General features: G+C 50.1%; 23 protein-coding genes, 1 long non-coding RNA gene and 1 other non-coding gene across 62 annotated transcripts in view; 17 read left to right on the top strand and 8 right to left on the bottom strand.

Annotated features, from left to right (window-relative positions):
- The window catches only part of LOC128748128 (actin-binding LIM protein 3-like), a 47,971-nt gene extending 8,645 nt beyond the window's left edge, over positions 1-39,326 (top strand). For 2 of the 5 annotated variants that reach the window (XM_053846545.1, XM_053846547.1), the window contains 26 exons: positions 2,360-2,492; positions 5,046-5,272; positions 12,821-12,924; positions 15,043-15,195; positions 19,001-19,077; positions 19,551-19,970; positions 22,815-22,991; positions 27,016-27,199; positions 27,267-27,379; positions 27,681-27,807; positions 27,871-27,964; positions 29,126-29,213; positions 31,237-31,295; positions 31,486-31,560; positions 31,781-31,936; positions 32,306-32,335; positions 32,560-32,671; positions 33,686-33,733; positions 35,190-35,318; positions 35,401-35,465; positions 36,250-36,394; positions 36,853-36,882; positions 37,971-38,029; positions 38,230-38,296; positions 38,372-38,538; positions 38,599-39,326. In XM_053846545.1, the coding sequence (XP_053702520.1) occupies positions 19,943-19,970; positions 22,815-22,991; positions 27,016-27,199; positions 27,267-27,379; positions 27,681-27,807; positions 27,871-27,964; positions 29,126-29,213; positions 31,237-31,295; positions 31,486-31,560; positions 31,781-31,936; positions 32,306-32,335; positions 32,560-32,671; positions 33,686-33,733; positions 35,190-35,318; positions 35,401-35,465; positions 36,250-36,394; positions 36,853-36,882; positions 37,971-38,029; positions 38,230-38,296; positions 38,372-38,439 (1,854 nt within the window). In that variant the 5' untranslated portion in view covers positions 2,360-2,492; positions 5,046-5,272; positions 12,821-12,924; ... (1 more) ...; positions 19,001-19,077; positions 19,551-19,942 and the 3' untranslated portion in view covers positions 38,440-38,538; positions 38,599-39,326. Of the gene's footprint in view, positions 1-1,022; positions 2,493-5,045; positions 5,273-12,820; positions 12,925-14,397; positions 15,196-19,000; positions 19,078-19,550; positions 19,971-22,814; positions 22,992-27,015; positions 27,200-27,266; positions 27,380-27,680; positions 27,808-27,870; positions 27,965-29,125; positions 29,214-31,236; positions 31,296-31,485; positions 31,561-31,780; positions 31,937-32,305; positions 32,336-32,559; positions 32,672-33,685; positions 33,734-35,189; positions 35,319-35,400; positions 35,466-36,249; positions 36,395-36,852; positions 36,883-37,970; positions 38,030-38,229; positions 38,297-38,371; positions 38,539-38,598 lie in introns of those variants that run through there. The other 3 variants (XM_053846549.1, XM_053846546.1, XM_053846548.1) reach the window with 3 other exon arrangements.
- LOC128748129 (beta-2 adrenergic receptor-like) lies at positions 5,975-13,997 on the bottom strand. Its single transcript, XM_053846550.1, has 4 exons — positions 13,878-13,997; positions 10,341-10,467; positions 9,988-10,279; positions 5,975-9,467 (listed from the first exon to the last, which is right to left on the bottom strand). Exons 2-4 carry the CDS (start codon positions 10,462-10,464, stop codon positions 8,498-8,500), a joined length of 1,386 nt encoding a protein of 461 aa, XP_053702525.1. The 5' UTR covers positions 10,465-10,467; positions 13,878-13,997; the 3' UTR covers positions 5,975-8,497.
- Positions 39,327-39,696: 370 nt separating the features above from the next.
- Positions 39,697-54,816, top strand: LOC128748213 (actin filament-associated protein 1-like 1). 2 transcript variants are annotated; one of them, XM_053846734.1, is made up of 19 exons: positions 39,697-39,893; positions 46,658-46,786; positions 48,091-48,171; positions 49,332-49,411; positions 49,475-49,592; positions 49,660-49,749; positions 49,824-50,035; positions 50,146-50,325; positions 50,394-50,486; positions 51,041-51,137; positions 51,555-51,710; positions 51,778-51,992; positions 52,064-52,209; positions 52,279-52,366; positions 52,427-52,529; positions 52,593-52,760; positions 52,819-52,985; positions 53,699-53,824; positions 53,893-54,816. In XM_053846734.1, exons 1-19 carry the CDS (start codon positions 39,863-39,865, stop codon positions 53,917-53,919), a joined length of 2,307 nt encoding a protein of 768 aa, XP_053702709.1. In that variant the 5' UTR covers positions 39,697-39,862; the 3' UTR covers positions 53,920-54,816. The 2 variants fall into 2 exon arrangements, with proteins under 2 accessions (XP_053702709.1, XP_053702708.1); XM_053846733.1 differs by having other exon boundaries at positions 39,698-39,893; positions 49,329-49,411; positions 53,893-54,814.
- LOC128748214 (fibroblast growth factor 13-like) lies at positions 53,958-73,390 on the bottom strand. Of its 2 annotated transcripts, none has more exons than XM_053846735.1 (5): positions 63,591-64,294; positions 62,621-62,731; positions 61,022-61,125; positions 59,570-59,768; positions 53,958-56,150 (listed from the first exon to the last, which is right to left on the bottom strand). In XM_053846735.1, the coding sequence occupies exons 1-5, from the start codon at positions 63,790-63,792 to the stop codon at positions 56,011-56,013; spliced, it is 756 nt and encodes a 251-aa protein (XP_053702710.1). In that variant the 5' UTR covers positions 63,793-64,294; the 3' UTR covers positions 53,958-56,010. The 2 variants fall into 2 exon arrangements, with proteins under 2 accessions (XP_053702710.1, XP_053702711.1); XM_053846736.1 differs by lacking the exon at positions 63,591-64,294 and adding an exon at positions 73,239-73,390 and having other exon boundaries at positions 53,959-56,150.
- Positions 73,391-77,921: 4,531 nt separating this feature from the next.
- Positions 77,922-82,778, top strand: f9b (coagulation factor IXb). The gene is made up of 8 exons (XM_053848078.1): positions 77,922-78,469; positions 79,132-79,301; positions 79,363-79,387; positions 79,452-79,565; positions 79,638-79,769; positions 79,828-80,195; positions 81,754-81,898; positions 82,176-82,778. Exons 1-8 carry the CDS (start codon positions 78,388-78,390, stop codon positions 82,730-82,732), a joined length of 1,593 nt encoding a protein of 530 aa, XP_053704053.1. The 5' UTR covers positions 77,922-78,387; the 3' UTR covers positions 82,733-82,778.
- A 638-nt stretch (positions 82,779-83,416) lies between these two features.
- LOC128749002 (proto-oncogene DBL) lies at positions 83,417-96,170 on the bottom strand. 2 transcript variants are annotated; one of them, XM_053848187.1, is made up of 26 exons: positions 96,014-96,170; positions 94,331-94,465; positions 93,785-93,901; positions 93,560-93,709; positions 93,380-93,504; positions 93,188-93,302; positions 93,002-93,121; positions 92,257-92,448; positions 91,807-91,998; positions 91,547-91,727; positions 91,392-91,477; positions 90,937-91,037; positions 90,780-90,846; positions 90,605-90,720; positions 90,461-90,530; positions 90,267-90,359; positions 90,092-90,184; positions 89,038-89,163; positions 88,601-88,816; positions 88,447-88,539; positions 88,299-88,377; positions 88,180-88,225; positions 87,492-87,658; positions 87,252-87,364; positions 87,058-87,170; positions 83,417-86,989 (listed from the first exon to the last, which is right to left on the bottom strand). In XM_053848187.1, exons 1-26 carry the CDS (start codon positions 96,062-96,064, stop codon positions 86,908-86,910), a joined length of 3,039 nt encoding a protein of 1,012 aa, XP_053704162.1. In that variant the 5' UTR covers positions 96,065-96,170; the 3' UTR covers positions 83,417-86,907. The 2 variants fall into 2 exon arrangements, with proteins under 2 accessions (XP_053704162.1, XP_053704163.1); XM_053848188.1 differs by having other exon boundaries at positions 87,492-87,583.
- Positions 96,171-98,491: 2,321 nt separating this feature from the next.
- On the top strand, positions 98,492-104,583 carry arr3a (arrestin 3a, retinal (X-arrestin)). Its single transcript, XM_053848189.1, has 17 exons — positions 98,492-98,580; positions 100,506-100,541; positions 101,040-101,070; positions 101,397-101,457; positions 101,527-101,571; positions 101,650-101,840; positions 101,908-101,967; positions 102,031-102,107; positions 102,169-102,304; positions 102,363-102,447; positions 102,512-102,584; positions 102,656-102,793; positions 103,660-103,743; positions 103,827-103,850; positions 103,920-103,969; positions 104,081-104,100; positions 104,171-104,583. Exons 2-16 carry the CDS (start codon positions 100,534-100,536, stop codon positions 104,083-104,085), a joined length of 1,068 nt encoding a protein of 355 aa, XP_053704164.1. The 5' UTR covers positions 98,492-98,580; positions 100,506-100,533; the 3' UTR covers positions 104,086-104,100; positions 104,171-104,583.
- A 161-nt stretch (positions 104,584-104,744) lies between these two features.
- Positions 104,745-107,058, top strand: znrd2 (zinc ribbon domain containing 2). Its single transcript, XM_053848190.1, has 4 exons — positions 104,745-104,848; positions 105,259-105,410; positions 105,811-105,895; positions 105,970-107,058. Exons 1-4 carry the CDS (start codon positions 104,833-104,835, stop codon positions 106,419-106,421), a joined length of 705 nt encoding a protein of 234 aa, XP_053704165.1. The 5' UTR covers positions 104,745-104,832; the 3' UTR covers positions 106,422-107,058.
- A 908-nt stretch (positions 107,059-107,966) lies between these two features.
- On the top strand, positions 107,967-127,390 carry LOC128749000 (EH domain-binding protein 1-like protein 1). 11 transcript variants are annotated; one of them, XM_053848180.1, is made up of 28 exons: positions 107,968-108,070; positions 108,166-108,643; positions 111,510-111,567; positions 111,638-111,733; positions 112,266-112,319; positions 112,406-112,584; positions 112,651-112,769; positions 112,870-112,956; positions 113,477-114,043; positions 114,438-114,497; positions 114,588-114,716; positions 114,796-114,853; positions 115,016-115,029; positions 115,118-115,280; positions 115,584-115,886; positions 116,930-119,974; positions 120,600-120,950; positions 123,424-124,026; positions 124,191-124,356; positions 124,419-124,567; positions 124,718-124,766; positions 125,008-125,314; positions 125,374-125,498; positions 125,704-125,824; positions 126,215-126,314; positions 126,377-126,450; positions 126,690-126,804; positions 126,874-127,390. In XM_053848180.1, the coding sequence occupies exons 2-28, from the start codon at positions 108,540-108,542 to the stop codon at positions 126,959-126,961; spliced, it is 7,284 nt and encodes a 2,427-aa protein (XP_053704155.1). In that variant the 5' UTR covers positions 107,968-108,070; positions 108,166-108,539; the 3' UTR covers positions 126,962-127,390. The 11 variants fall into 11 exon arrangements, 10 of the variants coding, with proteins under 10 accessions (XP_053704155.1, XP_053704154.1, XP_053704151.1 ...); XM_053848179.1 differs by having other exon boundaries at positions 114,796-115,029; positions 125,713-125,824; XM_053848176.1 differs by having other exon boundaries at positions 114,796-115,029.
- A 131-nt stretch (positions 127,391-127,521) lies between these two features.
- On the top strand, positions 127,522-127,593 carry trnae-cuc (transfer RNA glutamic acid (anticodon CUC)). The gene has a single exon. It is a non-coding gene; the product is annotated as a tRNA-Glu (tRNA).
- A 323-nt stretch (positions 127,594-127,916) lies between these two features.
- On the top strand, positions 127,917-128,448 carry LOC128748982 (uncharacterized). The gene is made up of 3 exons (XR_008412859.1): positions 127,917-128,017; positions 128,092-128,195; positions 128,345-128,448. It is a non-coding gene; the product is annotated as an uncharacterized LOC128748982 (long non-coding RNA).
- A 6,841-nt stretch (positions 128,449-135,289) lies between these two features.
- LOC128748105 (endosialin-like) lies at positions 135,290-141,818 on the top strand. Its single transcript, XM_053846501.1, has 4 exons — positions 135,290-135,304; positions 138,940-139,213; positions 140,098-140,640; positions 140,713-141,818. Exons 1-4 carry the CDS (start codon positions 135,290-135,292, stop codon positions 141,816-141,818), a joined length of 1,938 nt encoding a protein of 645 aa, XP_053702476.1.
- Positions 141,819-142,718: 900 nt separating this feature from the next.
- mtmr2 (myotubularin related protein 2) lies at positions 142,719-148,577 on the top strand. The gene is made up of 16 exons (XM_053846936.1): positions 142,719-142,936; positions 143,454-143,556; positions 143,634-143,657; positions 143,731-143,794; positions 145,132-145,226; positions 145,288-145,392; positions 145,461-145,565; positions 145,631-145,714; positions 145,781-145,930; positions 146,113-146,301; positions 146,369-146,554; positions 146,622-146,828; positions 146,900-146,992; positions 147,061-147,174; positions 147,396-147,572; positions 147,636-148,577. Exons 1-16 carry the CDS (start codon positions 142,857-142,859, stop codon positions 147,795-147,797), a joined length of 1,938 nt encoding a protein of 645 aa, XP_053702911.1. The 5' UTR covers positions 142,719-142,856; the 3' UTR covers positions 147,798-148,577.
- A 465-nt stretch (positions 148,578-149,042) lies between these two features.
- fam76b (family with sequence similarity 76 member B) lies at positions 149,043-153,850 on the top strand. Of its 2 annotated transcripts, none has more exons than XM_053846156.1 (10): positions 149,043-149,482; positions 150,535-150,599; positions 150,666-150,720; positions 150,782-150,937; positions 150,997-151,187; positions 151,264-151,314; positions 151,653-151,730; positions 151,790-151,922; positions 151,995-152,096; positions 153,003-153,850. In XM_053846156.1, exons 1-10 carry the CDS (start codon positions 149,396-149,398, stop codon positions 153,090-153,092), a joined length of 1,008 nt encoding a protein of 335 aa, XP_053702131.1. In that variant the 5' UTR covers positions 149,043-149,395; the 3' UTR covers positions 153,093-153,850. The 2 variants fall into 2 exon arrangements, with proteins under 2 accessions (XP_053702131.1, XP_053702130.1); XM_053846155.1 differs by having other exon boundaries at positions 151,787-151,922.
- Positions 153,851-154,134: 284 nt separating this feature from the next.
- Positions 154,135-171,111, top strand: pafah1b2 (platelet-activating factor acetylhydrolase 1b, catalytic subunit 2). 4 transcript variants are annotated; one of them, XR_008412740.1, is made up of 9 exons: positions 154,135-154,364; positions 154,443-154,634; positions 154,970-155,051; positions 156,027-156,116; positions 156,175-156,291; positions 156,369-156,491; positions 166,463-168,224; positions 168,941-169,120; positions 170,878-171,111. XR_008412740.1 is itself a non-coding variant. In XM_053846164.1 (7 exons), the coding sequence occupies exons 3-7, from the start codon at positions 154,971-154,973 to the stop codon at positions 166,526-166,528; spliced, it is 477 nt and encodes a 158-aa protein (XP_053702139.1). In that variant the 5' UTR covers positions 154,135-154,364; positions 154,443-154,634; position 154,970; the 3' UTR covers positions 166,529-168,486. The 4 variants fall into 4 exon arrangements, 2 of the variants coding, with proteins under 2 accessions (XP_053702139.1, XP_053702138.1); XR_008412739.1 differs by lacking the exons at positions 168,941-169,120; positions 170,878-171,111 and adding an exon at positions 157,542-160,666 and having other exon boundaries at positions 154,141-154,364; positions 160,805-166,521; XM_053846164.1 differs by lacking the exons at positions 168,941-169,120; positions 170,878-171,111 and having other exon boundaries at positions 166,463-168,486.
- LOC128747921 (transgelin-like) lies at positions 162,226-166,727 on the bottom strand. 4 transcript variants are annotated; one of them, XM_053846162.1, is made up of 5 exons: positions 166,604-166,727; positions 164,295-164,490; positions 163,769-163,940; positions 162,790-162,892; positions 162,226-162,724 (listed from the first exon to the last, which is right to left on the bottom strand). In XM_053846162.1, the coding sequence occupies exons 2-5, from the start codon at positions 164,472-164,474 to the stop codon at positions 162,574-162,576; spliced, it is 606 nt and encodes a 201-aa protein (XP_053702137.1). In that variant the 5' UTR covers positions 164,475-164,490; positions 166,604-166,727; the 3' UTR covers positions 162,226-162,573. The 4 variants fall into 4 exon arrangements, with proteins under 4 accessions (XP_053702137.1, XP_053702135.1, XP_053702136.1 ...); XM_053846160.1 differs by having other exon boundaries at positions 164,295-164,519; positions 166,604-166,718; XM_053846161.1 differs by having other exon boundaries at positions 164,295-164,487; positions 166,604-166,707.
- Positions 171,112-173,890: 2,779 nt separating the features above from the next.
- LOC128747919 (gap junction delta-2 protein-like) lies at positions 173,891-192,043 on the bottom strand. Of its 2 annotated transcripts, XM_053846157.1 has the most exons (3): positions 190,828-192,043; positions 189,272-189,328; positions 173,891-176,241 (listed from the first exon to the last, which is right to left on the bottom strand). In XM_053846157.1, exons 1-3 carry the CDS (start codon positions 190,896-190,898, stop codon positions 175,377-175,379), a joined length of 993 nt encoding a protein of 330 aa, XP_053702132.1. In that variant the 5' UTR covers positions 190,899-192,043; the 3' UTR covers positions 173,891-175,376. The 2 variants fall into 2 exon arrangements, with proteins under 2 accessions (XP_053702132.1, XP_053702133.1); XM_053846158.1 differs by lacking the exon at positions 189,272-189,328 and having other exon boundaries at positions 190,828-192,038.
- Positions 192,044-194,097: 2,054 nt separating this feature from the next.
- LOC128748776 (ras-related protein Rab-6A) lies at positions 194,098-200,176 on the top strand. Of its 3 annotated transcripts, none has more exons than XM_053847765.1 (8): positions 194,098-194,507; positions 195,779-195,837; positions 195,923-195,976; positions 196,454-196,559; positions 196,806-196,917; positions 197,533-197,626; positions 198,646-198,709; positions 198,782-200,176. In XM_053847765.1, exons 1-8 carry the CDS (start codon positions 194,438-194,440, stop codon positions 198,844-198,846), a joined length of 624 nt encoding a protein of 207 aa, XP_053703740.1. In that variant the 5' UTR covers positions 194,098-194,437; the 3' UTR covers positions 198,847-200,176. The 3 variants fall into 3 exon arrangements, 2 of the variants coding, with proteins under 2 accessions (XP_053703740.1, XP_053703739.1); XM_053847764.1 differs by lacking the exon at positions 197,533-197,626 and adding an exon at positions 198,005-198,098 and having other exon boundaries at positions 194,125-194,507; positions 198,782-200,175; XR_008412843.1 differs by lacking the exon at positions 198,782-200,176 and having other exon boundaries at positions 194,100-194,507; positions 197,533-198,098.
- Positions 200,177-200,727: 551 nt separating this feature from the next.
- Positions 200,728-213,745, bottom strand: pls3 (plastin 3 (T isoform)). The gene is made up of 16 exons (XM_053847758.1): positions 213,441-213,745; positions 206,966-207,066; positions 206,737-206,888; positions 204,724-204,853; positions 204,515-204,647; positions 204,351-204,432; positions 204,111-204,276; positions 203,813-203,955; positions 203,557-203,652; positions 203,289-203,484; positions 203,094-203,172; positions 202,596-202,713; positions 202,401-202,531; positions 202,221-202,344; positions 202,021-202,145; positions 200,728-201,557 (listed from the first exon to the last, which is right to left on the bottom strand). The coding sequence occupies exons 2-16, from the start codon at positions 207,024-207,026 to the stop codon at positions 201,389-201,391; spliced, it is 1,905 nt and encodes a 634-aa protein (XP_053703733.1). The 5' UTR covers positions 207,027-207,066; positions 213,441-213,745; the 3' UTR covers positions 200,728-201,388.
- LOC128748771 (transcriptional regulator ATRX-like) lies at positions 213,679-229,107 on the top strand. Of its 8 annotated transcripts, none has more exons than XM_053847755.1 (35): positions 213,679-214,401; positions 214,802-214,902; positions 214,977-215,020; positions 215,134-215,162; positions 215,265-215,386; positions 215,888-216,004; positions 216,259-216,368; positions 216,446-216,513; positions 216,593-218,280; positions 218,472-218,544; positions 222,905-223,050; positions 223,126-223,290; positions 223,357-223,522; positions 223,965-224,049; positions 224,123-224,302; positions 224,356-224,500; positions 224,555-224,664; positions 225,313-225,688; positions 225,742-225,879; positions 225,953-226,128; positions 226,199-226,316; positions 226,486-226,613; positions 226,693-226,739; positions 226,881-226,900; positions 226,967-227,111; positions 227,171-227,262; positions 227,323-227,428; positions 227,485-227,662; positions 227,721-227,753; positions 227,850-227,912; positions 227,974-228,117; positions 228,190-228,261; positions 228,321-228,416; positions 228,472-228,600; positions 228,668-229,107. In XM_053847755.1, the coding sequence occupies exons 1-35, from the start codon at positions 214,382-214,384 to the stop codon at positions 228,752-228,754; spliced, it is 5,517 nt and encodes a 1,838-aa protein (XP_053703730.1). In that variant the 5' UTR covers positions 213,679-214,381; the 3' UTR covers positions 228,755-229,107. The 8 variants fall into 8 exon arrangements, 6 of the variants coding, with proteins under 6 accessions (XP_053703730.1, XP_053703726.1, XP_053703725.1 ...); XM_053847756.1 differs by having other exon boundaries at positions 213,683-214,401; positions 225,313-225,456; positions 225,514-225,688; positions 227,721-227,912; XM_053847754.1 differs by having other exon boundaries at positions 213,680-214,401; positions 227,721-227,912.
- ccdc61 (coiled-coil domain containing 61) lies at positions 228,541-233,346 on the bottom strand. 2 transcript variants are annotated; one of them, XM_053847759.1, is made up of 13 exons: positions 233,145-233,345; positions 232,287-232,442; positions 232,138-232,220; positions 231,050-231,210; positions 230,836-230,988; positions 230,558-230,765; positions 230,406-230,488; positions 230,140-230,342; positions 229,992-230,070; positions 229,745-229,933; positions 229,532-229,565; positions 229,407-229,473; positions 228,551-229,347 (listed from the first exon to the last, which is right to left on the bottom strand). In XM_053847759.1, the coding sequence occupies exons 2-13, from the start codon at positions 232,429-232,431 to the stop codon at positions 229,253-229,255; spliced, it is 1,500 nt and encodes a 499-aa protein (XP_053703734.1). In that variant the 5' UTR covers positions 232,432-232,442; positions 233,145-233,345; the 3' UTR covers positions 228,551-229,252. The 2 variants fall into 2 exon arrangements, with proteins under 2 accessions (XP_053703735.1, XP_053703734.1); XM_053847760.1 differs by lacking the exons at positions 232,138-232,220; positions 232,287-232,442 and having other exon boundaries at positions 228,541-229,347; positions 233,145-233,346.
- Positions 232,686-235,983, top strand: itpkca (inositol-trisphosphate 3-kinase Ca). Of its 3 annotated transcripts, none has more exons than XM_053847762.1 (6): positions 232,686-232,966; positions 233,940-234,039; positions 234,107-234,320; positions 235,023-235,398; positions 235,472-235,543; positions 235,596-235,983. In XM_053847762.1, exons 2-6 carry the CDS (start codon positions 233,991-233,993, stop codon positions 235,812-235,814), a joined length of 930 nt encoding a protein of 309 aa, XP_053703737.1. In that variant the 5' UTR covers positions 232,686-232,966; positions 233,940-233,990; the 3' UTR covers positions 235,815-235,983. The 3 variants fall into 3 exon arrangements, with proteins under 3 accessions (XP_053703737.1, XP_053703736.1, XP_053703738.1); XM_053847761.1 differs by having other exon boundaries at positions 233,875-234,039; XM_053847763.1 differs by having other exon boundaries at positions 232,686-234,039; positions 235,023-235,227; positions 235,297-235,398.
- A 1,470-nt stretch (positions 235,984-237,453) lies between these two features.
- On the top strand, positions 237,454-240,907 carry kcnk12l (potassium channel, subfamily K, member 12 like). The gene is made up of 2 exons (XM_053847791.1): positions 237,454-237,745; positions 237,811-240,907. Exons 1-2 carry the CDS (start codon positions 237,454-237,456, stop codon positions 238,761-238,763), a joined length of 1,245 nt encoding a protein of 414 aa, XP_053703766.1. The 3' UTR covers positions 238,764-240,907.
- On the bottom strand, positions 239,003-246,721 carry ppm1nb (protein phosphatase, Mg2+/Mn2+ dependent, 1Nb (putative)). Its single transcript, XM_053847790.1, has 6 exons — positions 245,978-246,721; positions 244,799-245,370; positions 242,777-242,894; positions 242,325-242,439; positions 241,964-242,027; positions 239,003-241,892 (listed from the first exon to the last, which is right to left on the bottom strand). Exons 1-6 carry the CDS (start codon positions 246,384-246,386, stop codon positions 241,875-241,877), a joined length of 1,296 nt encoding a protein of 431 aa, XP_053703765.1. The 5' UTR covers positions 246,387-246,721; the 3' UTR covers positions 239,003-241,874.
- Positions 246,722-249,429: 2,708 nt separating this feature from the next.
- On the top strand, positions 249,430-250,995 carry rtn2b (reticulon 2b). The gene is made up of 5 exons (XM_053847485.1): positions 249,430-249,752; positions 250,212-250,350; positions 250,417-250,486; positions 250,560-250,606; positions 250,669-250,995. Exons 1-5 carry the CDS (start codon positions 249,673-249,675, stop codon positions 250,729-250,731), a joined length of 399 nt encoding a protein of 132 aa, XP_053703460.1. The 5' UTR covers positions 249,430-249,672; the 3' UTR covers positions 250,732-250,995.
- The last annotated feature ends 736 nt before the right edge of the window (positions 250,996-251,731 follow it).

The following is a 251,731-nucleotide window of genomic DNA, read 5'->3' as shown; positions in this document are numbered from 1 at the left end:
GTCCTTTGGCTGGTTCCAAGGTCTTAAGCACAAAACCAGCAGCTGGAAACCGTTTGTCTTCTCCAAAGCTCTTGTTCTTTCTGTCATTCATGGAGCAGAAAATGGGACTGAGGGGTTAATTGTCATTGATTTATCCAGGAGCATCTTGGTGCTGAGCGTCACCCCCATCTGTGCACTTTCAATCTTCTCTGATGCTTAAATGCTCATCTGTTTCTGAGATGGAGCTTCGGGTCTCAGCATTGATCCACTGTTGCGCTGCTGAGCCAACTGCCAAACACCAGGGTCATTTTGAAACTCACTTAGCTCCTCATGAAGGAGGTGGACGGTGCTCGCATCGATTAACTCTCCGGTGGTGACCTCACAGCCCCTCAGTCTGATGGGCCTCGGTGACAAGAGCTAGATGTTTGTCAGAGGTGCAGAGGGTTTCACTCGCTTTCACACCTGTGGAGTTGCCAAGGAAAGCAAAATGGCTGCTTGGGTCAAGTCACGGAGGCCCAGACTCGAGCTTCCCAAGTCACCTGAACTGTAGAACTTCACTAGCTTGGGAACTAAATTGAGGGGAGCATCGACTGGTTAGTGAAAATTCTGCCTCCTTTTTTCACCAGCTGAATCCTCCTGACAGAACACAGACCTCATGACTCTCCGACTCCAGCCTCAGACAGGAGCAGCAGCTTGCAGTCGTCTCTCTTCAGAGCAGTCAGGAAGATAAAGTTCCTGTGTCAAGATGGACGTGTGATTTGCAGATCTATTCTCACGAGTCTCTGGTTTCGAACACGAACATTTATGGACGCTGACCTGGATGGGACTGGTCTGGCAGGAACACCGGGAGTATCCCGGAGCGCTGCCTCTGACGATCCCAGACTGGTACAGCAAGCTTCCATGCTGAGTGGTGTTTATTTCGGGAGAGACTCCTGGCAGCTGCTGAGGGCTGCTGTTTATATGCGTCAGGGAACAACAGCAGTGCTCTTTCTGCATCAGAAGCCGGTTTGTGCCGCGGCGTCCGGCGAGAGTGTGATGAAGGGCGATGCTGACTGTCTCTGACTAATTATGGGCATGGCCTCGGCGCTGCGGTCCCTTCCAATGTCATTCCTCAGGTTCTTTGTTCTGTCGTGTGCCTGGAGGCCGACACATTATTCTGGTCGTCTCATGACTGCTGGTGCTCGGAAGCCGCTTCAACCGTCTCCTCACACATTGGACTCATCACTATCAACACACTAATGTCTTTGGCACATTTGGTTACGCAACCTCGTCTTCCCCTGCTTGTGATTCGGAGCTGATAAAGCCACCTGACGTGTTATGATCGGACGAGATAAGTTTATTTATGCAGAAAAGCACAAGACATCAGTGTGTCTCACTGGCTCACAGATACACAGATGAGAGTGGACAACTGCACGAGCACCTGCGAGGGCACAGTGCTATGGCGGCTCCTTCACTTTGGGGGTCACAGCTTCAGTGAACACTTGCTCTCTCTTGAGAACCGTGCTGTGTGTCCATTGCTTGTAGCTTCTTAGCTTGACAAATCGAAGAAGTGATGTCCACGTCTGGCTCGTCCATTTTCCTGCTGGCGGCTTTTCTCTTGAATGCAAGACATGATGTTCCCTCGTGATGGACTGTGACGGAAAGGTGGTCTGTCACAGTCCATCACATTCCATTCATCCGCTAAAAATATACGTGGTGGGTCAAAAAGGGAATATGCTATCGGGAAAAAACCCCACAGGGGAAGCAGCGGATGATCCTGACCCCAGGCCTCATCACTCACAGTGCTGCCTCCTCGACCCGACATGTTCTCTTTAAATGCAGAGATGTTTCCCTAAAAATGGCGAATATTTGATCCATGTTTGACTCATTGAACCTGATAAGGTCAAGGGAAGCATGCAAGCTGCCGGGAGAGATTTACTTTCATCAGATGGACCGTCGAGCGTGACAAGGCTCAGATGCTCATGGAAGTAAACACGGATCCACCCGCAGAGATAAATCACATTTTACGAGGACGCGGCTCGTGGTGCGGTATTTCCAGATATAAATACAGCTCGCCTACTTTTTTCTGCTCCGTTTCACCGCGTCCTGTGACGAGGAGGCAGAGGGGAATCTTGACGCTGGTTTCTGGAATCACAGCCATGTGTTTGCTTCACGCTCATCCATCCAGGTCATCGGAACAGACAGCTGTTCTGGGTTTGGAACTCCCAGAACTACAGTGGATGACGTGAGAGTTACTGCTGTCTGTACGGAACAAAGCGTATCAGGTCATAGCAACAAGCTGCCAAGATGGCCGCCAGCGAACATACCTGTCATTTTCAAGCAATGTTATCATCACTGCCTTCCATGCCTTGTTTACCTTGCTGTTCTCCAATTTATCCAGCAGGGGGAGCAGCTCAGAGTCAAGTTTATGCCAACAGCAAACTCCAAAATCAACATGGCTACTGTGGAAGAAGCATGGATCATGTAGCTCTTGCACAAAAGAGGAAACAGAGCCAGCGTTGTAGGAGTCGAAGGTCAGTGAGGCTGTTAAATATCCACCATTGTTATGATGTCTTCTTCGTGTTCTCCTTAGAGCTACATCTCAAGTAGGAACTGTAACACTGCACCCCATGGTTTCAGGTGGTACTGCACTTTGTGGTCCATAAGCTTTGTGGAAATGTGCAGAAATATGGAGGGAATGAAGGCAGAGCAGGGAGAGACGGCGCCGTCCGGATCAGGATCCATGTGGTGGTGGAGAGGTGGTGGAGAGAATGGACTAACACTGGAGACCAAAACAGAAGATTTCTGTCACTATCTGCCACTGATTCCTGTCAAAGATGGAGGGAGTCTGTCCCAGCAACTGCGGACGAGAGCTAGCGGACACTCTGGAAAGGCAAGGCAAACATGCACACACCAACTGGTTTGAGATACGACCTTTTCAGGAAATAAGAGCCGGAATTGAACCTGTGACCTTCAGGGTGCGATTAACAGATGCCAGCCCGTAGGAGCCCCTTCTGCTGCCTCGCCCCTCACGAGCCCAGCTCCCTAACTTGGCTCTCCCATCAGCCCCCTGATGTCCCTCTTCATCCCCAAGATCCTGTTCACACCTCCATCTTGGACCACAATTGGATTATGGTGCGGCGGAGTGGAGCTCTAACAAGTGCTGGCCGCGGGTGCTGTGGCTGCCAGGGATCTAATCTGATTCATCAATTTGCCGTGATGTAATGTAATCTGATTCTGCTCATTCGAGCTGATTGGATTCTTAAAATGGCGCTGAGACGATGATGAGGCGGACGTGTTGATCTTCTTCAACGATATTTGACTTAACACGCCTAATCTCCGATTGATCCGACGGCACATCCAATTCCACCCCTCAACGTTGATCCACTGGCGCGCGATTGTCCACATGAGTCATCCCAGAATGAGGCTTAATGTGCGATGACTCGGGCCTCGCCGCAGGACTAATGGAATATTTAACTGTCCGCACCCCTTGGACGCGGACGCAGACTCGACAGGAGCGAGCCGCACTGCTGTGGTGCCATATGCTGCTCAGCAAGTGTTTATGGCAGGAACGTGAGCCCCAGAGTCACAGCTAATCATTTTAAGGAGATCTGAAGCTCAACAGTGTGAGGATGGAAACGTCTGCTTTGTCAAGCAGGTCGGATCAGGAGTAACGTGAAAACTGGCCGCGCTCCTCACAGCTGGCCTCTTCAGCTGGTCTTGGCAGGACTTCCACGGAGCTGGAGCCGGGCTCATTTGGCGGGTGTGGGGGACACCCTGGACAGGTCCCCCTCAGTTCTGAGGAACCTGAGATTTCACCGGATCCTTCTGACTGTGGGTCATTACGTTTCACTCTGTGAGGGTCCGGGGCATCTGACTTGGTGCCTCATCCACTCACGTATTCCCAGCTACCCAGGATGAGAGCCGGGTGTCTCCAGACCATCCAAGGGCACTGAGAGACACTGGCATTGCCTGGCATCTCAAACCTGCAGCCTGAGGGCCAAATGAGGCCAAAAGTGTGGCCCACTGTGTTCAGTATTGGTGCAGCACACTGAGATGGGTCACGTCTCATGACCTCTGTGGGGACCCCTGGAGGTGGAAAGAAAGTCAGTTTCATTGTGATGCCTCCATTAATAAATACACACACGAGTCTCACTTGGGTGGCGATCTTTCCAGGGTGTCCCCCTGAAACTCGCACAGGCTTGAGGAAACATGACCCTGGTTTCTTGTGTCGAGGGTCATGCAAACCAAAGAGTGTTTGACCTTCAGAAATGGCAGCGGCAATAAAGATCAGGTTCAAAGAACTTATTTCCGGCGCGGCGGCATGTGCGCAGGACGGAGGCCGTATTTATATCAGCGCCGCAGCAGAAGCGCTCTACATAGACGCCGCATATCCTCCTGGCCAGCGGCGGGTGGCTGTTGTGCCTCAAGTTGCGGCACAGATTGGATGCACTGCTGATGTCGTCATGTTGGGGAGTTTGAAGCGATGGAAAAACCCTCAACCTTTAATTAACGGCACTCGACTTTCACTTCAGATCCAAGGACAGGTGTTACGTAACGTCTGAGTCTCCCCCCCCCGTTTCCCCAGCCTCTCCCCCTAAACCCAACCATCCAAAAAACATGGCTCACCTGAACCAGGCTGAAACACATACACACCCACACGTGCATGTAACCAGTGGAAGATTGCACAACCCAGTATCTTTTCATCTGTTCTCAACGACTGGTGTGTGACCGACACGTCACCCCACGTGACCCCCGCAACCCCACGGCACTTGTTCATCTGCCCTCTGTGGCCTCCAGTCATCCAAACTCAGGCTTAGTCTGATCCACACACACGTCGGATTTCTGTCTGATCCAGACGATGCTGCGACACACACACACACACGCACACACACAGCACTCCACAGCTGCACTTGTTTATCCTTTACTTTTAATGCGGTGTCACTGCACATGCACATGTGTGTTTGGATGTCTGCGGGGACCACTTCACATCTGTCCACATGATGCAGGCGAGTGTGGCTTCACATGCCGGGGATAGGCTCATCTGATGTGATGTGTTTGGACTCTCTTGTGTTACTGATATGCAGTGGCTAGGTCCCCTCATGGAGCAGTACTCTGAAGACCCGAGTGTTTCCTGGCTCGTTGCATCCGAGCGTGTGTCTGCGGTGGAGCCCTGACAGCCGGCGACAGGTGCAGCAGGCAGCTACAGTGTCACAGGAAGCGCTCTCATCGACAGACTTGAAGGACGGCTGCTTTAGAACAAAACGCTTGCTTGTCACGGAAGACCTCGCCGCTGAATTAACACAGATCCAAGGTGAGGCGCCACCTGAATCACATTTCCACAGTCTTTCCAGCCGACAGAGCGTCTTTTGATTCCAGGCTTATCCTCCTCACTGACGCGGTGGAAAAACCAGTGATGTTGAGCTGGCAGTGTTCCTAATTTCACATCTTAAGTACAATTTAGGCTGATTAGTTATTAGTTAGTTACCATCACAATATTTTATTACATATTTATTATTATGTATACATTTTCTTTACCCAAAATATCTTCAGGAAATGTGTGTATAAATTCTGTTGATCATATAATGTACTTTCGGGGACAAAAACTGAAATGTAAAATGGCCCCACAAACAACAGCCATGGCGTCTAGGACCCTGAAAACGGAACCTTTCAGCTACTTGAAGAGATAATTCTCAAGTTTAAGATTTGTATCGTCATATTTTTGTTATCATGTTTCCTCCTTTTGCCTCTGATCATCCACAGACTTCTCACCGTTAGCTTATTATGTATTTACCGTTAACTGTCATCATGATGAAAAATGACCCGTTCATGAATAAAATAAAAACAATGGTTGATGATGGAGGAAGTGAAATATGAACTGATTCTACTGTTTGCTAGCAAGAGTGCTCTTGTTTCTTGGTAGCAATGTTAGCTTAGCATGAAGTGTATCATCTTCCCTGAATCTCCATTTAGTTGTGAATATCATTTTAATGATGGATCCATATACTGCACTTTATTTAAGTAACATGCTTCACACTCCTTCAGTCCGAGTTCATGCAGTTTGCTGTGTACAATTTCAGTGTCTCACCGTCGTAAATCCCTGAACCACAGTGTTGTGAGCTGGTTTCTGTCTTGTGACTGTTTAAGGAAGGACCGACGCAACGTTTGCTCTGTTGTGTGTCTGAATCCAAAAAGACACAATCCTGCATTTTGTGTTGGGATTGAGAAAGAAGTCCTGTGCTCAGTATTTACTTTTCCTCATTAGTCATTGGAAAATATATGCAGCCACATGTCCCGCACCAAAAACATCCCCCACGGCCCAAAACCGTTTCAGTCATTCATATGATCACGGTGTTTTTTCCTGCCAGTTATATTCATTTGTAATAACTGACTGGAGATGCACAAAGCAGACCATCACTGGTACGTCCACGATGCGTTTATTTCCTTGACTTTCCGACCATGTTAGCGCTCGGTCTAAACACACACCTACCTGCACACGCACATAGCGACAGCAGACAATCCCAGACCCCTTTAATCACAACTAATACAACAGAATAAATATTTACATGGCAACATTCAGAGGAGGTAGAAAATATTTCAGAGCACAGCTGGTTGGAAAATAGCGTCTCTCCAGAAACATTGATGACTGAAAGGGACCGAGTCACATGTACAGTCATGTTTACGGAGGGAAGACGAACGCACACGTGAATAACTCGCTGACACTGAACACACTGAAGCTTCTTCATTCTTTTTTAACTGCTTGTTTGCACTGTCCCAGCTCCTCGGGGCGACAGGCGGGGGAACCGGAGAAGGGTCAAGTGTCTAGCTCACAAACACATCTGGAGCTGGGATTGAACCAACAACCTTCACACCAGGCAGAAGCTCTCTTGTAGAACAGAACGGACGCAGGTTCTTGAAGGCGCCATGTCTTCTGACAGCTGGCGTTTTGCGGACCACAGTTGTCATCACCTCCACTGTACAGCACAAGTTCCCAGCGCATGAAAAATAAACTGGTCTGAGCGGAGCTTTCTGGAAGTGTTGGAGTTGAATCTGCTACACAAACAGAACATTTTGGGAGAGGTGGGATCACAGGAGGAATGAGAACATCATCTGGAGCAAACCCAGCCAGTTAGCACCGTATTTGCCGAGACTGAAACACACTTGGCGGTGAAGTGCTTTTGGAATGCCTCGTGTTTTGACTTCTGACTGATTTGCCCTAATTTTCTGGACGACAGCCGTCCCTGTGGGTAACATGTCCCGTCGCCAGCGTGCGCGCTGCCCTCCAAACCGCCGTCGGCGAGTTGGACGCCTAGTATGTGAGTAAATGATGCACTAAGATGTAAACAAAGGGTTCAAATCCCACACTAATAACAACCAACTGTTGGGCTCTGAGTCAGGAAAAGTCCGTTCCACAACACTGACTTTGTGGCGCTGCGCGACCACTGTATATCACAGGGCCACGCAGCGATAACAGCCACACAAAGACGCGTGATTGGGGCAGTAGAATGTACACAAACCGTATCTTCGCCATCAGATGTGACCGACGCTCGTGGGAAGGCTGGAGGCGCTTTTCCATACATTCCCATTTAAGGAACACCAGCTCACTTCTAGCTTTGATCGCCTGATAGAGCTAAAATATCCAAATAAAAATCAACTTTTCCCTGTGTTTTTGCCAGATCACGTCACCATAAACATCAGATTACCAGAAGTGGAACTGGAACTGATCCGGTGTTCTTCAAGCTGAGTCACATTTTTAAGAGCCTATATAATATTTACTGCTTTACTCATTGGCTAAATTTGGCATCATATTTTCACACCACTAAAATCGGAGCCTGCACTTCATTAGAAACAGTCAGTCATGATGCAACACCCCGGCTGCACTGGCACAGCTTCAGTAGCATCCCACCTCTGACACCATTGGTCACTGAGAACAGGGGGTGTCTCTCCAAACACGGCCTGTACTCTCTGCCCAACTGGGAAGGGGGTAAGGGGGGGCCCTCTATTACCGTCCCATTTGAAGGTCAGCAGTGGGGAGAAGAACTCCCTGCAACTCGTAGAACTGGAGTCGCATCCAGGTAACTCCAAGATGAAGCAACTGCTGGTTTGGTTTGGTTTGACTGAAACTCGCTCTGGGGTCACAGCCCAGACATTATGATAAAGAAATGATATAGTAACGGACGCTGGCGGGCGATGAGGCTTATCTTTCGTGACCTTCTGGTAATGATGCTCGATATGAGGCATCCTGTCGACAAACAAATTGGAGCCAGAATTCCATAAATGGCCTTTCACAAATGCTGCTTTGACTTGAGTGGATCTGACTCAGATGGAGAAGACTGGTTATGTTGTGTCTCTGGATGTCTGAATAATAACAATATCCATGTAAACTGCTGTCGAAGACCCTGTTGCAGAGGAAAACACTGGCACATTCCAAGCGTAAAATCAAGCAGAATGTAAACATCAAGTGAAGCATGTAAATCCAGTGTTGCAGACTGAAACCAAAGACAAGCGGATCAGTGCCTACATTTAAAACGCTGTTTGGTCAGGCGACTGAGGAGAAGCTTCCGCTCACAGAGTCATTATTCTGGATGTTCTTCAAGGAGCCCGGAGCCACTTCTAAAAAGTTAGAAACAGGAGGCGCCAGAGAGACCGAACTGCCCTGCAGGGAGCTTTCCAGGGTGTTCAGCCACCTGGCTTTAGCGGCCGCCGGCCTCACGCCGTTGTGCTCCGCGCTCCCGTTTGTCCTGCAGGGAGGCTTGGAGGAGTAGGGGTCTCTGTTGTCGCGGCACCACGAACAGCCCGCCCTCCCTCTCCTGCTCCTCAGGCACAAGATCTCCTGGAAGGCGTTCCTGAAGTCCCGGCTGCGGCAGTAGATGAGCGGGTTGAAGGCCGAGTTGGAGTAGCCCAGCCAGTTGAGGAGCCTGAAGGGGGTCTTGATGTTGTCCAGCTTGAGGAACGTGATTATGATGTTGATGATGAAGAAGGGAAGCCAACAGAGCGTGAAGGTACCCATGATGATCCCCAAGGTCTTCACAGCCTTCTGCTCCTTCAGGCAGAACCTCAGACGCTTGGCGGCAGAGTGCTTCACGCCTCGCTCCTCCCTGCTGGCGTCCGTCTCCGCGGTCCTCTGCAAGCTCTCCCTGTCCTCCCCCGCCTCCTCCCCGGGCCTCAGCTCATTCAGGGCCGGGCTGTCTTCCGGGCACGGCAGCTGAGCCGAGCACTTCAAGTTATAAAGGTGCCGCTCCTGGCCTCGGATCTTTTCCAGCTGCTTCTGAGCCTCCTGGAAGACCCGGCTGTAGAGGAAGATCATCACCACCAGAGGCAGGTAGAAGGACACGATGGAGGAGGTGACGGCGTACGCGGCGTTTGTGTTGAAGTCGCAGCACTCGTCGTTGAGCAAACACTTCTGAGCCTTGTCGTCCGTGGAGACCCACAGCCTCAGGTGCACCGGCAGGAAGGAGATGAGGGAGGCCACCAACCAGACCCCGAGGATCACCGCGAAGGCCCGGCCCCTGGTGAGACAAAACACCCGGTTATTGCTGAACCTCTCGCCACTACCATCCTGCACAGGTTGCCTCCTTCGTACGGCTGTTGACTTGATGGAAGCGTGTTTGTTTCCAAGACACTTTCAGTATCCAGCAGTTCCACACTGTCTGAATGCAGCTTCAACAGAGAAGCTCCATTAGGACCAGTGGACTGAAGTGAGTCCTCACAGCTTCAGGCTCCACATGACCGACTGTTCTCCAGATGTTCCTGAAGAAAGCCGAATCACTTTTTCCAACTAATTTTTCCTGTCCCTCCTGATGGGCTGGGCTCCATGGCCCAGAACCTGAGCAGGAAAAACAGTGGTGTTTTTGGAACATTCTAATTTGAATGACGGAGCGAGCTGATGGCGGCAGGAGCCAGCTCAATTGTCAAAAGGCCCATTCATCCAGCCGTAAACAAAAAACACCCTCAACTAAAAGCACACAGAGAGTCTGCTTCAGCTCAGGCGGACCGATCCTGGATCACAGGTGGTGGGCGGGGTCAGACCTGGTGAGGAGACTCGGGTAGCGCAGCGGCGAGGTGATGGCGAGGTAGCGGTCCAGAGCTATCACGCACAGCGTCCCAATGCTGGCCGTGACGCACATCACGTCCGTGGCCGTCCAGAATTCACACATGACGTTCCCAAAGCGCCAGTATCCCAGCAGGATGTGGCTGGAGCCAAACGGGACCACGGCGACGCCCATGATGAGGTCAGCGGCGGCCAGCGAGGCGATGAAGAGGTTGGTGACTGTTTGGAGCCGCCGGAAGCGTAGGATGGCTGTAATTACCAGCACATTACCTGCCGTGGAGAGAGGGGGGTGAATGGCGGCGCTCACAGGTCACCTGACTCACCTACTCACCAAAGACGATGGCAAACACCAGAAGAGCCATGGCCGCGCCCAACAGCAGCGCCTCCGAGTCGCTGTAACCTGAGGTGTTGCGCGGCTGCGACTGGTTCACTGACACGGCGGTGACGGACTCCATGATCTGAAGACATCACACATGTTGAACCATGATGAATCGAAACATCTGAGATGACGGAGGAGGAAAAAAGCTTCCACTCATTTCACTCACAGGGAAGCACCGGACAGCGGTACCCTGTTTCTCAATCGCACTACTAGGAAGCACCTCCCCTCGCTGACCACTAGAGGCACTGAATCTGACTGGAAAACGTGTCCGGTCGGGTCAGAGCCCTCACAGTGTCACTGAGTCGTCTCATCATGGAGTCTGTTTAGCTGCCAAGCTAACAACACAGCATCATGTCATTTCCTACGACTCGATCTCTGCTGAGATCATTATTTTTATTTCATTTTCCATGTTGTATTTAGTAGGGGTGGGGTTCAATTAAAAAATAATCTAGTTAATCAGAGAATTTGTAATTAATTAATCTCAATTCAGCGCAGTTTAATGGTATAAGAATAAGAAGCCACATTTGTCAATGTGAATGAACATGGTATATTAGTGAAACTAATGATGGAGCCATACATACATTTAAACAACAGAAGATTGTTTGTTTTGCATCAGTTTGACAACAGCACAATAAACCACCATGGTGACTATAGTCAAGTCTTTACATCACCTGATTTAAACTGGAGCTCTTTTCATGTCTTGGAAATATTTGTATAAGAATTTCAATGTGATAAGAATTTCAAGTCCATTCAGAGCAGTGGAAACCCTGGACATTGTATAGTGAAAAACCTCCCTGAACCAAAGCAAACAGCTGCTTTAGTTTGCTTTGTTTCAGGGAGGATTCCTCCATGTTTGTTGTTGTTGTTCTCATCCTAGCTGCCACGTGTCTGCTGCATCAGTGGGATCAGTGGAGCAGGAACTCCTGCACTGACAAAGGTTCCCTGCTGTCTGGAGAGCAAACAGTTAAAAATTAAATTAAATTAAATTAAATTAAATTAAAGTAAATTACATTTTAACACGTTTTTTGTTGTAATGTTTTAATCATAATTAACTTGTTAATGTCCCACCACAAATATTTAGTAATAGTTTTCTACATGAGTGAAGTGGATATTGTTCTTATATTGTTACAATACCTTTTAAAATTTAGATTTGTTTCGATGTCTGTCTAATGTCAAACTGTCTGTCATTACAGGTGCTTGAAAAAGTGACATTCTAAGAACTATATTTAACAGAAATATTTTTTAACAGAAATACTTTTTTTTGCCACTGGCCATGCCCGAGGCGAGACAGACTTTCGGGTCACTACTTGTGCGACTGAAACAGAAAGGACCGAGTCGCAGAGCCTTCTTCACAGGTTCATATGTTGCAGATAGAGAAGGAAAGTCGCATTAGAGCTTTGGGGTTTAAAAATAGCAGAGAGTTCCAGTGAGGCCGAGAGTGGAGCCGTAACCTGAGTCCATCACATTAAACGTGTGATTGTAGCAGGGGGTGGGGATTACAGGTGTGGCGTCAGTGGGCCAGATACTTGGCGAGAGCCACTGCTCTCCAGAGAAAATCCCCACCTTGGAAACCATTTTGACCATGTAGGGACTGGTTTGGCTCCCGGCCTCCTGAATCAATCACCACTGAGGTCAATTATTTGCTTGAATCACTCTTCCTTTTTTGCGGGACTTGGAGTGGGAACAAAGCTAAATAAATATTAAAGAATAGCAGGGCGGTGTGGTAGTGGTTGGCAGCGGCTCTTGAATTTCAATCGAGTGTTTTTGAGTGAGGTTTGGGGTTTATCTGCTCTCAGATCGAGAGCGGAGCTGAAGAGGTTGAATTTCTGGGTTAAAGGATGTAACCGAGAGTGAAAGAGGAGGAAGATCTGGGGGCACCATCCTGACTTGAAGTGGTGAAGTCAAGAGGTGGAGGCAGGTGTGTCAGGAGTTACATCTGGAGAATCAGCATTCAGAGGTTATGACTGTGGTTATTATAAGTGGTATTGTAGTTACATCTGGGGAGACACTGGAAACATGTAGAGCCAGTTATCCAGGCGGCACACAATGATTTGTGGCTTTCAAAACAAGAAACATTTTGTGCCCCAATTAGTACTTTCTATTGTTTGCTGCAGTATGTCATTTCACAGCCTGAGCAAACATTGTTACTGTGAAGGCCGTAACAATGTTTGTATCCACCCTTGTCATACTTCAGTTCAACGTGAGGCACGTCTCATGGCCGTGACCTGACACGGGTCTTCCCAAATACTGGGCATAAATGCACCGTAATTACACAGTTATTAGCCTCAGCAACTCTGATTGTGAATGATTCTGCGCACAAAATCAGCCTTTCATCATCTGAAATCTCAACACAGGCCTCTCATCTGGTACAGGAGTCACAACAAGTGTTGCTTCCTGTCTTTGAATCAGTAATTACACTACTAATGTTTCAGGAAAACACGCCTGTCGGACCCTCGGAGCCCTGAAAAGTGCCAGTCGCAGAGGTCTGGAATGAAACCGCCGCGTTCAGGAGGAGTTTGATTCCGTATGTGTAGAGGTTGGTGAAGTTTGAGCTCATCCTGCGTCCTCATTTCAAACCTTGGCTAAAGCCTCACTCCCTTCCTTTCCTTGGCTCCGCTTCAGAGGGACGTGACAAGGTGAGGGACCTCCTTGGTAATAAGTCTGTTTTAAAGCCAAGCCGGGGGCAGCATGTATTTTAACTTGCAGTCACTCTTGACAAACATTGAAGGTTCCCTGAATCATCAATATTTAATCTCACGTGGAGGTAAACATGTCTGTGCCGATGCCCAGAGCCGTGTTCCCAGCCGATTCAAGCCGCTGCAACAGGCAGAGCTGAGACTGAAGCTGGTCTGCTGCCACCGTGTTTGTGAGTGAGCTGCCAAATGAACTGGACTGTTGGGCTGTTTAATCTAGAGAGATTTCAGAGGGAATTTGACACAATAGTTTTAGAAACTTACACTTGAGGTAAGTACAAAATAAGTGAGTGTCATGAACAGGTGACCCGTACCTGCATTAGCTCAAATACTAATGAGTGAAAAACACTCATGGTAAATGAATAAACAAGTTCTAGATAAGGTGTAAGTAGGCCGACTTCAATGATCGAACTCGCTTTGAGTCCGAGTTAATTTATTCATCTCATATTTGTGTTTTGCTATTATTATTATTCAATTACCTGCATTTGCGTCCAATACAAAAAAAGAGAGCGCTGTTGTCACGTGATCAACAATCGATAAGTAGTAGTCAAAACGGCGACCTTTGTCCCGCTTTGTTTATTTACACACCGACAAAGTAAGTTGACCGCCTCACCCTCCGAACCCCACATAAAGCGTCTTATGCGGAGCGCTGACGCCGGACGCACACCGCCCAGATTTAGCGGGTAAACAACACGAAGCCTTGTCGAGGGTGTTTGTACACGCGCTCTAACCAGCAGAACCAATACAGCCAGAGCTCCAGCAACATGACACACGCGCGTCTGACATATGTTCTTACCTCCACGTTCTTCTCCTGCGCTCACAACTAAAAGTATCATTCTACTTTCCGCAGCTGCGCTTCCTTCCTATGGAGCGGAGTTTCAGAGCGGACCTCATCTGCGCCCCACCACACTTGCCCTGAACCCGCGGCCGAGACCGTCACCCCGTTTTAAGCGTGCTCGGTGACGTCAGAGCGGGACAGTAGCCAATCACAGCGCCTGCTGGTTACTGACAGCTCGCGAGGGCTGGAAAAGATGTTTCAATATTTGTTTAGACAGATGTGTGAAGCGCTGTTTTGAGCCAAGCTACTTAATATTCAGTCCAAACCCTTCGTGCTCAGTCTTCTGGAAGTTCGTAGGTGACAATCTGTATGTTTATCTTGATGTTGTTGGTATGATAAATGCACGATTGCACCAAAGAAAGTGCACTAAACTCGTCTGTGGAGCCCTTCACCAAAGCCTTTCTGAATGAATAAGAAAATTATTAACGTTAACTGCAGCTCTTCCTCCAGGTGCTCATCTCAGAGACATATTTCTTCAACAACCCTGAGCATGGCCCAGGCCTCCTCCTAGTCTCTCACCATGAGAAGAAGCAGCTGCAGCTGTTTCCTCTAAGGTCGAGAGCTGTGGAGAAAAGTCACTACTGACAGACCCACCAAAGATAGAAATGCAAACAGCACGGCAGACTCATCGTCGCTGCTCATCCATGACTGTTATTGACCACTTCATGCATCCGATAATCAATGGGAAATCATTTGTCCTGATTCCTGAACGAGGAATTTCCGTGCATATGTTGCAGCTGCAGTTGACGTTCCCCAGCAGCCGACAGAGCCCTCATTCATCCCTGCTGCCTCATCAATACTCTACTGTACTGTAAACAAGCTGGCTTGGGTTCTGAACAATCCCAACTTTATTCAACTGACAGCAGCCCGGAGGTGTTCAAGTGTGTTTGCGAAGCACTTGTGACGATCGTTGGCTTGAACTGGAGTGGCCCACTGGAGGTGTTTGACTGCACTCGCCTGCCTCCTCACTGAGCCTGCATAAGAAACACCTGCTTCCGTTTAAGTGAGATTTTCTGCGGGTGACGCCATCTTGGGCCCAGTGAGCCAGAAAGCCTCCCGGGGAGAGAGAAGGTGATTAAAGTTTATGTTCCATGACCAGCTGAACAAATGTATTCATGCTCAGATTCAGCGCCGGTCGGTTGGCGGCTGCAGCGTCATGGCTCCGGCTCAAAGAAGAATATGAATGTGAAGGCGACACAAAGGTGGGGGGACAAGAAGAAGCGGCGAGGCAAACGTTCCTGGCATCAGCCTGATGGAAGCAAAGGCTACAGCGCAGGTATCGCCGTGTCCTTTTGCCTGTCAAAACACATTCCTCAACACAAGCGTCTTCCTGTGCCTTTCCTCTCTCCTCACATCCTCTCTGTCCCTCTCTTGCCCCGGGAGCATGAAAGTCATCTCTGATTTACGTCAGCAGCAGATCCACAGTTGAAATATTCCCTTGTGTTCAACTTTTACACTGAAGTGAAATCATTATTATCCTGCGTCAACAGCCTCTGCTCCAGGGGCACAAGGACGGTTCAGACCTCCACCACGACACCAGTTCCCACACACACACTGTCATCTTACCCAATATTATTGCCCCACTTTTATTCCTTTGATATCACCTGCAATCAGCTAAATCGCACAGCAGGTGACAGGTAGCATCACAGAGACGTTCACGCAGGAGGGAGGCAATACGAGCTAGCACGCTACCCTTCTGTTGACCAATGTTTTGGTTCTTCAGCTGGTTCTGTTGGTACATTTTCAGGCCACAGCGGAGCTGGTCATGTGACCCACAGCGCAACTGATGCATTTAGATTCAAATGCTACAAGGCTAGGTGCAGTACATGCTTAGAAACAGACAAAGAAGGTAAGAATGTATGATCAAACAAAGGAATGAACAAATTAATGAAGGAACGTCTGAAGGATATGTGACCAAAGAAATGAAGGAAAGAAAAAAATGATCAAAGGAATGACAGATGAAATGAATGAACAAAGCAAAGAAGGGAATGACTTAAGGAACGAATGGATGAACAAACAAAAGTAAAAATGATAGGACAAAGGAATGAATAAACGAAGAAAGGAACGCTGAACAAAAGAACAAATGAAAAACAAAATGAATGAATGAAGAAAGGAACAGACTAAGAATGTGTGAAGGAATGAAGGAACAACCAAAAGGAGGAAGTAAAGAAGGAATGAACAACAAGAGAGAAACAAACCGATGGATGGAGGGACAGGCGAATGAAGAGAGACCCTAATAAGTGACTGTCTTCTCTGCAGAACCTTAGTGCCTCTGTCACAAATCTGCTGTGAGAATGAAGACGAGAGCGAGAGATCGCCCCCTTCTGGTTGCTGTCAAACACACTGGCTGCACTTCGTCTTTCTCCCGTGAAAAACGAGGGACGGTGCACGAGGGTAAACACTCCTCAGTTGGCCTGTCAGCGCTTGGGCTCACCTCATCCTTCTGGATTCTTATGAGATCACCCTGGTGTCAGCGTCCCTCACCGCGCCCTGCTCCATCACCCTGTCAGCTTCCTCTCTCATCACTCGGCTTCATTTCTGTCCTCCTGAGGAGCGGCTCATCTGTTCTCACCAGCCTCACCTCTCCATCTCCATCCACCTGCTGCTGCAGATCAAGAGCTTGCTGTTCAGTCTCTCCTGCACTACCAGGTCCCGTGACCTCCAGGATATGAAAGAGTGACCATAAACAGGAAGAAAGTGTTGGAGACATTGACTTGAAGTGGAGATGTTATCGAGTGTGGAACCAACATGTGATTTAACTCGGGACCTGAATCAAAGCACTTGGCTGGGGTCTTGTCCAAAAGATGACATCAACTAGTCTATCTCTCAGCTTCATCTCCAACATGAGCAGCACAGCACACGTGCAGCACAAACACAGCTGGCCTCACTATTCTGGGGCCAGAGCCGAGCGTTGGAGCCCCACCCAGCGTTTATGAGGAGAGAGAGAGAGAGAGAGAGGAAATGGTCTGTTGGTGTGAGGTGTTAACAAGTGCTTCGTGAATCGTCGACAGCTTCACCGCAGAGCCACTTGTCTCATCTCACATCCTCCTTCCTGGCCTCCGCTTGTCGAGCGCAGAGACCACTGCAAGAAGAACAGAGAGACGCTGCTCTTCAGTTGCATGAAGAGCTTCCTGAAGGCCACCTCATCTTCCTTTCACAGAAAATCTTCGAAGCTCTAGACAGCAGCCGGAGCACAATAATCCTGGCAGCGTGTGTGCTTCCGTGTTTGGGGCCGGACTGGGGGCTGTACAAGGGGCCGAGCGTGGCCCTTCATCCAGACCAAGACCTTCCAGCGACTGCCCGCTATGATGCTCATTATTTATGTTGCAAACTCAGTCTCTGTTTCCTCTTTTCGAGCCTTACTTTGTCAGCAAGACTGAGTTCCTCAAACCTGCCCCACATTTAAGTCTCCAGTCTGAAGTCATTCGAGGATCTTCTGCATCTGTGCAAGAGTTCGACCAACAGCACCGTCCCGATAGATCCATTCATTTTCCGCCCCATGTCTTGCCCCCTGCTGGCTGCATCTCCAGGGCTTTCGTCGCCTCCGGCCCTGTGGTACTCTCATCTGTTTTCTTGCCCCTCAGTTCAGGTTTTCTCTCCACTGGTTTATCTTGAGTAAAGGGCAGATGGAGGTACAGTATCTCAGATGCCTGCAGGTGAGGCGTTCAGGAGCGTCGGAATTTTCCATACTACTGAAAATCACCGGGGTTATGACGACGCCCCTCCTAAACTGACGCCTATGATTCCTTGTGCAGGGGTGGGACCAGACTTTGTCTGGGGATGGTGGGGTCAGGACTGCAGACCCTCAGTCTAGGTCAGAGGTGTGCAGAATCGATTGTATTTATGCAGCTCTCATGAGCTACAAAATCAATTATTGAAAAGCAATTCAACATATTTAAAAATCTCCTCCAAAACTGTGTATCTGATGAAGCTAGCAGCCTTAACACACAGCATCTGACCGAGCCGTAGCCGGGAGTTTCTCTCTTAATGATTTCCCTTAAACGCCTGCAACATCCTGTTAGACAGGAAGCTGCCGCTTATGCCACTTTAGTGGGAACAGATTTCTTTCTTTCTTTTAACGCTTCCTCTGCATTTGATCTGCGAAAACACAGCAAATAATGGGACATAAGAACGCCGCTTGTGGACGATGTGACATAGTATTCCGGCTCTTTAAGAAAACAACATCTTTTAATGACTGACAACAAAAGCTTTGTGTGTTTTATTTTTTTTCACATGAGTCACCAAGCATCGAAATCTCGTGATGACAGAGAAAAACATACCTGCAGGCATCTGGGCTTGAGCGACCCTGACTAGGTGGACTGAATCCCTGGTGACCTTGTTCGCAGGAAGTTTTCTTCTGAAGTTGAGGAAGTGAGACTGAACATAGAAACGCTAATGATCGGAAACACACCGAGGACTGGTGCGAGACACAGGCATTTTAATGGAAATATATTTGAGGCTAACGCTGAAAGACTTTTCATTTCCATGTTTGAAAATAAATACACTTCAATAAAACAAACAGCAAATGCATCATGAACAAGACAGCGATTGTCCTCTTCACTGGACCGGTCTTTGTATTGTATTTTTTTTATAGTCGCTTTCAAATGCGGTACAAAAATATAACTTTCTTGGTGTTAGACGAGGAATGTAAGTGGCTGGATCTGAGTATAATAATTCAATATTCCACTTCATTGTTCTGTGTTGTGCAAGTGTAGAGTAAAAAAAAAAATTGTAATGTGCATTTAATTGTTGGCTTTATTCCTGTCAACGACGGACTATTTTTCATTGACATCTAGTGGCCATTCATCAAAATTACAACAGATACTCATAGATGGCTTCGATTCCATTATCAGAGTGCAAGTTATGAGTCATTTTAGTGGATTTTCTGATCTTGTTTTCTTCTTTGTTCCTCCATAAGAAACAATAGACAAAAATAAATAAATAGAAGTCGCCTTTGTTTAGCTCCTAAACAACTTCTTTTACAACTTAATTTAAATATATGTTATATTTCGTTATTGTAGTAAATGAATCGGATTATTATTATTTTTTAATCTGACCTACTTGTAAATGTGTGACTTCAGGTGCAGTTACCAGTGTTTGACCACTAGAGGCACGTTCATGATGTGCCACTCTCGCCCGTCAGAATTGTCTTCTAAAGGTAAGCAAATATGAATATATTTCACTTGTTAGTGACCACTGTTGACGTTTAGTGGCAGTACCGATGTTTTCGTAAAATGTGTTTCTATTTCCAACTGATTTGTAGACTTCCACTGCTGCTGTTAGCCGTTAGCTACTGATAGCTACCCTTAGCCGAGTGTTTTCATACTGTAATCTCTCGAAGTTTTCATCGACCTTTTAATATATTGAATTGTACTCTTTACCTGAAATCCACAAAATGTTGTGAGAAAAAAAGCTTTTCAACCGGAAGTAAAAAACTCTCCAAGTGTGTGAGAACTGTACAACCCGCAGCCATATTTAAGTCTTAATTTATAGTTCGATATCAGTAATCTAATCCAAATAGTCCACAAGTAATGGGAGTAAGTAAGTAATTGTTCGTGTCATTGGTCGTATTAATTGAGTTTTCACTTCTGCTCTGATCATTATTGTTGTGGGTTCATGATCGTCCGCTAGATGGCGCCAACACACTGCCCAGAAGCGCCGGCCCACCCTGCTGGAAAAGCCTCCCGACAGAGTGAGGAGCCCAGAATCAACTCGGAGCCAGTCCAGCTCTGTCGGAGACTCTCATGGTCATGGGCGGGGGGGATCTGGTGCTCCTCAGCGCGCTTGTATAGAGGCGGAAGAGCAGTGAGGAGGAGGAGGAGGATGCTGCTGCTGCCGCCTCTCATTTAAGCAACTGCTCCTCCAACCAGGGTGGAGAGGTGCAGAGAAGCCTGGACAGCGAACCTCCTGCCCGGGGACAGGGGGAAGCCCGGCTCAGCCTGAGCCCTGAAGGAGGAGTTGGAGCTCTGGAGGACGGTCATTCATGTGGAATAGCTGACTGTGTTGCGGGGATTTTGAGGAGCATGACAAACATGAGTGGCTCGACTAATGGTAAGTGTGACAGTTATTCATGTATCTTCAGCGGCCGCACCTCCCTGAAATAGACCTTCGTACTAGAGAGTATCAGAAATGAAAACTTGAAATATATACTTGGTTATGTGAAGAGTGTCAAGGGAAAAATGGCTTTTAGTTCTTGTGTTTGAGTGAAGGGACAAGCAGGGTTGTGGAGAGGTGGAGGTGACGTTTGCCTGTCCAGATTGCCCACTTCCTCTGGTGAGTGTGAAGGAAGTTGTCTGGTTGAAAGCAGAGGTGAGTGTGAGAACTCGGACATGCTCCACTGGACTGTGTAAAGGGTGAAGAAGGTGAGAGCCAGGAGGTGTTTGGGCTGACGTAACGTTGGCTTGGTGGCTCCTCGATGACACAATCTTCTGAGGTGTTGATGCCGTGTCTGCTCAGTCGGGGTGTCAGCTTGGTCGGCTCCGCTGTGCTGGGTCAAAGACCAGTTTCGCTGAGGTCGGTCTGCTGATGCCCATCACCTGATTAGCTTCAGTGCAGACCATCACTCTTTACTTTAAGACCCTGGTGAGGTTTATGATCTCATAAACTCTTCCGGCTCCATTGGAAAACTCTTGCAGTGGGATCTATCCCCACGTCCCCAACATGCCAGTCGACTCTAACATCAGCTGCTTAGATCCGAAGCCTGTGAGTGGAGGTGTGTGTGTGTCCAGCTCCTCGGCGTCCGCTGAGGAGCCACAGTGAAGTCCACACAAACAGCCCCTCTCAGGGGTTGATCGATCACACCCTCTTATTGACGCAGTATTTCATTATGTCACACGCCGTCTCTCTCCACTGAAGGTTGGTCTGGAAACAGAGGCTGATATGGAGCATTGATAGGTGACCACGTTCATTAGTGTGGTCATCAGCAGCACTGTGTTTGGTCAGTGGAGACAGAGGACGGACGGATCAATCCATCTGTGAGTGTCGAAGCATGAGCCTACATGGACAGACAAGGCTACTACGGCTGAGGTTCCCTCAGAGCTTTGAGGGAGCGCACCAATGTCTCAGCAGTTCCTCTTGAACTTTTTATTTCATTTCTTCACCTTCAGTTTACATGAGTTTAATATTTCTGTTGTTCTCCGCAGATGAGTTTGAGTCCCACTCAAAAGCTCCTAAACTGAGTTTTGCGTATGAGGACTTGTGCTGCGATCTGTTGACAGTAGTTTTATATTTTTCTGCCTTTGCCTCGACATTTCAATCTTGAGGCAGCAATTTGGTAGCTCGCAGCAAACACTGAGTGCTCAAGTCATTTGAAAAGCTGACGGTGCATGTGTTTACTAGCTCCTACTCTTGAAGATGTGGAAATGAAGACCTCTGTGCTGTGGCTGGTGAGGCCATCATGTACGTGCTGTAGACGTGACTTCACATGTTTGTTTGTGAGCCCAACTTTGAAGGTGAACCCCAAACTTTTAACACAATTCCCGAGGCAGAATTCCCGAGTTGAGGTCCTGATTAGAAGGACATTTTAGAAGGACATTGGCATGAGGAGAACATGTTTCAGTTTGAGGATATGACTTGTGAGATAAGCCTCACACGCCTTCCAGGAGCTCCAGGTGCTCCTTCGTTTCAGAACACCTGCCTGAGTGGGTCAGTAAAAACTGCAAACGTTCGGACCCAAAGAACAGTGTGACTGTGAGGTGCGGGAGGGAAGAAGAGGAAAGACTCTAAACTGTTTCAGCTTCACGGTGACCATAGCGCCGCCTCATCCCTGGAGATTCATCTGAAATTCACAGCCCCTCAGATTACTCCACAACACGCCTGCAGCTGAGCCACGTCCCCGCAACATAAGGAATACCTGACCAAACAGAAAACACAGGCCACCTGCGATTCTTTAGACGTTTGTGTTTATCAGTTTTCATGCCGCCATCTGGACCGGAACCGGTGCCAGCTTCCACGGTGGACCCTCAGAGACACTGGCGTCTCTCTCTGACTCTCTCTTGCTCTCTCACACACACACACGCCGTGGATCTGCTGTGGAGCCTGGGTCTCCTCTGCTGTTCATCAGATGTGCTGCGTGCCGCGGTCCAGTGAATCCTCCTGATTAAATTCAATTACTGGCATGTCGCTCGACAAAAGTCAGTGGAATTGATGTTGTACAGTCGAGTGTTTCGGGTCTGGATTGATCAAGTGAAGTGTCAGTCTTATCTCTTCTAACTGATTGACTTATCTAGCCGGGGGAATGTGTCTCTGCCTGTGTGCGTGGGCTCGTTTATCTTACTTTGTGGGGACCAATTCTTGACATAACACTGTATGACTTTGTGGGGACATTTGGCTGGATACCGCGAGGATAAGCCTCAATTTGAGCGTGAAGACTTGACAATAATATTCAGTTATAACTGGGTTCCAGTTTGGTTCAAGGACGGTTTGGTTTAGGAGGAGATGCTGGGGTGAAGGCCATGAGAGGTCCCCACAAGGATGGAGAGACAATTGTGTGTGCGTGTATGTGCAGCTATATCTGTGGGTACAAATTCTTGGAAACACACCTCCTTGTGGGGACCTTCTGTCTGTTCCCACATGGTTAAAGCTGAATTTGAGGGTTGAAAATTCAAAATAGCAGTGTCACTATCGTTGAATTTCAGTTTGGTTCAGAGTCCTGGTTCAGGTGAGAGGCTGGGGAAAGGTGAGTCCCCACAAGGATGGAGATACAAACGTGTGTGTCCAGTACGCTCACTTGAAAGTGCAGATTATATAGTTCTGCATCCAGAGATTATTGATGGCCGATGTAACGTCAGATTGTTCTCCATGTCTCCAGTCGCTCCGCCAGGCTTTGATCAGAACACAGCTCAGATGAGAGGAGAACATCCCAGTGACAGTGACGTGGTTTTGATCTTGTTTCAGTTCAGTACCACTCGGCGGGGCTGTACGGCGGGAACAACAACGGCAGCGGCGGCAGCTCTCCCCTCTCCAGCCGTGGGAGCTCCCCCATCACGTGCCAGCGCTGCGGTGAGGTCTGTCGCGGGGAGGTCGTCCGCGTCAAGAGCACGCACTTCCACGTCAGCTGCTTCACCTGCCAAGGTAAAACGGGGACCAGCGGCTCGTGCTGAAACTGGTCCTTCATACCTCTAGAAAACCTTGCGTCCACCAGCTGTAGGTGCTTCTCAGTCGGATTCTGTCGCGGGACAGGTGGAACGTCTGGACTCAGCAGCCGGGAAACCAAGCAGTCAGCAGGTTTTCAGCCTCCAGTCTGAATCCTACCAGCTGACCTCCTTTCACAGATCAAAACCCACACAGTCCCAGTGGGTGCCGCCTGACAAGAGCAGTTCTATGCTTGAACTGCACCAGCTGCCGTTCACCCTGACTGGTGCTGGTTCATGAGCTTCGTCCGCGCGTTTGCTTCCTTTCGCCCTGTGTTGATGAAGGCCTTTGCTCTGGAAAAAAAGGAGCACTTTCTGTCCGGCGTTACGGGCTCCATGATTGGAGCGTTGGATCTTGCGGAGTCATCTAAATGGTAAACATCAGCTTCCTGATGGAGCCAACAAACATGTTTATATCGCCAATTCATTACAAATTCCCCAGGTGACCCGGAAAGTGCGAGGTGGGGAGAATCAGAACCATCACCCCTGCCACCATTTTTTTTTCACCTCTCTGTCCCACTACTATAAGAGGTCTCTTTCTGTACCTAAATGTTGAAAATATGTTGACATATTTTCCTCTATTTATTTACTATACACCTGTGTCTCCTCCACCACTCCGTCTCTCCTCCTCTTTCTCACATCAGTACGCCACAGCTAAACGGTGGGATGTCTGTGATGCAAACAGATGAGTGACGGCTGCCAGACAAGTGCTGGATGGGGAGATCGATGGCTCATTGATACCTCCCCCGGGCTCCGTCGTCTCTTCCCTTCCTCCTCTACCCTCCTTCCCTCACTTCTGCTCGCCCCTGCTAATCTCTCCTTGGATTCCCTTCTTGACTTTTTCTCATTCCCCCATGTCACGTCCTGGCTTTTCCTCTAAAATAATCCCTTCTATTTTGCCTCTGCTCCCACTTTTCTAATCAAAAAATGGAGCCGTGAACATAATAAATGACCTTCTGCGGGAACTAATGAAGTCATTTAAGACACGTAGCATAAGTACCTATTTGGATTTGTGTTGTGGCCATGGAGGTGAGCAAGGAAGCCAGTCTGAACTCCAGAGACGGAAAAAGCAAACTCTACTTAAGAGGCTCCTTCCTGAAGACCTTTATGACTATGGTGTTGCCTGGACTGAGGCAATTCTGCCCTGGACTGGACCTTGCAGAGGTGTTATTGATGCCCATGTGCAGCTCTGCAGACCTGCTTGGAGGCTCCAGGCAAGTGGATTGGAGCCGTAATGTGCACTGCTTCCTCTAATCTTGTGCACACTCGGGGTCAATCCTGACAGATTGAGTGGCCATTGACTCTTATTCCTCCCTGTTGAATCTGTCAGCTCTGTGTCAGCTCCTCAGATTATTTCATTTTCTCTCGGTTTCCTTCACTTTAAGACTCTTTTCTTTGTAGGCCGGTCCCTTGACCTTTTGTTCTGGCTGCTGGCAGCTCACACAGACAGTTGTACTTGTTGACGTTGCGCCAAGTCTCTGCCTGCAGCATCAACATTTTAATGGACTTGCGAACACATTGAGATGAACCTGATGTAGAGCTGCTACAGACTATTGAACCTAGACGAGTCCATTGTCTTTGGAATGAGATTATCTTCAGTCGATATGAAGACATGACTGATCACATGGCTGTCGTGGTCAGGGAGAATCGTGACGGAACTAGTTTCGGCTCTGATGGCGGCATCTTTCTGTCTCCCTCTCTGTTGGCATCCGGTCAAACGATACTGTGGTTCAGCCTGAGTTGCGGTTCATGAGCTTGAGTGAGTCTGACCTGAGCAGTTCCTGGCGTCTGTGGCTGCTGACTCACTGTCCTATCTATAGAAGGTCATAAAAAAGCTTTTACTTTCCTTGTTACGCTTAATTCTGCCTAGACTGTGCATCAGTGCTGCGCATAAAAGATCGATCTGGCAGGAGGCTGTCCCAGAGCCGCCGAGTCAGCTGGCTGGGCCAAGACTGACTGTAGCGTTTGTGACAACAGGTGGGAAGATCCCGGAGAGTGTTGCCGCTCGGCCTGGGATTCACCGTCTGCCTGAAGGAGTCTTAAACCTATTTAAGTCAGCGAGTTCAAAAGGCAGCGGGAAGATTCGTCCTGGCTGCCCAGGAGAGATTTAAACATCTCCTCACAGCGGAGTGAAGGGCAGCTCCACTGCTCTATACTGAGTGTATTTTCATGGCTGCACGCTCTTTAGGAAGGTGAAGAGGATTTAATTGTTGCTGCTTCAGTTGAGTGGGATTCACTGGTCTGAACGTTCCTCCTTTCTTCTCTGTGATCCACATCTTAATAGCGGCCCGTGCCGACAGTGACGGATGTGTGGACGCTATCAGCGGGATGAGGGAGGAAAGAACGGCGTCACAGAGGCGTGTGTGCACTGCAAATGTGGCGTCCGTGGTGTTTACACACGAAGTGCTGTCACAGCTGCCTGGACTCTCATTTAGAAGTCCAGTGGAGGTGTGTGATGCGTGTGTTTCAACTCCTTCACAGCGGAAAGCTTTAATCTCTGACAGGCAGCGAAAGGTCAGGCTGCCATTTGAAAGTTGTCTGACGGCATGTCCGCCATGACTGGAATATGGTGCTGGCTAATGGAAACAGCAGCATGTCAGTGGAGCGGGTCTTAGCTTTTCCATGTTTTCAACTGCAGTAACTGCCTGTATTGGGAGGCAGAAACCTTGAGAGAACCAGAAGAGGGGACTCAAAATTGTAGCATCTCAAGGTAGCATTTCCCCGCTTTTCGCTGTTTAAAGCTAATGCTAATAACAAACCCTACAGCTCCGAATGAAACTGGCGGCTCAGTGGCGCTCTCCCTCACCATCTGATCCACTTAGCATTCTGGCCCGGATCAGATCCATTCACTCCTCAGGGTTTAGAGCCATTAGCTTAATTAGAGAGCAGACGTTCAATTCCCTGTCAGATCAGTTGATCGGCCTCCTGCCTCAGACGGTGCTGCCACCTTCTGCCTTCCTCAGACTGATGCCATCCAACGTCGTGGTCCTCAGAAGGAACGGCGGAACCGTCCTTGGAGATGCTGAAGTACGGCCAGTGGATAAAGGCTTTTATCTATAAATACCAGACGCACCACTGTGGCTGGCGTTTACCAGCCTTATCCCCCAAACCCGATTACATTATTAACCCTTTGGAGGTCAGATTGAACAGCAGATTGCACTCTCCAGCAATCCTCCCCTCCTACTCCCCCCAACTCCCCCCGGCCGAGCCCTGCATTGTTTACTATGAGCTACTCTAAATCCAGAAGGTGAAACCTCTTAGATTAGTGTCAGGACTGGCTGTCACCCCGGTCACATGGTACTCTGCCCTTTAGGTCCCTCAACTCTACACCAATGAGCTGCATTTCAGTCTTTATCTGTTTAATGTGGAGAGTTTTGACCGGCTCACCGGCTCCATGTTACAGATTTGTCAGAGTAATTTGAAACTATAAACTACTATTAGCTGTATTCATGTGGCTGCATGCCCGGAGGGGTCTGTCTCCTCTGCAGTGGTCAGTACCTTTCCACACTAAGGAGGAAGTTTAAAGTCAGTGACAGGAAACTGCCAAAATAAAAGGGGATTCAATAGAATAATCTGAAGTTGACAGTCTATTTTAAAATGGGAGAGTAATTTCAGATTTATTCTTGTTTTTACTCCGAATACATTCCTCCTCGCTCTCCTTCTTCTCCTTCTTTTCCCCCTGCTTCTGTTCTTCATCTTCAGCTGCAGTTTGGTCACTTGCTGGACGTTGAACAGAACATCAAATCCAGACTGAGGCTGGAATTCTGCTTCCTCAGTGTCACCAAGAACTGAGAGTTTTTTAAGAAGTGGGCGGAGTAAAGGACATATTAGCACTATGTCAGATGAAAACATCATATTTGCGCACTGGCTGAGTTAAATTAATAATGCACTTGTTGTTTTACCAGAAACATTTTCAAGCCCATTTGTAAAAGAAATATATTTTGTCTCCTTCTTCTTTTGTCCAGTGTGCGGCTGCGATCTGGTCCACACGGGTTTCTTCCACCATGATGGAGAGTACGTCTGCACTGAGGACTACCAGCGGCTGTATGGGACGCAGTGTGACAGCTGCGAGCAGTACATCATGGGAGAGGTGGTGTCTGCGCTGGGGAGGACGTACCACCCTCACTGCTTCGTCTGCAGCCTCTGCAGGTGACATCAGTGGGAGAAGTTATCGTTGTTCTGCCGACTTAGTGGTGAGTTGTGTGTGTCTTCTCAGGAGTCCCTTCCCGATCGGAGACAGGGTGACCTTCTGTGGGAAGAAGTGTGTGTGTCAGCAGTGCTCACACACACTCAACATTGACAAGCCGGTCAAAGTCCACGGACCAAGCTGTGAGACACTGTCACATGCCTTTTTTTAGCAGATAAGTGTCTTTGCTTTGGTGTAACAACAGTGTAGTGCTGCTGTTACTCCTTATACATGTGCCTCTGTGTTGGTCACATACACCGAACTGCTACAACCTTAGACGCTTCCAAAACACAGGGTGGCCCACTGCCCCCGGTACATTGGTGGTCTGGCTCCGGCCCAGCTGGCAGGGAGAGTGTGACCATCGCCGGGGCACAAAAGATGTTGGCAGGTGATCAAACGAGGCCATAAATAAAAGGATGATGAATGCTGAATCTGCCCCTGCAGACTGTGCCGGCTGTGGCGAGGAGATCAAGCAGGGTCAGTCGCTGCTGGCGCTCAAGAGCCAGTGGCACGTCAGTTGCTTCAAATGCCAAACATGTGGCTGCGCGCTCACTGGGGAGTACATCAGCAAGTAAGTGACCTCACCGGAGATGGTCCTGGCGAGGGCTTGACGAAATGTGTTGTTGCTCGGCAGAGAAGGGAAACCCTACTGTGAGACTGACTACCACTCTCAGTTTGGGATCAAGTGCGAGAGCTGCAGCATGTTCATCAGCGGCAGAGTCCTGGAGGTGAGGACACTCAGTTGACGGTGCCGCACTGCACTGACCTGTTCACTGGACGCCCCTCTGCCCCGCCCCTTTCCCTATCGTCAGTTCAGGCGAAGCTAAGGGACGGCCAGCAGGGCGTGAGCTCCTGGTCACATGACGTCATGGTAATATAGTGGCTCGAGCTCATCCCTGCGACTCACTTGGTTGCTGGTCTCTAGTGCATAACAAGGCCATGTATTGTGTTTTTAACAACCAATCCATCAATTTCTCTCAATCCCGGGGTAGTGAACAACGTTAACAGCCTGAATCCCACCTTCAAAACCTACCCCTCCTCCTCTCGTCGCTGGGGCATCACGGGACCCTTCACCGCCTTTTTGTGGCGAAAAATTAATCCAATCCAAATTCTCAACTGTTTCCAATGGTCCGATGTTTAATTCTCTATCAGGGGACTGGGAGATGCCACGTTCCAAGGTTTGGAGGGGGGAAGATGGTACTGAGCGACATTGATTTTGTTGTTCTGATTTTCATATCTACTTAATTAATGTGTATTCAAAAATAGAGTAAGACCTATACCTGGTTGACACCCCTCGACCTCTCCCGTATTTTCAGAGCCATCTTTGCCCTCCTGATTTCTCCCCTCCTCCTCCTTGTGCCACCTCTGAAGCAGACATTGTCAGAAGTCGTTCTGAAGCCACATCCAGACGTCACGCACTGTGCCCCCCACTATCTCCCAGCACCCTCCTGCATATTTTCCAGTCCAGGCACAGGGATTTGCATTTTTCTCTCCTTCATTCTGCTGCTCCCTTGGCTGGTATTGTCAGATCGTCAGGCTGCCACGACTTAATAGGAAAAAGCTGTTCACAATTAAAGATAATAACAACATGCGTTTTCTATTCTGACTTATTTAAATCCCTGTCTTTTTGTAGTAGTCATGTAGTAGTCATCTCCTTCTGGGCCAATTTAAAATGTGCATTCATTTATTCAGTGTTGTTTTGCTGCGAACTTGCTGGTCTCATAAAACAGAACCAATATCTGACGTGGTCCGTTGGGGCTTCTAAGAACCGTGATGTAAGCATCAGAATATTGATCCCAGAGCAGCTCTCAGCAGAGAGCCCCCCCAACCCTCTTGTGCCTCCCCACTCCTCCTGATGTTCTCTCACAAGTCTATGGTCTGTCGTTCAGGCTGGAGGAAAGCACTACCATCCCAGCTGTGCCAGATGTTCCCGCTGTCACATGATGTTCCTGGAGGGGGAGGAAATGTACCTCACAGGTGCGTGTGAGCGACCGCCGATGCTTGGTGACGGTGCAGTCGTGAAAATAGACTGGAGGATTGAGTCAGCTGCAAGAGTCCAGATGCTGCTGTGGTGAGAATAGAACCGTCCGTTCTGCCGCTTGCCGCTCAGCAAAGGTTTGAGCTGAGACCCAGGAACGGCCCTGGCGCGGCGCTTTTGTCTTCCCTGGAGTCCCTCCCCTCCCCTGTGTTCGGTTGCCACGCTGTTAGAGCAATTCCAATTGAAGCTACTGGATCATCCAGGAAGTTCTGGTTCCTCTAATCACGTTACAGGAAGTTGATTAGCGCACTGATTCATTTTGGCCGCAGTGGTGATCACAGTGAGCCAGGAATTGCATCCGTCACCACCAATCAGCCACAACATTATGACCACCTACACATCAGCAGCTGGAAACATCACGATAGAGACGCGTCAGATTTAACTCTTAAATACACCTGTTGAACACCTGAGCTCAGTGAGACTTAGGAGGTTGGAATGAACTGATGGCACCTCTGTACCTGTGCTCATTAGTTGTGTAGAAGAATTCAAGGTGTTCAACGCTGGTGACGGCACAGGGAACAAAGTTGAGACTCAGGATATGAACTGTTCTGATTCAAAGTTCCTCACATTCTTCACTGCTGTCGCCTTGTTGACATTCTGCTTCTGCCAACAAGACACATTTGCATACTGTCCTACGTCTGGCGTGTATGTGTATGTGTGTGTTTGTGTGTGTGTGTGTGTGTGTGTGTTCTCTCTCGGGCTACAGGTGTGCGCCTAGCATGGCGCCCCAAGGTTACATTCACTCCTGTTGATGACTGGAGACGTGTAGGAGGGCTGAGCAATCACCCTCTCAAGACACACTCAATTACCCCCCACACACACACATGCTCCAACACTCCTCACACACACGCCATCAATCTCATGATACACGTCTGGAATGAGAAGTGGTTATGTGTGTGTCTGGGGCATTAACTGATTGTCAAGCATTTAGCTCCATGGTGTGCTTTTTTGTTTACCTCTCATTTGTGTCCTTCAATTAAAATGGATCGAAATCTTATTTTCATCATTTTTAATGTTGTGTAATGACTGTCTGGTGAGCTGCTGCGGAGGCGCAGTTTTTGGGCCTGTGTCTTTGCCTGGGTTTCATTCAGGGCTATTCTGATGCTGAAGAAGTAGCTCTGAACCTTCTGAGAGACTCCACTTTATTGTGCTGCATTTGAATCCAGGTGACTTCCCTCGTGTCGCCGCGAGGCCAAGTGTAGCTCTTTCATCTCTGAAAGACACGTTCCTCTCTTTCCTGTTGGTGACAATGATTTTCTTCTGCTGTGATGCCTCTCGGCTCCATTTAGATTTTCCTTCACAGAGACAAAGAGCCAAGTCCAAGGCTGTTCATCTGATCGGCTGCTGAGTTGTGGAGCGTGGGTGGGAGGTGGGGGGCTGAATCATGCTTTCTGTCGACAGTATTGATTTAGTGTGTGTGTGAGCGAGAGCTGCGTGTGTTCACATTTAATGTGTGTCTCATTTGTGTTGCTGATAGTGGTTATTTATTAGATTTGTCATTAGCCTGGTGTAGGACTGGATGTATCTTTTATTCAGGCATAAAGGGCATTGTCCTCCCTTCAGGGTCGGATTTCACTGTGTGATGCCCACCCAAAATATGCTTCAGGAAACAGCTGTTTCTTCTCCTCTCCACTGCCTGTGTTCTTCCATGATGTCTCTCATTAAGATTTACTTCGCATGGACACGTCATTGTGTTGCTTCCAGGCTCCTAAATCTATGATCTGTTAACTATATATTTAATAATTTAAGTGTCTTTAAATAGCCGTTTCAGCCCTTGACTCCAACAACATTAACTGTTTAAAGAGCTTCAGTGACTGCAGTGCATTAAGGGACTTAATTGACTCATTATTACAGACAGGCATGAAATTATATTTTATTACATTTAATAATTTAAATTATATTACATTTATATATCGCTGTGATCTTCAGGCCTCACTGAGGATTCTGTATCTGTGTGTGTAGGATCAGAAGTTTGGCATCCCATGTGTAAAGAAGCGGCACGGCTGGAGAGGAAACTGAGGGTGAGTTCCATGGCACCTGCTGCTTTGACTGTCTGTGTGTTGTGTGTAGCATGTTGACATAGTCCCAGCTAGCCAGGCGACACGGAGACTTCTATTAGCATCTGTTGCCTCTTTGGTTAGACCCTCTCTCTGCCTGTCTCCTGTGACCTCTGATCTCAACTATCCTTCTCCTCCTCTGTGGTTCGTTCAGCCAAGAAGAAACTCCGAGAGCATCTCCTCTCCAGGCTCCTCTCCGCTCCTCGGCTCTCCGAACCGCCTTGTCTTTGTGAGTAGCATCACAGTGCTGATGCCTGGTGACACCGCTGTCGATCACCTATTCAAAGAGCTGACTTTTTAAACCCAATCTGTCAAACCTTCTCTGTGATTTTCAGTTTGTTGATGAAGGTAGTGATTGATTTTGGAGATGTCTCCTGTGGCTGTTCCTCCCTTGCCTGCGTGTAAATGGCACCTGAGCGTCTGCATCTCTGTCTGCCCGTCTCTCACAGTCTAAGGTTGAGAGCGACGTTTTGGGTTATAAGCAGTTGGCAGCTCTTCCGAGGGTCAAAGCCGTGTACGGCGTCCAGCCGCCGGACGTCATCCCCTATCAGGGCGAGAGCACCAACCTCTCTGACGACACTCTGGATGGATTCAGCTGTGGACAGGTTCGTGCCCCCGAAACAGGCTCGAGAGGAAGTCAAAGACACCTCTCACACCGATCGCTTGCTTGGAAATCCCTCCTGTTCGTCCCATAATACTGAGCTGCAGCGCGACTTTACTTACTTTATCTCTTCAGTCTTATCTAACTGTCGGTGGAGGAGAACAGCACGGTGTGAATAAGGACTGCATGATCCAGGGCGCCATGGCAACCGGCTGTCTTTAAAAGACTGAAATTTAGACCTTTAAATGTGTTTCCAGCGCTGACTGGAGCAGATAATTATATAATGAAGATAATTATGTTGCACCACATATGATTTAAATGGCAGTGACGACAGAATTGTATGCTGACTGATGTGTTCTTGTTCTTCCCGCAGTCACTGCGCTCCATATCACCGTACACAAACGTGAGTATGAACTTTAGCACCAAGGTTTTAGTTGATAAATGTTGCTGTTGGTTAGTTGAATTTGATGAGTCAGCTGTAGCAATGATGAAGTGGTGATTGGCTTCAGCATGAATAGGTATCTACTGTGCATCCATGGATGATCGAGCTGCCACACTGTGTGTTGCACATATGAGAGTGTCTGATCAGTTTGGAGTGAGGGTCTTAGCGCGTGGATCTCCCTGCAGGACCTGCTGGACGGCGTGGACATGAGAACCAGGCGCTCCTCCAGCTCAGCCTTCACTGACTCCCCAACTCCAAGCCGCCAAGGAGGCTCCCCTCTGCACTACTATCTGCCAGGTAACGCTCCCGCACACAGGTACGCCTACTCGTGTGGGGGGGTCGGCCCCGTCGCTCGCAGGGAGGCCTCAGCCAGCCGGCATGCTCTTGTGTCACGGTTGTGACACACTGTGTTGTTCTCGCTCTGATTTCTTTGGCTGTGATTGGCCGGCTGACTGCAGGCAGTGAGAGTGGCTGGAGGTGTTACGCTCCAACCCCAGCCCCCAAGCATTTCCATCTCCCAGGTAGGCTTTTATCTGTGACCTCTGACCTGTACTAACACCACCCACCTGAGAGGAAGCCGAGAGCTTAGCAGGAATAAAACCAGGAGCTTGGATCTTCATTTGACAGACTGTGGAGGGCAAGAATTTGGGTGCGCGTTCTGAAACCGTTGCACATGGAGACGTCCTGTGAATATTTACAGAGACCAATGACTCGCACACATTCATGCCTTTGAAACCTTGTTGAACACAACAGCAGAGGAACTTGAAATGACCATGAAATGAGCTGCATTTGTCTTTTAACAAACCCTTCTCTCAGTTTCCTCCAAGCATTTTCCCTCTGGCTGATCTTTCCTGAAGCTACTTTCATTGCTTAATGTCACTGAATGTTTCCAGCCTTTTCATGCAAAACTGGAGGGATGTGTGTTTGCCCAGGAGCTGAGTGAACCTTTCAGTGTTTGTGTTCCGATGCTGCAGCTCTTAAGAGTAACTGTCTTAATTAACCAGAGGAACGTTAGCGAGCGTTTAGTGCTCCCAGAGCTGAGAACTGTCCTGGAAAATGTCCTCATTCCAACGAGGTATCCAAGATTTATTCTTGTTTTCTTCCTCCTACTTGAGCTGCTCTCGTCTTGATTCCCTTTCTCTCAGCCATCTGCTGCCTCTTCCTGCAACCAGCCTGAATGTGAATGTCTCATCAGTCCGGGTGTGGGGACGCTGCCGTCCTTCTTCTCACATTCATGACGAAGAAGGAATGTAGTCATATGATGGATTTTCAGTTGGTCCGCCTCACACCTGTTTCTTCCTGTTTCTCCAGCAGATGAGTCCAATATCTACAGGAAGCCTCCCATCTATAAAAGACAAGGTCAGTTCCAGCTGTCAGTCACCTGAAAATGGTTTAAAGAAGCTTCTTAGCTGAAACAAGTGGAAAGGCTGACGCTAAAAACAGCTAGCATCACATATAACTGTGATATTGAAGCTGTTGGTGGAAGCTGGGCACCATTACAGGCAATGATGTCATTAGATTTGGTGGTGGTTCTGTTGGTTCTATTGTCCCCTATGATGATAAATACTTGGCTTTCATGTGACCATGGCGACAGAATGTGGATGCTTCAGTCCTTCCTCTTCCAGTCTCCCTTAAAGTCACTCGCCAACGCTGCTGCCATCTGCTGTCCTATTGAGCCCATTGCACTCAGGATATTGAAGATCAAATGTAGCGATAAAATAGGGAGGTGTGCGCTCTCTTTGTGCTTTACTAGTTGTGAAATAGGTTTTGGGCCATATCTAGTGATATCTGAGGCCAGATGAGGCCTCGGGCCTGGACTAGCATTTGATCTGTGCTGCTGACCAGACTAATATCGTGTTGTCTCCAAAGAATATGTGTCTATACTGTGCTGATAACTAGAATCTAGTCGCCACTTCAATCATTCATATTCTAACATTGGTTATACAGGGAGACACTTTCAGACCCAGGGATTCAATGGTCGCTCTGACTGAGGAACATCTTGAGAAAAAATGGTGGAAACTGGGCCTAAAGGCTGCTGCAGAGTCACCGTTCTCGCTGTGACTCACCAGACGTGTTTGAAGAGGACGTGAGAGAGGAGTTTCCATTTAGTGACACAGTTTCAGTAGCAACAGCTTGTGAAGATGCAGACGGGTTTCTCAAGTTTAATGGCTGAGGTCTGGAGGAAAAGCTCTGAATGTAGTTCAGCTTCTCTCAGAACTCAACAGAGAGGATGAGCGCTCATCCTAGTCCTGGCACGTTCCAGACGGGCGGCTGCAGGTGGATCTGAGAGCTGATCAGAGATGCGCTCCATCGCCTCTCCCTCTCAGGAGAGATGATGGTCCTGCCGAGTGAGCTTTCCCCGAGATTCTCCAGGCTCCACTTCGGCTCCACTTTTGCCTGGTTTGCCCCTGAACCTCACTGACGGACTCACTTGTGGAGGGATCATAGTCAAACCCAGCTGGTCTCATAAGTTAAAGAAAGTGTCATCTCTGCCTCTGCTGTCTCACAAACATAGCTTGATCTTTGTTACACAACACGTCTGGCAGCTGTGCGACGCTGGTGTGCATCATCATTTCCCCCTGCGCTCACTCTGACCTCCTTTCCTACTTTCTCTCCTTGTTTTCCTGGTTTCCTCCTCCTCACTTCTCCCCCCTGCTGCGTCCTCCCCTCCACCCTTCTTCTCTCTCACCCACAGACTGCTCTCATTTTTAAATCTGCCAAGCAGTGATTCATCTTCTGAGTTGTTGAAGTGAAACAGGTTGCGGAGGAGATCTGTGTTGATAATTGAACGTGCCCCGTGTGTCTCCTCCTCCAGACGCCGCTGCCTCTCTGACCGCCAGCGTGAGTAAAGCCAACCAGAATCTCATCAACTCCAGCCGCCTCTGCAACAGCAACATTTATCACCCGGACTCCAACTACTACCCGTACTCCGGCTCGCCCAAAAGTATTTCCTTCCACTTTAAACAACCCGAGCTTTTATGGTCAAGCATTTGTTCTCACATCACAAACGTTTTTTCCTGCCCCAGGCTCCAGAACACGGAGATTTTCATCGGGAGGGGACGAGGACGGATTCAATCACAACATCAGCAGGGTGATTGTGAAACACATGGGATACACACGCTGGTCAGAACACATACTCAAACAAATGCACACAGAAGGCAGAAATACACACCTTTAAACACACTCTGAAACAAACCCACATTGAAACATTGAGTAAGAGAAGGTCATTGGGCTGGAGAGGTTGTGCTTATCCCTTAGTTTAGTGTCAAACTCACTGACTCGTGGAAACTCCAGAAAGTGTGAGCTCAGTTCCAACAGTCTTTTATTTTGATAATACACATGGGGATGAGCTCAAACTTCCTGTGGGTTCAACCCAGGTCGTCTGCTAACACTCTGATCTAGCAGCATTGAGGTCAACTCAAGGGGTTTAAAGAAATAGCTAGCTAGAATTCATGTAAAGTCATTGAGGAAGAATCACAATTTTCAAAGGCTTTTACTATGAAATGATTGAGTCACCCTTCCAGAGTGTCTTCTCCAGTCACTGTAAAGTGATGCTGCTGACTAAGGGATTTTGTAAACTCTTCCTCTTCACTTCCATTTCTCCGAATCTGAAATCACACCCATTATTGACGCATCTTCGTCCCCTGGTGTCCTAGCTTCTTCTCCCGTCCCATCCTACCTGCTGGCTACATGATGGGCTCCAAACACTTCATCTGTTCTCAGCCCCTCATCTTCACTCCTCCTACGCCATAACTCCACTCCTCTCCACCTTCCCAGTCCCCCCCCCACTACAAATCACCATATCATTTGCAAACATCATGCTCTGTGAAGACTCCTTAATCTTAAACTGTAACCCTCCGGTTTCCTCCCGACAGGCGATCGGCAGGTTGATCCTGAAGGAGGAGATGAAGGCTCGGTCCGTCCCGCACGACAATGAGCAGTGGCAGAGCAGCAGCAGTCCTCACTTCAACCACAAGGAGGCGCTGAACAATCATGCTGCATGCAACTCTCTGAGCAGCTGTAAGTCCCGAGTGGAGGAGAAGCCTCCTGACGAAGCAGAGAACCAGCCATGAACATATTCATTATTCACACCAGGGGCTGCAGCACAGCCAGGCACCGCTGCTCTTTCATATTTCATGGCATGTGTAGGCCGATTCACCCGAAACTCACACTCACTTCTTCACTTCCTCTACAGTCCCAGTGTTATTGTTCGATAGCTCGGCTGCCGCTCAAACGCACATGTTCAATTCATGAGTTCTTATTTATGTCTTCTGTGGCTATGTAAATGTTTCATTGCTTCCATTTTGGAGACGGGAAACCTGTCATTTTTAATTGTTATACTAGTGAATTTATTGCAGTATTCCTGATTATTATTATCAATCATGATTTGTAGTAAAGTGTAAAATATCTTTATGTGCCTGGTTTCACTTGTATTTCTTCTCTTCTCCTCCTTCTCCCCTGTGCTGCTGTGTCTCCAGCTCCCAGGTCCATCAATGGTGTGGACATCGGTGAGTTCTTCTGCCGTGACAGTGGAGCTCGACTGAGTCTCACATGGAGCCTAAACCTTTGACGCCATCTAAGCAATGATAATATTTATCTGAGCACCTGCCTTTGAATCCTGAGCGGCTAAATTAGGTGTAAATATGCGGTATAATATTGTAAACAAAAAAATCATTTTATGTGCATGTTATTCAAAGATAGATTATAATATTTTCGTGTAAAGGAAGTGTGGATAAATACTTAAAAAAGAAAAATGAATGAAGAAAATCTAAATATATTTTCAATGTACCATATCATAACTGATCATCAGTAGATAAGCTCTGTGGGCCACATGGACAGACTTGGGAGGACCTGAAAGACGGGGAGACAGTGATGACAGAGCGTCACTTGTGATGGAAACTGAAGCTGTCAGTAGAAATATCCACTGACTCCTCCTAAGGACGTGCCACACGTCATGATCAGGCAGTTTTCTGCTGCGTCATCTCGTCCCTGACGTTGCTGTGAAATTGAATTTATCCTCCACACTGGAGTGAACATGAGCGACTGAGAGCAGGGAGAGAGATGAGTGGCACAGCCAAGAAGCCACGGCGTGTGCTGGAGCCAGGGGGGAAAGAAAGTTGGCTCTGTGGACCGATGGGGCTGCACTGACCTCTGGTGGTCAATTCTATATTGCGCGTTGACTCCCTGCGTTTTTGGTTCAATTCAAAAACTAAAATCATTCACTCTAGGACGACACATATTCACAACTAAGGGAATTTTATATATATATATATATATATATATATATATATATATATATATATATATATATATATATATATATATATATATATATATATATATATATATATATATATATATATGTAGTTTAAGAGCATAATATAAAAATGAAACAAATGTGCAATTGTAAGAAAATGAATTAAAAAAAAAGTGTAAACTATTCACTTAAATTAAGAATTCAGTTATTCTTTAGTAAAATATTTTTCTTAGGTAATTTCCCCAGTTATTCACTGTAGAATGGCAGGGCGGACATGAGCAACTGTCTAAAGATGATTGTGAAGAGAGTGTAACTCTCTGTGGTGTTTTGTATTTCCAGACTCGTACATGGCTAAGTCTTCCTCGTTGCCAGGCTACAGGAGGAATGGCCAGAACAGGGTGAGAGTCCATCCGACTGTGGGCTTTTGTGTTTCTGTGGTGATGAGTGAAGATGTGGGAGAAGCTGCTGCCATTCTGAAGGAATGCAGCACCAACTCATGAGGAGTTGCTCATGTTGAGTGCTGCAGTATTCATGCGTCGCGGTGAACGATTGTTGCATTGTTTGCGATGTCATGGTCTCAACTGCTGCTGTCTTGCAGCCAGGAGGCGGAGCTCCAGATTATTACCAGTATGACAGCAGCAACGCCGTCAACTGGCAGGTCAGGGGTGAGTCTCTCCTTCACTGATGCAGCTCCAAACTGGCCTCCAACTAACCATTTCTCTCTGTCCTCCTTGTTTCAGAATACAAGGTGAGCGTGTGTGTTTTCTGTCCGAGACATTCTGCCCAACAAAGAGAAGCGTGTGATTAATCCGAACCTGTGTGGCAGATCTACCCGTATGAGGCTCTGATGGTGTCCGTCCGCGGACAGAAGCGTCTCCCCTGTGACGTGGACCGAGCCAGACTTGAGGTACGTATCAGTGCATTGTACCTGTCATCCACCTGCTGACCAGGTCCTCCTCTCTCACAGCGCCACCTATCTCCAGAGGAGTTCCAAAGAGTCTTTGGCATGTCCATGTCCGCCTTCGACCGTCTGGCTCAGTGGAAGAAGAACGAACTGAAGAAACAGGTCCGACTGTTCTGAGAGGGAAGTAAACCGTCTTCCTGTCGTCCACACTGGGATTCTGGAGGACAAAAATCGGTTTTCTGTTTCACCACAAGGTGGCGGTGTGTTGCAACTAACCGAAAATAACGCGTTGCACTGTTGTTCATTCGCAATATGATGACGGCATTCACATTTTTCTTTATTGCTGTACAGATGACGTGAATATACCGTTACATGAACCTTCTGAAAACCAAAGTTGCTCTGCGATCTTTTTTTAATCGGCTTAATTTAAAGGTGTTTTTTATCATTATGTGCGCATTTGAAGACTTATTTATAAGGTCCTATGAATGAACGTCGTATTTATACATCCTGAGGTGTCCGTTCATTTATTTTTTCTTATTTGTTTTTTTGAGCAGGATTCTGTCTGTTCACATTTATTTTGGAACTAGATTATTCTTGTGTTTGTTTGTAGTGCAACTAAGCAGTTTAATTTAGAGAGAAGGGGCGGGATTGATGAGCAGATATGAACCACAGCGGAGCTCAAAGAGGGAAGTGCGTGAGTTGACACCGTTGTCTTCCTGTCACTGGGACATGGATGATCTTTCGTTTGAAAACTGTTTTTGCCCACAAAAAAAATCCCAATAAACGACAGAGTCACTGGTCTCTTTGTGGTCGTTCCGCTCAGATTTCGTTTTCAATTCGGAGCAATTCATGTTCACACTGGTGTCATGAAGGAATTCATAACTTGGGTCAATGAACGGACACGAGCGCTCATAAAGCAGTGTGTTTGTTTACAGAGCATTGTGGACCAATGACAGGAGCTGGAAAACATTCCAGCTGTGGTACTCACACGGTTAAACAGTAGTATCGGAGCAGCATATTTGGCTCGTGAGGAATCATATTTCCTAAAACAGAGACTCCGGGATGAGTCGGATTTAAAGTCGCAGTGTAAACACGCAACTCAGGCAAGTCGCCATGGAGCGGAACATGACGGGCGCTTGGACCATGCGACCGCGCGGAGGCTGCTCCCAGACTCCCGAGTCAAGCCGTTAACTAAGCCGCCGCTGTGACTCATTTGGCCGCTGGAGGCCAACGGAGTCCCGCGGTGTCCGAGATGCTTCGCTCCACCCGTGAATAACTTCGGAATAGGCGAATTGAGGAGCTCGAGAAGCGGCGGAAACTCTCGGCCATGAACAAGATGGACTCCCGGCGGCAGAGCGGTGAGTGGCGCCGGACTAGCATCAACTTTAGGAAGCTGCATTCAACTGGGCGTTCCGGGCTTTTCGCTGTCCCAACTGGTACGTCTTGTTTCCACTGAAACTACGTGAGTCCGAGCTGACCACGTCTTCTGAAGCGACGTTTGAGGAGCGTCCTGAGAGATGAAGCTAACGACTGCTTGTTCCAGCCTCTCGCCCGCCAACCATAACATTAGAAACATATCTCGTCAAGTTAAATATAACGACTGTCCATGCGTGCACACACGAAACATGCCAATTACTACTAAATTAGACGCATAAAACAGTAATAAATACTGTAATAAAAACGAGAAATTGTCGGTTCAACTTAAACTACTTCTAAGTCCTTGAACAAAAAAAATACGTCACGTATAATTTGTCTTACGATCCTGTTAATATAGATATATATATATTTTTTAAATTAAGCGCTGTCTGTTACCGAGGTAACATGTTGGTGATGTCATACACACGCCCTAGTGCGCTTGCGCAGCTTTAAGCGGATTCTCTGATTTAGTCTTGGTGAGATACGTATTTATTGAATTAGCAATTCATTGTTTTTGTTATAGTTGTAAGGTTTTGATCCTTCGTTTTCTTAGCTGTATATTTATTTGTGCTCGACCTAGAAACGCTGTAGTGGGCTGACTGTAGGAGCGTGTTTCAGTGCAGTTGGTCGTGTGGATGACACGCTGGTGACGTCACGCAGTGGTGCAGGAAGGGTCCTCAGGTGATGCAGTCCGAGACCGACGTGGAAGCGGCGTGCTGGAGGCAGGCGGCATGGAAGGCATCACAAGAGACCGTGTCAGGAGGAAACCCCCCGCCCCGCCTCTGTCGAACCGATCCATTATTTCTGCTGCACAACTATCTCCACCGTCAGCTGACCAACGCTCCGGGGACCAATTCATCATTTTGCAACTCAGTGTTGTAAACAAAAAACACAAACACAGTTGATTTGACTCTTGCATCGATGAATCCCACCAGGATGGCTCAATTTTTTTTATTGTTGCGACCAAAAGTGTCTGATTTTGCCGCACATTTTTAAAAAATGTGGTGAAAGTTGCGATCATTTATGGTTCTGGAACATATGAGGAACATATATAAAACTTGGGTCAGTGATGTCACTAGTGTTTTAACAGCCTGAAAGAAGTATTTCAAGTGCAAACAACACACACACACTGGATGAATAAATAAATAAATGTGCGTGCTAAATAAACAATGATGATAAAATGAGTCCAAAGAGAAAACGATATCCAATTTTAGCACGGAGCATCTCTGCGTTTCCCCACAGGCTCCACCTCTTTGTGGAATTCCTGTTTAACAGTTCTGCAAATGTTCGCTTTTGATCAGTTTCCGCTTTGTTTGTTGATTATGATTTGGCTTCTGTGTAGCTCAGAGCCACGTATGGAACGTGTGTGTGTGTGGCTAGAACCACAGTGGAGACGGTGGTTTGAGCTCTGGAATTTGTTCTTGGGATTATAGTTCAGGATGTTCTGGAGGAGCATCTGTGGAAGCGGTCTGCATCACACCTGGAGCCCTCTGACTCCAGTCCTGTGTGAGAGTGAAGCGGGGCCATCTGGAGGGTCGGTCCCATCCAGAACGTCTCTGTCTTCGAGACGATGAAGGCCACTCCCGAGCCCAGGCTGCTGTCCACGAGCGCTGACTTCAGTCTCACTGTAGACGGTGAGTGAAGCACTTCTGAGGCTGATATTCTCCCGCAGCCTGTCGCACTCGTCTGCAGCGACTCGACTGTGGGTGGATTATCTTTGATCAGTCCATCTCCAGCGACTGTCGTCTGGTGAGGTCACGTTTATTTCTGCTGCACACGTCGAGACAGCAGCTGTCGGCTGTGCTGCAGATCACTTCCGTGTTCAGGGCTCAGTACTGGGACCACATGTGAAGGGGGTTTCTGAAGAGTCTGGGAGTGAGGAACAAAGCAAAGGTCATGTTTCATGTTGTCAACTCCAGTGTGTCCAAGGTCAGTCGGCTTTACAGCGTGATGGTTGCGAGTTTGAATCCATCCTGACTAAACTGTGCGTGAACCCGCACTCTGGTTTCCTCCCTCACTCCCAACAGAGGTTAATTGATGGCTTGCTGTTACCTGTCAGTGTAATAGATTGGTGGCCTTTCCAGGGTGTCCCCCTTTCCTTGCCACTTCAGGGTGCCTGACCTCCTCTCTGCTCACTTTGACTTGTTTGTCTCAAACATAATCAGCAGTCAGCGCTCAGTAATCCTGCTGCTGATTGGCCCACTAATCCGAGCGCTGTGGATCTCAGCCTCCCGCCTTGTTTACCTCAGCAGGTGCTTGTCGCTCACTTCCTCTGCAGTGTTTTGTGTAGAAGTCAGCCTGAGCTCCAGAGGAAGACACTGGAGCAGGGGTCACTTCCTCACCGTGCTAGAGGAAGCGGGAGAGTGGGGGAGGTTTCTCTGGGCGTGGAGTGGTTCTGAAGGTTTTCAAAAACTCATCTGGGCTGTTATTCTGGCAACCTGAGGGTTTACTGCACACGTCTCTGTGAGCACCGCCTGCGGCACGCTAGATCACCCAAGACTGGTGGGAAAGTGAGTTCAGTGGAGAAAGTAGAGGAAGTAAAAGCTGAGTGAGAGAAAAGTATGTGTGGGGGGGAAGAGCAAACCTGAGAGCGGAGAGCAGAATTTAACCCCCAAAAATCAACATTTTCTTTTACATAAAAAGTGAAATAATTTGAGGAGCATAGTTGTTGTCTGTTCGGAGGTCAGGTCCATGTCTGGCTGATGACAGCGTGTTGGTGAGGCTGCTGTGATGTCCAGGCCTCGTCTCCTTCTTCCATCTGTTTGTCATCAGGATGTTAAATGTTCCGTTCAAAGTCGTCTTGAGTGGAGGGCTATTTCTGAGCCTGCGATGAAACCTCTCCAAAAATGAATCACTGCCACGAGCAACCAACGTTTGAAGCGGACGTTTGTCTCAGCGGAAGACATGGGGCCTCCCGGGCTTGACCTGTGACCTCTCTCCGGAGAAGATGGGAGTCCCGTCGAGGAGATCAGAGGAGGAGCTGCTGTGCGTGTGAGGCAGGAGGGGCCGTCTTTACAGTAGACCAGAGCTTCAGATCTGCAGCGGCTCCATGCGCCCGAGCCAGACTGTGGTGGAGGAGGAAACCCTCTCTGGTTCTGTCCTCCGACCACGTGCTGTTGTGGTGAACTGCAACCAAACATGATCAGTGAGTCCAAATGAGAGTCGCATGGCTCCGGTCTCATGACTGACCTGCTTTTTCAGAGCCATGTTGCCGACCCGCTCGGCCACTAGCTCATGTTCACAGCGGTGGGGCGTGCGTGTGTGTGTGGAACAAGGGGCGACAAAGATCCCTCTGTGGGTGAGAGCGACCACACGTCCCGGAGCAGCTGATTCTCTGAGGGCAGAGCCAAGCGACGCAGGAACAAGGCAGCTGTCGCCGCTCTGCTGGTCCTGACACGCACTCTACTCTTGAAGTGATGAGGAAGCATGTGCTGGAACTGGTGAACATGACCTTATAGTGGTAGAAATAGTGGTTTTCAGTTCCAAACATTGCTGTGGGGGGACTGGACCCTGGAGACCCTGGTGATGACCCCGCCCACGGGTCTGTTCTTGGACCAGGAGGCGGCCCATTTGAACTCTGGAGGTTATTTTCATAACTGAAACGAACTTCAATATACTTGCGATGAGCTCATGAACAGATGCGCGGGAGACATCGAAGCACTTGCTCTGGTGGTGGGGGAGGGGGTGGGAGGGGCACTGATGGAATGTAGGGAAGTGGACTGTCAAGTGTGCCAGGCTCGTAAATGGAACGCAGCCAGTCATTAACTGAGCCTCGTGGAATGAAGACGCTGGAGGCTTTTGTCACTTTATTGAAGTTGTTGTTGTTCTTGGTGTTGTTAGAAGTGTGTGTTTATGAACTTATTCAGGAGGTGAGTAATCAGCGCCAGCTCGTCCAGTTCCTCTGCCTCCGTCCTCCTGTCATCAGGTGCTCGTTGGCTGTCGTCTCCATGACGATCTGCGTGTTGGCGACCGAGGGCCACCGCTTCAGCTTCACGAGGAGTAAAGTTGAGCTCAGGAGGCAGAGAGAGTTGTGTGGACAGCTCGAGGACAGGAAGCCGCAGCTGCTGGCTGTGAAGCCAAACGGACACACAAACCCGCGCAGACACGCACAGCTGCTGAGTGTGGATCCTCTAACCCAGAGTGGCCGCGGCTCAGGAGCGAGCAGCTGTGCTGCCACGCCTCTGCCGGTGTTTGTGTCAAGTCTCCGCGTTGTTTTTCTTCCTCGCATCGCATTGTTCCCTCTGGACCCTGGTGGACGTCTAATTTTGGCCGGGGAGAGGACAATGGAGTATTGTGCGCCCGGCGTGGAGACTGGAGGGGAGAAACGCTCGCACTGAGAGGCGTCTGATGTCACTTTGTTCCAGAATTTCTCCTCTTCAGTCGGTGCTTTTTTCCTCTTGGTGACGGCCAGTCTTCCTGTCGCCCCTTGAATGAGCCCCAGTTTCATAAAGCAGCTGGTTTCTTATCAGACTTCTGCCGTCAGAACCGTGCTCTCTCCCTCTATGGCTGTTTCTGCTCAGAGTTTTGTCATTTAAATGTGCCAGATAATGGACAGGAAATGGAGAAGCAAGTCTTCTGCAGGAGGGACTGTACTTTCAATGACTTCCTTCTGTCATCGCCGCTTGAGAGAAAACCTCCGTTCCGAGTGGGCTGAGCCCAACAGATAATGTTGAGCTTTGTTTTCGTCTCATGTGCTTTTCATCTGGTGAAGTTGCTGGTGTGTAGCATATATGAAGTGGCCCTGGCTTGTTGTCGAGCCAGGGGTGAGGGGTCGAAAACCCACACAAGCCAAGCGAGAACTTTCAGATGAAAATGTTTTTCCAGACTGGGATTTGACCTTTGGCCCTTCTGACCCAAACTATTCCCCAGTTCTCTTGAGCGACTTCTCATAAGCAACTTTATTTGTTGTCCTCAGTTGTTACACGCCCTGAAATTTGCAGTCATTTCAGTTCCGAATGTTTCCTCCAAATCTGCTGGCTTCGACACATCCACCACTAAACGGGTCACGAGTCTGCGGATGAAGCGTTTTGTGGTTTGTTGGCTGCGGAACTTTGATGGTTCCAGAGCTTTTAATTATGGCGGCACATCAAAGTCATGCTACTCGGGCACATTCGGCGGAAACGTCAAACTTTCCCCGCAAGAATGCTTCATTTAACTATTGTCAGTTCTGTCCCCTTCAGAAGTCCAGGCTCGAGGGACGACAGGAAAGCAGAGCCACAACCTTTGCTCTGCACCAAAGGTTGAAGGTGGATGTTCAGTCAGTGGCTTGTGAATTCAGATGGTTTTAAAAGTTCAAGTGTCATCAGAATCAGAGACTTTCTGGTGAGGCTAGTTCCAGCTGTCCGCAGGACGCTCGGGGGCCAATGAAGAAGTCCTGCAGAAGAGACACTGAAAGACAGCGTGAAACGGCTCCCATCACGCCGTTTCAGCTTGCCTCTGCTCTCCTGCCTCCGTTGTATCTCTTCAGAGTTCATTGTTGAAAAGCTTCCTACGGCTCCTTGAATGAGGCCTGATGAATGAAGCTGCGAGCAGTTCAGGAAGCGTTTCCTCTGCTATCAAGAGTGGAGCTGCAGATCGCCCTCTTTTCTTTGGCCTGGACTCCTGCGTGGACGGAAACATCCCGCGCCCGCCTCGCCCCCGGTCCCCCCGACCCCTGCTGCTCGCCCCTCCCGCCTGGGTCAGGATGTGTTGAGAGCACGTCCGTTCATTGGTGCCGGCGCCAAACACGCTCTCAGGAGGCAGGAGTGAGGCGCATCAAGCTTCTTCTTCTGCTAAAGAAACCCTTTTGACCCCCCCCCGGATTTGAGAGAATCAAACCAGGCACCGCTCAGTCACTGATCTACAGCAGTGAGAAGAGCAGCAGGCCGTTCGGGGCCATCTTCCACTGGACTCCTGCTGGAAAACTTTACTTGAGAGATGCTGCAGCGAAGCAAAGTTCAGGTTTACATGTGAGAAAGGAGCAAATACAGTGAGTGTGATGTTTGAGGCGACAACCTGTGTTTAACCTCAGAATATGAAAAGCTTCTTCTGAACTTCACAATCTAAAGTGTGTTTCTCTTAAACTGGCAGTGAATTCATTGTTGAAAATATGGAACGATTACGTCTAGTTTAGTGCCTTTGAGGTGTCACAGTACTCATTGTAAGTCATTGCTTTAGATTTAAAGTCTCAGTTTCAGCGTATTGATGGTGCCGGCGAGCCTCTTATGAACCGTGAAGACTGGACCACATGACGTGTGATCCAGGGCTGCAGACTAACCCCACCACACCATGTCAACGACTCACAACCAACAACTTGCTTTGTGAAAAAACAAAGCTATAAACATCTATTTGTAGCAAAAGAACTTGATAAACAACAAATAAACAAGCGTCTGAGTCAAATAACAAACGGTAACAGACATGAACTCAGTAAGCGCCAAATATTCCTCCCATTAGAAAGCAATGGGTTAGTTTTGTGAACGATTGTTTAAAGTTTGCAACTTGTCTGCGGTCTCCTCCTGTCGTCAGCATCAGACAGAAACAGAGTCAGATGACACTGAAGTAGTGATTGGGACGAAGATGATCAGAAAGGAGTCCATCAGAGGGACATGTGGAGAAGTTGGTGAGGAGAGATGGTTAAGACGCGCGGAGACCGTGTGATTTTCATGATGGAGGACGGGAGCGGAGGTGGTGACACATGCTGATAACTGTGTTGTCATGTGACCTGCAGTGGCCATGGAGCGGCTGGTGACTGAACTGGCCTCCCTGCTGAAGATGCTGGACCACGAGACGGTCAGCCCGGCCACCGCGGACAAGATGGCCTCCATCCGCCACATCCTGGACACGCTGCAGCTGTCGGGTAGGTCTGCAGGCGCCGTCAGAACATGGGAAAATATGAAGCACGACTTCTTTAGCTAAGAACTGATGTCACCATTCTCTGCCACATTTTTTTTCCTCATGAAATATGAGGTTTATTGCACACATAAACCATGACAAAACAAAGTCACAGCACCAAACAAACAAGTGGCCTGTAAACTAAGGATTCAATTAAAAAGAGAGAAACATTCAACTGCTCATAAATTGTGTCAAATTAATATGCAGAAATAAAAGACATCTGCAAATCTACTGAGGAGCCAGTGACAAACAAAAATATCCCTGACCATGGCATCCAAAGGTTCCTGGCAAGAACCATATCTTTTGCGATAGGGGAAGCCTTTATGATAGCCATTGTTATTTCTTTACTGCGGCTGGAGTTATGTGGGTGGCAGCGTATTGTGCTCCGTATACATGTCTGCGTTGCGACGACTTTCGGACTTTACTTTTCTTGGACGGCTACGTCACACTGCACTTTGTGGTGGCGTTTGAGGTGCTGATAAATATTTGTGGCGTGAAAAACACATCTTGCAAATCACTTGCAACTGACGCTCCTCATCCGGTTTGAATCCAAAATACAGCCACATGACCGAATGGCATTGTTTTGAGACGGTTTGGTGGACTGATTCTCGTAACCAGTTCCCGGTTTGTCATCCATATTCCTTCAGTTTCTATCCTGTCGCCAAGCTGTCCAGTCACTACCGTGAAACACGTGACCACGAGGTGCTTTGTCATTGGCTGAAGGTGAAGCCATGAGCATCGTAGGAACTCAGAAAGTAGCGCAGCTTGGGAGCGTAAAAGTCACCAAGGAAAGTAGCATCTGTGACGCAAATGAAAGTTAAATCAGACACGACAGGTGAATTGATATTGTGTGTTTTTTAAAACAAGTTATCGTGCAGGCCTAGTCAGACTCCCTCCCTCACACTGCAGCATCTGGCCGGCCCCTGGTTCTGGCCCTGAGATTATGATGGGAGTGGGTTCACTGGAGGCGCTCCTCTCTGTCTTGACCCAGATCTTGGTTCAGATTTGGGGTGGGTGGGGGGGCCACACTTGGACCTGCCGAGGCCCGGTCCTTGTTTATCCGGCAGCACGCAGGAAGTGAGAGGAGATAAACGGATTGATGTAAGAGGATCACCCAAGAGGATAACCAGAGGAGGTCAACCAGAGAGGAGCCAGAGAAAATCCCGTCTGTGTTTACTGACTCCTCCACTCACCAGCACAACACCCCAACTGTCTGTGGGAAACTCTGCGGCACATGGATCTGAGACGCTCTCCCTTCTCTCTCCCCAGTCAACGGCTCCGAGGTCTACGTGAACAGCTGTCTCTATGGAAACGGCACGAGCTTCGTGGAGTCGCTGTTTGAAGATTTTGGTGAGCTCTGATTTGGTGACCAGGTTTAATCACACGCTGACCTTAATAACGCTGCATTAACCAGGACCTTTGGTGACGGTCATTAAAGGAGAGCAGCTTGGTTACTGTCTGAATGTTGCCCTCTCGGTTCCTTCTGGAGAGATGTGACCCGAGGGGCTGCCTGGAGCTCCAGAGCCCCTGCTCTCCAGATCCCCGGCTCTCCAGAGTCCCAGCTTTCCAGAGTCCCAGCTTTCCAGAGTCCCAGCTCTCCAGAGCCCTACTCTCCAGAGCTTTGCTCTCCAGAGTCCTGGCTCTCCAGAGCCCTACTCTCCAGAGTCCCAGCTCTCCAGAGCCCTACTCTCCAGAGTCCTGGCTCTCCAGAGTCCTGGCTCTCCAGAGCCCTACTCTCCAGAGTCCCAGCTCTCCAGAGTCCCAGCTCTCCAGAGCCCTACTCTCCAGAGTCCCGGCTCTCCAGAGCCCTACTCTCCAGAGTCCTGGCTCTCCAGAGTCCTGGCTCTCCAGAGTCCTGGCTCTCCAGATTCCTGGCTCTCCAGAGTCCTGGCTCTCCAGAGTCCTGGCTCTCCAGAGCCCTACTCTCCAGAGTCCCAGCTCTCCAGAGTCCCAGCTCTCCAGAGCCCTACTCTCCAGAGTCCCAGCTCTCCAGAGTCCTACTCTCCAGAGTCCTAGCTCTCCAGAGTCCTGGCTCTCCAGAGTCCTGGCTCTCCAGAGCCCTACTCTCCAGAGTCCCAGCTCTCCAGAGCCCTACTCTCCAGAGTCCCAGCTCTCCAGAGTCCCAGCTCTCCAGAGTCCCAGCTCTCCAGAGCCCTACTCTCCAGAGTCCCAGCTCTCCAGAGCCCTACTCTCCAGAGCCTTGCTCTCCAGAGTCCCTGCTCTCCAGAGCCCTACTCTCCAGAGTCCCAGCTCTCCAGAGCCCTACTCTCCAGAGTCCCAGCTCACCAGAGTCCCAGCTCTCCAGAGTCCCGGCTCTCCAGAGTCCTGGCTCTCCAGAGCCCTACTCTCCAGAGCCCCAGCTCTCCAGAGCCCCTGCTCTCCAGAGCCCCTGCTCTCCTGAGCCCCTGCTCTCCAGAGCCTGCGCACATCTGACACCCACCTGTTGAAGCCAGTGAGTCTGTTCTCTGTGACTGATGTGTGAACTTGGACTGTGAATCCTCCTCCAGCAGACTGTGATCTGCACATGCTCAGTGCCTCACCTGTGGAGCAGAAGGACGAGGAGGAGGAGAAGACTCTTCCAAACAAATCTGTGAGTCCGGACACGTCCACAGTGTCCTGGCCTGCTCTGCCTCACCGGCCTCTCCTCCCTCAGACTCCCACCGACACCCCTCCACCCGTGCCGACGACCCCCCTCCCGGATGATTACTACGAAGAAGCCGTTCCTCTGGACCCTGGATCTGCTCCTCAGTACTTCACCGCCAACATCAACAGTCAGCAGCAGAATGCACATTTCTTAGCTGTGATGTTCAGGGGTGCTCATCCTGTCCTCTCCTCCAGCTTCCAGGAACTCAGTGGAGGACGCCTACTATGAAGATGCAGAGAACAACTACCCCACCACCAGGATGAACGGGCCCCCCAAAAACTCATGTGCGTGCTCGCCCCACAATTCTGTCAAAGGTCACGCGACCCTGTGGTGAGCTCTGCTGTCTGTCCCTCTTCAGACAACGACTCGGACGCTCTCAGCAGCTCCTACGAATCTTACGAGGAAGAGGAGGAGGAGGCCAAAGGTCAGGACCCCCCTCAGAGATGGATGGCTGAGGAGAGTCCAGACGGGGCCGTTCGCGACTGCCGCATCTGCGCCTTCCTGCTGCGGAAGAAGCGCTTCGGTCAGTGGGCCAAACAGCTGGTGGTGGTCAGAGACAACAAACTCCAGGTGAGTCCGCGGACCGAGTCCTGTCAGACCTGTAGTACCAGTGTCAGAAAGCACTGCAGCAGTCGAGCGCCCGATGACGGACGAAGGCCCTCAGTGTCGGCTGTGTGCAGTGTTTCAAGAGCATCAAGGAGAGCAGCCCTCAGACCGAGCTCCCGCTCAACCTCTGCAACGTCATCTACGTCACCAAAGACGGCCGCAAGAAGAGGCACGAGCTGCGCTTCTCTCTGCCGGGAGGCGAGGCACTGGTGCTGGCGGTTCAGAGCCAAGAGCAGGCCCAGCGCTGGCTGAAGGTACGGGCTCCTGGCCCCGGCTCTGGCAGCGCGGCGCCGCAGACTTTCACCCGCTCGTCCCTTCACAGGTGGTGCAGGAGGTGGGGAGCCAGTGCAGCCACACCGACGGGCTGGACGGCTCCACGTCGCCCATCATCCAGAGGAAGCTGGAGCTGGACAAGGTGAGCGAGCGAGCTTATACTTTTTAGAAGGTTTTTATTGGAAGAAGATGCATGGAAGTTGAAAATACAGGGCAGTAGACAGAGCTGACCAAAGTATTGTTACACTGACACTTAAAAAAGTTGCCCTTGAAAAAAAGGTAGAACTAATTAAATGGAGTAAAATTGAATAAAACAACATATTAAACAGAATTCATTTAGGAAAACTTGATTAAAAAGTGAGAAAGTCATGGCTGGAAAAATCATTTTTCAATCGTCCATCAAAGAAGGGAAATCTATTTAAAAAATGCATCAGCTAGATTCAATCTGTCTGCATGTGAAGGCTTATTACAGTGGGATATTAAAAAGTCGGATTGTCCATTGAAAGATGAAGATGTGTGTGAGGGTCAGATATGTTGATGGAGAACAGGACAATGACGGCACTAATATGAAGAGTTGGAGAGCAGGAGAAAGTGATGAGTCATTAGAACGGTCTCCTTAAGACAGAGCGAAGTGACTCTGAAGTCCGGTTTGTGGTGGTCCAGTATGGCTCACGCGCGTCTCGTCTCTCTCGCCAGGTGCTGCAGGCCGAGCGACCGGCCTCGGACTCGGACAGTGGGCCGACCGGAGACGCCCTGACTCAGGGACCCGGGGGTGACGGGACAGACTCGCTGTGTGAGTTCAGCCCGCCACCAAGATGCACACGACCCACTCAGATCACTTGACCTCACCTGCAGTTGCTCCACTCTGAGTTCCTCACGGTTGACTTAGCTGCTGCTGGGAAATAGTCCCCATAAACGCAGAGAGACCTGCTCCGTCTGAGGCGGGAACCTTGACAGACTCCAGGTGGCGCTGTGATGAAGCCACACGACACACGCACTGTAGCAAGCAGGCAGTCGTAATGTTTCGGCTCGCTGCAGCTCTGAGTCACATGACCACGCTGCAGAGACAGGAGCGGACAGGAAGTGTGCTGCAGCTGATATGGCATCCTTCCTGTCCACTTCCTGCCATTGTTGCTGCTGACATCACAGGAAGTGGCGCCGCTGCACCTGGGCCCGTCACATGACCGCTTCGCTCTGCGTTTGATTCCAGGCCGGAGCAAACGTGGCGCCTTCTCGGAGCTGACCGGGTCCATGAGTCGTGCCGCTGGCAAGAAAATCAGCCGCATCATCACTTTCTCCAAACGGAAGAATCCGTCGCTGGGAGAGAGCCCCGCCTCCTCCGGTCGCCATGACAACCCAGGCTGCGGTGAGGACAGAGCTCCCTCATGTTCTGCCTGAGTTCGGGACTGAGCCCGCGACCTTGTGTCCCGCAGGTCACCTGAGCGTGTTGCTGAGCGGCTCGTGGAAGGAGCGCTGGTGCGTGCTGCGAGCCGGGAGCCTCCACCTGCAGAAGGAGCCCGGCGACCTCCGACCCCCGCTCGCCGTGCTGCCGCTGAAGGGCGCCGAGGTGGTGCCGGGCGGACTGGGGCCCAGACACCCCTTCTCCTTCCGCATCCTGCATGGCGGCGTGGAACTGGCTGCGCTAGAGGTGGGACTGGAGACTGCCTCTGTGCGGCAGCGCTGCCGGCGCTAAAGTGTGGGTGTGGCTTGCGTCCTCAGACCAAGTGCTCGGAGAGTCTGGGCCGCTGGCTGGGCATCTTGTTCGCCGAGACCGGAAGCTCCACGCTGCCCGAGGAGCTGCACTACGACTACATTGACGTGGACACGTTGACCGACATCCGGCACGCCGCGCGCCACTCCTTCCTGTCAGTGCACCGCCCCCTACCTGCCTGTGTGTGTGTGTGTGGAGGCTGACCGCGGCTGTCCTTGTACAGGTGGGCCACCGGCGGCGCCGCCGCTGCCTCCTCCAGCAGCACCTCCACGGATTCACGGACGTATGATGAGGTGTACGAAAGTGTGGCGGTGAGGACAGCGCACTTCCTGCCGACCTGTCGGCCTTGTCTGACGCTTCTCCTCTCGCAGGAGGGCGACGTCGCGAGCGGCCAGCTGCGGCGCCACGCCTCCTTCTCCAGCCGAGACTCGGAGAAGACGGAGCAGCAAGCGGCGGTCAAGAGACACACCTCCAGTGAGTCCAGCGTCAGTGTGCGGGACCCTGAATGTGCCGTGGTGAGCACTGCGTCTGTGGCAGGTGTGAACCAGTACGGCCGCTACGGGAAGACGCGCGCGGAAGAGGACGCCAAGCGCTACGGCGCCGAGAAAGAGGAGCTGGAGCAGCAGAAGGAGAAGCTGAGGAGCTCGCTCCTCTGCCTGCGGAGGGAGAGGAAGGAGCTGAAGGAGAAGATGAAGGCGGACGCAGGTCAGTGGCAGGACGCACGGCCGGCCGCCGACAGATAGTGACGCATGCTTGCCTGCAGGTGCGGCCGTGCAGCAGCGGCTGGCCCAGCTGGAGGCGCTGTGTCGGCAGAAGGAGGAGGAGCGGGTGGAGCTGGAGCTCCGGCTGACGGAGGTCAAGGAGAACCTGAAGAAGTCGCTGGCGAGAGGAGCGCTGGGTCCGGCCAGCGATGCCAAGATCAGCGTGAAGGTGACCGCCGGGGGGCGCGTCTTGTTAGCTAAGCTACCACCCTGTGACTTCACATGATGATAAAAATGACTGAAAACGCCGCTGTGTTAGCAGAGACGTAGCTAGCAGGTGTTCAAAACACCGGCACTCGGGTCTGTGTTACATATGCTGAGTCAGCAGCAGCAGCAGCCTGGAATGATGGGAGTGACATCCAGGCTCCAACAGCTCACTGTCTTCCTCCCAAACACCGTCCTGTTCAAGCTTCAGCCCGCCCAAGTCCAGGAGCGCAGCAGCACGACCTGCTCATGTGACCCGTCCAGTGCTGCTCGTCCATGTTGTGGACTCAGTTCTCTGGATCGACCCAGTAGAACCACACTTTTGAGACACATCTCGTTTGTTTGGGAGCTGAGGCAGTGGGTTGCGCTGCCTCCCGGTGGCCACCAGGGGTCATGACACCCTGAAGGTGTCCGGCCTGAGAGACTCTTTATAGTGGCACGGCTGACTGGGGGAAAAAAAACAGCTATTTCCTGCCCCTTCATTTAAATTGTAATGCATAACGCAATAAAACACTAATTATTTTTGCAACCTGATTCATCAAAATATGTAGTTTTAACAAAAAGAAAATCCTTTTTTCCCTCTCAGACTCAATGCTTTGGGTGAGATTTTCGACCCGATGTGTTGATACACAATGCATTTTTCAGCTCCAAAGTAGTAAAAAACCTTATTGTGCGCAGGCTCAGGGCAGCAAAGTGGAGAAGGTGTACAACGAAAGTGTCCCAGTCAATTCGGCGTTGGAGCTTCGGAAACGACCACCGTCCCTCTGCGCTTCCACCAAGGTCAACGTGATGCAGAAGGCCAAGGTAGGTGAAGCGGCGGTGCCAGTGTGGGAGGCCACGCCCCTCACCCGGCTCCCGTGCTGCGTCCACAGGAGTGGGAGTCCAAGAAGGCCGGCTGAAACGGCGGCGCCGGGCAGGACGAGGAGATGCTCCCTCCAAACTGAAGCCAGCGTTTCGGGATGCACCGCGTCGGGGCCGCTGTAAATATCTCATGAATGTGGGTCGCAGTTGCTGAGTCACAGTTCGAAACAGGCCGAGGCCGCGACCTTCCTGTGGGAGACGCTCGACGCTCATGTTCCCAACGGTCTGTTACTAACTCCTGCCTGCTTCTGCTGGACTAAACCTGTGGGTCAAAAAGGATCCCTCTGTGTTCTTTGTTCACACATTTAAGTTATTTGATTTGTCTTAAATTATCTTCTGATGCGTATTTAAATCAGTGAAGATGCCCAGTTCGACACTGTTCCTGCAACCAAAGTGTTCTTTCTTAACCAAATGTGAAAGTGGTGTTTATAAATGTTTCATATTTTGCACTTTACATGTTCATATTTTATGGTTTGACAGATGTTTTGTGACGTTCAAGTATTCGTGCGGAGTCTTCACGAGGACACGGATTAAAAGTGGCTTCTATTCAAACTTGTTGATTTGACTTTATTGATCCACGACAGACGGATGGCGCCCGGGCGCTGCTATAATGTCATCAAGTGGCGACTGATAGGATGGACAATGTTGAAAATGGCACCAACTTTCATGTTTAAACAACGTAGTTTTGCTTTTCATCGCTCAAATACACGCTGAAGGCTTTTTTCCCGCCCCTTATTTACCTCTGGATAAGTGCAGGTAAAAAATTCGAAAACATTTTACATTGTTTATATTGAATATTTTTTTTATGTAGCTACATTTGTCGCTTAAATAATATGAAATAAAGGTACAAGTTATATTGATATATATTTAAATTGATAAACACGTCGTATTTCTGTTATTTTAAACAAAAGAGAAATAAATAAATACATGAAACGTCATGAGCGTCATGCAGAGCTGGTCCCTTGATAGAACAGTCAAGTGTTTAACATAATTTGAGCCCCCTGTGACTTTTGGCAATATATGAAAGACTCAAATATGAATTCATTAAAAGATTCCACGTGCAATGAGCCCACTCGTGCAGCAGGTGGCGGTAGCGCTGCGGGGGCGCGAGGAAGCAGTGTCGGCTTGAGGAGCGCCTCTACAAAACGCTGGTAAGTCCACATTTGTCTCAATAGTCACATGAATGTTTTAGTCATTTCCGTAGCTGTTGCGTTTACGTGTTCAAGTGGACTTTTCTGGCCGGTGCTGGTTTTCCACCCCAGCTGGTCATGTGACCGGAACAGAAGCCAGTCTTCCTGGTTCGAAGAGGAAACCCGAGAGGTGCCATCAGACAAAAGTGCTTCTTAAGAAAGAGTTTATTTAGTGCATTTCTAGTTTGTCCACAGCAGGAACCAAAATATTCAATGTGTCTGTGCTGTCCCGTTGGTTGACCAAAGACCTGGCCCAACACGATTGGTCCGCTCGTGTTCTGGTGTGTTCGCTTCTGTTGGTCCGGTGGTGCTCTAACGCGCTCACTAGTGTTCTGGTAGGACACTATCGGTTCGCTCCTGTTCTAGTGGCCAGAAACACACCAGGGGAAAGAGGACCTTCGCATGCTGCTACTGCGCAGAGGTCCACAAGCTTCCATGCAACGATAAACAAACAGCGAGGGACACCACGACAAACAGAAGGGCAGAGAAGCTGGTCAGAAGGTAACATGGAAGCATATACAGGAAACCTGCTCGTGAAAAACCCCCGGGAGACATGCACACGCTCACACGCCCTGCAGCGCACCCGCATGCAAACCCAGGTCCCGTCCTGCCCAGTGTGTCCGAGGGCTCGGTGCGTCGCTCCCAAAACCATGACGTCACCAGGTGAGCTGCATGTAAACACGCCGCGGCGGAGCCTCCTTCTGGTCCTTAGCTCTTTGGTTGTGGTTAACAGTCCGTGTGTGTGTGACTGACTCTCTTGCGCCCCCGTCAGGAGGCGGCGTCCACAGCTTCCTCTGCGCAGCACATTGATTGTCCTGGAGTTCTGTACATCACAGTCAGTCACAGTGGGATCCAAGTGTGGTGGTGCCGGCCTGAGATCCGAGTGTGTGTGTGTGTGTGTGCGTGTGTGTGTGCGGGGGTGTGGCAGGGCTGCCAGGGCTAGGATAAGTCCTGGTTGCTGGGCGACTTGCCGCCTCCGTTCAGGATGGCCGAGGCGCTGCGACTCTTGGTGGGCGTCCCGCTGCCTGAGCGCGAGAGCTCCGTCAGGTCGTGGAGGGACGGCTCCCGGTACATGGCCACTGTGGGACACAAGAGCAACGGCTTGGTGACTGCCGAGAAGGGAAGGCGGAGGTCAAAGGTCACGCACGGCGGGGTGACCTTTGACCTTCGCCAGCCGTGGTCAGGCCCGGTATCTACACGTGAACCTGTTCGCTATTGAATGTGTGTCACTGGCTTCTGATTGGTCAGGTTTTCGGACATGTGATGCTGATGTTGTGGGTCAACAAGCTGTGGACAGACTCTAATAGGAACTGGACGAGCAGGTCACAAACAGGTCTGTGTTTAGATGCATCTAAAGAGCCGCAGGAGCTACGACAAGTGACACTTCATTTCTGTCCAAAACATCAAAGACCAAAGGTCGAGGACAGACAGAACGTTGCAGGACCGTGGCGTCAGGGGCCAGGTCCAGGCCCGTCTGGGTCTCTGTCTTCACTGTCACTGTCTGGTTGGAGGCGCCTCCTTGTCTCATCTAGGTTCAGATTCTGAGCAGCCAACAGTCTTCACCGACGGTTTTGGCTGACGCTGCCGCCGAACATGACGCCGTGATGCTGCACCTTCATGTGCCCAGATGGTTCGAGGACTTCCCAACAACTTCCTAAACTCTGGCTAAGAAGTGAGTCTGAAACAGCAACTCCTGAAGAGGCAACAATCATCTATCAACCGTGCGACTGTTGTCCTCTCCACTGCTCTTGAGGAGACACCCCCCACCCCTCTCACCCCCCTCTGCCTCCCCCCCGCCGTGCTCCAGGCTGATTTCTGCCCCCTCAAGTGTGTTCAAGTGATTGTGGATGAAGCTGGACGGTGACTGAGAGCGCTGCTGTGGTGAGGAGGCCACTCAGCTGCAGGTCTGGTGAGGCCTGGTCTTCCCTCAGTAACCTGCACCGTGAGCGTGTTCTGTCCCGAGGTTTGGGCAGCTTTGTGTCACACGTGTGTCACATGTGTGGCGTGCGACTGGCACCTCTGTTCTGAGCAGAGGAGCACCACTCTCTCACTTTTCAGAGCTTCAACTGTGGCAGTGCATTATGGGACTTGAGTCCTGGACTCAGTTCGGGTCAGGAGTCGGGCCAGGGGCTCTGACACCAGTGGTGATGCCACTGTGACGTCATCAAGTCTCATCATGTTCCGCAACAGTTGAAGCCTGTTCAAATGTTTGTGGTTGGTCTCAGAGTTTGGCTGCTGCTCGACGGTGAAAAGAACAAACGGCGTCCTCAGCCTCCGAGTGTATTTTACATCAGCGAAACTGTGAAGAGAAGCTGTGAAACTCAGCACCTCCTCGGCTCACAGCGGAGCCGCAGGAGCCCGGCCACGTCGGCGCGGCCCGGCCGGGCGACACGTGCCGGCGCCGCGTGATCGATGGCTCATCTCACGTCATTGACAGGTCGGCGTGAAACAAGAGCTGCGGAGTGATGGACTCTCAGAAGCACCTGCTTCCACACACGCAGTGACCTTTGCTGTCGGACAAGCAGCGCTGTGTGATCGCCTCCTTGTTCTGCACATCAAAGCTGATTCATCCTCTCCAAACATCCGGAGATGAAAGTGAGATTTGACTTCATATAAAGCCACCTGGATCTGTCCCAGCTACACCGGGTGAGGGGCAGGGGACGGACTCACCAAAGAAGCCCTGCCTTTAGACTGTGGGAGGAAAGCGGAGTGCCATGGGAGAAGAGGCTCGGAGCTAAACTGGACGCCTGTTCTGTCAGCAGGGGGAGTTTCTCCGCACTAATGCCGCTGAATTGGACCCACAAGATCAGCGGAATCTGGCGGCGAATCCAAACCTGGCGAGTCGCAACACTCGCCTTGGATTGGTGGACGTGGCATGGGAGAGCCCCGTTATTGATGGGGTTTCTGACGCTGTTGGCGGGAAGAAACTGCTGCTAAGTTTGAAACTTCAAATCTTTGTGTAGAAAACACACTGGAAGCCTTTTAACCTGAGGAGTGTTTGGTATCTTCTTTGGTAAAGATCGCAGCGGACTGGGCCGGGGAGAGGGTCACTCAGCGCGGCAGAGCTCCACGTTCACGCGCTTCTGTTCACGAAATCAAGAAGCAAGACCAGGAAAATGTCACTTCTGAAGAAGAGTCAGAGGTTTTCTACAGAACCACTGACACTGTTGCTGTGCCTCGCGCGTGTGGGACCGTCTTAGTCTGGACCTGTCTGTCCTGGATCTCCAGGGAGGCGAGGGACACCCTGGCTGGGGGGTCACAACTGTGACTGTGTCATGTGACCAGACCTTCCATCAGGGTCAGAGCAGATCTGAGCTCTGTCTCCAACCACCAGCCAGCCTCCTCAGCAGTCAACACCTCCAGTGAAACACGCTTGTAAAAGTCAGTGGAGAAGCAGCTTCATGCTGCGATGCCCCACAGATTCCCTTCAACATCAACGGCTCCTACCACTGACTGGATTGACTCTCTGCTCTGACTCCCTCCTCAGCATCACGCCCCTGTCGTTGCAGAATGTCTTCTATTCTCTGTTTCACCATGATCTTTGCTTTCTTCTCCACATCGCTGAGCCTCACTGGCCGGGTGAAGCTGTTGGGGGGGGTCAGTATCAGGCCCCGGGCCTGGACTTGGACTCATCTGGATGCTGCGTTTTTATTAGTGGTGGGATTTTAGTGAGTTAATCATGATGAATTAATTACAACATTATTATGACTAATTCATTACAACAAAATTTAATTTAATTTAATGGACCAGTGTGCTCTCCAGACAACAGGGACCCTCTGTCAGTGCAGCAGTTCCTGCTCCACTGATGCCACTGATGCAGCAGACACGTGGCAGCTAGGATGAGAACAACAACAACAAACATGGAGGAATCCTCCCTGAACCAAAGCAAACTAAAGCATCTGTTTGCTTTGGTTCAGGGAGGATTTTCACTCCACAATGTCCAGGGTTTCCACTGCTCTGAATGGACAAGCATTTCCAAGACATGAAAAGAGCCCTAGTCTAAATCAGGTGATATAAAAATGTATTGTGCTGTTGTCAAACTGATGCAGAATGAACAATATTTTGTTGTTTAAATGGACGTATGGCTCCATCATTGGGTTCAATCATAGACCACAATCATTCACACTGAAAAATGTGGCTTCTTCTGGCAAATATTCTTGTACCATTAAACTGCCATTAATTGAGATTAATTAATCACAAATTGTCTAATTTACTAGATTGTTTTTTTAATGGAATCCCACCCCTATGTTTTATATAAGTTTAATTGCTCAATGTTGTGTTGCATCACGTGTGTCCAAGCCCAGGCCCGGGGGCCTTCCGTGGTCACAGCACTGTCGACCACAGAATTTAGCATGACAAATAAAAAGGTGGAAAGCTGAGGCCAGTCTTCAGCTCCAGACTACAAACAAGCTCCAGAGGTTGGAGGAGGCGAGGAGCGACGGCGCTGTGTGACGCGGTCCAGCAGCCACCACCACACCACTTCACATCTCAGGCCTACCTTTGAGCGGCTTGGGTATAAAGTGTGCTGCGGCCTTGTTCTTCTTCACATGGTTGCCCTTCATGATGGCGCCCTCCTTGTTCAGGCCCAGGTACCAGGCCCGGCCCGAGGCCTGCTGCCGGTACAACATGGAGGAGTAGGTGACGTAGTAGTTCTCGAACACTGACTCTTTGAATTTACACTCCGGGGTGAAGTGCTCCTGCGGAGGAGAAGAGCAGAGTGGGTGGGTTCTCCTGGACCTTCAGCAGCCAAGGCGCCACTTCGGACACCTGACATTTGCATTTCCTTATTCCCACGTCTCCATGGAAACCAGCTACTCCCTTGAATACCAACCAGCCCACGGAGGCGAAGACGGTGTCCAGGTTGCCGAGGGAACCGGGAGATAAGGAGGAAGCCGTCTTCTCCTCTTTCATCTAATAATCCGCTGCACATTTTCATTAAGGCTGGTTCTGAAGCGCCGGAAGCTTGAAGCAGATCAGATGTGGACCGATGATCTGCAGTGGCTCTGACTCGGGGCCGGAGATGAGAGGAGCGACACCAGCGTGGTGACTGAGGCCCAATAACAAGGCAGTCACTCAGACCGGACTCAAGGGGCCTGATACGGCGCCGCCGCCCCTCCTGGCTGTTATTACATCCAGCCTGTTACTCTCTCCTATTTCCTCCCTGTGAGTTTTAATCTCGGGCTCTGGCCGTCTGAAGGTTGCCGGCTGTTGATCCCTGCCGCTCCTCCTGGTGTTCCTCAAGCGCTCCGTGACGCAGAGAGACTCAGGCTTCTCGTCTGGTTTGACTCCCAAATATCACATTCCTGCTGTGAAGATTACTGGGCAGAGAACAGAGCCTGGACTGGGAGTCGGCGGGAATCGATCGCAACATCAGTGGCAAACGTGGCGAGGCCACTTTGGTGGAACTACGATGGAACTAGGAGGATGGGGATCAGCGCCGCTGACTGGGAGCAACTCTCAAACTTTGAAGCCGGAAAATCAAGGGAGGTGAAGAAGAGAGTGCAGACAGGGTGGAGACTCAGGAGTCAGAGTGAGAGGAGTGTTGAGTCGGGCTGTCAGTAGATCCACACTTTATATCTTGTTTAATCACACGAAAGCAGTGAACTCGCGATTAATCGCAAATGAATCACTCTGTGGTACATTTATTTATAGGAAGATTTGATCAAAGCAAGAGTTTCATTTGCAATTAATGGCGAGTTGATCTGTTCCAGTGTGATCAAATGAGATGAAATCTTTGAGTCTTGTTTAATCGCATTGAAGCAGATCATTTTAATCTCATTTAATCACACTGGAGCAGATTAACAGGAGTTTAGATTGTGATTAATCGTGAGTTAATCTGCTTCGGTGCGATTAAACCAGATTAAACGGGTTTGCCGGCCCTCATGGAGAGAGCAGGAAGGAGGCAGGGGGAGAGGAGCACGAGTCAGAGGAGGTGTGAGTCAGGACCTACAGAGGTGTAGAGGAAGCCTTCGTTGTTCATGGCCAGGTACAGCTTGGTCTGGACCCCCTGGATGGCCACCACTCGGAGCCCCACCGGGATCAGGTTGAACACAGCTGCAGACAGACAAACACACAGTCAGCAGGAGGTCGCAGCGCCCCCGTCAGGATGATGAGGAGCAGGAGTTTGTTCAGCTACCGGCCGCTGCAACACATGAGGCGTGATCATGTGGATGTGGAGGTTTTGATCGAGCGTCCACTCTGGCCTCCGCGGCCAAACGCTCGCTCTGACTTGGGTCGAGCCGTGTCAGCGACCCCTGCTGGCCGGCACCCTGCATCACATCACTCACTCAGCTGCTTCTGGGTCACGGTTTGGAGTTAAACTACCGCCTCTTCCACTCTGCAGGAGGGTTTTGGGCGCAGTCCCCCAGCTCTGGCTCAATTTCAGGGCTTTGCCAGTCTGGGCCTCTGCGGCCGGCCTGCTGCCCCCGCGACCCCCGTGTTGGAAGGAAGCATCTGCAGGGCAGGAGCCTCGGGTTTAATGGAGGCGCGGGTGAACACATCCCGCATTGTTGCTTTGATTTAACGGCGTGTTTGCTCGGGACACCGGGGGCGCGGAACATAATTATCCCGGGCAGTTTAATGATCCAGGCGCCGCTTTAATTGCGCGGACCAAGCCAAGCATGTTCCTCCGTAATGACTCTTCGGCAGCGGGCTTTTCACCTGTGTCGGCGCTTTTCACATGCTAGGCGACTGGCCTTTACTATTTCATGAAGACGCCGCTGCCTGCAGCTGCGCGCGCCGGTGGCGGCGGTCCGGCGACTGGAGCAGAGATGAATGAGGGATGAAACACGGCAGCGGGAGGAGTGATTGCTGTCTGACGGCCAACAGCAGAATTGAAATAGCCTTATCAATCACACCTAGCGTGTGTGTGCGCGTGCGTGTGTGTGAGAGAGATGGCACAGGACAAAGAGCTCACTCCCGCGCTGCGTCCACGGCTCCAGGCGTCTCAACGCGTCTCAGCTCCAAGGGTTTCACCAAGCGCTTGAATATGACTAGTGTCTCCTTTCATTTCTCTCCATCGCAGTGAAATGTTTTCTCACGAGAGACTGAAACAACCCCGGATCTTTTGGCGGTCCTGGAGGAGGTGAAGCTGTCGCTCAGGCGGGATCATATCAGCTGAGATTCCATCTCAAAAAGAATCTGTCAACCTCAACCCTTTTCTGAAAAGCCTTTTTTAAATTTAGATTTTGATTGTTTTTAACACCCTAAAATTTAAACGTTTGCTTTTCACATTACCCGTTAATTACACTTGTCAAAACTATTTTGAAGAAAAAAAAAAACCCTCCAATATGCCAGCCTCAAATGTGAAATAACCAGGAGGAAAAAATGGTATCCACTATTTGAAAAATAGTGACAACAAAACAGTCACAAGACGTTATCCATTTCATTTTGCATTTCATATATGACACTAAAATATTCCTGAAATATGAATGAATACTTGAGAGTTCAGACGGGAAGTGAAATCAAGATATTTCCATGGATAAATACGTGTAAATGTATTTGTAATGTTGTGTCATGTGATCCCTCTGGGAGCCCAGCAGACACTCACCGTAGGTGCTGTCTTCATCCTTGGTCCCGTCGATGGTTCCGTCGGGCTGCATCTGCAGCTGGAAGCCCTGGCGACTGGACAGCCGGGTCACGATGCCCTTTAGCTGCGGCTCTGTGGAGCAGAGCGGGAGTTAGATGCTGCCTGTGATGATCGGCGCGCTGCCTCTTCCAGGCCCCGGCTATGGAGTGAAACATGTGGAGAAGTGTCATGTGACACGGCTCCTTCATTAGCGGCTCTCATCATGGTCTATCAGTCGCCAGCAGCTTGCTGCAGGACAACACACCAGCGTGGCTGTGGAGAGCTGCTGGATGGAGCTTCTCCTGGATTCCAGCTGAATCCCAGTGGTGCTGTCAGCAGGAGCGTCCTCTTGTCAGGGCTCTGCCGGCCTCCGAGCATGTCCCTCACGCTGGGTTTCTATTGGCTGTGCCACTCCAGCAGCAGCTGCTTCTGACTGGAGAAGACCACCAGCCTGCTTTGCAACATGAAGTCAGACGGCCAAGACCAAAAAGACTGCTGCAAAAATGACAACTTTCCGCCCGGAAAAGGCCCCACAACCACAAGCCGGAGCTCTTCTGGCGGCTCATCAATAAGGCACGCGACCCGCACGTTATTTACATGGACGAAGCAACTCTGGGCTTCCAGAACCGGAACCTTCATCCAGCAGAAGCTGCGAGGCTGGAGCCCACAGCCTTCCTCCTTACTTCCCTGACATTTGACCCGACAAACTCGCCTGAACTGGACCACAAACCTGCGGGCAGAAGGATCAGAATTTGGAACCGGAACCAGCGCTTCGGTGGTCCGGATCAAAAAGAGCCCAGTCCAGACCTGATTGAACTTGTTTGAAGAGGCCATGAATGATGGATGTTTGATGGCAACACCTCTGAAGTTACTGGTGCCGGAGCACCATGGAGCCAGAGGTGATGGAGTGATGGATGAAGATGGTGCAGCCCAGTCTCCCCCACCCTCAGACCTGGCGGCCGCCTTCTCTTCCTCTTCTTCCTCGATCCGAACAGTTTGACCCGGGAGAACACGTTCAGCTTGCTGGGTTTCTCGTTGGTTCCTTTGCTGTTGCTGGGACTTCCGCTGCCGCGGCAGGCGTTCGCCTTCTCCCGCTCGCGCGCCTGCCGCTTCTGCCGGATCAGCGAGCTCGCGATCGCCGCCGCCCGAGACATGGTGCCCGCGTGCAGCCGCGCCAAGCTGAGCGTCCCGCGTGAAGGGGGAGGAGGGGGGTTGGCGGTGCAGATGGTGAGCGGGGTCTAAACCGCCCACGGCTCCGTTCGCATCGCGCACCGGCCGCTGCAGTCTCGCAGATGTCCGCGATGCGAAACGGCGTCCAGAAGCCTCCGTGGTCGCTCCATGGGAGCCGAGAAACACCGCCCCGCGAGGGACCTGCGGCTGGTCTCGGTGGCGGGTCCGAGAGGAATCAACAGCTCGGAGCGCTTGTTGTCACTGCTGCTGCTGCTGCTGCGGCGGCTGCCGCCTCTGCCGCTCACGCGCGCCCCTCCTCCGGCCCCGGTCCACGCCTCGGTGCCCCCCGTGACTCGAGCGAAGGAAGCGGATGGTTTGTCAATGGACGAAGTCGCGGTTGCTCCAGCGGGGACCGGATCATGATGCAGCCGCGCCGTTCATAAAAGAGTGCTGCAGCAGCCCTGCCCTCCCGGAGGAGAGAGGGAGAGAGAGAGAGAGGGGGTGCGCGTGCGCGCGCGCGCGTGACGGAGGCAGAGGCACCTGTAGCCCCAGACCCCACGTGGCGTGATATGCCCGTGTTATGGTGCATACTAATGTAGCCAGTGGGGGGAGGTGGGGGCGTGGGGGGGTGTTTATGTGAGCGTTACCGTTCTCCCTGACAACAACACCAACCGTGACAGCTTCACCCGCGACCAGGCCTGACGAGTCGAGCCCAGATCAGTGAGGACCTGCAGCCCGAGCCCGACTGGAACGTCACCTGGTTCCAACACCACAGGTGTGAGGACCAGCAACTGAGTCGTGCTTCCACCAGGTTCTTCTTCCTCAGGCTTTTTGGAGAGTGTGATCGACCTCTGTGGAGCAGCAACACCAGGAGGGCCACAGAGAGCTGAAGAAGTCCCTCATTCCCGGGTCCCTCCAGGGTTTTGGGGTCAGCAAGGTGTTGACGTCGGTGTGACCAAGCATTGTGCATCCCTCACGGTCCTCCTTAAGGTTCCACCTTAAAAGGTGGAGTCCCACTGGACCAGAATTGGGTGTCAGAGTCCCAGTGCATTGGGACCCCGAGTCTGTTCTCTGACTCCCAAACGTCATGAAGACACAGGTGAAGTCACCTGTTGATGGTCGTAATGTTACAGCCAAAGTGCTCCACAGACCTTCTTCACTATGATCTTCAAGATGAAGACGAGAGCGATGGGAGGAAATCAGAGTCCCCACAAAGTCTGCAGCTTGCTGGCGATCGTTTTCGAATGCTGCCATGAACACCGTGATGAGACGTGAGGAGAGAAAGTGTCCAGAGCCGGCGAGGGAGGGGCTGCTCCTCTTATTTTGGTGCAGAGGTTCACCGCCGCCGGAGAGGCTGCAGAGCCACGGCACCTCAGCCCCTGTGTCATTTCCTCGACGTGCGGCAGCGGCAGAGCAGGCTCCACAGCCATCATTGCCCCTCATGCATGTCGGCGCCCCCCGGGGGTGGAGGGGGGGAGCGGATGCAGCTGTCAGCCTCCGGGACACAGTTGCAATGGCAACCGGGAGGGGCGGACGCCGGCTGAGGGGGGAGCGGGTGGGGTGAGGAAAGGATCAACCTAAGGCTACCTGGCGCCGAAGCAGCGGGCGGCGGAGCGCGGTGGAAACGGAGCAGTGAAGATCGATGGCTGGAGAGGAAGAGGATGTGGTGAGCTGCAAATGACTTGGCTTGAAGAGGAGAGAGATAAAGTCCTCCGACCCATGCAGCCGGGGCGGCGGGGGAGGGGCAGGTGGCCCCGGACGGAAGGGACCTCAAACCCACAGCCGGCTGGTGAGGTGAGACCGCATGCTTTCAACACTCTCTAGTGACATCTACTGGCCACATCACAGCTGGGAAACAGAGCCAGTCTCAAACCGCTAATGAGAGTTGCTGGAGTTGTGAGTGTGTTTGCATCACACGTCTCTGTTCACACACCGTTTACACCTCAGTCTCCGGAAACCAAACCGGCCTCTTGTTCAGGAATGTCAGTCAGAAATATCTGCTGTTCAAAAACACCTTCGTGAGCTGATGAAAATGTTGGTTGCACACATCTGCAGAGGCCAGCATTTCGCACATGACACACTCTCATTTGATCTTTTCATTCATTTTGGCTTTCTTTATTTTTACTTTATGTTCAGCAATGTCCTGTCTTCCTTCACATGTGCCCAGGTGGGGATTTAAAAAAACACCTCTGTCGAACCTATGAAGCTCTTGTGGGCCACAGAAACGGGTGATTCAGGACTTATTCTGCCCCCAGACCCGCAGTTTGACACGCTTCTGACCAGGAAGACGTCAGTTCTCAAACTTGTGATGCCAAACGCAGCAGATGTGCCACCTCATTTCTGCTGCCCGGTGAGGGCCCGGTGAGGGCCCGGTGAGGGCGCCGGCGAGGGCCCCGTCACGTCTCTATCGTGTCATCGCTGTAACGCGACACGAGTCCGACCCAGTCAAACACATGGCGCCACATTAGCGCTTCAGCACTAATGAAGTGGGATGGCGCAGCCGCTGCAACATCTTCAGGCAGCGAACACAACACGCCCACAGATCCCAGAACTCCAGCCCACTCCTCCTCAGCACAAGTCCAAACCTAAATATAACTGCAGTTGTATGTTCTCCATCTGAGGAGGAGGCGAACGCTTCTCACTGCCGACTTCAGTCGTCCTCGCTGCTCCTCTGAGAAGATGCTGACAGCAGGGGCCCTTGAGCAACACGCTAGCGTCGCAGCTGTCCTGTTCCCTCCACCAAACCAAGGCAGCAAACCTGCTCCGCTACAGTCTTCAGTTCAGCTGACACAAACAAAGCTGGTCAGAGCGGGGCCCGGGGGCCACATCCGGCCCCGTGACTGTGTTTGTGTGGCCCTCTTGGGGTCAGAGCCAAACTAAACTGATCAGAAACGTTCCTGTTTCCTTTGATTCCGACTCCAATCCTTGATGGATTCCACTGTTCTCTCTTTTCATTTCGCGGTCTGGAGACTATTTCTGGTCCCCTAAATACGCTGGATTATGAAAAGTGAGGGATCATGCAGATTCTTTAGACGCAATGTAACTATCCAACAGTATTTGCTTTTTTTTTTTATAATATCATTTCTGAATGACACATCATGTCACCAATATCATTTTATTCTATTTATTATTCCCGACATGTCAACATTTTTTCTCTCCCTCCCCTCCTTCCTTTCTGGCAGTAAGTGGTCGCTGGCTCTTGTACTTTTCGTAGCTTTTGTCCCATGAACTGTTGGTTATTTTCAGATCATTGTTTTCACCTGTCAAGTCTGTCACTTTTATTTACTCTGTCAAACTCTGTTTCCTGTACTAGTCAAAAAAACTGCTGAGTAAACAAATTTTGTTTTGGTGTTCAGTGGTGAAACTTTCAACAATCAGAGAAGTGCAGTCGTGCACCCCCCTGTAGCCCCCCTCCTCATCCCATCCTCTCCCTTTACTCCGTCCAGATGCTGACAAATGTGTCTTATCAAAACACTCTCTCAAAATAACAACTCTGCTTTCCTGTGATGGAGCTGATCCACACCTCCATTTCTGATTCTATTCCACGCTCATTCTCACATTTCACTGCACTTCTCACGGCTCCTCATCCAGACGACGATAATCCCATGCAGCACGAATCAATATTCCGATATTAATCCTTCTATTTTATTTTTAATCTCATCTGAAATATTCATTTCTTCACCGAACATTCCACACGACATTCGTCCCGCGCCTCCATCCAAGCGTCGACACCTCTCTGCTCGCGCCACTCTCTATGTCAAACTTTGGAAATATGACTTTAAAATGGTCTTAATCCAAAAAACATGCCTGACTGAGACCATAATCTGAGACGGTCCGGAGCGCGGCGCTTGCTTTCAGCACCGCGGACAGAGCCCCAGCCTCCGTCAGGTGGTGCGGTCAAGCGTTCCACCTGAAGCGGCGGCGGCGGCGGGAGGTTCCTACCTGAGGTGGAGCGTCGAAGCGGGAAGCTCATGCTGCGCCTGTGGAGCCCTGGAGCTCTGTGCTCGGCTGCTGCACTTCCTGTTATGCCGCCGCTCAACGAAAAGAGGAGGAATGAGTGAAGTTCAAGCCAGACAATCCTCCACGGCATTGGATCCATTAGGGCGGCGTTGATGGGGATCATTACCGAACATTAGAGGCCATTAAGCCTTTGGAACTGGTCATTAATGATTCATCTGGAGGCCGCGCTGATCTGGCACTATCACAGGGGGCGGGAGCCAAACCCCGGGATCCAGCATGGACCCGCCCGGAGGGCCCAGACTCCTGCACGGCCCGCTGCGGTGAGGCACGGTCGTGAGCTGACGGACGCTGCAGTGTCCCGCAGGACCAGGTCAGAGGCACGGAGAGTGGAGGTTCAGGACCACGGACAGCACTACAGAGACCCCGCCCTCATCTGCTCAGCACACAGGGAAGTGACGTCACTCTCTGCTCTCTCAGCTCTGACAAGGCAGGGTTCCCCCCTGCTTCAGCGAGAACACTGTCGAGTCTCACTGTGACCTGAAGGACCCACCATGTTCTGTCTTCTTCTATGGTTCCTCAGGCTCAGCTCTTGTCCGGGTGTTGGTCCCAGTGTATGAAACGCCAGGTTTTGACTGTATTTTCAGGGGTGGGACTAAATAAAAATAAAAATAAAAATAAAAATAAAAATAAAAATAAAAATAATCAAAACTATCGTCCTGTCTTATATTACATATTAATAATAATGAAAAAGATTCCCGTCACCAGCGCCCTGACCTTTGTGTGAGTCAGACTCTGCTCTGGAGACAGTTGGCACATGACTCGGGACAGGTCTCTAGTCCGTGTGATCCACACTGAAATGCTATTTATCTTTTGTAAAATGAGAGGATAGGTTGTCAGTTCAATTCCTGCCTTGCTCACGGCCCACAGTGAAGCACTTCCTGTTCTTCCTGTTTCCTGTGGCGGGAATAAAACTGAACTGGTAAAATGAATTTCTGTGTAATAAACGGCCGATGAGTTGCAGCTCATGCATCTCTTATCGCCTCAATTCATCTTGTTTATTACGTTGGGGCAGCAGGTTCATAAACCTCCAGCGAAGGGTCTGGTGCACGACTCCATCCACTGTTATTGACACCTGTATTAGCATTATTATTGGTATTACTGGTATTATTGTGATTCTTTTCTGGAGTATTACAAATAGTTGTATGCGTATTTTTAAATATATATATATTTCATGTTACAGTTTTATATTTTACGTTATATTGGTGTTTTTTTCCCCCTCGATTTCCGCGCATGCTCAAAAGAATGCAGTCTGTTATTACAAGCCCCAAATTCCCCGAGGGAAGAGAGTCAGTTGTTTTTTCACATAAGCGTTAAGATCAGACCATACATGTTATACATTATCTCAAAAGTTTTCTGAGTAAATGACGTTTTCAAAAGTAAAAAAAAAAAAAAAAGAAAAAAAGAAAAAAAAAAAGAAAATTATATATACATATATAGTGTGTATAAATAAATATACACACTATATATGTATAGTATGTGTATATATATATATATCTCGTGAAATAACTATTTCTGCTTCTTTTTCTTTCATTTCTTACAAACACATTCATGGATTTATCACTAGCTAAATATCATTTCCTCATCAGACTCTATCACTTCAGAGTTCCTCCCAGCAGCAGCATCACCACGGGGCCGTCCTCAAACGCCCCCGAGCCACACAGCGCTCACTGATCCAGCCACACTCGACAGTGCTCTACAACAACCCACCGGCAGGGGCCGCTGTGCTTCACCTGCCAGAACTGACTGGCTCCACAGCTTTTCTGTCCCGCTGCTTCCTGTTCAGCCTCAGCATCCGTTTCACTGATATCATTCCCAGTGTGCGTGTGTGTGTGCGTGTGTGTGTGTACGGTCTCTGGCTCTGATCGAATCAGCCTGACTTCCTGTCATCTGGAGAAAACCGCATCAGATGAATCTGATCGCGTCTTTATTGGGTCTCCAGCTGCACTGAAAGAGTCTTAGCTTTGACTCGTCCGTGGCCTTCAGTCTGAGGCCGTGACCCCGGGTGCAGTGATGCGGGCAGCGCGCCAGACACGGACCGACAAACTGCTGGGTTCATCAGTCAACTTGCGATATACTAGACCAACCACCAGATGGCGCCGTGTCACCATCTGCTGCGGCCACGCTGCGCGCCAACGGTTGCAATTACACCATTCCTCGTTTCATTTTTTTTCCTGCGATATACAGAGTCAGATATGTTATTGAAACACCTTGCCATATACATTTGGTCAAGATAATATTACTACATAAAAATCCGATTTCTTGGCCAATTTAACTTTAAAATATAAAGATGAAAAATAATGAAAAACGAAAATGTTACCATTATAAAACTAAAATAATAATAAAAAAGAGATTTTCATTTATTTTTGTCTTTGATTTTTTTTTTTTAATTTTCATGAAAAAAAAGTAAGGACTTCATGGGACAAAGAAAGTTTTTCGTTTTGTGTTTTAATCGAATGATTGGTGACAAATGTCACAAATTCATTATTGATTTATAAAAAGCCAATTTATTGTGAGTATTAATTCATTCATACAATTAACGACTATCACATATCCTAATTTAGCTTCTTAAATAACATGTTTTTTATGATAAAAAAGGATACTCAAATAACCTTCACCTCTGGTTTGGAACTGATGATGAATAACATCTCGTGACGTCACGCGGGCTCGATCACTCAAGGCAGTAACGACAACACTGGCGGACGCTCTTGCTCTCTCGGAGCTGACAGGTCGACTTTATGACCTCATCTTCAGGCGCGCTGGAGCTGTCACTCCCGGCCGTTATTGAAATCTATAGCCGCGGTGGTGCTGTGTCACCGCGGAGGCGCTCAGCTCCACCGGCACCAGTCCACCGCTCAGGGGCGGCGGCGGCTCCACGACTGAGCAGACTGTTGGACTTCGGCTTCACTGGATCCGGTCCAGACCTTAAAGAGCTCCTCCTAGTGTTCCAATTAATATAGTCGATTATTAAAGTGCAGATGAGTTCAAGGCTCTTTGAAATCAAGACTCAAAAATGCACTGACGTTGACGTGTTGAGCTCATGTTTGCAGTCGTTCACTGCAAATAAAGTGCAATATTTCCAGATCACAACATACAAAAGTCAAATATTTCAGAGTAAATTGGATCCGATATATGTTGTGGATAAAACAAAGAATCAATTACACATATTTACTGAGGTGATATTCATTTTTGAGTGATCTGAAATCCAGTTGTCATTTTTATTGACGTAAAGTAGATAAATATGTACCACATTATTAACAAGGTGCTGCATGAGACATGATCATCCGTGAGCCAGGAGCGTATACAGAGCAATATAGGGATTATCATTGACCATTATTGACTGTCTCTTGTACAGACAGACAGACAGACAGACAGACTGGCGGAACCGAGGGTCTGGGAGGGTTTGGACTTGTTAAGACAGAAGCAGTAGAGCGACCAGCGCGTGGGTGGATGGAGGCATTTCAGCCACTTCTCACCATGAAAGGAGCTGAGGTCTGTCCCAGCTACCCAGGGTGAGAGGCAGGGGACCTCTGACGGGTCCGCCAGTTGTGTGTCGCCAGCAGATGTCTGTGGGCCGTGGGAGGAAACCAGAGTGTCCAGGCGAAACAATCAAATGCATCGACTTTAGTCAGAGGTGTTTAGCGCTCAGCTTTCCTCCCAAAATATCCCGTTCACCCCCCTCCACTCATGGCCAACACACAAAGCTTGTGGATGAATCAAGGCTTCCGTCAGATGGAACCTCATTTGTGAGCACAGACTCGGGGAATTGTAATCCGCGCGCTCCGACCGTGTATCGACAGGAGCGGGAAGTTAATGAGTTCCTGTGCTGCTGCTGAGGAGTTCAGGAGCGTCCGCGGGACACAGCGGCTGACAGACAGGGGGTCACCCTGCGGCCGGGCAGCTCCACGCCTCCAGAACCTTGCACACGCACGCGCGTGACTCCGCCGGACCCAGAGGTCCAACCCTCCCATCAGCGTTAGTTATGGACTCGCGTGTCAGTACCGAGTCTCCAGGGGGAAACACCGCAACCGCACCATCCCTCGTGTCAGAAACCAGGGGTGTTCGCTCACTCGCTGGTCTCCGCGGTGGTTCACATCACTGACCAGTGGACCAGAGTCACTGCAGGCTGCGGTGTGACGGGCACTTATCTGCTTCGTCAGCAGAACTTTGAATTTGATTACTTAGTTACCTCATTACCCTGGTTATTTCTGATATACTGTATATTTCTGATGTACAGATGCAAATAATCTATTGAAATATGGATAAAAGTCATGATTACCAAAGTTGCATTTGGGTCAGAAATATGTACGTTTTCCTAAATAACTTAAATAGACATAGTATATTTACATTAAAAGAGTTCTCCTGCTCATATTACCTTCTGCAATTATTAAAAATGAATAAATAAATAAAAACTAAATAGTATTAAATAAAAAAAACAAATCAATAATGAATAATAAAGAACTGTCACTTTCTTTTAAAAATGAAGCAATCGATGATAAATTTGCTATGAAAATTATTATTTTCATAGATTTAAAAAAAAAAGTGTATTATTTTATTTTCATTTATGTTTGGACATGTTTTTTCCTATTAAAAGAGTGTAAAGAAAGAAGTCATTTATTGTGGATATTTATTCAGTTTAAGACTTCTCGCCCTCCGCAAATATCATTTGGCCTCATAAATATATTTTGATTTGAACATCTATTGTATAGTCAGATTTCATATCCCTTCTAAAATAAAAAGAGCATCATGGTCCGGGATCTGTGGCCTGGCCATATTTACCGAGCCCATGGAGCAGCCTGTGATGCTCCTGTGCCAGAGTGTGGTGCTGGACTTCCTGCGTCTGACCCATCCAATGGATGGAGGCATTTTTAGCCATGGACCAACTCAATCAAATTGAAGATGAAGAGTTTTGAGTGCTGCTTCTCTCCGAGTCTCCGCGGAACGACGGCGCTCATCAGCTAGTTTCACATGGCGCAGCAACCTGGATGCCATGTTCCTCACACGAGCGCCTCATGAATAAGACACTCGCCTGGGCTGGAGGGCAACTCCCTTCTGTCGCCATGGCGACGGTAGTATCCCAGTTTGCTTTGCGGTGAAGTGTGTGTCGATTTTATTGGAGTCCAGAGGCGCTGAGAACGAATCTGTGTGTGTTCGCCGCTGATTTAAGACCCAGCAAAGCCTCGGGGAAATGAAACTCTAACAGACCAACACACGCGCGCGCGCGCAACACACTGGCGCGCGCCGAGGAGCCGAGAGTGGAGCCTGAGAATCGCACCGTCACCTGTTTTTTTCTTTATAAACCACTTCAGAGTAAAACCAAAAACCACTTTTAATGACTGAACAAGGCGGTTCGCGCGCTGTTTGTGCGGGTGCAAGCGTGTGGAAAACAAAGCGATGGGCGCTCGAAGCTCACCTTTGGCGCCATGGTCTTTGTCGTCCTTGCTTCTAGTTTTCCCGCTCATGGAGCTTCTGTGCGTCCCAGAGTTCCGAGTGGAGACCAGCCGCGCTCACTGCCGCCGCATCCTCCTCCGCCGCTCGCGCCGGGACTCGATCGCACACTGATCCAGTCTCCAGGACTCGAGTCTGTCACCAGTGCCGCCGCGTGCGCGCGCCGAGGCGGTCGCGCGCGCGCGCGGAGCTGACAGAAATATGGAGCGCAGCTCTTCATCCTCCCGCTCGAGGTGATTAAGGGCGGAAGGAAGCCGTTTAAGGGATCAATCCCAGTTAATGAAATCATGTTTGGATGTGTAAACAAAACTCGCGCCAGAGACGGATGAACTCTTCATCAGAAGCGCATCCTGGAGCCACATTACCATGAACTCACGCAGGCACGCGCGCACATGAGATGCGCCATGTTGCCACGAAGGTTCTGAGTTAGAACTGTGAGAGAACTGAGTGTTCAGAGTTCAACCCAGCACCTGCTACTGCCTCTCCCCTTCACCTTCAAAGATGGAATGAAGTCAGTTGTTCATCACTTATCGACTCTCAGGTCCTACTGGAGAAGCTTTGCTTCAAAATAAAGAAATCGTGTTTGCAGTTTCATAGTTACACGCAGTTTAAGTTCCCAAAAATTGGAATGGCATCAAGGACTACAAAAATGGCCGACACGTCGTGATGTGGTTGCTATCAGCTGCCTGTGATAGTTCTGGCTGTGGCTGAGTGAGGGGTCTGACTCATCTGTGACAAACTTTCAGAGAAACGTTCTTTCATTCCCAGCTGCTGACTCCCTCAGTAGGGTCCCAGCTACCCAGGCCGAGGGACAGGAGTGGTGGGAGGAAACTGGAGCACCCGGAGAGAGGCAGAAACGGTCACCTCTCACACATGGCAATAGCATCAAGGACTACAAAAATCCCCGACGTGTGGTGATGTGGTTACTACGTGACGCTTTTGAGGTCTTGGCTCTCAAAGTCAAGGAGTCAATGAAGTTTGAAAACCACCTGCCGGTGATAGTTGTGTGGCAGCAGCATGTCAGAGAGCAGGAGAGTGGATTCCACGGAGGGACGTTCGGATCACACAGTGAGACGCAACATGAGGCTTCTGGCGCCGGCACAACGGGTCCACAGACTGCAGGCACGGGAGCCGATGCTTGAGCAGGTCCAGGGCTCGGCCAAAACACAGCGACGGACGTGGTGAAGGTGAAAGGGGGGAGACCACGGAGGAGCATGTTCGGGCCCCTGTAGTGGCAGCAGCCTGGTGAAGGAGGCTGGAAACCATCACTGTGAGAACCACGGACCCAGACAGAAATACACTTCTTCTCTGGCGGCAAAACCTTGTTTCCTTCAACTTCCAGTTTCCGGCTTCTTCTTCTCACTGACGCATCTGTTCCTCAGCTACATTAGTTCAGAGTCTCCCTCTCTCCCGACTCTCGACTGTCGGCCATTTTAAGGTCACTTTATCAACAAGGTTGGCCGATGGCTGCAGCTCCGCCTGCAAGCTCAGCGGTTTCACCATGCAGATGAGGCGCTCGTCGATGAGCGGATCAATTGCAGGGAGAAAATTGACTTTTTCTTTAAGGTGCAGAAGAAGAGGCTGTCGCCCAAATGTTGCCTCCTGATGGCGCCGTGGAGGAGAGGAGTCTGCTGCTGATCCTCACGTCTGTTCTGACTCAACGCTCTTCAAATATAGCGGAGGGTTTGAACTCACTCGGCTGCCGCTTCTCTCTGACTGAGACGAAGCCAACATGTTCCCAGCTTGTTTCTCAGGCAACAGAAGAAGCAGGAGGCCCCACGTGTGTGAGCCCTCATGGATGAGGTGCCGGGGCCGCGCCAGGGGCCGCTGACCTGCAGACGCCTCAGCTGCGCCGCTGGTCAGGACTCGTCTAAGTTCAGACGAGAACAGCTGCAGGTTCGACTCCCGCTCCAGGACAGTGGCGCTTGTGAATCCCAATCGCACCACAGCACTTGACTTGACCCTTCAACCACCGGGTTGAACATGAACGAGACCGTGACGGCGCCGCGCTCTCCAGCTCCGCGGCGTTTGACAGCCGACACTGCCATTTGACAGTTGTGGAGAGTGTGGTGGACTTTGGTTCACCATGGTAGTTTGAACCTTTGATCATGACACTGGTCGACTCTGACTCTCTGGATCCCTGTTTCTTTGATGAGATGGAGTGGTCCTCATAGGTTCTCTGAGGCGCTCCTGCCTTGGTTCACATCAACACATGCATCTCTCCCGCTGCCAAGGTGACAACACTTGGATATTGGCGGCGGCGCCCTCTTCCACGTCTTCATTAGACTTCACTGATGGAGGACACACTCTCACAGGCAGCGCTAATGCTACGAGCTGCCATCAGTTAGGGACCATCAACAAATTCTAAAGCCTCAAAGTCTGAGTGACATCCTCAATAAGGCCATGGAAAACAAGCATTTTAGGAGAGAGAATTGTGACATGGTTTTTCACCACACAAGACAAAGGACTGACAGTTTGGATCATGATCTGGAGAATAGAATCTGACTCCATGATCATTTCTTCACCTGATGGTTTCTAATGTTTCCTCAGCAGCATCTAGGAACTGTGTCCAGACTGCTCCATAGTTCAAGAGACATGAGACACAGCAGACAGACAGACAGACAGACGGCTCCATTGAAGCCCTAAATAAAGCTGGCAGAGCAGCCTGTCAGACACCAGCGGCTTCTACCAGAGACCTGAAACATTGAGTTGCTCATCTCTAAACGTATTTGTAAAATGTATTTATCGTGTTAATTATTGTTAGCACTGGAATGACAACATTTATTGTGATAACTTTTATTGTTCGTATCGCTGATCCCTAGCGGCTTCATTCCTGGACCAGAACAAGTGACCAAGTTCTGGCGAAGCCAAATGACGAGCCTCTCGTCCACATTTTTCCGGACCTTAATTCTGATCTGCAGGTGCAGCCTCCCTGACTGAGTGGCCTGTGATATACTTGTTTACCCGCCGTCAGATTGAGCTGCTCCCCAAGTCCGACCTCAGCTCTGACAAGCCGGTGAGTTACGTCGCCGCGGCCCCGGACAGCCGGGTCGCTCTGGCCCTGATCCAGAAGCTCCTTGGCGGCGACGCCCTTGAGGCGACTTATCGGCTGAAGATGATGAATCGGAGCTGGAGAGGCCGCAGCACTTGTGACATTAACCCTGTCACGGCTGCATGATCATTAGAAACGCTCACGTCCTCCTGGTGACGTAATGGCTCCCACCCCGCCAGGAATATGGAGGAGGTCGGGGGGGAGGGGCTCCTGGATGACAGGCGTCTGAAGTAACAAATATGAGGATCAGAGCGATGGAATGGAGCTGCTATTGAGTCTGAAGTTGGGGGACCACTGTTGCCAAACCTGATTCTGACCTCAACTTGGTGGTGTGGGGGTCGGGGGTGGGGGGGCAGAGAGAGAGGTCGGTGTGAAGGTCACACGGGGTCACATGGGAGCGAACAGTGAGAATCTGTGAAAGTGTTGGAGGAAGCAGGCGCAGAGCGGGCGGCGTCAGGTGTCCAGAGAAGCTGGCCCCCGGGGTGCGGGAGGGTCCCCACCCGTCTCGGGGGGGCGTCGTCACCCTCCTCTCCGTGCTTGGGCTCCTGCTGGAGCAGATGGAAACCAAACAGTCATGTTCGGCGCGGCCAGCTGGTCACTTAGAGGGGTAATCCTCCACGGGAGGATCTGGCAGCGGCCCAGGCCCGATTTGGATCCCGGCGCCGCGCTGGCATCGCCACGCTGTTATGTAAGGCTCCATCAAATCACTTCAGAGATGAGACACGGTTGGAACGTGCATTAGAGTGTTGGGGAAAGCGGCTCAGACCAGTCGCGCCTCTGCCAGGACGGAGGCGGAGGCCGCCCGCCGTCAACCCTGGCACTTGCCAGGAGTGAGGGGGGTGAAGGTTCGTTCCTGAGCCGGCCGCAAACGCACCGCAGTGAGAGTGAAGCAGAAGCAGAAGACAGAAAAGGCTCCTGGATTCGCTTTTCAGATGAGTCGCCTCTCTGGGTCGCATGCTCACAAAATGGAAGCTAACAACCTAATCCCACTTTACAGCCCAACAAAACCTAAATTTCTCTGAACTAAACACAACAAAACCTAAATTTCTCTGAACTAAACACAACAAAATCTACATTTCTCTGAACTAAACACAACAAAACCTAAATTTCTCTGACCTAAACGCAACAAAATCTAAATTTCTCTGAACTAAACACAACAAAACCTAAATTTCTCTGACCTAAACGCAACAAAATCTAAATTTCTCTGAACTAAACACAACAAAACCTAAATTTCTCTGACCTAAACACAACAAAACCTAAATTTCTCTGAACTAAACACAACAAAATCTACATTTTTCTGACGCAAACATAACAAAAACTTAAATTTCTCTGACCTACACACAACAAAATCTAAATTTCTCTGACGTAAACGCAACAAAATCTAAAATTTCTCTGACCTAAACACAACAAAATCTAAATTTCTCTCAACTAAACACAACAAAATCTAAATTTCTGTGACCTAAACCCAACAAAAACTAAAATTTCTCTGATGCAAACATAACAAAAACTTAAATTTCTCTGACCTAAACGCAACAAAATCTAAATTTCTCTCACCTAAACGCAACAAACATGTACATTTTTCTGACCTAAACACAACAAAACCTAAATTTCTCTGACGTAAACGCAACAAAATCTAAATTTCTCTCACCTAAACACAACAAAATCTAAATTTCTCTGACCTAAACACAACAAAAACTAAAATTTCTCTGACCTAAAAACAACAAAATCTAAATTTCTCTGACCTAAACGCAACAGAAACTGAAATGTAGGACAAAGGTTTTCACTGCCAGCCAGCTTGTTTGTGTCCATGTTTGGGCTCCGCCCTCCCAGAGGTGTTTGCTCTGATGTACGTGAGGCTTGAACTGGGTCAACACACGAGCCCCCGCACCGACCCCGACCGCCACCTCCCGCTCACCAGCTCCCGGATGATTCAGGAGCGATCAAACAGAACATCGGACTTTAATGTGTGAGCTCCCGCTCCAGTAAACAACAGTTGCTCCCTGTACTTTGGAGTCGGAGGAGAAAGCAGCCGGGTGCGCTCCAAAACGGTCGCAGGCTGAACATGGGGAGCGTTTGTTTGCTGCTGGTGGTGGGTGCCATGATGCTGGGAGCGAGTCCGAGCGGAGCAGACCGGCCCGGTCCAGGTAAGACGATGACCCGCTTCCAACCGCGGGATTTTCACCTGCTGAGCGTCGTCCAGCCAAAGACTCCAGTCGCTCATGTGAGGGTGGCAGAGACGAGCCGGGTCTGACGGAGGAACCCGAGTCCGGAGTGGCTCCAGAGACGGAAATTCACTTCCCTGTTCAGGCCCAGCTGGAGCTGGCTCAAAGGTCACGCTGAGGTCAGCGCAGGGCCTCAGACTGGTTTGAAGAGAAGCTGCAGCCCTGCACTTTCCTCCAGTCCCCAGCTTCCATCTCAAAAGAGACATTGGTTTAAAAAAATTTATCAAATGAATCAAAGGTCAAACAATGAATCGCACTTTAATAACTGAGTCTGCTGCTCTGGTCCAGAGAATTTTCACTGGCTGTTTCAATTCCTTATTCTTAGAGCATTTATTTTTCCGACGCAGAGATTGTGAGTGTGGAATTTTACTTTCACTGTCCTTCACTCCACTTTTCACCAGCAAAACTAGTCTTCTCCTCGTTGCTTGCTGTGTTCAGAACCAACTGAAACACTGACATAAAAAATAAAAAAACGCTGGAATAACGTCAGGAACGCAAGCATCACCTGCCATCTGTTGCAGTGCATTATGGGACTGACACTCGGTGGCAGAAGTGACATTCACATCTGGCGTGTTTCCCGGCAGGTCCTGTGTTCATGTCTCCACCGACGGCGCACAGCGTGCTGCGGCGTCTGCGGCGCTTCAACAGCGGCCTGGAGGAAGTGCTGCAGAAGGCCAACCTGGAGCGAGAGTGTCGGGAAGAGCAGTGCTCCATGGAGGAGGCGCGGGAATACTTCGAGAACGACGAGAAAACCGTGCGTAGACGGGTGAGCGGGCCTGGAGCGCTGAGTGGAACAGAGTGTGCTCTTGTTTCAGATGGAGTTCTGGGCCGGATACGTGGGTGAGACCCGAGGGCGCTGCTGGCAGCCGCGGGAAGCTTGTTTTACCGTGTGTGTGTCGCTCAGACGGCGACCAGTGCCAACCCCAGCCCTGCCAGAACGGAGGTGCGTGCACGGACGGCGTGGGCTCCTACGTCTGCTGGTGCAAGCCCAACTTCGATGGCAAGAACTGCGAGATCGGTGAGAGCGAGGAGGAGGAGGAGGCGGAGTCACGCCGGCCGCAGGAGACCCAAAGGTTTGCTCTGTGTGCAGAGGTGGACAAGCTGTGCACGGTGGACAACGGCGGCTGCTCCCACTTCTGTGAGATGGTGGAGAACCGCGCCGTGTGCCAGTGCGCCTCCGGCTACAGGCTGGGCGCCGACAAGAAGAGCTGCGTCCCGACAGGTGACAGGCGCCGGAGCGCTGCCTCGCAGGGCGTCTCATCTCAACCTCTGCTCCTCAGAACCTTTCAGCTGCGGCGTGGTGGGGGGGCCTCGCGTCAGGTCCTTCCTGAGCCCGCCATCGTCCAACCGCTCCGACCTCGACTTCGTGGACTACAACTACGACTTCAACTACAACGACTACAACGTGTCGCAGCTGTACGACTACAGTCTCCAGTCCAGCGGGCAGAACCGCTCCCGGAGGTCAGTGGAGGCCACAGAGGTCACGAAGGTCGTGTACTGGGACGACGCCGGGAGGGTGGTGGACGCCAACCAGACCAACCTGGGCGGGGCCTTCTACCCCACCAGCGCCACCATCACCGCCGAGGAGAACAGCGACCAGAGGATCGTGGGAGGAGACGAGGCCAAGCCCGGAGAGATCCCCTGGCAGGTACTGGACACCTGCTGGACCCTCTAGACTGGGGCCGAAACACTCTGAGTCAGGGGCCCAGCTCAAGTTTTAAACTGAAGGTGACATCAGACGCTTCTGGCTCAGCTCTCTAGCTGGCCCCGGGTTTGACCTCCAGTTTGACCCCACAGGTTTGAGGCACTCACTGCAGAGAATCATGCCCGTGAGACTCAGACTCGTGCCTCTGAAGCAGATGAAAGATGCGCTATGTTTTAGCAAAATCCAGAGTGACTCATCTGCGACAGGTGGAAGACGATAAGATCTTAAGCGCCTGTCGCCTCCGTCATTTCAAATATCAGCCGTCATAATTAAATGAGCACTTTAATCCTCTTTTCAGTCGGACCTCTGCGGGTCACCTGGGGTACTGGTGCAGCACTGGTGCATGGCTTCCTAGTGAGGACAAACTATCGCCGCTCCTTTGCTCCTGCTGTGTAACATGGACTGCAGGCCACATGTCTGTCTGCAGTTATGTTGCGCACATCACCTCAGAGTGAGACTATGAACCTGGAGTTCTGTTCAGTTATTTCACTCATGTGTTTGCTACCTTCCACAAGCATTCATATTTATACTATACATACATTTTTGCATCGGTTTGACAACAGCAAAATAAATCACCATGGTGACTATATTCAAGTTTTTATATCACCTTATTTAAACTAAAGCTCTTTTCATGTATTGAAAATATTTGTAAGAATTTCAGTTTTATAAGAATTTTAAGTCCATTCAGAGCAGTGGAAACCCTGGACATTGTCTAGTGAAAATCCTCCCTGAACCAAAGCAAACAGCTGCTTTAGTTTGCTTTGGTTCAGGGAGGATTCCTCCATGTTTGTTGTTGTTGTTCTCATCCTAGCTGCCACGTGTCTGCTGCATCAGTGGGATCAGTGGAGCAGGCACAAACTGTTCAATTAAATTAATATTTTTTTGTAATTAATTCATGGTAATTAAGTTGTTAAACGTCCCACCGTTAACATATATATGCATATATAGTCAATGAGCAGAGTAACGTAGCCTCTTACTTCCATCCTTCATGATTGGCTCATCCGTCCTCTAAAGGCTTGGTCTTACTCGCCACTTCTCAGTCACTAAAGTGGCTGACAGGTCATGTGACCGCCGCCAGTGATGTAATCCACTGGCACCGAGCCATTATGAGCAGCGTCCGCCAGCATCACGCCGTCACCGCCAGACGCTGAAGATAAGTGAAGCAATGAGCCCAGGCCGACAGGGCGAGAGTCCGGACGCATCTATTGAGCCGACGCAATAATCCTGATCACGTCGAGCGTGTGGAGGCGTGCGACACTTCAGCCGCGCCATTTCTTACCTTCCTGTTTCTGGCCATCCATCTTCTTAATCAGTTGGTGTTTCCACAAGACAAAAAAATCATATTAAATATTAAACCTGCAGTAACAGCGCAGGTGTCTCCCAGCAGAGTCGCTCCCTCAGGCTTCCTCACGTAAATATGTCAGAGAGAAAGGGACACCCTGGAAAGGTCATAACCGGCCACAGCTCTAGACTTCCTCTCCTGTCTCTTGTGGCTCCGCAGGTGGCGCTGATGTCCTACTCTGAGTCTCTGCAGATGAACAAACCCTTCTGTGGCGGATCCCTGCTCAGCGAGTCCTGGGTCATCACCGCCGCTCACTGCCTGGTCAACGCCATGCAGTCCAAAAAGGACTTCTTCGTCCGACTGGGTAAACCAACACACACAAACACACATTAGTCCCTCTCCATCCTTGTGGGGACCTCTCCTGGCCGTCACCCTTTCCCCAACCTCTACACATTGCTCACTTGAACAGTTAACCTTCAAATTGAGTCTTAACCTTTTGGGGTCCGACAACAAGGTCCTCACAAGCATAGCTATACAAGGCACACACACACACACAGGGTGTAGGGTTTGCGTCCCCTCCGTCAGAGAGCCTGGACCTTGTCCTGCTCTCAGGCCCTCAGATGTCCCCCGTGGTGTTGCAGGGGAGCACGACTTCATGAGCAAAGACAGCGCGGAGCGCGACTACCAGGTGGCGGAGCAGCACATCCACCACATGTACGGCAAGAAGTCTGCCTTCAACCACGACATCGCGCTGCTGAAGCTGTCCAGCCCGGCGGAGCTGTCGGAGCAACGCCGGCCCGTCTGCCTGGGCCCCAGAGACTTCACCGAGAACATCCTCCGGTCCTCCACCAACGCCCTGGTGAGCGGCTGGGGTCGCGTCAAGTTCCAGGGCCCGCAGGCCAGCAAGCTCCAGAAGCTGGAAGTGCCCTACGTGGACCGCACCTCCTGCAAGCAGCGGAGCCGCAGCCCCATCACGCACTTCATGTTCTGCGCCGGCTACCTGAGCCAGCAGAAGGACTCCTGCCAGGGCGACAGCGGTGGGCCGCACGCCACCAACTTCCGTGGCACGTGGTTCCTGACCGGCATCGTGAGCTGGGGGGAGGACTGCGCCAAGGACGGCAAGTACGGCGTCTACACCCGAGTGTCTCGCTACTTCCCCTGGATCAGCCAGAAGACTGGGATCCAGATCAACGGCTGAGCTTCAACGAAATGTCAAATAAAATGAAACCAGCACTTTTTTTAAATGTGTGTTTATGTGTGTGTTGAGAATTCCTCTCACTGCAGCGCTGTTTCCGTGGCTGCCCGAGTAATTACGTTAGTTACGTAAGTTCAGCAGAGAATAACAGTTACACGTACTTTTCCGCATGTTCTTCTGCATGTTCATGGAAGTCGCTGACGATGTGAGTTTCCGTTCTCATATGTATATATTGTAAATAGTTATTGCGGGCGGTCATTGTTGCTGCGTGTGTGATAGTGAGTGCGGAGCTGGTGATGTTTACTTTCACTTTTACGGTTCGGGTGGTTGATTGAAGTTACGGAGCAGGGCAGTCTCCATTGCCGTGTTGCGCTTTGCTGTTTACGTGTGTATGTGTCCGAGTGAAACAGCTGTGTGGTTGGGATTGTTTAAGTGTTAAAGATGATGAAGAACTTGCGTGTTTGTCTGATTTGAATGACGTAGTTTGTGCACTGCACTACCGTTTTATACAGTTCTAATCTCTCTGTGATTATGTTGTTTATAGAAACTTCCTGTTGATCATTGCACCCATCTGGGAAATAAATAAGTTTGGAATTCATCTGAAGACTCCAGTTCTCTGACCGGAACGCTGCAGCGGTCAATACTCCACTCACCAGCAATCAAAGGGTTAAAACCCAACAGTGTGTGTGTGTGTGTGTGTGTGGTGGGGGGGTCAAAGAAGCACACCAGGCAGTTCAAATCCAACATGTGCTTATATTTGATAAAATAATCTGCTATACTGGGGGCTATGTTACAGGCCTTCACAATATAAAACGGTGCAAAATGAGCAGAAGCAGCGAACGGACGTCACGTGATGTGCAAAGCGGCGCTTCAACCGAAACAACCGTCACCGCGGGCCCTCGCGGCCCCGCACCCCCCCGGTCGCTCGGCGTCCACGCACACACGAGGCTACACTCTACTTCCTCTGTGGATCTAAACAAAACTAAAGCTAAGCTGAGCAGGACAGGAAGACACTGAGGCGTCAACTAGCAAGAACATCTGACCACAGCTGTGGGAGCCAGAACCTGGTGGTGGTGACCTGCATTTTACAGATTGAGTGATGGGACTAAAGCTTGGATTTGACTGGATCTAACAGAGAGAACGCATGATGTGACACACACACACACATGTCTCTCTGTCCTTGTGGGGACCTCTGGCCATCACCCTTTCCCCAGCCTCTCCCCCTGAACCTCGCCATCACAACACATGGCTCACCTGAACCAGGTCTCTGACCCAAACTGGAACCCAGTTAGAATCACCCAGTTAGTTTGAACCTTTAACCCACGAAATGAGGCTTAACCTTGTGAGGTCCGGCAAAAGGTCCCCATTAGGAGGTGCGCTTTCAAGAATAGGTCCTCACTAGATAGACGAGGAAAATACACACGCTCCTCGAAGCATCCGCAGAATCTGCGGCTGTCACAAGATGGAGTGTGTTAATGAAACAATGGTAAAATGCACGGGAGACTAACAAGATCACACGGGAACTGGTCGAGCTAGCTGCAACAAAGATGGCTGAATAGCTGACACAGGGCTCACAACATGATGTTAAACTGAGTGCTACACATGTCACTGACTCAAGCAGTGATTCCAACTGGTGGTTCGGGACCCTGATGTGGGTCACAGAGCTGCTTTGGCACTGCTTTTCTGGGCCAAAAAATGATGCTTTTAATCCATTCAAGTGTAAATACACTGTTATATTGTGTGAGAGAGAGACGATGAGAGAGAAATTGCATCAGTCCGAAATGCAGGGTTGGAAGGACAGGAAGCAGATACAAGGAGAGGATTTGACGGAGAAAGTTGCCTCGCTGGTCAGTGGAACATGAGGAGGTGTGAAGGAAGGAGGAAGTGAATGAAACGCAGGACAGTGTCTCACCACTGAAGAGTACGAGCACAGGTCAAACCAAGTGAAGGAAGTCAACAACACGCTGGCGAGCACACGTAACCCTCGGCGGTGAGATGTGCACGACTGCAGTCCAGGACAAGAGTGATGAAGATGAAGATGGTGCTTGTCATTTCAGGGTCCCAGAGCCGGACCACTTCAGATCCACCAGAGAATATGACGCAACAAAGTCATTTCCTCACCAGAAGGATTGGAGTGGAAAATGGCCGCCTCATTCCTCGGACATTCATCACAGGTTTCAGACACCTGCCCGTCTCCATCGCGCCAGCGATCAAGTGCTGGTGACCGCGGGTCACTCCACGGCGCAAGAGTCTGAATTGTTTCTCCTGGTGATGGATGACTTTATCCAGCCACTGGGAAAAGGCTGATGAAAACGGTCGCAGGCCGGGCCGACAGGCGCGGCGCTGCCTGGCCTGCAGTTCCCACCCAACTCTGCTAATATTCCCCCTGGTGGAGCCAAACTGCAGAGCAAGCAGAAATAAGTGTCCATGCAGCAGAGTGAGGCAGCGCGCGGGCGAGTCGCCGGTAAAAACAACATCAATCAGCACAGAGCAGACACATGAATATTTCAGCGGGATAATTGCTGTCACGTTTAAATTAAATTCTCTACTTTTCTCAGTGGTGATTAACCATTTCACGACAGACTTTTCTTGCAGCTTCACCCCCCTCCCAACCCTTTAAAATGGCAAACATATATTCAGAGGTTGGACTGCCACAGAAGTTAAAGAGCCAAACATCCAGGGGGCAGCAGACACAGAGGGGAGCGTTCGGGTGCAGAGATGCTGTGAAGAAGTATGTGGAAGACAGAGTGTCTGGAAGATGCCTTTTCAAACATGAGTGAGGAGGCGCAGGAGCATGTGGGGCCCAAGACTCTGACTCAAGTGTGGTTCCATGGTTGGAGCAACTGTCTCCACCCTCACCGGGACATTTGACCCTGGGGTGAAACACCCACCACACCGACTCATGGCCAGGGACGGAGGCTCTTCTAGCCACATCGACTGGGCTGCAATGACTCAACGGTCGAAAAGAAGCTGATAAAGAAACACTAGTTAGGATTGAAAACACTCGTCTTTCTCTTGTGAAATGTCTCTATTTCCCTTCAATCCCTGCAGCCATGCACACACACACCCGTGTTCACACGCGGAACCTAGACACAATACAGTCGACCAGCAGACTCGACATGCAAGGTTGTAAACCGCTGCGCTCTCTCATTTATCTGTGAAAGTTTTAGTCGTTTCCCTGGGCAAACAGGCCTCAAACGTTTTCTATTCTGCTTCTCAATTTATTCCAGATTGTAGTGCTCTTTTGTGGTGACTTTAGTGGTGCAATTTCAAGCTGAAAACCTCAGGTGCATGGATGCAAGCGAGACAAAATAGTAGTTGTTCTTATTTCACCAGGGCTGGGTGAAGAGGCCAGAGAAGTCTTTCAAACTGTTTTTGAAGATTGTTTTCAAAATGCCAGTGTTTGGAGTGCACGTAAAACTTAAATTTAAGATTATTGAATAAATATAAAATAAAATATAATCATATAAAATATACTGAACGAAGCAAAGTAAATGTAAACATTAGGAAAGTCTCCACTCGCCACCGTGAGCTTGAGTTGCAGGAATTGACGTCATGTCTGAGCTGGTTAGCTTGGAGGCTAATACTACAAACAAACTCCTCAATCAAGGCAACGCAAGCGGTGAATAAAAAGCTCTTGTCATCTTGTCAGGTGACACGACAACAGCATAAAGAGACGTATGGAAGGTGTGTTCGGGTCAAGGCTGCGGGTCAAAACCACTCGCTGCTACTGACGCACTCGATCACCGGCCCCGTATCTCCAGTCAAACGATAAACAAGACGGCTTCATCACATGCTGAAAGGTCCCGTGTCGAACATGCTGTTGGTGCAGTGACCCGTGTGGACGAGGAGGCTGCTAAAAGCCCTGCTGGATCCCAAGCAACCGCGTTAGTCACAAGCAGAGCAGTTTGGCACCTGGACACAGATGTGAGTTCACATGTGGCAGAATAAGAAAATAGAAACCATAACATCTACTCTAACACAGCAGGAAAATAGAAAAATAAAAGCACACCGCTGTATTTGTTCAGTCAGTCACTGTGAGATGAAGGTGGTTATTCCATGTTGTGCTTCAGTATGATGGATGGGCGGCTGTCACATGACCTGGACGGGTCAAGGACCTGTTGATGTTAGTGAGGAAGCGGCTCAGAAGGGGAGGGCGACAGCCATGAGCTTGTCTCTCAGCAGGTCTCTCCCAGGATCCTGTGCAGGTCCTCGGGCAAAACCCGTCCTTCCTCGTCCCGGCTGATGTTCTTCACCATCCTGCAGGGGGCGACACTTTACAGCAGGAGCAGCGTGGCTTTATTAGAACTACAGCGAAGGAGGTTTACCACAGTCCTGAGGAATCCTCGTGCAGCAGCTGGATGACATCACCACAGTTGAAGATGATGTCATCAGCGCTCGCCATGCTGCTCTCCACCAGCACCCGGTACCTGCCCGCAACCTGGAACACACACAGGGACTTTTCAAGGTCAAGTACTCCAAATATTACACCAAATACTGCCAGCAGGGGCTGCGGTCTGACCAGGGGTGCGGGCAGCTCCTCCTCCTCCGAGTCGGACAGGGTGGACAGGTCGGTCGCCCCCCAGTCTTCCAGTCCCTCACAGATGGCTACAGTGTGAGCAGGGGGAGGCCAGCCTGCGGACAGACGAGCTCAAATGTGGCAGAAATCGACATCGAAACTTCAAAACTGCTGCGAAAACCTCTTCCTGAAACGATTGATTACCTCTGTAAGTACTGTCCACTAGTTTTGTGGTCTACTCACTGCGACGCGGGGACTGGACCACGGGCTCGGAGTGGGCGGGGCTGGTGTGTACGGACTCCTCCCCCTTGAACTTGTGGCTGGTGGTGGTGGAGCTGTGAGGGACAGGGAGACACGCTGAGCAGGCCCCCGACGACGCTCCGCCCCACGACACACACATCTCTGATGCACTAAACAGCACGAGCACAGGAACCAGACACGAGCACAACAGAACAGTTGACCAGGTCACAGATCATCCACATCCTCTCTGTCGTCACATATATTTCAGCACATGCCTGCAGACGGCTGGGATATATGGGAGGGACATTGTTATCATATCAGACATGCTCCTTCAGTCAGGGGACCACCATCCATCTGACTGAAGACAACGGAGAACAACAACATGATCAGTAACCCAAGCTGAGGAGATGGTTCTCAGCTTGATGGCACTGCAGTTCCATCGATGACTTGACGGACCAGACTGGCCCTCGAGCCTCGAGTTTGAACACCATCATATGTTAACTGTGATTTTTTGTTTCTTGAAATTGATATTGTTAGAAACCTAGCAGGATGTGTTTATAAACTAATGAAGTTAGTGAGAGACATGCCGCATCCTCATGCTGCTAACATCAACAATGAAAAATAGAATGTTTTATAGTTTGATTCAGAGTTGAAGGAAGCGTCGTGTCGAGGAAGTGGCGCAGAGACTCACCTGTCGGAGAGGAGGCTGTCGGAGAGCTGCAGGGAGGGAGCCTCATCTGAGAACAATCACACGCTCATTTACCACACACCAGCTTCACCTTACACAACTGTCAGTGCGGTGCTAGAAACCTTGAAGAAGCTTCTGCTGGCTGGCGATGACCTTCTTGATCCCAGCGAGCCAGGCCACCTTCACCTCGACCGTCGGAGCCTGGACGGGCCGACACAGAACCAGACCCGTCGGTGAACAGCTGGCAGCTGACCCAGAAACAGGTCCTACCTGGACGATGTACACCACCTCTCGGCCACTGTACCAGACCTCGAACTTCTTCACGTCTCCTTTCACGTTCTCGGTGATTCCCACCGAACTCATCTGCACAGAGAATCCTGTCAGAGCTCCTGGGCTGGCCCCGGGTCCGAGTCGTGGTACTCACCCTGAGGCAGGACTTGAAGCTGTAGAAGGGCGTCCTGTCGCGATTGTCCTCGTCGCGGCGCTTGCAGAAGAGCAGCGCGTGGTCGTAGAGGAAGAGGTGCCTCTGCATGGGCTTGAAGCGGGCCAGCTCCTTCATCCTCACTGCCGCCCTCTTGTGGCTGATCCACACACTGAAGCCCCCCTGCATCACCACGCGGCCCAGCTGGCTGAGGTCACCCTGGGTCAGACCACACAACACAACACGGCTTCTGTGCCCGCCAGATCCACCGAGCTGAACATCAGAAATCTAATAATGGAGCTGCGCTTCTACTTTAATCGCCCGCTCAAAATGATAAAGACCTGACATATCAGACGACGACTGCCTGGAAAACAGGCGTTTCACTTGATAACAAGCGACAGCAGAAACACGACCCCCAGTGTGGACCCGCTCAGACCAACCTGATAGCCAGTGATGGCGATCTGATGCATGGAGTCGTTGACGGACTTCAGCAACTCCAGCATGGAGTCCAGCGCTTCCTGCAGTTCAGCGTGGTACTGCGTCTCCGGACAGCGCTTCAGCAGCTCCTGAGATGAGAGTCCAGTTGAACGTCAGTCTCGCGGAGGATCAGCGCTGGATGATTTAAGGTTCCTGCTTTAAGTTTGCAGTAATTCAGAGGTGCAAAATTGTGTTTTGAAATCACGGATACATTTTGTCGTCACACTCATCCACGCGGATGTTCGGCTCAAATTCAGGCCAATCTCAATTGAACAACACGGCATTTATTCATATATTATTGAGAGTGGGACAGTGATGTTCCAAAGTACCTTGAGAATTAAAAACGCAAGATTCTTCATGATGATCAGACATTCCTGCAAATATGTCTTTAAATTGCTCTGTTTGCAGACTCGTTTTAAGTTGCAAGGACACTAATGTAGATTAACTTATGAGCAGCATCAGCATCTCAGGACTAAACAAAGGCATTATTAAAAACTTCAATAGTAAGTTCAATAATAAGGAGAAACTGTAGTCAAAATAACGGCCTGTTGTGGGGCAAGAGCTACAGCTAACACAGTTGGCTACAATATTGTGTGTTAAAATTGAGTATTCATTATTGTTATTTATTGCATTAGTAATTATCATTTTTGAATTGAACCCATATGCGGCAAAGATATCTCTCGATATCTCTAGTTATGTCAAAGATTTCTAAATGTAGGTCAATGCTTCCCATGAAGGAGCTAAAATAGAATATTAGGAAGGAGGAATTTTAGTACACCCTTTTCTAAACTTGCTAATTCAACTGCTTTGGCTAACACATAAATAATAATAATAATAAATAAATAAATATAGATATCTTTAAAAAAACATATTTTTGGAATAATTGAAAAACTCAAAGTATTTCCTTCTTCCAACTTTTAAAACTTGTTATCCTCTTTAGCCGAACATAGTAAACCATTTTTCATGTTGAAAGTACCACTTCATGTTGCTAAAATCAAATGTCGTGCACAACGCAACCTTGAGAAGCAGCTGGTACTTGGTGAGACGCTGGACTGGTTTCAGGAGGTACGAGTCCAGTCCAAGTTTGTGGTCCAATTTCTTCTGACACTCCTGCGGCGAGAACACAAGAGGCCAGTGAGAGGCCGAGCTAGCATGAAGGCTCTCTCCTCGGAGACAGGCTGAGCAGAAATACCTGGAAGAAGGGCGAGTCGGAGCACTGCCTCCACAGCAGCTCTGAGCGAGGCTTGTTTTGGCAGTAGCGCTCGTAAACCTGAAACTTCTCCTTCTGCCCTCCCAAACACAGAAGACAAGCGTTAGGAGTCAAGGCATCATCATGGCTCCCGGGGCTGCAGCTCTCTACTCTCACCCTCCTCATCCTTTCCTCACCCGTTGCAGGAAACAAGCCCCCACTCTCTCTGGAGTCTCAAGACAGGCCTGCAGGTCCTGGAGGAAGATCCTGGCGGCGACGCACACCTCAACATGGAACGTTTAACACCAAGGGGGACGCAGCGGTCCGACTGTGCCACTCACCTGCTGTGGAACTGATAAATCTCTGGCATGTTGCCGAAAAGCACGTCCTTCTGACTGTGGAGAGCCGGGGGGAGAAGGCTCAGCATCGACGGGTCCTCCATTTCAGCTCTGTAGCCCTGAGCACACAGTCATCGGCTTCAAAACACTCCTGATGGATGGTGAGGGAGTCACTCACCAGCAGGACGGAGAGCAGCTCGTCCACGTAGATCCTCTCGGTGGCGATCAGCTCCTTCATTATGTGGCTGCCGTCATGAAATATTCAGCATGTTACAGGAACAGCTCTGCACTCCACCAATGCAGTCAAGTGGGAGGTCAAGTGCGGGGTTCAATACCGAGTGACTTGCTCAGGGTTGTCCTCGGCCTCCGAGTCCGTCTCCGACAGGGGTCCGTACAGGCAGCTGCGGTTTCCCTGGTAGTCGTGCATCACCTCGATCTGAAAGACACACCACCCAGTTTAAGAGACAGAGTGAAGAAGCTCAGTCATCCAGGGGAGAACCAGTGGGTAGACAGCCGCGGTCTCACTCGGTATTTGAGGTTAAACGTGACCACTCCCCAGTCAAGAGACCTTACTCTCACCCTTCTTCTGGCTTCAACGCACTCCTCTTCATAATAACAGTTGGAAGTGGGACCTGGCCCTCAAACGTCTCATGTCCTCCTGAGTCCAGAGCTGGGGGCAGTGGTGAAGCTGCCCTTCAGGCCACAGATTCCAGTGTGACCACTTCATGTCTGTGATTTGCTGAGCTGAACAGGAAGCTGCTCCTCTGAAAAGTCTTTCAAAATACCTCACCTTTCTTTGACTGCTGTTTCTCCTCGCAGCTCTCTTGCCAGGAAGCAGGTCGAAGGAGAATTTGGAGTTCAGCACATTGAAGTCCACTGTGGGTTAAAAACAGATGTACTGTTTTCGAGGCGGTGTCAACATGCATTTGATGGATGTAGCCACACCGTGTTTGGGGGAGAATAGGGGAGACTTGCAGCGCTGCAAGGTGGAGTCCAGTTCGGGTCTGGGGGCCACGAGTTGGATGGGTCGGACCTGAACATCAGCCAGCTTCCTCAGGCACTGCTCCCTGTTCCTGATCATGCACTGCATGGACTTCAGCTTCTCTGTTACCATGGAGATCTGAGACTGCGAACACAACACAGTGCAGTGTTATGTCAAAGTGTCTGAGTGAGAGGTGTTTTTTTTGTTCAGGGGTCCGTGTTACCTGCAGCTGGGGCGTCACGATGGCTTCAAAATCGAGGCTTAAAGTGTCCTGGCTGTTTTTCACGGCGCTTGGCGCCCTCTCCTGGTGACAGCTCAGGTACTGCAGCGCTTCCTGGGCCCCCTCTTTGGTCTGAAACTTGTCCACCATCTGGCTCGCCAGGAGGTACGCACCTTCATCGCACCAACGCAGGGCCTGTACACACACACACACACACACACACACACACACACACACACACGCACACACGCACAGGTTTTTACCTCTATCTTTCTGAGGACACTCACTGACATAATGCCCTTCACCTTAAACCATCCAAAACAAATGGCTAACAGTAACCAGGACTCTTAACCAAATTTAAACCCATTTATAATGACCCAGTTATTTTGAAGTTTTCATCCTCCAACTGAAGCCAGTAGCTGCACTGAACAGACACGTAACCAGTAAACTCACCTCCTCGAGTCGCAGCAGCAGGTCTCGCGCGCGAGTGAGCGACGCTCGCTTTATCCGCACACTGTTCGTGATGACGTCACAGAGATGCCGCAGCTCATTGCATCGCTGGATGATCAGCGCCAGAGCGTAGTGGTGGTTGGCTGCTAGCTGGTGTCCGTGGAGGATGACGATCTGTGCTCGACCCATTTGCTCCTGGAAACAGAGCAAATGACTTACGTTGAGTTAATTTTAAAGCTAAACACACTTGAAAATCAGCCACTTTTAAAGTCAGGTTTTGGTAAGATCTGCCGAAAGCTCATGGGACGTCATTTTTTTCGTTGAAATGCAGCAACAAAACTTCCTGAGTACAACATCCAAGATGGCTTCTGTAAACAGGAAGTAGACGTTTTGAACCAATGAAATACTACAAAAAGAAACACTACAAAAATGACACACTTTAACTGTCAAAATCACTGAGTCAATAAAAAAGAAATGGATGCTGCACATGAGTGAGTAATTATGCACGTGAGTAATTATCTTACTAAATTAGCAAGTTACCAGTTTGTTTTTGTTTTGTTTTGTTCAACTGAGACAGCAAAAAACTGTTAAATTTACAAAATTTCAACCAATTTACTTACTCCATGATGTCTGAGATTTGGTTACTGAAGACAAAGACACACACCAGGGCCTCTATAGTGCTCTGCAGTGACAGCAGGACCAGTCTTCTAAGGGTCCTAGCTCTGAAGTTAAAGCTGGAGGAAGGTACCTCAGCTTGTTTGTCCAGCATCTCCAGCTCTTTCAGCAGCTGCTCCGTCTGCACCACCGTCGTTCCGACGTCGGCGATTCCCCTCTCCTGTGCCAAGAGTTTCTCCAGCTCTTCTTCCATCTGAACACCAAGTCAGCAGAAGACACGGGCAGTAAGGACTTCAAGAGGTCAGCGCAGTGACCTCACCTGATGGAAGTTTGTCTCGTAGTGCAGGAGCTGGTGGTACTGCTGCAGCTTGAGGTGGTGCTTCTCAAAAAAGCCGTCAAACGCCTCCTCCATGTCTCTGAGCTGAGCGAGCAGCCTGAAATCAGAATGTGATCCAAGTGAGTTGGAATAAACACTGCTGAGGCAGCTCTCAGGCTCCAGGCTTGGACTCGCCTCTGGACCGTGTTCATGTCCGCCTGCATGTCTCTGTCGTCCTCCACGTCCCTCTTCGAGCTCTTGACGGTCTCCAGGTTGGACAGCAGAAGGCGCCCTTCCTTCAGCACGCTGCGGATGTCATCCTGAAACCAGAGCAGCGTCACATTCATGCGATAAAACCAGAGTTGGGAGTCTGACCTTCATCTGTCTGTAGCGGTGTGTGTGAGAGTGCAGCAGGAACTCGATGGCATTCGCTTCATCTGGAAGTTCAGTCTCAGATATCTCTGCCCCGAAACCCTGTAGCAGCTGAGCGATGTCCTTCACAGTCACAGCGAAACTTTCAATCGCCTGAAGAAGAGAGAGACACTTTTACAGAAGCAGCTCGTGTTTCCTGGTCAGATGAAGCTATCTCAGCTTGTTTACCGAGCGCAGGACGATCCAGTCGCTGCGGCAGTACTCGGCCTTCCCAGTGAAGTCAGAGGCCAGCTGGTTTTCATCGATGTAGCGCAGCAGGTCCCCCACTGACCGCAGCATCACCACCTGAAAACACATGTTCCGTCCAGCTTTCTATTCTCCACACAAACCCCGTCGGCAGGAAAGACACAGAAAACTGGGCTGCAATTTTGGAGGTGTGGATGCTGTGTGACGTGACTGTGATGAGGTAGCATCCCAGCTGTGAGCTCCCCTAGTTTTAAGGCAGGCTGTCAGAGCAACTCTGCCTATGAAGGTCTCTTTCACTGGGGAAAACTATGGACAAATCTTGGAATATAGAAAATAGAAAAGTAGTAGCAGGCCGTGCTGCTTGTTTTGGTTTTTAAACAGCGCTGATATGATGAGGTGTAGCGTCCAATAGCAGTCAATAATAATGTGAAATAAAAAAGAAAATGGTGTCAGGTGTCAGGCTCTATTCCGAGCAGTCACACCCAATGAGAGCAAAATCTAAAGGAAAACAAAGACTGTTTTTCTCACCGGCATCTTCAACAGGAAGTCATCCTGGCTGAAGCGGAAGCCCAGATCAGTGCTGGAGGACGGACTGGGGGCCGAGTTGAACAGGTTGGTCGGGCGCAGCACCAGGACCAGATGCAGATTACCAGGGAAGGATGTCTGCCAGGGGAAGAAAAACATTATGTCAGTGTCATCAGAGTTTGGTTTCTCAGGTTGCTGGTGTAGCAGGTGGAACATGCTCTTTAAATAATTTTATTTTGTAAAACTTTGACGTTGACACCATGCTTTTCTGGCTGACCTCAGTCTGTGCTGTGAGTTGAGAGTGTGAGCGCTGCAGACTTGACTGTCCATTTACATGGCCAGAACACAACTGAGAGTACCGGTTACACTGGCACCACACCAACTCACCGTCCGGGCAAAGAAAAGCTTTTTAAAACTGAGTAAAACTGAGCTTCTTTTTCGGTAAGCGAGAGAGATGAGCACAGCTCAGACAATAGCCAATAGTCCATGTAACTGCAACAGTGAAACAAACCATCCTCTACAGTGATTATCTGTGACTGGTATGAGCCAGTCTGAAGGCTGGGGGCCAGACTGAGCCCTAGTCTGCTGATGCTTCCTCTGGTGATACCACTGAACCTGAAAATAACTTGGGAGGAAACACTGTAGTCGTGCATGGAGAGTTCACTTGGATTGGAAAGGTGGCATCAGAGAGCTGAGCAGCCTGTTTCCATCTTCCAAATAAAACATATCAGTCACAGAAGAGCAGTGGAGTCAGACTGACAGAGGAGCGGTGACAGGCAGCTCAACATTGATGGTCAGGAAGTGGACCTAAAGCTGGACTCAGCCGCTGAGTGTCAGTCTGAAGGGGCTTTAACTCTGCACCTCATCACTCTTCCTCAGACCTCAATGACTCCTCGTCTCTGACACCGAAACAAATGACTGGCACGATGTTTGTTTGCTCCAGTGTTGGAGTCCGGGCCAATGAGGGGTGAGAGTTGCTCCTTAGTGTAAAAGCAACTGGCTGTTTCTAAATAAATCAAGACCTGAAATGGTTTCATCGCCAAATACTCAGGGTTAGTTCTGTGTTTCATTTGGTCTCAGTCCCGGTCTCCACACATTCTCACAACCTAAATAGTGGTTTGGATCACTTCATCGACATGGTTAATGTTGGTGGGTGTGCTTGACCTTCCTTATAAACAGCCAATTCAACACTCATCGTATCCCAGAGTGGATCACTAACACAACTTCTGATTTGACAGCCGCCATGTTGAAAAGAGGAAACGGCCTTAACTATTTGTGGACACGAGTCACCTTCACGTGCATCCTTTCACGGGCCAAAAACACGACTGCCGTACAAGCTGCTGTGTTGTTTCAGACTTTCGTTTAACATGAGAGAGTTCCACATTTCCAGATAGAGGTCGCAGTTTGGTTTCACGGAGCAAGTTGTCCTGACAGACTGCGGTACCAGACCCGACCCATCCCGAGGTGGCTCTGCTGCAGCGCTTCCACCCAACACGCTGCTCGTCTAACAGTCTGGTACTCGTCCATGTTGCGTGAATCGGACGCTCCATGAACAGCCGAGAGCAGAGGAGGGCAGAGGAGGCGGGTGTCAGACTGTCGCAGTGGAGAAGTGAGGTGAGAGCAGCCCACATCTCTGCTGCAGTCTCCGTCCTCACCGCCTCCTCCACGCCTTCCGCTGGAACTCACCGCGGCCCGGCGCAGGCGGGGGAAGCCCCGCAGCGGACTGGACTCGGCCATGGTCCTGCTCTCCTCCCGGCCCGGACGACTCTGCGGCGGGACGTGGTGTCGGGAGCGAGCCGCTGCAGCAGCGGAGCTTCGGTCACCCGCCCTGCGGTGTCCGGGGGAACCGCCGCGCGGGCGTGTATCAGCGAGCGAGCGCGCGCGCGCATCTTCCGTAGACCGTGGTCCGCTCAGTTCACCTGCGACTCGTCCGGATCCAAGTTCTTCAAACCGCGCCATGAACTAAAAATACGCACCACACACCAACGTTACTAGTTCTGGATCTTTCTATTCAATTCCGCGTACACACAAAGAACTTTATTTCAAGTCTGAAACCTGAAACGATGCGGTGTTGCCACTAGATGTCGCTAAAAACCAAAGAATAGCAGCGGCCCTGACACTTGAATTTCCCAGAGTGAATATTCGAACATTGCAAAGAGCGAGTATCTGATCGATTATTTACAAATATAAAGTGACTGAACCGCTGTCACCGGCCTAAATAGATTCTATCAACATAAGTATAATAAAGAGGGGGAATTAAACGGTTAAATGTCTCAGATCCTGGGACATTTCATTGTTTGGCCCCATCTTCTCGGTTCTCTGAGGCCTTATCAAGTCATGTCATGTTCAGCTCTTGCTGTCTCCCTGGACCTGTTTAAATCCACTTCTGTCTCATTCATGGCTCAAAAACATGAGTGCAAGTCGGAAACTTCGAGCTGGATGGAAGTGCATGTGTAGTCCTACGCCTTTCACTTTCCTGAATATATACATTGATTTAGTTAGAAAAACAAAGGAGTCCAAGTGCTTCTGAGGCTCATCTTGGGGAGTTGATCAAGAGTATGTCTCTATAATTGATCTCATTAGTTTTGACAAGCGCAAACATGAAGTGTAACTGCTGGAAACTCAAAAAAGGGCATCCATCGTCGGTCCGATTTGTGCGTGGAGAGAGCAGCAGTGGGATCTGAGAGGCTGATTCCCAGAAGCACATTGATTAGTGTTGAGTTTGTGAGCTAAAACCTCATTAGCCGCGCAGCCACGGGTCAGACATGTGGGTTAAACATGACATTAGGAGCACATTGAACCTAAACGCGTCAGGTTTGTTCCCCTGACGTAACGCCTTAAACCCTGAACTTTGTTTTCCATCTCAACAGTCCAAACATTTACTTAAAGCCTGTAGACACACCTCTGGGCCTGACATCGTGGCCTCTGCCTCCCGGGTCACATCGGCGCTACACTATACTAAACATGCCTGTAATGACAGTATAAATGACAAAATGTCAATTAAATATGAAACTGAAATAATGAATAATAAATTACATCAATCATTGTGTACACTAGTTTTGAAAATATGCACAGTTATTAGATTAAATCCTCCTCCTCCTACAAGCATGTTTTTCAACTTTTATTCTAAAGAATGCAAAATGCAAAACAGTTGAGAAACGCATTGATTATTTTTGGTACTTAAAAACAGTATTTTCATCTTTTACTGGTGTTAACACGCCGCAAGCCAGTGCTAGCATGTGAAGCTCCATATACTAAGATATATTAAATGTTTGAGGAGATAGGCGTTGTCCGCTTTAATCACATCTGACATGTTTTCTTGAAACAATCAAACTTTAAACACATTTAATCGGATCCACTCTCACATTGTGTCAAACTTAATCACTCTGAAGCATTTCAATCCAGCACAAAGTCAGTGTTTGGACAGCTCTGTTGGTGGTGAGCAGTTTGGGCCGCGGACGGATTTATGGTGTCGAGCAGGTCAAAAGGGAATCACGGAGACGAATGGGACTAATCTCTGGCACGTTCCTGAGATGTTGTTGAATAAGAAAGATGACTGTTGTTGCTCCAGTCAAAAGAGGGAGTCTCAGATCCGTCCTCCTCAGAGACTGGACAGAAGAACTGCCAAGACTCCCACGATACGACAGGAGAGGGAATTCTCTTTGGGAATGTTGTCACCTCCTTTCTGTTATTTGGAGATAAAGTTTCTCTTTGTCAGCTGAAACACGCAACCTTTCCTTTGGTCATTACATAACAAATTCATATAGTTCCCAGAACTGTGACTTTTTTAATTGAGATTACAAGTATTAAATAACACTTAATACTCGCCCAGGAGGTTAATAATAACAAGTTCTAAGTAACAAGTCGCACGTACACGCCTTTAGCCACCCAACTTCCAATGATTCTTTAAATAGGGATAAACACGGTTAAATCAAAGTTCATGACCTTGAGTTATTGGCCAACGCCGAGGCAAAAGGAAGCCATTAAAGGCCATCTACGACGGCACTGCTGCCAGCCAGGTATTCTGCTCGTACGTGTCTGTCCCTGTGTTGTTATTTTTAAACCCTTTGTAGTCTAAAAAAAATCCAATCCCTGATAGCTTAACTGGATTAAGAGGCAGGCAACGGCTGCAATAATGAAGCAGCTAAAGCCAAACGATGCGCAGGGATCCTCCAGGTATAAAAGCGTGAGTGACGGCTGGACAGCAGCGACGGCGCCTCTCACTCCCACAGACCACAGAAGACTCAGAGGAGGTGAGTGGACTGCAGCTTCTGGGTGGATGGACCATACGTTTGAGTGTTTGTTTTGAACAGAATGAGCGAGAATCCAACTCTGTGCTGTATGATGTGTTGACGTCGCTGATGTGCAGGTCTGAGACAGTAGCAGTGAAGCGTCTCTGAGAGACACCAGTCGGGTTTTAGGTCTCTAAAATGGAGCAAAGAAGTTAAACTTGAGGACCAATCCTTCATAATTCATCTAAACATATGGGCAGTTACAGATACAACTGGCTAGGATATGTTAAGGTTAGTGTTTTGTGATGCTTGTTTTCTCCTGTTCTTTTGTGTCAATTAAATTGATGATAATCTTCAGTAAGATTCAGTTTTAATTAAAATACAAGGGAGAAATCTATCTTTTTGTGTGGCAGCTGCAGATGACTGGAGACAATATATCCATTTTTATAATAATGCTGAAGATAAATAAGATTAAAGGTGAAAAATATATGCACAAAATATTGAGATACAATCCAAAAATTAAGTAGAAAAGTAAGAGTAAAGTTCATGAAACTTTAATATCTGAAAAATGTTTCATGACAATATCAAATTAAATTATCATCTGATCTCACGTCATTTGTAATTTACACATATAATATTTGCATCACACAGTTGCAGGTCAACAAACATAATCTCACTAAAAATAATGAGGACTTGCATCATGAATTGTATATTTTTCATTCATCATAAAAGAAGGCAAAACTTCATTTTGACTTGAATGAATCAGATAATGGGTGGTCACGATGAGTCGCCAAATCATTTCATACAAACAAAACACATGTTAATGAGTCTCAAAGTAACATAACATTTAAAGTTCTGTTTTTATGGCAAAAGTGTTTATGACAATAACTTTGGTTTCAAGTCATTTTCATGTATTTAATGGAAAAATATAAAACAACTCAAACTAAAGATGTCAAAATATGTTTGTGACGGAACGTAAGTTTACTCTACATGTTTGTACCATTATTCCTCATCAAGTATTTTTTATTCATAAATCTTGATATTTCTTCTTCGGCGCGGGTTGTCTGACACCCTTGTGCCCTCTCTGTCTTAATCAAGTCTGATGTGAGATAATCTGGGATGTAACAGCCAAAAATGAACAAAAAGAAAAGCTACGTCAGAGTCCACAGTTGCGCTGCACCTAAGAAAGAGCAACGCACATTTCATATATTTCTGTTTGGCACTTTGGAAATGTGATTCACTGCAGACTGCAGAGTTGTACCTGGAAAGCAGAGGACTCTGGCCAGCGTTAATGCATTCATTTCTGGTGTGGCATGAATTCTGCTTTTCATCGAAACATGAGGAAACCTCTTCACAATAAAGCCCTTCTCGTGCTGTGACAGACTCACCTGAGTTTAGTTTGCGTATGACATGTGGTTCAGAAGCCCAAACTACTGATCTGACACGTGGATTCAGGCAAAACTATGAAAGTGGTGTGTATAACTGCCCTTTTGACATTTACCCCGCCGACTTGATCCCGATTTAGGAGCTATAAAAGTCTACTGTTTGGACTTAAAGTCTAATTAAGTCCAGGACTGCTGTTACAAGTTACGGATTGCCCGTTTTTATCCATTTAAGTTCCTTGGAATAGTCCAGTCAAGCCGCCGAGGCGACGCGTTGTGACATAATGGCGTGTGCGTGTCGTCCAAATCGGCCTGGGGTTTGGTGCGGCGCTGTTGGATGGAGGCCCATTGGCAGAAAGCAAAAACAAGTATCAGCTCAGAATCTAAATGCTGAGGATGTAATCTCATTTGAGGGATTTACCTGAGCTACTCTGCAACAAAACATCACTCCAGCTGTCATCGCCAACAGGTAGAGACAGAGGATCAGCGTATTAGTCGGCTCATGTTCGGATGCTCTGACCTTCTCGTGACACTCGCTGAGACCTCTTTCTTTTTTGTTCTCAGGTCCAGCATTTCTGCAGATCCAGGGAACATGTCAAAGTAAGTCTGACAATGCTCTGCTTAGAACATCACTGACCACTGCGGCTCATCCTTGCGAAACTAAAGCTTGAAACATATTCAAAACAACTGGCATAGCTTCTGAATTCGCACGAGTCCAAATATTGGCTGAGCATTTACACTCTAAAGAGTGACTTGTTAAGTCTTGATGCTGACTGGGTCACCTGGTCCGCCTGATGATCCCAACCTTCGAGGTGTGGCGGTCCACATGTAACCAGCAAACAGGTTCTTAGGTTCTTACGCTCGTAAGCGGCTGTTTGAGAACACCGTGACACCACTTGGAGCTGGCTCACCTGGGCCAACCTTAAAATGAGATAAAGCCGCTCCGCGCAGCAGCTTTATCCTAAATGGATGAAAGAGTCGAGGAGATTAGCGACGGTCAGCCAGCTGCCGTCTTGGAATCAAAACTAAGACTCTCAAACTCGACCCGCCGCTATCTATTTGACTCCTTTGACTGAGTTTGTTTTTCTTTTTACACAGAGTTTTCAAAAAGACCAGTGGAAACGGAGGGGTGAGTCAAAGATTGTGTGTGTGTGTGCTCATGTTTAACCCAAAATTGGGGACATTTTTCAGACTATTGACCAGTAGATTAAGATAAAATGTAGCGTCCTGAATTAGTTACGTTTTAATTTGAGGATGAAGAATATATATTGGTGATTATAACTTGGTTTCAGTCCTGGTTCAGGTGAGTCATGTGTTCTGGAGGGTTAGGTTCAGGGGGAGAGGCTGGGGAAAGGGTGATGGCCAGGAGAGGTCCCCACAAGGACAGCGATACAAACGTGTGTGTGTGCGTGTGTAAATGGTTTGTGATTAATGGTCAAACACCGTGCCTCACAGGTGACCCTCTACCTCGGCAAGAGAGACTATGTGGACCACATGACCTCAGTGGACCAAGTCGGTGAGTGACCTCATCATCCAGTCCATCTGGCAGTGTGTGACCTGTGCGACTTGTGTTGTCGTTCTGCAGACGGCGTGGTGAAGCTGGACACCTCTAATTTCGGTGACAGAAAAGGTGACGCTCCATTGTGAACAGAGCAGCCTCCGTTTCTTCCAGAGCCAGAGGAGCATTGATGTCTGTGCTGTCTCGCAGTCTTCGTGCAGCTGGCATGTGCCTTCCGCTACGGTAGTGACGACCTGGACGTGATGGGCCTCTGCTTCAGGAAGGACATCTGGATCACGCACGTCCAGATGTACCCCGAGAACCACAAACCAGCGCTGAGTCCCATGCACGACACCCTGATGAAGAAGGCCGGGGACAACTCCTACCCCTTCACCTTCAATGTGCGTCCGCAGGCTACCAGGACGTGACTCAAGGCTGCCGGTCCATCATGTCTGTCCTTCTCCGCAGATCCCAAACAACCTTCCGTGCTCCGTCTCCCTGCAGCCGGGACCCGACGACAAGGGAAAGGTACCACTTTGAAAAGAGAGACATAGGATTTTCCCATCTTCATCTGCTTCTGTCACTGCTCAGGCCTGCGGCGTGGACTTTGAGGTGAAGGCTTACCTCGCCATGGACAAGGCCAACCCAGACGAGAAGATCGAGAAGAAGTCAGTTGTCTCCACCTCTTCCTAGTGCTCTTATTTTTGACTCAACTCTTCTCCTGTGCAGGGACACGGCTCGCCTTATCATTCGTAAAATCCAGTATGCGCCGTCTCAGATCGGGGCTGGGCCCAAAGCAGAGCTCTGCAAAAGCTTCATGATGTCCGACAAGCCGGTGCACCTAGAGGCTTCCATGGAAAAAGACGTAAGTGGTGAGGGATCGGGCTTCTGTCTGGCAGCAGTACATGAGCCTTCTCTTCCAGCTCTACTTCCACGGAGAAACGATCCCCATCAAAATCAAAGTCAACAACGAGAGCAACAAAACGGTCAAGAAGATCAAGATCGTTGGTGAGTTGAGGAGAAGGTTCCTGAACGCACCATGCCAGAGCTCATCCTCTTCCTGTCCCTTCAGTGGACCAAACCACGGACATCGTCCTCTACTCTGCGGACAAATACACCAAGAGTGTCCTCACAAAAGAATTCACGTAGGTCGAACGCACTTGAGAAACGGTCAGTGGAGGACTGATCTGGACATGTGTCCGTTGATGCTCCCCAGAGAGACGGTGGACGCCACCAGTACCTTCGAAACAACTCTCAACATCGTGCCGCTGCTGGCTGACAACAAGGAGAAGAGAGGACTGGCGCTGGACGGACGGCTGAAGGACGAGGATACTAACCTGGCCTCCACCACCCTGTGAGTAGCTCAGTCGGCCCAGGGACGTGTCAAAAGAGGATATGGTCTCAGTACTAGCAAGTACCTTGATCTGGAATTCATGTGTCTTGTTCAGTCAGGGCAAAAGACATTTGACTATTTGAAATCATTGCCATGTCAAATATTGCTCATTCTCTATTGTCCAGGTTTTTTATTTCCCATTCCATATCCATTTTTCCTCTTACATTCCAACCAAGTTGCTCCATATTGAACTGTTAATATGTTAATATTATCTCTTGTCCCTGAAATGTTTTAGCCTTAGTTCTCTTGCCAGTATTTTCCAATATTGATGATATGTATCTGTATAACCTGAAAAACGTGTATCAAACATATGATGGTATTACATTTTTCACTAATATTTAACCAACAAATTAAAAGTTCATCTCAATTTAGGACTCTTTCATGTGGCTTGTGCGCCACTCTCTGTATATAATGTGGCCCCTCAGGACCTCTCACCGCTGACCTATAGATTAGGCTCACACTCTGTGACTTACAAATATTTAGTGCTTTAATGGAAGTACTAGTCACTTTCATCCAACTCTGAATGACAACAAAACAACCTCCCAGTCAAATGACCTAAGAATAAGACCATAAGTCTGTTTTCGCCCACCGGCTCGCATAATCCTTTACACCTAGATCGTCATATGCATGAAATCTATGCTTGAAGTTCAAGTAATTTTGAGTTGAAGTAGACGTACACAGCAGACTGCTGTTTTTAAGTGTTTCAAATATTCTGTTTAAACTTTACTGTCTCGGTGTCATTCTGTCGCATGAGTCCAAGCAGACAGAAAAAACAACTCCTGACAAAGTCAAATCCTCTAACCTTCTCATCCAATTCCTCACTGCAGTCTGCGGCAAAATGTTGAAAAGGAGGTGCTGGGAATCCTGGTCTCCTACAAGATGAAAATCAACCTGATGGTGGCTGGAGGAGGGTGAGTGCTCTGGGAACTCAGGCGTGTCATGTTGCTCTTGTGCTGTGAAATGAAGTGACCGCTCGTGTCTTTCTACCCTGCAGCCTGCTGGGCGGCCTCACGGCCAGGTGAGTGGTGTTCGCCTCCCAAGACTTGATCGTGAAGTCGCTGTTCTTAATGTCCTCTTTTGCCTGCAGTGATGTGACAGTGGAGCTGCCGTTGATGCTCATGCACCCAAAACCAGAAGGTGAATTTTCAACACTTGTTTTGTTTACATGTCTGATCAAGCACGTCGCTTCATTGAACTAACTGATCTGCCTTTTCCCCTCACTCACCAACTGCACTCGGTCCTTACTAGAATAAAGGAACAGCATCAATGTAAGTGCGCAGAGAGATGTTTGTGCTTCATGCTCGAGCTCTGGTCTCAAGGTCCCCGCTCTTTGTGCAGTGAAGATGTCACACTGGAAGTTGAGAAGACACCCAGAGAGGAAGATGCTGTGGGGAAGTGAAGGATGAAAACGACGCGAGACGGTCGAAAACAACACTTTTGACGCATGAAGACGTGGCACCTGTCCCCTGGCTGATTCTGTTCATGTTCCATGTTCGTGTGCTTGGTTTTAGAGTAGCATAGTGTCAGGCTTAGGGAGCTAGACAAAGGCCTGTACATGTTTACCACGACTCCAGTACAAGAGCTGGCTACAAAAGGACATCTTTATTGAGACCTGAAAAGTTCCACTCTTCTGGACTCCACCCATACATTTGTCTAAGTATTCCTTAAGTCTTGTTCAGGATTGTTATGTTGATTGTGAAAGACTCCATGCCTAACCTACTCAAATAAATAAATAAAAAACTTTAAAATTGCTTTGTATTTTATTTATTCAGTTGAATACATGTAAGAGTCTGTGTCATAGGGGATTTTTTTTTATATTTTATGGTGGTGGTGGTGAAGGGAAATACCAAGCAGAGGAGGAAGTCCAAGCAGGGCTTGTTGGCGACGTTGTAAATACAACCGCTAGGTGGCAGTAAATAACCACAGGGCGATTTCCCGTTTCCGAAGAAGACGCTGTACTCGACGTCATCGCGTACAACGTGTAGTAGCGCTGAAGCAACATGGCTATGAATGGAGGTTTGTAGACTTATTATCCATGTTATTAACTTTCACGCATCATGTTCTGACGCTTTTACCTCATAAACTGGAATTGACCTAGAGCAACGAATATCGGCGTTACATTTATTTCACCTTGGAGTCACTTAAACGTGGAGTATTTTAGTGTCCTGTGCAAGCTGAGGTTAGCCTGCTCGCGATAGCTTGTCATCGTTTCCTGGCTAGCTAGTTTTAAAAACACGCCAAACGATCAGACAAAGGGCTGTTGTGCATGTGTGTTGGACCCACTAACCTTGGAGTGGCTTATTGTTCGACACAAAGCTGAGGTTCGGCGGCGCTGACAGCAATTTATCAGTGTATAAATGTGACCGCGGAATACGCCGACTTGTCAAACTGAAGACGCCACCTGTGTCTTGTCTGACCCGTCTCAGATGATGAAGACTTCGAGTGGGAGCCCCCCACCGAGGCGGAGATGAAGGTGATACAGGCACGGCGAGAGAGGCAGGATAAGATCAGTAAACTGATGGGAGACTACCTGCTCAAAGGATACAAGATGCTGGGAGACTGTTGTGACGTGTGCGGGGTAGGTGGCATTTTATGTGTCATGAAGTGGACGGTGGCTGGGTCTAAAGAGGTCAGATTAGTATGCTTATCGAAGTCATGACAAAGTACCCGTCTTAGATGTGTGTAGCTTTACATTCTCATCTGCCATTGATTCCATGTGTAAGCAGTTCTGACACAACCAAGATTATTGATATATTCTTTCATTTTGTTTGTGTTACACTGTTTTCCAGTTTTTTTTATGTAATGACACTTTGAAATCATACCCATGTTGAAAAAGATTGTTAGATTAAATGACTTTTAAAAACGTAAAGCAACCCTGACATTCAAGGGTCAACTGCAACTATGTTCCAATTAAATGGTTCCTGAATTGGTCTGCGTCTGGTCCAGTCTCTGACTAAGATTTGTGTCTTTCACTTCAGACCATTCTTCTTCAGGACCGCCTGCAGAAAAACTACTGCGTCTCGTGTCAGGAGCTGGACTCTGATATAGACAAGGACAACCCTGGTAACTGGAGCTCAGGTGTTTCACCGATGCGTCCCTCTGAGCGCTGCTGACGTTTGTCCCGTGTCTCCGAACAGCGCTGAACGCTCAGGCGGCTTTGTCTCAGGTGAGAGAACGGCAGCTGGCGTCCATGTCGCCGACTCCATCTCAGACCGCAGAACTGAACGGGGGACCCACCACCAGCAGCAGCACCACCAGCCTTCCCAGTGGGTCAGTACCTCAGCCCAGACCGGAGCACTGTGAGGGCGCCGCTGCAGGCGGAAGAGCCGTCTTGCCTCCAGCCGTGGTGCCGTGTCCTGCGACGCCCTCCGTCACGGCCACCCTGCCGCCCACTCGACCGCCCATCTCTCCACCGAACACCGCCCTCCGACCTGTCCTGCAGGATGCAGAGGACGCCGTCCTCACCAAAATGCGTTGGGCCACCACTCAGCTGCAGAGTTCGGCCTGCCTGGAGTCCAGCATCCAGCTGTGCAGCCTCATTTCCAGCTGCGCCAACTCGCTGAGGAGCCTGAGGGAGCTCAGCCAGTAACCTCGGCTGAACGGCTGAATGCTGGTCCTGCTTCAGCTCGTTTCAGATTATTGACTCTGGTTTGTTCACATTATTGAGTCCTCGCATGGGTTTGTGCGCAGGATCGGTCCGAACATGCACTTAAAACAGGATCAAACGTGGAATACAATGTTACGTCATGACTCCGACAACACGGGGAGATCAGGTTAGTATTAGTATCAGTTAGAATGATTTCCTGTCATTAATGCAGCCATTTTAAACTTTCTTAGAAAATGCATCGGTGTGTCAAACACCGGGAATCAAGTTGCGTCACAAACGCTTCTGAGAATCGTAGTCCGCTCACAGCCTGTGGCTTAATCAAGCATGTGATCCAAATAAAGTGCTCGTCACCATATAGAAACCATGTGTCCGCACATCAGGCCGCTCGATTGGTTTGATGGTCCAGCTGTTGTGAACGGTGGAGCTTTTGCCTTGTAAATATCTAACCGTCAGGACGAGTGACGCTGTTTTCTGTACAGCCATTACATTAGAAAATATGAGCTCGTGTTCGTGATAAGAGACGAGTCGGTTCCTGCTTTTCTTTCCACACGATGGCCCCAAATTTTCCTCCTTCCCTCTTCCAGACCTGCCTGGAAACAATAAACAAAGATACATCATGTGTGTTTGATCACGGACATTTATTTATTTCACGTTCTTTGTTCCGTTATTTTGACTCGGTATATTTGATGTCTGGGTGGAATTTGATGATAATTTATATTCAAGCTCTGGTGACGTTTCTTTCTCTTTGTTTAATATGGTCTGGAAGACATTTGTTCTCTGTTTGTTATGTAAACGGGGCTTCGCTTCCTGCTGCCACTGAAGTCATTTCACCAAGTCATGGAAAGCAGAACTCATCCCTCGCTGCGTGATGGTAAGTGTGAGCGGAGTCACACAGTCGAGTAATATTAGAATGACTGAGTCATGACACTGTTGTTTCCTCCGCCACAGCTGCCTCTGTCTGTCCAGCCCTGCCCTCCTCCCTTGCTAAAAATACATGCCTTCTCTCAGCGAGGAAAATCCCTGTGCCTTGACCTACAAGATGCACAACAGACATACAGACTTACGTTGAGGTTACACTCTTGGAATGACACAGCTGAAACTCAGGAATAGACGCTTTGTTTTCTCTCACCCTGCAATACAGTGTCCTTCTGTCTGTCGATATATGTATTTGACATATTTAAACATAAACTTTAATTCCAATTTAAGTTTTAATGTAATAAATGTATTTCCATTTTTTTTACTAATACTTGGTTGTACATAAACAAAGTTGGTTGTTCAAAATCTATCACGTTGTTCACGTGTTTTTGAGTTCAATTCAAAAGAAATACAAGAAACTAATAAAACTTTATCATGAAGAAACTAGCCAAAATAAATCCAGGCCAAAAACAAACAGATGATGATAAAGTGCATCACCAGTGCTGCGCATCCTGTTGGCCTCTTTAAATCATCGAATTTCCCAGGAACTGGTGTGAAAGTTGAGACTCATTAACCGGCACCCATGCTCTAATAACTCCATCACACCTCCTTTCGCAACCAGTCGCCAGGACCTTTGACACCAGCTCAGGATGCGGGACTTGTCCCGCGGCAGTGAACGCCTCTTCAGTACGAGTGTGTCAGTTGGCAACCCCGCGGTGAGTTGGCACATGCAGTGATATCTTTAAACCTGATAAGAGTCAGAGTGTGAAGGATCAAAGTCTGCGGTGTCTCTGTTGCCTATGTTGTCCAGGAGCGAGCGAGAACCCGCTCCGCATGCGGCTGCATCATCGCGCGCCCGGGCCGGTGGCGGCTGTCACTCAGGAGCAGCCAAGTATTTTAGGACCCAGATGACAACAACGCCTCCAGTCTGCCTGCGGACCGCCGGTCAATGACAGTCACGCTCTCTCTCTCTCTGTTTAAATGAAACTCTGGATAAGAAGTTTTGATTCCAGCGGATCAATTCGTGTTCCGTTTCAGCACGTTCACGTGAGGCTCGGACTTTAGTGTTGCGTCGTTGCACATGAGCGCGGCTCGCAGCGTGTGTGTCGTTCAGCGGACCTTTTAAGGCTCGGAGACTGAGGGATTGTTACAACCATCGCATGTTTGAGAAGGAAAAGAAGGAGAATGACTTCGGTGTGGAAGAGACTTCAGAGAGTTGGCAAAAAGGCCTCCAAGTTCCAGTTCGTTGCTTCGTATCAGGAACTTGTTCTGGAGTGCACCAAGAAATGGTGAGTGGAAAACGAAAGAAGGAAGTTATCATAATAATATCATCATAATAAGTGCATATCTGTGGCGAGTTTGTGCTCAATTGATGCCGTTATAATAGTCAATACGAAGCACATACTTACAGAAAATATAAAGCGATAAATTGAATAATGCATGTGCACATTTAAAGTGTAACTGTTAAGGAAACTAAAATGTCGTAAACCTCAATGAATGAATCATGTAAGCACCAAACTTACTGCTAACCTGTTGTTTGTTAGCTCATTTTACTTACACGCTAACTGTCTATTCAATGCTAAAGAGTAAGTAGTTTCCATAGAATATTAGATTTAAGCCTTCATTAACCTGGTTATTTTCATTTTGTTTATTTATTTATTTGTCGCACCCGGCAAACATTTATTCAGCAACTGGTTGCTAACCGATATTAGCATCTGTATCTTACAGTCGTGACTGTTGACATAGCAAAACATCGCGAGCTCGTCGATAAATATGTGCTGATGTGACTTCAATAAACTAGTTTTCACCTGGACTGTACTTCTGTTTGTTCACACACAAGAAACCATATTTCTTTTCTGGTTTGTTCAACTGGTTCTGACAAATGAATGTGTGAGGTTCCTGTGTCAGATGGTGCTTGGGTTTCTAATGGGCCTCAGCCTCAGAGAACCAGTTGCTTGCACCTCAGGATTTCTTCCTCCTTAAGAACCGGTGGCCGAGCTCTGAGTCTCTGGCCGATAGCCAAGCTTTTTTGCTCTATTATAACACTCGATTTCAGAATCAAAAGTGATTACGTTTATGATGATGGTGACAGCTGTGAGACGGAACTGATCTGATCCATGGTGCCTCAAGAGAACTCACTATAAGCAAGTGTCATCGGAGCTTGACAGGCAATACATCTAGTACATCAGTAATTACAGTGATTTAAACATATCTCTGTCCATATTTTTGACCTGTTTTTTCCCAGAACTATAAATATGAACATGTATTGCATGAGTTACTGTAACAACGGTCCTGTACAAGTGAACTATATATGAATATCACAGGCTTCACTCATGAGTTTAAGATCACTTTATGTATCAGAATCTTCTATGTTAAATTCAAAATGAAAATTCTGAATTGTTTTGATACTGTCTGTGTTTTGCACACAGGACTCCGCTGTTATGAAAAGTGTTTCCAAAACAGACTGGAGTCGCTGATTTGTGTTGCCTCTCAATTGAAGGGTTTCATGTCGTCTCATTGAGTTTTGCACACGCCACAGTTCAGATCATTTATCAGCATTGAGCAACTGATTGATCAATCATCCGTCAGCAGCGTGATAAGACCCGTCAATTATCTGCTGGTGCTCCTGGATGTGTTCTTACAGTTAGCTCGGCCTTGTTTGACTCACGGAGGTGTGATTTGGAAAGAGAGACGACACCCACATGTGATGAAATTCAAGCTAGTGAGGTGTTGCCTGTGTGACCGGCAGGAAAACGTCAGCAGCTAAAGCTGGATTTGAAAAAAGAGGACGCTGTAGTCGTCGTCGTCTGTTTGACGCTTCACTGTGAGAAGAAGCTGTTCTACGTCCTGTTGGGTTGGTTCTGTGTTTTCAAGATGTTGTGAGTTCATATACTGTGATACTCTGTGCACAAACTCCAACATATCTTAATGTCACATCTGTTCACGTCGGTGTTGTTTGACAGAAGATACACGTTATATTGATGTACTTGCACTTCATCAAACCGGTTGGAAAAATTCCGCTGGTGTTCCGGATGTGAGGGCGAAACAGGAAGTTGAGAGGACAATAGCCATAAATGTTCACCCACACAAGCTCGCTGGACAATTAATGTGGCACAGAAGGGGAATATATGTTCTAATAAATCAAATCATAATGTTTTGAATGAATGAATGAATGTTGTTTGAGTTAGGAGATGTTATTTTTCAGCCGGTGACATCACTGAACAACATCGGTGGCGGCCTAATGGAAGGAGGCCACGGGGAAAACCCATGGTCTGGGGATTTGTTGTGACTCATGGCGGCCCAAGTGGGAAGAGGCGTCTGGGTGTCAGTGACTGGTTGATGCAGCTGCTGACCAAGCAGTTCAACGAGTAGAACACACATCAAAGTTAAAAAAAGCCAACTTTGAGGAGTGTTTCTTCTCAGCAGAGTTTGAGCAGTCCACTTGTTAGAGCTCACACATGTGCAGTGCAGTGTGGCTTTCTTCACTACGTCCACAACGCCATTGTGGACTCTTCTCGTCCAGCTCTGTCCCCTCACCAGCGCCACGAGCGATGGTGACCTCCTAACACACTTACAGGACCTTATAAAACATGCCCCGCCCCCACAGGCCCACAGTTGTCTCTGCTATATTTATGCTGAAACTCAAGACAGTGCAGCATCTGTAAACTCTTGCCTTTAGTTCTGGGTGGCAAGATCTTGTGTGGTGTTCGTACCATGGAAGAAACAGTGCAGCCTCAGTGAGGACTGGGTGTCAGCTGTGTTCAGCGATAACAAGGGTTTACTTCCCCTCAACAGAAACGCCTTAGATTCAGCGAGAAGGTCACGTGACATGGCAGCTTCCTGTTTCAGTTCCTGCAGAGCGCATGTTTGAATTCTCAGGCATCATGTGGAGCACCGCGTGCAAAAAGAGTTCCGACTGTCTAAATAACTGGCTCATAAAAGCACAGGACTCGCAGGCATCACAGTCACAAGGCCTTGTTGTGTTTCACTTACCCTCCTGGAGGCATTTGAACAGTGGATGAAAGTTACCCATAAGACTTGTTCAACCTAAACCTTGTTCTTTTGCTCATGAGTGAAAGTAGCATAAGTATGAGGAGCTGGTTCAGTAAAGGTGTAAATGCCTGTGTTGTGATGAATGTTTGTGTGCTCCTCCAGGCAACCAGACAAGCTGAGGGTGGTGTGGACCCGCAGAAACAGACGCATGTGTTCCAAGGTGCGACTCACAACCGCAGACATGGCGCAACACACACCCTCTCAGACAATAACCTGTTGTGTGTCCGTAGCTCCACAGTTGGCAGCCTGGAATCAAAAACCCCTACAGGGGGACTGTGATGTGGCCGGTTCCAGAGAACATCGACATCTCTGTCACGCTGTTCAAGGTGAAGCTCGTGGTTTTCAGCAAGACAAATTTAGAACCAGCAGATATGAGAGCAAAACCTCACCTGTTTAATGGCTAGTTTATCTTCACGTCCAGTTTTAAGTCACAATACATTAGAGGCTGGTATTAGCATTCATCTATTAGTTCAGTCTTTTTTTATTATTATTATGCATGCATATTTTAAAAATATATTTATAAGATGAAGTAACAGCTGAGCTACTTTTCAGTTTTACAAAATAATAATTCATCAAACATTCATTAGCAACTTGTCATACAGGATAAAAATTGATGTGGAAATACATAACTCACACTGCCACAAGATCAAATGAGAAGTGCATGTGAAACAGGAAGTGCTGTGTTGGATTGTTAATATCAAAATAAGCCATTTGAAAAATTAGGTATCAACCTCCCAAGACATTATACTTTGCATATTCCAGTTATCATAACACATAAATGCATTCACTGCCAAATATGGAGATGTTCAATTACAACAGGTTCCAGCAGTTTTGTAAACTCGACTCTCCTCTGAGCAGGAGGCCAATGCTGATGAGTTCGAGGACAAAGAATGGACCTTTGTCATTGAAGGTGTAAGTGTCCAAGAAATGTTTATGTACTGGGTGTTTAGGTTGGGAGCTTAAGCCGTAAAACTGTTGTTATGCTGAAACACCCGCAGGAGAACAAGGGACATCGGAAAGTGCTGGCTTCTGCTGACGTCAACCTGAAGCAGTTTGCGAGTCCGACGCCGACCCAGACGGACTTGACGCTAGCGCTGAAGCCGCTGTCGGTGAAGGTGGTGGAGGCGACGCTGAAGCTTTCGCTGTCCTGCGTCTTCGTACGAGAGGGGAAGGCTACGTAAGTGATGTCGCTGAGTGGGTCTTTTCGTTTGAATCTAAGCTGAAGCATGTGGTTCTTCCCCAGCGACGAAGACATGCAGAGTCTAGCCAGTCTGATGAGCGTGAAACCCACTGACATAGGAAACCTGGACGACTTCAATGAGAGTGACGAGGAGGACGATAAGAAGTCCGCAGCAGCGACAGGTCGGTCCACGCTGATTCTCATCTCCCTCTTCCCTCCACCCTCCTGACACCGCCTCTTTTACCGCCTCACTTTCCCTTTCTTGCTTCTGGCTGCTATCAGCTCCCCGCACTCTCACCCGCCCAAACCGTCCTGCCCCCCCTCCGCCTGACCAGCGACCCTCATCTGGAGTCGGTCATCCTGCTGCAGGTAGCTCCTTCTTCTTCTCTGCCCCTAAAAAGTGTTTCTCTCAGCAGTCAGACGTCCTTCTCCTCCTGTGGTGCAGGGGCGTTTTATAGTAAACAATCACACAGAAAAATATTGAATATGTTGTCAATGGTTATTGATTTTCTGTGATGTAGGTATTGGAGTGTAAGAATTGACCTTTGGAAATACAGTACAACTGCAGTCATGTGACCTACAGATGCAGATCACAAGCATCATAACACGAGAACGGCCGTCAGCCATGAAAAACTACTCATGTCATGCCTTTATTCTGATCAATGGTTCGATATTTTCTTCACTACTGGACCTGCATGTGCACCACTGCTCACTTCAGTCCATCCAGTGTTGAAGATTGTGAGATTTTTGATTTACCTCTGTCATCTCATCATTCAAAGCCAGAGTAAACTTCAGCCACGGTATCACCTCATCTTCTCCATCATCTGTTCTCTAATCCATCTCTTCGTTCATCCACATCCGCATGTCTTCCATCCATCACTCCATCCAGCGATGGGACGACTGTGTTCTCCTCCCAGTCCGGCCACACATCCCCGCCCTCCTCTCCCAACTGCTCCTCGCCCTTCTCCCCGCCGCTGCAGACACCCCTTCAGCGCCGGTGCTCAGCCTTCGCCCACCCCCTCCCCTCAGCCCTCACCCAGGTCCAAACCCAAGAAGTCCACCAACCCTTTTCTTCCTGATCCTCTTCCTCTGTCCAAGCCCAGACCTCCTTCAGACCCATTCTCATCTGAGGTGTTGCATGCTATTTCTGACCATGCCCCCTATCACCCGTCTGCCGCAAATCCTTTCTTAACTGACGAAAATGAAGATGCGCACCAATCAGAAACACTCCAGCAGAAGTCCAGCGCTTCAGCCAACATAACTACCGCTTTGCTGTCACCCGCTGAACCAGAAGTAACCAAAGTGGGCTCCCAAATTGATCCAGTAGCCACTAGCACAGTTCCCTGCACCAAGCCCACCCTGTCATCTGACTCCTCGGCATCTTTCCCTCCTCTCACTGTGACCATCTCTCAGCCTCCATCACTCCCCAAAATCTTTCAATCAGGATCTGCCAAAGGTATCAACCAGCCGTCAAACAGACTGCTTTCACTGACTAACCCTCCCTCACCGACATCTTCCATGACTAGAGCTTGTGACCAGCTCCTTGAAGAACATGACACTAATTTTGATGTTGCGTCCCTTGCTTTATCGATCTGTTTTTTGTACGCCCATTTTCCTAAAGCCTTGTGGCATCATTTCCTTTTGCGTCTTATTTTAGTGACCTTCCAGAAAATGAAGTCATCACTTCAAAGTGCCATAATGTACTGCAACTATTGAAGCTGCTATACTATTGTTTTGACCTTTATGACCTCTGCGACTAAGCTTGACCTTGGGATTTATACATTTGATTATTTTCTTCATTTATGAGGCAAGCGTCTCTCATCTCTTTCTTCCTTTCCTTTCCCTCACAGTTCCTATTTCATGTCAACATCGCCCCCCGGAGGTCAAAAAGCCCGACCCCTCTGTCTGTGGTCTGCATCATTGATCAATTGATCCATTTTCTGACAGAATCAAGCTTCTTTTCCTCGTTGATGTCTGCTGTCCTGTCTTTCTCTCTTCAGAGCAATCTCTCACATTTAAACCTCAGATCGTCAAGTCTATTCCTCGTCCTTCGTCTCCTTCGCCCTTTTCCTCTGACGTCCCTCCTCCTGTGCCGACTCCCAAGTCTTTCCCTTCCGTCTCACAGTCAGGTAACAAAATCAACCAAAGGACCCTTCAGTGCTTTCACTCCGTTCATCTTCCACCTCTTCTGATTTCTGCTGCTCTCAGGTGTCGGGGGGCCACGGAACACCCCAAAAGCTGGCGCTGACGTCGCCCCAGTTCCACTGTTGAGTAGCCCTGATCTTGATGCTCTTTGTGACCCCGAAGCTCCCACTTTTCCAGCCCCTCTGTCTCTCACCTCACCTTCCCGTTCGTCCTCTCTGTCCACTGCGGGTTCTTTCACTCCACCAATCACCACTCCTTTTTCCACCCATGACCCTTTGATTAGATCCGGCAAGTCAGGTACATGGGCACACCCCGACCCCTCCACGTTTCCCACCTTAAAGAGGTGCCGAAGGCAGCTATTGATCTGATGTTTTTGTGCTTGAAGGATCAACGTTCCCGGCTATTCTGGAGGACTCTGAAGACTCAAGTGTTCCAAAGTTAACAAGCCAAGCCGCGGATCGGACAGAGATCAGCAGGTCCCAGGAGCAGATCACCCCAGCACAGGACCTGAGTCTGGCCCCCCAGAAGGGTGACCCAAAGATGGATAGGTGAGACCACTATTATTCTAGTTGGCTTAGCCTGACAGAAGAGGACCACACCTGTGTGCAGTGGTCTGTGCTGCTTGGTTCTTGATGGACTGGCAGTTGTTTGGATCTTATTCGAAACCTTATTATTGTTTAGAACTCAGTCTGTTTTTACTCTGACACAGTTGTGCACCACATGCTTAAGCTTGCTGTGATACCCCTGAAACTAGAGGAGTGACTCCCCTGTTTTTCAACCTCCTGCTCACCTTGTCTGCACGCTTTCTGCACCCACCTCTGAAGCTTGACCCCCAGTGTCTCTGTCCTCAGTCCACTCCAGTCACGCTCTGAGCTGATCATAGCTCCTCCACCTCCGTGGCCCTTCTCCTGCTGTGAGGGAGCCAGCCCCCAGCAGCCATCCACTACTATCGTGGCTGCCTTTATCACCCCTAAACAACCAAAGCGTGAGACGGCAGAAACAGTTAGCCCCAATAAGAATGAGAAAGTGGCGAGCCCAGAGTCTGATGATGACGATGTTATCCTCGAGTCGCTGAACAAGACTCATCAGTCGGGCGGTTTGTTTATAGAAGAGGAGGATTCTAAGGTGGATACTATCAAAAGACGTCCTGCGGGGTGAGTATCGGTCACGGCAACCCAGGCGTGAACTAACCAGTACACTCCAAATATTGGTTTGTGAGTACCGCTACCTGCAGAGAGCAGCACGTCACCTGAGTCACATTGAACTTACGCTCACCATGTAAAACTCCCAACATCAGTTTAATACGAATGATAACATGCAATTCTCCATACATGACCACATGAAGGATTCGCCCTCATTTCGTCCAACCAGCTTGCCGGAGGAACCTTCCAGTCCTGCACTGCATTCTGGGACCTTAAAGAGTCAAGAAATATTAGGTTGCATTGTAAATGTTTAAAGTTACTTCGACTCGATTTTAGGGAATTTTCCTGTTAAAAATCACTTCAAAAATAAATGATATGTCGTTGATGTGATAGTTAGCTTTTTGATTCCCAAACCAAATCAAACAACTAATGTTTTGGAGTTGAACCACTGCATGTTTTGTGAGTGTGTGTGAAGTGGATTACAGACACGCCTCTTCGCCGTCTGTACACGGACAGCTGTGAAAGCTACTCAATGGTGTCTGCACTCTTGAAACCAAAGACACTTCCTGAGCTGATTTACAACGTGAACGTTCACTGCTTTCTGTCCGTCTTTTGCTTTCAAACTCAAACCTGAAGACAGTGTCGCACAATGTTGCCGATCACACACAGATTTGAGACCATGAAGTCTCCTCTGGTTTGAGTGAGTGCATCGATCCCCTCACAGTCTCTGACCTGGAACTATGGTGTGATGATTAATGTACTTTAAGTTCTCACAACCTAAATGGGATTTTAGTGAACCACTGGCTTCAACAGTTAAGGTCTGTGTTTAGACTGAGCTGCAACTGCGACTCTAACATGGCTGTAGTTTGTGTTGCTTCAACAATATATGAAACAGCATCAGACCAAGGCTTGACCCTGGTGGCACCCCATTCGGTTTTACACTAAATATAGTGGCACATAGCACAATTATACTTTTGGAAGCACAGAGTGAACGGAATTAAACCCCCACTCTCTCCAAATTACAATTATTACTATTATTGTTTATCTGTCTGCAGTCTTGATCTGAAACCCAGTGAACAGTCAGAGCAGGTAGTGGAAGCAGCTACCCACAGGGAAGAGGGGAAGCCTGAACAAGAGAAGAAGAACAAGGAAGACGTGGTCAAGGAAGAGGAGGAGAAGATGAGACTTGAGAAAGAAATAAAGAGACTCTTAGAGGAGGAAAAGAAGAGATTCTTGATGGAAGAAGAGGAATCAAACAGAGAGAAGGAACAGCGAAAACGGGAAGAGGAGAGGCTGTTGAAGGAGAAGAGAGAGAAGGAGAGGCTGAGGATCGAAGCGGTGAAGACAAAGACTGAGGAGGAGAGGAGACACCTGGAGCTGGAGAGGAAACACATGGGAGCAAGTAATGAGAAAGAAAAACTGAAGAGGGAAGAGGAGAGGAGGCTGGAGAAAGAAAGGATTATAAAGCAGATAAAGGAGGAGGAGGAGAGAGAGGCAGAGGAGAAGAGAGTCTTGGAGGAGCAAAGAAGAAAGAGGATTGAAGAAGAGAGACGGAAGGAGGAGGAAAAAGGAAATGAAGAAATGAGACGGCAAAAGCATTTCAGAAAAGAACAAGAAAAGAGGGAGAGGGAATTGAAAAAAGCAGAAGAGGAAAAAAGAAAACATGAGGAATTGTTGCTGAGGCAAAAAGAAATAGAAGAGAAAAGAATTCAGGAAGCGACGCAGAAGCGGGAGGCAGAAGAAAAGGACAGAGTGTTGAAGGAAAGAGAGGAGCAAAAATTAAAAGAAGAGGAACAGAGGAGACAAAAAGAGGAAGAAAAAAGGAGACAAGATGACATTTTGAAGCAAAAGGAAGTAGAAAGGAAGAAGGCTGCAGAGGAGAAGAAGGAAATTGAGGAAGAACGACAGAGAGCACTGAAGGAAGAGAAAGAAAGAGAGGAACAAAGATTAAAAGAGGAGAGAAAACAGGCTGAGGAGAAGAAGAAAATTGAGGAGGAGGAAAGACAGAAAGCACTCAAAGAAGAGAAAGAAAGAGAGGAACAACGATTAAAAGAGGAGAGAAAACAGGCTGAGGAGGAAAGATTGAGACTAGAGCAAAAGGAAGTAGAAAGGAAGAAGGCTGAGGAGGAGAAGAAGGAAATTGAGGAAGAAAGACAGAGAGCACTCAAGGAAGAGAAAGAAAGAGAGGAACAAAGATTAAAAGATGAGAGAAAACAGGCTGAGGAGAAGAAGAAAATTGAGGAGGAAAGACAGAGAGCACTCAAGGAAGAGAAAGAAAGAGAGGAACAACGATTAAAAGAGGAGAGAAAACAGGCTGAGGAGAAGAAGAAAATTGAGGAAGAAAGACAGAGAGCACTCAAGGAAGAGAAAGAAAGAGAGGAACAACGATTAAAAGAGGAGAGAAAACAGGCTGAGGAGAAGAAGAAAGTTGAGGAAGAAAGACAGAGAGCACTCAAAGAAGAGAAAGAAAGAGAGGAACAACGATTAAAAGAGGAGAGAAAACAGGCTGAGGAGAAGAAGAAAATTGAGGAAGAAAGACAGAGAGCACTCAAAGAAGAGAAAGAAAGAGAGGAACAACGATTAAAAGAGGAGAGAAAACAGGCTGAGGAGAAGAAGAAAATTGAGGAAGAAAGACAGAGAGCACTCAAGGAAGAGAAAGAAAGAGAGGAACAACGATTAAAAGAGGAGAGAAAACAGGCTGAGGAGAAGAAGAAAGTTGAGGAAGAAAGACAGAGAGCACTCAAGGAAGAGAAAGAAAGAGAGGAACAACGATTAAAAGAGGAGAGAAAACAGGCTGAGGAGGAAAGATTGAGACTAGAGCAAAAGGAAGTAGAAAGGAAGAAGGCTGAGGAGGAGAAGAAGAAAATTGAGGAAGAAAGACAGAGAGCACTCAAGGAAGAGAAAGAAAGAGAGGAACAAAGATTAAAAGAGGAGAGAAAACAGGCTGAGGAGAAGAAGAAAATTGAGGAAGAAAGACAGAGAGCACTCAAGGAAGAGAAAGAAAGAGAGGAACAAAGATTAAAAGAGGAGAGAAAACAGGCTGAGGAGAAGAAGAAAATTGAGGAAGAAAGACAGAGAGCACTCAAAGAAGAGAAAGAAAGAGAGGAACAACGATTAAAAGAGGAGAGAAAACAGGCTGAGGAGAAGAAGAAAATTGAGGAGGAAAGACAGAGAGCACTCAAGGAAGAGAAAGAAAGAGAGGAACAACGATTAAAAGAGGAGAGAAAACAGGCTGAGGAGGAAAGATTGAGACTAGAGCAAAAGGAAGTAGAAAGGAAGAGAAGCGAGGAAGAAGCAGAGAATGAGGCAAGGCGATTACGAGATGAAAAAGAAAAGCTGGAGTACAAGAGAAAAGAAGAAGAGAAGCGAGAAAGAGAGTTGAAAAGACAAGAAGCTGAAAGAAAAAAGTTTGAGGACAAAAAGAAGAGGGAGGCAGAGGAAAGAGAGAGAGCTCTGAAAGCAGAGAAGGCAAGAGAAGAAGAGAGGAAAATAGAATTAGAAAGACGAGAGGCAGAGGAAAGAAAAAGCCGAGATGAATTATTGCAGAAGCAAAAAGAAATGGAAAGGAAGAGAGTGGAGGAAGAAGAAAAGAAGAGGAGGGAGGCAGAAGAAAGAGAGAGAGCATTGAAGGAAGAGAAGGACAGAGAAGAGGAAAGAAAAATGGTTGAGGCTAGGAAAACAGAAGAGGAGAAGAAGAGAAAAGATGAGGACAGGAGGCTAGCTGATTTATTACAGGGGCAAAAAGAAATGGAAAGAAAGATGATTGTGGAAGAAGTGAAGAAGAGAGAGGCAGAAAAAAGAGAAAGCAAATCGACAGAAAAGGCAAGAGAGATGCAAAGATTAAAAGAGGAGAGAGACAAGATGGAGAGAGAAGAGGAACTGCAATCCTCAGAAGCAAACTGGTCGGATGAAGACAAGCAGAAGCTGAGAGCCTTGATCTCTCACTCCCAAGCTCCTGCAGTCGCTTCTCCTCATCGCCCCCTTGAGGACGAAACTCACATCACAGCTGAAAGGATCAGCCAATCACAAGAGAGGAGCCTGGGTAGTGACGTTGAAGCCAGTGAGAGGACGGCTGAAGCCAGTCGACCGAGCGGCGAGCGGTGAGTCACTGCCTGTTCAGCTCCAGTCATCAAGTCAGTTCAGCGACATCTAGTGGGCTACTGTGTGTCACTGCTTCCTCTAAATGCTTCATTTACTAATCCACATTCTTCACACCGGTTCTGATGAGTTAACGTCCAGACCTCATCGTGCCCTCTCTTCCCTTCCACCCCTCCAGTCTGGTTCAACTCCTCAACCAAAAGCAGAGTATAGACATTAAGGACACACCTGAAGCTCCAGAGGTTCCTCTGCCAGAGCGCATTTCTGAGGGTCCACTTTGGGGTGTGCTGGAAGGGAAGACTGGGGCAGAGAGAGTCTGTGCTGCAAAACTGTTGTGCCGAGGGTAAGAAGTGCTTCATCTGGGTCCAGGCAGCCGAGACGATGAGGACCACAGTTCTGCTTCTGAAGGGTCGTTCTTTGAGGTCATCAGTCACTTAGTTGTTGGCTGCCTGCTAGCTGCAGATCTGATGCTGTTTTAGAAGCGTTGCTTTGATTCAGCTTGTTTGAGTTGCTGCTCCAGTATGGACCTGAGTCAGACGACACATGGATGATTGACTCAACTTTCAGTGCATGTTTGGAATTAAGAAAGATGGTCTTCTACATGTGTTTTCTTCTGTTGTTTCACAGCAAAGAAGAAGATTTAAAAGCGAAGCAGGGACTAAGCATCAAAGGTGACGGATGTCTGGTGGAACATGAGAGAGAAGCCGACACAAGCCAAGCCTCGTCTGTGGGAGATATTCCCAAGTCTGTGAAGAGGCAGGAGGATCTGGAGCCGTTGACACCAAAACCATGGACCCAGCAGGAGGACGCAGACGTGAAGGCGGCTGCCTCTGGCTCGCAGAGGAGCCCTGACAATAGAGAGTCTGTGCACGGAGAGGAGAGGAAGCTGTGGGCAGCTGTGGAGGAGAAGATCTCTGTGACGGGAGAAGACAGGGTGGGCGGGAAGAGGAAGGCCGAGGATGCAGAGGTGAAAGAAGGGTGAGTTGGTGAGACACTTCAGATAGACAGATGCGCGCCGAAGCTGTCGAGCTGCTTCTGTTGGTGCTAACATGCGCTTCTGTGTGTGCTGTTGTCTGCAAGCCCCTGCCAAACTGTGGAGGAGGCTGCTGGCTTCCTTTCAGGTGTGATGGGAGTGTTGTACAGAGGGTGAGTGTTTTGTTGGTCAGACGCCGCTCCACTGACTAAACATGGTGTCATGATGTGCGGAGCGCTGTTGGGATTAGCCAAGATGGCGCAGGAGAGGAAGTGCAATTGACTCATGCAAAGATGTGTTGCGCTCATTCAGTCATGTACGAGTGAGGCAGGCTTCTCTAGCATGAAAGTTGACTCCAAATATATGAGTTTGACTCCAAATATATTTGTGAAAGTCTGTCACTGCATCTTGCCACTCCGTTGTTGACGTGATGCCACACCACAGGTGGAGTGTTGGTTGGAAGCAGGAACAGAACACGAGAGCCGCATTTTGTTAGATGAACAGCAGAGATGCCTTTCTGCTTTGGCATCGCGAGGTGTTTTGTTGTGATTTGGTTAAATAACTGCAGACACATGACTGACCACCTTCCAGACTTAAATCATGTCCTCAGTGTGACATGACCCTCCTGACTGTGATTATGACTGTGACCAAGGCCCAGACCAAACTGCACAAATTCCAATGAAAGCATTTCAGTTCTGTGGTCTGGATTCAGTTTGATCTTGGTCTGGGCCTTGCCGCCCTCATTGGTCGTGGTTTCGACTCGGCCTCAGTTGTATGGTCTTGACTAACACTACTAATGTCACCATAAACTAGGTCTGTCTGAGCGTGGGACTTGTGCTTAGTGGGTCCTTTGAAAGTTATTCTCTCCAGTTCTGTGCTCCCCGTGCGCCACCCAACTGTGTGTGTTATGGAAAAGCATGGTGCTGCTGCTTTAGTTCGCTAGTGAGGCGCAGTATCACACTGAGCTGCTGCTGCTGGCTGCACTCTGCCGGAGCTTGATCTGTCCTGGGTCCAGATGTGGTGTGAGAGCGGCGGCTCGGTAGCGTCCGGAGCACTGGGTTATTCAAATAAGTCTGTATGTACTGCATGTGCGTACGTCCCTGCAGCACTGTTGGACGCCCCCCAACGCAAAGTCTGATTGGGATCTGTTTCATTTGGCACGCTGGCTGTTGTTTAGAGTCTGTGTGAAAATGGTTTTAGGGTGTTCGCTGTCTCAGAGTCTTCCTGACCCTGGTGTCCCCGCTCTAGCTACGAGTCTGTGGCCTCCGTCTTCCTGGGAACTGGAGCGAAGGACGCCCAGCGTCTCGGCCTTCAGCCCTCGGAGGAGGATCACCCGGGCAAGTTTAAAGAAGATCTGTCAGAGGCAGATGATGATGGTTTTGTCCCGGTGTTGGTGGACGTGTCACCGCCTGAGTCTTTCTCTGACTCGTGTGGAAGGAAGACTTCCGAGTCCTCTCAGTTAGCTTCACCGGAACTAAGTCTTGTTGCAAGACTGCGGCTGGCGGCCATTGAGCAGGAGAAGGAAAGAGAAGAAGGACTCCTTAAACAAGAGGCTGAGAGCCTGAAGGGCGAGGAAGAAGAGCGGAAACAACAAGAAGAGAAGGAGAAGAAACTGTTGGAAGAGGAGAGAATAAAAACTGAGAAAATGCACAGAGAGAAAATTGAGAAGGAAATGTTGGAGAAGGAAAAAGCTGAGTCGTTTCTGATCCAGAAAGAGATGCAAATAAAGATGAAGGAGGTCCAAACTGACGGAGGACGGGTTGCTGAAGAGTCGAGGAAGAAGAAAGGAGGAGAGGATCCTAAGACTGAGTGTCCACCACTGAGGGAGGCTGAGCTGGGAGACATAGGATATGATGATAATGATGATGAGGAAGAAGAAAAAGTGTCTTATCCCAAATCACCAAACAAGCTGGACTCCAAAGATGGAAGCAAAGTCAGAGCTGGAGAGTCTAGGGCTGCGAAAGAGTCACGTGCCGTGCCGGCATGGCTGAGGGATGCGGAGGACGAGGAAGTGGAGTATGAGCGGGGTCAGGAGGATCTGGGCTCCATATGGTTGGACGAGCTCCATCTGGGAGGGGACGTGAGGTGAGTGGCAGGCGCGAGAGCTCGTGGCTGGACGTGTCCGGAGCATGTTCTGTGGTGACCACAGCGTGGAGGGGAACCATGCCTCCAGGCTTCAGTCCGTCACAGGTCTGAAGGCTGAAGCTTGGGGAGGTGGAGCATCTGCAGCTGAGCAGCATGTAGAGTTGGCATGGGATGTTGCACGGGTGTAGGACATGCAGCTGGTCTTCAGGAGTCCATTTAGGTCAGTGAAGTGCTCCTCGATACGGGCTGACCTCAGTGGTGTCTGTTGGACGTCTTGCTTAACTGAAGTTGATGAAGTGACGGCTGCATGAGGGGAGTGATTCTTCAGTGCTGTGGCCCTTCACCACCGTCTTGTATATAGTTGAGCTCTAAAATGTACTTCTCTGTCTGCAGCCCAGGCCACCCCGCCCCCGCTCTCTTCAGAGAGACTCCCAACACAGCCGTTGCTTCTGGTCCCACACAGACACTGGAGCAGACTCTCAAACTTCCTGGGTTGCCATCAGTGAAAGAGGAAGGAACTCCGCCACCATCTTTGACCGTAAAAACTGGAAATGTCTCACAGAAATCAGTGAGGGATGAGGAACCAGGGTTTTGTGCCCAATCGGACTCCAAACCGAGCCTTGATAACGGACTTGCTTGGACAAACCATCCCGACACACCGACTGAAGCTCCTTCCAGAGAGACGCCTGAAAAAGACGGAAAATATTCAGCAGAAAGTGGAAGCCCACTTGGTGCTCCGACTTCCTCCCCAGAGGAGCTGACCAAGGAGCAGCAGCTTCAGGTGGAGGAGAGGCTGCTGCTGACCAAAATCCGCTTGATGACAGGGGACGCCTCTCCAGTCTCCGGCCCTCGGGCCATGAAACGGCTGGTTCCTGAGCCTGGAGAAATTGACCAGGATTCCATCGAGGTGAAAGGAACGCCTGTCCTCCCTCAAACTGATGTGATGGAGGACATTTCGCTGGGTGATGGCGCTAGTGAGTCAGAGAGAGAGGATGTGTAAGTCAGCACGGACTGTTGCGTGGGGTTGGTGAGACGTGGATTTATGTAACATCCTCTGCTGTGTGACTTTGTCTTTGTGTCGAGTCTTTCCTCCAGCGTTGTTGTACAAGGAGTCGTGTCTATGGTTGGTTTTTATGGTGCTACCGTGTGCCTCCCCTCAGGACGACCCTCCTGTTATCCACGACTGATCAGGAGAGGAAGACTCATCACAGCGACGTGAAGACATCAAGACTCCCGACGTTACAGGAGGAAGACTCCTCGGACCTGAAGACGGCGGTTTGTTCTCCGATGGTCCATCAGGACGAAGTAAAGGTCGATTCTCCTGAGGTAAATATCAAAGCTCCATCGCCGTATATTTTGATCTGAAAACTCTCTTGGGTCTCCGGTAGAAGCTGGTGAGCTCCAGCCAGACGCTGCTGCAGTGGTGTCAGGACGTCACCGCAGGACACAGGGGGGTGAAGGTCACCAACTTCAGCACGTCCTGGAGAAACGGCCTGGCGTTCTGCGCCATCCTCCACCACTTCCACCCGGACAAAATGTAGGTCTTTGGTTCAGGAGTGAGATTCCATGAGTCAAAGAGGTGTCTGCTGAAGTGCAGCCACCCAGTCTGACCTGTGGAAACATAGCCAGGTCCACTGCCCCTGACAGTGGTCGCCAGCTCACAAGCTTTCTCTTGACCTTGTTCCAGAGAGTTTGAGCAGTTGGAGCCTCATGACATCAAGCTCAACAACAAGAAGGTAGGAGTGAACGTCAGGCCTCCTTGGGTTTGAATTAAGTGCAGTGATATTATCTGATTCTGAGGAAGATTACTAACTTAGCGTAGAAGATGTGCTGCTCACTTGAATGGTATAAAACGAATGTGAATAAATATTGTCTCTCACTAAAACAATGTTAAATTCCTGCGTCATTCAGAGGTTTATGTTTGGAGGTTTCAAGATCTTCTAAGTTCTGCTGAGCACACATGAACATCTCCTTCAGGCGTTCGATGGTTTTGAGGCGCTGGGCATCTCTCGTCTCCTGGAGCCGTCCGACATGGTGCTGATGTCCATCCCGGACCGGCTCATCGTGATGACCTACCTGAGCCAGATCCGCTCGCACTTCACCAACCAGGAGCTGAGCGTCCTGCAGATCGAACACAACAGCAGCCAGTCCAGCTACGGCCTGGCCGACGCTCGGCCCGCCCCCTCTGACGTCGCCGCCGCCGCCTTCTGCATGGCCCGGCTGGAGGAAGGAGGAGGCGGGGCTCTAGTCGTGCCGCCGCCCAGAAGCAAGAAATCGATTAAAGGTAGCGACCTGACTCTTATTTGTGCTCAATTTAAGGCTAAATAATTCATTTCTCTGCAGACGAGTCGACCTCCCCTGTCGCTCCCCCCAGATCCGCCACCAAGGCGGTGAAATCATCCGAGATGAGTCACATAGAGTCGCAGGGTTCTGTGGAGAAGCCGTCCAAATCAGAGGAGGAAGCCATGGTCAGTCCACTCGTTCAGACGTTGCAGCCGCCACCTGTGTTTCTCAGCTTTCTAATCCTTGACCTTCCTTTCTCTGCTCTCCGTCATCTCACCTTCACGTGGACCCTGGACCTGCTCCCTTCCTCCTCGATCACCTTTCACCCTCATCCATCGCGTTTGTGTGTCGTTTCGAACAACTGTGCGTGCAAATGTGCTCTGTGGTCAGTGTCTGCAGGACACCAGCCAGTACGTGCTGAGCGAGCTGGCAGCCCTGGAGACGGAGCAGAAGCACATCGACAGCCGAGCCGCCGTGGTGGAGAGGCGGCTGCGCAGCCTCATGGAGACAGGTCAGGACGTTGGGACAGACCTGGAGGGCCACTAAAACTTCACGCTCCGTTTTAATACATCTGCTACATAGTGGGTCGTTGAATTGACTTTATTATATTTATTTATTCCGAACAGTTTGCATCAAGTGTATTTTTTTCTTTTTTTCATCTTTGCGATGATCACATGGTTTCATGTCATTTCAGAGGTTTTGGTTTGTTTACGTGTCAGTACATTAAATATGGTTGTTGAGCACAAATGAAATCCAGAGCCATGAATCCCTGTGTTCTGGGAAAGATGGGCCCCAAGATCAAAAAGGTTACGAGCTCCTGGTGTGGAGGTTCATGCTGAGGTTGAAGGGAGTAGGAAGAAGATGTTTCCCTTCATGTTCGTCCTCGTTCGTGTGTTCATAGGGAGCGACAAAGACGAAGAGGAGCGGCTGATTCAGGAGTGGTTCAATCTGGTGAACAAGAAAAACGCACTCATCCGCAGACAAGACCATCTGGAGCTGCTGTAAGACTTGACATCGACAGTGTGCTTGACTTGCTGAGGGTGACCACTGTTGGTGTCCACAGGCAAGAAGAGCAGGACCTGGAGAGGAGGTTCGAGCTGCTGACCAGAGAGCTGCGGGTCATGATGGCGATTGAAGGTGAGAAAAGTGTGCATCCGTATCCACCCCAGTATTCTGGAGAGCAACAGGTCAGGGAGAGCAGAGATCCCGTACGAGTCTGGACAAGTCTGTAGCAGTTGCACTGATGGTGTCTCAGGTCAACTCAGCTTACAAGTCCTCCACCAGCTTAGGTCCTGCTCCAGCTGGCCTTCAAGCTCTCATATGTTCTCAAACCATGAGACCTGTTCATGCAACATTCCTTTTGCTTTGTCCTGCAGACTGGCAGAAGTCCACCTCGCAGCAGCAGAGGGAGCAGCTGCTGCTGCAGGAGCTGGTGTCTTTGGTCAACCAGAGAGACGAGATCATCAGGGACATCGATGCCAAAGAGCGAGGGTCAGTCAGTTTCCATGGCGCTTCATCTGGAGTCCCGTCCCCGTCCAACCAGCGCGTGTGTTGTTGCAGGGCTCTGGAGGAGGACGAGCGTTTGGAGCGAGGGCTGGAGATGAGGAGGAGGAAATATAACAACAAAGACAAGTGCGTGCTGCAGTGAGACGAGGTCCTCAGTGCGGATCCTGAATTCCTTTCTTGTTCCACGCTTTCCATCATGAGAAGCCAAAGTGACGTGTTTCTGTTTGAAGTTGTTCCATCACTGTCTTACAATGTGTTATTTATTGCAGGATTTCTTTGCACAAATGTGTTTGACATCTTGTCCTGTTGTGAATGTCACAGCTTTAGTCCTTCAGACTTGGTTCTGATCGACACATTTCCTGCCAAAAAGAGCTGGAAAGGAGTGCTGCTAGTGTCTGATGACATTTCCCCTGATGGTTGCTTTACCAGCCACCTGAGCTGTTGATCGTGTTTGACCTGTGAATGCGTGTTGATCGATACTGATTTTATATAAGTAACTGTTGTTGAAACAAATGTCCATATTTATAGTTTGACGTGATTCTTATGTTGAAATAAATGTTTGATGGCTGAATCTAGTCTGTTTGTGTTGTTTCTTGTTCTATAATAGCGTCTAAGCGTCTTTTGAAAATGAATAAAAACCGAAGTGACGCGCAGATGTCGACAACGCTTCAATGTGTATCATTTCCATAGAGCGTGCGTAGCTCCCTGGTGGTCTAGTGGTTAGGATTCGGCGCTCTCACCGCCGCGGCCCGGGTTCGATTCCCGGTCAGGGAACATCTTTTTATTTTTTGCTTTTTAACTCCTCGATCCAGATACGTTGGTAAGTGTAAAATCACAATCGTATATAAGAAAACTCGCGTTACTTTACTGAAGAATGGAGGGGCTTTGAAGCGCACATTTAATTTATCCAAACGGTCCAACCCAGTTCAAACTGGCATTAGCTTCAACTTTTTAACCCAAAATAACTTCAGTTTTTAAAAACGAATTCCACGTTTAAACGACTTCATGCGCCAATTATACAAGACTATACGCCCGTCATATAAGCGAAGCAGAAGTATGACAACACTCGCGCGCCCTAAAGTTGCTTCGTTACATCACCGTTTATTATGGAGCGGGAATTTAAGCGTCCAGCTCTAAGTCGAAGGGATTCGGAGCAAGGTCAGAGGGGCTTGAACCCAAGACCGTCCGGGCTAAGTTGGTGAGTCCCAGTCCTTCCAGGTTAATCTCAAAGGCTTTAAAAAGTGGCGAGATTGGACAGCAATCTCTTTACAGGCTGGACATGACGTCATGTTCGGCTGGCATGGTTGCGAAAGCAGGAATCGCGGGAAGAATGAAGGCGGTTGAAACGAGTCTGAAGTGTGAAGCCGGGCGGCCAGGTGAGGGCGACAGTGGACCAGGGAACTTGTGCTTGAGCTTACAGCCAAGTTTCTTCTTGGAACAAGCTTCTGTACAGCTGCTTCTCCGTGTTTGGATCCTATCAAATGAATGTGATCACTGAATGACGTCAAGCTCCCTTTGCTTCCAGCTCGTCCTCCAGACCGTTCCTGGCTCTGCTCTGGGCTCCAGTGGAGGGAAGGAGGATGACGCCCTCCGTGGTCACCAGGACCATCTGAGAAGCACCGAGGTAAAGGAGCCTCTGAGGCCCTCATCCTGCTGCACGACCCTCCAGTCATTGTCACGGTGACTTCTCTGACTCGTCGTCCTGGAGCGGAGTCAGCTGCCAGACGCTTCTGTTTCCTCCCGAGTCTCTTGTTGTGTCTCGCCCGCCTCCTGCTTCTGTTTAGCCCAGATGCGGCATTAAATCCAGAACACTCGCAGCAGAAAAAGCATTTATTCTTCCAAGAATCGAAAACCTTTTTCCAATTCAAACCTCAATGTGGATCGGAGCGGACAGCTGGGTGTGTTCGGGCCACTCGTGACACTCGCGCAGACGGAGCCCAAACATTTCCTACTGTACTGAAACCCAACACCAGCAGAGAGGTCTGAGGCCAGGAGAGAAAATGAGGCAAAGCTCGGGCCGTAAATGTGTTTGCTGAGAGTCGCAGCACCGCAGGGAGTAAACATCCATCACGCCTCCATTAGAAGTAAAGACCTGGTTTAGCATTAAAGTCCAGGATGGAAACGGGGGATTAAGGTGACCTCGGGGAACAGGTCCTCTGCAGTGGTGGAACCTGAGTGTGTGCTGCGTCTGTGTGGTGTTGTGAGGAGGTGTTGGTACTGGACCAAGTTCACTTCTTCAGTGCAGTACTGAAGAGAAGTAACAGGCTGGGGGGTGGGGGGTCTAAGCTGCCGTCGACCCGGTGGAGGTCAGAGTCTCTTTACGCTTTTGTTCCAACCAGTCAAGGCCAGGTGGCTCCGCAGATCAGGTGTCAGCTGACGTTCAACTGATCACTGATTGGTTCAACTGTGTGTGCGCTTGATTGGTCGGAACAAAAAGGCGCACCGGCCCTTTGAGGACCGAAATGTGAGATTGTACTGTCAGGGCTGTGCCTCCTTCCCCATCCTGGGGTCCCAGCTACTGAGGGTGGGAGGCTCGCACGGACGGAGCTCAGGTGACCAGTGTAGCTACAGTAAGTGACGTCTGCAGGGTTCTGGACCGTGGATGAGGACCGGCCCGAGAGCTAGGTGGGAAACACTGGACACAAGTGAGGTGAGGCTCCTGTCTGTGCCTTTGTTGGCTTCCTCCACACGCTCGGACCCAAGTCTGTCTTGTCCTGGGTGTCGCCGGGGTGAGCAGCCAAAGACGATGAATGGGAGGAAATGAGACGTATAGAGAGGAAAAACATGATGTTCAAATGAAACTTCACGTAATGCCAAAACATTTCCAGGAACTAGAAAAGCGCTCACTCCTTCTTGGTTTCAAATCTCAGTCCTGAATCCATTCCTAAAGGTAGAATAGACGGATGTAAAAAGCAGAACTGACTAGTGCAGCGTCACCCAAACACTATACGGGGTGGACGTAAACAAACATGGCCGACCTCCAGATCGCTCTCTCTCCAGACTGTTTCTGACCCTCCACATCCCTCACGACCCTGTGGAACAGATCAGCAGCTACTGTCTTAATGGCGCTGAACAACACAGCTCACACACACCTTTACCTCTCAGGCTCCGCCCATCCAAACCTCTGTTAGACTCCGCCCTTGTGAGGAGCTCCGTAACAAAACAAGCGCTCACTCTATGCTGTCAGCCCAAAAACTATTCAGGAACATCATCATAAAGAAAAACTTTGTCATGATGCCACCCTAGTTTTCCGGTTTCAGCTAGTTCTGAGCTGAGAAGCCTTCAGAACCTTCCTCAACCCACGTGGAACGATGGAACTTCACCAGAATCGAATCACTTTTCAGCGTCTAACTCATCCTGAGCGCTTCATGAAAATCCATTCCACTCTTTGGTGGAGTAATAATTTCATTCCCATCTTTGATATTTTGTCTGGGAGGGGAATCATTTTGGGAAACACGATGGATTTTTGAGATACGTTATCTTCAGTCAGCCTGGAATGGCCTCCAGAGCCAGTATTCTCCTGGGAGCTGCTGGAGATGTCTGAGGAGAAGAAAGCCCATGGCTGTCTGGAGGAGTCCTGATGGTTAGTCCTCCTCTCGCTGCCATCTTCAGAGGGAGCAGCACCTCTTCCCAGCCAGCAAACACAACACGATTCACTTCTCATCCGACTTCAGAGGGAGCCAGGAGTAACAAAGCCACTGGCTACAGACATCCAGAGAGTCGGCGTGTGAAAACAAAGCCAGTTGATGGAGATTGAAGGGAACATGAGGGATTCCCCGGAGAAGAGAAGAATGTGAGGTGGCAGAGTTGAAGGAGGAAGAGGTGAGAGGAGCAAGAGGAGGCTGGGCGGGATTATCAGTTTGCATGGGTGACTCGGGGTCGCGGCCGATTGGAGCGAGGTCGTGAGGAGTGAGGGCCCCTCGGTGTTTGTGTCGCCTCCATGACGATGCAAACGGAAATGAACTTCAGCTTGATTGTTTCCATTTATAGCTCCGTCCACATTCCTCACTGCTTCTTAATCCGAGCCTGAGAGAGAAGGAAGTGAGCAGACTTGGTGTTGGATGACCTTTGTGGTCTGCAGAAACTGGGCTTCAGCCATAACTCATCATCGGCCAGTCATGCTGACTCAAGTGTGGCTTTTTCAAATCAGCCGGGGGAGGTGTGTGTGTGTGTGAGGGGGGCTCCCAGTCTCACGGGGGAGTGGGGCTGGATCTTTGATTCCTGCAGTCGTCCCTCCAGCTGCTAGCTCCATCACCTTCCCGCTGACCTGCAGTGGCAAGACCACGCCCGACGCACCCCCTCCGCCGCTCCACTCCCCTCCACCCTGAGAGGGACTACTTGATCAGGCGTGACACTACAAAGAAGTATTCAGTGTATATGTGATTCTGGAAAAGCTGAGCGGATCATCTGCTGAAGGAATTGTTCCGTCTCCTACTTTGCCGCTCAGCAGTTTTCAGACCTCAGCAGCAGAATCCCTCGCTCTTGAGGTTTGTTTACACATGTGTGCGATTCCTTATTTGTGCAGAAAACGCTTCCAGAATTCCGGCTGATTATACAATATTGTCACCTGATCCTTTGCCGGCCATGCTCCCCCCACCCCCTCCCCGCTCGCGCACTTTGTCGGGAAAGAAGTTTCCATGTGGCGGCTGGCAGCGTTGCGAGCGGATGGTATTTTCCTGGTGTACCATGAGGAACCTTTGTGTTTGCGCTAGAATGGACCCTTTATTCTCTGAAGAACACTTCACAAATTGGCTCCCTGAAGAACTGCAGAGTTGTTGCTGCACATTCTTTCCAGATTAGAAAAGCAACACATCCTCCTGAGCGGTGCGACGCAGTCCGCCGCCGACGATCGCAATCCTTTACACCTATGAAACAATTCGGAATCAAGTCGCACATTAGAGTGCACGACTGGTGGTTCGTGTTTGGTGAAATCAAAATAAAAGATTCCAGTTGTTTAAAAAAAAATCAAATATATTGGCCACAAATAATGTAATGGAATAAATTCACATAATAAATCAAAATCTATGAGGAAGACAAATAATCTGTGATGAATTTTGAGTATTTCATTGGAAAAACGTATTTCATTTTTGAATATATTCCTGAAAAAAATCTCCTTCGAACCCTGATCTTAACCCATTTCTTAATAATGTTACCTGAGCTGCTCCAAAACACTGGAGGATATGTCAATCAAACTCAAACCCCATTTGTCCCGCCCCTCCCTCACCAAGGGGCGTGGCTTTGGCATGAGCCTGAAGGAAGGGGTGGGACTAGCTCCCGCTAGTTTTTCTCACTGACCCCACCTTCAAATGCGAAGCTCGTGATTGACCTCCAGTTTAGCTAGTGTATTTGTGTTCCGTCCTGGGAGCTCAGCAGTGTTTGGCCAAGGCAGGAACCCACGCCATATTGCGATGAGATCTGCCTGTGTTTTCATGGTGCTCAGGTCGAACCGACAAGTCTGAGGCTGTTATCGTAATGTAGCTTGAAACATCAGGTCTTGCAGTTTCACAACAGAAAGTCACTTCCAAGAGCGGAGTCAAAGCAACTGGCAGATGAGCTTCTTGGCCGCGTCCCATCTCCACTGGAGATTTGGGTTTGGAGGCGATTTTGAGGTCCGGCTCTCTTCACAAATCCAATATTGGAGACGAAACCCAAATGTTATTCTTTCGGGGGTATTGGTGTCCTGGAGATTTGGGGTGAAATAAAGGAGATGCTTCGAAGCTCATCTGCTCTGGAGACCAGCTGCAGCTTGATGTGACTGAGGTGGACCATCGGAAGGTGCAAGTCTGTGTCCACATCCCAGGCTGAGTCCCAGGGGCAGCAGCCAGTCGCCCAGACTCACCTCTCCTGCGAGTGTTCGGACATCCATGAGAGACTCAGAGTTGGCGTGGCCAGGCAGGAGCAGATCACAGGGCAGTCGGAGAGGGAGCACAGATGCAGCTTTGGCTTGTGTGGACTTGAGTGAACTTCATCGTGTGTTTAGCTCAGCGCTTTAGACGCGCAGTCTGTCAAAGAGCTTCTGAGCAAATCACATACCACAGGACACCAGTGCTTGTTCATTTTTCCCAACCACATCTGTCCCGAGGCGCACACACACACACACACACACACACACACTCAGACACACACTCACACACACGCACTCACACACACACACACTCACACACACACACACACACATACACATACACACTCACGCAAACACACACTCACGCACACACACACACACACACACTCACACACACACTCACACACACTCACACACTCACACACACTCACACACACACTCACACACTCACACACTCACACACACACTCACACACACACACACACACACTCACACACACTCACACACACACACACACACACACACACACTCACACACACTCACACACACTCACACACACTCACACACTCACACACACACTCACACACACACACACACTCACACTCACACACACTCACACACACTCACACACACTCACACACTCACACACACACTCACACACACACACACACACTCACACACACTCACACACTCACACACACACACACACACACACACACTCACACACACACACACACACTCACACACGTACACACACTCACACACTCACACACACTCACACACACACACTGAAGCAATTAGCTGCGGCCTTGTGGTCAAATAACAGAATTTCGGCATTCTTGGTGATTTTTGTGCAGAGAAGGAAAAAGATGATACTTTGCATTGGTTTCGTCTACGAGGTCCACATGTTTCTTGGTTTTCTATTAGACACGCCTTCCCTCCTCCGACACCCGGCCGGTCAACGCTCCCCCCCACACACCCCCCACTCTCTCTGAGGACCGTCCGTCCGCTCTGTTACCTAAACAGAAAGATTGAGTTGGGACTTCAGGACTTCAGAGCTGCCACTGAGCCTCCGACCTCTGCCAGTCAACTTTCCAGGCTCACTGCTGCTAACACACACCAGCCGCCCAACACAAACACGCACTCCTGCCATCATCCGTCAGGCAAGCCTCCGCTCTGACTCCGCCAGGACTCGTTTGTTGGTTCATCACTTCATGTTGGACTGAAGGAAAAAAACCTGTTTTGTTTGTTAAACTTGAGTTTGGTGCAACTTAAGCTGGCAGTTGTATAGTTCGGTGTGAGGTAGAACATGAGTGAGAGGGCTGGTTCTTGGTCGCGTTCCATGAGGAAACTTCACAATGAAGTCCATCAAACCAAGAGTTTGTTGTTGGTTTGGAAGTCAGCACACGAATGCTATTCCATGATGGCGCTCTCCTGGGAACTCTGGGTCCCTCAACCTGCACCTCCCGTACCTGAGCTTCAGCAGACCTTCACAACTCTCCCGTCACCTTCCCTCCTCTGACATCAGGCCCTTCCCCAGCTGAGACCCAGGTCTTTTGTTGGAAACACGTCCACTTCCTTTCCATCCATCCCCAGCCTCCTCTGTGACAACATTCCTGAGCCACAATCCTGACGTCACCCTCGGCGCTCCGCATCCTGCCATTGGAAATGTCCATCTTCAGGGAAGTCTGTGTTGGTCTATGTCTGTTAAGCTTGGTCGTCCATGAGGGTCTCAGAACTGAACCGTAATCTCAGGAGAAGCCAGTTGTACTTCAGTGGCCATCTCTGGATGGCTCCTTGGTGAGGTGTTCCTCTCACATCTAATTCGGAGGAGTCCCAGGGGAACACCCTGGACCTTCTGAAGAGGCCTTCAGTTGAGGAGGTTTCTTAGTGGAGGCATGGCCTTCACGGCTTCAACTGCTATCTCATGACTTCAGGCTGAATCAACATGCTTTTATTCATGTGTTCTTCCATGTACCATGGAATGAGTGGGAGAAACCTGAGATGCTTCTTGGAGTATGAGCTGCTCCGAGCTGCTTCAGTGTCCCAGATGATCGTAATGGTGGCAGATCTCACCAGAACCGACGGAGCGTTCAGCAGCTCTGGTTTAAATGGAATTATGACTGTGCGGACATGTTTACTTTCCTCCACTGAAAACACCGTTTTTACAAGTCCCTGTGTGCTGAGTGCGGAGGTTTTTACTTTTCACCGAAACATCTTGTCATTCATGTGAGGAATAGCCATTAGGTCTGGGCATTAATCATCGCGACTGAGGCCGTTTCCGAAGTTTTTGTCGTGCAGGTCGATTAATCCTCGCGGCCTTAAGTGAAGGACCATCTGTCTCGTAGATGGTGCTGAAGGACAGGCAACCTCCTGAATCTGTGACCGTGAAGACTGGAGGCAGGGAAGTTCTCCAGACTGAAGGGGGGCGACGGAGGGACCTCAGAGATCTGTGCTTTTCATCAGAACCCCTGGAGTTTTGAGCAGATCGAAGGAGCTTTAATAGGAAAATTGGGGATCCGGTTCAGACGATGGAAAATTGCACTTGAGTCTGTTTTATCAGTTTCTGGAATGTGTGTCTGGGGGTGTGGCCGACTGATGGGTGGGAGGGGTCGCCCAGGAAGGATGATGGGAGAAACAGTCCCAAAAGTGGGAGTCCGGGGTTAAATGGAGGGGCTCGGGGAGGTTGTTGCCTGGTGTCCTAAATAAGGAGGCAGATGGAGAAGCAGGCCAGTGGAGCAGCACAGATAAGTCACTGGAGGAGGAGGAGTTGCAAGTGATCAGAAAAAACAGTAGGAGCAGAGAAGAAAAGAGTGGAGGATGGGGGGGGGGGACCGAAAGGCTCTTCAGGTTCTCTGGGATCCAGCGGTTTTGTGTTAGTCGTCCGTCTTGCTGCTGATGGTTACGTAAGCTGGAGAAGCCTCTGAATCTCTGGACTGTATATATTCAGTCTGCCAGAAGCGACAGCTCCAGTTGACCCCAGACAGAAGACAGTTTTGGACACTGACGCCAATAAGCCCCCAAAAGCTTTTGCTTCTTTTCCATCTCTTCATCCCGAGTGAGGAAGCAGCCGTCGGTGAATCATCGCTGACAAGTTTTTATTTCTCACTTAACAAGGATCCCCGGCCAGCTCCGAAATGAAAGGCCTTGTCGTCGTCCAAAGGGCTTCGTAAATTGCTCTCTGATGTTGCGGACTTTTCAGAACTGACTCTCCCACTTCAGTTGTTTCTTTTGCTCTCTCCAATGTAGCTGCTTAAGCAATAGTGGGACGGAGGGTTCGGTGAGTTCTGCAGTGGGTTCGCACCTGTGTTTATCTTCAGATGGAAGCGTCACGACACGCAACTCCTTTTGTGGTCACTTCCCATCAGCCGTGAACCTCAGCTCCACGTTAGGGCCTCACTCTTTTTTCACTGGGAGTCTGAGAATGGACCCTTCCACGTGGCCAGTGGCTACATTCTACTCGGGTTTTACTAGGGTCAGCCTGTGCCACTCCTCTCCACCATCTGGACTTTGACTCCAAACGTGAGCTGTTGCTGACCAACTATAGAATTTGGACTGACTGCTCACTGGAAAAGGCGCTCAAGTGAGTGCGTACCTCATTTTTAGGCACATTTCCTCACCAATATCATTGCCACATCTATTTCTTCTATATGACCTCACAGACTGTAGTGACCTTGAGAGGTGACAGGCAGCATAACATCTCACCAAGATCACATTGAAGATGCCATTTAAACTGAGTGGGAAGTGATGGGATCTGCCGCCTGTGAGCACTGGATTCTGCCTTTGTTTACTTGAATCCTGGGGCTATATGGTGAGAATATGGTGGGGACTTGGAGGGAGGTGAAGTGTGACAGTGGTGGATGCAACAGGGAAACGTCCATCTGAAGAGAGAAGGAAATGTGTTGTAGCCGAACCAAGCTGAGACAGAGAGCGGAGCAAGACCAAGACTTTAAGGGCCTGAGAGCAAGTCCAGACCAAGGAAGCATACAGTGACAGTGATCATTGGTCTTGCGCCACCTTGTCAGTCTTGATCTCGACTTGGGTTTCGGGCCCTCAAAGTCTTGGACTGGGTCCCTGAATGCTCTGGTCTTGGTCTCCACAGAGTCTCAGCTTAGCTTCACTAGTGAAGGGGGTCCAAGTCAGCCCATGCACTTCCACTGAAATACTTCCATCCGTTCTGTTGTCGAAGGAGCCGATGAGCAGAGCCTGTCACATGACTCGGTCACATGACCCTGCCTGTGATTGACAGGGCAACATAACTGTGTTAAACATGAGCAATGAGCAAAAACTCTCTCTCTCTCTGCCCTCGGGGGAGTGAAGAGAAAATTTTATCTGTGAGAAATGTTTGCTATCTGGGTCCAACTGTCTCAACCTGGCAACCAACGGAGCGTCACGGGGAACCTTGCTGTGTAGCTATTGAGCTAAAGTTCTGAATCAAATCAGATCAACATTAAGAAGTGCAGTTATTGCTACGTATCACCACCACCAGGCAGATCTGGAACATCTGGAAACACATATCTGCTGACCACCCAGTCAGACCGGGCATGTGCTCGCCAGGGTCATCAAGACGGTGTTTGTTTACTCTGGTGTCGCCGCTCAGCGGAGGGGAAGAAACAAAGAACAATGGTGAAAAGACAAAACCAGGCAGGAGAGGGAGGGGGCGCTGCTCACCTCACCAGGTCGTCGCCGTTTGTTGGGCCTCCAGGAAGATGCCACTTGGTCGGACTGGACACAATACTGGCTTTGAGTTGGGAGCCCTGATGTAAAACTTGACAAGCACCAGAAGAGAAAGTGGAAAACCGCGCTGATGTGGCATTTGAATACCTAAAGAGCCGCATGAGCTCAGAAGTGCTCTAAAAATAACAAGCTGCTGGGTTCGCTGCTCACTTCCTCGGGAATAAAGAGATCACAGTATATGTTCTCCCCCGGAAAAGTAGCGCTCGCAGGAGACGTATCTTGTGACAGCTGAGGGGGTCGGGGTGGGGTGGGGGGGACCCCAATTTCTCCCCCGTTACTGAAAGGTCAGGCTGATTCACATCTGGCATTTCCTGTTTCCTCTCCTGCCTGGAGTGGAACCCCCCGATGATGCACACGCTTCCATATGAAACGATAACAACATGTGGATAAACAGAGCTGAAGGTGCTTAAATGCTTCCACCTGTCAATAAACTCTGGCGACAGGGAGACACGAGTGGTGACGGTGGAGGCAGAGGCAGAGAGCTGGAGGGGCTGAAGAAGGAGCTGCAAGCTGACCCACTCTTTCCACTCCTGCTGATGCTGCGCCACATCCGCGCCAGGCATCGGACCTTCTGGCTGCGTGTGTGTGGACCCTGTGTAGCTGTACTTCTGGGGACCTTTTAAGCCTCAATTTGAGGGTTAAAACTTCAAAATAACTGGTGTCAGTTTGGTTCTAGTTCAGGTCAGCCATGTGCTTTGGATGGTTAAGTTTAGGGGGAAAGGGTGACGGCCATGAGAGGTCCCCACAAAATACAAATACAAACGTGTGTGTGTGTGTGTGTGTGTGCCAGCGTGTGCAGGATGGGGTGAAAGAATGGTGCCGTATGGTTTTCATAACACTCACGGTCGCACAACTTTTCTAAACCCCCCCAACTCAATCCATCAACCCCTCCAGATTTACACACACACAAGCCCCCTCTTTTTAAAACACACAATTCTTTTTCCTCTACGTCGCATCCCCCACCCCCCAATACACCCTCCCCCCAATTCTCTCTCTCCCTCTCCCTCCCTGAGTCGGAGAAGTGGATCTGCAGAGGCAAGAAGGCGCCGGCAGGATCAGATACAGGAGGAGACCCGTGTCACAGCCATCAATGGAAAATTAATTCTGTGGAAGTCACTTGAGGAGAAGTGAGGTGGCGACAGCTTCCCTGGGACCTGAGGACGCGCGTGACAGGCCCATGGGTCTCCTGGACGGCTTCCACTTTCACCAATGAATGGGTTTTCTTCAGGTCCACTGTCCCCACTTGAGGTGCCTGGACTAGCCTGCTTCAGCTGGGACGGTTGATGAAGGATCTTCCACTGGACTGACAGTTTGTCGGAGTCTCCTCTGGGTCAGTGACTTTCTCATTGATGTGGACTGTCACAGTTGCAAGTCAGCCACGTTCTAATCTCATGTCTTGGCGGAGGACAAAGACCACCAGGAGAAGCAGCAGCATGAGTTTCCTGTGTGTCATTTGGTTGCTGGCCGCCTGTCTGGCCACCGGAGGTCAAGGCCAAGGGCAGCCCGAGCCAGACGTTCAGCCGGTGACGTCCTTCCAGCTGGAGGAAAAGGACGTGAGCTGTCATCCAGAGGGATGCTACGCCGTCTTCCTCCAGAGAAGAACCTTCAGGGAGGCTGGGCGGAGCTGCAGGGAGCGAGGGGGCACCTTGGCAACCATGCATGACGAGAAGAAAGCCGGCTTCATCCACGACCTCCTATTGGCTGTCAAATCGCAGGGGACCAAGACGCGCTTCCGTCTGTGGATCGGACTCCACAGGCCGCCACGCCAGTGCTCCTCCACCAGACCCCTGAGAGGATTCGTCTGGGTCACAGGCAATTACTCTTTTCTGACTTATCTCCACCTTCATACTTGTCTCTGGTGCCAGAGGTCCCGCTGGGTCCATCGGGCCATTAAACTTACTTAATGGACTCGTGACAGAGGACCTGTTGGAGTCTGAAAAACCCTTCAGTAAACTGTCCTCCGTGCCCTGTTTCTCCATTATCACGTCCTCCTCTCAAGTCTAGACGGCCGACTGCTTCTTACATTAGCCGCTTTGGTTTTTACAGACACTGAGACGTTGTCACGTTAAAACCTCGACCCCTCCTGACCTCGCTGCTGCCCCGGAGTTAGACATCACACAATTGTTGTCTGCTAAAAACCAGATGACTCTTGTCTTGGATGGCTTTGGTTCGGACTAAATCGTCTCCAGAGGCTACTTCAGCTGGGCTCTGGAACAAATTACTGTCGTAATTCTGTAAGAACTGTGGAGTCAGATCCTAAAAATAGCACAATAGGAAGCACCAAAACTACCCTGGAAGCAATTCAAGTGTGATCAGAGGAATCTGGATCTGCAGAGTTCTGGAGCTGATCCCAGCTCCTTAGAGCAACATGAAGTATTAATCTGGAGGGTGTTTGGGATCAAGGGAGGAAATCTCATAGTGACCAAGTCCATACAGAAGCTTCGTCCTTCAGTTGGACTCCAACCAAAGACCTGGAGCTCAATGTTGCAGGCCTCCAAACCAGGATGTTTGGACGGGCGAGGTGGCCTTGTGGTTGTCTCTGTATCAGAGATGAGTGAAGCAGGGGGTGGTTTACAGATCTATATAGTGAGAGATGATTCCTGCTTAGGGATTCAAACCCACGACCCTTGGCATCTGAGGACGGCTCTGTTCTTCCGTGTGTTGCCAGTGTCCTGACTTGTGTTTGTGCCCAACAGGAGATCACGACGGAAAGTTCACCAACTGGCTGCGGGAGGAGTCCAGGAGTCCAGCCACTTGCGCCGCCCCCCGCTGTGTGGCTGTGGTGGTCCAAAGCGAGAGCACCACTGCCGACAACCTGAAGTGGCTGGACGGCTCCTGCGGTCTGGCGCTGGACGGATACGTGTGCCAGTTCAACTACAAAGGGATGTGCCCGCCGCTGACGGATGAAGGTCAGGGCCCGGTGGTCTACACCACGCCCTTCCACCTGGTGAGCAGCGTGCTGACTCACGTGCCCCAGGGGAGCGTGGCCGAGGTCACATGCCCGGCAGACAGCGCAGATCCATCCGGCGAAACTGAGGAGACGGTTCTGTGCATGGAGAGGGACGACGAGACGGTGGGCTGGTCCCGGGACGCCCCCCTCTGTTCGGCCGACGGGGAGCTGAAAGGCGAGGACTGGTGCAGCCAGGATCACGGGTGTGAGCAGTTTTGCCAGAACACGGACACTGACTACTACTGCTACTGCGCCGAAGGCTTTACCCTGGATGAGGACGGCTACGGGTGCAAGCCTGACCCCTTGAGCCAAACAGACCCTCCCGAGTTGTCCTCGGACTCGGCCGGCCCCACGGAGGCAGCCCATGTCAAGGAAGTGTGCCTTAACATGGGCTGCGAGTACGACTGCGTGGAGACGGCCCGCGGGACCCGCTGCACCTGCCCGCACGGCTTCCAGATGGCCCCAGATGGCCGCAAGTGCCTGGACGTGGACGAATGCCGACAAGACCCCTGCCCTCAGGTGTGCGTCAACATCCCAGGCACCTTCCACTGCACCTGCGACTCGGGCTACCAGCCGGATGACGACGGGGAGTGCGTGGACGTGGACGAGTGCCTGGACGAAGGAAGCTGTGATGGCACGTGCGAAAACACGCTGGGGTCCTTCAAGTGTTTGTGCAACCCGGGCTACCAGCCTGGGCCCAGAGGCGAGTGCGAGGACGTGGACGAATGCGTGGGGGAGTCGCCATGCCAGCAGCAGTGCCTCAACTACATGGGAGGCTACCAGTGCTACTGCGACCAGGGCTACGACCTGCAGGCCGACGGACTGAGCTGCCAGCCCTCGCCGGAGGACGGGGAGTACTCCACGCTCACCCCGGAGCCCGGAGACTCGGTCCAGATACTTGACCTGGATGCTGACCATGTTAAATCCTGGTCCGGGTCATTCACGCCGAACCCTCACTTTGAGTCCAACGGCAACTTTGACACTCAGTGGCTGACGGAAGCCCCAAACAGACATGTCCCTGACCTGCACCATGGATCCGAAAACCACCTCAACCAATGGGACGCTGCGGTGCCGAAGTACTACCAAACAGTCCCGTCCCCGACACAACCGGCCGGCAACGAAATCGATCACGAAGCAGAGGCAAAGACCAGAGTGGCGGAAGCTGACGTTCCTCAAGGGGCTGCCGCCGCGGAGGTGAAGGACATGGGCTCCAAAACAGACGGCGATGTGAGCCACGTCGTGGGAGCGGGGGGCGTGTCTGAGGCGGGCAGTCGGAAGAGCGACAAGAGCTGGCTGTTGGTGGCCCTGCTGGTGCCGCTGTGTGTGTTCCTGGTGGTGATGCTGGCCCTCGGAATCGTCTACTGCACCAGCTGCGCCATCGACAAGAGCCTGAGCTTCTCCAACTGCCACCGCTGGATACTCCCCACCACGCCTCCCAACAGAGGAGACGGGAAAACCCCGGCTTGAACCCTGAAATATACAAACACAGATGTGGACCATCTCTGCTCACAGATATCACGTGTGTCTAGCTGGTCACCTTCCAACTGTACATAGTGCCTCCGACTCGCCCGTCCATTAGCCACCATTTGTAAATAGGTCACATCATGGTTTCCATTTCAATAAAAGGATTAAAGTGACACACCTGAGTCTGCATCTGTTGAATCAGGCCCAAACTGTGGCGCTAGCAAGGTAAGAAACTAGTGAGGGGAAGTCGAGCTGGAAGCTGCTGGACCAGACCTCAGTTGCCACGTCCTCCCTCTGCTCTGCTCATGAGTAACGGAGGCTCAGACGCTGGTTAGATGAAGAGCTTCTTGGTTAGTAGCAGCTCTGATCCTACAGGACAAGATTAAGATGATAGATATATTGAACTTAACTTAATATTAACTTTACAGTTGCAACTACATGACCAAGAAATGTGAAACAATAGTAATATTTTCTAATAGTGTCTTTTTCTGCGCTCACAATTCAGAAACAATGTTAAGTGTCTCCAGGTGATTACATTAAAATAAACTGTCAAAATAAATTAACGTGAGGGAACATGCTTCAGACTGGAGAGGCCATGAGGAACGGGAACATCTCAGCTTTGGCTCCATCTAGTGGTCACCGACTCATCGCTACCGCTAGTGTCCATAAATAAAATGACTAGCATACATTTCAAAGATAAGAATGGGAAAAGGGCGATATCGCGACAGTCTTAAATTATCATGTTGTTATTTTTTAAATCAACAAACGTTCGGAGCTTCCCCAGGAGATCAGCGTATGAAACCCCTTGTATTTGCTGAGCGAAGTCCACAGACGGAGGGGCAGTTCCCGCCTCCTCCACCAGGCGGAGCAGCCTCCAACAATCGCCTGCTTGTGTGACCGGGATTGTTGGAGGCTGCTGGGAAAAGATGGCAGCTTCCTTTTGTTTGTGTGAGTTTGTGGAGCTCGGAAGGGGAGTTTAGCGACACAACTCAGTGGATAAACCGAGAATACATCCGCCACCAGCTTCCCGAGCGCCAAGCCATGGAGAAGAGCGGCAGCACCGACAGTTTGGGCTCCAAAGTCTCCTCCTCCCGCCAGCCGAGTGTCGATTCATTGTCCAGGTAGCGAGAGGAACGAGCTCGGCGTTAGCTCGCCGTCTCGGGAGAAGTTGCCAAACTGGGGTTTTCATGTCACACGGGTTGTGTTTATTCGTGAAAGCAGCAATGTAACTTTTAAAGGCGTGTCGTCGCTGATAATCTGGAGTGAATGTCGCGGCTAATCCGGGTTAGACTGAAGTTGACAGGTCTGTAGTTTGTTGCTCCGCTGGCTCGCTTGGTTTGTGACGCGTTAGACACAACACAAACGGAACGTTCAGCAGCCGAGCTCCTGCAGTGGTCAGTAGCCGGTTGAACTGGGTGGTGAGCAGTGGCTGTGTCGCCAGAGTCCGCGTCTTATCGAGCTCACGCTGCTGTGTGAGCCACCCATGAGGGGAATGTCATGTCATGACCTGTGAGCGGAGGGTCACCGGTTGGGCCCCGCTCCTGGTGTGTGAAGGGTGTGACTGCTGCACGCGAGGGCCCGTCACAGATCAGTTTGAGTTTGTGTGAAACGTTCATTTGGGCTGTGGTCTCCTGCCAGCGCCTCCACCTCCCGCTCCGACCGCTCGGCGCCCACCAAGACTCCCTCCGCCATCTCGTCGGACTCCGCCACCACGTCGGGCGAGTTTTCTCCGGAGATTCGGGTCTGTATGTCGTCCACTCCTCTCCCTAACTGAAACAACGTCCACTCACCCGTTAACTGGCCTCTGCCTCTTCCCAGGTCAAACCCAAAACTCACACCAAGGTCAGTGACCCCTGTGACCTGCTCGGACATAGACAGAAGCGGTTGATCTTATGGTGTGGTTGACTTCCGTCAGGTGCCCCGAGAGTGTGACAAAGAGGAACCGCAGCTGCTTCCAAATGAAACGGTGCAGGACAAAGGTATGTTCCTCTTTCCTGCTTATTCTTGGCAGCTTCAGCGTTGGATTGCAGCGGTTTCAGTGGAAAGAACAGCTGTATATTGTGTTTAATATCGTGACAAGAGTCACCTGCAACCTCTAATCCGTTGCCAGGATGCAGCTCAGGAAGGGTCCTCTCAGTCCACACACTTGTGCAGTAGATTGAGCAACATCCTGAGCAGATGCTGAAACCCTCTCGTCTGGCTTCTCGCAACACAACAGCGGCCACTGGGCTGAGTCTCTCGCTCATGGAGACACTCCTCACACATTTTTGTCTTCAGGCTTCTAAGGGGCCTGCGCTCTCTCTTTGTCAAATTAACCAGTGAAAATGTGTTGGAATGACTGAGGAGTCAACCCAATAGTTGGGTTCGTTCTACGTCTCTCACATTTACAATTACAATTCATTTCAAACGTTTTTGTATCAAAATATAATAAATGGCTCTTAAATAATCATATTCAAGGACTGTACAACACGAATATGAGCCCTGTAACACAGGAAATGAGTCACTCCCCTGAAACACAACTCATCGTTTCAGCCCAACACAAATAACCCAGAGAATGGGTTGAAGGAAACACGGTTTTTGATATAAAGGGGCTTGATTTCAAGCTTAAAATAGGCATCACTCAGCGAAATAATCCAAACTTAAAGGAACAAAAGGAGAATAAAAAGACAAAAGAGTGAAGTCATGTAATGAGTTACAATTAGAAATGAAGCAACGATGAAAAACATACAATATATTTGGTAGTTTTGCACATGAGGGCCACATAAACACAGACATGGGGCCACACTCTGACAATTCTGCTCTATATCCAGTCAAATGAAGTCTGTTTTCTTTTTTCCAAAATGATTTGTCATTTTAAATTTTGGATATCCTGATTTTTTTTTTTCGTGTGTTTTCAGTCTACATTCCTGAAAGTTACGCAAATAAAATAGAACTTAGCTTCAATTTAGGTGACAACAGAAACACATTTCCTTGTCTTTTTTTTGTGCATCAAAAATAACCTGTGTTGAAACATGTCATAAAACAGCAACTGATTATTTTAAACTTCCTTGAAAGTAAAGTTCTTTGAGCTGTGGGCCTAGTTGGCTTGTCAAGTTTCCCATGTGTCTGGTTTGGACCCGGCGGACTGAAGGATTCAGCGGACAGTCGGTCAGATCCGGCCCGACCACGTCAGTCAGTCCAGTGGCAGCGTTGCTCGGCTCTCCTGGGTCTCCAGTTTGAACTTCTCTCTCTGGCGACAGCAGATTTGCCTCCCTTTGTGCAGTTTTCTCCTGGTAAAACGCGGTGCTCCTAAGTCACTTGCTGTTTTGCCCCGCAGCCCTGGACGTCACCTACTTCTGTCCGTTCACCGGAGCCCTGAGAGGAGCAGTGACCGTCACCAGCTACAGGCTCTTCTTCAGATGCATGGACAGGGTTTGTTGCTGCGCCGCTCTATGTTGCTGCTCCATTTGGGCTCATTGTCTCGGTCGCCCAGGACCCGTCCTTCGTGCTGGACCTGCCGCTGGGCGTGGTGAGTCGCGTGGAGAAGATCGGCAGCGCGTCCAATCGTGGAGACGTGTCTTACGGGGTCGTCTGCAAAGTGAGCGCCTTCTCCTCAGGAAGACGTCTGCAGAGCCGTGTGACTGCTGACCTCTGACCTCCCTGCAGGACATGCGTAATCTACGTTTTGCACACAAGCAACTGGACGACTCGCTCAGGAAGTCCATCTTTGAGGTGCTGATGAAGTTTGCGTTTCCTGTGTCCAACGGTCTGGTGAGTGACCCCTGCGGTGCCTGCTGACCCGGCTCACTCTGAGCTCACCCCGACTTTCTCCACAGCAAATCTTCGCCTTCAACTACGGCCAGGCGTTTCCTGAGAACGGGTGGAAGGTGTACGACGCCGCCGCGGAGTACAGGAGACAGGTACTGGAGCTCAGCCCGCTGAGGGGGAGATGCTGGAGTGTGAGCGTGTCTGGGTGTCCTTCGCAGGGGATTCCCAACGAGAGCTGGAGGATCACCAAAGTCAACGACCACTACGAACTGTGTGACACGTACCCGTCCACCCTGGCTGTTCCTGTCAACATCCCGGACGAGGAGCTGAAAAGAGTCGCTGCTTTTAGAGCCAAAGGTCGAATACCGGTGAGTGTCCCTGTTGCTCGTGATGACATCGCCACAGTCACCATGTGCTGGGCGTCAGGGGGCTGCAGAAAGGGGAGAGGTTTTGACAGTAGACACCTGTAGCCGCTCCCAGCCCGTCAGTCGCGCCAGGTGCCTGACATTTCTGGCTTGGATCGGCACTGAACGGGCCATCTCTGCTGCAGGTTCTGTCGTGGATCCACCCCGAGAGTCAGGCCACGGTGACCCGCTGCAGCCAGCCCATGGTCGGGGTCAACGGCAAGCGCAGCAAGGAGGACGAGAAGTACCTTCAGGCCATCATGGACGCCAACGCTCAGTCTCACAAGCTCTTCATCTTCGACGCCAGGCCCAGTGTCAACGCTGCTGCCAACAAGGTCCGTCACCCGGCGCTCCGCCTGCCCGACTGGAACCGGCTCTGTGTCACGTCTCCTCTGGCCTCAGATGAAAGGCGGTGGGTACGAGAGCGAGGACGCGTACCAGAACGCTGAGCTGGTGTTCCTGGACATCCACAACATCCACGTGATGAGAGAGTCTCTGCGGAAACTGAAGGATGTGGTCTACCCCAACATCGAGGACTCGCACTGGCTGTCCAACCTGGAGTCCACCCACTGGCTGGAGCACATCAAGGTGAGTCCCCACTGTCCCGCTGCAGGGGCCTTCCTGACCAGCGCTCTGTGTGTGTGTGTGTGAAAAGCTCATCCTAGCCGGAGCGCTGCGCATCGCCGACAAGGTGGAGTCCGGCAAGACCTCGGTGGTGGTGCACTGCAGCGACGGCTGGGATCGCACGGCGCAGCTCACCTCTCTAGCCATGCTGATGCTGGACAGCCACTACAGAACCATCCGCGGCTTCCAGGTGCTGCTGGAGAAGGAGTGGCTGAGCTTCGGCCATCGCTTCCAGCTGGTAAAACCTTCGTCCCTTCTGTGGCGCCGTGGTTTCCTCGGCCCATCAGTAACCGCTTCTGCTCTCCGCAGCGCGTGGGCCACGGCGACAAGAACCACACGGACGCCGACCGCTCTCCCGTTTTCATCCAGTTCGTCGACTGCGTCTGGCAGCTGACTCGGCAGGTGCGGGAGCCGCCAGAGGGGGGCGCCGTGTTGGGCTCACACTGCAGAGGTTAAATGTTCTGTTTCAGTTTCCCGCAGCGTTTGAGTTCAACGAGTACTTCCTGGTGACCATCCTGGACCACTTGTACAGCTGCCTGTTCGGAACCTTCCTCTGCAACAGCGAGCAGCAGCGGCTCAAGGAGGTGAGCGTTCCTCAGTGGGAATCAGGGAGACAAAGCAGTGCATTGTGGGACTCATAGTATTCCAGGTGTGAAACTAGCTATCTAACTATCAGTAGTTTTTACTTGTGAGTCAAGTGTTTTTTCAGACGTGAGCTATATCTTAAAAGGGGCGCGACAGGTCCAGAGGCTGCCGCGGGTTCTTCGTGGAACCCACTTTCTAACACGACATGCTCTCGGTCCAGGAGATTCCCAAGAGGACGGTGTCGCTGTGGTCCTATATCAACAGCCAGATGGAGGAGTTCACCAACCCGCTCTACGTCAACTTCTCCAACCACGTGCTCTTCCCTGTCGTCAGCCTGCGGCACCTGGAGCTCTGGGTGGGCTACTACATTCGCTGGAACCCTCGGATGAGACCTCAGGTGCGCATCCCCGATGCATCATATGGGCCGGGTGCTTTACTAACGCGCGAGTTCCTCCGGCAGGAACCCGTCCATCAGCGCTACAAAGAGCTGCTGGCCAAGAGGGCGGAGCTGCAGAAGAGAGTGGACGAGCTGCAGCGGGAAGTCACCAACCGCTCGGCCTCCTCCTCTGAGCGTGCCGGCTCCCCGACTCGCTCCATCACTCCGGTCCAGACATTTGTCTGACTTGCTGACAGCCACCACTCGAGACAAACTACCTGCCAGGAGCTTAAACTGGTTCAGTGACATTCCTGCCGCCTCAGTGTTCGGAGGTCTGATGTGTCAGAACGACAGGAAGGTGTCTCTTTAGGCAGCCATTTTGGATCCTGCTTCAGCGAGGACGTAGCCTTACGTGAACGTCAGTCATTCCTTTGCTAGCCGTTTGACTTAAAAGCATCGCTGAGTAAATGCCTCACTTTGAAGTCAGGAGAAGTTTCCTCCTGAAATCACGTTCAAAGCCATCAGAGATCAGCTATGCAGCTCACGACTCACCACTCTGATTCATCTCCTGCTTGATGTCAGGGCAGCGTCCCACCTGATGCTCAGATCTTGAACATACTCGGCCAGTAAGGCTTTATTTACTGCAGCGCTGATGCTTCCCAAACTCAGCCTCTTCCTCTGGACCCATCCTGGCTCACTCTTTTTCATGGTCTTTTTACTGCATCCACTAACACATTTGCTGAGAGTTCCTTCCTCTTATATGCCATTTATATTTTAGTTAGTATTTATTTTGTTGTAGTCCAGCTTTTTTTTTTCATGTTGTGTGAGACGTTATTTCAGTCGAGCACTTTTATTGTTTTCTAGCATTAATCAGCATGTGTCCAGTATTCACCAACAATAACATGCCTACAAACCTGGATGGACCTGTGCCTTGTGCTGTGCGACGTGCTGAGACTGTTGAAGAGTTCGACATCAGTTTATGTCACCTTGACTCTGCAAACACCGTTGCTTTGAAATAAATAAAAGACTGAACTATAGTGAACGGCATTTTCTACTTTTTATGAATATGATCTCAATATTAATGAAAACACCGTTTTCAGTGAACAGTAAAGGTTCAAAGTGGAGCGCAACATCCAGCAAATCAATCCAGTCGATCTACCATCCGGAGGAACCGACGGAGTCGAACGTGGACGCTGATGGATGAATATTCCAGGACAGAAATCATCCAACTATAAAACTGTAGATTAACGACAGCCATCTTGCTTGACTCTGGCCGAAGGCTTTGATATCCAAATAGCTTTAGATTAAAAGTTTTATTTCCCAATTTACAGGATCGCGGGGGGCAACGAACGAGCGACGGTGACGCGGATCATAACAAACGCAGACAATCACGTGATTGGCTCTTCCCATTTCAAATGTGCAAATCCCGCGAGTGGGTGAAGTATCGCGATGCCTCCTCCTTTCTCCTCCGTGAGATCTCGAGCACTTCCGGTGATGTGACGAGGACGGCGGCGTTGATACAAAAAAGAGAAGGAAAACAGGAGAATGCGATTTTTGTGAGGGCAGTGCAAACTTGATATCAGAGCCCCGCAGTCCCCAAACCAAGTGTTTACGGCGCGCGGCGACCAACACGCGTCGGTTTTTGCGTCGGTGGTGTGAGAACAGCGTGTTTTTCCGATCTTAAGAGTTTATTGTTCTTCGCCGTCGCTAGCTAACGTTAGCCGACACCGACAGTGTGCTCGTGTTTTTGTAGCTGCTCGATTTAAATCGGTCCTGCTGTGAGTCGATCTGGTGGGAAACTCGTCGCTAGCGGTTTCAATCTCGGTGAGGTTCGCTGGAGGAGAATGGCAACGTCGGCTCTGTACGCCTGCACCAAGTGTAACCAGCGCTATCCCTTCGAGGAGCTGTCGCAGGGGCAGCAGCTTTGCAAGGTTGGTGCCTTCAGCGGTGGACGTCGCCAAACGTTCACAAATGCACCCACTCTAGGGCGCGACAGAGCATCTGCCATTATGTAAGACAGTTTATCCTCGCGGCAAACGCCCGCAGAGGCAGTACACGGTGTTATTTACCATCACACTCAGTGTGCGCCTCACACACACCGAGCCTTGGAGTCTTCGGAGTTGCTCCACTGAGGCTCGTGTTCGACGTGCATTCGCATATGAAAAGCACATCTGGATAACCTGTAAAATCCGCCTCACTTTCCTCCCAAATTGGCTTCTTAAGCCGCACGGTCATTTTCTAATCCTTCCACTTTACAAAGCCATAACCTTTAGCGGCACCTTCTGTTTGACCTCCGCCACCTCCAGAAGTCTGGGACTGGTTGAATGACACACTCGCACATGGTGACACATGTCATTATTATAGTGGTTCAATTACGTGTAAAGTCTTCAGACATGCACCGGAAAACTAAATGAAATGATGCTAGTCAGCAATGAGTTATGGTGAGCTGCAGTGGTATTCCAGTAACGGTTAAAATATTTTGGCAAGTTAAATCCAAACAGGCCACTGGGCGTAAGCTCTGCACATAGAACAAACAAATATCCTATTTGACTTGATTGTTTAGCACCATACATCAGTCTAATGGGTCTGGAATATTCAGCCATTCTCCACACAGCTAATATATGTGTGTGTGATTATTCCGATGGTCATGTGCCCGTGTCCCTTACAAAATAGCCGTGTGATGAACGAGGACTGTTGCCTTCAGCGTTGTTTTGTTGGACGTGAATAAATAAAACCTTCCGTGGAAGAGCCACGTGCTGCTTGCGGGTTTGTTGCTCTGCAGTTTGGTGGATAACAATGGGAAACCAATAACAAGTCGACCCACCTAGATGACCTTTCATGGGTTATGAGACCAAACAGTGGCGTAAGATGGTGGACGAAGTGACGACCAGAGCGCCTGGCTCGTCTTGATATAAGAGCAGGATGGATTCTTTCAGTAGCTCTTAGTGTTTATTTTCACCTCATCGTTTTGTTCCAACCTCAGGAATGTCGCATCGCCCACCCAATCGTGAAGTGCACGTACTGCAGGTCGGAGTTCCAGCAAGAGAGGTAGGACGCGACCCGGTCGTGTTGTGACTCGCCTCCGCCGTCGCTCATTGCTCTTGTTCTTCACAGCAAAACCAACACCATCTGCAAGAAATGTGCCCAGAACGTCAAACAGTTTGGAACGGTAAGTTGACCTCTGACCTAGTCTGGCGGCAGCGTGACCTGACCATGCACTTGTCTCGCAGCCCAAACCCTGCCAGTACTGTAACATCATCGCAGCGTTCATCGGGACCAAGTGTCAGCGGTGCACCAACTCGGAAAAGAAATACGGGCCCCCGCAGACCTGCGAGCAGTGCAAGCAGCAGTGCGCCTTCGACCGCAAGGAGGAGGGCCGGAGGAAGGTGCGGCTCCGCGGGAGGCGCTCCTCGGTTCCCGGTGTCTGACCTCTGTGACCCCGCAGGTGGACGGCAAGCTTCTGTGCTGGCTCTGCACGCTCTCCTACCGCCGGGTCCTGCAGAAGACCAAGGAGCAGCGGAAGGGCTTTGGCTCCTCCAATTCCTCGTCTCTGAATGAGAAAGACCACCACTCTAGACCGCACCACCACCATCACCACCACCATCACCAACACAGGCACAGCAGCTCTCACCACAAGTACGTGGCGCCGCCTCGCTGGCCGTCTCCGTTTGACACCTTCACGCTGGGGGTTAATTCACCTGGTCTTTTGCAGACTAAGTGGAAGTTTAAGTCCAGAGCCAGAGCAGGGATTATGGAAGCAAAGGTAGGAACATAGTCTCTCAGCTGTGCCTGTGTTGGTGTCCCGCCAATACGCAAGGTCTCGGTTATGTTGTTGGGCTCAACGGCACAAGTAGAGTTAGGGCCTGTCAGGTGCCTCCGGCCCTGCTTCTCCAGACAAGACATTGGGTTTGAAAAGCAGCGATAGTAATGATTCTGTATGGATTTGCATGGCGTCACTTTTGAGCGGCGCAGACATGTTTCTAAACCAGCTCCCACTCATTGGTTTGGGTGGTTTCCTCACCCAAATGGACTGTACAGCATGAAGGTCTGACATGCTGGAACACAACTGCACCCAGTGACATTACTTTTTTTTTGTTACAGCCATAAATCATCTTCAATCCAGAAGGAGCCTCCAAAGAAGAAACCAAAACTGGAATTGAAGCCATCCAACGGTGACAGGTACGAGGTTCCACCGGCCCAGAGAGGCCTCCCTCACGCTGCGCCTCTCCCCACAGTAGCTCCATCACCCAGTCCATGGACTCCGGAGGAACGGACAACTTCATCCAGATCAGCCAGCTGAAAGAAGAAGTGATGTCGCTGAAGAGACTGCTGCAGCAGAAAGACCAGACCATTCTGGAGAAGGACAGGAAGGTGCGTGGCTTCTCTGCGGAGAAATCTCTCTGGTCCTGCCGCGTCCTGCGCTGAGGTCCACTTTGTTTGTAGCTGACGGAGCTGAAAGCCGACTTCCAGTACCAGGAGTCCAACATGAGAGTGAAGATGAACCAAATGGAGAAGGCCCACAAGGAGTCCATGGAGCAGCAGCAGGTAGGGACGACACCGCGGCCTCAAGTCTCTGTCACCACCCGGATCTTGTTTTGTGGAGGATCTTTTCATGCAGGCTTTTAGCTAGGAGGGCGTCTGGGCGTCCTGAGAAAATGTCCGCCCAGCGGCAGCAGGACGGCCTAAATGTCCGATCATAGGTGCCAGTAAAACATCCAGGTCACAGTGTCATCACACTGGTTTCCATGAAAAGGGCGTTTCCGCCAGTAATTTCGCCGAATATGATCGAAATTTGCCGTTTTTCAGCCCTTTTGCAGCCGTAGCTCGGCCATATTTGTTTACCGGCGTAATCTGGGGGTTATACACATCTGGCGAGTCGCCACAATCGCGGCATGGAAGTGAAAAGTGATTGGTGGGATGTCTGATGTAGGTGACAGGAGGAAACTGCAGATAAGTGCCTCACTTTAAATTAACGTTTACAAAACTAACTTACAGCTTTTTCATGTAAGGAGGATTTTGGCACCAAGCTCCTCATCCCGCTCCCCGTGCAGCGATCTGTGCTGGGGGGGGGCGCACAGCGCTTGGCAAATGGCAGCAAAATAGCTTAACCAGGATCAAAATTCACGTGGTTCTATGTATTTAACCAAGAGGCATGGCTTCATATATATTTAGTTTGAAGAAATGAATGTTTAAATGTGTGAAAGTGATAGAACTGTTGCTTATCTTGCATAAATATGTATAAATATTCAGTATATAAAAGAAGATGAACAAAACTGTAGACACTGGCACAACCGTGGTAACAGATACTGAGTTCATCTCTGTTAACCATTATTGGACTGGGATGTTTGTTTTTGGACGCCCTGTTTCAAAAGCCTGGCCAATTGTGGCGTGACCTGCTCAATACTCAGCCCAGTGTACACACGCTGAACCTGAATTTCATTTCCGGCCCAGTCCAAAAACAGAGAGCTGATGAAGCAGGTGGCCGCTCTGTCCAAAGGAAAGAAGTTTGACCGGACAGGAAGTTCCCTGCTGCTGCCCTAACAATGACGACGACTGGCGGATGGACAGGCGACAGCGCTGCAGCACTGTGACAAGTGTTTCCTCATCAGCATCGATCACGACGGTGAAGCCCCAGCTCAGCAGGAATTCGCCATGGAACAAAAAAAACCTTCTGGTTCTGTTTATTTTCGGGGGGGACTGGTCGACTGGATGGAAGGATCCTTTTCCAAAACACTGCCAGGCCCAGTCCGGATTCTGCCGACGTCCTCCTGATGTCACGGGATGTATTTATTCAGATGTTTCGGTTTCTGACCTCATACTCAGAGAATGAACTATATTTTGGGCTTTTCTTTCAAAGCGTTACTTTCTATTTTTCTATATGGATTTGATTGTGGGAGCGCTCCTCCGCGGAGACGTCGTGATGTATGCAATTGTGGGATGGACGACCACCGACGCTAGAGATGGCTCTCAGCACCAGGAAGCAATGAACCATGAACTGGCCGCGCTGGTCCTCTGGCGTGGAACGATTGTAACACTGCATGACGTGATACTGCCAGACGCTCCGCCCCTTTTTAGACCTTTTTTTAAAAGAATCAAGTGTACATGTGTTTCCGGGGGGCAGCTGTGTATTTAAACTATTGCTTGTATCTGTTTTAGTGAGAACAGTGTGTACAGTGAGGCCAGTTTCCATGTCTATAGAAGATGCTTTAAAGAAAAACACACCTTCACCTTTTGCTTATGTCTCATCAGACGTCACTTTTGTACTCTTTTCCAACCCAAGTGTTTCAAAGTCTATTAAAACTGGCTCAACTGCTGGCTGGATGTTCATTCTGACTGGACGCACAGTGGTGTTTTCACGTGTACGTGTGAGCAGAGCATCGGCATTGATGAGCACAAGGGTCCCGGAGCCAGCGACGGGAGTGACCTGACTGGACCGGGTCAGAACCGAGTGTGTCAGAGGGACAGTTGGGAGACGCAGATGGGGAGGAGATACATGAAGAGGGCAGTAGAGGGCGCGCTTACCACGGCAGGTGAGACCTTCTGGCACTTCCGGGTGCCTGAGGACTCTTCTGTCATCCGCCAGAGAGACTGAAGTGGAGACACGTCTTGCTCATGTTTTACCTGTAGTCACCTGGTTTATCGGTGGCGTTTAAATAGTGCATTTCCTTCGCACTTTGACGTTCATACCGGTCCGACGGCGACCGCGTTATTGAGAAAGCGACCTGTAACGATGCTAACCGGCAGAGATGCTACACAACAGAAGAGTGGCCACAAACAGCGAGTCATGCTGTTTAAAGCACGCCCCTCAACAAGGTCTCGTCTTTTACATGGAAGAGTCACTAAGACTCAAGTGATGTGTACATTTCTTTAACAAACTGCTTTGTTGTGCAGAGGTGGAGTGTTACCCATGAGCCATTGCGGTGACAGCCCGGTTGTGCGACTGCTCTCGCGCTGGTAGCATCTCTGATCGCTGCCTTCTTGACACGCCTTTTGTTGTCTCGTCCATCGCTGCTAACAAGAACCACCCGCAGCCAGCAGCAACCCAGGAAACCAGAACCGGGCGCACGTCCTTCACGTTGTCAGGTAGCGTGTCTGAACAACACGAGCGATTTGTTACCCCCGCGGTCCGTCTCGGTGTGACCGCCGCCTGCAGCAGGAGCGTCCAGGGATGCTAAAGTTAGTTAGCCTCTGAGCTAGCATGCTAACGCCACATCGCCAGCTGCGGCTTAATGACAAAGTGCCACTAATTCGGGATCAGTTGTCATCGAAAGTAGCTTATAAGTGTATTAGCAGACTGTCGCCCATAAGCGGCTGCGTCTTGCAGGGAGATAACAATGCTAATGCGGTGGAGGGAGGGAGGGGGGAGATGATTCCCTCTCAAAAGTGAAGGCGCCTCAGCATCTTGTTGTTTCCTGAAGGATGAGCGCGGACGACACCAACCCGGCGGCGCTGGCCAAGCCTGTGGCGGATGTGCAGGGAGACGCGCGCTGGATCTCGCAGGTGAGACTTGGCACCTTTACAACGCCATTTTGCTCCGACGTCCCAGTTGGGAAAACCAGGCGCGAGTGACCGTGGGCATCTGGTCGCCTGGGACACGTTAGAAGCGGCAGCAATGAAGCGCTTCTTTCAATTGTAAACACAAGTGGAAATGGGGCCCCTGGCCACTGCAGCTCACACCTGGATTCCGAGGCTCAGATTTGTGTTGGTGGGAACCTTGTATGAGGTTCTACTAGTCAGCAACCTGTTCCACCTGCTGGTCCTGTTCCTCCGAAATCTGTCACCGACCGTTACACGGTGGAGCAGATCGGGACGTTACGGTCGCTGCATAAACATTGAACCGCACAGGAGCTTTATCGTTGAAAGGGCCAGTGCAGGACTGTGCGAGTGACCTCGTGTCATGTTTCTGACCAGTCCTGCGACATGACTGCATCAAACTGAAAACCTTTCACAGACATAATCCTCCTTCTCTGACAAAATACCGAGGCGTGTGTAACGAAATGTAACGCAGCAGCATCGAGCTGAAGGAGGTGTTTGTCCTGCTCTGGAATGTGAGATAAGGATGGAAGCTGATAACCTTCAGCAGCAGTGGTGGTGCAAGGCTCCCGGCGTTTCACACGTCCCGTCCCGGTCTCTCACCCACAGACGTGGAGCCGTTCAGTTCAAATAAGCATCAGTCTCCCTGTCAGAGTGGCAGCCTGTCTGCTGCGGTGGACCTGTTGGCAGGTGACCGTCGGGCTAATCCCGCGCAGCTAATCTGGCTGAGACGCTCTATTTTGCTCTGACCCCCGACAGCGCCTCAGATGTCGCATGTCTGGGGTGACTTGTCTCGCGCACGGTGTCGGGAGCCATTTGTCTGGGCACTCTGGTTTCCTCCTACTGGCCTACGATGTGAATTGTCTGCGGGTGCGAGTGAGTGGCTTCGTGGGCCCCGTCTTCCATGAAGTCGGAGCTGAAGATGAGCGGCTTTCGTTGCAGCACACGCGGTTCGTGCAGGAGTGTAAGGACGGTGAACCTGAGGTCCTCTTCATCGGAGACTCCATGGTGCAGCTCATGCAGCAGTATGAGGTGAGCTGGTCCAAGTGTGTCTGCGCCGTCCGAGCGCTGATGTAACCTTGGTCTCCAGGTGTGGAGGGAGTTGTTCTCGCCTCTTCACGCGCTGAACTTCGGCATCGGGGGCGACACCACGTGCAACGTCCTGTGGAGGCTGCAGAACGGAGAGCTGGAGAACATCCGACCCAAAGTAAGAGCGGCAGCGACTCTGGTTTCCTCCCTGTGTGAGAAGCGCGACCCCATGAAGGAACCGTGCGGTGCGTGCAGGTGGTGGTGCTATGGGTGGGAACCAACAACCATGAACACACGGCAGAGCAAGTGGCCGGTGGGATCCTGGCCATCGCAGAGCTGCTGACCTCTACGCTTCCTAAAGCCAAGGTCATCGTGCTGGTGAGTCTCCTTGGACCTTTTGTTAGCTGTTTTCACATTGAGTCGGTCTCTGTTCACTGGTCTGGAGTCAGTCGCTCCACTACCCTGTGAAGTCTTAGATCCAAGGTTTGCTCTTCAAATGTAGATGATGCAGTGGCAGACCGAGCGTTGGTGGTTCAGAGGGAGGTGTGCAGAACAGGCAACCCCCAACCCCTCCCCTCCAGACATGCCATGTCAACCACTGACTTAACATCTGTTCATACAAAATGAACTTGTTATAAACACAAACATCTGAGACCAATCATGGTTATCAGAGATGAACGGTTGTACCAACACGTTCAGATGCAGGAGGCTCCTGGGCAGCTGTTTCACATTCATGAAAAAACAACATTTATCATAATTCAAGCTCAACGTCTACAGGTTTGTTCATCGTCTTTCATATGTTTATGCTGGATAAGCGACAGTTGTATCAGCTGTGCATCTGTTTTATAAACTTTCACACATTCAAACATTCAATCATTCAAACAAAATCTTGTTAAAATCGATAGAACCACGGAAATTTTGATGCCTGTTGAAGCTGTTTTGCTCGCATTTTGCAAGCGCTGTGTGCGGGCGAGGAGCGGAGCTTCATGCCAAAATGCTCCTTTGATTAAAAAGCCCTGAGTTAGTTTAGTAAACAGTTTAAAGTGTGGAACTTATTGTTTCCTCCTGTCGTCAGCGTCAAAGACAGAGGTTCCCTGCCGCGAGTGCGGCGACTCGCCAGATGTGGATAACTGCAGGTTTAAGCCAGTAAACAAACGTGGCGGCCAGGCTACGGCTGCAGAAGGTTCGAGAATTGGCGAATTTTGATCGTATTCTGCTAAATGACCAGGCGGAAACACCCTTTTTATGGAAACCAGTGTGAGGACACTACGTGCAGGACGCTGCACTGACACAGGGATAGCTCTGTGAGCGTGCCACGTCGGTGTTACGGGACCCGTCACTACTCCCAGCGTCTGCTCTGGACTCCTAGAGAGGAAGGCGGTGTTGGGCCCGCGGACTCAGAACCAAAGCCTGTCATCTCGTCCTCAGGGCCTGTTGCCGCGTGGCGAGCGGCCCAACCCCCTGCGAGAGAAAAACGCTGCCGTCAACAACTTCCTTCGCTCTTGGCTTCCACGCCTCAGCCAGACTCAGCTGCTGGACGTCAGCGGCGAGTTCGTCCACTCGGACGGAACCATCAGCCCGCAGGACATGTTCGACTTCCTCCACCTGACGTCGTCGGGGTACCGCGCCATCGCCAAGCCTCTCAGCGACCTGCTGCTCCAGATCCTGGAGGAGACGCCGGAGGAGCGGCGGGCGTCGTTGGTTTGAGGAGGACGGCGAGGAGCATGTGAATCCAGGGGCGTGGCCTGCTGGGGGACATGCCGCTGGAGTCCTGAGGAGGAGGTGGGGAAGGGGGCCGGGTCATGGGGTCGCTCCACTGACCCCGTCCACGGGCCATGCTGCATTCGTGGTTCAGGTTCTCACCTACCAGGTGAGACCAGGTCTGGAGCCACATCTGCTGCAGCCAGTTTGCCCATCTAACTGCACAATTCCCTTCACATGCTTCACCTTTTCAACACTAATTCAGCTCCAGTCTTTAGTGCTTTTTTGACCCATTCGCTTCTGTGCTGCTCCGGTGTAGTGATCTGAGCCAACAAAGATGGTGACTGACTCCCGACCTGAGACCAGCAGAGAGGCGTCACTCTGATCACGAAGTATTTCTCCAGCAGTGACGCCTCTGGCTTCGTCAGAATCGCATGCCTTTTTTGGGGCGACACATTTGCTGAAGGTGAATGGGGTGCAGGTGTTTAATCCGACATGTGCTCCGAGGTCCTGTGGTCACCTCCGGCCCCCGTCTCTTTTCCAAACATCTGCCATCCGTTTGCCCAGCAGAAACACAAGAACTTCACGAATGATTCCTCAGTTTTTGAAGTGAAGAAACTTAAAATGTACATAGTGTTAAGCCTGAATAGCTCGGTGTCGGCCATGTTTTCTCCACCTGTGCAGGCAGTTATTCTCCGACGATCCTGCTGCGCACTGGTGCTGTCAGTCAAAGCTTCTGAATGTATGATATCAAACAGGTTTATTTTCCTACATAGACTTGATATGGTTCCTGCTCTTTATCGCTGGGTAGAGGCTGATATTGGCGTGGTTACCACTCTCAAACGTAGTCACTCCCTCTGTGGTTGTCCTCCTGCGCCACGCCTCCTTCACCTGCTTGTAGAAGAGTAGCGCCTCCCGCCGCGACCACGCCGCCAGCCCTTTAGTCCGCCACATGAAGCGTTTTATTCCTCCGTCTGTGATTAAGTGACATTAAAACTCTGCTCGTGCGCTGAGTGAGTGAGTGTGTGTGTGCATGTCTCGTGTGTTTCTGGGGACCGGTGTGAGTGTGTGAACTCTGGATGTTTACGTTCCTTGACCCTCATTTGTAAATACGACCTGAAGCCTGGAAGATTGTTCGGTGCGATGATTTGTTTACACTGTTGCTTGTTGTCACGCAGAGAAAAATCATTCCAATAAAAAGACGTGGATCTCAGCGAGTGTGTTTCCCTCCCTCCTCAGAGATGACGGGTCTGTGGCCGTGCGTCATTCGTTTGTCCCGTCAACACTCTGGCCGAGGAACGCCTCGGATCTGCTGATGATGATTGTCAGTTAAGTGGAAACGTAGACGTAACTCGGGTTTGTTCGTGATCAGATGCTCGATTTGTGGATTGTTTTTATTCAGCTCTACAGTAGATGCGGGGTGTGTTCGGCAGGGGGCGCTGTTGCACCGGGAAACGTTATTTCAGAGTCCAGTTTGAAGGTTCAGGGAAATGTATGCTCAGATCGTTCCCTGTCTTCGATTCACATTTCTGCGTTTCAATACGGTTTTTGTACATCAGTCCTTTTGTTACAACAAAAGGAGAATGAATGTATCCGAATCGTGGGAGTACGGCGCTGAATCCGAGCTCTCGAAACAACTCTGATTCTTTTTCGACCTGCAGGTGAACGCTGGCTCTACTCCGAGTCTCTAATGGACGACAGAGTTCTGCAGTGAAACCCCGTCTTTAGTTCACCGGAGGAGAGCGTGGATGCCATAAAGCAGCACCTGGGTTTCACATCCGGTGCCAAGCGATTCCTAATTTGAATATTCATCCGACGTCTTGTCCTCACCTCCCTCTCGCCCAAATTAGAAAACGCATGCGGCGCCCCACTCTCCCACTCGTCCTCGCAGCCACCAGTCTGGTGACGTCATGTCCACGCTCCCCGTGAGTCACACACCCAGCCTGGGCCTCCGGCGGAGTCTCCGCGGCGGATGACGGGGGCTGAGCACGGGCCTCAGCTCCAAGCCCCGCTGGAGCTCTGGCAGGCGGGAACCGTTCATTCACCAGGCTTCCATCGAACGTGAGGCGGTTCATGAATGGATAACACTGCACCCCGTAATGGCCCAGTGGCAGGTTCCACTCCGACGCTGCCTTGCTCAGTGACCCTCACAGGAGTGGCACCTGCGACCCCGAGTTCACTGGTGAACGTGCTGCTTTGTTGGGGACTTTCCTGGTGTTTTTCTCATGAAACCGAAGACGCAGCGAGAACAAAACAGAGTTAACTGTGGACAGATGTGGCAGCGAGGAGCAGGAGCAGATTTAGGAGTAATGAGGAGAGAAAGTGGGACGTTGATCCGTCAGTGGTTGGGTTCAAACGTGTGGCTCAGGGGCTGAATCAGGCCGCCATGACAGTTGATTCAGCCTCTTCATCTCCAGTCGTCCTCAGCTCTGACTCGCTCTCTGCCCCAACCATCTCACCTCCTGCACCTTTCCTCCAAACCTCTCCGCATCTCCTCTGAGATGCTCAGGTCTGACTCAGTCCCGACACCAGTCACTTCCACCCGGACTGCACTCTCTTCTTCACCTCCCTGCAGCTCCATCTTTTTCACATTTCCCTGTTATCAATGCTTTAGTTTTTTCTTCTACGACCTTAAACAGTCCAGTGTTCCAGGACGTTCCATCAGCTACTGACTTGTGAAGAAGCTCCTCCTCCTTCTGCGAAATGACACATTCAATCCCATGACGCTCTTGACTTGACTCGTGTCTAACAGCGATGACAACAATTCATCAGAAAGAGAATTTGGTGAAAGTGGATGTAAGCCTGTGCTTCAAGGGGAAGTGGAGGACGTGTTTAACCTCAGAGAGTCAAAGGTCAGGCTGTGTTTCACCCTGAAGATGATTCTTTGTGCGCTAACTCCATGACTCCACATCAGAGTGCAGCCCCGCCCCCTCAGGTGGGATGAACGCGGTGACCTCTCCTCCACTCACTCGTGCTGTGTTCTCTTCCAGGATCTTTGTGAAAGGCGTTTCCTGCTGAAGGGCAGGGCAGTGACTCACGGGGAAGAGGAAGTTCTTGCCCTCACCCTGAACTCACTTTGGTTTCCTGACGTGACTCCGCTCTCCGGTCCCGACCTCCACAAACTCTGCTGTTTTGACTGCGATTTGAAGCAGCTGCTGCGTCGACCTTGGCTTCTGAGAAAGCCCAACTGCTGAGTCGGCGCTTCAGTTGGAACTGGGAGTAAGCAGTGAGAGTGTGATAGTCCTCTTTTTCTCTCTTGAAGTGATAAAATCCCGCCTTCGGACGGACTTTTTATGGTGCGTTTATGACGCGGCTTATCGAAGGGTTGAGCAACCGCAGGCTCTCAGCTCGGCTGTGGCTCACAACAAAGCTGCTGTCGACGAATCACCTCATGCTTGGGAGTTACCTAACGGTTCACAAGGGAACACTCTCACGCAGCGTGTCAGCGCCTCACATGGTGACCTCACAGGTGCCTTGCATCATGGCATGAGGTTCTGACTTCAAGTTGTGAACTGTTACTGACAAGAAAAGCCTTCGGTTTTCGCTCTGTGACCCCCGAAAGTTCTGTGTTTCATCCTCACTCTTTCTGTTCTCCAACACTGTGGGGAACTTCTTCTGAGCTGAGAGTGGTCAGAAGGTCCTCAGCTCAGGTCCAGAACCTTCCCTTGGAGCTTGTGTGGGTCGGCCAAAACAACTTCTCCTTTCAGAGTTTCCCTTCCTCCACCTTCATCTGTCGTCCTGCAGTCGCACCTTCATGACCCTCGCTAGTTTCCTCCTTCTTCTCCTCAAACCCCTCCCTCACCTCTCCACCTCATGCATTAGCACTGTTGTCCACGGTGGCCCCTGCTTCTCACCCTGTGTAGCTGGGACAGAGCTCAGAGAGAAAAAGAAGTTTTGAATTGAACTTAAATTTTGTCACTTAAGTGTGAGGATACAAGAACAAAATAGGTGAAAAAATTCAATATGTTATCCAATAATATATATTTTACTCTTTATATACATTTTATTCTCAACATGGATCCTGAATATTTGAAGTGTAAATAAGTTTGTAGCAGAACTATATTAAAATAATGATTAAAAAGTCATTTTATAACGTGTTTTTTCCCAGTGTTTTGGATGCATTTATTGTGGTGGACAATAATACTATTAAAATGGTCATTATCACATAATGTGAATTATAATATTACTGTGAGGTAGCTACAGACACGTGACCAAGGGGCATTATGTCAATGGGACAGTTGCTCTTTGACTCTCAAAGATCTAAAAATAGCCAACAAGTATTTTTTTGGTTAGAGCTCACGAGGGCCGCGCAGATGAAGGCAGAGGGCCTCATGTGGCCCCTGCGACACCTGACCTCGAGTGAGTCAGACAAGATGATGAAGTCTGCAGGTTAAAAAACACGTCAGGCCTGTTGATAGACAAATAAAACTTTATTTAAAATGGACGAGTTTGTCACATGACCCGGACGGTGATGGATGTGACGGTCGGGACAAGGCCCCGCCGCCGCGGGTCTGGGGTGAAGGTCAGGGGTCGGGTGGCTGTGTTGATTCTGTCGCCTCCCTCAGCTGGAGACGCTGGACATGCGTCAGAAAGGTCAGCGGCGGCTGGTTCAGCTGTCGACTGTGGCTGCATTGATTCGCAGAAAGACGGCGGGAATGTGAAGAAGTGATGTGGAAATGCTTGGCGTGCTTGGTCCCCGGGTCGCGCCGGTTCAGTCTCTCACACCCAGGAGGGGGTGCCAGAGTGGGAGAAGCAGGGCTCAGTTGTCGTTGATGATCTGCCGAGGTCGGCCGTATCCCGTCATTCCGGCCTGCGACGCGCCTTTGTTTGTGCCCATCTGCAGCCCGATGACGTTCCTGCCCTCGTTCAGCTGCTCGTCGGAGAACTCCCTCCTGTTCTCCTGAGCTTTCCTGCGCACAGACACACGCCTCCTCACTCTCCGCCCTCGGCTCCCCTGCCAGGAGACGGCGCTCACCTGTGGAACCAGTTGAGGTCTCCTCTGTAGAAGCCGTCCTGCTTGGTGACTGCCAGAGAGCCCAGAGCCATCAGGGTCCTCTGGACCGCAGCCAGGTCTCTGCCTGAGCACAAGACAGCGTCTCTGTCAGACAAACACCCTGGAGACCGTACACCACCACGAGGCTCCACACTGGGTCGGGGACAGTCAAAGTCTTGAACCTGGTCTCATCATCTGACTTGCTCTTTATTCCTTCTGATCCTTCAAAGTCTTGGTCTCATCCTAGTCCAGCAACTCCTCATCCCTAACCTCAAAGTCTTGGTCTCACCTCTCCCTAGCCTTGGGTTTGACCTGGTCTCGCCCCCTCAAAATCTTGTCCCAGTCTTGTTCTTCAACCTGATCCCATACCTGCCCTGTCTTGGTCTTGATTCCTTCTTCCCTCCTCAAAGACTCTCATGAGTCTCGTCTCAGTCTCTGTCTCACCCTGGTCTTCATTCTGTCTTTCCTCTAGTGGGTCTTGAATCTGTCTTGCCCCCTCAAAGTCGAGGTCTTGACTTTGTCTCACATCTCCCCAGCCTTGGTCTTGATTCTGTTGTGACCCCTCAAAGCCTTGTACTAGTCTCGGTCTCATTCCTCCCTGGCCTTGCTCTTGACCCAGACATGTCCCTTAAAGTCTTGTCTTGATCATGTCCTGGTCTTAGTCTCACCCCTCTCTGGTCTGGGGTCTGTCTTTCCCCCTCAAAGTCTTGCCTTAGTCTTGGAGTTGTTCTTCACCCTAACTGGCCTTGGTCATGACCCAGACATGTCTCAGTCTTGTTGTGACCTTGTCTCGGTCTCACCCCTCCCTGGTCTTGGACTTTGACTCATCCCTCCCTAGCCTTGGTCTTGATTCCTTCTCTCCTCCTCAGAGTCGCCCCAGTCTCCGGTTGGGGGGCCTGGACTCCAGCAGCAGGATAAGCCTGTCACCAAGGTGTGGCTGAACCAAAGACTCAACAGTCACCTTCGTAGAGGTCCACCGACTGGAACAAGTCCATTTTGATGACGCCGTACTTTTCGGCGGCGTTGAGGAAGAGAACGATCTGCTCCATCTGCTTGAAGGCCATGCCCGAGCTCTTGATGCCGGCCACGGGCTTGTGCTCTCCATGCAGACTGTTGATGAGGTGGCACAGAACCTGGAGGCAGAGAGAAGCTGTTGAGCTCGGACCGCTCACGGACCGCTCACCACACGCTGCACGGACAAGACAGAAGTGAACAGGAGCTTCTGAAGAACAGAGGGTCGACACACGGATGCATGCAGGAACGTGCAGAGACACGAAGGGGGTGGAGTCACGCCAGTCACAGCAGGGAAAACAGACCCATGTTGCGTAAGGGCAAGACTATAGGAAGGTGTTGTTCAGGTGCTGTGTTTGGGCCTGTGGCGGGCGGATCCAGACCGGTCGCCACAGACAGGAGACTCAAGTGAGGACCTGGGGGTTGGAGGCGGAGCTCAGACAGACATGGAGGCTCCCGGCGAGCGCGGTACTCACGCATCCGTCCTTCAGCCACTCCTGGAAGCTGGCCCGGCCTGTCGCGGGCCGCGTCACTTTGGCGCCACACTGGGCCATGATCCACTCCACCAGCCGCTCCTCCAGCTCCGGGTCGTACTTCTTATCGATCTTGGACTGGACCTCCCGGCTGAAGCCGTACAACGGACCTTTGTTTGCCATGCTGCTGCTGCTGCTGCGGCGGCGAGAGCTTCTGTGAGCGCGTGGCTGGAAACATTTAGCAGGTGAAACACACTTCAAATCCCCAGGTGCACAGAACCCCGCCCCCCTGAGGGAGAAACCAACAGGGCAGAGAACCATCCTCGGACCGTCTTTCATAACTAACACCCCGCTCCGCCCGCCGCCTGGGACCGCACTTCCTTCTAGCAGAAATAGTTTGGAGCAAACGGGCTCCAGGCCTGTCACTCAGGCCACTTCCTGCATCCTGTTTGCTTGTTTAACTTCCTTCCTGAGGCTCTGCAGCAGCGGCCGCCGTGTTTCGACGCAACACTTCTGCTCACCGTGGCAACAGATGATTCCGCGCTCCTCTTTGTGTTGAAGAGATCTTTGATATGGAGGAGCTCATGAGGTGGCAGTTGGGCCGCTGGTTCCAGGTGCTTCCCTGGAGAAAGCGGGGCTGCTGATGTCCTTGCTCTCCCCCTCAAACCTGCATCTTCTGCTGCTCACTGGCAGCTGATCTCTGAGCACCAGATAAGTGGCGTGACCTCTGACCCTCAGCTGATTCGTGGAGACAAGATAGAGATCCAGCGGACTCAGACATTCCTCAGACTCTTCACTCTTGATTCTGACCTGGTTCTCAGCTCAAATCTGACTCCCTCAATAACAGCTCCATCAGAAAGTGCGATTCAAACTTTTAAGACCAGGGTGAGTGAATGATAAACCAGAGTAGATCCTGGTTAGACGTCACTTCTACAGGCTCCACAGCGCTGGAATGTAGCTGCATGTTCCTCACAGCACCAGACTTTCCTGGCAGCAGATGTGTTCCTGACTGACATCCGTGGGACGCTGTGAACACCGTCGCTCATCGAGCGATAAAGGCAATTTCTGCGTCACCGTGCTGAACTTTGCTCACCTCGCTGTTCACCGTGGTGACGGGCCATGTGACTCTCCCGAGGACGTGTTGCGCAAACAGCGTCTCTCCTCACCTGAGATCCAACTGAAGTGATCCGTCTGATTTGGCTTCGTTTGTTCACTCAAGTTTACACAGGCGCTTTGGAGAAGCCGCCGGCGCCTCGAGCAAACAGAGCAGCTCCTCGACCTGCTGTTCTCAGCTCGAGCCGCGAGGCCAGATGCGAGTCCAGTTGACTGTTTCCACCCAGAGGAGCTCTGCAGCCTGATGCCAGTGGAGCTTCTGAGACCAAGAGCCGTCAGTCTGAGGCCAAGCAAACACGCCGCCCGCTGACGCGGTCACTGCTGAAGCTTCATGAACGCTGGATGTTCATGTACTTCACAGTGTTTTCGTACATCGCTTGCAGTTCAGTTCTTTTAGAGCGTCTCTGCGATGCGCTGAGCTCAGAACAGCGTGATGTTAAACCAGCGCCTCAGGCTGTAAACATGTTCTTTTGCTCATCACTATTTAAAGAAAAATGACACGTTTTAGAACAGTTTCTTCCAAATCAGCTGCCTGTTTGTTGCTTTAGCTTATACGCTAAATAAATAGATGCTAACACAGTGTTCTCAAACGCTGGTCTGGGGGCCACTTTGAGGACCACCAGTGTCCTCTTTGAGCTTGCAACATACTTTTAAGCTCTTGTTTTTATGTTGGGTAAAAGCACATGACAATGTACTATTTAGAACTCAGAGATTTTCATGTATGCGGTTAAAAATGCTATGTTGTGTAGAAATATAGTATATTGTAAATATAGTTTTCTGGGAAAGAAACATGTCAATAAAAGTGAAAGTGGTCACATGTGTCTTCTTTGCAGTCACAAAATACTTCCCTTTTCTGAGGAGCTCTGAGTCAGTTCATGGAATTTGTGAGCGTGAGATGGGTCAGAACCAGAACCTCCAGCTGGGAGGTTTGGAAGAGGCCATTACCGTTAGCAGGAACTGGACAAGCCTGCCGTCCTGACCACGGATCGAAGCCCACTACTGAGCGCAGACACCCACTAACTCTGACTCTGACTCTTTTTTTTTTGGTGTCCCACCAGGAGCCAGGAGTCCGAGGCCTGGTCAGACATGATCTGATAACAGGTTTATGTAACAGCCAGAGGTGAACATGGACCCAGCGACTCCACCAGCGTCTGAGGCAGCTCCTCAAACTCATGGAGGTGAAAAGCAGAGTTACTCACTGCGGTGGCTCAGGTGAGTCCAGGTGAGAGAGAGCGCGTCGTCTTCTGCTCGCAGGCGGCTCACTGCAGGTCCCCCTCCACGCCCTGTGTGAGATGCATGACTTCACCACGTCCAGCCGAGGACCGCGCCCGCCCCCGCGCCCCCGCCCCCGGCCTCTGGTTTCACTCTCGGCCCCGCCCCCCGCCTTTTCTCCGCTTCCTTCCTCAAAATGCAACTCCTTATTTAGCAGAAGTCCGGGGAGGCAGAGCGGTCACGTGACCGGGGAGCGTGGCGTGGTCACGGCGCCGAATTCCCCAGGTCTCTTCCTGGACCGGGTCACAGCAGGGTCGCGGGGCAGAGCTTCTGTCGGTGGAGGAGAGGGCCGCCGCCTGCGGTGACCAGCAGCTCCTCGGTTCTGTGGCGGAAGAGGAAGCGAGTCTCGCTCATCCTCCAAGTGTTTTCCAGGACAGCGGAACTTGTCGCCACTCGTGTCACACGGCGTGGTTCCCACGGCAACAGGGAGCCGCACTCCCTCCCTGAGGCGTCAGTCAGAGCAAGTCAGGACTGGAGATGATGTCAGAGCAGATCGGCATGAGGTCACCGGGCTGGAGCCGAGTGAAGCGCTGAGGGCGCTGGAGAGGCGCGAGGGCGGGAGCCGCTGGATCTACGGCCGTTTGACCGCGATGGAAGTGGTCGCAGCCGTGCGGAGCAACACGATGGCTCCGGAGCAGTCGCCTGACAAATGCCATTCACATCATGGGTCTGGAGAACACGGGAGCACAAAAGCCAAAATGTAGCGCGACCAACGTGACCACGGCTGCTCCACAGGAGGAGCTTTGTTTTTGTTTTTACCAGCTGTGCTACACATGGAGACCTTTACTCACTAGTTAGAGTCGATATTCACCGATATTCATTCATTATATTATATTATATTATAGTTTGTGTGGAGTCCATTATTTGATGTGATGTGAAAAAAATATTTTGAACGGTTTTGTAAGGAGAAGTTAATATAATATATTTAAATTATCATTTAAAGACAAACTAAAGTAACTAGACATACAATAAGAAAAAAATAAACAAAATTAAGAAGGAGATTTTTTTTTGTTTGTTTGACAATATGTTTGACAGAGGAAAACTGATCGTTAATGCACGTACTGTATAGCAGGTACATGTAATAATTTAATATCAGTTTCCAAGCCGAATAATAACAATAACAACCACCGCTATAATGATAATATTGACTGTAATAATAGCAGTAAACGCATTCTGTTCGACAGATGCTGTGCAGTGGGTGTATTCCTGACACAGAGGAGCGCGTCTCAGATCGGAGCATCCAACCTGTCCAGGAGGTGTGAACCCACGTGGGCGCTCTCACCGCGCTGTGATCTCCACAGGGCAACACCAAACACGCCACAGCCATTTGCAGCTCCCCTGCGGCAGGTGCGCACCGCAGCGCCTTCCTCTGGGCCCCGCTCAACAGCGCCTCCTGCTGGTGACAGTCAACCGCTCGTCCTCCAGAACCTCCACCTGAGCACAGCGTCGACCGTGCTCTCACCGTGGGCGGCTGGGAGCTTCGAACTGAAAAAGACGCCGCCTGGAGGACGCGGATCCGTGACGTCATCAGGGTTTCAGCTCGTGAAGGTTTGAGCTTCTTCGTCCTCACAGTGTGATTGATACTTTTGGAATTAAAGGTGGCTATATAGAGAGGAATCACTGCAGAGATGAACATGAAAATAATGTGTTTTTCTTGGGATCAACGTGGAAATCTAAAAACAAATTTGGATTTAAGTAAATCCACAAGATGCACATGTATATGTTGACATAAGAAAAATAATGAAGTTAATGAGGCAATATGTGTTGAAGCAAGGAAGAATGTAAGACGGAATTTATTTTAAATCCTTTTGTCCTGGTTTCATTTGTCATTTCATTGTCTTTGTAATTACAGTTGAATAAGAGATTGAGAAGGTTAAAAGAACGTCTTAATAACAGTCAGATCATAAAGATAAATACACTTTCAGTGGTTGGTTAGCCATTAAAGAATCAGCCCATATTCTCTCTCAGCATCTAGTGTCTCAGTGTCATTCCAACTGCAGTAGATATTTGTTTGTTTTGTTTTCAAAGTTTCCTACTGCAGCAACAGCAGTGTCTTTTTTTCAGTCTAGCTAATTCCATCTAATGACAGATTACCTTCCTGGATTATTCTGGAAGCTGTCGCCATGTGAAACCCTCGTGTTTCTCATTTGTCTCTGGATATTTTGATAATGGCTCTCATGGCTAAATGCCAAGGCCGGCGCTGCTAGCATGATGCTTTGAATAGAGATCCCTGAGAATGATCATTTCACTTTTGACTTCAACAGAAGGACTGACTCGGTCCTCAGAAGACCTTGTCTCGGTCAGGAGGACACATCCGTCACCGCCGTCACTCTTCTGATCCAGGCCATCTATTTTTCATGTGGCTGTATCCTTGGTTCTATGAACAGAAGTGTGAGGCGCGGTGGAAGGTGACAGGCTGGTGAAGACCACAGGAGGGGGCCACGGTACGGACGCCATCTTTATTCTCGATCGTGGCATTATCATTCAGCATGTTCGACCGCTCTGCTCCGCCCCTTCCATCGTTGTCTTAGCTTCGCCTTTACACGATTCCCATGGAAGAAATTGTCATGGTGGCTCAGGGGACCAGAGCCAAGTGCTAAAATGGCTGACGTGAAACAACGAGAGTGAGATTTACAGAGGTTCAATACAAATACATGAAAATCTAAACAGGAAACGAGGAAACAAAGGACGTCGCCACTGAAACTCGGGGGGAGGAAAACCACACAGGGAAGGGGTAAAACCTCAAACAGAACACAGACAAATCAAAGTCAAGCCTTAAATAGAACAGAGGCCCAAAGAACAAAAAACACTCGGTGGTGGACACTCACTCACTCACACGCATGTTTGTCTTCCTACCTTAGTGAGGACCGTCACTGACATACATTAACATCACCCTTTCCCCAGCCTCTCGCCCTAAAATTAACCATCTAAAACACATGGTGAAACCTCACCTTGACTCTGAACCACACTAAAACCCAATGATAATAACCCGGCTGTTTTGTAGTTTTAACCCTCAAACTGAGGCCAGACTAAGTGAGGACCTGCCAAAAGGTCCTCACTCTGTTGATTTAAAAGAAATAATTCCAGCAGTCGGTTAGCACTTAATCTCTTAAACTCAATCATTCTTTGTCGTGATCTTGTGGACATGTTTGTCCCAGACTTCAGCAGCTCAGCCAGGGTGCAACACATCAGCTGCAGTGGGCAGCACAGGCCTCTTGGTGGGGCTGTGTCGCAGAGCCATTCTCCCTCTGCAGCTGCTCAACTGTGACCCCTAAACGTCCGTATAAATCTCCCGCTCTCTCCATCTCTCCCGGTAATAACGGCGTGAGATGTTGACCAACTGCACCATGAACATGGTCAAGGTGAAGAGGCGGAGGCGGGGGACAGGTGTGGGGGGCGGGGGGTGTCTCGACCTGCTTTGGTCATGTGTGATGCATTGAGAAGCCCTGTGTCGGTTGCGTGAGGCTTTTAGAAATCAGAACATTCCACTTGGCTCATGTGACCTCCACTCATTGATCCACGGGTGGGGGCGGGGGGAGGAGGGGGTGACATGAGGGAGAAGCCCAAATCCGTCCTCAGTGTTTGTGATTTCTTGTGGGCCGGGTCTTCCTTGACATGTCGTGTGCTGAGCGCTGCAGTCGACAGCCGCTGAATTTATTGCTGCGCTGGTTCATCTGGGCTCCGGTGGGGGATTTCAGGCTCTTAGGTGGAATCCTGGTGAAATATGGCCGCTCCCACACGCAGGGCCGAGCAGCCCTCCGCCTCCGTTCTCTCAGCGTGTTGACCAGCTGCCGTCATCCCAGCCTATCGTGGCGCCGCTGAAGGCCCAAGCTGATCTGAAGCCGACCGGGCCACATACACGCAGGCTGGGGGGCCCTTAGCTTTCCCTGTGCTGGGTCCATTTATACTCACAGTGATACCTGTACTACACTCTGCTGATCAACCATGTTTCCTACTGTTGTTTCTGCTCAAAATGTCTTCAGGTAGTTCTTTTTTTTTCAATGTGGACAGAAATTGAGTGGTTTGGTCATAATGTTATGGCATATTTATGCACGGCAAGACGATATCAATAATGTCTGAGCTGAAAAGACGAGTCAAGTGGGCGAGGGCAGAGGTCTGAAGAGCGAGTGGCCTGACATCAGGAGGGAGCAGAGCCGATGGAAGACAGCAGGAATCAATGAAATCCATCTGCTTCTTTCAGACAAACGCCGGTGGAGACACTGGAGAGGAGAAGCTGAAGGTCACAGGAGGGAAAGGTGAGCGAGTGTAATGAGGAGGAGGGGAGGGGGGCGGATGGAGGGAAGCGTCATCACTGTGCCAAGTACACCAGTCCTGACACCTGCAGGCCGAGTCACTTCAGACCTGCAGTCGCTGGTGAGAAGAGGAGCAGAGAAGAACTCTGTTGAGGCAGTGAATCAGCGCCTTGATAAACGGACTAGAGAAGCACTCGGAGAGCGCACACCTCCAGCCCCCCCCCCCCCCCCCCCCCCCCCCCCCCCCCCCCCCCCCCTCTCTGCAGCGCCAAACATTTCAAATATATTTAAATTATTTTACTAACTAGAGCTCAATTTAACAGTCATTCTTGACCTCTAAATAAATGAACATGAAGTATTTTGGAAGAGAAAACCTTGTCATGAAGTTCCTTTATATCAACATGACGGTACCACCTTAGATTGGGAAACACGTAGTAAGCATGTCTGGCTTATTTTACAGTCAGGTATCTGCTGTTTAGAGTGAACTTTTGCTGACCTTTCATGGGCAAAATGACGTCTTCAAAAATGTATCGATTTTAATGATTTCCTCTACTTTGTAATATTATGAGAAATGAAATATACATTTTTTTCCTTCTGTCTCCTGCTTCATGGCCCCTCACCTTTCTCACCTGAGGGGCCCTTTAGACCAGACTGTAGTGATGTCTGTTCCGATATCTCCTGTCTTTCATCTACTCCGCTCACTGACAGAGACAAACTCACTGGTGATGGATGGAATTTCTGTTTACCTTTGTGCAGCACACCAAGTCAGCTGAGACACTCTGCTCTTCAGAAAAGCATTTAGACCACAATATCAGCATCAAAGTTGCGTCTGAACTCCAGCAGCCTGCTCCAATTTCAGCGTTATGAATGAGCGCAGAGGCGGGAGCCACGTATCAGGGTTCACGGGGAAAGAATAATGAAGTGGTGCTCCTGCGAGTGCCGTCTTATCAGCGCCATGATAATGAATCCGCGCCTCCGGCTCAGTCAGCGCGTGGGTGAGGACTCGATGAGGAGGCAAGGGTGAGTCAAGCTGCAAGACACGCGGCGGGACTCAATCGCGCAACGATGATTTATCCCCGACGCATGATCGGGAATGAACGTACGGATGGATCTGTGTTTACACTTGGCTCAAGGGCGGACGGTGTTTCAAAGGTGAGGACCACGGTGGTTATAGTTACGGCAAAGGAAGGAGTTGAGGAGAGCTGGTGAGAACATCGTTGTTAACTGAAATAAACTTGGGTTTCTGTTACAGAAACTAATGGAGACAAACAAAAATAACAGCTAAAATGTCCCTTGTTTTGTCAATTCATTCCATAGAGGAATACGTTATGGTGGCGATTGTTTCGTTTGGCTGGCCAGTTTCAGCACAGCTGTCGGAAAGGTGCAGCACCTCAAGGTCACGGGGTTGACCTTGACGTAGCCTCGCTGAGTAGCGTGTTGGCGCCGGCGAAATTTGGGAGGCAGCAGCGGGATATGTTCCTGTGACCGTTTTCAATCTGCCACCTGCGATGTACCGCATACATGAGCTAAAACTAAGGGTTTTAACAATGAAAATACATTTAAAAAATAGCATTGAATTTGAAAGAGTCAAAACGGAATAAAAACTAAAAGAAATGATATCCCAAACTATAACCTTGGCAAGGACTGGGGGTTATACAGTATATACCCATATTGGGAAAATAATACAAGGAAACTGCTAAAATGTGAGCTAAAACTAAGGGTTTTTAAAAGATGAAAATACTTTAAAAAAAAACAGCAAACTCAATCTAAAACTTAAAACGAACTGAATTTGAAAGACGAAAGAGTCAAAATGAAAAAAAAACCAATTCACTGGAGTGAATTCTATACACGGTATTATTCAAGACTTCAGTGCTACATCGGCTACATGGCAACAGAAGCTCCATAACGTCCAGTGCATAACCAGAGGTATCAAAACATCTTCAGGTTCAAAGGCTCCTGCGGGTGTCACGGCCAAGCTGCTCCCGCTTAACACCATTGGTGCCCTCTGATGACCATGGCAACCAGCCCCACATCTCTGGCACAGCGCTGGTGTCGCTGCCTCTGCGCGAGCGTCGAAACCAGCCTCTCCGCAGATGAGCCAGCTCGTCCCTCTGCATCCCATCTGACCATCCACTTTATGAACCCGACACTTCATCACCCTGGCTGGGCTGCTCCCGGTGTTCCCCGGATAGACACCAGGTTTAATCATGTTAAGAGGTTCACCACCCCCACGCCGAGTCCGTCGCCTCGCTCCAAGCCGCACGCTCTAATAACTGCATCATATTCCGTCAGGCTTCCAGGAATATCTGTAGGACCCTGCTGTTCTGCTGCGGGAGTCGGTCGGGGAGGCGGGAAGAGGGCTTCCGGGACGTTGCTGACGACAGGGTGGCATCACTGGAGCAGGGGGAGGGGGGGCTAACACTCGGAATCTCTGCTCTTTAAAGTGGAGGCTTCTGTTCTGGTGTAAATCACCGCGCTCGATCGGCTTTCTGTCGATGGCAGAAATGGCTTCACTAATTCGTTTTAAATCCTGCGGCCCCCAGCTGCATCAGTGAAACGGCCACTGCTAATGAGCTTGCCGCCTTCGGACCTGGGGGGGGTCCTTATTCCCGGGCTGGAGGCCGGAATCGCCAGGTGACTTTGGAGCCGCCCTGAAGAGATGAGGCCGGCGGAGGTGTCATGGGTTTCAGCCGGGACTTTCGTCGGCTTCACGGCCTCGGGGTTCACTCCAGCGTTGGCCATGAACCCGCCCCGGTTCATAGGCCGGCTGACACCAACCGTCTGCCCTGACGGAGCCGCTGCTTCACTGCGTCCTTGTCTCTCTTCCACTGTGAGATTGCGCAAGGCAGCCATTTTATAAACTAAAGACACGAACATGACTTTATTTTCTGGAACCACTTTCATTGATTTTATTCTTTTTTTCAGAGTAGATTCTTGAACAGATGAAGCAGAGCTAGCGTGTTTGCATAATAATTTATTTACATTTCTCTTCACATACTCTATATATTATTCATATTATTCATATTATTATTATTATTGCTGCAGTTCTGGAGCCTCCTGGGTCTGGTCTCTCAGGGTCCCCCAGTGGGAGACTGGTTTCATTTCTCTATATTTTCATCGTCATGCATGCTGAGTAGTACATTTCACAGGAGCAGGATGCAAATAAATGAAACTCTTTAAAGGTACATATCATTATCTATCCATTCTAGTAATGCTTCGGTAACATGCCTTATTCAGTCCGTAAGAGGGGAAACACTTCCTGCAACGAACAGTCTCCATCAGGGGGCGAAGGCTAACAAAGAGCACGTTAATAATACATGTTGTTAAAGCTGCATAATCTACGATGGATCGTCATGATCGCCCCTGTTGCCAAGTACAAGTGAGGCCCGTCTACAGGGGGAAGGCTACGTGTCATCTATGTACAGTACCTTGGAAATATGGCACCAGATCGTTGAGTGAAAAACGCTTGTGACGACACTGAAAAACGGCGAGGAAGTCCTTGCGTACCCGTAGAGAGCAGCGACACGTAGAAAGGTGACCGACTGGAGCGGGTTCTGACCGTAAACAGGATGCCTCGCAGGCACTCGGGTCACAACACAGTGTTGGTTTGTGATGCAAATTGTGTTTCGCTTCGATCACGTCAGCAGTCGTTGCAGCCCAGAAGGCGAAAACCTCGGGCGCCTGAAGTGTCAGAGTTCGGCGCGATGACATCATCGGGGGGGGGGTGACGCTAGGTCAGTAAGGGGGCAAAAGAATCATAAAGGACAAGCCATAATGTGTTGAGGTGATGACGTCATCACTGTTGGACACGACTTCTGCTACAAGCGATCTGCTGTCGTCTGTGCGACAAAGGGTCACGTGAACACGCAGCTGGATGGAGGTTACTCTGAAGGTGCTTTTGCAGGAGAGCGAGCCTCGTGATTCGCTCTCTCGCTCTCTCGGTGCGGATTCAATTTTCCGACTCCCGTCAAAGATTGGCTTTTTTCCTGGCACACATGCGTATGCATGCACACGCTGAAGCTTGCATATGCACTGGTGATAAGAAAAGAGGGATTATTTTCTACAGCAAAGGCAAACAATGAAGGTCTTCTCGCGACTTCTCGCTCTACTTGGACAGCAGTATAGAACTCGTACTTGCTGAGTGTTTCTCTGTTGGCTTGTTTAAAGGCACCCAGTGTCACCTAGGCGGAGGAGAAGTCTCCTTTGTGAAAGCTGGAGGCGAAAGCTTTGATCCAGCGACACAGTCGTCTTTAGAAGAGGATGATTCATCGCTCTTGAAGTGTTCGGGACGCTTTGTGAATCGATGCTTCACCGCGATCACACAAAGTCTACCTGTGCTCCTGAATAATAACGCAGTGGTGAGTTTGTGCCCGAGTCTTCAGGGTCCCGGAGAAGCTCTCCGACACGGTGGAAGGAGTCCTGCAGCACCCAGGCGGAGGAGCCTCTGTCAGACGTAGGCCGACTCGCTGGACTGGGTCCGGCCCAGGTTGGGGGTCTGGGACAGATGAGAGACGTCCTTCTTGCGCACCTCGCAGATGGACTTCCTCCGGGCCTGCACCCCGCGGATGGCCGTCTTGATCTTCCTCCAGCCCAGGTGGTTGAGCTCCGCTAGGTTGAGCAGCACGCAGATGCCGCTGACGGCGAACATGAAGACCAGGAAGACGGTCTTCTCCGTGGGGCGGGATACGTAGCACTCCACCTCCTTCACGCAGGGGTAGCGGTCACACTCGAACATCCCGGGCACGTTGAAGCCGTAGAGGAAGTACTGGCCGGCCAGGAAGCCGATCTCCAGCGCGTTGCGGAAGACCACCTGGATGACGTAGAAGCGGGAGATGCCCTCCTGTCGGCGGACTTTGGCGCTCTTGTGTGTTTGGGGGAGTCCCCGCGGTCCGTTGGGGATCTCCTTGACCTCCAGACAGTCGTGATCCTCCTTGCTGCTGTCCGGGTGCACCAAGATGCCGTTGATGTTCCGCGAGTGAAGCTTGCGAGCGTGATGGTCGTGGTGGCGGCCGTGATGGCCGTGGCCGTGGTGATCCATGTAGGGATGCAGCAGCGAGTAGCTCCGGTCCCGCGCCTTGGCCGACTGGTGCACGGAGTAGGTGATGAAGCACAGGCTGGGCGTGCAGACCAGGATGATCTGGAAGACCCAGAAACGGATGTGCGAGATGGGGAAGGCCTTGTCGTAGCAAGCCTGGTTGCAGCCGGGCTGCATGGTGTTGCAGATGAACATGATCTGCTCATCCTCGTACACCTTCTCGCCAACAATCCCCACGATCAGGATGCGGAAGATCACCACCACCGTCAGCAGGATCCTGCGGAGAGGGACAAGAGGACAGCAAAGTTCAGCTGCAGGTCTTCAGCTGGAGCCTCAAGTGGCGAGCCACTTCCCCAGTTTGCTGCAGAGGCTGGAGAGCAGTTCAGCTCTGGCTGCTGCTGATTACTCTCCGTTTTCACTCTCCGGTTATTCGACTGGAGGCTATTTTAAGTGGCGATGTGAAAGTGTTGTGCGTCCATGCGGGATTGTGTGCGACACAGCTGTGACCGACGACACTCAGGGAAGAGTGAGTGGTGCTCCGCAGAGTCTGCACACATGATGTTCAGCCAACATCAGAGCACGGACGTCTGCAAACCGAGCGCTGTCCAGAGGAGGTGAGAACTGAAGGTCCCGCTTCAGAAGAAGCGGCTGACTGAGGGAAATGTCTGCAGCCGCACAGTCAATAATGCTCCACACCACATTAAATTCCCTCTCAAGCGTGAAGACTGAACCAGACTGAGACGGTAGAGCTAAAACTTTCACTGCCATTTTGTACAATATTCCCTCTCTAAATCATGTTTCATTGTGCTCCTTTAAAAACCAACTCATTTTTCAATTGTGATCCCTAAATATAAAAGATAATATGTGGTAATTCCACTCCTTCCTTCATCTTTAATAAGATTTGTCCCGGTTACTTTCTTATGCAGCTCCCGAGGTAAACAAGTCCCGGCGACACTCCACTGTGACTTCACAAACCCTCTTCCTAACAAGTGTTTTATTAATGTTGCTGCAGTTAGGGGGCGACAACACACCCTCCGGGGGCTTCAGTTGAAAGAGGACTGCAGCGTCTTCTCACGGCCTCTGAGTGTTTTACTATTATTGCGATCATCTCCGGGTGTGGATCCAGAGCGGCCACTGCAGAGGAGCAGTGGAGGTGTTGGCTGCAGCGTCAGCTCTTTCTAATGAGGGAGGAAAGCCTGCGGATGACGGGCCTCCCTCATATTCACGACACAATGCGGAGGTGCGGAGGAGCCAGTTAGAGGGCCGCCAGGCCAGGGACGGATGGGGCCTCATTCTTGTTCACTCCACTTTAAATCCATTCACTAGCTTCTCCTGTCGAGCCATTTTCTTCTGCTTATCTCGGGCGGATGTCGGCACTGTTCCCAGGACAACTGCACGACTCTGTCTCTCTCGGGACCTCCTTCCAGGGAAGCCTCCAGAGGTTTAAATGACTAGAGCCGGCTCTCCTGGAGCTCCTCTTACTGGGTCTGAAGATGAGTGTCCACTCTCTGAATATTGCCTTTGGGCTCTGTTTGTACTGCTCCATAACTGCATCAATCCATCTGTAGACCTCTGGTGTCCCTCATTCTACACCGGCAGAAGATGCTTTTCCACTGAAGATCATGGCCTCTGACTAAAGACCCATCTATACTCGACGTTACACATAGACTCAGATTTGTATTTCTGCACGTTTTCACAAAGCTTACGGATACGGGTCAAACGGAGCACTACCACCTGAAACCATGGGGGGCAGTGTTGCTGTAGCCACCTGATACGTAGCTCTAGAAGACATAACTGTGGCGGAAATTCTCTGATACATTTACCGGCCTCACCGACCACCTGCCTCCGTTTCCTCTTCTGTGCAAGAGCTACATGATCCATGCTTCTTCCACAGTGGCCATGTTGGTTTTAGTGTTCGTTATTGTCATAAACCTTTAACCCTGGGCTGCTCCCCCTGGTGGGTAATCGGTGGACAGCAATGCCAACATGAACAAAAGCATGGACGCACGTGACGAAGAGGACAAGTACATAAAGGGAGCACAAACGGGTCTCTGAAGGAGCTGGACTACAACCTACTGCTCCATTAAACAAGGAGGAACTGGACGAACCTGCCACGTTCTCTTCCTCTGTAGGATAACTGTGCGAGCGCTGTGAAACTGTGAAGGAAGCTGAGACCAAGAGCGCGCCGGAGGCAGCGTCAGGTGAAGGAGCTGAAATGCAACGCTGCAGGACTCTTCCTGCTCCACCTGAGATCTCTGCCTCGGTGCGAGTTGTGTGAGAAGGTCCCACACGAGGACAGAAACAAAGAGGAAGGCGCAGTCATGTGCACGCAAAATGGCAAACATGTCAGCCGTCTGCGAGGGGAGCAGCTGGGGGAGAGTACGCTACACTGACTCGCATCAGCTCCGGACGTGTAACAAAATAAAAGCGCCTCTGCGGCGATGCTCCTTCACAAGTTAAATGTGATTTGTGGTGATGATTAATGTTCCTCTGATGCTCCGCTGCGAGACGTGCGACAGCGCTGAGAGATATTGATGCATCGCAAAGAGATGTGGCTCAGTAGAACATCTTTCCGGCCTGCACTTTCACCACACTCTCTCATCCCTCACCATGACACTCAGCATGCTTGTAGCGCCGCAGGAAAATGGGGAGGAAAGGAATGTGTGTGTGCGAGTGGTGACGGAAGTTAGGTTCTGAGCTACAAAATAGTTTTAGAAGGAGCTGTTAGCATCGCAGCTCAGGGCGGCTGCACTGGAGACAGTGAGCTCTGACGTCCTGCGGAGACTCTAGGTGGATCTGAGGTGGTCTTCCCAGTGAATTTAGGCCAGACCTAGGACACTCTGGACAGGAGCGGTCTCAGTGTTTTGGGCTCTAGAAGAGCTGGAAGGTCGGGGAAGTCTCTTGACTTCAGGTGAGCAGAGGAACCCTTCATGAACCTGCCTTTTCTGTAGCGCAGAAACACAAGGTTCCTGAACAAAGCAGCTTTGAGGCCTGGTCAGTGGCGATATTGTAATAAAATCACTAATACATCTTCTCTTTTGAGAAGATTTTTTTCATTCATATTTATTTTTCCTCCATGTACAACAGCTATTTTTGTTTTGCTACATTTGAAGGCATGACATGTTTTTTGCTTCTGCTTTGAAATGTTCAGTTGTTTTATGGCTAAAGAGAAGATGAGTCAAATCCGGCCTGTTGTGTGAGTGGCCTCCTGCTTCCTTCAGTCTGTGGTGAAGCTGAGAGGCTTGGTCCTCGCCCATCCCCTGCCTCCTCTGGGCTCAGACCCTGCTGCTCTCTTCTCATTGTTCTGAAGCCCAGAGGAGGCCATCCCAGGCTGGGGAGCCCCTGCATCTCCTGCCAGAGTGTGTTCCACCGCCAACCTTCATCTGTGGAGTCCCCCACATCAGACCCGACTCAGAGTCCTTCCACTGATCCGCTATCAATCAGCTCCTGGTGTCGGCTCACATTTAACAAAGCAGATCCTTGTGTTCCTTCCAGGATGATCTTGTCCCACAAACCCTCAGAGTTTTTAGTGATCATTTCCCTAAAGCTTCCTGAGAGGTGTCCGATCATACAGAACAGGCCTTCCACGGGAGCTGTCTCTTAATTCCTGGAGGCTAAATATGGCGCGACAACTGCTGCTTGAGTCCATCCACCCGTGTGACATCGGAAATGTCTGTTCCGTAGCTTACTTCAATGACCGCCATCAGCATTGCTCTCTTTATCGACGGGCCACAGATCATCACTGCATTTGGCCCCTGAGCCTTGAGTTTGACACCTGGCCCGTCCATAAGAGAGAGTCCGTCCGTCCAAAGCACATGATCGCACACCACAGGCTCGTGCACAGATATTGTGGGGAGGAGGGTCCTAGTCAGAAGAAAAGACACCTGTCACAGAAATATCACCCTTAGTTTAGCCTTTTTTTCTCAAGAAGTTTAGAATGAAGGCGACAAAATGGGCACTTTCCTCATGCTGGGGAGCAGGGCTGGTGCTCGAGCGCCACTAGGGGGCGGCATCCCTGGTAGTGTAGCAGAGGGTATCGACCAACCAGTCAAGACCTTTGTCTTCTTTGACTGGTGCGTTTCGATGGACGACTGGAATATGTTGGATTCATCGTGGTAATTTGCGCTGTAACTAGGATGTGCGTCTTTTGACCAAGTGAAGACCAAGTCACCATGAAAGCAGTTCACCTCATCCGTCTGGTCCTGGTCTTGACTCGGTGTCGGGTCAGGTGGTCTGGGGGACAACAGTAATTGTATCACAGGCTGAATTTCAACAGAATCAATGGCCTCTCGGTGGGTAATTGCAGTATAAATACATGTGTTTTTACTGCTGAAGCTTCCACTTATCAATAATCAATGAGCTATTTGGGGCCACTGCACCAGCGGAAACTCATTAACCCTCACCAGCCAACTTTTCTAATTATTGTGCTGCAGATGCGGCGTCTGAACTTGTTTGCTGGGCAGTTTTGTCTTCATGCCGGGTGTGTGTGTGTGTGTGGGGGGGTAACAGGATAATCAGCACATGGCAGATTGCTGTGTCGGCAGAAAGGCCTTATCTGCAAACATCAGTGTTTTAAGTCCTGTGGAGTAACAAGCCAATACTGGACGTGCGAGCGGGTCAGGGCGGGACAGCCGGGAGGACCGGGCCCACAAGAAGCTCCGCTACGGATCAAAAACTCCTCTTATCTCCGACTAAAGAGCATAATTGAAGATAAGATGAAAGACAATTTGGAGGGTGTCAACGCGCGCTGCTGCTCCTCCCTGAAGATCTGCTGAGAGCTTTTTCCACATGAAACTCCTGGTTGGATGAAACAATCTTTTGATGGAACCTCCAGAACTCTCTTCAGGGATCCCTCACTAAACATTTGGTCTCTTATTTTCCTGGAAAAGCCACGCTCAGTCGAAAGCTTTACTGAGGAGGAGGAGGCTTCCTTCGCTTCAGCCCCAGCAGCTGAGGAATCACATCAGTCCCCAGTCACTGTTGAGTCACCGCCGAGTCGCTGTTGAGTCACTCGGGCTGCGGGAACGAAACTAGCGTGGAAGCTTGACCTCACTGACAAGGATGTCTGGATGTGAGGGGATTCACTTGTCGCTGGTGTTGTTAAAAAAGCTGGGCCTCTTCCCCATCATGGTGCTCTCGAAGAACACAAAACACCAGCTCTCTGACACCAAAGGGGCTTTTCACACTGCGGGTTCTGTCTCGGGTGGGTCTGAGTCGCACCTCTGTGCCTCAGGCCATGTCCCTTTTTTTCTTCACGATGGAGAAGGTTTTAGTCAGTGAAGTCCAGATCCAGACGTCAGAAATGATCAATGAATGGTCTGGTGATCTTCAGTAACTTGGGGAAAATCTTTCCTCCTCACTGTCCTCATGCAGACAGCTGCAGATCTCAGCAGTGAGAACAGTGACTGTAGAGTGCAGCATGATTCATTTAAGCAAATCTGTCTGTCAATAACATCAGGTGTTTATCAGCCTAATAAAGGAGAAAACACCTGAGCTATCAAACACCCGCACACATCCTGAGTCCTGGTCCCCTGCGCTCTCGTTCCCCAGCACCATTTTCCTGTGTTCTGGGAGTTTGAGAAGTTGTTTTTGAACCATGTTGTGCGGCCAGACAGCGATCACACCCTTTGCTGCCCGGCATCTGTCATGTCTGTGTGGAGTCACGCTGGCCAACTAGTTTCCAGCATCCAGCACTGAGTCGCCTGAGGCGAGAAGTTCACCCCCATGGAAAGTTTCCTCTGACAAAGTGCAGGTCTCTGACAAGGTGCAAGTCCATGGCCAAAACTCGACTCGCTTGTGTTCACATCTCGAACTTCTGAGCTTTGTCTCGAGACAGAACCCGCAGTGTGAAAGCGCCCGACATGCGGCTGGAGCACCACGAGGCCGGCAACTGTCGAGCTCCCATTTTGAATTCTCAGGTCCAGGATAACAAGGCGCCTCCATCCTAGACTCGCCACTGGAGTTTGTAACTTTGTTTGGGTTGACTTCAAATGTGGGAGCCGCTTCCTCGCGGCTGGTGTGGCTCGGTGCGGCAGCTCGGCGGGTGGAAGTGAAAAGTCAGCAGCGTGAGCCTCAAAGGTGACGCCTGGCTGCGGTGCTACTCCACTGTCTCATCCTTGACCGGATGACTGACCTGTGAGATTGTGTGTAACGGTAGCTGCTCTTCAGCTGGTGGACAGACTGGCTCCCGCAGGGGCTTCCGCGCACACACACACTCGCAAACACACACACACAGTTCAGTCAAACAGCAGCTGCTGCCGTCGGCCTCCAGGGACAAACAAGAGCCCCGGGCGTGACAGCAGATGCAGACTCGCACTCGTCTGCTCTCACACACGCATACCTTTATTGGGAATATGAAATCGCCTCGTGCTGCCATGGATATTTGGGAGTCGGGGAGCCAATCTGTTTGTGTGTGAGAAGCCTGGAGTCCAAACCTCCCTCGGCTCTAAACACCTTTCACGGTAAGCTCCAGTAGTTTTCCACGGCAGTTCAGAGATCAGCTTGTTTAATCATCAGAGCAGAGATTTGGCTTCATCTCTCGCGCCTTATAACGCGTTTGCCTGCGGATCAGGGAGGAGCGCTCGACCAACACGAGCTGGCAGAGGAGCGGGGCGGATAATGGGCCACTGGAAAGACTTTCTGAATAAAGAACAAGATCATTGACACAGAGTCCTGTCTGTGTTTGCCCACACAGAGCTTCAGAAGAAGCCAGACAAGCTCTTCAACCTCAACTGCTGCAGCTCATGGAGCAGGCTTTTGACCATGTTCTTGAAAGGTGAACTGGAACCGAACCTAGGGTTCGCACTGAGCTTCAGTTGGAGAGAATTTAGCTCGGTCTCAGGTTCCAATCAAATCGTCTTGCTTCTTGCAAGAAGCCTCTTGCTTTCTCACACTCCACATCAGTAGAAGATCATCTTCACTTAAAGAGAGCTGGAAAAGAGTAAAACAGCCGAGATGATTTTGTCCCGGGAAAGAAGGGTCATTACTGCCCCTTACAGCCTATTGATGTGAGAGGCAAGGAAGGAATCACACCGACACAGACAAAGTCCAGAATCCTCAGTCATGAAGACGCACATAGTGAAAGAGCAGATCCAAAGGTAAAGCCCTCGACTCAGCCCTCGATAGCAGAGTAGAGCCACTGCTCCTCTGCTTTGAGAGAAGCTGATGCAGTTCTCATCTTGATGCAGTGACCCTGGATCAAGCAGTGTCCAATGAGAAGAGTCCCTTGGCAGACTGGGAACCCACCGGTCCAGATGGTCTCAGACCAGAGTCTGGGCAGAGGAGTGTACTAGCCTTTGGGAGTACAGCGAGTTCTCCCCTCAAACAAACCAGTTCTACTCCTGCCATCCAGCTTTGGGTGCTACCCAAAGACTTTCTCAACCTTTGTTTAAAACTCTTGTGGGCCACGTGGAATGACTTGACGGGCCAGATTTGGACCCCAGACCTCAGCTTTGGCCCCGGTGGTGCTGAATAACCAAGTGTCTGGCACTCAAACATCATGACTGGTCATGTGAGCAAAGCACAGATGAATGTTGCTGGAGGTCAGGAACCTGGCTCTGAGCCGGGGAAACACTGGAGCTCCAACATCCCATCATTGTGAATCTGGGGTGAATAATAGCTTGAGCCCAACCGAGCTGAGCTCAGCTCTGCTGGCAAACCCCCCCGTCAAACAGCATAATCAATAGCGTTTAACATCGGAGAACGGCGCACAGATAAGGTAATGGAAGGTGAGGAAAAATGGTTTCATTTGAGCGACGGCTCTCTTTCACTCCTCAGGAGGACGGATCCCTGGTCCTGTCACGTTCTGACAAATGGCTGGCAATGTTTTCCTTTGCAACTCGGCACGGGCTCCATCCTGGGACCCGAGTGTTAATGACTCGTGAAATATATTCCAGTTGACGTCCTCGATTGACACCAAGCCCGTCTGCACCCAGAAAGTATTTTGGGAGAATGTGGGTGCCCTTCTTACAGCAGGAAACATTCTCCTGGACACCCTGACCTGGTTAGGCCGAGACAGAGGACTGTTTCCCGCCTCTGCAGCAGGGATGCCAGAAAACGCCGACCCAGTAAACAAGTGTTTCTCTCCCGCGTTCAAGCACTCGTGCTCATGTTGGGTTGAGCCTCAAGTCGCACTATGCTATTTGTCCATCATCGTGGGGGCAGCAGTCAGGGTTCAGAGGCCCAGTCCTTCGGCCAGTCTCCAGAAGAGGTACATTTTTGCAAAAAACGTTCAAATGCATTCTGTTAGAACCTGGTGAGCCAACTACACCAACGTCAATGGGATCGAGACTTTAAGTCGTCACCGCCAGCTTCAGCACGGCGCCTTCCTGGCTAGCGGCTCGACCGTCGTGCCCTCCAGCCGAGAGCTGATTCACTTCATCGTCCACTGGCTTCCACACAGTCCCTCTTCACTGCGCCTATGATGGTTTTAAAACTGAAAAACCAGTTTGCATCTCGTCCATCATGACGCTAGATAGCATAGCATCATGGGTAGGCGAGATCTGAGAATGACCTAATTCAGGATGTGGGCTAGTGTCAGAGCCGATATTTGGTCGAGAAGTTGCCATTTTCACACAAAAAATGAGCAAAATTCCCAAGTGATGGGATGAAAAGACACTATTTGGGCACTCACTCAGAAGTGCTTAAATCAGCATATTCCCAGGTGCCACTGGAACTGGCCCAAGAAACTTCCTCCTCATCTGAGGGAATACTGAGGTGGCCTGGGTGCACTCAGGGACACGTCTAGACCAGAACACCTAGTCTGGGAGGAAAGCTGAGAAGGTGGCCAGGCGACTTGGACTTGTGGAGGAGGCACGGGACTCCCACAGATCATGTTCCTCGCCCTGAACGATACTCCTGAGTGAAGATGCTGCATCTATCTGTTCTCTTCTTGGTGAAAGAAGGACGCAGATGTCTTGCTTTTCTTCACCTTGTTATGGAAAAAAGGGCTTCTGTCCATCAAAGATTACTTTGGATTTCAGAGCTGGACTTGTCAGTAGTTTCCTTCACCTTGATTTCGGTAGTTTTTTTGGTGCCGTACTGGTTTGTGCTTCCCACTGAGGAGTGAGTGTAGAAACAGAAAACACCACTTGGGCCACAGACCTTCCCGCTGCCACGCCGCACACTCATCATCGTGTGATCATGGAGATGGACGTCCACACTCACGAGAGCCGTAATGGATGCAGTTATTGCATCTTGTCCATCATATTAAAAGACGGGTGGCACCGGAGCATCCATTATTAATGAGGGTTTTGACGGCCGATGTAAAGGCCACGTCACTGCTGTAAATATTTAATGAAGTCGTGGCCGGGCTCCGGGGTCAAACCATTAAACCCAGCCGTGATTCACCAGAGATGAAAACAAACATCCATCCACAGTTGATATCACTCCTACATGACGGGGTCACTGGAGGATGAAGCTCATTTTAGATGGCTGTAGGTGGGAGGCAAAGGTCAGCTGGGATCAATTGTCAGGAGACACGACTGAAGCTGGCTGCTCTCAGCCTGTTTCACCATTTTCCTACTTAGTAAACCCTTCATTTCACGGCTCCTTGTGTGATGCTAGCTGGTCCAGAGTGCAGATCCATTATCTTCAGCTTGTGTCAAAGCTCCAGAGGAGCTGAGTGAAGCTGTTGACCTGCCTCAGCAGCTCCTCTCAATGGTTCTGCTCTCTTCTATCTTTGGGCCGAGACTGTAGAGACTGTAGAGGGCGACGGCTGGCCACCAGAGATCAAACAACACAGACAAGCAGCTGGACCTTTCCTTTGTCACGGTTTTTGAGGGGGTCACAAGCGGATGTAGGAAGTGGACGGATCCCTTTACAGTATCACCGATCAAAGTGCGGCCCTTTGCCTGCATTGAACACTGCAGGACACTTGTGTTTGGAAAGTTCTAAATATAAACGGGTTTTTTGGGTCTTTAGTTTCCTTTTCCTTTTTACATTGGATTTCCCCCAACAAGTGCCAGAATTTTTGTCAGTCAAGAATAATTGTTTATTATAAAAACTGTGTTTTCTAAAAATACCTACAAAAAGGGCCTATTGTTTTCTCTAGATATTCAGTGGTTAACAGATCTTCCAGTATTTGTCATTTAATTGTTAAATAACAATGAAAAGAAAAGTCTGTCCCAGCAACACGGGGTGAGAGACGGGGGACACGCTGGACAGGTGACAAGAAACTAAAGTAAAGACAATGTCTGATTTGTTTTGTTTGTTTTAGAGAACCTTATCGGAAGGTAACGTCTTTTCATAAATGTGACTCTGAAAGGAGCCCGGGCTGAACTGACTGGTCTGATGCAGCATCTTTGTCAGGCCTCGGCCCATGAAAGCGTGACGTCCTCCCAACACGTGTCCTCACCGAGGCTGTGATTGAATCAGACCTGGCCGCTGAGCCGACGGAGCGCGGGCTCTCAATGCAATAGAAGAACCCTAATTCACTGAGAGACATGCTGGATGAGATCATTTGCTTCGTGCTCTTATTAGGAATGTTGTTTATTCAGCCAAACCTGCTCTGCCGTGTGAGCAGCGTTGGTGAATATTGCATGTCATTCCTCTCAGAATAGCTTCGCCCCGGCTTCTTCATAAGCGCCGCAGTAAATGTGGTGCATTCGGATGTCATTAAAAGAGGCCGGCGCAGAGAGCACATATTGAGTTTTGTGCCGAGCGTATCCTCAGCAGTCGGGTCAGGCAGCTGCTCCAGAGGACGGACGCAGATGACACACATTCTCGTCTCTCTGCAGAGGAAACTTTTCCTTCCTCCTCGCTGTACTTTTTGTCTCCCCGGCTCACATCCTCTCGCTTCATCCTTCCTGCCGGGATCTTAATTTATTTATTTAGTGTCTTCCTGCGATCGCTCCAGTCCTCCATCATCTCCTCCTCGCGCTCCGTTTGTCTTTGGCTCTGACCTCAGCACAGCACTGCAGATGTACCTGCAAGGTGCGATTCATTACTGCAACCCTGATGCTCCGTTGCTTCACAGCAGAGCGCCCCGAGAACACACACCTGTGGTCCCCAAACATGCCAGAGCAGGACGTCTGACAGTCGGGAACCAACGTGTGCAAACCACTGTGTGGTCTGAAGTGGTTCTGACCCGAGAGCAGCTGAGCTCAGAGGCCCAAACAAGTGCAGCCCACTTCAATTCATGAGCTCAAATTTTTACAGCGTCCACTATTATGTCAACGTTTTTTCAAGCGTCTCCAAAAATAAAACACCTACAGCGCCTCATGCTGTAAAGTTGTCCGTCACATTCATATTTAACTTTCTCAGTCAAGCAATAAACAAACGCTCGTTGAAATCATAAACTATTCAACATTTGTCGGAGAGTTTCTTCATCTTCTGCAGGTGGAGAGCAAAGAAGAAAAATAAACTCTGTTCCGGTTTTAAACATTTAGTGAGCTATCATCCGCTCATCCGTTATTTTCAATATAAATGTATATAATGTACACATTTTAGCAGAAAACTTGCCTGTTTTCAAAGTTTATTATGGAATATAATTTTCTACTACTAACTACTTCAGTTTGTTTGCTATTCAGAGGTAGGTCGAGGGCAGAAGGTTATGATAAAATGTGGGCATGGCCAGAAGCACACACAAGTCGTGATGGGTCCCACTGATGTCTCTTCCATGGGGAAAGAGTTCAGTGTTTTGCTCATGTTCTGCCTCTCACTCATGACATTCTTTAGCAATTTGTCTCTAAATAATAAATAAATAAAGTTTTCCTCCCCACCGAGGCGAAGTCAGACCCCCTGAATGCAGTGTGTGATTACCGCTGTGTGTTACGGGCTCAGGAATGGCGTGTAAGATGACGGAGGTGTGGATGGGTTGGATCATCAGTACAGTGGTTAGTTATCCATGCACAGACTGGGCCCAGGTCCATTAGTAGCCAGGCGTACGGATCACAATACACAACATGAATCTTGTATGAGTCACCATGTGCAGGGCACCGGGTGTTAGTCGGAGACACAGAAGCAACTCTCAGCGGGGCGGTCCTTCCTCTCATGAAGCTAACCTATGCCTGGTTCGTCGGCCCGCAGCGTAGCCCCGCGGCGCTCCTGCGCCAGGGCATGGGTTAGCTTAAACCCTACAATTAAGATGGAGCTTAATTGTAGCTGGATGAGACGTCCGAGGATGGTCTGGTAACTCTGGACTCACAGATGACCCTCATGCAATCGGTCCCAAAAAGCCACGGCGACTACGATGGGAGACGTCATGGATTAGTAGCGTGGAACCCTGTGCAGGCGCCGGCATGCAAACACGTCCTACACGTGACGGTCACGGGAGATCTCGACATGCTCCGCCCACAACTGTGCGCGACACGTCGCCACAGTTGGATGAGTTGACAAATGCATCAGACCACCTCGGACCAGCCGCGACCTTCCGGTTGCGGCTGGTCCGAGGTGCAACAGACTTGAACCTTTCAACCCGTAGAGGTCAGTGCAACAATTTTGGCTCCGTGAAAAGTGGAGTTCCAGATCTAGGAGGCACCTGTACAGCGCAAACTGCACCAGTGGTGAACAATTCTGCAACTTGCTGGTACGTCCAATGGGGATCAGATCGGTTTTGGCGTTTTCCTGACCATGGAGTCACATGCTGCGGTAAGGAGTCAAGTCTTTGGATTAGTTCCTGTCTGGGCTAGCTTTCTTATGTCGAAGGTCACCAAGACGCAGACCATCAATTTTGTCGAAACCCTGTTCTGTCCGGTAACGTCACAGAAACAGTAGTCCCAGTCCATGCACTGTGCTGACAAGCTACTCTCCAAGCTGACTTGTGTTACACAGACAAGCAGGGTAAACGGATGGAACCTGGTCGGGAAGCAGCTTAGGTTACACCTCATACCCGAGGGTCGACTCAAGAGCTGTGTCGGACAAACACAGTCTGAAGGCGACCCAAACACGTGCTGAGTTTCACTCTATTGATCGCAGCACACCCTGGTTTTACATCTGCTCTTCAGCCTAACTCCTCGGGAATTCTTTAACAGCCGGGCGACCTTTCATAAAGACAACACCGAATGTGACAGTGAAAGTGGGATTCCGATCTTTAGCACCTAAAGCAGATTATTGGATTTGGAAGAAGTAGCAGACAAATTGAGAGTTGCCTCTGTGCCTCTGAAGCTGCAGGTGGCTCAGTCGTGGAACCGTCCGGGGGTGAATTTCGTCGGGCCCAGTGTTGACGGGCGTCACAGATTCGACTCGATTTTAAAGCTGCATTGAGTAATTTTTGACCACTAGGGGGCAGAAAGACTCCAATACAAAGTCACAACATTTAGCTTAGCGGGTTGCTACTGTTAGCACGTAGCAAACAGTTGCCTACTTACATATCCAGCAGAAACAGAGCAACGCGAACATCCCTTTGGTCTCCTTTTTCTGGCCACCTGTAGAACGTAATTCCAATACTGCCATTCATTCGCCGCCATGTTGGACCTCTTGTTTTGGATTGTTGTACATATTGACACACCATGGAGTTCCCTCTCAATGGGACAGACAGTGAAAGCCAAAGCTCAGCAGTTTTCGATGTTGCGCCTTTAAACCAAGCATCTTCCCACCTGAGATTCTCAGTCCTCCAGTGGGACGAAAACGTTAGCCGCCACCTGAGTTTAAGCCTCTAAAGTGACCCACATCATCTCTGGTTACAACTCCCCGCATGCTGGAGGTCAGAACCTGGCATCCCATTTGTATGGCAACAGTACACAGCACCCTGTTAGAAGGCGACCAGGAGGTATGGTCTGTGGTTCAAGAGTTAAGGGCCTTTCTTTGCTTTGCTCTTTTATATTGAGGCCAAACTTTGACAACTGTAACTAGTGCCTAAGGATGTGGGCAAAGTGGGGCCCTTTGCCTGAGCTTATGTGGCCCTAAAAATCAACAAAAACCATTTTGAATTGTTTTTAACAACAATAAAAACTAAATCGTTCTTTTTAAATCCAGTTATGCTCATTTTAACTTGTCGAAAAGGGCCTTTACACCAAATGTTCTGAGGATATTCAAAAGATTGGTCATTTATCTTGAAATTAATTAATAATAAAATGTACTTCAATTGAAACGACGTATATCAATCAATATTTGAAGCAAATAATGTCCTGTCCTGTCTTTGTTTTACAGCACTTTAGTTTAACTTTCGTCTGTCCTTTGGCTCTCACTATAATCATATGAAGTGGCCCCCAACAAGGTTTAACTGTCTAAACTCTCTGTATTTGTGGATTCTAAGAAAACCATGGGCTTGAACGGCGCTTCCACGCGAGGCCCATCTTCGTGCCCGAGTCCTGTGGTCTGGTTTAACAAGCACCGATAATTGAGTTCGGATTAATGTCACCGATGGCTGTGTCCTTCCAATAAGTCATTTTCCCCGACCACTGAATGCAGGGGAGAGGGCTGTTTCCTTTCACTCCAGTAAGCGAGTGTCGCAGCGGGACAGTTAGATTATGTTCAATGGGCAGAAAATTCTCTCATACATTTCATTAATCACACAGAGATGATGTGGGGCTCACTTGTGACACGGCTTGTCTCCTCTCGTCTCCCGGCAGGAGCCGCTCCGACTGTTGACAAACCAAGTTCTCCTCGTTGAGACCTAAAAATCCACACCTGCTCGCTCTCCTCTCGTCTTGCGCAGCCCTGCTTTTACCCCCCACCGCACCCCACCTCCCCGTCCCATTGGTCCATTGCCAAAAGTGTAATCTATCAACAGCGTGGCTTTTAGCTGGTGTCAACACGGGATGCCTTTGAATTAACTGTGTGCCGGTGAGACGGTGATTGTCTGTGAGAGCTTTTGTCTGTTGTGTATCAGGTGAGAGGCTGAGGGACGCCAGTGAAGACGCTCCTGAGGGGCTCTCTAGGGGACACCAGCCAGAGGAGCAGCATGTGACGGCAAGTTTCTTACCTCCCGATCATGGTGGAGTGCTGCTGCACCGCCGCCTCCAGCAGCCTCTCCAGGATGGTCCATTCCCCCATGGTGGCAGGAAGGTGACCGAGTTCTCCGACGAAACACTTCTGGAGGAGCCCACTCCTCTTCCTCTGGCGCTTCTCCCTCCAGGACCGGCCTGCTTTCTGGTGGACCCGCCGAGCAGCAGGAGAGCATCCGAGCGGTGTCCCACACCAGCTCCTTTTTGACCTCTACCCGTCGACCTGGCTGCTTGTCAGTGCGTGGGAGATCCTTTTCTTCTGTCCTGCTTCCCAACCTGGCGGGGAAGAGGTGCTTATCGGACCCCCCCCCCTCTCCTCTCCTCCTCACTTGTGCAGTGATGCCTGTCCTCCCCCTGCCGCACCACTCTGTTTGGCGCTACAGCATATGCTATAGCTCACTCCCTGACAGCCATGATCACCCTCTCTCTTGCTCTTTCCTCCTCCCTCTTCTGTCGTCCTCCTCCCTACCTCCAGGTCACTCCTTGTGCTCTGTCGACTCTCCCTGCCATCAGTTGGTCTCGGGCTCGTCCTCACATCTTCCTGTGCCTTCGCTGCACCCTTGCTACCCAGAAGACACTGGAGCCATGAAGGGATGTCTTACCTCCTCGCTCTGATCCCGCTGCTACTTCCTCCCCAGCGCACAGAGCTCCTGCCTGCTGAATGTCATTTTATGACTGGAGGAATGGCTGGCTCCCATCGCTCCATGCGCGGCAAGGACCCATAAAAAACGCACACGCGCGCGCTCTCTCTCTCTCTCTCACTCGCTCTCTCTCCCTCTCTCTCTCTCTCTCTCTCTACGAGCCGCACACGCAAACACGCTGCCACCCAGCGCTCCAGTGATAAATCAGCTGCCGCGCTGCATCCAGCCAGGCTGAACCGCTGCAGACGCGCTGTCCTGTCTTCTGGCTAATTTCAGCAGCGGCCGGAGTCACGCCCGCCCTCCTCAGCTGCCTCAGTCTCGCATCCCCATCTCAGCCTCGCCTCAGTATCTGTGTCTTCTGGTCCCGCGACACCCCCCTCCCTCCCTCCGTCTCCCCCTCCCGCTCTCTCTCCTCCCTCTGCTCTCCGTGATAAATGTGCGTGGATTGCTCCCCTGATCGCTGCTTCTCTTACGCTTGCGAGAAAGCCTCCCACTGCCGCGCCGCCGCTCTGCCTGCCTGCCTGCTGTCGCACAGGAGAGCCAGGTCCCGGTCTTTGTTCCCCTCGCTCTGGTGTTTCCCACCCTCTCTCTCGCTCTCTCTCTCTCTCTCTCTCTGTCATACATCACCCAGCGCGTGCTTCCAGGAGGAGAGGATTACAGCAGAGTAGATGTTCGGCTCCGTCCCATCCCCCCATCAATTCCCCTCATTTCTCCATCTTTCAGGATCCTTGATGACAACACACCTATCTCACCCTGACCCCAACCCTCCTGCCCCCGTCCTCTCCTCTTCGTTCCCCTTCCATCCATCTCCCCCTCCTCTATTACAGCACCCTTGCTCCCTTTCTCTCTCAGGAGAAATGAGCAGTGTATTGTACTTTGCTGTGACATTGAACGCTGCATTCATTAGATTTATATTAAGGTGGTGTTGGCGACGGGATGGTCTCCCTCTCTTCCTCCCCCTCTGTGGGGCAGCAGCACACTGCAACACTATTCACCCGAGTTGGTTCTCAAAGTGAGTCATCGCTGCTTTCTACAGTCAAGTTGTCCAGAAGTATGTGATGCAGCGACGACACACACACACACGATGAAGTGATTGATTAGTCAAGGTGACACATTCAATATGTCAATCAAAGTGCAGCACATTTCATGCTGCACTGAGGCCATGGAAGAGGGAACAAACGCCTGGAATCTCTAGTGGGTCGGTTGCTTTTCAGGTGAGAATCTTTCTGATTGTAACTGTAACACGCATCACAGTGAAGCCTCTGTGTCCCAGCACTGTGTGTGTGTGAGAGAGAGAGAGATGGGATTTTGTCAGTTCAGCATCTTCAGCTGGGGACTTGGGGTCTTTTCCTGATCAAGGACATATGGCGTAGGAGAGCTGAGGGGGTGGGCAGGTGGGGGGTGGGCTGAGGGCTGTGATTGGGCGAGCTTGCCACGGCTCTGCAGGCAAACAGAGCAGCAGAAGCACTGGCAGAAGTCGCCGAGGGTTCAGAGCTGGATGGTGCGGGGGAGACGCAGGTGGGTCTCACTGACCCAGAACAACCGGCTCAAGCATGCACAAACACAGCCGTCACACTTCCCAAGCACACAAGTCATCTTGGAATATGAGCCCCGGAGCCTTGATCACTGGCTTTTCAGGTGTCCTCCTTAAAGTGAGGTGTGATCACCTGGATTCCAACGCTCCATCTGTGACCTTTCCAGCTCTTTATGAAGAGTTATTTAATGTGTAAAGATGCGGTTGTGAGTGGTTTTTCACAGAAAGAAGGTGAATAATCTCCTTGAAAGGAGACTTCCATTTAAAAACAGCAAGAAAGACAGAAGCAGTTTTGTGGCACCAGATCTCTCCCAGGTGAGGTGAGACAGCTTTTATGAGTAGAGTCTTCAGCAGGACTGTCAGGAATCCATTCCCTGGGTTCACGTTGACACCACCGCCTTCACTTTGCAGCAGCTCATCAGTACCCCGAAGCCGCGAATCAAGGTGCAAACAAGTCCGAGTACGATGAGGACAAAGCAGTGATGCAACCCGCCTGCAAACTGACCCAAAATCTTGTGCTCTATCCGTGATGTTCCAGAGTCAGTGTTCAGACTCTGTCCTTGACTCGGACCTCCTCATCCAGCACCTGAGCAGTTTCCCTTCTCTCTGCATTGCACCTTGTTTTTGTGCTTTTCTGGCAGTCAAAATAACCAATGCGTTCGATTCTGATTGAGAAAACCGAGTTACTCAAACCATCGATTCATAAATATCTGGCAGGTGTGGGAATTTCGCCCCCCTGCGGCTGCTTAGCGACACGGTCGTTTGGTTCGCAGTCCATGGCAGTTGTCACGTGTTAATTCCTCCACAATATAAACAGCAATAACACGAAGGTTGTACGGTCACGCAACATCCAGTCTTATATGCAGTTATATTTGCTGATCCAAATTAGAAAATAAAAGCCATTTAAGGGATCTAAAATACTTTTTCAACAAAACAACAACGACAAAAAAAGAAAAGTATAATATTTTAACAAATATTAAAGGCAATCGAATCTAATCTAATGTTAGATTATTTTTCTTAATAATTCCTTTTATTGTCCTCTTGTCCTTTATTGGCTCTTGCGTTAAGAGTCAAGACGTGTATAGTTACCGAAAGTGACGCTTTCTGAAAGTGCCTTTTTTTAAAATATAGCTATTCGATTAAGTGTATTGTTCGGTTTTTGCCAGTAGGTGGCGAGCGTCATTGGGTGGTCCTGTCAGACGAAGAAGAAGAAGCGTGGTGACGTCAGTGGAGGGGCTAACTTAGCCGCAGTCGTCAGTGAGTGGCTGGAAAGTATCCTCGATTTTAAAGGAATACGGGGAGATCTGGAAACATCGCTGAAAGGCCCATATCGAGGGTTGGACGAGGGAAGCCTGACACCTCGCATTTGCCGATACTTGTGAAGGGCTAGCGTTAGCTGGCTAGCTGCCTGTCATGTCTGCGGCCGGAGACTTCGGGAACCCTTTAAGGAAATTTAAACTCGTCTTTCTCGGGGAGCAAAGTGGTGCGTATTTGAACCCTCAACAAATGCAAACAAAGCACACGAAGGGAAGCGTTTTGAGCCGCGTCCGAGCGGGTCAAATGTTAGCGACTGAGACTTGTTGGTCAAGTTGTGTGGCGATTGCACTTGGCTTCAATAATCGAGTCAAAGTGGAGGAATAACCAACTTCCTTGTAGGCGGCGTCGGTTTTCCTCTGCGATACGTTCACACGGTGGGGTTGACATGTTGTCAATCTCGGTTAAAGTCCACCGAGTATGAGCTCAGCGATGACGCGTCAGATTAGGGTGTTTCCCCCTCCGCGGGGGTCACTGGTGTCAGCGGCTCAACCTGCCCAGGAACATTCCATCACTGCCCTCCTCCTGCTCCAACACACCAGCGCATCCATGTCGTAACCCGTGACTCCTTACATCGATCAGTCTTATCTCTTCATCGTCTTTAGTCTATTAATTCGTTTGTCTTTATCTGTACAGTGTTAATTAATTTGTGTAGTTTGCCAATTGTGCAATGTGGCTGCTTTGTGTGTTTGTATTAGGGGTGTAGGAAAATATTATTATACTTGATCGTGCGATATTATCTTGATGCTTTCAGTCAGCTATATTAATATTTACCACCTAGGTACTTTGTTGCTGCATGTCAATGCCATTTTCTTTCAGTTCAATGGATTTATTTTAATGATTTAAGAGGACTGTTCATTCCTCAGTTGGACTGCAAAATTTGCTGGTGTTGTCATGCACATACATAAAATAAATACATAAAATAATAGCTCTTACACCGTATCGTATCTCCACTCCTTTATTGGGATACGTATCGTACCACAGCCCGATTATGTAGGATTTTAATGTTGCTTGTGTTGGTTGCTGAGTCCAGCTGACTTTCCCCATTGTGGGAAGAATAAAGGCTGCCTGTCTGTCAATCCTGGAAGATGGTAGTAGCATCCTTTGCCCTGCCCACTACTCCCCTCAGTCAGCCGGTAAATTGTAATATATACCGGTAAATTGAAATGTATTTATATCTGATACTTTGCTGATGATTTAGCTGGTGGTTGACAACTCATTTGGTGCAGCTCTCAGTCAGGTTCTAGGATGCAGCTGCGTACACCTCCCTCATTTTGTTTACAAACGGCTGACTTGTAAATACGCCTGACCGCTTTCTCCTGCAACACAGTGTTGACTGACTGAGCCTTGCCTTCCAGTTGAAGCAGTTGTTTTTTTTTTTCATTACCGTTCTTCTTATCGAATGTCATCGTGTCATTGTGGTCTGACCTGTTTCTACAGTGGGAAAGACTTCTCTGATCACCAGGTTCATGTACGACAGCTTCGACAACACCTACCAGGTCAGACCTGCTTGCTTTTGTTGACTTAATCCTTGTTCATCTCACGTCTTGTTTCATATCTAACCCACGATTCAACTTGTTTCAGGCCACGATAGGAATAGACTTCCTCTCAAAAACCATGTACCTGGAAGACAGAACGGTACGTTTCTTACTTTGTGCTGTTGCTACTTGAATGACTTTTGTTCAGCGCATGTGATGTACTGCAAACACCGTTGGTTCAATACATGAGACGACTCTTCCTTGATAACAAGTGAAAGCTGTGTGGTTGTGCTTGCTCCGTTCAACAGCTGACCTCTCTTGCAGTTTTCTCCCTAAAACAAGTTTTCTTCCTCCCTCTTCCCCCCTCTCCTCCTCCATTCTCTTCATTGTGATTGGAAACACCTTACTTGATCAGGAGAGGAGGATTAATGACAAGTAAAGGGTGGTTGTTTCTTTCTCTCTCGCTCTCTCGTCCTGACAGTTGCCACGAGTCTGTCTAGTGTTTCTTGTTGTTAAATGGACCATTTTATTATTTTTTTAATTTAACTCCATGACTTCCCTCATTTCTCACGCCTCCTCTCCTGGTTTCCTTTTCTCTGCCGCTCTGTCTGCGTCCCATTCCTGTCTGGGTCCACAGATCCGGTTGCAGCTGTGGGACACGGCAGGTCAGGAACGGTTTCGTAGCCTCATCCCGAGTTACATCCGAGATTCTGCAGCCGCCGTCGTCGTTTACGACATCACCAGTAGGTGGATCAGCTGCTTGTCAGTCGGAGGAAGTCTACTCTCATGTCTCTGTGGATCCTTGTGTCGGTTCAGCTGTCACAGGGTCGTGTAGAATTTTCCACAGACATAAACATATCCAGGACAAAGGGGTCTGTTTTGAAATCCTTTGTTAAGATCTGCTCAGAATAGACTGCTCAGCCTCCATGTTCACGCTTGGTCACTCACTGAGGTGAAGACGCCTCAGTTTCTCCCTCCTCTGCTTGCAGACGTCAACTCCTTCCAGCAAACGACAAAATGGATTGATGATGTGAGAACAGAAAGAGGAAGTGATGTCATCATCATGCTGGTGGGAAACAAGACAGACCTTGCGGATAAAAGGTAACGCCCCCCACCCCCCTTTCCTCTTCCTGCGCGAGGGATGAGCCTCCGCTAGGAAGGAACTAATGAAGCCATTGATCGTTGCTGTCGGCCTGTCGATACGGATCCTGTGTGTTTCCTGAAGCAGCACGTCGTCGCTCTGACACCAGACACCAGCGGTTGCACCACGTCAGGAAAACACACTACAATATTTATACTCCACGATGGTGGTGTCCCTTACAGATAGATTTATCTTTCTAACGTGCATGTGTTTGGCATCGTTTTATCTTTTTAAATCACTTTATCTCTTTATATTTGAGCGCAAGTCATGTCAGAAGTGAAGGGTACATTTGGCGTTTATATAGATCTTTTTTCTTTATTTTTATTTGTTATTTATGTTTAATGCACCAGACAATTCTTGTGTCTATGGAACCCTTCACAGCTTCTGATTCCAGGATACACATTTGACATTTTAAAAAGATAAAAATTCCTGGAACGATGAATGGACTAGTCTTCATCTGCTATTGTCCAGCCTCCGGAGTGTTCCCTCTGTAGCCTAACCTCTCTGGTGGCGTGTAGGCGGAGCATTCCTGTCGCCTTCTCAGATCTTGTCTTTAACATCTTTATTCACCTCAGGCAGGTTTCTATTGAGGAGGGGGAGCGGAAAGCCAAAGAACTTAATGTAATGTTTATTGAGACTAGTGCGAAGGCAGGCTACAACGTGAAGCAGGTAAGAGTGTGTGTGCGTCGTGCTCCGCCGTCCTGCCGCCGATGCTGCTGCTCGGCCTCGGCCTGAGACCTGACCCTTTCACTGGGCTCCATGACCGTGTGCAGGGAGCAGCTTTATTTAAACAGTTGTTCCAGCGAGCGAGCGACTGGGTCGCTGTGACCTGAAAGGTTCCGCCGCATTCCTGCTGGGCTTTTGAACTCCGGAGCTTGAGGTCTGAAGCTGAAGTGGCAGCAACAGCAGCACGAGGAGAGGGCACGACTTGTCGGTCCACTACCAAATAATCAGTCTGTATTTTCTCCCCTGTGTCGTCTGTCTGTGTGTGTTTCCCTGTGTGTGTGTGTGCGTGTATGTGTGTGTGCGCGCTGTGACTCATCACAGACAGATAACCACAGAAGAGGGAGAGCAGAGAGCAAAAGAGATGAATGTTCTGTTTATTGAGACAAGTGCAAAGACAGGCTACAATGTGAAACAGGTAGAGAGTGTGTGTTGACTGTACGCTTCCTTATCTGGCCTTTGCTTCAGAGACGCTGCATGTGTGCATACAGGGGGCGCCATCACCTCCCCTCCTTGATTTAAAAACTCACTCCCGCGCAGAGAACGGTTCTCAGCCACCGATCTGCCACGCAGAAGTGGGTTTATAAATCCACCCTTCGCTCTGTAGATCTGACTGTTGCATGGACATCACTGATCAGAACCTGACCGCAGAACCCTGAAGGTCATGTGACCTTGTGAGCGTCCCCAGAGGGCAAGCGTGGTCTGAGTCGGGTCAGTTGTGTCCGTGTGTGATGGGAGATTGATCAAGTCTGGTATCACATTTTATTGAAACTTCTAAAAACTTCCAATGAACCTGGTGAATTGGGTGGAAATCAACCGTCCGGTGATGCCAGTGTTGAAGCCCGTGTCTCAAACACTTGCTCATGAGCTCAGGGAAAGGTGCTTCTCGTGTCCCCCTGCGCCAGTCTCTTAGATCTGTGCTGTTGTGCCGTGGAAATAGTGCTGACCCATGTTGTTCCTTGCAGCTTTTCCGCCGTGTGGCAGCGGCTCTGCCTGGCATGGACGCCACGCAGGACAACAGCCAGAAGCGTATCCTTTGTTTGCTCTCTGGGGTGACTTGCTCCCTCTGGTGCGCATCATTCCTCAACTCTCTCCCTTCAGTGACTCACATCCAACTGACTCCGCCCCCTGAGCAACCCGTGACTGAAGGCGGCTGTTCCTGCTAGTGTCGGCCGCCGAGCGACTCGTTGGTCTTCCCGCATCCAGACCTCCATCACGGTCGCGTTCACACACTACATTTCCCGTCATCGTAGACCTGGAAATCTCTCTGTCACATTTCCACTGTAACACACCTGCATGGAAGCGACCGGTGGAATCTCTACCAAGCACAATCTGGATTCTGTGCAATCTCTCTTCAAAATAGTGTGTTAGGCGAGGAGCTCATGTTTACTGATGTTTAGATACAGCACGTGGAAGTTATTCTAGCATATTATCACTTACATATGATTGTTTTATACTGAATATTTTCTCACCTGAGATAACAGCACACACTCGTACTCGTTGTTTATACGTCTGAGAGCTTTCCACGCGGGTTTTTTCAGTTTACTTTAATATTGGCATCTCAATTTTATCCGTTCTAAAACTGACAAGTTTTTGCTTGACCTCTTGCTACGTCCATATCGATCAACGTAAAAGGAAACGGCGAAGCTAACGGTACTGCCTCATCCAGCAGTTGGGTTTTGGGAGGCAGCGAGAGTTGCTCTGCCGAGGGTGGACTGGGCCAGTAGCTTCTGCTCTCAATGAGACAGACGTCTGAGCTGTTTGTCACGAAACGTCGAGAAGCACTGCTTTAACTTTAACTGGAAAAAAAACCTGTCTCTGACCTGTTTCTCTGGGGTTCGTGTGCTTTTATTGTGTCATGATTCCGGCAGGAAATGGTCCTGACAACTCAGCTTCCTGCCGGAGCGCAGGATCCCCTGCTCACTTAAAAAGGGTCGTTAATTGAGCTCATTTCTCTCCCCCGCTCTTTTGTGTGAAATCAAGCTGAGCACATTACACTTTCACTGCATGTTTTACTTTTTTAAATTTCTATAGAGTTTGCACAGATGCTTTTTCTAAAGATTATGAAATAGATCAACATCAAAGGTTATGATGGTTAGACCAGTCTGGAGTGTTAGATTTGAAAATCCAGTTTCTGCCTTTCAGGGGGGGATTTTATAGAGGCATTCTTCCGTTGCGTGTGGTATTCTAAACACTGAGAAAGGAAATCTGCAGCTTTGCTCTCATGTCTGTCGTCGAGCTGTCGTCAGTGATTTCTTTGATCCGGCTTGAGTTGTAATATTTATATACGTTGGATTCCACAGCCTTTCGTACGACTCCAGGCCCCGCACTTGTCGTGTAACCCACGAGTTGCTGATCAATCGTGCTTCCATCTGGACAGAACCTGTAGACCCTTCCTGTCTGAAGACAGGCTTTGATTTCTGTGTCAGTTTTTCTTGGGAATGATTTAAATTAAATAATAAAAAAATACACTTGCGGCTGCTGAGTTTTGTGTCGTTGGCTGTTTGAAATGACATGTACACTTACACCTATGCTCTTTTTCAGTTCTGTGTAACTAAGGGTGTTAAAGTTGTTGCTTTATATATATATATATATATATATATATAGTTGAAATGGAGTTATCTTAAAAGTGTGTAAACAACCAGTTTTGTCATTCACCTGGTTGCTTTCTCGACAGGAATGTGGTGTTGGAGAGCCTGTCCGTGTTCACTGTCAGCTCCGACCTTCTGAGGGACCTGTAGAGCGCTCTCGCAGCTCAACTTGCTACCTGAGGTACCAACGGGAGCAGCATAACAGGACACACGTAGAAACAGTATAGATGAAGATCTCAAGGTAGGCAGACCGTTTTCCTTTGAGTCGACTCAAACTGGCAAGGTTTTCATGAACAAATGGAGGTCGATGTCCTGAGCACACCAGCGATCACTGAACCATCACCTGCCGGTCATGTATCAGAGGAGACACTAGATCAGATCCAGGTCCAGCGAGTGGAACACAGCAGGACTTGGAGCGAGCGGCTGTGACTCGCCGATCAAGGAAAACAACACCAGTTAACAAATCCATATTTATTGTCACATGTTGCCATGAACTGGAGGCTGAATACAATTCAGCCCTGGTCAGCGCGTGTCATGAAGCGACCTGTTTATCTGAATACAAAAGCAGGTTAAGTAGAAGTAACAATACACATGTTGCGGAAGGAAGGCACAGCGGAGTCCAGTCAGCCTGCTCCTCATCAACACACACACATAAGAACCCAACCCAAACCAGCATCCAGGAATAAGCTCCTGCGAGCCCACGGCCAGGAGATGACTAAACAAGCGGTCAGCGTGGCCAGATGACCGTATGGCTTCTGTACACAGACATGTCGATATCAGTTACTAAGACGCGCTTCATTAAATACCAGAGCTTGTTGCTTCCGTCTCATTCACCTTTGGTTTGCATCGTCACGCGTCGCTCTCGGTGGTTAGCACGGTGGAATGTCCGTTGCTTAGCTATAATTTAGCCGTAAAAATATGTAAACAACATGACAGCTGGAAAAACAACAACAAAGAGCACATGAGATTTTGTACTTACAAGTGCATATCAAAGGAGACGCGCTGTTAAAAAATGGACCTTCCCTTCGGTTTAAATACATCATATTCTTCAGTAAGCACTTGTGAGTTTTTGTTTGGATTTTTTTCTTCAAATTTCCTCCAAAGATAATGAACTCCTTCAGTTAGTGAGCACTTGTTGGCAGCTCTGATTCTTTGAGATTCGATTCAGTCCTCGACCCATCAAGCAGGCAAACACCGTCATCACCATTTTGGGCTTCACCTCCACGAGGTCCTCGGGCAGAGCGTAGACTCGCGCGCCGATCTTCCTCGCCATCGAGATGGCGTATCTGCAAAGGCGGTAAAATGGATTTCAATCCAGAGAAACTCTCAGTATTAGTTACGGCGAGTCTGACTCAAGAGTTGCTTCATAGGTTTGTACAGCTGAGATCGGATCCTGCGATGAACACACCAGCACCTCCGTGTCTCGCCACACATACGTCACTATAAATAAACACTGAGCCACCGGCTACAATTGTCCAGTCATAATTCTAATCCAACTGTAGGTGGCGCTGTCTCATCTGTTGATGTCCCAGAGGCTAAACACTTCAGTTGGAAAAGCATGGTTCTAGATTTTGGAGACGGAATTGAGTGATCCATTTTTATATTTGAATTATTGACTGAAACTTCAAATTAAGGCTGAAACATGATTTTCACTCTTCCCATGAAGAGGTTTGATTTAAAAGCTGATGTGAATTGCGGTGCGTGTGGCGCAGCCCAGGCTGCCTCAGACATCATCTGGGTGAATCTTACTTGGCATTTTCCAGCTTGTCGCACTCAGAGAGGGCTCCCGTTTTCACCAGGTCTTGGTTGATGCTCTTAGGCTCGATGGCATCTATCAAGTCCAGGACTGCGATGCTGCTGCTGATGTTCTTGTCCTGGAAGACAGAGGAGCATGTTTGGGTGAGGTGGAGCTTGTAGACACTAGCAGGTCCGGATCTGAGCCGCGCTACCTTAAAGTTCTGAATGTTGGACGTCTTCCCTGCCTCCGCTAACGTCTGGTTGACCCACTTGACGATGAAGTTGTCGTTGACCTTCTGTCCGTCTCCCAGATCTTCTAAGATCTGTAGCGTGTACCTGAGCGGTGAGGCAGTCAGCAACACGTGGTTGAACAACTGGCTCTGAAAACTCACCTTCTCATCAGCTGCCACACCAGCGCCAGAGTCAGGGTCGGGTTGCCGTCGTTCAGGTCCTGGCCGCCGATACCAACCAGCGAGAAATTAGAGCGTTTGCCCAGCTCCACCGCGTAGTTGCAGTTCTCCAGCTGGGGAAGCGAAACGCAACAAGCCTTAGACACAAACGGAAGGGACTTTCAAATGTAGCGCTACCTTTTTCATCTTGGATCCCAGTTTAGGGTACGGGGGCATGTTGACCTTCTTGTCCCACTCCACGTCGACTTTGATCTTTCCGTAGAGCTGAAGGATGATCAGTGCGTCGTTGAGGTCTCTGCAGGGGAGAGAAGAAGATCACATGACGGTGGTGGTGGTGCTTGCTGATGCTTCAGTTTTAGTGACCCGAAGATAATAGTATTGTGCGAGAGGGATGCCATTAGTGCCCTTTAGCCAGGCACCAAGATACGGTGTAACTATCAACTTCATTTCCTGTTCTATCCGGCTCGGGAACATCAAGCCACATGGTCTATAGAGCAGGAGCACGCAGAGGAGACCAAGCAGTAGAGGGGTGCATTAATTAAAGTTACCAGCAGAGGGAGCAGTTGTCACAGGTAACGGCTCGGAGGGAGGAAAACAGACATGGCTTCACGCAGAGCCTTCTGTTGTTTATGACACTCAACGACAGCTGTGGAGGAAAACAATCCTGGTACTTACCCATAGAGATGATTGACATGCGGGTTGACTCCCAATGAGTTCATCCAGTTTCGGAACGTCCTCTCTTCCCGAGTTTCATCTGTGGAACAGAAGTGACGGTGGAATTGAACCTACACCACAGACACGAGGCTTGAACTGTCGGGTGCTTTGATGGACTGCTCATCAGACGACAGCACTAGGGAGTGAGACCCCTACCCTCCAGCAGACCCCAGTCGATGTCGTCTCCCTCGGGTTTGGTCAGACTTGGATATTTGTTGAATAGATTGGCCACAAAGGCGAGGTTGAGTTTGGGATTCCCGTTGACGACGTCCTTCGGGGTGACGAACTGCCGGCAGCCGAGCCGGTCCGCCTGCTGCAGCATGGCCTCTGCCCTCCGCATGTCGTCCCGCTCCTGTGCACACACACACGGGCGCGCCGTTTACAGAACAGCTGAGGGCACGTGTGGCTCAGCTGCTGGGCTCACGTTGAATTCATCCATCTTGATGTGGATGGGAGGCTGGTCTTCCTCCGTGCCTTTTGGCGAGATCTGATTCAGCAGGTGAAAGTACGCTTTCGAATCCTAAAAACAAGAGGATCGGAGTCAATGTTTGGCCACGACGGAGGCGGCGGATGTTAGCTTGAGCAAACAAGACGGATCGCAGCTGCTGACATGACACTTTTGTCTGCTGTTTGGAAACACAAACACAGACTCAGAACCTCGGGCCCGGTGCCATGGGTACCTTGATGTCGGAGCTGAAGTTGCTGATCTTGGACCAGTTGGCGTTTTCCAGGTGATAGTTGACCCAGCGGAGCAGAAGTTCCTCAGGGGACAGTTTCATCAAGTCTTCCAGTGTTTCTCCGTCTCTCAGCAGCGCCGCCAGAGCTGGAGGGCGCCATCACAGGTTAATGGCCGAGCACTTACAACCTGGCTCGGTTCCTAAATGACTTTCAAATCAAGTCAAGGTCAAGTGAACAACACTTTGACGCCACATAAGGAGTCAGAATTCCCTCTGAAGCGCAGTGATCAGCAGGGTTCACCTTCGTTCCTGCTCAGCTCGATGTCTGCGAACAGTCCGATCTTGATGATCTGCCACAGCAGACCCAGGACCAGGTGAGGCTTGCCCTCCCGCAGATCCGTCGCGCCGATGTTCACCACGTGGCAGCCAATGGCAGAGGCTGAATTCAGAGCCAAGTTGAGGTTCTCCTGCGTCAGGGCCACAGCGAAGGTGAAGAGAACGTCCGGCCAAGTGGAACTCAAGGGGCGAAATGTGACCGGACCTGTGCGGTGAATTTCGACAGCTTCTTCTTGGTGATGGCTCGCTCATCGATGGTGTCTGGCACCGACAGGTTGATCATTTTGCTGCGCATCCAGGAGAAGCAAGGTCAGATGAGACGGGTGGTTCCTGCACCTCAGTGTTACACCGTTTCTCAACAGGACTCACCAGAGCACTATCCCGTCACACACTTTGTTGAAGAGGTCGTCACTGTTGGGATCCATGGGCAGCACGTGTTGGCAGTCAGGGTCTGCTGCCAGAGCCATGTTGATCCAGTTCACAAATGCAAATCTCTCCTCCTCTGTAGGAGCGTGAGCACAGGTGAACTCAAGGGGCACCCGATGGCTGGGAGGTCAGCACTGGACCAGTGTCCCTACCTGAGAATGAGTGTTGTGTTCCTTCACTTGACAGCTCCGATGTTCCTCCTATAGCCAGGATTCCCTCTTTTTTGTTGAGAACGGTCCGGAATGTCTTGGCTATCTCACTTCCTCGTAGGCTTTTGACAATCTGTGAGTCAAAGACAGTTTCCGCCGTGAGTTTAAGCACGGAAAGGTGCCCTGTCCAGTCTGACTGACTCCCAACAGCCACTCCATCCGTCAGATCCCTGAACTTCTCACTCCATCCATCCCAGCTGCTTCAATAAATACCCCGTCCAAGTCCTGAGGTTGTTGCCTGCTACACAGCACTACGACAAATTCTGCCTTGACACCGACTTGTTTGTGGTAAAAGACACATCAAACCAGGCTGGAAAGACAGCAGTGATTCACAGTGAGACCATTTGTTTTTCTCTGAGCTTTACGACGCCAGTCGCGGTTATCAGCACCAAACTCCAGGAGTCACTGTTCCACAAACACGGCTCTTATCAGGAAGCGTGAACTCACAACCCGTTTGGTGCCTTGAGGGTCGAGTTCCTTCGGCGTCCAGAGCGAAACACGTGCACAGAAGAGGCTGACGTGGATTGATATGCTTTGGCTCACGAGTCTGACGCTGCGTGAACATGAAGTTATCGCGGCCGCATCAGTGACCTCATCTGTTATGACTCTGGTGCCCAGTTTGGACCACAATGGACTATTCAGCAGTGAACTTTGCCACACGTGTGCAAGGTCAGGAGGTGCATGGTGAAACAACAGCAGAACCTTGGACTGCAGACGTCTTCTTTTTAGGAGAGTGGTCAGCAGGAAGTGATAGTGACGATAGGGTCGTGACACACCCACTTACGTCGTCAGTCATTCCAGAATTAAACAGTATGACAGGACTATTCACTGTGGAAAGTGATATTTTCAATAAATATTGTGAGCAGGTTCATGGGTTTACCAACATGGTTGTGGTGTTGTAAATGGAAAATAGGTTCATATAACCAGCGTCCAATGTTGTAAACCATTGAATCATGTTGTTTAAATGTTTTGAAATATGAATTATTGTTGAAAACGTGCTGTCAAAGGTGTTTTGGAGACACAGTCGCCTAATCAACCCGTCGGCGACTGATGCAATCGTCCGCTTGGCTATAAGCTGGTCTCATCTACACTAGAATCCAGTGGTTGCAGCCCTACACATAGTGAGTTCATGAGTGCTCTACATCAAACAGACCTTCAGCCACTTCACCACAAACACTGACCTAGGATGTTGGTTCAACCCTCTGCTCCCAGTGAGACAGATTGGCACTTCTGTAGGTGCCGGAGTCAGCAGGAGGGAGGGGGGTGGAACTGTGCTCATCTAACCAAATCCCATGCAAATGTGGCTTCCTTTTTAAACACACTGCACTCAGACAGATGAGCCAAAGAATAGAGGCTCTGTCGACAAGAGAGGAAATTCACTGGGTGTTCCTTTAGCAGCATATTATAAACTGCAAAATGCCACTGAAAGTGGAGCTTCTTTGTTTAGTAATCCCCCAACAGCCAATAGAGTGTCAGACCCGCATTAAAATCTTGGGCGAGAAAGATGTCAGACAACATCAAAGGAACAGTCCCAGCCACGGCAGGCAGTAACCCGACACTAGCTGAGCTGGATATTCTGAAACGCCTTCCTCGCTGCCCCTTGTCCCCCACAAGTCTCCAGTTTGAATTGTTCCAGGGCTACTCTCAGCCCAGAACTGGGCTAAATGTTCACGCCAGCCAACTTCCATTTGGAAACATTGGCGTTCTGATGTTTCGCCCGAGCTGCTGAGCAGCAGCACAAACGGGCCCCCTGAATGTCTCCTCCATCACCAGCACTGAAACAAAATACTGGGAGCCACTTTGCTGATTTCACCAGCACATTCCCCTCCAGTCGGAGCCTGTGTGTTTTCCAACAGTGGCTGCTCTTTGTGGGCCCACTCAGGAAGGCGAGCTACTTTAGGATGAAGCAGGAAACTCAGTCGATGAAAGCTTTTAAAGCTTAACTGCTCTACTCACTTCCAGAAACTCGTCAAAGCTGATTCGATTGTCGTTGTTCCGATCCAGTTTGGTGATGATCTCTCGCACTTTGTATCCAGGTATGTCGTGGCCGGCTTCCTTGAGGGCCTCTTGGAGCTCATAATCACAGATGTATTCGTCGCGGTCCCGATCTGAGGAAAGAACAAGTTAATCCTTTCACTGAAGCCCATTCAGACGAGGTGTATTGGTACAGGTCAGAAATGCTCACCAATCTTGTTGAAGATTTCCTTCACCTCGTTGAAGTCCTCTGTCGTGATTTTGGCAGTCATTTTTCTGGGGTTCGAGCGGTGTTGGGCTGAAGAGACACGGCTGTGGAGGGAACACGTCGGTCAGTTCACACTCGTAGAACCATCCAGCGTGGAGTGAAACGTGCCAGGATAAGGAGAACTGAACTGGTGCCGAGCAATACATAGCTGTGCTGCATGGGTTCTTCGAACTCGGGGGGAGGACGCTGAAGGCAACACTTGGAGGAAGCAGGGAGACCGTGACAGAGCACACAAAACCGCGATCACTGCTCTGCACACTCTGACGTCGCTTTTCATCTTTTTTCGCAGAGAAAGAGGAATTCTAGCAAGCGCGTTGGAATGCTCGAGGCCAGGCCAGAACCAGCTCCACTCACAAAGAGACGAAGCAGGGCGTGCTGCCTCGCTCTGCAAACTGGTGAGATGGCATTCCTCTCCGCTCAAACGCTCGGAAACACAAAGATGAGCTTTATGCTAGCACTGACCAAAGATGGCTCTGTTGCCAAATCAAATCTTTTTTCACCAGCCAAATCAAGGGGCGGGCGCGAGGGTCCCCAGGGGGTCCCGGCATTTTAAGAGGGGAAATGAGCCTCAACAGTTGCTCACCTGTGCACGCCACTACAGCACCGTGTATCCATGTCAAACTTCCCCTCTCATTCTCAAACATGTCCCTGACTGTTGTTTTACTCAAGTCAAGTCAGCAGCCATGACCTGCATTTTCTCAGTTACGAGCCGCAGGGTGAGAGGACACTGTACAAAGAAGCTCTTAATCATGCCAACTCTGAAGAAGACCAGGGGAGCAGCACGGCGACTCCGGTCGCTGTTCAGCAGGAGCCCCATGTGGCCAGCATGTGCCGCTGCCATATTATTTTTCTCTTCATCTTCATTAGTTCTTGCACGCTGAACAAACGTTCCTCCACCATTTCCCGGTGGAGGAACGTTTGCTGGTATTTCCGGCGTGAGAAACAAGTTAAGGCCACAGATTGCTGCTGGTGATAATCGGCCCGAGTCGCAGACAGATTTTTGCGGCCTCAGTTTTCCAAGGCAGACAAACAATACACAAAAGACTCTTAAAATGTGCTTCCTCTTCCGTGAAAGGAGCTTTTTAGACACCTCGCTGAGAGATGATTCATCGCTCGCCACGTGGACGCCGAGACATGACTCAAGGTATTTTCCAACTATTTCAGATACGACCCCAAAAATGCGGCCTCGCTCACGATCACATGATATCCGCAAGTAGGCCACTCGGACTGAATAACTGTGACCATGTAGAACTGAGTAAAGTCACTCACTCGCAAGCGCCTCCCACACCGTGGCTAGAACAAACTCCTGACTAAACTATTAGGAAAATGTCTGTGGGTGTTGCTATAATTAACTTTTCTCCAAAAGGATGTGAGATGCGGCTGCTGAAGTCAGCGCCTCTGCCATAAGGGCTGACAAAAACATTACCTCATGTGCCAGCACTTGTCACAGCCGCAGCAGGGGTGGGCGGGGGGTGGGGGGACAGAAGAGGGGTTAAGTATACAGAGAGAAGGGAGCAAATGTGAGACGTATCGCTGAGGGAGAAGAATAGAGGGTTTGTAATCGCTCGCACAAACCCCGGCAATAAATCCTGCGCGACAGTTGAGTGCGAGTGTCAGGCTCCAAGGACGGGCAGCTGGTCCGAGTGTCGGCCCACAATGAGACCGTCATGTGTTGAACTCGGACTCACAACCCTCGATTAGTCACACTAAAGTGGCTGGAGTATTCTGAAGAGACTACTTCCAGACGAACCCGTCACAATACCATATCTTCAACCCCTTGAATGGGGCCTTCCCTACCTGTACCCACCCGACAAGAGGATGCCATCATGAAAACAATCATGAAGTGTCAACAGCCAAACTGGAGTGGGAGTTGGCAGGCTAGTCCAAAACAGGAACATGCCTCTGGTTTCCTCCCAGTCGGACAGATGATGAACAAGTGTCAGCAGATGATGGGACGTCCTCTGAAGCCAGCTGAATCTGGAACCTGGTCCTTTCTACCAGCACAAATGCTTCCTGACCCTTGCCTGGGTTGCGAGTGAAAACTGTCCTCATACTGACAGTGTTGTTTTGCCACATACTTTCTGGGAAAACCTCTTGATTCCCGTCAGTAGAAGACAAACGGCCGAATACATGTTCAACTGAACTCTCATTCATCAGTGTGATGCTTCGATCGTGCTGCACTCAACATTCAAACCAGCGACTGTGACACGTGATCGGACACACCCACCCCGGCAGTGCTGAAGCCAGACTGCTACACGGGAAAAGGGCGGCACACAAATAGACCGGGCAGCGTTCCCAAGTGCGGTCGAGTCCATGCGCACACACCCAACAGTCTGCAGGAACACGGACATTTGTGCTGAGCGACAATCGCCTGCAGATGTGAAGCGAACTGACTCATGAACTCTCACACTGGAGGCCGGGCCAGTGATTTTCCTCTCGGGCCCTCTGGGCCAGATCCACGCAGGTTAGGAGGCGCTGCTCCTGCTGACATGAGTCAAGCGCAGGCCTTTCACGGTCTATTTGTTTAATGGCGGTAACCGGTTTCATTCCCGGCTTCTTTGTTTTCCTAAGCAAAGCTGGGGCCTGTTTTGACGGGGCCAATTATCGGAATAGATTTGTCACTGAAACGTTTGTTTTTTTAACTCCCTATAAACTAGTGTCAGACTACTGCTGAGCTCCTCTTGAGCACGAGTAATCATTCAGGCATTCAGTCAAGTGGCAAGAGGTGCACTGGTCACTGGTCCATCCGCACAGCACATGTAGACGGACACATCAGTGGACATCAAGTCTCCTCTGAGTCGACCGTGTGAGGGGCCAGAGGAAAGACACAAACGCCACTCAGAAAGACCCAACTTTTGGGTCACTTCAAGCAGGATTCAAACCTGCAACCTTCGATTGATTCTGGGCCACTGAACAGACAGGTTGCAGACGGCTTTCTCCAGTCATTTCCATGTTTTTTCAGCACCCAAACTGAACATTTCAAACTCCCCAAAAAACTACAGGGTTCTCCCCAGTGCTGTACCAGCGTAGCAGTACCCCTAACGCTGGGCCCTACAGACCCCTACAGAGATTTCACTTTGGTAGTGAAATACAACTCGCCTGTAACAGACTTGAAGGAGGATTATGTTAGGATGTACAATTGACTCTGCTTCCCCTAGTCTGGGGGAAAAAAATCTGTGGGAACTTGCAAAAACACGTCCATTCAATCCATTCATTTTAATACAACCCTAATCCATTTAGCGATTCACAAGTAAGAAAGACACAATTATTGCGCTGAGTAAACAAGGTGGGGCATTTTAAACGTTCCTAATGGGATCATGTGAAATATCGTTGTAGTAGAGCCGTGTACATGGAGAGATGTGGCTCTGGTGAATCAAAGCATCTGACTGCCGCTCACCCGACCTGCTGGAATGTGACTTGACTGGTTTTCCTTCCTGCCACAGGTGAGTAGACACACCCACCATTCCTCAACGTAAATGGGAGGAAAGTATTGAAAATAATCAGCAAAAATCAAGACGCCCCAAGCACAACTAACGAACCTTTCAGACGCAGTGCCCTGAAGCAAGGGACGGCACCTCGGCAAGACTTTTACAGAGGGAGGTGGCACTTCCTTGATCTCATCAAGTCAGTAGCAATACAGGCCCTTTGGTGGATTGTTGCTGCCAAAAATGCCCGATTTTGAGTTTTTTACAAAATTCTGTGAAAGCTGCCATCACTTATGGTTTGGGAACATCATAAGAGGAAATAAGGAGCTTTACAAATAAGCTTATAAAAAAAAAAACAGTGTCAGTTTTTGGCCTAAAAAATTTTCGAACCAAATATTTCAAGTGCAAATAACAAATAAATAAATGTACATGCTAAATAAAAACTGATAGTGATGAGAATAAATATCTTCTTTTTTATGATGGTGTTCTCAGAGTAGTGCTTGTTTTGTCACGGAGCCCGACGGAGGTTTGGGCAGAGTCTGAGAGGTAAAGGGGGGAATGTTTGTGTGTGTGTGAGCAGAGTTGTTCAGCAGCTCATTAATCCAGCCAATTAAAACAGTCGCTGCCGACATATTACACAGGATGTAGAGTGTCAGAAACAGCCTGGAGAGAGAGACGGATCTGACAGTCAGCCATGTTTGTTGACGTTCGCCCCGTACTTTATAGTGTTCGGGTCACGCTGCACTAGTCCGTTCCGCTTCTTACTTCCGTCTATTCTACTTTTCAGTCATGGGAATTTGGACATTTATGGAATGGATTCAGAATCCTCCACGTCCGAAACACGACCCTTGGCGGCAACATTTGTGGGCAAATGTCAGTGTTGGGCGTCGCACCTGACGTCATCACATGACTTCACCACATGCCGCGTAGATGGGTGGAATTGGCGGGAAAGTCACTGCGATTGGTTATATGTGAAGTGTGATTCACATCATTGGATGAGGGGGGAAAAATGAGGGCTCTTTGGGGCGTTCTGAAAAGCACGGCCCCTAATTTTCAGTACAAGGTGTTGCCAAAGCGCCGTGCTAGCTAAAAAGCCTGGAAGCCGGTTGTAAGATTTCACTGTTGATTTACAAGTGTTTGAACCTGTGTTTAGTCTCCGGCAGCACGGAAAGTGGAGCAACCTGTTGCGCTCACCCAGGCAGGTGAGAGAGGAGTGACAAGTGACAGTGGTGTTTGTTGGTACACAGATAAGATCCGACCCGCTTGTATTGGCAACAGAGCGGCGTCATCGCAGCACCATAAAATCTGACACGTTCACTTGTGATTTTGTGAACATTTTTCTGCGTCTCAAGCTTCATTCTTCCAGCTAAAACTCAACCCGTCCCCTGACCACTGCAGCACACCTGGCTCAAAGATCTGTGCCGCTCAGTAAAGGGAAGTTTTTGGTCAGGAAGGAAAACAGAACAAGCCACTAGTCACAGTGTTCCACCTGTCTGTGGCGTTATGTTGCTATGATCACAAGGAAGTAACCTCTTTTTCTGACCATTATTGTGACATCATCACTCAGTGGAGTCTTTAAAGTGAGGACAGGTGCAGAAGTGGAGGATCAAAGCCCCTCTGCTTCCCACTGCCACCAGCCACACAGTGTCTTCAATCCGTGACACGTTTTGCTACAAGTTATTGACAGTAGTGAAGTTCACAGCAAATGCAAAAACACAAAAGCAGATGAATTTGAAGGACTCAGTCATCCAAGCACAGTGAAACGGTGTTGTTTTCCTGAAGATTTTTGTCATTCCAGCAGAGATTTAAATTAAGATCCCAGATGTGCTGCGGCACCAGATGGAAACAAAGATCTGCTCAAGCACTCAACATGAACTGCAGCTTTACAGAACATGTGAATTTGTCTCGAGGCGCTTCTTTGCTGCCTTTCCATGTTTCCCACCTGGGAGCACCAGAGCAAGTCTCCTCCTGAAGAACCTGCCTTGAGCATCCTCCTCCCTGGTCACACCTATCATCTTCCTCAGAGTCAGGACTACACAAACAGAGGAGCCGATCGGATCAACAACACCCTTGGGTTTGAATCCCAGACGGACAAATGAGAGCCTCCATTTCATGCAGCTCCTCAACAATTTGAGCTGGAGTCCCTTCAACACCTGGTCACCTGCCCCTGTATGTGGCAAACTCGGATCTAATCTGATGGTTTAGAGTTGCCTCGGCTGAGTGGAAGTCACTTACTACCTGTGAGAAGCATCAAGGCAAACACAAAACTAAGTCAAGAATCTTAACACCCAACTGGTGCAAGTGCTCATGCAAGTCAAAGAGGGTCAGGGAAACGAGACAGAGATTAATCATCTATCCTTAAGTAAGACAGGGCTTTGCAGGTCGCTTTATTTATTTATTTTTTCAACTGACGAGTTTCCACGTGACTTTTTATTGTCGCATTGTTACTTTAACATTTTAATATAACCAAGAAAACCTTGTTAAGTCCCTGCTTTTAAGTATTGCGTAAGATTTACTCATTAATAATGTGGTTAATAAGGTGAATTTTAAATAAAGTGATTCACCTTATGAACGTAGTCGGGTTGTTATCAGAGAGTTTTGGGGACGTTTACGCATATTTTCGTCACCAAATTAAATAAGTCACGCCAGTGACCCAGTCGGAACTTCACGAAACATATTTCAGATAACCGATGCTTGGAGCGTCTTAGACATTTCTCACGCAAACGTTTAAGGGTTAGTAAACAAAAGGTGGCTTTTGTGCGTAACTTGTCTGTTTTTGGACGTTTTAGAGGGTGAAAAGAGGTGATGAATCATGAGCATCTGGGAAAATAGCGCACCAGTTCGCAGGCTCGTGGCAAGTTTCAGACAGGAAACTCTTTGTTTACTTGTATCCACGCATCAGGAGACGTCCAGGGGCGAGGGTTCAGTCAACGCGTCGGGCGAGCTACTGCGATTATAGATGAGGAAAACGACGCCAGGAAGCGGGGACTTACCGTCGGTGCTCCCGAGTTTCCAGACAGCGTCAGACGGCGGTCCCGACTCCTCCACGTCCAGCCAGAAGTAGACGGCAGTTGGAATGATAGCCACGCCCTGTCGGTGACGTCAGACGCAGAGGTGTACGTCGGGAGCCAAGTCACACCGTCGCCTTTGTTCCGCACCAGGACAACAACCTGTCCGGGACTTCTTCTACTGCCACTCAGTCCGCCTCCCTGGAGGTCCACGCTCTTCTGAGGCGGCCGACGCTCATTTAGTCTAACGCTGAAGTAGCTTTGCACCAGAAAGGAACGTTAAAAGCTCTTACTTATAGAGGATTGTCTTCCAAAAATAACGCCTTTGATCACGCGCGCTGTGATTGGCCGGGTTTCTGAAGGCGGGTGGAGAATGTCGCCGGGTTCGATGATGAAATAGAGGACGAAAATGCCCCCTCTCGGAAGGTTGATTGAGAAGGTCACGTCGCCAATGGAAATCGCTACGTTGATTCAAAAGCTCTCTGAACTTTATATAAATGAGTTGATATGATGAGTTTTGAAAATGCTGTTGATATCGACGTGTTCACCAGAAGAAGTGGGCGTAAACAGCATTTAGATTTCCTGCTGGGGATCGTGTGAGATTCGAGAAACAAGTCAGCTATGAAGGCGGACAGCATCACAAACTTTTCTACCTAAATTAAATAAACAAAAGACCGTATGAAGCGATGACTTTCTTTGCAGCGTCCGCTCGATGACGCCATCGTGGGCGCATGTTGGGACATTCTGGAGTGTCAACAGTGGGGGCGCTGGCGTGCCGCGAGTCACTAAACTGCCACTAACGAGACGTCCGAGAAGAAGATGACGTTCAACTATTTTGCATTTTAGCGCGACGCCACTCTGAAACGACCCGTATTGTAGCTGTAAATCGCGCTGTAGCGACTGCAGTTGCTTGCCTTTTCGCCGTCATGTCTGTGGCGACCTTGAGGTAACACAATTCCAAACACTCGACTCATATTCTGGTTGTGCTCGCATTCCTCCTGGCTAAGCTAGCCTCACGAAATAGCCTAGCTGCTACCGCTATCAACACTGTCAGTGAATGGATAGTAAATGTTATTGATCCTACTACAGTTGTTGCAGTGCACACGTTCAGTTGCTAGGATGAGCATCCTGGTATTTAATTGTGAATTGCCCTGCGTGGCTGTTGTTATTCTGAAGGGACACCAATTGTGGAAGTGAGTTGTGTTGACTATTTGCACTCCAGTCCGAGTGGGCGTGCGGTCCCATTTATGTCCTGAAATGTTATTATTTATAGTCAATAATATCACTGGAAGCTCATTCATGCGCGCCATATTAAAGAACACTGTGTTGTTTTCTGTCTTCTGCAGCACATCGACCAGCAAACTGAATGTATTAGTAAACAAGCTGCACGAATACCTGGCTCACTCTTCAAACGACGACGACAATGCAGCGATGCTCAATGCCCGAGGTATGCTTTCTTACTCCTACATTTGAAGAAAAAAAAATCTGAAATGACGTTAGTAACGGGTCGTTCTTTCACAGATTACAAAAGCAGAGATGCTTCCAGAGAAAACAGTGTGTCTGAGGTAAGACTGGGTGTGATTTCCTCGCTTGACAATGTTCTTAAGAGATTGAATCAGTTATGTGTTTGATAAACTTCAACTTGCTGTCTTCCCTCTGTCTTTAAATAACGTTGTAGGCGGGTGTGGATGGAAAAAATTCCAGAAGGTAATTTTTGATTTATTTCATTAAAATTCTACAAACTCTGATTAAAAAAAAGTTTTTTCCTAATGTTGTAGTGTTTCCTATTTTGTCTTTCTGGCTCTACAGAAAACCTTCACTCGTTGTAAAGCACTCTGGCCTGGATGAGTCTGGGGACTCCAACGATAGTGAAGATGTGGTTTTTCCTTTCAGTGCCAATGGTCATTTCGACGTCACCAACTTACCAAAAGGTATGCCGTTTTATGTGGAACTCAAACTGTGTTAACTGTCTTTTACATGACCTCTGTCACTGGCATAATCTTGTTCAACTGAATATAGTTCTGTCTTATTTCCAAACAGTCTTGTCTCTCAGAGCAATGATAACTGATAATAAACAAACTGAGGATTGTCCTTAAGGACGTGCCTTAATGTTCTTTATGTGATCCTAATGTCCAACTTTGCTAATGTTTTTGCCAGTGTTTTTCCGTGGGTAGCACGGGCTTCAAAAGATTTTGGAGAAAACACAGATTTTTTATGCTTGGTGACGCCTGGGTTGTAGGAGAGGCGGTTTTTACATTGGCCCAAGACAATGTTGGCGTCAGCCAAACTAGTGTTATACAAGGGCCATTCAACAACCCTCCCATACCTGCGTAGCATAATCAATAGGTTATGACATAAGTTACATTTTCAACTTTCATTTGCATTCATAGGGGATGGTTATTTGCATTCAACAGTATATTGTGTTTACACAGGCACAGCTGTGGTTCGACCAGAACCTGCTGATAACGGAAGAGATGAATTCAGGGGACCAGAGTTCCGCAGCAGGAAGCCCGGCGGGATTCGGAATGAATTACCAAAAAAGCGGGGAGGTTCGTAAAATCTCTGCTACCTCTTTCACTGAAAGCTAGATTCATTCCTGACTGCTGACCTTTACGAAATAGTCCTCACTAATAGGGTCACTGTTTGTTTTAAATTCACTTGTCTAAAGGAAGTAGGATGGACTGAATCTAATGTCATCCCGAGCGGACCTCGACCAGCCTTTCTGACTCGATATCTTTCTTCTACTCTGACAATCTTGCCTGTACTGAGATGAGACTCATAATAATGGAGTGTCTCCTGACAGGCGGCGAACATACAGAGATTGTCAGCTGCACTGCCTGCGGTCGTCAAGTGAACCATTACCAGAGAGATTCTTTCTACAGACATCCGGCTCTAAAGGTTCTTATTTGCAAGGTAAATCTTCACGGCTTTTGTTGCTTCCATTTGTCTGATTACTGTGTCCCGTAATTGCTCTCTTCTTTGTGGATCAGTCCTGCTACAAGTATTATTCGAGTGATGACATCAGTAAGGATGGGGATGGGATGGATGAGCAGTGCCGGTAGGTGCATTCTCGCTTTGTCACATAAAGTTTGTCTGACTTGGCCTGTGAGTCACTATACCTTCTGGTTTGACGGCAGGTGGTGTGCTGAAGGTGGAAACTTGATCTGCTGCGACTACTGCAGCAATGCCTTCTGCAAGAAATGTATTCTTAGAAATCTTGGAAGGAAGGAGCTGTCCGGGATTTTGGAAAGCAAGTGGTACTGCTACGTCTGCAGTCCAGAGCCTCTCTTCGATCTGGTGGTTGCCTGTGACAAGGTTCTGAAGAACATGGAGAGTCTGTGGCACCGCAAGAAGGGCCGCATAGATCCAGCGGGGAAGTCAGAACTCTATGGCATTCTGCCACACTTGTCTGGAAACATCCCCCTGCATAAGTCGGATCACTCTGGTATGGATGGTAATGTGGTGTTCAACTATAGCACGCTGGAAGTTTCAAAGAATCTGACAAAGAAAGCCAAACATTTGGTGGAGTCAACAAACGGTGTGAGCAGGACGTTCATTAGCTTCCTTCACTCAGTGACTAAGGTCAAGAAAACACCTGGCGTTCGTCAGCTCTACCTTAAAGCGTTTGTGTCCGTGATGAAAGGTCTGCAGAAGTCATTTTCTGCACTGGAGGAAGGATTGAAGGAGGAGTTCAGCGATCTTGATGCAGCAAGCTGCTGGGAGAAGTTGCTGGACGAGGAGCAAAATCCAGAGGGTGACCAAGAGATGGACGCTGCAGATCAGAGGTGTCTGAGTGGCTTGAACAAGTTGGCCGCTGAGCATTTGGAAGATGATGAATCGGACTCTAAAGATGCTTGTCACACACACAAAGGCGATCCACTGTCCATGGTTGATCCAGGGAGCCTGCAGAACCGTGACATGGCTTCTGTTGACGGCGAGGTTGGCATGAAAAAAAAGCTAGTCGTTAAGCTCACGCCGGTACCTGTGGAGCAGGACAAGCCTGTCACTGAGCCAAAGATGGAGTCGGCCAGGAATGATCTGAACTTGAAGCAGGAGCACGTTTCTGGGGAGCCGAAGGACAAAGATGTGACTAAGCTGGACAGTAAAACGGCCCATGACAGCTCGAGTTTATCTCTGCACCCAGAGGAGGAGCAGGGAAACAGACGCTCGCCGCGTTTGAAGACCACACCTTTGCGTCGTGCAAGTGATGTTGTGAAGTCAGACAGTGACAGTGACTCTGACCCGGAGGAGCCCAGCATCTCTGTTCCAGCCAACAACACTGGAGAGCAGAGCAGGGCGAGAGACGACTCTGATTCTGATGAGGTGCCCTCAGCCCTGCTGGAGTGTGGACCTTTGGAACACAGTTCTGATGATCAGCAGAGTGAAGACAACAGCAAGGCATCGGCCAAAGTCACCAAGCAGCGTCTTTTTTGGCCCAAGAACACCCCACTCTCTCCAGAGAGGATTTGCCACAAAAGAAAAATGCTAGATCGGTCACCTGACTCTGACTCCAGATGCAAGGTTCGCAGGCCAAACTCTGTTTCCTCCAGTGATGATGAAGACTCGCTCAAGCAGGTGCAGCAGCTGATGCCAATCCGATCCATCGGCACACCCAAGTCTTCCAAAAAGGAAGATGGAGGGATGAGGATGTCTGGGATGAAGCCGGCCCCGAAGCCCAACACGTCTCAGGAGGTGATCTACCTGACCACTTCCACGAGCGAGGACGATTCCGAAGACTCCGTGAGCGATGAAGATGACCAGCGGATTATGCCTATCACCGAAAACCTGACTTTACCGGTGGTAGCAGCTTTCCAACCATCATCTGGTGAGTAAGAGCCTCAGTCAAGAATGTGTGTTTTACCGTGGTCCTGCTGGTCACTGGTGTAACCACTGAAGAGTACTGAAGATGGGCAGACAAGTTTTTGTGGAAGAAAAGGTGTGTGATTATGGATGTCTGAATTTGGTAAAATCCTCTCTTGAAATGAAACTGAAGTTTGTGATTTTGTCCTCCATCAGACGAAGACCACTCTGGGCCTTCCTGGGTAGCTGAGGAAGATGATGATGATGATGATGATGACCCTGAAAATAGGTATGGTTCTAAAAGACTGAAAGTGAAGTTGGTAAAACGAGTGTGTAGGAGAAAAAGCACAACTTCCAACACTGACCTCGGTCACCAATCCAGCCAGGGTCCGGGCATCAACACTCGCTTGCGATCGATCAAATCCAGACCAAAGCGTAGCTGCAATCGAGCCGCTGTGATCAAATACACGTTCTAGTTGTAGGAAGGGCTGCAGCGCTGCTTGAACACAATTGCATACTCTTCTCTTGTAAAGTGACTGCACATCTTTATGGAAGACACTTTCGAATGCAAAAACTCTGAATGGATGTTTGAGAAAGATTGATTTTTGACCCTTTTGTTGCTGCATCATTGTCGTCCAGGGTGATGGATGAAGTTTTTACAGAGCATGTGTTGAACTGTTGTGTGTGTGTGTCATTATTTTCAGTGTGTGAAGTTTGACTTTACCCACACTGACCCTACTCTACACCACTTTTAAAGTATATGCAAACAATATTAATGGTCTGAACCATGTGCTTAGCACAAGTGGAATAATCTCAAGTTAATCTCCTGCCAAAGATCATCCATCTCACTCGTGGTGCCACTTCACATCTGCTGGTATTTTGATATATATATACACGCTATATTAAGTAAGTATTTGCTCACCTGCCATGACTCGCGTATGAACTTGTGTGCCATCCCATTTCGAGCCCATAGGGGTCAATATCATGTTGGTCCACCTATTGCAGCTTCAACTCTTCAGGGAAGGCTGTCCACTAGGTTGAGGAGTGTGTTCTGGATAAGATAAGAGACTTTAGTGATCTGACAAAGGAGACTTAAGTAAGTAAATGCTTAGTGCAAACAGGTAGTCATCAAAACATATTTACAAATATAAAACATGGTGGCGCAACGTGGGGTGTTATGTACATTACACAATATCAGGTGTATATATGATGACGGTTGACTGGAACTACATAGTGTTGACTACACAGTAGAGGGGATTAAGGACCTGCGGTCGCGCTCCTTCTTGCACTGAGGGTATCTCAGTCGTTGACTGAAGGCGCTGCTCAGCTTCTCAATGGTCTGGTGCAGTGGGCGAGAGCTGTTGTCCATGATGGAGGCGAGCTTGGCCAACAGCCTCTTCTCACTCACTCAACTCCACTGAGTCCAGTGCGCAGGCCTGGAGTCTATGCTGTCCCCAAACTCTTCCATTTTCTTATACTAAAGCTGACAGTTGACTGTGGAATATTTAGGAGCGAGGAAATTTCACGGCTGGATTTGCTGCACAGGTGGCATCCTGTGACAGTTCCACACTGGAATTGACTGAGCTCCTGAGAGCGGCCCATTCTTTCACAGCTGTTTGTCAAAACAGTCTGCAGGCCAAGGTGCTTGGTGTTGAGCCTGATCGTTGGGATGGGTGAGTTTTGGTAATAGGTTGTATTAACATATATATATATACACGAAGAATGTCAGATCAAATGTTTGGTGCTTCTGACCAGGATGGACTTGTTCCATCATCTCTGTCAGTAATTCCTTGAACCGACTTCAATGTACAGTTTATGGTTCAAGTGAACTGTGGTAACTTGAATACCAGCCTGTTCCACTGGTAGATGATTCTTATACATTTCTATGTCTGCATGATTTCCAGAATATAAAGAGAAAAACGGATCAGTTTATTATCTTTTATTATTTTAAGAAGCTTTATCTTGAGTAATCCCGTTTTTATGTCACCCGTTTGCTGTTGCTCAGATCAGTATGAGAGTTGAAAGACTCTCATACTGAGGCTGGTTATCACTTAAGATTCTTTGGTGCTGGGGTTCATGGTTAAACCCCTCAGCGAATCACAAGATGCCTTGATAGTGTTTTTATCTTGACTGATAGCATTATGGTTGTGCTCACTACATAATCGCTACTGCTAAAGTTGGTTTTCCAAAATTCTCATTGTGTCTTCAAGATTGACTTGCTCCTTTTCCTTGTCTAATAAAATGATACTCCTACGCCTCCTGACACATTGCTTTTGTCGTGTCACACGGCGATCAGCCCTCATATGATGCCTGTAGACTGTTGAAGGGAGCGGCTTCGCTCCTCCGGCTGACTCATCTGTGGTGAGGCGATGCTTGAGGCAACAAAGCTCAGGCTTGCGTCACATGACGGGGCTCACAGCCGAGCGACCGAGCAGAGAATGAAGAGCTCATGACTTGTTGATAGAAAAAGTTAGTTCTTGTTGTAGGAAATGTGCGGCTTGAACGTTGTCCTGTTGTCAGTGGTCATTGTGGTGCTGGAGAACAAAGTTGTGCTGTTCTTTGTTTCTCTTGACGTCCCATCCCAGTTATAAGGGATGCTTGGGGCTGTCTTGCTGGTGAACGGGCGACCAGATTGCTATGGCTGGTTGGTGCCACCTGTAGGGTCTTGCTGCCGCCAGCTTCCCCTCTCTCTACTGAGACGCTCAGCGTCGCTGATGTGATTTCTAGACACGTTCAAAGCCTTAGTTTGGAGTCAGGGTGTGGATCTTATTTGTGCCCTTTCCTCATCCCATCCTTGTCCATCCCACCCATCCTGTGTTTCCGTATGTTTTAGCCCACTTTCTATGCACAGAGTACACATTACTGCTGACCATTTTCTAAAGTACTGAACGCCATACTCTTCTTTGGTTTCTGAGACGAGATTTTAGAATAAAAGCCAGTGGGGTCAGTGCCTCTTCCGCTCTGGACGCCAATGTTACATCTGAGAATTGAGAGTGGGCCGTGAAACAACAACCATGACATTGTACGTAGCCACCTAATAACGACTGCTCAATAACGAACTCCCTGTTTGTTTCTCGTTGTTTTCTCTCCAGGTCGGATTTTCTGACAACACGTCAGTGATTGCGCTCCAGTCAGTTAAATCTGGAACTTTGTAGGCCTTTTTTAAATGGTTCCCCTTGACGTCGACTGTAGGACTTTGGTAAATGGTCAGCAGGAATGTGATGTTTACAGTGTTGATGGTTTGTCGTGGAAAAGGCTTTTTTGTTTTCGTCACGATGGCAGCGACACGGCGCTGATGGACTCCCCTGTCTTCTGATGTGTAGCTCAGTGTGGAACTTCGGTGTGACGCTTGCCAACTTTCGAGCCCAGTGAGGCAGGACGTCAAACACATTTGACTTTCAAGCACAAGTCATCTCTACTGTACTGTGTACTCATGGCAGAGTTTACCTGAAAACTCTCATTCAAATGAAGCATTTCTCATTTCTGTAGTTCCTTGCCCACCATTGCAGTAAGGACTTGCACTTGAAGAAAAATGACACTGACAATTATTCCCAGTGAATTCCCAGTGGGTCAGCTGAGATTGAGCCTCGGCGTCAAACTGCAAAGGAGAGAAATCCCCTCGAACTGTGGGCTGCGTTGAGCGCTGTCTTGTGAGTTTGCCTCGGGCATAGTCTGCATCGACGGTGTGATCTGGAGGATTTGGCATTTGAGCACATGATATTCCAAATGCTTCAGCCTTTTTGTGAAATAGTCCAGTTTGACATGACTGTCAAATGACTGTGTTGCGTCTACTTCGTTTCAGCTCATCGGACCCAATGGAGTCCACTTAAATTTGCCTTCTGTCATATCAAAGCTACTTATTTATTCCAAGAAAATGAAAGTTTGTCCATCAATCTCCTTGAACATGAGGCATATATTAGTGCCTTCCACCTCAAAGAAGTGGAAAACACTGGAGCTAAAAAGCGAAGACAGATGTAAATGTAAAGGATTGTTGAAGCGTTTGTATTAGCTCCATGTAGCCACTGGACTACAACTAGCAAACTGTATTCGATAAACACACGTATTTCGGAGAACAGACAACATTAGCACACTTAGGTTCTATTGACCACTATCCTGACATATTTTTAAAAGATATTCAAGATTCGGGGCAGAAAAATGTTTCCAGCCAGATCTGCACATTTATTATTAAGGTTTATCTTGGCAGGAAGATCACAAGGTCCAGTAGGAAAACGGGACATGCCCACTTCCTGTATGATTTTAACCATATAATGTATAGTGTGTAATGTCTCCAACGTTTGCCTCCATCTTTACATAAGTAATGTAAAGCCAGATGCCACCCTAGATGACACACACATTTCACAAACGTTTGTCATTGTGATCTTTCTGTTGGTTCTCTCTCTTCGACACTAAAATACTTTTTGAAGTAGATTATTTTCCAGGACTGTTTTTTTTTTATTGTAAACAAAGGTCAATATTGAGTGAATTATTTCTCTTCATCAAAATGTTTTTTTTTTCTGTGAACACTTGTAATAAATTTGTATTCTTCAACCACTTTGTGTCTCTTGACCTTTTTTCATCCTGTACTTCACCAAACCTTTAATGTGAGGCAAGTTACTGAGGACCTTCTTCTTCTCTTTTACCTTTGAAAGAATCGCTAAGAAAATGCTTTTGGCCCGAATCAAAGCCAACTACTCCTCGGACGACGACATCTTGTCAGAGGAGGAGGAGGAGGAATCAAAATCAGAAGGAGAGGGAAAAGTTAAAGTCAGGCAAGAGAAGGATCGACAGGCAGATGGTAAGTCTCACTTCTGCAATAGAATTCATTTCTACCTCAGAGAGGCACGAGTCCAAGTAGCTGTAATCTTTAAAGCAGATTGGGCTCCAGTGGAGGAGGAGGACGCAGGCTCTCAGGCTCACCTCAAATGGCACCACCTTCTCACACACAAACTCACCTTGGATGATGCGAAATCAAGCGAGCAGTCTGAGGCGGAGGGTGAAGAGAGTAAGCAGAGGGCGAGAGCGGCTGAGCGAGGCAGTAAGGACTCACTGTCCAGCCACTGGCTGCTAATTCTTCACTTAACCTGCAATTCTGTGTTCGAAGCTGAAAGTGAGGAGGAGGCGGGTGATCGTGATGATCATGGTGGTGATGATGATGATGATGGTGGTGGTGGAGGAGGAGGAGGTGCTGAAAAGAGCGAGCCGGATGACCTGGACCTGCTGGTGGAGCTGAGCAGCTCTGAGGACGATACTAGTGAGAGCCATGAAAGGTACCAGCTGTGACTCTTCCCTCGGCCCTAACACTGTGTCGCCCTGCTTCAAAACAAGTCACTGAACAGGACAAAGTCACCTTGTTAGGAGGTGGACGGACAAGCATGTGTGCACTGGTTCAAACCTGCATGTTGATGTGGGTTTGCCGTCACCGCTCAGAAGGTTTGCTGCCGCCAGATCTGATTGACTGGAACCAGCCGGCTCCTTCAGGAGTGGACGTTCGACATTCACTGTGAAGAAGCCGGGAGAAACTTCCTCAGCAGCCAAACTGGCCCAGGCAGCAGCCACAGTCAAGGTCATGTGACCACATGCCGGGAAAGCACCCCATGTTAGTGTTAAAGGGTTGAGCCGGAGAAGTGTTTGACCAATGAGATTTTATCATAGGAAGTAATTCTGTCTGTTATCCTTCAACCGAGAGACTGTTCTGCTGCTCCCTTCCAGACCTGATGCTCCCAAAGATGGGAAGGAAGAAATCACTGAGAAGGAACCAGGTGACTTCTTTCTGCTGCTGGACACCAGCTCAGAGGTAAGGTCTCATCACTCCTTACTCCAGCTCAGGTGCCAGAGCTCGCTGGAGCTGAGGAGATGTTTTTCTGCAGAGTGAGGCTGCAGAAGCAGAAGCCACTGAGTCGCAGTCGACGCCTAAAAAACGCAAGAAGATCCGCAAAATAATGGAGGACGAGAATCTTCGAGCGGAGACGCAGGAAGCGCTGAGGGAGGAGGAGGAGAGATGCAAGCGGCTGTCCAACAGAGAGATGGAGATGGAGGAGCTAAGAGAGGTACCGAAGTCTGCCCCAAGTCAGGACTTGAAGCTGAGGGCTCCATGTTGCAGTCCCAGATCATCGAGGATGAGAACTCGCAAGTGGCCTGCCCCATCACCACCAAGCTGGTCCTGGATCAGGACCCTCGGACCAAGGCTCCTCTGGTTCAGGTGCACAGGGACCTGGTGACCATGTTGAAGCCTCACCAGGTGGACGGTGAGTCGGCGTGCTGAGCGAAACTCGGAACGCGTGACAGCTGTTTTCCAACAGGAGTGCAGTTCATCTGGGATAGCTGCTGCGAGTCGGTGGAGAAGTCCAACTCCTCCCCAGGATCTGGATGCATAGTTGCCCACTGCATGGGGCTGGGCAAGAGCCTTCAGGTGACGTGCTGCTCGCTGGCTTCCAGTGTGACCATGCTAAGGTCGGTCAGACACTGTTCCATTAGACCAGAGGTGGGGCCGGTTGTGAGGGGCCACCATCAAGAGAAAGACCGGGGTGACTACAAAACATGACGGAAAAAACACCCAAAGTACGCACTTAAGTAACAAGGACAAAATGAACCTAAAATGACTGAATGTAAGGGATGATATTAAGAAGTGTAAATATGCCATGAAACCTATTGAAATATTCCATTTTATATACCTACATTTACTCTGAATGTAGCTCATAACTACGGACCAGGCGGTCAAGATAAAAATGTATTTCAAACTATATTTGCAATATTCCTTCAATGTGTTTGGAGGTATAAGAAAAACACACAAAAATGACCAATGAAAAGAAGAAAGTTCTAGTCTTCAAACCAGAACTTGCTAGACTTACTGCTGATGTGGTGAAATGACAACATATCAGTTATAGTTTTAGTCTGACGTCAAAGGGGCCATGTAAATGTAGGGCCGCATGTAGGCCCCGGGCCACACTTTGCCCAGGTCTGCGTTAGACTGACCGCCAGTGACCAGTCACACGGAGCCAGTTGAAACCACGCCCTCTAGTGGCACTTGTAACCTGTGTTAGTCTCTGTTGCTCTGCAGGTGGTGACCTTCCTCAACACGGTGCTGCTGTCAAAAAGCCTGAATTTCCAGAGCGCCCTGGTCGTGTGTCCCCTCAACACCGTCCTGAACTGGGTCAACGAGTTCAAGAAGTGGCAGAAGACCTTAGGAGAAGACAAAGTCAAGGTGAGTGGCTCTGAAACGGGGAAGGAGGGTGAGATGGTGACGCGGCCTCTCCTGCAGGTGTCTCAGCTCGCCACCAGAAAGTCTCCAGCGGAGCGTCTCCAAGCTCTGCGCTGCTGGAAGAAGGACGGCGGGGTGATGGTCATGGGCTACGAGATGTACCGCAACCTGGCTTTGCAGAAGAGCCTGGCCAGCCAGCAGAAGAAGCTGATCCACGGCATCCTCGTCAACCCAGGTTTCACTGCTCGCCGCAGGGTCACGGCCGTCTGCTCACCGTGCTGCTTTCAGGTCCCGACTTTGTGGTGTGTGATGAAGGACACATCCTGCGCAACGAGTCCTCCAATGTCTCCAAAGCTCTGAGCGCCATCAAGACCCAGCGCAGGATCGTGCTGACGGGGACGCCGCTGCAGAACAACCTGGTGGAGTGTGAGTCGGACTGCAGCGGCCCGGGCCTGCGTCTGCGGCCGCCCACCTGTAACGGATGGTTTTGTCGGAGCAGATCACTGCATGGTGAGCTTCATCAAGAAGAACCTTCTGGGCTCGCTCAAGGAGTTCCGAAACCGCTTCATCAACCCCATCCAGAACGGCCAGTGCGCCGACTCCACGCCCAGGGACGTGCGCGTCATGAAGAAGCGGGCGCACGTGCTGTACTCCATGCTAAGTGGCTGTGTGCAGGTGGGACCCCGGTCCAGACCCGGCGAGGCCGTGTCCTGCTGAGAGCCTGAGGCCTTTTCTTCTCTTTCAGAGGAAGGATTATTCCGAGCTCAGCCAGTTTCTACCCCCGAAGCACGAGTACGTGGTGGCCGTGCGAGTCACACCCCTCCAGTGCAAACTGTACCGCTACTATCTGGACCACATGGTCGGTAAGCGCCGTCACTAGCTCTCATCCTAGAGCCGAGATCCGGCTCGCCTGAAGCTCCAACGTCAGCTCTGTCTTCAGTTTCGCTGGAGTTCAATGTCATGCTTGATGACGTGGCAGGGATTTGGCCTCCAAAGTGTCACTGCAGACTTTGACGCTGGTTTGATTTGTAGAAGCGGATTCTGTGGATCCATTACTCAAAACAAGGACTGCAGCGAACCTCTTCCAGGACTTCCATGTGCTGAGCCAGATCTGGACTCACCCCTGGTGCCTCCAGCTCAGCTACATGAAGAAGCAGAAGGTCGGAGGTCGCCGCGCCTGGAGCTCAGGTGTGTGACTGGTGTGTTCGACACGTTTTGTCAAGCGGTTTCTGTCTGCAGGGTCCAGTGGCTCCCGCCGGCCGCGTAGAGCCAGGTGCAGCTCGCAGGTGAGTTGATGCCACGCCTCCCCCCACCCCCCAAACACACACACACCAGTCACATGACCTGCCCCGGCCGATTTCTTAAAAAGTGCTGGACCTCCGGGTCTGTTGGACCTCCCTGGTGACGTGTGTCATTGTCTCGGTCAGTGACGTGGACGCAGCAGCAGGTGAGCTGGTAGCTTCACGCTCCCCTCCTCCACTCCACCTCTGCAGCTGACACCCTCCCGCCACAGGCTCCAGCAGCTCCACGCCCAAGATGGACCGAGGCTGGTTCAAACACCTGCTGAGCAGCACCGACGCCCAGGTGCTGGAGCATTCTGGGAAGATGGTGCTGCTCTTCAAGGTTCTGAAGATGGCGGAGGACATCAACGACAAAGTGTCCGTGAGTCTGCAGGTCTGCAGCTCCGCAGGATCTCACTCTCCCTTCCGTGTCGCAGGTTGGTCTTCAGCCAGTCACTGATCTCGCTGAACCTCATCGAGGAGTTTCTCCGAGCGTCTCACCGGGCCCGGGGCTCCTCAGCAGGGAGAGGTAGAGTCCGGCCCAGTCCCCCGGGAGCCACCCGCTCTCAACCATGTCCGCATGTTGCAGAGGGCAGCTGGGTCAAGAACCAGGACTACTATCGGCTGGACGGCAGCGTGATCCCGGCGCTGAGGAAGAAATGGGCCGACCAGTTCAACAACCCAGCCAACACCCGGTACTGACCCGCCCGCCCTCTGACCGTCTCCCTCCTGACCCGCCACGCTCCCTCAGAGGGAGGTTGTTCCTCATCTCCACCAGAGCCGGCTCCCTGGGCATCAATCTGGTGTCGGCCAACCGGGTTGTCGTCTTCGACGCCTCCTGGAACCCGTCCTATGACGTGCAGAGCATCTACAGAGTTTACCGCTTCGGCCAGCTGAAGCCCGTCTTCGTGTACCGCTTCCTGGCCCAGGTGGATCACGTGACCGACTGGGGAGTCTGGACCCGTTGTAACTTCTGGGTCCTGTCAGGGCACCATGGAGGAGAAGATCTACGACCGGCAGGTGACCAAGCAGTCGCTGTCGTACCGCGTGGTGGACCAGCAGCAGATCCAGAGGCACTTCACTCTGTCGGAGCTGACCGAGCTCTACACCTTCCAGCCAGACCTGCTGGACAAGCCCGAGTCCAAGAGCAAGAAGAGGAAGACCCTGGCCCCCCCGAAGGTGAGAGGAGCGCTGCAGATCGGCACTCGCTCAAGCACCGCCTCACCGCTGTCTTCTGCAGGACGAGCTGCTAAAGATTCTGCTGGAGACCTGCGGCGAGCAGATTGTCAGCTACCATGAGCACGAGTCCCTGCTGGACCACAAGGAGGACGAGGAGCTGAGCGAGTCGGAGCGCAAGGCCGCCTGGGCCGAGTACCAGGCCGAGGTGAGGCCGGCTCCTGCTGCCTCTCCACCCAGGTAGCTGGGATGGATGTCACAGGCCTCTCCGTCTCCTCAGAACACCAAGCGGACGGCGCCGGTCGTGGTCAGCCAGAGCAGCCTGGATGAGAAGAGCAACGAGGAGCTGCTGGTAAGACTCTTGCGTGGAAACTGTCCCGCGTCCGACGCCAACGCCACGTGCCTCCGCAGATCCTCCTCAACAAGAGCCGCACCAACGTGTCCGTGGCCTTCACCATGCTGCAGAAGAGCCGCTCCTTCCCGCTGGACGACTACATGCTGAGACTGGTGAGTGGGAGGTGCCGGTGTCGGGACCGGGGGTGACTCTCTGGTCTGCCCCCAGCACCAGCAGTACCCCACCCTGAAGAGGGAGGAGCTGCAGGCCAGGGCGGAGGAGTGGAAGGTCTGCGACGAGAGAGAGCAGGAGCGCAGGAAGGCAATGTACCGAGACATCCTGACCAAGCAGCAGTCGGTGAGTGACCCCACCGGCCCGGGCCCGAACCATCAGCCGCCGCCGCTAACACGCTCGTCCCCGGCAGCTCACGCTGCACATCCAGATGCTGCTCAGCAAGCGGCGGAACCTGGGCCTGCTGCCGTCCACGTCCCACCAGTCCGGCTCCACCTGAGGCGGAGGTCACCACCGTCTGTTCTTCCACACACTCGCGCCTTCGCCGCCCTCAGTTCACTTCCAGTTAGTTCCAGACTGAGTCTTGTCACAGTTTACACTCGGTTCCACTCGACAAGCGCGCGCCTCCCGAGTGGTTACAGACACGGAGCACAGCTGTTTCCTCCTGAGGACACGAGTCCCCACTCGGCGGCTGCTCATTAGCTGAAGCAAACGGCCGCGGGAGGCTCAGCTGTCACGCTGCCGTGCGGACACACTCCAGCGCCCCCCAGTGGCTCACTGGGCAATATTTCAAGATAATTTAATGAAAATTTACAGCTGTGGCAAACAAACAATAAAAAAACACTTGTGTAACTTGGCAACACGTCAGATGGCTATTTTCTAAAAGGACACAGTGTTCGGGTCGGAGCAGGAGTGACCACGGTAACTTCAGTGAATCAAATGGCTTGAGTCCTTCACAGTGATGGCCGGAGTTGCCTGAGAGAGGGGTTCTGTCCCGTCAGTGCCCGGTGTCCAGGTCCCTCATGTAGTCCTGCAGGGCCTGGAGACGGGCGTCGATCTCCGACAGCTCGGCGCCGGCGTCCACGGACGAGTCTGCGGCAGCGGAGTGGTGTCATGTGACTGGCAACACGGCAAACAGGCAAGATAGTCACCTTTGTCTCTCAGACGCTGAGTGGGAGTGCTGCAGACCGGGTTCCTGGTCCGGAGACCGGCTCTGGACTGCAGAGGTCACCAGAGGTCAGAGGCAAAATGGAACACCAACGACAAAAACACTCACCATGCTGGGGCCATTGAAGGTGGACGGTCGTCCTCTGTGAACAAGAGCGCCATCAGAAAACACACACACACACACACTGGTCCTGGCCATCACCCTTTCCCCAGCCTCTTGGCTCACCTCAACTTACACCCAGCTATAATGAACTCTATGTGGATCGTCCAGAATGTCCTCATAAGTACATCACTGCATGTCCACACACACACACTCTCTCACCGGAGCACGGCGCGGCCGACTTCGTCCATGTCCACGACAGAGCTTCCTGAGGAATTCCTGCTTCCTCGCCGCTCCACGGACAAGCTCCTGCCTCTGCTGCCGCTCTGAGGAAGCAGCTCCCTGGAGCGAGAGCGCCCCCTCTCTGCGAGGATGGGCGACGACAGCATGTCCCTCCGAACCTTCCGGAGCCTGTCGAGAGACGCCGTCAGCCCGACCCAGACTCCACACCCGGGGACGGAGGACTCACTTTTTCAGCTCCGCCTCTTTCTGCCGCCGCTGCCGGTCCTGGATGTAGGCGGTCGGGTCGAAGCGCGGGACGTGAGACCCTGCGGGAGTCAATGGCGGGTCAGTGCTCTCTAGCGACACCTCGTGTAGGGAGCGGAGCGGCGACTCACTGGTGGGAGACGGCGAGGATCGGGTGACGGCGGCTCGCGGCCCGGAGGAGTCCGCTCTCCTCCCGCGCTCCTCCGACCGCTGCACCCTGCTCTCCGGCCGCTCCCGAGATCCCGAGCGCCCCCTGCTGGTGCCGTACAGCGCCCTCCCCTCTCTGGAGAGCGAGCGGTAGACGTCCCTGTGAGCGGCGCCGGGGGTGACCCCGCTGCGGGACGGGAGGCGAGGGGTCAGAGGTGGGGGAGGTGCAGGGGTGCTGAGAGTCTCTCACCCTCTCCGCAGCAGCGCCAGCTCGTTGCTCAGACTCTTGACTCGGACTCGCAGCGCACACTCCGACTCCCGCAGCTCCTCCAGCTGGACACCAGGAGGAAGGCGGTTAGACGCAGCGGTGGCAGCACGCGGCGCAGGAGGACGCGGCCCCACCTGCTCGGTGAGGAGCCGCTGCTCCTGGCAGCGCTTCCCCGCCCAGCGCTGACTCTTGGCCCTCTCCTTGGCCAGCTGCTCCTCCAGGGACCGCACCACCTCGCGCGTCCTCCAGTCCTCTCGCACAGCTGGGGCTCCGCCGCTGCTCAGCTGCAGCCGCTCCAGGACCTTGGCCATGGACTCCTTCTCCTCCTTGACCAGAGCCAGCCTGCAGGGCTCACAGTCCTCATCAGCACCAGACAGAGACCCGGCTCCCCCTGTGGACGGGAAGAACTCACTCTGTTCGCAGTCGGTGAATCTCAAGTTCCGCAGATTTGCTGAAGCCTCTCGAGGTGAGCGACGCCAGCTCGGACCTCAGCGCCCGGACCTCCTTCTGCAGGGCGGCCGGGTCGGGTTTGCCCACGTAGGGCAGCGGCAGCGGGTAGTGGATCCTGAGGAGCAGAGACCCCCGTCAGCCCGCCCTCTCACGCCCTCACCCTCTCGCCCCCTCACCTGTCGAACTCCACCGTGTAGATCAGGATCAGGTATCTCTTGGCCGTGAGCGCAGACGACTGGGGGGGTCCCCGGGGCCGACCCACCACCCCGGCCTTGCGGTTCCGCAGCAGCTCCAGGTCAGCGTAGGTCAGCAGGTCCAGAGTGACTGAGTCACTCATCTGCAGAGACACATGAGGCCAGAGGTCACCTGGACGCACGCCGAAATATGGAGTGTGAAGAAGGATTCATAAAGGTGAAACATTCATCTATTATTTGGGAGAAAAATATTTCACTTAGTGAGAAAAAAGCTATTCAAAAATAAAATAATAAATAATATTAATAAAATAATAGAATTACACTGACGTTCATTTTAAATATTACTTGCAATTGAAGATATAATTAGAAAAAAAAGCAGCAAAAAAATGTCACAAAATAAGAGAAAATGATGAATAGAAGTAGAATAGAGAGGCAAGAGAATTCAAATGGAAAAACTATTTGGATGAAAAGCAGAGGAAAAACAGCAAAGTAAACAAGGAAGCTATGAGGTGTTTTCAGATCATAATACTGAGGCGGATACTCAGGCAGGAAAACTCAAGTCAAAGGTTAAAGGGAGTTAAATGGCGGCAGCTTCTGTCCGAGCTTGGAGGACTCTGTCGCCATGGACATGAGAGCAGCTGGGTGGAGCCGGCCTCCTCCTCCTCTTCTTCTTCTTCTTCTTCCTCCTCCTCTTACTCCCCTCCTCTTCTTCTTCTTCCTCCTCCTCTCCTTTTCTTCCTCTTCTTCTTCTTCCTCCTCCTCCTCCTCCTCTTCTTCTTCTTCTTCTTCTTCTTCTTCTTCTTCTTCCTCTTCCTCTTCTTCTTCCTCTTCTTCTTCCTCCTCCTCCTCCTCCTCCTCCTCCTCTTCCTCTTCTTCTTCTTCTTCTTCTTCTTCTTCTTCTTCTTCCTCCTCCTCCTCCTCCTCCTCCTCCCCTCCTCTTCTTCTTCCTCCTCCTCCTCTTCCTCCTCCTCCTCCTCCTCTTCCTCTTCCTCTTCCTCCTCCTCCTCCTCCTCCTCGCTCAAGCGAGCGGAAACATGACCGAGTTTCCAGCTCAGCGGCGCTCACAATACCTTCCTGACGGCCGACTCCAGCATGCTGCAGAAGATGGGGAACTGCTTGAAGTTGCCAGTCTTGCGGGTCAGGTCCTCGATGTCTGTGGGGTCAGAGACAAGCGTCAGCGGGAGGCGGCGAGGCCGACGGCACGCGGCAGGCTGCTCACACGCCGGGTCGAACTCCCCCCGCCACTGGTCCGCCGTCGCCGAGTCAGAGATCTCCACCATCAGCAAGCCCTTGTCCACCTCCATCTTCACCGCGAACTCCACCCCCCGAAACACCAGGTCCTCGGTGGCCCCGCTGGGCTCCATCGCTCTGACGTCTGATGGAGGCAGGACACGTTACGTAACCACGCTGCAGATGCTTCGTCGCTCCCTCACGGAGGGAGAAACGCTCACGGGAACTGACGCTCCAACTCTGTTTTGTTGAGTTGAGGTGCAGATTAAAGACAAAATAAAGCATGGTCTCACATTCAGCATCGGGACCGGCAAGTCTGAGGCCGTGGTTGCCAGCACATGCTGCCCACAATCGCGGCACAAACCACCACGGAGCTGAGCAGCAAGTCGCTCCCTGATAAGTGAGTGTATCGTCTCCTAGAGAGTGACTTTGGCCCAGAATAAGAGGAGAGGTTCGCTCTCCGCTCTGGAGGCAGCCTGGCTGCGCAGAACACGCCACTACACTCCGATCGTTTGCCGACTCGCTCACTAGTTCTGGGCATCTGTTTACATTGATGTGCTGAGAAGCGCCACAGGGGGGCGCCAGTCGCTCGCAGGGGAGAACCAGGAGGGACCGGTTCACATCAAATACCGACGGAGCGGTGACAGACAGTCGCTCGCGCCGGACGAGGTAAGTGCGCTGTCGTGGAGCTCCACCTGCCTACAGTGAGAGTGGCGCTCTTTGGCTGGTCGGTCCACTTCTGCTGGTCCCGGTTCGGACGCGAAGGGATGCGCAAACTCACTGCTAGCTAGCACAACAACAACACCAGCGCTGGAGGGAAAAAAGACGGCGGTTAGACGAGCGCTACCTTCGGTGGGAGCGACGGTCCACTCGTCAGCACTCCGAACACGGCGGGAGGAGCATCGCGGAGGTTCGGCTGGGGTCGCGTTCACGAGGCGGCTTGCATGAATGTGGGGCAGAAGCGGAGTTGCAGCTGCGGAGAGTGAAGCGGCTCAGCAACCGGGAACCGTTCAAGTCTTCTTCGGCTGTTTGGGCTTCGCCCCGATTTCCATGTCGCGACGCGACGATGCGCTTCTGCCACCTAGAGGCCAGTCGTAGTCAGTGCTGCCGATTGTTATTCTGTCCTTTTTTTTTTTTTTTAAAAACCGACTTATTTTGACGAATATACCGAATAGATTTCCACAATAATGCGACAGCGTCGAACCGAGCGGGTTATTAGGAACACGTGAGGTCAATTCTCAGTCACTTTAAGAAAGTATTTTCATGAGATTTTGTATTGGAGGGATTCATGAGTTGGTTGGTTAGTCATCGTTGGCTTCGATCCGAGTCCCAGCTGATGCCTCAGCTCCTCCCCCTCTCACCAGTCTCACTAATATTGATTCCACTTTTGGATGAAGAAAATCCAGGACTAATCCAAGGAAAACATCTCTGTAAATGTTTGATCCGGCCACACACTTAAGTGTGGTCAGCGCCGACTCGGCAGCTTCTTGCTCGGCGGCGCTCAAAGGCTGTTTCCATGGCGACGAGCAGCCAGCAGGAACCAAAAGTCTGAAGTCTGCGCTCGCCGTTTGTTTGAGATGTGGAGGGGCAGGTGACCGGCGCGGTGGAGGACGGACCTGACGACTCTGGACTTGTCGTGCAGAGGTTCACATGGAAGCATCGCCGCCGCTGTGGACCCTCACGTCTGCTTCCTATGACCCACACGAAGCCTCAGCAGTGGCTGCAGGTGGTCGGACATGCAGGTGAGTCCTCAGGCCTCGCGAGGCCTCGCGCCGCTCGCCCGGCCTCACGTCCGCTGCTGCCCTCCAGGGAACTTCCATGTGGGAGAGTTTGGGCGTCTGCTGAAGAGGTTCTGTCTGAGGGAGCAGCAGTGCTACCAGAGGCTGATGGACGACTGCCTCAGGCCCTTTGTTCCCACCTACTACGGCGTGGTGCAGCGGGACCAGCTGGACTACAACATGATGGATAACCTGCTGACCTTCTTCAACTCACCCTCCATCATGGACTGCAAGATGGGCAGCCGGTCAGTGCTCAGCGCCTGCTGCCTCCCTGGTGGGAGGAACTTTGATCAAATGTCTCAAACAAATGTCATTTAAATGCTAACAAGAGCTCGAACTGCTGCAGTGTATTGTGGGATTTGGTGTGCAAGGGGTCTCCAACGGTGAGATGTTGACTTTTGCCTCCCGGCTCAGCTCTTTTTAAAACATTTATATTCATTTATTTCATTATTTCATTTTCTTTTTCTTTTTTAATAATTTTTTTTTCTTTTTATTGCCATCAATCATCAAAAGTAAGGGGGGAATTATTTTTTTTCAAAATCTAAATAATTTTGTTTCTTTTTATTTTCTTTTTACTTTTTTTTATTTTATTTATTTTTGATTTTTATTTCCATCAAGCATCAAAAGTAAATGGGGCACAACACCACAATTCCTTCCAGTCTCAGTTTGAAACTCAGTGCTTTGTGTTTCCTCTACTTATAATGTCCATCCATGGTCCCACAGAAAGACACTTTTTTCTTTTGTTTTTACTTTTCTTTTTCCTTGATTTTTCAATATTCTTTCATTTCCAAATTTTGAAAAAAACATCAAAATAATTAAGAATATAAATAATATAAATATAACATATTATGTTATTATATATAATATTAATACACGTCCCAGGATGCACTGCAGCAGCTCTGTATTTCCTTCGACCCCGACCTGAACCTGTGAGGCATCTGTTGCAGCACCTACCTGGAGGAGGAGCTGCAGACGGCGCAGGAGCGTCCGCAGCCTCGCCGCGACATGTTCCAGAAGATGGTGGCGGTGGATCCGGCGGCCCCCACTGAGCAGGAGCGGGAGCAGCAGGCGGTGCTGAAGACGCGCTACATGCAGTGGCGCGAGAGCCTCAGCTCCACCACCACCCTGGGCTTCCGCGTGGAAGGCTTCCGGGTGAGTTGCAGCCGCTCGCGACAGACGTGGCCCAGGCCGCCGCCTGACAATCGCTGGACCGTCCTGCAGAAGTCCAGCGGGGAGTGTCACACCAACTTCAAGAAGACCAGGAGCAGGGAGCAGGTGATGGCAGCGCTGGAGGCCTTCGTGGACTCCAGCTCCAGCCTGGTGGTAGGTGGCGCCGCTCCGGGGGGCTCCCACGGCTGTTGAGCTGCCGGCCACTGACCGCGCTCTCCTCCTCCAGCAGGGCTATCTGAAGCGGCTGGAGCACCTGCGGCAGGCCCTGGAGGAGTCCCGCTTCTTCAGGACTCACGAGGTGAGACGCCACCCGCCGTGGTGGCACCTCGCTGACCGCCGGCTCTCTGCAGGTGGTGGGAAGCTCCCTGCTGTTCGTGCACGACTGGACGGGCAGAACCGGTGTCTGGATGATCGACTTCGGCAAGACGGTGCCTCTGCCGCCCCCTGGCACGCTGGACCACCGGACCCCCTGGGTGCAGGGGAACCATGAAGACGGCTACCTCTGGGGCCTGGACAACCTCATCGACCTGCTGACAGACATGCTGCAGCTGAAGACCTCCAAGACCTGAGGCCCACTTACAAGTTACCAATGGATCCTGAGACTCAGCGCTTGTTAAGCCCCGCCCTCTTCTCCTGACGGTTCCTCATGTTCTGAATCCATGACCTTTGACCTCAGTGTTTGAGGCTGTGATGTGGTGCTGCAACTGTGATGCCAAAATCTTCTTTTCTGTCTGAAAGAAAAATAAATATTTTGATGTGAGACATTTGGGCCGATGCTTCTCCCGAGAACATTATGACCACCTGCGTCACCGCGACCACTCGCTCCACCTTCACTCCAGCTGGATCAAAAGTGGGGGGGTAAAAATAGAAGGCGAGCGAGCTGAGGTGAGATGTGCTCTCTCTCCTCCGCTGGCAGCTGCTGTGGCTCATCAGACGCTGCCCTCGCTGCTGACCCCACGAGATGAAAGTCAGTGCAGCCGACCCTCTCAGTCTGCTGCCACCACCGACCTCTCTGATGCTGGGTGGAATCCCTGCACTGGCGCTGTGGACGAGCAGAACTCAGGCTGCAACTTCCTCTCATTATCGCTCACATCTTCAGTGTCAGACTTCTGCCTGGTGGCAGCCCTTAAATCCCATTTAAAATCACCGTTTCCTTTTAAAAATATGCATTTCAGTTTTCATAAATCTACAGGTCGAGCTGAACATCAGCTCACCTCCTGACTGTGGGAGGAAACCGGAGTGCCCGGAGGAAATCTCCGCGCGGCTGCTCTCCAAACCCAGGTGGTCATAATGTAATGGCATCGTCGTCAGAGGTGCGTTGAGAGAGGAATTAGAATCTAAAGAGAAAGGAGGAAGGCGAGACAGAACCAATGGGCGAGCGCTGGGTGGTGATGTCAGCAGACGGAGCATCACTCAGCCTCCAGTCCGCGCAGGAAAAAAAAAACCTTCAAGTGGCTTCTTCATCTTCTTCCTGGAGCTCAGCAGACGGAGACAGACGGAGCCGGGACGCCGAGGACGACGGCCACAACCAGGTACGGACGGATCCATTTGAACTCAAGTGACCTCTTGACTTGATGTCGCCTGATGTTTATCATGATAAAGAGAGGCAAAACAGTCCGGGAAAATATAAATACATCATCCTCCAGTGAATAATGTTTAATATTTTCATATTTTATATGATGCGTTAGTTGATATTTCACTTCTAGCTGGGTTTGAAAATATTCTTTAATTTAAAGCAGTTCTGAAAAAATGACATTTTTAAAATGCATTTTGCCTTGTTGAAAACATTTTTTTTTACATTTATTCTTTTTATATTTATATTTGAGAATTTTCTGTTTTTCATTTATTATGACATTTAATTTATTTCATGACATGTTTAGAAATGAGTGCATGCATAACTTGATTTTAATTAATTGTTTATTTCATTTTAACATACGATATTAATAATATTTCATAACTGTATTTTAATCTGTACAAGTTTGCCATAAGTATTATTTAAGTCAGAGTTGTTGCTTAATTTATTATTATTATGACCTGTTTAGAAATGAGTGTATGCATAACTTCATTTTAGTATACAATATTGATAATATTTAATATTTAGTCTGTGTGAGTTTGCCATCAGTATGATTTTTAGAATGTATCTGGAGTCTTCAGCTCGTGTCCTGCTCTCCCGACGCGGCGCCCCCATGAAAACCCCCGCCTGACGTCATGGCCGGACGCAGGGGCGCCAGCTGCTGCCCCCTGAACCAGGACAACGCTCGCTTCTTCCTGCTGGCCGCCCTCATCCTGCTCTACCTGCTGTGTGGCGCCGCCATCTTCTCCCTGCTGGAGCAGCCGTCCGAGCTCAGCGCCCGCCGCCTGTGGCAGCAGCAGCTGCGCAGCTTCACCCAGAGGCACCGGGTCAACGCCGGGGCGCTGACCATCAGAGTGGACGCGCTGCGGCCGCGCTGGGACTTCTCCGGCGCCTTCTACTTCGTGGCCACCGTGGTGTCCACCATCGGTAAGCTTCAGGCGACCCGGCCGCCCTTCCTGGAGCCAAACCTCTCGGTCTGTCGCCCTCTTCAGGCTTCGGAATGACCACGCCGGCGACCTTGGCCGGGAAGGTCTTCCTCATCCTCTACGGCCTGATCGGCTGCGCCGCCACCATCCTCTTCTTCAACCTCTTCCTGGAGAGGATCATCACGGTGCTGGCCTACATCATGCGCTGGTGTCACGAGCGCCGGCTCAGGTGTGCGGGCGAGGGGGCGGAGTCTAACAGGCAGGCGCCGTCCGAGGAGGACGACAGCCTGGAGGGCTGGAAGCCGTCGGTCTACTACGTGATGCTGATCCTGGTGCTGGCCTCCATCCTCATCGCCTGCGGCGCCTCCACGCTCTACAGCTCCATGGAGAACTGGAGCTACGTGGACTCGCTCTACTTCTGCTTCGTGGCCTTCAGCACCATTGGCTTCGGCGACCTGGTGAGCAGCCAGCGTCGGCGCTACGAGTCGCAGGAGGCCTACCGAGTCTGCAACTGCCTCTTCATCCTCATGGGCGTGTGCTGCATCTACTCGCTCTTCAACGTCATCTCCATCATCATCAAACAGACCCTCAACTGGATCATTGGGAAGCTGCTGTGCTGCAGCTCCGTCCCGGGATGCTGCGGCTTCTGCTGCCTCCAGAGCAAGAAAGCCGCCCGGCGCCGGCAGAGGCGCTTCAAACGCAACACGGTGCAGCCGCTTCCGTCCCAGAGGCCGGCGGGTCGCCGCCTCTACCCCGGCGGCTCCGTGGAGACCATCTGCGACAGCGAGACGGACGCGGCTCTGGACCGGGCCCCGGTGGGCCGCAGACTCTCCGGAGAGATGATCTCGGTGAGGGAGCTCACCGTGTCCAACAAGGTGTCGCTGGCGCTGCTCCAGAAACAGCTGAGCGAAACGGCCCATCAGGGCCCGCGGCCCGGTCACCAGAACGGCTTCTCGGCTGGAGTCGGGGCCCTGGCCTTCATGAACAACCGGCTGCAGGAGACCAGCATGGACAGGTAGCGCCGTCGCTCCGCAGCCACCGGGGGGCCCCGGAGAGGGGGCTGGTCTCAGCCACTGTCCCTGGAACATGGGAATCAATGAGGAAATAAAGGCTGGACAAAAGCACTTTCACAAACATATGATTTCATAATGGAGGGATTTTATTCAGTGCGATGAGTGGAACCCAAACTGAAACAGAGGTTTGTTCAGGGTCTCTCACGCAAACAAGTCTGGCTCCGTCAAACCTGAACCTGAACATGGAAAATGAGAGGAACATTACACATTAACACATAAATAAAATAAAATGAAGAAAGATTTTTTTTTTCAGCAAAAAAAAAAAAAAATCATGGAAATGTATATGTATAATATTTATACAGCACATTGAGGTCACAAAGTCCTTCGCATTCAAAAATATTACACATTAATAATAACAGCAACAGAAATAAAATAGTAATAATAATAATCTTGAATTTTTGGGGAAAATAAATCGGAAAAATAAATACACAAAAATAAATAAAAATGAAAGAAGTGAAGAGATGAATCTGGTTGGACGTGAACGTGGTGATGCTGCTATTGTCCAATGTATTTCCTCATTCGTTCCCACATCATGGAGGCACATGGGGTTCCACAGTGGGAGTGTGGCCTCCAGGTGGTGAGTGCGGCTCAAAGAAGTTGTCTCCTGTCAGCAGAAAGTGGAGCGCAGAAGGTCGTGGATCCGGCTGGAGCACTGCCTTCTGACCAAGAGTCAGATTCACGGACGTTCTCTCTGCCGTGAGCGTGAAGGCGAGGGGGGGAAAGGAAGCCTGGAGAGGGGTCTGATGTCCTCGAGTGATTGGCTCATACGAAAGCAATCAGGCAGAAGCAGCGGTGAGGAGCTCTTCAAGCCACTGACGTGGCCCCGCTGATGGTGGCGCCGCCAGCTTGTTATGCAACCGGCCCAATTCAATCTCTGCATCACAGCGTCGCGCGGCCACATCGAATCAGACACGACGGCTCTCCGCCAGAGGCCGAGGGATCGCCATGACGACGGGCTCACAGGACCAGTGCCACTCCTGGATGAGAAGGGTGAAGGGCCACTCCGCCAACTGTGGCCACTGTGAGGGGCCCTGGAGGACGGGAGGAAAGTCTTCTCTGGAACACTGTGTTATAACAGGAGAAAACCCTGTAATAACACTTCGCTCCACTGTTCTAGTTTATAGAAAGATTTTCAATATACATCATCTACAGGGATTTTTATTGAGGGACCAACATATCAGACTCTTTAGCAGTAAAACTGAATGTCACTAGGAAAATGGGAACATAAAAAAATCTAATTCATTATTAGAATTCAAACAGCAGAACATGAAAGTAAAATGTCTCTGGTGGTTTTGAGGACCGGATAAATGCAGGTAGAGCGCCGCATGTGGCCCCGGGTCGCGCTTTGCCTACTAGTGGCTCCACAGCGGCATAACAGTGAACAACTTGAAACAACCATCAGAAGGCGCAGCACGTCGCCGGCTGTGTTGAGGACATGAGCTCATCTGGTTCCCTCAGACGGCACCGCGACGCTGAGGCTCCCGTCGGACCAAACCTTTGTGGCTCTTAATCCAGGAGAAGAAGAACGTACTTCAGCTGAAGCAGCCACCAAGGTCATCGGCTCCATAACAAAGAGTGAGATGGAGCTTTGAGTCTTTGAGTCAGGTCACATCTGCTGGAATTCAGTCACCAGTCAGAACCTTTGAGCTTGAGGTCGGAGGTCAGATCAGCGGACAGGTGAGGTCGGCCAAGTCTGACTTTAGTTTGGAGCACTGATCCTTAAGCACAGGGCCGGGCCGCTAGAAGCCGTGTGACGCTCAGCAGTTTGTCATTGAATTGACTTGACAGTTGCAGGTTTGATAGTTACTAACTATGGAGAAGTTCTTGAAAAGAAAAAAATGATAAAGAAAGTGACGTCACACCCCCTAACAGTAACCACTGTTCATGAAAGCAAAGTAGAATTATTTAGAAAAGTTTATGGCGATTTAGACTTCACTTATATCTTCTTTCGAGTTTGTTTTGAAAATAAAACACATTAGTTTTATTTTTTTATATTTATGCATTCTTTTATTGTATTAATTTTATTATGAAGTTTTTTTTTCATTTTACTCAATAGTTTGCCTCAAGTGAAATAAATATCTTTGCACTGATCCCATGGTTTCATGTCATTTCACAAGGTTTTGCTTTGTTGTAAGTAGATTAAATATGGTTATTGAACACATGAAATTGAGAGTGATGAGTCAGTTCTACTGCTTGAATGGGCCCTGAAAAGATTAGAACCCCTGGTTTAGAGGACATATATTGCTATAAATATCTGTTTATTAGAGGGTTATTAGCTAGTAATTATTCATGATGTTGCTTCATGACCAAATATGACCAAGACCATAATCACTGTTTATTAGCAGGTAATAAGCTTATTACTTATTAGCTCTCAGATCGGAGCGTTGGTCACCCACCAAACATGGCGGCAGTGATGTTCAAGGCTCACATGCGGGGTCAAAGGTCAAATTGAAGTCATCGGCTGAACTTTTTTATTCAGATTGAAAACAATTGTGTCTGAAACACTATTACTTTGTAACATCTCTACACAGACGTCTTCTACGGAAACATCACCAAGCAAGCCGGATGAAGCTCTCGGCGCCAGCACGACCCACTTTGGCGCAGATCGATGACGATGACAGATAAATAAGGCAACACAGTACACAACTGTCCCACAAACCAGTCAATACATTTCACAGGCAAAGTACAGGGAGGGTTTTAAAATATCCACCTTTGTTGGCAAAAATAGGCGGCGGGGAACACGAGTCACAGCTGAGATGTGGAAGCGACGGCGAGGAGGGTTGCGCTGAGGCGCTCCTGCAGCCTCCGAGCCGACTTGTGCATTTCATCAGGTGAACAGGAGAGTCACGGTTTCCTGAACTGCTGTGAGTCTCTGAGAACGATTTACAAAATCTCTCGTAGAAATATAAACTGCTATCAGGTTTAGCGTTGCATTGCAATTGTTGTGGAAAGAAAGTGCTTCTTGATAGTTTGACGTAAACAAACCGCTTCCCTTTTCCCCAAATCGCGCGCACGACAGTAGAGTACGGAGGTGAGCGCGGTCCGTCTGAGGGCCGCTCAGGAGCCGGCGGGTCCCTAAGGGAGGAGCGGAGATGATGTCACATGGCAGTTTGGCTGCGCTGCCAGGACGCGCAGGCGACACTCACGTTGTGGACGCTGGGATGATGGGTGTCTCGCTGCTGGTAGTAGGCTGAAATGATGCAGTTCCTCCTGTGGGAAGGGACGAGCGCAGGGCGGGTCACAGTCGGCAGCAAGAACATCACCATTAACCAGTAAACACCTCAGGATCTGTCTCACAATGGAGACATGGTCTACATATATATATATATATATCTCACTTTATATTAGAAGTCACGTGATATTTTTATTTCCATATATATATATATACATATATATATATATATATATATTCTGTGTAATAACGGACCAAAACAACAAGAGATTCCTCAAGGTTCAGTTCTTGGTCCCTTCACTTTCTACACCTCCTACAGAACGAATGGTTCTTACTTGCTCTGTATGCCGCCCCCTGGTGGCAGTCCCGGTATAACAGTGGAGGCGAGGATTGTGAGGACCGACAGCAGGTCGGGTTCTTCTCCTCGGCCGCACAGCTCATCGTAAATCTCTGTCGACGACCAAACGGCATCAGATTAGCACAGGAACAGAGGAGGAAGCGGCCATCTTGAATCCCTGTCTTGTGCATGACTTGGGTGACACGCGGTGAGGGTCAGAAGGTCGAGGCAAACACAACCTCTCGGTGAAAGCAATGCACAAACGTGATCCCAGGATCGGAGACGGTGAAGCACTGGCCTTTCACAGACTTTTTCGAGTTGTGATCAATAAAATGCATTAGTGTGTATTCATGACACCTGAGCTGTGGAGTGGTCTGTCATGGCTGAGGCCAGTGGGGCGACCTCACAGGTCCAGGCTCGGTGTCAGATGAACTGAAGGTCTGGACTCACCGGCTACTTTGGACTCCAGCAGGTCCTCCAGCTCAGCCTCCTGGTGCAGTGCCTCTGCTGACAGCTGGGGGGCGCCAGGGAAGCAGAGCAGGATGATGCTGATGTTGTCCAGGCTGCCCTGCAGGCACGGAAGCACAGGTGAGCTCCAGCACACCCTCCCTGGGCCGGACCCCAACTCAGGAGCAGACACTGGAGCTGGATTCTGTCTCCAGCTCTGAACCCTCCTGACAGCGCCGCTGGATCCGACCCTACGGCCCGGAGTTCCAGATGTTGACGGCTCACACGGAGCTCTGGTGCACAGACACACCGCCACTGTGGTCGACCTCTGACCCGGCGGCGCTCCAGTCTGAGTCTAACAAGCGCCGTGCCGCAGCTGCGCTTCCTGACACCGACCTGGAGACGAACAGTGCAGAGAAAACCTGACAGTTTGAGGTCGCTTCTGAGAAACAGAAGCCGGCGATGCACATCTGTGGACTCCACTCATGGAGACACTACTGCGATGCTGTGCCAACAGAACCAAGCAATTCCTCAGGTCTATTCCAGGGACGGAGGACGGACCTTTGGACTGCTGCGATACATCATGAGCTGGGGAGTGGGGACTCAAACCAGCAACCTCCCACACCTCGCCACACCACACACTCGGTCAGAGCCACTCTTATTTTCTTGCCTGCGCTGCGCCGCTGCGTCCGCCGTGGCTCCATCGGGGCCGATGTGAAGGAGCTAATGAGGCCACTAGAGGGCCAATTATCATTCTGCTGTTTAAAGCGAGCGGAGGCGGAGCAGGAAGACCTGACTCCACAGAGCAATTCAAAAAGGTCCAGAGAGGAGCTGTGAGACTCAAGGCGACTGGTGTGGATGGAGCCGCTCTGAGGCGGACGGCCGAGTCAGGGGCCCGGCTCCGTGACTGACAGCATCCGGGGGGAAGGTTGACTCTGTAACTTTAGAGCTTTATTTTCAGACTTCATGGTCCCAGCCAGGTGTGAAAGCATGCGTCGCTCACCCCGCCGGGTTCCAGGACAAGCTCACGGTGCTCAGTGGCAGCTCAATAGCTCATACAGACCAAACAGAGCGACGCTCCAGCAGGGGCGGGGGACGCCCTCATCACTTCGATGGCGCCTAACACGGCTCCGCCCCTTACTGACAGCTGTTTGAGGTGCTTTATATACCAAGTGACATATGAAAAACTCCAACCTCAGTCATTCTTTTATGTGACATACTCCGTACGCAGCCTTCTGTCCACGCTCTGCCTTCATTTCCTCGGTATTTCTGCATGTTTCCACAAAGCTAAATGACACGGACAAAACAGTACCACCAGAAGCCATAGGGGGCAGTGTTGCTGTTACTCCGCAACACATAGCTCTAATGAGTCAAGACATAACAATGGCGGAAATTCTCTGATATATTTCATGTCCTCACCGACCTCCGCCTTCTACAACGCTGCCTCCTTTTCCTCTTCTGTGCCAGAGCTACATGATCAACACTGTTGGTTTGGAGACGTGGTGCTGCTCCCCCTGGTGGATACATTGGTGAACAGCAAGGAAGCGTGTTACCAGCGGTGGGGACATGGTTGTCGACCCGTGGTCATAATGTTTCGGTGAAGTGATCCGGACGAGCTGACTGAGAGATGAAAGACCATGAGAAGCTTCTGTGAGGCGCGCGGCTCAGTCTGCCAGGAGCTGCGTGTCTCTTCTCCCAAAAGGTGTTGTGTAACGCAGCAAACAGCTTCTGTCAGAGCTGAGACTCGGTGACCCAGAATGATGCCTGACGTCAGCACCCGCGAGCTCAGGGTGACCCGCAGGACACTAGCTGTGTGTTGCGTAATCGTAACAGCACGTCAACTTCACCGACACGTGACCCCAGTCTGCTCTGAAGCTCGCCGCTCGCGACCGGTCCCTTCAGGAGACCTTCCGGTTCAGCCGCGACAAACCTGTGCGAGTCCTTCAAACTGAGCTCCCCTACAGGACCTGCTAAATCCTCTCAACCTGGCGCCCTGTCAGGAAACCGTGTGTGGCGGCTGCTGACCTTGTACAGGCAGAGGTCGATGACCTGGGCGCAGACGTCCCTCAGGTCGGTGCAGACGCGCAGGCGGCTGCGGATGAAGGCGCACAGCTCCTCGTTGCTGATGGTGTCCCACACGCCGTCGCAGGCCAGAACCAGAAACTCGTCGGCTGGCGAGCGCTCGACCACGCAGACCTCCGGCTCCGGAGAGACCATCTGCTCGATGGGTGAGCGGTTCTCCGCCCCCTTGTAGCTGAAGTCCCCCAGGGCGCGGGAGACCGCCAGCGAGCCGTTGACTCGCTGCAGGGACACGGAGCCTCCGGCGCTCTCGATGCGCTCCTTCTCCAGGGGGCTGTACGGCTTATGGTCCTCGGTGGCGAAGCAGACCTGACCGGACCGGCACAGCACGGCGCGGGAGTCCCCGCAGTTGGCGAAGTAGACGTAGTAAGGGGTGATGAGCGAGGCCACCACCGTGGTTCCTCCGCGCTCCCAGCCCTCCCTGCGGGCCGCGGAGTGCAGGTGCCTGTCCGTCTGCAGGAAACCCGCGACCAGCGCGCCTTTCACCGTCTCCGGGTCGTCTTCGGCACCCAAGCCACCTGAGGGACCCAAGAGTGGCGTCAGAACAGCTGAAATTGCAGCTTCGATTTCAAGAAGAAATGAAAGTCACTTGCAGTATGTAGAAAACTAAAACAGTTAAAGCATACCTGTATTAAAACGTGGAACATATTAACGCGTCCACCCAGTGGATCTATCAGTCATGTACAGTTTCAGTCAGTGAACTGAACAGTTTTCTATTATATTTCTAACAAATTTCTCCTGTTCTAATCCCATTGTGTTTTGGGCTGAATCCAAAGTTTGGCCCAGGGGCCATTTGAGGCCCTTGAGCAGATTTTATTGGGCCCAATCCCTAAAACCCGGTCTCTGAACCAGAGAAGGTGAAACACACACAATATGGTTTTTTTTTTTTACAAAGCTAAACATTTTTTTCCCAACTAAAACTTGACTTTTGCTAATCTGTAAACGTTGATAATCCCCTCTTTGATAAGGCTTCTAATCGCTCTGGGAGCAGTCAGAGAGTTGCGGGGGTGTCGCTGCTGAGTCAGCAAAGCCGAGGCGCCAACTGAGCGCCGAGGTGTTAGCCGCAGACGAGCTAATGGACGAACTGAGCTGCGGTGATCAGAGACTCGGGGAGCTCGCGGTCACCTGTGGCCAGGATGTGACCCAGCAGGTGCTGGGAGCAGTACTGGGCCGCCGTGCTGCCCGCGTGGCCGTCGAACACGGCGAAGAAGCTCCAGTCGGCCAGCTGGCCCCCCAGCTGCGGCACGCAGTTGTGGAAGTCCTCCATGTTGGCCCTCCAGCCCTGCATGCTGCCCAGGGCGTAGGTCAGGCCCCAGCGGGCGCAGCCCTCCTCCGTCAGCTTGTCCAGCACCGGCCGCTCCAGGTACGGACTGGGGTTCACCTCCTCCTTCTCCCCCTGCCCCGCCGGCTCCCCCTCCGCCGCTCCCCCTCCTCGGCCTGCTCTGAAGAAGGAGCTGACCCTCTTCTCGGTCTCCTTCACCAGCTGCCGCACGAACGCCGGCATCTCCACGCTGCCCTTCCTGGACGTCCTCATGGCGGGCGAGCAGTGCAGGTGGAAGCGGACTCTCCTGGCGTCCCGGCCTCGGTGCTTCCGGCTGGGACGGGGGGCAGAGGAGGCCTGGCGCTGGGCCTGAGCGCGGTGCGTGTGAGCCTGCGGCTCCAGGGCTCAGAGCATGGCTGCCTGAGCGGATGGATGAGGTGCTCGGCCGCCGCTTCTGCTCATCTCCTGCCGCTCTGCTCAGCGAGTCTCCCTCCTCTCAGCCGTGAGTTCCATCTCCGCTGGCTGCTGTGGTTCTCCCTCTTCCCCACCAGCTCTTACAGCTTCCCTCCTTCTCAAGCTTCCTCCCGTGTTATTCTCCCGTCCTCGCCCCCGATTGGCCGACTATTTTTACCCACCAATGGGCCGCTGTCTCTGCTCCGTCGCTCCCTCCGTCCTCTCTGCAGCGCCGGACCCTCCCTCTGGTAATCTCTACCTCTGATCATCCTGGATTAGAGACTTCAGCGCGCTGGATTATCGGACGAGCCTTTTCGTAATCACTGAGACTGGCAGAGCGACAGTGAAGAAACAATGGTTTTAGGGAGTCACACACTGGCGCGAGGACCAAGGTCACAGGAAACATGGAGCCCGTTTGTCACGCGCGGGAAACGTTTGTGTTTGTGCTGGGATTATCAAGAGAAAGGAAACAGAGCTGCAGGAGTGAGCAGCGACTCGGGGGTCAGAGAGACTCCTGGGTGTTGAGTTCAGGTGCAATGACTTGTTTGTTTACAGTCAATACTCAGCTACTGTAGTGTTGTTTACAGTGATATGAATGAGTACATTATTCAGGGTAATAAATGGCACCCAAAAAAAAGATATGTACTGTGTATATATACTGTATATATTATTATTACTATTATTATTAATTAATAAAGAATAAAAAAGAACAAATAACATTTTTAAAATATCGATTTAATAAATAATAATTTAATTTAAAATAATATTTTTCTTTTATATTTTAATAAAAAAAACAGAAAAAAAGACTAGTTTTTATTATACAAAATTTGAAGTTAAAAGAAGAAAAGAAATCACATTTGAAAAATGTTGTATTTATTTGTCTTGTTTTATGTTTTCATTTAAAAAAGAATCCCCCACCACAAAAAAAACACACACACAACAAACGACCAATACAGCTGTTTGTTTGTCAATAAAAACACCACCTTTTCACCTATTTTATGCCTCTCTCATATGTGTTTTGATAGTATTATCTATGTACAGGACTTATCTGTAGTGGCTGTTAGACAGTCGCACATGACCTCAGAAGACCAGTGTAAAAAGATGATCAGAGAATGATCAATAGTGGTGTCAATTGCTGATGAAAACACAAGTAATGTCAGAGTGTAACACTCAAACTAGTCAGTGACTCAGCTCCATGGCTCCCACTCATCCCTCCAGAAGACTCAGGAACTCGATCCCTTCTGAGTGTTTTGGTTTTGCTCACCATCTGAGACTCATCACTTCCTCCCATGGTTTCTCTCCTCACTCCAGCTGCTCCACTCTTGGATCTGCTTCAGACACCAGGAGCCTCTCCCTGGTGTCTGAGCGGCCTCTAAGACTCAGTCCACAGCTGCCTGCATGTGTTCTCTCCACCTCTTTTGCCCCCAGATTTGCCCTCTAATCTGCCTGCTGTTGGACCAACTTGCTGCTCCTGTTGGACCTCTCCCCTCATCCGATTGGCCAGCCGCCCGGGGCCGTTTTTATTGGCTTTGACTGGTGGTTGAGGTGATGGTCTGCAGCAGAACTTGCAGCAGAGGCCAGGGAGCAGCTTCTCTGTGAGGCCTCTCACCTCATCTCCTGGAAGGCTGAGACTGAGAGAGCAAACCTCAGAAGCTTCTCTCTCATTGCATCATCTGCCTCACTCCGACGGACCTCTGACATCATCGACTCCACAGCTCTGCGTGTCAGAGAAGCGTGTTCACATGGTTAAGCATTCGCTGCAGCAGGGAGCCCCCTGGTGGCTGACACCATTACAACCACGAGCAGCGTCTCGATAGAGACCAGCGAGTCTGAACCCACGTGACTCACGATAGAGAGGAGAAAACAAAGTGATGGAGGAGTAAACACGTGGCTAAACTGTGATACACCTTCACTTGAGAACAAGACCCGAAGATTTAGGACCAGGATTTATAAAAAAAAATCATTCAAACACCTTGTCTGAGTCACAGAAGCTGCATGATGTCATCAGTAAAACAGCATTTTTATGACCTTTGAGCTGGTAGCAACACGTCTGACTCAGGATCCAGAGGCAGACGACCGTGTTCCAAACTTGGAGCTTCACTATAGTTGAGCATCACGTCGGGTGTAGGTCAGCCTGCAATTATGAGTGACTCTGTGGCTCCTCCTTTGTTTCTGCTGACTGGACAGGAGCAGCAGCCAAAAGCCTCGCTGAAGGCCTCCGAGCGCCGGACGCCACCAACTGTCCCAGGATCCAGGAGCGGGACCAGCGCATGCTGATGTCTCAGGTTGCCTGTCAGACGGTGTGTGTGAGGGGGGGTGGGGGGTGGGGGTGTCCAATAGAGGATAAAATTAGGGCAGCCAGGCCTTATACTGCTGACGGGGCTGCCGCAGCCAAAAAAAGCCCCCAGTCTTCAGCACAAGGCGACGAAGGCAGCCTGAGGAAGAAATGGCCACCAAAGGTAGGAAAACCACTGGAGTTTGATGATTTGTCCAGTCGACGCAGCTGTCAGATGATGCTGGGACACTTCTGAGGAGGGTGGTGGTCAGGAGGCGCGCGGCGTGTGTCTCCTGCAGCGCACAGATGGTCGCGGTGAGAGACGGCAGGAGCAGGTGGCTGGTGAAACACTGTCGTCCGTATCATTCATAATAAGAGCCTCCATGTCGACACTAGTGCAGTTGTTGTGATGACGGACGGGTCCCATTCTGGCAGTAAAAAGTGGTGTCATGGGCTCGACTCCCGGAGATGACACGCAGCTCTGCCACTCGTCCGAGGGTTGGGTCCATCGCTCCAGATGCGCTCCGAGTCTCTGGCAGATGACTGAGCCGCAGGTGGCGTCACAGTCTAGGACCCGGGTCATCCAGGCCCTCCGGTCGCCTGAAACATCTCAGGTCGATCAGTGACTGAGTTCGCTTGTTTTGTGAGGAGTGACGGACGAGTGCGACGCTGCGGTCACTCCACCCTGGGTCTGTGTGTGCAGTCGTGGACCTGCTGTACTGGAGGGACCTGAGGAAGACGGGCCTGGTCTTCACGGGCCTGGTGGTGGGTCTGGCCAGTCTCTTCCAGCTCAGCACTATCACGCTTCTCTCCCACCTCTGTCTGGCCGTCATGTGCGTCACCTTCCCGCTGCGGCTCTACTACAAGCTGCTGGAGGCTCTGCGCTGGAACCCCGGAGTCCATCCTTTCCAGTGAGTCCAATAATGTGATTCAGCCACTTATTTCCTTATGGGAGCGGGACAGCAAAACTAGCAAATTAGCATGAGGCTAATGTGCAATTTTGTTATGTCGTGGGAGACTAGTGTGTTTCAGGTGTCGTTTAAATATTGTTTTGACTCAAGACTGAGCTTATGATAAAAACCATGCAATAAAAAAAGTGTTGTTGATCATGACTATAGAGTTTAGCACAGCGCTCATTAGCATTAGCATAGGCGCTACTTCACACAGAAGTCATGAGCGGTCATATTTTTGACTCATGAAAAATCCAATCTTTGACAAGTTGGCATCACAAAACACCTTCAACAAAATGTTTCATCTCAATTAATGGCACTATAGCGCTGAGTTAACTCAGGGTACGCCACTAAACACCAGCCAAAGAGGAGATCATCTTGACCAGTTTCTAAGTTATGAGCTGAGCGTGTTCACACCAGGTCCTACCTGGACTACGACACCTCCCTGACTGACAAGGAGACGGTGGCCATGGTGGAGGAGGTGGTGCTGCTGATCGCGTTCGCCGTCTCCGAGTTGAAGCGTCTGCTCTTCGTCGACAGCATGGTGGACTCGGTCAAGGTAAAGAAGCCACCGTCTCCTGCAGAGAGGACCTCAGTGACCTTCGGTGTTTTCACTGTGGTGCAGTTCGTAGCGCTGCTGTACCTGCTGAGCTACGTGGGCGTGCTGACCAACGGCCTGACCCTGGTCATCACCGGTGAGTGGCGGCGATGGAGGAAGCCTCTCTGGCGCTAACCTGACAGAATCCCCTCCGTTTGTGTGTCTTCCAGCTGTGATCGGCGTCTTCTCGGTGCCGCTGCTCTACAGGAAACAGCAGGTGAGAACCAAGGCAGGTCCAGCAGACGATTCACCACTGACTCGTCTCTCTCTGGTGGACAGGTTCGGATCAGAAAGATGACGCGAGTCGTCCGAGCGTTTGTCAAGAGAATCAGAAACAGGTGAGAGACCTCGACTTTTTCACCTTTTCACTAGGAAAAATCGGGTTTCATCAGCTTTAAGGCGACCTAAATGGAGAGTTGCTGAGGGTCGGTCCAGCACGTCCTGGACGCAGGAACCAGGAGGGGCATGTGAAAGCGCTCCATGTTGGTCAAGCAGCCGGAGTCTGCTGTGGTGAGGGGACCTGGTGTCATTCTGCTGGAACAGAATATATATATTTTTTTTTTTCAAAGCATTTTTAAACTGGGCAAAGAAGCACAACATGTAAAATGAGCCATCAGCCGGAGGAAAAGGAGAAACTGAGGAGTCAGAAAACATGATCCTGAGTGAGTCACAGGAAGTGGGAACACAACTGGATTATACGATGCTGAAGTGGAAAAGTGCGTAAAACAAGTGTTAAGAAAACGCAAGTTAAAACACACCGAAGTGAGAAAACAGAACAGAACACTGTTGAAAATGTGGAAACATCAAACATTAATTTACACAGCAACAGTTAGAAATGTTTTGAGCCAGAGTGAGGCAGGCCAAACCCCCGGCCCCGGGGCCACATCAGGCCTCAGGACTCTCCGCGGTCATGATGAAACAAACACTGAGCGTGGGTACTGAGCGTCCCATAATGCACGACAGCAGTGGAAGCTGCTGGGATGAGAGCAAGAGAGACCAGGTGGCTGCTGCACAGGTCGGAGTCCAGGTGGTGACCGTGAAGTGGGTCACTGAACGGTGTGTGTTTTGACTGTGGTGTCTTCCTGCAGCTGCGTCACTCTGTATGAGACGGTGAGACCCCCGCCAAGCCCCGCCCCTTCCGTCAAACCCGCCGCACCTGCCGCCAAACCCAAGGTCAAGTCCAAGTAAGCTGGAGCAGAGGCTGGGGCCCGAGTGCTGCCCCCTAACGGTGGCGCTCCGCTTCAAGTGTGAGACTGAATCCGCTCTGACAGCCGCGTCAAAGCTGCCATTCATTCAGGAGCAGCAGTGAGGAGAGCGACTTGACTGGCTCAGATGAAGAGCT

This window comes from Synchiropus splendidus, chromosome 17, assembly GCF_027744825.2.
Source record: "Synchiropus splendidus isolate RoL2022-P1 chromosome 17, RoL_Sspl_1.0, whole genome shotgun sequence".
NCBI lineage: Eukaryota > Metazoa > Chordata > Actinopteri > Syngnathiformes > Callionymidae > Synchiropus > Synchiropus splendidus.
This window is presented reverse-complemented; position numbering and strand designations above follow the sequence as displayed.

What these genes read in the sequence shown, in the direction of transcription:
- LOC128748129 (XM_053846550.1), bottom strand. Translation starts at nt 10,464, where the DNA reads ATGGAGTCCGTCACCGCCGTGTCAGTGAACCAGTCGCAGCCGCGCAAC. An exon ending in GGTGTTTGCCATCGTCTTTG is followed by an intron (nt 10,280 to 10,340) that starts GTGAGTAGGTGA and finishes TCTCCACGGCAG; the next exon opens with GTAATGTGCTGGTAATTACA. An exon ending in TACCCGAGTCTCCTCACCAG is followed by an intron (nt 9,468 to 9,987) that starts GTCTGACCCCGC and finishes TTGTCTCACCAG; the next exon opens with GGGCCGGGCCTTCGCGGTGA.
- LOC128748213 (XM_053846733.1), top strand. Translation starts at nt 39,863, where the DNA reads ATGAACAAGATGGACTCCCGGCGGCAGAGCG. An exon ending in GGACACGCTGCAGCTGTCGG is followed by an intron (nt 46,787 to 48,090) that starts GTAGGTCTGCAG and finishes CTCTCTCCCCAG; the next exon opens with TCAACGGCTCCGAGGTCTAC. An exon ending in ACGTGATGCAGAAGGCCAAG is followed by an intron (nt 53,825 to 53,892) that starts GTAGGTGAAGCG and finishes CTGCGTCCACAG; the next exon opens with GAGTGGGAGTCCAAGAAGGC.
- LOC128748214 (XM_053846735.1), bottom strand. Translation starts at nt 63,792, where the DNA reads ATGTCTCGGGCGGCGGCGATCGCGAGCTCGCTGATCCGGCAGAAGCGG. An exon ending in GGATGAAGACAGCACCTACG is followed by an intron (nt 61,126 to 62,620) that starts GTGAGTGTCTGC and finishes GTCTGTCTGCAG; the next exon opens with CTGTGTTCAACCTGATCCCG. An exon ending in AAGGCTTCCTCTACACCTCT is followed by an intron (nt 59,769 to 61,021) that starts GTAGGTCCTGAC and finishes TCTCCTCCGCAG; the next exon opens with GAGCACTTCACCCCGGAGTG.
- f9b (XM_053848078.1), top strand. Translation starts at nt 78,388, where the DNA reads ATGGGGAGCGTTTGTTTGCTGCTGGTGGTGGGTGCCATGATGCTGGGA. An exon ending in AGCAGACCGGCCCGGTCCAG is followed by an intron (nt 78,470 to 79,131) that starts GTAAGACGATGA and finishes GTTTCCCGGCAG; the next exon opens with GTCCTGTGTTCATGTCTCCA. An exon ending in GAAGAGCTGCGTCCCGACAG is followed by an intron (nt 79,770 to 79,827) that starts GTGACAGGCGCC and finishes TCTGCTCCTCAG; the next exon opens with AACCTTTCAGCTGCGGCGTG.
- LOC128749002 (XM_053848187.1), bottom strand. Translation starts at nt 96,064, where the DNA reads ATGGCCGAGTCCAGTCCGCTGCGGGGCTTCCCCCGCCTGCGCCGGGCC. An exon ending in ACTGGATCGTCCTGCGCTCG is followed by an intron (nt 93,710 to 93,784) that starts GTAAACAAGCTG and finishes TCTCTTCTTCAG; the next exon opens with GCGATTGAAAGTTTCGCTGT. An exon ending in GACATGAACACGGTCCAGAG is followed by an intron (nt 93,303 to 93,379) that starts GCGAGTCCAAGC and finishes TTCTGATTTCAG; the next exon opens with GCTGCTCGCTCAGCTCAGAG.
- arr3a (XM_053848189.1), top strand. An exon ending in AGACCAGTGGAAACGGAGGG is followed by an intron (nt 101,071 to 101,396) that starts GTGAGTCAAAGA and finishes CGTGCCTCACAG; the next exon opens with GTGACCCTCTACCTCGGCAA. An exon ending in AACCTGGCCTCCACCACCCT is followed by an intron (nt 102,794 to 103,659) that starts GTGAGTAGCTCA and finishes TCCTCACTGCAG; the next exon opens with TCTGCGGCAAAATGTTGAAA.
- znrd2 (XM_053848190.1), top strand. An exon ending in ACTGTTGTGACGTGTGCGGG is followed by an intron (nt 105,411 to 105,810) that starts GTAGGTGGCATT and finishes CTTTCACTTCAG; the next exon opens with ACCATTCTTCTTCAGGACCG. An exon ending in TATAGACAAGGACAACCCTG is followed by an intron (nt 105,896 to 105,969) that starts GTAACTGGAGCT and finishes GTCTCCGAACAG; the next exon opens with CGCTGAACGCTCAGGCGGCT.
- LOC128749000 (XM_053848176.1), top strand. Translation starts at nt 108,540, where the DNA reads ATGACTTCGGTGTGGAAGAGACTTCAGAGAGTTGGCAAAAAGGCCTCC. An exon ending in TCTCTGTCACGCTGTTCAAG is followed by an intron (nt 111,734 to 112,265) that starts GTGAAGCTCGTG and finishes TCCTCTGAGCAG; the next exon opens with GAGGCCAATGCTGATGAGTT. An exon ending in CCCTTCCGTCTCACAGTCAG is followed by an intron (nt 114,717 to 114,795) that starts GTAACAAAATCA and finishes TGCTGCTCTCAG; the next exon opens with GTGTCGGGGGGCCACGGAAC.
- LOC128748105 (XM_053846501.1), top strand. An exon ending in AGGATTCGTCTGGGTCACAG is followed by an intron (nt 139,214 to 140,097) that starts GCAATTACTCTT and finishes TGTGCCCAACAG; the next exon opens with GAGATCACGACGGAAAGTTC. An exon ending in GGATGAGGACGGCTACGGGT is followed by an intron (nt 140,641 to 140,712) that starts GCAAGCCTGACC and finishes CCACGGAGGCAG; the next exon opens with CCCATGTCAAGGAAGTGTGC.
- mtmr2 (XM_053846936.1), top strand. Translation starts at nt 142,857, where the DNA reads ATGGAGAAGAGCGGCAGCACCGACAGTTTGGGCTCCAAAGTCTCCTCC. An exon ending in GAGCCAAAGGTCGAATACCG is followed by an intron (nt 145,931 to 146,112) that starts GTGAGTGTCCCT and finishes TCTCTGCTGCAG; the next exon opens with GTTCTGTCGTGGATCCACCC. An exon ending in ACTGGCTGGAGCACATCAAG is followed by an intron (nt 146,555 to 146,621) that starts GTGAGTCCCCAC and finishes GTGTGTGAAAAG; the next exon opens with CTCATCCTAGCCGGAGCGCT.
- fam76b (XM_053846155.1), top strand. Translation starts at nt 149,396, where the DNA reads ATGGCAACGTCGGCTCTGTACGCCTGCACCAAGTGTAACCAGCGCTAT. An exon ending in AGGGGCAGCAGCTTTGCAAG is followed by an intron (nt 149,483 to 150,534) that starts GTTGGTGCCTTC and finishes TTCCAACCTCAG; the next exon opens with GAATGTCGCATCGCCCACCC. An exon ending in AGTCCATGGAGCAGCAGCAG is followed by an intron (nt 152,097 to 153,002) that starts GTAGGGACGACA and finishes TTTCCGGCCCAG; the next exon opens with TCCAAAAACAGAGAGCTGAT.
- pafah1b2 (XM_053846163.1), top strand. Translation starts at nt 154,971, where the DNA reads ATGAGCGCGGACGACACCAACCCGGCGGCGCTGGCCAAGCCTGTGGCG. An exon ending in AGCTCATGCAGCAGTATGAG is followed by an intron (nt 156,117 to 156,174) that starts GTGAGCTGGTCC and finishes CTTGGTCTCCAG; the next exon opens with GTGTGGAGGGAGTTGTTCTC. An exon ending in AAGCCAAGGTCATCGTGCTG is followed by an intron (nt 156,492 to 157,541) that starts GTGAGTCTCCTT and finishes TCTCGTCCTCAG; the next exon opens with GGCCTGTTGCCGCGTGGCGA.
- LOC128747921 (XM_053846159.1), bottom strand. Translation starts at nt 164,630, where the DNA reads ATGAAAGACGGTCCGAGGATGGTTCTCTGCCCTGTTGGTTTCTCCCTC. An exon ending in GTCGGTGGACCTCTACGAAG is followed by an intron (nt 162,893 to 163,768) that starts GTGACTGTTGAG and finishes TCTTGTGCTCAG; the next exon opens with GCAGAGACCTGGCTGCGGTC. An exon ending in GACCTCAACTGGTTCCACAG is followed by an intron (nt 162,725 to 162,789) that starts GTGAGCGCCGTC and finishes GTCTGTGCGCAG; the next exon opens with GAAAGCTCAGGAGAACAGGA.
- LOC128747919 (XM_053846157.1), bottom strand. Translation starts at nt 190,898, where the DNA reads ATGGGGGAATGGACCATCCTGGAGAGGCTGCTGGAGGCGGCGGTGCAG. An exon ending in CACTCCACCATGATCGGGAG is followed by an intron (nt 189,329 to 190,827) that starts GTAAGAAACTTG and finishes TACGTTCTACAG; the next exon opens with GTGGCCAGAAAAAGGAGACC. An exon ending in GCTCTGTTTCTGCTGGATAT is followed by an intron (nt 176,242 to 189,271) that starts GTAAGTAGGCAA and finishes CCCTCTCCGCAG; the next exon opens with GATCCTGCTGACGGTGGTGG.
- LOC128748776 (XM_053847765.1), top strand. Translation starts at nt 194,438, where the DNA reads ATGTCTGCGGCCGGAGACTTCGGGAACCCTTTAAGGAAATTTAAACTC. An exon ending in CGTCGTTTACGACATCACCA is followed by an intron (nt 196,560 to 196,805) that starts GTAGGTGGATCA and finishes CTCTGCTTGCAG; the next exon opens with ACGTCAACTCCTTCCAGCAA. An exon ending in GCAGGACAACAGCCAGAAGC is followed by an intron (nt 198,710 to 198,781) that starts GTATCCTTTGTT and finishes CTCTCCCTTCAG; the next exon opens with TGACTCACATCCAACTGACT.
- pls3 (XM_053847758.1), bottom strand. Translation starts at nt 207,026, where the DNA reads ATGACTGCCAAAATCACGACAGAGGACTTCAACGAGGTGAAGGAAATC. An exon ending in AACACAACACTCATTCTCAG is followed by an intron (nt 204,648 to 204,723) that starts GTAGGGACACTG and finishes ACGCTCCTACAG; the next exon opens with AGGAGGAGAGATTTGCATTT. An exon ending in CCAACATTCAGAACTTTAAG is followed by an intron (nt 202,146 to 202,220) that starts GTAGCGCGGCTC and finishes TCTGTCTTCCAG; the next exon opens with GACAAGAACATCAGCAGCAG.
- LOC128748771 (XM_053847750.1), top strand. Translation starts at nt 214,382, where the DNA reads ATGTCTGTGGCGACCTTGAG. An exon ending in CTATCTGGACCACATGGTCG is followed by an intron (nt 226,317 to 226,485) that starts GTAAGCGCCGTC and finishes TTTGATTTGTAG; the next exon opens with AAGCGGATTCTGTGGATCCA. An exon ending in AGACCCTGGCCCCCCCGAAG is followed by an intron (nt 227,913 to 227,973) that starts GTGAGAGGAGCG and finishes TGTCTTCTGCAG; the next exon opens with GACGAGCTGCTAAAGATTCT.
- ccdc61 (XM_053847759.1), bottom strand. Translation starts at nt 232,431, where the DNA reads ATGGAGCCCAGCGGGGCCACCGAGGACCTGGTGTTTCGGGGGGTGGAG. An exon ending in TACACGGTGGAGTTCGACAG is followed by an intron (nt 230,989 to 231,049) that starts GTGAGGGGGCGA and finishes TCTGCTCCTCAG; the next exon opens with GATCCACTACCCGCTGCCGC. An exon ending in AAAGAGGCGGAGCTGAAAAA is followed by an intron (nt 229,934 to 229,991) that starts GTGAGTCCTCCG and finishes GTCTCTCGACAG; the next exon opens with GCTCCGGAAGGTTCGGAGGG.
- itpkca (XM_053847762.1), top strand. Translation starts at nt 233,991, where the DNA reads ATGACCCACACGAAGCCTCAGCAGTGGCTGCAGGTGGTCGGACATGCA. An exon ending in GCAGGTGGTCGGACATGCAG is followed by an intron (nt 234,040 to 234,106) that starts GTGAGTCCTCAG and finishes GCTGCCCTCCAG; the next exon opens with GGAACTTCCATGTGGGAGAG. An exon ending in GCTTCTTCAGGACTCACGAG is followed by an intron (nt 235,544 to 235,595) that starts GTGAGACGCCAC and finishes GGCTCTCTGCAG; the next exon opens with GTGGTGGGAAGCTCCCTGCT.
- kcnk12l (XM_053847791.1), top strand. Translation starts at nt 237,454, where the DNA reads ATGGCCGGACGCAGGGGCGCCAGCTGCTGCCCCCTGAACCAGGACAAC. An exon ending in CACCGTGGTGTCCACCATCG is followed by an intron (nt 237,746 to 237,810) that starts GTAAGCTTCAGG and finishes CGCCCTCTTCAG; the next exon opens with GCTTCGGAATGACCACGCCG.
- ppm1nb (XM_053847790.1), bottom strand. Translation starts at nt 246,386, where the DNA reads ATGAGGACGTCCAGGAAGGGCAGCGTGGAGATGCCGGCGTTCGTGCGG. An exon ending in GGGTCACATCCTGGCCACAG is followed by an intron (nt 245,371 to 245,977) that starts GTGACCGCGAGC and finishes TGGGTCCCTCAG; the next exon opens with GTGGCTTGGGTGCCGAAGAC. An exon ending in GGGGGCGGCATACAGAGCAA is followed by an intron (nt 242,028 to 242,324) that starts GTAAGAACCATT and finishes CCCTTCCCACAG; the next exon opens with GAGGAACTGCATCATTTCAG.
- rtn2b (XM_053847485.1), top strand. Translation starts at nt 249,673, where the DNA reads ATGTGCGTCACCTTCCCGCTGCGGCTCTACTACAAGCTGCTGGAGGCT. An exon ending in CCCGGAGTCCATCCTTTCCA is followed by an intron (nt 249,753 to 250,211) that starts GTGAGTCCAATA and finishes TGTTCACACCAG; the next exon opens with GTCCTACCTGGACTACGACA. An exon ending in TGCTCTACAGGAAACAGCAG is followed by an intron (nt 250,607 to 250,668) that starts GTGAGAACCAAG and finishes TCTGGTGGACAG; the next exon opens with GTTCGGATCAGAAAGATGAC.